This window comes from Tachypleus tridentatus, chromosome 11 (assembly GCF_004210375.1).
Source record: "Tachypleus tridentatus isolate NWPU-2018 chromosome 11, ASM421037v1, whole genome shotgun sequence".
Taxonomy (NCBI): Eukaryota; Metazoa; Arthropoda; class Merostomata; order Xiphosura; family Limulidae; genus Tachypleus; species Tachypleus tridentatus.
The window spans coordinates 33354548-33591889 of record NC_134835.1 but is presented as its reverse complement, the minus strand read 5'-3'; the positions used below and the strand labels follow the sequence as shown (position 1 = coordinate 33591889).

The 237342-nt window shown below is 34.7% G+C and overlaps 1 protein-coding gene and 1 pseudogene across 1 annotated transcript; one reads left to right on the top strand and one right to left on the bottom strand.

Annotated features, from left to right (window-relative positions):
- The first annotated feature begins 521 nt into the window (after positions 1–521).
- On the top strand, positions 522–205251 carry LOC143231891 (atrial natriuretic peptide receptor 1-like). The gene is made up of 22 exons (XM_076466669.1): positions 522–1594; positions 75539–75653; positions 111161–111353; positions 116236–116371; positions 117842–117933; positions 118519–118651; positions 119081–119162; positions 123014–123140; positions 124390–124464; positions 124878–124955; positions 125540–125644; positions 129793–129864; positions 155942–156101; positions 158334–158489; positions 176651–176819; positions 178065–178214; positions 184991–185114; positions 186179–186247; positions 191403–191577; positions 193322–193420; positions 197405–197496; positions 201904–205251. The coding sequence occupies exons 1-22, from the start codon at positions 811–813 to the stop codon at positions 202006–202008; spliced, it is 3291 nt and encodes a 1096-aa protein (XP_076322784.1). The 5' UTR covers positions 522–810; the 3' UTR covers positions 202009–205251.
- Positions 205252–217394: 12143 nt separating this feature from the next.
- LOC143231331 (sulfide:quinone oxidoreductase, mitochondrial-like) lies at positions 217395–228155 on the bottom strand (annotated as a pseudogene).
- Between the last annotated feature and the right edge of the window lie 9187 nt (positions 228156–237342).

The following is a 237342-nucleotide window of genomic DNA, read 5'->3' as shown; positions in this document are numbered from 1 at the left end:
GCTGTCTTCCTTCTAATCTTACACTGCTAAGTTATGTACGGCTAGCGCAGATAGCCCTCGTGTAGCTTTGCGCGAAATTAAAAAACAAACAAACCCGTCACGAATCCATGCGTCTCTGCTATTTTACGACTTAGCATCTTACCAGCAATATATTTATTAATGATGTAATAATGTGAACGAAAATAAAACCGAGCTATAAGATCAAACAGAATATTGTTATTATTATCTAACCTCGCAACGAGTGAAAAAAGTGGGTGGGGCTTGTGACGAAACGAATGACGTAAGGGTTCGCGCTTGTTCGCAGATAGTTTCGTATAACGCGGCACTGGGGTTAAACACCACACGCGTTCCTTCAGCTTGCAGTATTGGTATCGGTAGACAAGCCTTACGACCACGGATGTTGATGAAGTAAGTAAAAAAAAAACAAATCGGAGGGGAAGTTATCCTTTTTTTTTTTCAAAATAGAATGCGAACCTTTCGACGAGAATATATCTCTAAAATAAAAAAAAATTTTGGAAATCCTTCAAGTGTTGGAACGTTTTTTTACGACAAACTTTACTGTCGATTGAGAGAGATTTAACAGACACGAATGCGCTCAGTTTACCTTCTTGTTAATCTATAGAACTACGTATAAATTACTTTTCTTACTGTATCTGCGTGGTGATAACGTGTGGAAGGAGAGATGTCACAAAGTTAATTTTGCTCCAAGTTATGAAACGTTTCTTCAAGATGATCTCATAAGAAGACCCGTTATCTATGTTCGTTTCCTCCCGCGTCTCTTTGTTTGAGAAGTGGTAGACATATCTTATAATGAAGTGGTCCCACGCTTACTTAACATTACTCAATTTATTTTGTTACTTCTTGAAAACTGTTTCTCCAGAAAGCTATACTGAAGGAGTAATTCCAAGGAGATTTTTTGTTCCAAACAGAAGTTCCATCACTATACGACAAGAAGCTCTTAACCAAAGAGAACGAACGACGTCCACCTTGAATATTATTGTTTTGGCTCCAGATAACGATAGGCTACCTTATTCTCTTCATAAAGTTGTACCTGGAGTTTTGTATGCCATCCAAACCTTGAAGAAGAGTCTATACGAACGCTTAGGTGGTCGTTTAGTCCAAACCATCTACAAAGATACGGACTGTTCTTCAACGACAGGACCCATAGCAGCGTTGGACTTTTATGTGACCGGAACAGCAGATGTTTTTTTTGGCCCTCTGTGCCCCTACGTGCTGGCCCCTGTAGCTCGCTATTCAGCTTTCTGGAATATTCCTCTCTTGACTGTTGGGGGTCAGAACAGTAACTTTGATTCCAAGTATCCCCATTATCGACTGATGACCAGAATGAACGGGTCATACACCCAAATCGGACATCTTTTCCTCGAACTGTTACGAAAGTTTCACTGGAAAACGGTGGCTCTGTTGTTCCACGATTTCCGAGATCAGTCTTTGGGTCACTCCAACTGTTTCTTCACCTTTGGGGCTGTGTACACCGCTTTAGGCCGACAGTCTTTCAACGAGGTTTTTGACGAGACAAAACCGGAAGAAAAAGATTTCCACAAACTGCTCAAGGAAATATCGACCAAAGCTCGCAGTAAGTATTCGTGTCTACTTCTGCCACATGGAAAGATTACTTATAAGACGTTAGGTGACTCTGTGATTCAAATTATTAGTAAACTGGAAGTTCAACTGTTATTTATATAACGCTGAGTTTAAATTAAATGCACAATATTATCGTGTTCACAAATTAACTAAAGCGATCTTAAGGTATATTTGTTGCGAAGCGCAAAGCTAAACAGTACACCACCAGCGCTTGCACACATCGGGTATCGAAACGCGATTTTTAGCGTTATGAGCTCTTAATTTTCCAGCAGGATGGGTCTAAAGAAACAGAAGTAAATCCCGTTCTACGTTTGATCAGTTTTGCACGTGTTTCGAAATATTTCATTAAAATATTCATCACGCTGTGATGCGAAGAGTCCACTTATATCAAATTGTGACACACGGCAATGACGCCCTTTGGAATTAAAATTCCTACATTTTTATTAATTCTAGCTAAAAATACCACACAAAAAACAGCAAAAGATAGAAAGAATTGCAAAAAATATGTCTCTTTTTTCGAAAATTCACAAAATTATTAATAAATCAAATCAATCTCTGTTTGGTATCTACGATATAAAAGTTCTGTTTGCTTGTTTGTTTGTATATGAACTTCGCGCAAAGTTACAAGAGGGCTATCTGCTCTATCCATCCCTAATTTAGCATTGTAACACTAGAGGGAAGGCAGCTAGTTGTCACCACCCACCGCCAACTCTTGGGCTACTCTTTTACCAACGAATAGTGGGATTGACCGTCACATTATAACGCCCCCACAGCTGAAAGGGTGACCATGTTTGACGTGACGAGGATTTGAACCCACGACATTCAGATTACGAATGAAACGCCTTAGCTTATGTCTGTTTGAAAATATACAGTAAACGTTTGGTTTGGTTTGTTTTAATTTCGCGCAAAGCAACACGAGAGCTATCTGCGCTAGCCGTCCCTAAGTTTGCAGTTTAAGACTAGAGGGAAGGCAGCTAGTCATCAGCACCCACCACCAAATCTTGAACTACTCTTTTACCAACGAATAGTGGGATTGACCGTTACATTATAACGCACCAACGGCTGAAAGGGCGAGCATGTTTGGTGTGACGAGGAGTTGAACCCGCGGCATTCCGAGTACGAGTTGAACGCCTTAGCCACCTGACCATGCCTAGGTCTGTTTGAAAATAGAATAATCGCAACCAAAAAATATACAGCTTCACATACTTAAACTACGTTGTTATTCAATCATTGTATGTTTATGAAATAAAATGTATAAGGTTTGTTTGTTGGAATTAAAGCACAGAGCAACACAATGGGGTCCGGCATGGTCAGGTGGGTCAAGGCACTCGACTCGTAATCCGAGGGTCGCGGGTTGGAATCCCAGTCGCACCAAACATGCTCGCTCTTTCAGCCGTGGGGGTGTTATAATGTGATGGTCAATTCCACTATTCGTTGGTAAAAGAGTAGCCCAAGAGTTGGCGGTGGGTGCTGATGATTAGCTGCCTTCCCTCTAGTTTTACACTGCTAACTTAGGAACGGCTAGCGCAGATAGCCCTTGTGTAGCTCTGCGCGAAATTCAAAGCAAACTAAACCAAAACACAATGGGTTTTCTGAGCTCTCTGCCCACCACCGGTATCGAAACCCGTATTATAGCGTTGTAAATAAATACATTAGTGTCTCTAAAGTTAGAAATACTGCCTCAGTCTATACCTTATTACATACACATTTGAGTGATTTAGTTGTGTTTGTTATTATTCGGTAAGCCTTTTTTTAAATATTTTTATTACCGCTATAAATTACACAGCCTAAATTGCTACATTTAGCAAAACATTTAGCGATTCTCGTGATGTATTTATTTTCAAAACAATTTTAATAAGTGTATGAATATTAATTACATGAACCTGTATGGCCAGATAGTTAGAGACGCTCGACTCTTAATGTGAAGTTCCCGATTCGAATCTTTGTCACACCAAACATGCTCGCCATTTCAGCCGTTGGGACGTTATGAAGTCTCAATCAATCCCACTATTCGTTGGTAAAAAGAGTAGCTCAAAATTAATTACTTTAATGAAAGCCATCAATTGGAACTCCAAGAAGTATTTGTTAACATAAAATTCACTGTTACGACTCCCACTGCGTTGATATGAAATTATGAGAAAAGTAATACTAAATAAGTTTTAGATGTGTGTTCTATTTTCTTTTTGTAGTTATTACAAGAAATTTTATTACAAAACTGGACGAAGTGAAATGTTTTTCCCAGTTTTCACCATTGTAGTATATTTCACTTACATTTCGTTTTTTCATTACTTGTTTGGGACATTCACAGAAACAATGAAGGATTATCCGTTAGCCTTAATTTTGAAGAGATAGAAATCTTCTCGTGTTTCAACGACAAGTTTACGAGATTACGATGCTAAAACCAAGACAAGTTGATAGACTTGAGGGAAGTTAGTAGTGAGAAGTAGTTGTGTTGAACAAATAGTAGGATTTAGTTATCACTGTCATATTAAATCCACAACTTCAAAATGCGTGGAGTGGTTTTTATTTTAACAACGGGTCTCCGGTTATTGTCTCTTGTAGACCTGGTCCGACACATTAACCACCAGGCCAGGTCTGACAACACACTCACATCGGATTTTCTTTAGTTGTTTGTGATTAAACACAAATCAACATGATAGGCTGTCTATGCTCTCCCAACCACGGGTATCGAAACCCGGATTCTAGAGTTGTAAGTCCGTAAACATGCTGCTGTGCCCCTGGGAGTCTTACAATGGAATGTTGACATTTCATCTTAAGGCGTTTCACGTGGAGCTAAAGAGCATTCGTCATAATAACACAAAAATAATGAAGTAATTATGTGTAAATGTGTAATAATGTGTAAATCAGTTGAATTGTAGCTTTCGACTGCAATTTGTTGTTGTTTTTTCTCAGTGCTTTGAGTACTCGAAACTCATCGGAGTTACCGACATATCTTACTCTTGTCATCTGGACTAAATGCGTTTCCTTTATACTTGTCCTGAAGTGAATTATGAAAACAGAAGATTTTAACGAACCAAGCCTAGTCAGAGCGACGATTACCATATCTTCTCTCACTCACTGTATCAGCATGGCTCGGAATGGCTAGGTGGTTATAAGGCGTTCGACTCGTAATCTGAGGGGCCCGCGTTAGAATTCATGTCATATCGAACGTGCTCATCCTTTCAGACGTAAAAGAGTAACCCAAGAGTTGGCGGTGGATGGTGACGACTAGCTGCCTTTCCTCAAGTCTTACACTATTAAACTATAGATGGCTAGCGCAGATAATCCTCGTGTAGGTATGCGCGAAATTAAAACAAACAAACAAACTGACACCACATCTACTTGTCATTCACACAGCGACTGAAACTGAACAAGTCAGTAAAGGAAATAAATATGGAAAATACAAAAGTGTCTTGTGGATCAATACAGACAAAATACATCAAAGTGTCTTGTGGATCAATACAGACAAAATACAAAAGTGTCTTGTGGATCAATACAGACAAAATACATCAAAGTGTCTTGTGGATCAATACAGACAAAATACATCAAAGTGTCTTGTGGATCAATACAGACAAAATACATCAAAGTGTCTTGTGGATCAACACAGACAAAATACATCAAAGTGTCTTGTGGATCAATACAGACAAAATACATCAACGTGTCTTGTGGATCAATACAGACAAAATACAAAAGTGTCTTGTGGATCAATACAGACAAAATACATCAAAGTGTCTTGTGGATCAATACAGACAAAATACATCAAAGTGTCTTGTGGATCAATGCAGACAAAATACAAAAAGTGTCTTGTAGATCAATACAGACAAAATACATCAAAGTGTCTTGTGGATCAATACAGACAAAATACAAAAGTGTCTTGTGGATCAATACAGACAAAATACATCAAAGTGTCTTGTGGATCAATACAGACAAAATACAAAAGTGTTTTGTGGATCAATACAGACAAAATACATCAAAGTGTCTTGTGGATCAATACAGACAAAATACAAAAAGTGTTTTGTGGATCAATACAGACAAAATACATCAAAGTGTCTTGTGGATCAATACAGACAAAATACAAAAGTGTTTTGTGGATCAATACAGACAAAATACATCAAAGTGTCTTGTGGATCAATACAGACAAAATACAAAAGTGTTTTGTGGATCAATACAGACAAAATACATCAAAGTGTCTTGTGGATCAATACAGACAAAATACAAAAGTGTCTTGTGGATCAATACAGACAAAATACAAAAGTGTCTTGTGGATCAATACAGACAAAATACAAAAGTGTCTTGTGGATCAATACAGACAAAATACATCAAAGTGTCTTGTGGATCAATACAGACAAAATACAAAAGTGTCTTGTGGATCAATACAGACAAAATACATCAAAGTGTCTTGTGGATCAATACAGACAAAATACATCAAAGTGTCTTGTGGATCAATACAGACAAAATACATCAAAGTGTCTTGTGGATCAATACAGACAAAATACATCAAAGTGTCTTGTGGATCAATACAGACAAAATACAAAAGTGTTTTGTGGATCAATACAGACAAAATACATCAAAGTGTCTTGTGGATCAATACAGACAAAATACAAAAGTGTCTTGTGGATCAATACAGACAAAATACAAAAGTGTCTTGTGGATCAATACAGACAAAATACATCAAAGTGTCTTGTGGATCAATACAGACAAAATACAAAAGTGTTTTGTGGATCAATACAGACAAAATACATCAAAGTGTCTTGTGGATCAATACAGACAAAATACAAAAGTGTTTTGTGGATCAATACAGACAAAATACATCAAAGTGTCTTGTGGATCAATACAGACAAAATACAAAAGTGTTTTGTGGATCAATACAGACAAAATACATCAAAGTGTCTTGTGGATCAATACAGACAAAATACAAAAGTGTCTTGTGGATCAATACAGACAAAATACATCAAAGTGTCTTGTGGATCAATACAGACAAAATACAAAAGTGTCTTGTGGATCAATACAGACAAAATACAAAAGTGTCTTGTGGATCAATACAGACAAAATACATCAAAGTGTCTTGTGGATCAATACAGACAAAATACAAAAGTGTTTTGTGGATCAATACAGACAAAATACATCAAAGTGTCTTGTGGATCAATACAGACAAAATACAAAAGTGTTTTGTGGATCAATACAGACAAAATACATCAAAGTGTCTTGTGGATCAATACAGACAAAATACAAAAGTGTTTTGTGGATCAATACAGACAAAATACATCAAAGTGTCTTGTGGATCAATACAGACAAAATACAAAAGTGTTTTGTGGATCAATACAGACAAAATACATCAAAGTGTCTTGTGGATCAATACAGACAAAATACAAAAAAGTGTCTTGTGGATCAATACAGACAAAATACAAAAGTGTCTTGTGGATCAATACAGACAAAATACAAAAGTGTCTTGTGGATCAATACAGACAAAATACATCAAAGTGTCTTGTGGATCAATACAGACAAAATACAAAAAGTGTCTTGTGGATCAATACAGACAAAATACATCAAAGTGTCTTGTGGATCAATACAGACAAAATACATCAAAGTGTCTTGTGGATCAATACAGACAAAATACATCAAAGTGTCTTGTGGATCAATACAGACAAAATACATCAAAGTGTCTTGTGGATCAACACAGACAAAATACATCAAAGTGTCTTGTGGATCAACACAGACAAAATACATCAAAGTGTCTTGTGGATCAATACAGACAAAATACAAAAGTGTCTTGTGGATCAATACAGACAAAATACATCATAGAATACAGCAGGATGTGAAGGAAAAGGCTAAGACTAGTCAACACAGCCAAAGTAATGGAACTAATTATCAGACAGACACCTTGCAACAGTTAGTTGAGTCAGGAAGAATGTAACAGAAAAGATAAATGGATAAATAGACATCTAGTGCTTAAATGGTCAGCACCAACATCTGACCGATCCAGTACATATGATATATATAAGACTACACGTGATTGGCCAGTAAACGTTATGATAAGATCATGCCCTCGCACCCTTCTTAAACCTGATCTCCAATTGGAGACAGATCGTGCACAAGAAATACATAAGTAAATCCTTTGAGAAATTTGAAGGATCATCTCATAACATAGCTATATGTTCCAAGACATAGTGGCAAATCATTCGATATGAAAGTACAGAGCTTAGCTGGGATGATGCAACCATTGGGTGATATGGTAAAACCTCTTATTGTTATCTTTAGTGAGATAGTATGTAAACCAAAGGAACAGAAAAAGACCAAACTGGTCAACTGAAAGATTGGAGTTGAAGGGGACGAAGTATGGATGTATGAGGGAAAAATAGATATTATTTAAATCAAAGTGAATTTGGCATTATAACTATAAAGCCTTGAGAAGATTATAGTCTGGAGGATAGTCTGTGTCAAGGCCAACGCTTGTTGTTTTATTCAGTGTGTGTGTGTGTTTTTCTTATAGCAAAGCCACAAAGGGCTATCTGCTCAGCCCACCGAGGGGAATCGAACCTCTGATTTTAGCGTTGTAAATCCGGAGACATACCGCTGTACAAGCGGGGAGCCGTGTTTTATTCAGACCTTATGTAAATGAAAATGTGCAAATTTGTCCGTTTTTATATATAAAATAGGTTAATTTCTAAATTTCATTATCCAGGTCACAAAAGCAAAGTTTGAAGGGAATAATGGCCATTTTCTGTACTTTTACAACATAAGCAATTAAGAAATAACACATACTATCCAGGAATAAAATTCGTATTACATAGTGTAGTTTATTAAATCGCTAATAAACTTATATTAGCTCGGCATGGCCAGGTGGTTAAGGCGCTCAACTCGTAATCCGGGGGGTCGAATTCGAATCCCTATCACCACAAACATGCTTGCCCTTTCAGCTGTGGATACGTTATAATGTGACGATCAATCCCACTATTCGTTGGTAAAAGAGTAGCTCAAGAGTTGGCGGTGGGTGGTGATGAGTAGCTGCCTTCTCTCTTGTTTTACACTACTAAATTAGGGATGGTTAGCGCAGATAGCCATCGTGTAGCTTTGCGTGAAATTCAAACCAAAACAATCCACTAGCTATTAGTAAGGCTTATTAGCAAAAACCCATATTACCCAACTTACTTCATTTACCGTCCTTTCGTCATGTTATATCTGTACAGATTCTTATCCAAGTATTTAAATGCAGTCTCCATGGATAAAAAGGAGCAATTTTATCATGTTATATAATCCTGGGTTCAAGTGTTTTCTTAATGTTTATTATCTAATTTTTTTTTACTTGCACATGAAAAACAAACATTTCTCAGTTTCGTTTTGTTATATCTTCGTACTTTAGGGTCCAAAACAACTTCAGGAGATAGGCAGTCAAGTGGATAATATTATTCTGTTGAATGTTAACTGAAAACAAAAGAGGAAATAGCAGTTTTTGCTGGTTATTTTACATCATACACATTGGAAAGAAAACAAGTGAGGTCTTGAGGAGTTTGAATATCGCGTGAAATCGATGAAAAACGTTCCATCGCATTTACGGTTTTTTCTTTCTTTGCAGGGCACCACAGTAATTCTGACGAATAGTTTTACTCTGCAATAGAAACATTTCCCAACACTCAGATAAGAGACTAATAATATGAAACCGTTCAACATTTTATATACAATAAAAAAGAATGGTTTGTTTCTCCATAAATACAAAGTTACACAAATAAGCTACCGTAGGTATCGAGACCCTATTTTTAGAAGTATAAAAAAGCCTTCGGACTTACCACGGAACCATAAGATGGTGGTGTTAAAAGAAAGTGCGTGTGTTTTAGTTTCAGGACAAGCTACAGAAATATCTGTTGAGCCCCAAATTATAGCGTTGTAAACTTGATGTTGATTCATTATTTGGACGTAAGAGAATGGACAATGCGTTTTAAATGTTTATATTTAGTGTGACTAGGAATATATTACATTATAAGATGTTTATATTTAGTGTGACTAGGAATATATTACAGTATAAGATGTCTATATTTAGTGTGACTAGGAATATATTACAGTATAAGATGTCTATATTTAGTGTGACTAGGAATATATTACAGTATGAGATGTTTATATTTCTGTGATTACGAATATATTGTGTTTTAAATGTTTATATTTAGTGTGACTAGGAATATATTACAGCATGAGATGTTTATATTTAGTGTGATCAGGAATATATTACAATATGAGATGTTTATAATTAGTGAGATTAGGAATATATTGCGTTTTAAATGTTTATATTTAGTGTGACTAAGAATATATTACAGTATAAGATGTTTATATTTCTGTGATTACGAATATATTGTGATTTAAATGTTTGTATTTAGTGTGACTAGGAATATATTACAGTATGAGATGTTTATATTAAGTGTGACTAGGAATATATTACAGTATTAGATGTCTATAATTAGTGTGACTAGGAATATATTACAGCATGAGATGTTTATATTTAGTGTGATTAGGAATATATTACAATATGAGATGTTTATAATTAGTGAGATTAGGAATATAATGCGTTTTAAATGTCTATAATTAGTGTGACTAGGAATATATTACAGTATAAGATGTTTATATTTCTGTGATTACGAATATATTGTGACTTAAATGTTTGGATTTAGTGTGACTAGGAATATATTACAGTATAAGATGTTTATATTCAGTGTGACTAGGAATATATTACAGTATGAGATGTTTATATTTAGTGTGACTAGGAATATATTACAGTATGAGATGTTTATAATTAGTGTGACTAGGAATATATTACAGCATGAGATGTTTATATTTAGTGTGACTAGGAATGTATTACAGCATGAGATGTTTATATTTAGTGTGATTAGGAACATATTACAATATGAGATGTTTATAATTAGTGAGATTAGGAATATATTACAGTATGAGATGTTTATATTTCTGTGATTACGAATATATTGTGATTTAAATGTTTATATTTAGTGTGACTAGGAATATATTACAGTATGAGATGTTTATATTAAGTGTGACTAGGAATATATTACAGTATTAGATGTCTATAATTAGTGTGACTAGGAATATATTACAGCATGAGATGTTTATATTTAGTGTGATTAGGAATATATTACAATATGAGATGTTTATAATTAGTGAGATTAGGAATATAATGCGTTTTAAATGTCTATAATTAGTGTGACTAGGAATATATTACAGTATAAGATGTTTATATTTCTGTGATTACGAATATATTGTGACTTAAATGTTTGGATTTAGTGTGACTAGGAATATATTACAGTATAAGATGTTTATATTCAGTGTGACTAGGAATATATTACAGTATGAGATGTTTATATTTAGTGTGACTAGGAATATATTACAGTATGAGATGTTTATAATTAGTGTGACTAGGAATATATTACAGCATGAGATGTTTATATTTAGTGTGACTAGGAATGTATTACAGCATGAGATGTTTATATTTAGTGTGATTAGGAACATATTACAATATGAGATGTTTATAATTAGTGAGATTAGGAATATATTACAGTATGAGATGTTTATATTTCTGTGATTACAAATATATTGTGATTTAAATGTTTATATTTAGTGTGACTAGGAATATATTACAGTATAAGATGTTTATATTTCTGTGATTACGAATATATTGTGATTTAAATGTTTGTATTTAGTGTGACTAGGAATATGTTACAGTATGAGATGTTTATAATTAGTGTGACTAGGAATATATTACAGTATAAGATGTTTATATTTCTGTGATTACGAATATATTGTGATTTAAATGTTTATATTTAGTGTGACTAGGAATATATTACAGTATAAGATGTTTATATTTCTGTGATTACGAATATATTGTGATTTAAATGTTTGTATTTAGTGTGACTAGGAATATATTACAGTATGAGATGTTTATATTTCTGTGATTACGAATATATTGTGATTTAAATGTTTGTATTTAGTGTGACTAGGAATATGTTACAGTATGAGATGTTTATAATTAGTGTGACTAGGAATATATTACAGTATAAGATGTTTATATTTCTGTGATTACGAATATATTGTGATTTAAATGTTTGTATTTAGTGTGACTAGGAATATATTACAATATGAGATGTTTATAATTAGTGTGACTAGGAATATATTACAGTATTAGATGTCTATATTTCTGTGATTACGAATATATTGTGATTTAAATGTTTGTATTTAGTGTGACTAGGAATATATTACAGTATGAGATGTTTATATTTAGTGTGACTAGGAATATATTACAGTATGAGATGTTTATATTTAGTGTGACTAGGAATATATTACAGTATGAGATGTTTATATTTAGTGTGATTAGGAATATATTACAGTATGAGATGTTTATATTTAGTGTGACTAGGAATATATTACAGTATGAGATGTTTATATTTAGTGTGACTAGGAATATATTACAGTATGAGATGTTTATATTTAGTGTGACTAGGAATATATTACAGTATAAGATGTTTATATTTAGTGTGACTAGGAATATATTACAGTATGAGATGTTTATAATTAGTGTGACTAGGAATATATTACAGTATTAGATGTCTATATTTCTGTGATTACGAATATATTGTGATTTAAATGTTTATATTTAGTGTGACTAGGAATATATTACAGTATTAGATGTCTATAATTAGTGTGACTAGGAATATATTACAGTATAAGATGTTTATATTTCTGTGATTACGAATATATTGTGATTTAAATGTTTATATTTAGTGTGACTAGGAATATATTACAGTATAAGATGTTTATATTTCTGTGATTACGAATATATTGTGATTTAAATGTTTGTATTTAGTGTGACTAGGAATATATTACAGTATGAGATGTTTATAATTAGTGTGACTAGGAATATATTACAGTATGAGATGTTTATATTAAGTGTGACTAGGAATATATTACAGTATTAGATGTTTATAATTAGTGTGACTAGGAATATATTACAATATGAGATGTTTATAATCAGTGAGATTAGGAATATATTGCGTTTTAAATGTCTATAATTAGTGTGACTAGGAATATATTACAGTATAAGATGTTTATATTTCTGTGATTACGAATATATTGTGACTTAAATGTTTGGATTTAGTGTGACTAGGAATATATTACAGTATAAGATGTTTATATTTAGTGTGACTAGGAATATATTACAGTATGAGATGTTTATATTTAGTGTGACTAGGAATATATTACAGTATGAGATGTTTATAATTAGTGTGACTAGGAATATATTACAGCATGAGATGTTTATATTTAGTGTGACTAGGAATGTATTACAGCATGAGATGTTTATATTTAGTGTGATTAGGAACATATTACAATATGAGATGTTTATAATTAGTGAGATTAGGAATATATTACAGTATGAGATGTTTATATTTCTGTGATTACGAATATATTGTGATTTAAATGTTTATATTTAGTGTGACTAGGAATATATTACAGTATAAGATGTTTATATTTCTGTGATTACGAATATATTGTGATTTAAATGTTTGTATTTAGTGTGACTAGGAATATATTACAGTATGAGATGTTTATATTTCTGTGATTACGAATATATTGTGATTTAAATGTTTGTATTTAGTGTGACTAGGAATATATTACAGTATGAGATGTTTATAATTAGTGTGACTAGGAATATATTACAGTATAAGATGTTTATATTTCTGTGATTACGAATATATTGTGATTTAAATGTTTGTATTTAGTGTGACTAGGAATATATTACAATATGAGATGTTTATAATTAGTGTGACTAGGAATATATTACAGTATTAGATGTCTATATTTCTGTGATTACGAATATATTGTGATTTAAATGTTTGTATTTAGTGTGACTAGGAATATATTACAGTATGAGATGTTTATATTTAGTGTGACTAGGAATATATTACAGTATGAGATGTTTATATTTAGTGTGACTAGGAATATATTACAGTATGAGATGTTTATATTTAGTGTGACTAGGAATATATTACAGTATGAGATGTTTATATTTAGTGTGACTAGGAATATATTACAGTATGAGATGTTTATATTTAGTGTGACTAGGAATATATTACAGTATAAGATGTTTATATTTAGTGTGACTAGGAATATATTACAGTATGAGATGTTTATAATTAGTGTGACTAGGAATATATTACAGTATTAGATGTCTATATTTCTGTGATTACGAATATATTGTGATTTAAATGTTTATATTTAGTGTGACTAGGAATATATTACAGTATTAGATGTCTATAATTAGTGTGACTAGGAATATATTACAGTATAAGATGTTTATATTTCTGTGATTACGAATATATTGTGATTTAAATGTTTATATTTAGTGTGACTAGGAATATATTACAGTATAAGATGTTTATATTTCTGTGATTACGAATATATTGTGATTTAAATGTTTGTATTTAGTGTGACTAGGAATATATTACAGTATGAGATGTTTATATTTAGTGTGACTAGGAATATATTACAGTATTAGATGTCTATATTTCTGTGATTACGAATATATTGTGATTTAAATGTTTATATTTAGTGTGACTAGGAATATATTACAGTATTAGATGTCTATAATTAGTGTGACTAGGAATATATTACAGTATAAGATGTTTATATTTCTGTGATTACGAATATATTGTGATTTAAATGTTTATATTTAGTGTGACTAGGAATATATTACAGTAAAAGATGTTTATATTTCTGTGATTACGAATATATTGTGATTTAAATGTTTGTATTTAGTGTGACTAGGAATATATTACAGTATGAGATGTTTATAATTAGTGTGACTAGGAATATATTACAGTATGAGATGTTTATATTTCTGTGATTACGAATATATTGTGTTTTAAATGTTTGTATTTAGTGTGACTAGGAATATATTACAGCATGAGATGTTTATATTTAGTGTGATTAGGAATATATTACAATATGAGATGTTTATATTTTTGTGATTACGAATATATTGTGATTTAAATGTTTGTATTTAGTGTGACTAGGAATATATTACAGTATGAGATGTTTATATTTAGTGTGATTAAATGTATTGTTTTAGCTGTTTGTATTTAGTGTGACTAAATATATTGTGTTTTAAATGTTTGTATTTAGTGTGACTAAATATATTGTACAATTATTAAATATTTATATTTTGTGTGTTTAAGAAGATATGACACTATTAAATGTTTATATTTAGTGTTATTAGTAATATGTCATATTATTAGTAATATGTCGTATTATTAAATGTTTATATTTAGTGTTATTAGGAATATGTCATATTATTGAATGTTTATATTTAGTGTTATTAGTAATATGTCGTATCATTAAATGTTTATATTTAGTGTTATTAGTAACATGTCATATTGTTAAATGTTTATATTTAGTGTTATTAGTAACATGTCGTATTATTAAATGTATATATTTAGTGTTATTAGGAATATATTATCCCGTTACATGTTAATATTTGGTAAGATTATGAATACACTTTATATTAATGTTTCATTTCGACTGGTTAGGTACTTATACCTTGATTAATACCGTTTTCACTTTTTTATATTGTATGCCTCAGTGTGCATTCAATTCATGAAGTGTACTGTCTAATACTATAATACACATTGTATGTTTTATTTTGCACGCGATATGAGATGGATGCGTCTTCTTCTGTGCATCATTGTTGCAATCCACGTGACTCAATATTTATTCGGCCTGGCATGGCCAAGCACGTAAGGCGTGCGACTCGTAATCCGAGGGTCGCGGGTTCGCATCCCCGTCGCGCCAAACATGCTCGCCCTTTCAGCCGTGAGGGCGTTATTATGTGACGGTCAATCCCACTATTCGTTGATAAAAGAGTAGCCCAAGAGTTGGCGGTGGGTGGTGATGACTAGCTGCCATCCCTCTTGTCTTACACTGCTAAATTAGGGACGGCTAGGACAGATAGCCCTGGAGTAGCTTTGTGCGAAATTCCAAAACAATATTTATTCTGTCAATAAAATCTTTGCATGCCTTTGATACGTGTAATAATCTTTGGTTTTCATTGAAGTTCAAATCAGCACAATAAAGAATGGTTATATGAGTAATAGTTCTACACGTAAGTCAAACAAAGACTGTTTTATTATCTTCATGTGTTACTTAAATGAGAGTTTGTTCTTGTTTCTTCTGATGTTAAAGTTTGATAATAATTGAACCAATCGTATTCCAAATGATGTAGCAGAAAGTGTCTAAACCTCTACCTCCTGTGGTCGCTGATTTTGTGAGCCTCTTAATAAAAATAAAGCACCTATCTGGTGACATCGTAAAGAAACAATTGCTTTGTTACATCCAGCTCAAGAAACGGGGCTTAATCACAATCACTTGGATTCAATAGATAAATTAATTTATCAAGTATGCGCCTCTATTATGGTCAATGGGATTTAAAGGCAAATATATATGTTTCACACAACATAAAAACGCGTTTTATGAAGAGTGTTTGTTTCTTTGTTGTAATGTTAAAGCACGAAACTGCACAGTGAGCCACGTGTGCTCTGTTTACCACTGATACATAAAAGGAACTGTTAGCGTTACAAACCCACTCACTGACTTACCACTGAGCCACCTTGGAGTAGGTGTGGTAGGCGTATTACAAAGGAAGTATATGTTTTCATTGTTATCCACAAGATCTAAGGAGCTAGAAAACATATTTTAAATTATGGCACTTGAGATGTAACGGATCACCTGCACACTCTAACACTGTAATGTAAGATACATCACAATCAGACATTTTTTATGTCAGCAAGACTGAAGTACTGAACCAAATGTTTCATATACTCTGTTACCTACGACAGTGTCTTCTGTACTTGCTAAGCTTTATCTACATTATTTCGAGGTCAAAGGTTAACTCACAGTTACTAATTTTTTACACCTGTGTATAGCTTCTATACAATTGGAGAACTAAATCGAGTGACATACGTAGCGTAAAATCATTAGCACAATTTGACGGAAACCTCAGTATTCATTCTTTTGTATAAAAACACTTTACTTGATCGGATAAAGGCTAGGTGGTTAAGGCGCACGACTCGCAATCTGAGGGTCGCGAGTTCGAATTCCTGTCACACCAAACATACTCGCCCTTTCAGCCGTGGGGGCATTTACAAAGTTACGGACAATCCCACCATTCGTTGGTAAAAGAGAAGTCCAAGAGTTAGCGGTGGGTGGTGATGACTAGCTGCCTTCCCTCTAGTCTTACACAGCTAAATTAGGGACGGCTAGCACAGATAGCCCTCGAGTAGCTTTGTGCGAAATTCCCAAACAAACACACAAAAATTCTTTTGAGTCTGACATTGCAAAATTAGGGACGGGTAGCGCAGTTGGTTCTCGTGTAGTTTTGCACGAAAGTGAAAACAAAAATCAAAATAAAACATTAATGAAGTTTTCAACAGTGGCTTCTACTGGTAACAACATCGAATAACTACAGCGAAAGGAGTCTTGTGTGTTGAGTAGGAGAAATGATCTAGGAGCTTAATGAATTAAAGTTGAACTACCTTTCACTTTTCAACGGTAAGTTTACGACTAATGTCATCAAACCGTAATATGGCCGAACCATATAAAAGATGTCGTATCTTTTATGAGGGCACTCGGAAATATCAAAGTATTCTGTTTTCGATGAACCACATTTACCAATTATTTCTTAAAATTCACGTACTTTTGTTTTTATTTAAAGTATTTTAAAATCGTACATAAGTTAACGAGATCGTTTTGTGCTAGCAGAACTAATTTATTATCTACTTATAATTTTGCAATGTTTTAATGAATTATTTTTGTGTTTAATACATTCACGTATTTACTTGAAAAAGAATGTATTTTAATAGAATACGTCGTACATCGTTTAAGTGAATTCGACAGCCACGGGCTCTGTGCAAGTCTGAACTTCCCTCGGTAATTAATAGTTACAAAGTAAACACCTCCGGCGTGCATTTTACTGCACAAAGTGAATGCATATATGTTTTAATCACAACAATAATGTGTAGTAAGTAAATTCACATATGTTTTAATCATAACAAATAATGAAATCATTTTCAGAAACAGTAGATGTGACATGTTGAAGAATGTAAATCATAATAAGCACCGTAGTTCTATACATATATCTCAAAACTCATGGTGTGTAAAATACAGTCAGAACCATGTTGCGAAGAATCTAGTCTCAGAGAGTGTAGGGAATAATCAGAACCATGTTGCGAAGAATCTAGTCTCAGAAAGTGTAGGGAATAATCAGATCTATGTTGGGAAAAACCTAGTTTAAGAGAGTGTAGGGAATGATCAGAACTATGTTGGGAAGAATCTAGTTTCAGAAAGTGAAGGGAATAATCAAACTATGTTGGGAAAAACCTAGTTTAAGAGAGAATAATCAGAACGATGTTGGGGAGAATCTAGTCTTAGAGAGTGTAGGGAATAATCAGAACTATGTTGGGAAAAACCTAGTTTAAGAGAGTGTAGGGAATAATCAGAACTATGTTGGGAAAAACCTAGTTTAACAGAGTGTAGAGAATAATCAGAACTATGTTGGGAAAAACCTAGTTTAAGAGAGTGTAGGGAATAATCAGAACTATGTTGGGAAAAAACCTAGTTTAACAGAGTGTAGAGAATAATCAGAACTATGTTGGGAAAAAACCTAGTTTAAGAGAGTGTAGAGAATAATCAGAACTATGTTGGGAAAACCTAGTTTAACAGAGTGTAGAGAATAATCAGAACTATGTTGGGAAGAATCTAGTTTAAGAGAGTGTAGAGAATAATCAGAACTATGTTGGGAAAAACCTAGTTTAAGAGAGTGTAGGGAATAATCAGAACTATGTTGGGAAGAATCTAGTTTAAGAGAGTGTAGGGAATAATCAGAACTATGTTGAGAAGAATCTAGTCTCAGAAAGTGAAGGGAATAATCAAACTATCTTGGGAAAAACCTAGTTTAAGAGAGTGTAGGAATGATCAGAACTATGTTGGGAAGAATCTAGTTTCAGAAAGTGAAGGGAATAATCAAACTATGTTGGGAAAAAACCTAGTTTAAGAGAGAATAATCAGAACTATGTTGGGGAGAATCTAGTCTTAGAGAGTGTAGGGAATAATCAGAACTATGTTGGGAAGAATCTAGTCTCAGAGAGTGTAGGGAATAATCAGAACTATGTTGGGAAAAACCTAGTCTCAGAGAGTGTAGGGAATAATCAGAACTATGTTGGGAAAAACCTAGTTTAACAGAGTGTAGGGAATAATCAGAACTATGTTGGGAAGAATCTAGTTTAAGAGAGTGTAGGGAATAATCAGAACTATGTTGGGAAAAACCTAGTTTAACAGAGTGTAGGGAATAATCAGAACTATGTTGGGAAGAATCTAGTTTAAGAGAGTGTAGAGAATAATCAGAACTATGTTGGGAAAAACCTAGTTTAAGAGAGTGTAGGGAATAATCAGAACTATGTTGGGAAAAAACCTAGTTTAAGAGAGTGTAGGGAATAATCAGAACTATGTTGGGAAAAACCTAGTTTAAGAGAGTGTAGGGAATAATCATAACTATGTTGGGAAAAAACCTAGTTTAACAGAGTGTAGGGAATAATCAGAACTATGTTGGGAAGAATCTAGTCTCAGAGAGTGTAGGGAATAATCAGAACTATGTTGGGAAGAATCTAGTTTAAGAGAGTGTAGGGAATAATCAGAACTATGTTGGGAGAAACCTAGTTTAACAGAGTGTAGGGAATAATCAGAACTATGTTGGGAAGAATCTAGTCTCAGAGAGTGTAGGGAATAATCAGAACTATGTTGGGAAAAACCTAGTTTAACAGAGTGTAGAGAATAATCAGAACTATGTTGGGAAAAACCTAGTTTAAGAGAGTGTAGGGAATAATCAGAACTATGTTGGGAAAAAACCTAGTTTAAGAGAGTGTAGGGAATAATCAGAACTATGTTGGGAAAAACCTAGTTTAAGAGAGTGTAGGGAATAATCATAACTATGTTGGGAAAAAACCTAGTTTAAGAGAGTGTAGGGAATAATCAGAACTATGTTGGGAAAAAACCTAGTTTAAGAGAGTGTAGGGAATAATCAGAACTATGTTGGGAAAAACCTAGTTCAAGAGAGTGTAGAGAATAATCAGAACTATGTTGGGAAAAAACCTAGTTTAAGAGAGTGTAGGGAATAATCAGAACTATGTTGGGAAAAACCTAGTTTAAGAGAGTGTAGGGAATAATCAGAACTATGTTGGGAAAAAACCTAGTTTAAGAGAGTGTAGGGAATGATCAGAACTATGTTGGGAAGAATCTAGTTTCAGAAAGTGAAGGGAATAATCAAACTATGTTGGGAAAAAACCTAGTTTAAGAGAGAATAATCAGAACTATGTTGGGGAGAATCTAGTCTTAGAGAGTGTAGGGAATAATCAGAACTATGTTGGGAAGAATCTAGTCTCAGAGAGTGTAGGGAATAATCAGAACTATGTTGGGAAAACCTAGTTTAAGAGAGTGTAGGGAATAATCAGAACTATGTTGGGAAGAATCTAGTTTAAGAGAGTGTAGAGAATAATCAGAACTATGTTGGGAAAAACCTAGTTTAAGAGAGTGTAGGGAATAATCAGAACTATGTTGGGAAAAACCTAGTTTAAGAGAGTGTAGGGAATAATCAGAACTATGTTGGGAAAACCTAGTTTAAGAGAGTGTAGGGAATAATCATAACTATGTTGGGAAAACCTAGTTTAACAGAGTGTAGGGAATAATCAGAACTATGTTGGGAAGAATCTAGTCTCAGAGAGTGTAGGAATAATCAGAACTATGTTGGGAAGAATCTAGTTTAAGAGAGTGTAGGGAATAATCAGAACTATGTTGGGAGAAACCTAGTTTAACAGAGTGTAGGGAATAATCAGAACTATGTTGGGAAGAATCTAGTCTCAGAGAGTGTAGGGAATAATCAGAACTATGTTGGGAAAACCTAGTTTAACAGAGTGTAGAGAATAATCAGAACTATGTTGGGAAAACCTAGTTTAAGAGAGTGTAGGGAATAATCAGAACTATGTTGGGAAAACCTAGTTTAAGAGAGTGTAGGGAATAATCAGAACTATGTTGGGAAAAACCTAGTTTAAGAGAGTGTAGGGAATAATCAGAACTATGTTGGGAAAACCTAGTTTAAGAGAGTGTAGGGAATAATCAGAACTATGTTGGGAAAAACCTAGTTTAAGAGAGTGTAGGGAATAATCAGAACTATGTTGGGAAAACCTAGTTCAAGAGAGTGTAGAGAATAATCAGAACTATGTTGGGAAAACCTAGTTTAAGAGAGTGTAGGGAATAATCAGAACTATGTTGGGAAAACCTAGTTTAAGAGAGTGTAGGGAATAATCAGAACTATGTTGGGAAAACCTAGTTTAAGAGAGTGTAGGAATGATCAGAACTATGTTGGGAAGAATCTAGTTTCAGAAAGTGAAGGGAATAATCAAACTATGTTGGGAAAAAACCTAGTTTAAGAGAGAATAATCAGAACTATGTTGGGGAGAATCTAGTCTTAGAGAGTGTAGGGAATAATCAGAACTATGTTGGGAAGAATCTAGTCTCAGAGAGTGTAGGGAATAATCAGAACTATGTTGGGAAAAACCTAGTTTAAGAGAGTGTAGGGAATAATCAGAACTATGTTGGGAAGAATCTAGTTTAAGAGAGTGTAGAGAATAATCAGAACTATGTTGGGAAAAACGTAGTTTAAGAGAGTGTAGGGAATAATCAGAACTATGTTGGAAAGAATCTAGTTTAAGAGAGTGTAGGGAATAATCAGAACTATGTTGGGAAGAATCTAGTCTCAGAGAGTGTAGGGAATAATCAGAACTATGTTGGGAAAAACCTAGTTTAAGAGAGTGTAGGGAATAATCAGAACTATGTTGGGAAGAATCTAGTTTAAGAGAGTGTAGGGAATAATCAGAACTATGTTGGGAAAAACCTAGTTTAACAGAGTGTAGAGAATAATCAGAACTATGTTGGGAAGAATCTAGTTTAAGAGAGTGTAGGGAATAATCAGAACTATGTTGGGAAAAACCTAGTTTAACAGAGTGTAGGGAATAATCAGAACCATGTTGGGAAGAATCTAGTTTAAGAGAGTGTAGGGAATAATCAGAACTATGTTGGGAAAAACCTAGTTTAACAGAGTGTAGAGAATAATCAGAACTATGTTGGGAAGAATCTAGTTTAACAGAGTGTAGGGAATAATCAGAACTATGTTGGGAAGAATCTAGTCTCAGAGAGTGTAGGGAATAATCAGAACTATGTTGGGAAAAACCTAGTTTAACAGAGTGTAGAGAATAATCAGAACTATGTTGGGAAAAAACCTAGTTTAAGAGAGTGTAGGGAATAATCATAACTATGTTGGGAAAAAACCTAGTTTAAGAGAGTGTAGGAAATAATCAGAACTATGTTGGGAAAAAACCTAGTTTTAGAGAGTGTAGGGAATAATCAGAACTATGTTGGGAAAAAACCTAGTTTAAGAGAGTGTAGGGAATAATCAGAACTATGTTGGGAAAATCCTAGTTCAAGAGAGTGTAGAGAATAATTAGAATCACGTCGGGAAGAATCTAGTCTCAAAATATATAGAACGAAATCAGAACCTTGTCGGGAAGAACCTATTCTCAGGATATGTAAAACATAATTAGAATCATGCTATGAAGAAACTATTATGAGAGGATGTCGGATATTATTACAATTTTGTCATTAAGAACTTGTTGTCTGGGGTAGTCGCATATAATTACAATTATGTTATGGTAAACTTATCCTTTTGGAGAGTAGAATACAATTAGAATCATATCATGAAAAAATTATTTTCTTTTGATGTGTAGAATATATACTCTTCAAAAAAAGAAACGCAAAAGGCAAAATTTGAGACATATTGTTAACAAGTTTATTCCGGGTAGTTCTGTATGACACGTGTAAAACTTTGCACATTAACTGCTGAACATCCAAAGTCTGCAAAGGCGAAGTCCACGCTCACTAGTTGAAGTTTAACGTCACTCAACGTCAATAACGAGTATGCCCCCGCGAGCATCAATAACTGCTTGGCATCTACCGCCCATGGAAGCGATGAGATGACGAATCACATCCTGTGGAATGGCTGTCCACTCAGCCTGAAAAGCTGCTGCAAGCTGCTGCAAGCTGAGGTTGTCGTCGTCGCAGACGTCGGTCCAACTCGTCCTAAAGGTGTTCGATGGGGTTTAAATCTGGTGATCGGGAGGGCCGGGGAAGAACGTTGATGTTGTGGTGTCTCAAAAAAACAGTGGTGAGTCGGGCTGTGTGAGGACGGGCGTTGTCATGTTGAAAAACGTCGTTGACGTTCACCATGATGGGTTGGGCCTAAGAATCTCGTCGACTGTTGCGTACGGTCTGATCGGAAATCCTTCGCAGCCCTGGTATGGTTGAGGCAGTAGACGTCGCAGTGGTGGTCCTATCCCGAAGGTGACGTAACCGGATGTAGCGATCTTGTGCGGGCGTGGTCACACGTGGTCTGCCAGATTGTGGACTGTTACAAGTTGATCCATGTTGTTGGTGACGATTCCATAGCCTTGTGATGGTGCTTGGGTAAACATTCACAGTTCTGGCAACATCTGATCGAGATTCGCCTGCTTCCAAGCGAGCAATGGCGTTGTTGCGTTGTGCTTCAGTCAGTCTTGGCGTAACTGTATTGCGTATCGGTGGCTTAACACTGAGCTATGGAAACCTAGAACCCGTCACTTTTATAGGGAGTTTGCACATGTTGCACTTGCAAAACATGCAGATCTCCCAAACAAATTTACTGGACACGAATGCGTTTTGGCGAAAAACCCGATGTTTTCCTCCCTTTTCAAAGTGCACAACTTTTATTGTCATTTTGGTCTGACAATCAGTGCCTTAACACGTGTAACATCACATACTCTGAGCTTGTAACGTTATTACATATATTTCTCTTTAAAATAACAAAAATATCCCTTTTGCGTTTCTTTTTTTGAAGAGTATACTTAAGTATTGTCGTGAAGAACATAAATGCTAGAAGCGTAGAATATATTTCGAATATTGTCAAGAAAACCTCATTCGCTAAATATGTAAAATAAACTTTTAATATTATCGTGGAGGACCTTGTCTCTTACAATGTAGGATATACTTTTGATATTGTCGTCAAGGACCAAGTCTCTTACAGTGTAGAATATACTTGTAATATTGTCGTGAAGGACCTAGTCTCTTACAGTGTAGAATATACTTTAATATTGTCGTGAAGGACCAAGTCTCTTACAGAGTAGAATATACTTTTGATATTGTCGTGAAGGACCTTGTCTCTTACAGTGTAGAATATACTTTTGATATTGTCGTGGAGGACCTAGTCTCTTACAGTGTAGGATATACTTTTGATATTGTCGTCAAGGACCAAGTCTCTTACAGTGTAGAATATACTTGTAATATTGTCGTGAAGGACCTAGTCTCTTACAGTGTAGAATATACTTTTAATATTGTCGTGAAGGACCAAGTCTCTTACAGAGTAGAATATACTTTTGATATTGTCGTGAAGGACCTTGTCTCTTACAGTGTAGAATATACTTTTGATATTGTCGTGGAGGACCTAGTCTCTTACAGTGTAGGATATACTTTTGATATTGTCGTCAAGGACCAAGTCTCTTACAGTGTAGAATATACTTGTAATATTGTCGTGAAGGACCTAGTCTCTTACAGTGTAGAATATACTTTTAATATTGTCGTGAAAGACCAAGTCTCTTACAGTGTAGAATATACTTTTGATATTGTCGACAAGGACCTAGTCTCTTACAGTGTAGAATATACTTGTAATATTGTCGTCAAGGACCAAGTCTCTTACAGTGTAGAATATACTTGTAATATTGTCGTCAAGGACCAAGTCTCTTACAGTGTAGGATATACTTTTGATATTGTCGTCAAGGACCAAGTCTCTTACAGTGTAGAATATACTTGTAATATTGTCGTGAAGGACCTAGTCTCTTACAGTGTAGAATATACTTTTAATATTGTCGTGAAGGACCAAGTCTCTTACAGTGTAGAATATACTTTTGATATTGTCGTGAAGGACCTAGTCTCTTACAGTATAAAATATACTTTTGATATTGTCGTGGAGGACCTAGTCTCTTACAGTGTAGGATATACTTTTGATATTGTCGTCAAGGACCAAGTCTCTTACAGTGTAGAATATACTTGTGATATTGTCGTGAAGGACCTAGTCTCTTACAGTGTAGAATATACTTTTAATATTGTCGTCAAGGACCAAGTCTCTTACAGTGTAGAATATACTTTTGATATTGTCGACAAGGACCTAGTCTCTTACAGTGTAGAATATACTTGTAATATTGTCGTCAAGGGCCTAGTCTCTTACAGTGTAGAATATACTTTCGATATTGTCGTGGAGGACCTAGTCTCTTACAGTGTAGAATATACTTTTGATATTGTTGTGAAGGACCAAGTCTCTTACAGTGTAGAATATACTTTTGATATTGTCGTGGAGGACCTAGTCCCCTACAGTGTAGAATATACTTTTGATATTGTCGTGGAAAACTTAGTCTCTTACAGTGTAGAATATACTTGTAATATTGTCGTCAAGGACCAAGTCTCTTACAGTGTAGAATATACTTTTCATATTGTCGTAAAGGACCTAGTCCCTTACAGTGTAGAATATACTTTTGATATTGTCGTGGAGGACTTAGTCTCTTACAGTGTAGAATATACCTTTGATATTGTCGTCAAGGGCCGAGTCTCTTACAGTGTAGAATATACTTTTATTATTGTCGTAAAGGACCTAGTCTCTTACAGTATAGAATATACTTGTAATATTGTCGTAAAGGACCTAATCTCTTACAGTGTAGAATATACTTGTAATATTGTCGTGAAGGACCCAGTCTCTTACAGTGTAGAATATACTTTTGATATTGTCGTCAAGGGCCAAGTCTCTTACAGTGTAGAATATACTTGTAATATTGTCGTCAAGGACCAAGTCTCTTACAGTGTAGAATATACTTGTAATATTGTCGTCAAGGGCCAAGTCTCTTACAGTGTAGAATATACTTTTCATATTGTCGTAAAGGACCTAGTCTCTTACAGTGTAGAATATACTTTTGATATTGTCGTGGAGGACCTAGTCTCTTACAGTGTAGAATATACTTTTGATATTGTTGTGAAGGACCAAGTCTCTTACAGTGTAGAATATACTTTTGATATTGTCGTGAAGGACCTAGTATCTTACAGTGTAGAATATACTTTTAATATTGTCGTGAAGGACCAAGTCTCTTACAGTGTAGAATATACTTTTGATATTGTCGACAAGGACCTAGTCTCTTACAGTGTAGAATATACTTGTAATATTGTCGTCAAGGGCCAAGTCTCTTACAGTGTAGAATATACTTGTAATATTGTCGTCAAGGTCCAAGTCTCTTACAGTGTAGAATATACTTGTAATATTGTCGTCAAGGACCAAGTCTCTTACAGTGTAGAATATACTTGTAATATTGTCGTAAAGGACCTAGTCTCTTACAGTGTAGAATATACTTTTGATATTGTCGTCAAGGTCCTTGTCTCTTACAGTTTAGAATATACTTTTGATATTGTCGTGGAGGACCTAGTCTCTTACAGTGTAGAATATACTTGTAATATTGTCGTGAAGGACCTAGTCTCTTACAGTGTAGAATATACTTTTAATATTGTCGTGAAGGACCAAGTCTCTTACAGTGTACAATATACTTTTGATATTGTCGACAAGGACCTAGTCTCTTACAGTGTAGAATATACTTGTAATATTGTCGTCAAGGACCAAGTCTCTTACAGTGTAGAATATACTTTTGATATTGTCGTGAAGGACCTAGTCTCTTACAGTATAAAATATACTTTTGATATTGTCGTGGAGGACCTAGTCTCTTACAGTGTAGGATATACTTTTGATTTTGTCGTCAAGGACCAAGTCTCTTACAGTGTAGAATATACTTGTGATATTGTCGTGAAGGACCTAGTCTCTTACAGTGTAGAATATACTTTTAATATTGTCGTGAAGGACCAAGTCTCTTACAGTGTAGAATATACTTTTGATATTGTCGACAAGGACTTAGTCTCTTACAGTGTAGAATATACTTGTAATATTGTCGTCAAGGACCAAGTCTCTTACAGTGTAGAATATACTTGTAATATTGTCGTCAAGGGCCAAGTCTCTTACAGTGTAGAATATAATTTTGATATTGTCGTGGAGGACCTAGTCCCTTACAGTGTAGAATATACTTTTGATATTGTCGTGGAGGACCTAGTCTCTTACAGTGTAGAATATACTTTTGATATTGTTGTGAAGGACCAAGTCTCTTACAGTGTAGAATATACTTTTGATATTGTCGTGAAGGACCTAGTATCTTACAGTGTAGAATATACTTTTAATATTGTCGTGAAGGACCAAGTCTCTTACAGTGTAGAATATACTTTTGATATTGTCGACAAGGACCTAGTCTCTTACAGTGTAGAATATACTTGTAATATTCTCGTCAAGGGCCAAGTCTCTTACAGTGTAGAATATACTTGTAATATTGTCGTCAAGGACCAAGTCTCTTACAGTGTAGAATATACTTGTAATATTGTCGTCAAGGACCAAGTCTCTTACAGTGTAGAATATACTTGTAATATTGTCGTAAAGGACCTAGTCTCTTACAGTGTAGAATATACTTTTGATATTGTCGTCAAGGACCTTGTCTCTTACAGTTTAGAATATACTTTTGATATTGTCGTGGAGGACCTAGTCTCTTACAGTGTAGGATATACTTTTGATATTGTCGTCAAGGACCAAGTCTCTTACAGTGTAGAATATACTTGTAATATTGTCGTGAAGGACCTAGTCTCTTACAGTGTAGAATATACTTTTAATATTGTCGTCAAGGACCAAGTCTCTTACAGTGTAGAATATACTTGTAATATTGTCGTGAAGGACCTAGTCTCTTACAGTGTAGAATATACTTGTGATATTGTCGTGAAGGACCTAGTCTCTTACAGTGTAGAATATACTTTTAATATTGTCGTGAAGGACCAAGTCTCTTACAGTGTAGAATATACTTTTGATATTGTCGACAAGGACTTAGTCTCTTACAGTGTAGAATATACTTGTAATATTGTCGTCAAGGACCAAGTCTCTTACAGTGTAGAATATACTTGTAATATTGTCGTCAAGGGCCAAGTCTCTTACAGTGTAGAATATAATTTTGATATTGTCGTGGAGGACCTAGTCCCTTACAGTGTAGAATATACTTTTGATATTGTCGTGGAGGACTTAGTCTCTTACAGTGTAGAATATACTTGTAATATTGTCGTCAAGGACCAAGTCTCTTACAGTGTAGAATATACTTTTCATATTGTCGTAAAGGACCTAGTCCCTTACAGTGTAGAATATACTTGTAATATTGTCGTCAAGGACCAAGTCTCTTACAGTGTAGAATATACTTTTCATATTGTCGTAAAGGACCTAGTCTCTTACAGTGTAGAATATACTTTTGATATTGTCGACAAGGACTTAGTCTCTTACAGTGTAGAATATACTTGTAATATTGTCGTCAAGGACCAAGTCTCTTACAGTGTAGAATATACTTGTAATATTGTCGTCAAGGGCCAAGTCTCTTACAGTGTAGAATATAATTTTGATATTGTCGTGGAGGACCTAGTTCCTTACAGTGTAGAATATACTTTTGATATTGTCGTGGAGGACTTAGTCTCTTACAGTGTAGAATATACTTCTAATATTGTCGTCAAGGACCAAGTCTCTTACAGTGTAGAATATACTTGTAATATTGTCGTCAAGGACCAAGTCTCTTACAGTGTAGAATATACTTGTAATATTGTCGTCAAGGACCAAGTCTCTTACAGTGTAGAATATACTTTTCATATTGTCGTAAAGGACCTAGTCTCTTACAGTGTAGAATATACTTTTGATATTGTCGTGGAGGACCTAGTCTCTTACAGTGTAGAATATACTTTTGATATTGTTGTGAAGGACCAAGTCTCTTACAGTGTAGAATATACTTTTGATATTGTCGTGAAGGACCCAGTCTCTTACAGTGTAGAATATACTTTTCATATTGTCGTAAAGGACCTAGTCTCTTACAGTGTAGAATATACTTTTAATATTGTCGTGAAGGACCAAGTCTCTTACAGTGTAGAATATACTTTTGATATTGTCGTGAAGGACCTAGTCTCTTACAGTATAAAATATACTTTTGATATTGTCGTGGAGGACCTAGTCTCTTACAGTGTAGGATATACTTTTGATATTGTCGTCAAGGACCAAGTCTCTTACAGTGTAGAATATACTTGTGATATTGTCGTGAAGGACCTAGTCTCTTACAGTGTAGAATATACTTTTAATATTGTCGTCAAGGACCAAGTCTCTTACAGTGTAGAATATACTTTTGATATTGTCGACAAGGACCTAGTCTCTTACAGTGTAGAATATACTTGTAATATTGTCGTCAAGGACCTAGTCTCTTACAGTGTAGAATATACTTTCGATATTGTCGTGGAGGACCTAGTCTCTTACAGTGTAGAATATACTTTTGATATTGTTGTGAAGGACCAAGTCTCTTACAGTGTAGAATATACTTTTGATATTGTCGTGGAGGACCTAGTCCCCTACAGTGTAGAATATACTTTTGATATTGTCGTGGAGGACTTAGTCTCTTACAGTGTAGAATATACTTGTAATATTGTCGTCAAGGACCAAGTCTCTTACAGTGTAGAATATACTTTTCATATTGTCGTAAAGGACCTAGTCCCTTACAGTATAGAATATACTTGTAATATTGTCGTAAAGGACCTAATCTCTTACAGTGTAGAATATACTTGTAATATTGTCGTGAAGGACCCAGTCTCTTACAGTGTAGAATATACTTTTGATATTGTCGTCAAGGGCCAAGTCTCTTACAGTGTAGAATATACTTGTAATATTGTCGTCAAGGACCAAGTCTCTTACAGTGTAGAATATACTTGTAATATTGTCGTCAAGGGCCAAGTCTCTTACAGTGTAGAATATACTTTTCATATTGTCGTAAAGGACCTAGTCTCTTACAGTGTAGAATATACTTTTGATATTGTCGTGGAGGACCTAGTCTCTTACAGTGTAGAATATACTTTTGATATTGTTGTGAAGGACCAAGTCTCTTACAGTGTAGAATATACTTTTGATATTGTCGTGAAGGACCTAGTATCTTACAGTGTAGAATATACTTTTAATATTGTCGTGAAGGACCAAGTCTCTTACAGTGTAGAATATACTTTTGATATTGTCGACAAGGACCTAGTCTCTTACAGTGTAGAATATACTTGTAATATTGTCGTCAAGGGCCAAGTCTCTTACAGTGTAGAATATACTTGTAATATTGTCGTCAAGGACCAAGTCTCTTACAGTGTAGAATATACTTGTAATATTGTCGTCAAGGACCAAGTCTCTTACAGTGTAGAATATACTTGTAATATTGTCGTAAAGGACCTAGTCCCTTACAGTGTAGAATATACTTTTGATATTGTCGTCAAGGTCCTTGTCTCTTACAGTTTAGAATATACTTTTGATATTGTCGTGGAGGACCTAGTCTCTTACAGTGTAGAATATACTTGTAATATTGTCGTGAAGGACCTAGTCTCTTACAGTGTAGAATATACTTTTAATATTGTCGTGAAGGACCAAGTCTCTTACAGTGTAGAATATACTTTTGATATTGTCGACAAGGACCTAGTCTCTTACAGTGTAGAATATACTTGTAATATTGTCGTCAAGGACCAAGTCTCTTACAGTGTAGAATATACTTTTGATATTGTCGTGAAGGACCTAGTCTCTTACAGTATAAAATATACTTTTGATATTGTCGTGGAGGACCTAGTCTCTTACAGTGTAGGATATACTTTTGATTTTGTCGTCAAGGACCAAGTCTCTTACAGTGTAGAATATACTTGTGATATTGTCGTGAAGGACCTAGTCTCTTACAGTGTAGAATATACTTTTAATATTGTCGTGAAGGACCAAGTCTCTTACAGTGTAGAATATACTTTTGATATTGTCGACAAGGACTTAGTCTCTTACAGTGTAGAATATACTTGTAATATTGTCGTCAAGGACCAAGTCTCTTACAGTGTAGAATATACTTGTAATATTGTCGTCAAGGGCCAAGTCTCTTACAGTGTAGAATATAATTTTGATATTGTCGTGGAGGACCTAGTCCCTTACAGTGTAGAATATACTTTTGATATTGTCGTGGAGGACCTAGTCTCTTACAGTGTAGAATATACTTTTGATATTGTTGTGAAGGACCAAGTCTCTTACAGTGTAGAATATACTTTTGATATTGTCGTGAAGGACCTAGTATCTTACAGTGTAGAATATACTTTTAATATTGTCGTGAAGGACCAAGTCTCTTACAGTGTAGAATATACTTTTGATATTGTCGACAAGGACCTAGTCTCTTACAGTGTAGAATATACTTGTAATATTCTCGTCAAGGGCCAAGTCTCTTACAGTGTAGAATATACTTGTAATATTGTCGTCAAGGACCAAGTCTCTTACAGTGTAGAATATACTTGTAATATTGTCGTCAAGGACCAAGTCTCTTACAGTGTAGAATATACTTGTAATATTGTCGTAAAGGACCTAGTCTCTTACAGTGTAGAATATACTTTTGATATTGTCGTCAAGGACCTTGTCTCTTACAGTTTAGAATATACTTTTGATATTGTCGTGGAGGACCTAGTCTCTTACAGTGTAGGATATACTTTTGATATTGTCGTCAAGGACCAAGTCTCTTACAGTGTAGAATATACTTGTAATATTGTCGTGAAGGACCTAGTCTCTTACAGTGTAGAATATACTTTTAATATTGTCGTGAAGGACCAAGTCTCTTACAGTGTAGAATATACTTGTAATATTGTCGTGAAGGACCTAGTCTCTTACAGTGTAGAATATACTTGTGATATTGTCGTGAAGGACCTAGTCTCTTACAGTGTAGAATATACTTTTAATATTGTCGTGAAGGACCAAGTCTCTTACAGTGTAGAATATACTTTTGATATTGTCGACAAGGACTTAGTCTCTTACAGTGTAGAATATACTTGTAATATTGTCGTCAAGGACCAAGTCTCTTACAGTGTAGAATATACTTGTAATATTGTCGTCAAGGGCCAAGTCTCTTACAGTGTAGAATATAATTTTGATATTGTCGTGGAGGACTTAGTCTCTTACAGTGTAGAATATACTTGTAATATTGTCGTCAAGGACCAAGTCTCTTACAGTGTAGAATATACTTTTCATATTGTCGTAAAGGACCTAGTCCCTTACAGTGTAGAATATACTTGTAATATTGTCGTCAAGGACCAAGTCTCTTACAGTGTAGAATATACTTTTCATATTGTCGTAAAGGACCTAGTCTCTTACAGTGTAGAATATACTTTTGATATTGTCGACAAGGACTTAGTCTCTTACAGTGTAGAATATACTTGTAATATTGTCGTCAAGGACCAAGTCTCTTACAGTGTAGAATATACTTGTAATATTGTCGTCAAGGGCCAAGTCTCTTACAGTGTAGAATATAATTTTGATATTGTCGTGGAGGACCTAGTTCCTTACAGTGTAGAATATACTTTTGATATTGTCGTGGAGGACTTAGTCTCTTACAGTGTAGAATATACTTCTAATATTGTCGTCAAGGACCAAGTCTCTTACAGTGTAGAATATACTTGTAATATTGTCGTCAAGGACCAAGTCTCTTACAGTGTAGAATATACTTGTAATATTGTCGTCAAGGACCAAGTCTCTTACAGTGTAGAATATACTTTTCATATTGTCGTAAAGGACCTAGTCTCTTACAGTGTAGAATATACTTTTGATATTGTCGTGGAGGACCTAGTCTCTTACAGTGTAGAATATACTTTTGATATTGTTGTGAAGGACCAAGTCTCTTACAGTGTAGAATATACTTTTGATATTGTCGTGAAGGACCCAGTCTCTTACAGTGTAGAATATACTTTTCATATTGTCGTAAAGGACCTAGTCTCTTACAGTGTAGAATATACTTTTGATATTGTCGTCAAGGGCCAAGTCTCTTATAGTGTAGAATATACTTTTGATATTGTCGTCAAGGGCCAAGTCTCTTACAGTGTAGAATATACTTTTGATATTGTCGTCAAAAAATACGAATTTCCCCGGCATGTCCAAGTGGGTTAAGGTGTTCGACTCGTAATCTGAGGGTCGCGGGTTCGCATCCCCATCGCGCCAAACATGCTTGTTTTATCAGCCTTGGGGCGTTATAATGTGACGGTCAATCCCACTGTTCGTTGGTAAAAGAGTAGCCCAAGAGTTGGCGGTGGGTGGTGATGACTTGCTGCCTTCCCTCTAGTCTTACACTGCTAAATTGGGGACGGCTAGCAGAGATAGCTCTCGAGTAGCTTTGTGCGAAATTCCAAAACAAACAAACAAACAGTTTACATAGTGACGAATAAATAGTATCTGAAAGAAAATATAATATCAAAGTGCACGAACAAACAAATGCTATCCAGAAATGGTAGGTCATGCAGCCTGTTAACTGCTTATATACTAGCGCTGTGTTTCTCGTGGGTTAAAGAACGATCAGTGGGACTCTCACGTCGTGATTGGTCTAGAGAAATTTACAGTCACCGGTTGACAACGTTTTAAACGTAACAAAACGTGACCTGATTTCAATTAAAATGACTGACGTATATAAAAGTATATATGATGTTTTGTTAAAAAAATGTGTACGTGATGGAGAAAAATGGATATCATATTTGAATTCAGGTACGAAATTCACTTGTCGGCCTATCTTAATCCAAGAAACGAAGATCACGTGTTGACCTATCTTAATCCATGTTAGGAAAATCATTTGCTAGCCTGTCTTAATTTACATTATGAAGATCACTTGTTGGCCTGTCTTAATCCACGTTAGGAAAATAATTTGTTGGCCTGTCTTAATTTACATTATGAAGATCACTTGTTGGCCTGTCTTAATCCACGTTAAGAAGATTACTTGTTGGTCAGTGTTAAAACACCTTAAGAAGTTCACTTTAATGCCTGTATTAATCCACATTACGAAACATACTTGTTGGCCTACCTATTTATTTAATTTTTATCAAAAAACTCTTTATCTTCCAAACTACCGGTCGTGAACAGCAATTATGTGGTATGTTTTGAATTTCAGGTTAAAGCCTTTCTTCTTGACCGTTAAGGTTTGGTCTGACATAATCAGTTTTAAGCAATTTTTTCAGGCATCATTCACAATATGTCTCAGAAATACAGGCCTTTTTGAATTGTACTGTTTCTAGAATTCAGGGAACATTTTGTAATATTAATTTTTAAATAATATGTTTTAATAATGCTACATCCATGCAATACACACACATGTATTTTGTTTCAAATCTGCTTATATAAAATTTTGTTATACAATAGATTTCCATCTTTATGGAGCCTGAGCATTACTTAAGATTAACATGACTGGAATACAAATTCGAGGATTCGATAATTGCTTCTCGTTGCCGGATCATATATACACTATAAGAGTGATGGTAAAATCTCGCTACTGTTGACTAACTGCTTTCCTTCTCAAGTGTTGGAGATGAGAACTGTTGACTAGCTGCTTTCCTTCTCAAGTGTCGGAGATGAGAACTGTTGACTAGCTGCTTTCCTTCTCAAGTGCTGGAGATGAGAACTGTTGACTAGCTGCTTTCCTTCTCAAGTGTTGGAGATGAGAACTGTTGACTAGCTGCTTTCCTTCTCAAGTGTTGGAGATGAGAACTGTTGACTAGCTGCTTTCCTTCTCAAGTGTCGGAGATGAGAACTGTTGACTAGCTGCTTTCCTTCTCAAGTGCTGGAGATGAGAACTGTTGACTAGCTGCTTTCCTTCTCAAGTGTTGGAGATGAGAACTGTTGACTAGCTGCTTTCCTTCTCAAGTGTTGGAGATGAGAACTGTTGACTAGCTGCTTTCCTTCTCAAGTGTCGGAGATGAGAACTGTTGACTAGCTGCTTTCCTTCTCAAGTGCTGGAGATGAGAACTGTTGACTAGCTGCTTTCCTTCTCAAGTGTTGGAGATGAGAACTGTTGACTAGCTGCTTTCCTTCTCAAGTGTTGGAGATGAGAACTGTTTACTAGCTACTTTCCTTCTCAAGTGTTGAGATGAGAGCTGTTGACTACTTGCTTTCCTTTTCAAATGTTGGGATAAGAACTGTTGACTAGCTGCTTTCCTTCTCAAGTGTTGGAGATGAGAGCTGTTGACTACTTGCTTTCCTTTTCAAATGTTGGGATGAGAGCTGTTGACCAGTTGCTTTCCTTTTCAAGTGCTGGGAATGAGAGCTGTTTATCAGCTGCTTTCCTTCTAGCCTATCAGCTTAAAAATTAGGAACAGCAGTAAGCATGCATTCCTAATGTATGGATTTGTGCGAATATTATGAAATAAACAAACACAGAGAAAATTACCTTAGTTGTGTAATTCTGCGCTTAAACAAAAGCAAATTAATTAAATATTTCTACAACATTCACATCTCAACAGAAATTATAAATGTAGCGTTTGAAACACCAGACAGATTTGTTCGTAGTTACTGTAACAGCTTGTGTAATAATTTTTAAAACATACTGTGCACTTGATACAACATTACTAACAACACTACGTAACATAAATTTAGTTCCTGGATAGTATGTGTTATTTCTTAATTGCTTATGTTGTAAAAGTACAGAAAATGACCATTATTCCCTTCAAACTTTGCTTTTGTGACCTGGATAATGAAATTTAGAAACTAACCTATTTTCTATGTAAAACGGGAAAATTTTCACATTTTCATTTACATAAGGTCTGAATAAAACAACATATGAATCAATATTTACATGTATTTATAATAAAGTTATACAAAAATGAACAAAGATGTTTAGACGTGAGTAGTTTTTTTGAGAGTTGTGACTGTAATGTAAATCACTTTCACGTATCAGCCCCAATACAGTCTCCTAATCATGTTTTCGTTATAAGCTCCCAGGTCACAAAAGCAAAGTTTGAAGAGAAAAATAGATATTTTCCATTTACTTTAGACATAAGCACAAGAAAAAATTTGTTACGTAGGGTACAGAGAAGATAACTGGGTTTATGTTTGCGTGGTTTTGACTTATTGAAACGACATTTTTACTGCACAGATGTTTTTCAGTTATTTGTTTTTATCCTACAAAACACTCGAATATCCAGTCAAAAATAGACCTTAATAAAATTATACAAGACATGAAACACGAAGACATTTCATGTACAAATCAGAGATAGTTCGACAAAATATAATTTCAGTTTCTAAACTATATTTTTCCTTATATATAACAGCAGAATTAAAATCTTTTCTGGATACTATTCAGGATCAATGAAGGATAGTAGTTATATTTGTAATAACAAATACTAAAATAAGTTTTATTTAACCTGTTGACTGCCAAGTATTTCAGCTGCTACAATACAACTCTAATACTTCTTCATTTTGTAAAATTTTTCGTGACGCCATTTTGGATCGAAAGTGAAACAATTTGTAAGTAGGTCAAATGCATGTATGGTGCTGACATCTAGTGTTTAAGTTAGGTATTATTGAGAACGAATTTACTCATCCGTGGCACTGTGTTACCGATCGGCTTGGACGAGTTATCTCGTCTACAGCACTGAATAGGTTAAAGATAAGTTAATAAAGCCAGTTGACAACCAAAACGACAGCCTATGAGACAAAGGGGGCAAAGCGATCGAGGCAAGTATCTGTAAGGTTTAGAAATAACCAACTCTAAATTGGAATGTGTTTAAGCACCTTGAACGTTTTAGTAGTCATTACCCCATGCCTGGCCAAAAGATAAATTATCTCAATCAAGGCAGTGAATTTTCTGAAACATTAAAGGTTTATTGGTTTTGAGACTATGAAAACAAATGTTTTACATTTTCGTAACATAGTTATAAAATCATCAGTGAACAAGCAGAATAGTTAATAACCATAAACCTCCAAGTGGGGAGAAAAAATCCGGGTTCTGACTTATAAACTGACAGTAACTCATTGTACAAAGAGGGCGTTTGTTTGCTGGTTTTTCGAATTTCCTGTGAAATTACATGAAGGCTAATTGGGCTAGTCGTTCCTAATTTAGAAGTGATAGACTAGAGGGAAGACAGCTAGTTAACACCACCCACACTCACCTCATGAGCTACTCTTTTGTCAACAAATAGTGGGATTGACTGTCACATTATAACGAATACCTTTGTTCAGAATTCTAAAAACAAACTTTTCTAGACCCTTTATAGAAACGTAGTTTCCTTTGTAACGATACAACGTGTTTGAAAAGCTATATTTAGTGATATATGAAAATAAAGAGTTATCCAGATAGGGAGACAAAAAGTTTGTTTATTTTGTGATTACACACAAAATTGCATAAAGGGTTATCTATGTTCTGCCTACTACGGGGATCGAAACCCGGTTTCTAGCAGTATAAGTCCGCAGACTACCACCGCGCCTATGGAGGGCAGAGAGACAAATCTGTGTGTTCTCATTCACTACTTATATTACACGCACGTACATCTTAGCCCGAGTGACTTCTATCACCTCTAATTTAAAAAAAACAATCGATAAGGGTGTTCGTTGTCGACTCTATGCAGTACTTGGCTGCTTATAGTTAATGGATTTGTTTGCACATTATAAATAATTAGAGCTACGATATTTCGGTTCACGTCTCGAGAAGTGCACGAGTTCTAGCTTAATGTCTTCTTCATTCTACGTAAACAACTAAAGAACCAGCTAAACAAGTTACGTTAACCAAAACAAGTAGTGTTTTTCTTATCCACCCGTTAAAAAATCTATTTTTCTCATAAATAATGTGAAATAGCTTCGAGATATATCCATATTTCTATTCCCATATTTTTTTCTACAGTTAATATTAAAATTTATTATGGCTGATCATTACGCGTTGCAGTGTGGTACAACATAAACTTATTACGATCAATCGTTACGCGTTGCAGTGTGGTACAACGTAAACTTATTATGATCAATCGTTACGCGTTGCAGTGTGGTACAATATAAACTTATTACGATCAATCGTTACGCGTTGCAGTATGGTACAACATAAACTTATTACGATCAATCGTTACGCGTTGCAGCGTGGTACAACATAAACTTATTATAATCAATCATTACGCGTTGCAGCGTGGTACAACATAAACTTATTATAATCAATCATTACGCGTTGCAGTGTGGAATAACATAAACTTATTACGATCAATCGTTACGCGTTGCAGTTTGGTACAACATAAACTTATTACGATCAATCGTTACGCGTTGCAGTGTGGTACAACATAAACTTATTACGATCAATCGTTACGCGTTGCAGTTTGGTACAACATAAACTTATTACGATCAATCGTTACGCGTTGCAGTGTGGTACAACATAAACTTATTACGATCAATCGTTACGCGTTGCAGCGTGGTACAACATAAACTTATTATAATCAATCATTACGCGTTGCAGTGGGGAACAACATAAACTTATTACGATCAATCGTTACGCGTTGCAGTGTGGTACAACATAAACTTATTACGATCAATCGTTACGCGTTGCGGTGTGGAACAACATAAACTTATGACCGATCATTACGCGTTGCAGCGTGGTACAACATAAATGTTTAAATGATTATAAAATGAGCTTGACTTATAATTACTGCAACGAAAAATTCCATTTTCCCTTCAATCTATTTATGAAACTAATATTAGGCTCGGTTATTTAACAAGACAGTTCTTTTTATAGACTTGAAAATTACTTAACCTTTTCAGTAATAAAATATTTATAATAATCTTTAATTATTTTATAAAAACTTCCTGTCAACATTTGTTTTAAGACATCTAAATTGGCATTTGTCAAGAGTTACTAGCCTCCTATTCTAAGCTTTTCGTAGCAGTTGTTTCTGAAATACTTGTTTCATGACATTTTAACTGCTAAAAAAAATCTAATGACATAGCACGTGTATAGATATGTTTATTTTGAATCTGGCGCAATGCTACACCAGGGATATCTCTACTAGCTGTCCGTCATTTAGCAGTGTAAAAATAGAGGGAAGGCTATTTTTTTTAAATCAACGAATAATAGAATTGACCATCACATTATAATGCCCCCAGGCCTGAAAGGGCGAGCATATTTGGTGCGATGGGGATTCGAAGCATCGTCTCTTGGATTACAAGTACAGGGTCTTAACCACATGGCTATGCCAACCCTGTAATTTAAAGTACAAACTATCATTATTTAGCGAGATTTCTCTCTGTTTTACTTCAAATTATTTAAGTTACTTAACTAAATTTACAGTTTAACCCAAGCATTTCAATGTTTTAAATCAATGATATTTTACAAGGTTGCGAATGTTTTTTAGTTTTTTAACCATGGAAAATATCTGGTTTATAAAATCACGTGTTTATTGGATATTCCTCATGCCACTTGTTTACTGGATATTCCTCATGTCACGTGTTTACTGGATATTCCTCATGTCACGAGTTTACTGGGTATTTCTCATGTCACGTGTTTACTGGGTATTCCTCATGTCACGTGTTTACTGGGTATTCCTCATGTCACGTGTTTACTGGATATTCCTCATGTCACGTGTTTACTGGATATTCCTCATGTCACGAGTTTACTGGGTATTCCTCATATCACGTGTTTATTGGATATTCCTCGTGTCACGTGTTTATTGATATTCCTCATGTCACGTGTTTACTGGATATTCCTCATGTCACGAGTTTACTGGGTGTTCCTCATATCACGTGTTTACTGGATATTCCTCGTGTCACGTGTTTACTGGATATTCCTCATGTCACGTGTTTACTGGATATTCCTCATGTCACGTGTTTACTGGGTATTCCTCATGTCACTTGTTTACTGGATATTCCTCATGTCACTTGTTTACTGGATATTCCTCATGTCACGTGTTTACTGGATATTCCTCATGTCACGAGTTTACTGGGTATTTCTCATGTCACGTGTTTACTGGATATTCCTCATGTCACGTGTTTACTGGATATTCCTCATGTCACGTGTTTACTGGGTATTTCTCATGTCACGTGTTTACTGGATATTCCTCATGTCACGTGTTTATTGTATATTCCTCATGTCACGTGTTTACTGGATATTCCTCATGTCACGAGTTTACTGGGTATATCTCATGTCACGTGTTTACTGGGTATTCCTCATGTCACGTGTTTACTGGGTATTTCTCATGTCACGTGTTTACTGGATATTTCTCATGTCACGTGTTTACTGGATATTCCTCATGTCACGTGTTTACTGGGTATTTCTCATGTCACGTGTTTACTGGATATTCCTCATGTCACGTGTTTATTGGATATTCCTCATGTCACGTGTTTACTGGATATTCCTCGTGCTCAGTAGTTATGACAAAACATATTTTTATTTCAATATTTCACTTTGTTACTAATCAAACAAGACTTTTTCTTATAGTGGGCATAATTTCACATCAAGATTCCGACCTCGTGGTATTTGAGGTCATTCTAATGTTTTGTGTCACCAGAATATTACACTACAGTATTTTAGTTTGCATGCAAATTGCACTATAGTATTTTACTACGAGTAATCTATATTCAAATCTACGTATGAAGTAAACTGTTACGAATGGTTTGGATTCGTGCGATGTGTTGATACGAGAAGATTCACACATGTGTGATACGTAAACACCGCATGGACGTGATGAACATTCTGTTTCATTGATTATATACGTGCATATATAAATAAACATTCAGGGTACTATAAGCTTAGATGAGTCGTTTGTGTTTATGTTTATTCTGGTTTTGTCTGGTTAGTGACGCTTTCACAGCTTTAGCATCATTCTTTACCAATCCAGTTAAAAATAACAGATGACACGTAGAAGACATAGTCTTTAAAAAAGTCAAAATGTGTGTGTGTGTAACCAAAACACAAATAAAATAACTAAGGGATATATCAACTTCTGAAAGACTGTGGAATAAACGGCGTTTCTATAACAACGAGAGAAAGTGTAATTACAATCAGATTTTGATTAAAAAAACAGAAAGTATGTTGGATAAACTTAAACTAATTTGATTTATTTTTCACTACTATTAATGTACTTAATTTATTCATAGAGTTTATTAGATATCTATACATTTGGAAGGTGTATTTTTATGTAATTTGGCTTATTTATGTTTAGTTGAAAAACGGTTTGATTCGTTTGTTTGTTTTTTGAATTTCGTGCAAAGCTACACGAGAGCTATCTGCGCTAGCCGTCCATAATTCTAGAATGTGAGACTAGAGGGAAAGTAGCTAGTCATCATCACCCATCGCCAACTCTTGGGCTAGTCTTTCACCAACGAATAGTGGGATTGACCTTCACTTTATAACGGCCCCACTTTTGAAAGGGCGAGCTTTCTTTTCTTCCAGTATTTTATTTTAGCGCGAATGACCCGAATTTCAGCCGAGTCACAGCGAAGACAACAAAGCGAAGTTTAGTGATGTTGCCGTTCTTGTAAGATAGTTTCGACCAATACCGAGTCTGATACACACTCGGAACTTCCCTACCGCTAACAAAGCTCAATCGGTCTCGATCTTCGTGTGTTGGAGTTTTGTGGTATGCCAAAAATACGGATGATACGGAATGGTTGTACTTTGTTAATTCCATGATATTGTAATTGGAACGCTGAATGTGTGGGTAGACATTGTAAGCGAACATTACACAGCACGTTATAATAAGTCAGTGGTAAAGTAAGCACAGACCTTTCATACGTCACAGTCACACTAGAAGCGGTTTCGTAGCTTATGGAAGGTTTTGTTTGTTTGTTTGTTTTAAATTTCGCGCGAAGCTAGCCGTCCCTAATTTAGCAGTGTAAGACTAGAGGGAAGGCAGCCAGTCATCACCACCCACCACCAACTCTTGGACTACTCCTTTACCACCGAATAGTGGGATTGACCGTCACATAATAACACCCTCACGGCTGAAAGGGAATTTAAACTCGCGACCCTCAGATGACGAGTCAAGTGCCTTAACCACCTGGCCATTCGCATAAGGGACGCCTAACTTTGCAATTGGTACTATTGTGACGTCAGTAAAACGTTCACATGCCATGAATCACGAGTACAGTGATAATGTTTACTAAAATGTTTACATTTTCTTGTTCCTGAACAGAAAGTGTTATTTCCCAATTGCTTTTGTCTAAAGTAAAACTTATTTTTCTCTTCAAACTTTACTTTTATGACCTGGGAGCTTATAACGAAAACATGATGGGAGACTATATTTGGGGGCTGATACGTGAAAGTGATTTACATCACAGTCGCAAATCTTGAAAAACAACTCACTTCTAAACATTTTTCTTCGTTTTTGTATAACTTTAGTATAAACACATGTAAATCTTGATTCATATGTTGTCTTATTCAGACCTTATGTAAATTAAAATGTGCAAATTTGCCCGTTTTTACATAAAAAATAGATTAATTTCTAAATTTCATTATTCAGATCACAAAAGCAAAGTTTGAAAGGAATAATGGCCATTTTCTGTACTTTTACAACATAAGCAATTAAAAAATAACATATACTATCCAGGAACAAAATTTGTGTTACATGGTGTTGTTGTTTTATTTACACGATAAACAGAGCACTTTGGGGGACACTGCGAATGGTCCTGTAGTATGCATTATCTAATAAACAACACTTCACTTGAATGAAAAAAATAATTTCCGTTGTCATGTAAAAAGTGTAGAGTGCAAATGGGACTGAACTCAAACTGAACCGGAAGACACTGTTAGAGAACTGCTTCGATTTTATGGGAAGGAGGCACAAACGAGAATTCCTATTGGCTGGTACAGAACGCATGCGCCAGTATGTAAATCTCATCAATCAAAGTTAAATGGATTAGAACTGTTGTATTGAAATGGTTGTCAATCTGGTATCACTCGTCTTCTCAATGTTAGTGTAAAGAAAACGAATCGATTCGTACGACAAAAGCCATTCTCAGTTTAACCTAATGACATTTAACTTTTGGTATTTCGTACGACAAAAGCCATTCTCAGTTTAACCTAATGACATTTTGGTATGTTCAACAGTACCACATAGACGAGACGATCAATCAGGGACATCCAGGAATGAAACATAGGTTTTTATAATTTAGAACTTTTTACAAGAGAGAGGACACTCCGTCAACAGCACTCGCCGCGTATACGGTTACTCTTAGTGACTATCGAAATGTACTGTTACTTATATAGCGCGCATGCACCTGAAGGTTCGGTGCCTATTTAACGGTATATATTACCTTGAGCTCGAGCCTTGGACCTTCCTATCAGCCAACTAGTACGATAGAAACTGGACTAGTTACATCCCTTTATTAACGCAACTTTAAAACAAAATATAATACATTTATGAACTTGTTACTTTTAGTATTAATTTGGAAATGTCGAATGAAAAACGTGTCAGGGCCTTAGTCTGTTTATTTGTGGGTCTTAGTCTGTTTAGGCCCCCCGCTTGTACAGCAGTATGTCTCCGGATTTACAACGCTAAAAGCAGGGGTTCGATTTCCCTCGGTGGGCTGAGCAGATAGCCCTACGTGGCTTTGCTATAAGAAAAACACACACACAAACACATAGTCTGTTTATTTGTGGGCCTTAGTCTGGTTATTTGTTTTAGTAAAGGCTTATAACAAAAATTGTAAGCAGAAATAAAAGTGTATTTTAATTCACTAACAAATTAAAACCTGACCTGTTGCATATCAATAAACCGGTAACAAGAATATTTGGTATAAATGCTTTTATTATATTAGAAGCAAAAAGAAATATAAACAGAACATGTCGTGTTGTTACACTCGAACATACCAACGACTGACATAGCTGTTTTATTTGTAATATCTATTATGTCGACTTATATGTGAACAACGTTAAAGTTTGTTTGTTTTTGAATTTCGCGTAAAGATACTCGAAGACTATCTAGCCGTCCCTAATTTTGCAGTGTAAAACTACAGGGAAGGCAGCTAGTTATCATCACCCACCGCCAACGCTTGGGCTACTCTTTTACCAACGAATAGTGGGATTGACCGTCACATTATAACGCTCCCACGGCTGAAAGAGCGAGCATGTTTGGTACGACGGGGATTTGAACCCGCGACCCGCAGATTACGAGTCGTATGCCTTAACCCACCTGTCTATGCCGGGTCTTAATGTTCAAGTATAATAAATATTCCATATTCATATAATCTTATTAAGTTTATTTGTATAAACAATGACAAATAATAAACAGTACCTTTAGGTGAACGTAGCACGTTATCAATAAAGTATTTACAGTATTTGACTAGTTTGTTTTGAATTTCGCGCAAAGATATTCGAGGGCTATCTGCGCTAGTCGTTCCTAATTTAGTTGTATAAGACTAGAGGAAAGGCAGCTAGTTATCACCACCCACTGCCAACACTTGGGCTACTCTTTTACCAACGAATAGTGGGATTGACCGTCACATTATAACTCCCCCACGGCTGAAAGAGTGAGCATGTTTAGTGTGATGGGGATTCAAACTCGCGACCCTCGGATTACGATCCGAGTGCATTAACCACCTGGCCATGCTGAGCCTATTTACAGTATGGTGGCTAATAATAGAGTATTGTTGTAGAATGTAACACCTTAACAATGTATTATATGCAATACAATGATAAATAATAGCGTACGTCTAGTTAAACGTTAGTAAAGCGCCATTGTCAATTATTGTAACAAATAATGCTATACATAAAGTTTTCAGGCCCAAAACCTAATATGTAGATAGTGATTATTTATTACATGTTAATTCTATTCTAATAACACACTCGTTATGGTCTTTGAGCTGACGATGACTTTTGACCCTATTTCTCTTGTGACATAACATGTTTACTTGTTTGTAGTAAAGCACTGGATTATCTGTGCTCTGCTCGCCGCGAGTGTCGAAACCCGGTTTCTACCATTGTAAGTCCGCAGTCATACCATTGTGCCATCAACTTGGGGTTGGGGGTGCTCATGAACTTCACGAAGCTCATATTCTACATCTGTTAAGTAATCTTTAAGGCAAAATATGTTCTGGAATAATTATTGAAACAATAAATAAAACGATGGCTAGTTTCTAGAGGGCGTAAAGAAGTTAATGTGAATATTTACTTATTATCTGAATTCAAAATGCTTTCGAAATATTTATTGCCTGACACAGACATCTGTATTTTATATTGAGTTTTTCCGTATAAAGTTATCTATATCACATTCCATGTGGAGTTGATGTGGTCATTTTGAAAAGCGGAAATTCCATCAGTGAAAGTTAAAAGAACGAGCCAATAAAAAAGGAGGATTTATTGACGTCATTCTCACAACTATTCATTGCACTAACTCAGAAATGGCCATTTCTTTCACTCTTAAAACCAATTGGACTCTAGTCCTAACTGTCATTTAAAAGAAAACCACCAAACAGCAGTTGAATAATATTTAATACAAACTCTTGAACACTTCGGAATCAAATAAACATCAGCTGCTAGCAAATAAAAAAAAAACACCATTTGAAGTTGAAGCCTTGCTGTTGAGACTAGGCAATCGATTAAGCTTGAATGCCATTTTCCGAGAAGACGTGTTTATAAAGCTGCTTGTAGTTTATGACTATTTTCACTTTAAGAGAGCAAGTAATTATCATAATATACATGATACATTCAATTAATTATAACTTTCAATGTTTTGGAACTACATGCTATACATTTCTGTTATTTGTTGTCCACAATATTTGTTTCTATTTTGTCTTGGTTGGTTGTTTCGTTCTAGGGCAAAGCCGCACAGTTTACTATCCGGATTTTAGTGTTCTAAGTCAGTAAACTTACTATTAGCTGAATGAGGGACACTTTTATAAGAGCTCGACTTCAATGGATTTTTTATATTCCAATTTTCGCTGAAACTGGGCAGAAACAGACTACTTCTGGGTAAATGAAGATTTCTGGCTGACTGTTCTATCTTGAAACCTTTATATTACGAGGTATATCAGTATTCTTTCCTCGTGGTTCTGACAAAGTATTACGAGGGTCTGGCAAGTTTAGTGAACCTTTTAAAGACATGTTTCTAAAATAAATGCCTTTTGTTTACCGTTTTTTTATTGTTCAAGGTTTATAACGATGTTATTTCCAATCACCCCCCGCTAGTACAGCGGTATGTCTCCGGACTTACAACGCTAAAATCAGGTGTTCGATTCTCCTTGGTGGGCTGAGCAGATAGTGCTCATGAACTTCACGACGAATATAATATTCATGTATATTATATCATACTTATAACATCACATGTCGGATATATGTCTTTGCCATAAAAAAACAAACACAAACACAGTTATTTCCAATCAATACAAAATAAATTATCAAACTACACATCACTAATTACTACTTTCCTAAAAATCAGTAAATTCGATTTAGGTGAAACACACGAGAATCGAAAAAATCGCTTGGTGTAGGAAAGCTCACATTTTCTCATAAAACTGCTCTTAAATCGATCAAAACCGCCACTACGAGAGGAGTTACGTTTTACAATTTACATCAGTATTTTTTCTTTTTTCATTCTGGAAAAATTTACTTTTCCACAAGCCAGTTTTCTAATTATTGAAATGGATTTTCATCTATGTTTGAGAACAGATTAACGTGCCATACGATTTCTAAAGAAAATTATTATTAAAAAGCTAATATTAAATTCCAAAAAGAAAAGAGTAGAAAAATATTGAAAATGATTTCATGTTTTCATTGTAATTCTGAGTTCGAGTCCTTTGGTAGGGCCTGGCATGACCAAGCGCGTTAAGGCGTGCGACTCGTAATCTGAGGGTCGCGGGTTCGCATCCCCGTCGCGCCAAACATGCTCGCCCTTTCAGCCGTGGGGGCGTTATAATGTGACGGTCAATCCCACTATTCGTTGGTAAAAGAGTAGCCCAAGAGTTGGCGGTGGGTGGTGATGACTAGCTGCCTTCCCTCTAGTCTTACACTGCTAAATTAGGGACGGCTAGCACAGATAGCCCTCGAGTAGCTTTGTGCGAAATTCCAAAAACAAACAAAAACAAACGAGTCCTTTGGAAGTCTACACTTATTGTAAAAACAGATTTTTTATCGTTGTAGATGTACATGGACAGTAAATATTATTCAGGAGTTTCCTGCTGTTTTTAACTGTGAAATGTAACGATTACAGTAAAACTCTGAACAATTAAACTTGCACTACTTTGCCATCCTTCGGAGCATTCTCTTACACAGATGTGTCCCCCGCTAGTACAGCGGTATATCTCCCGATTTACAACGCTGAAAGCAGGGGTTCGTTTACCCTCGGTGGGCTCAGCAGATAGCCCTATGTGGCTTTGCTATAAGAAAAACACAAACACACACTTACACAGATGTTCTATTTTCGACGGAATTCAATTTTGAGTGTTTTTTGGAAATAATGTGCTCAAACTTGCGTCTTTCTTTACCAATGATAAAAATAATGTTACATTATTTTAATATTTTATTTGGTAACGTTATAAACTAACTACTGTCACTCGTATGTATTTGTAATATCCATAATGTCGACTTATATGTAAATAACGTTCAAGCATAGTAAATATTCCATATTTATATAACCTTAATAAGTTTCTTTGTAGAGCAGAATGACAAATAATAAACAGTACCTTTAGTGGAACGTAGCACGTTATCAATAAGTTATTTACAATATAGTGTCTAATAACAGAGTATCATTGTAGAACGTAACACATTAACAATGTACTATGTTGAATACAATGGTAAATAATAGAGCACGTCTAGTTAAAAGTAGCACGTTAGTAAAGCATCATTGTTAACTTACAGTTTTCAGGTCCAAAACTCGAAATGTGGATGTTGATTGTTTATTATGTGTTAATTCTATTTCAACGACACGTACTTCGTTAATACAATCTTTATTAGTTTACATTATGGTCTTTGCGCTGACGTTAGCTTTAGTTCCAGGCCACCTTGTGACAAAATCTTTAACAGCAGGTAATTTTTACGAAAACGTAAAATACAGTTTATATATTATCACTTAATTAACCAAACTTTAACTCTTTCTACGGGAACAGTTTTCTTGGTTGAGTAATAACAATAACTTAGGAAACTATGGCGTCTTTACACTTGTAACACTTATTATATTGATTTCAATACAAAGGAAAACATTCACTGGAAGATAAATTCCTTACCATTAAAAGTTTGTTAGAAAGTTATGTCCTAGTATGTACAGGGTGTTTAGAAAGTCACTGTGCAGTTTTGTAATCATATGTCTATTCGGTCTATTTCAAGTCAGCAACTGATAGCAGTGTTTAGAAACAAAATAAGATGTATTGATGCGAACAGGGGTCACTTTCAACATTGCTTATAATTGTCATTCATATTTACCTCCTGTATTCTATACTGAAACATGTCTGTTAATAAATATATAAGTAGGCCCGGCATGACCAAGCGCGTTAAGGCGTGCGACTCGTAATCTGAGGGTCGCGGGTTCGCATCCCCGTCGCGCCAAACATGCTCGCCCTTTCAGCCGTGGGGGCGTTATATTGTGACGGTCAATCCCACTATTCGTTGGTAAAAGAGTAGCCCAAGAGTTGGCGGTGGGTGGTGATGACTAGCTGCCTTCCTTCTAGTCTTACACTGCAAAATTAGGGACGGCTAGCACAAATAGCCCACGAGTAGCTTTGTGCGAAATTCAAAAACAAAACAAAATATATAAATGCACAGTGACTTTCCGAACACCCTGTATATTAAAAGCGTATCATTCAGGTGGATTACATTTTTCTGTGTGCACTCCGCTAGCACAGCGGTAAGTCGACGGACTTACAACGCTAAAATCAGGTGTTCGATTCCCCGCGGTGGGCTCAGCAGATAGCTCGATGTGGCTGTGCTATAACAAACACACACACACACGCATTTTTTCTGCAATCACCAAAATGCAGTTCAGGTTAAACTAATTTTGAACCGTTGGCTACTCCCTAACTCCTCTCGTATTAGCAACTGCAAGTCACACGTTTCAAAGCAACTTAATAAGGAAACTGTTGACAACTCCATATTTACAGTGACGACGTGTAGAATGTCGAGAGTATGCCATATTCACATTAATACTTCTTCATACTTAAAGTATTTTTGTTACAAACAAGAACAGAAGAAAACGACAAATGTTGTTAGGAACAGTGCATCTGATGATTCAAAGCTTTTCCAACCTTATTACGTTTTCCAGATAAGCAGAAGGAAGACATTGGCAGGAGACAAAACTACTTGTGAAAGGTTTCCTACTTTATCTCACAAAGACGTCTCAAAACGAGTGAGGAGTCTAAAGTCCACTTTCTTTACAAGTGTTTTGAAACCCTTATTCTTGAACCAAGCTGACATTATGGGGCTTGTTTGTGTGTCTACCATACATAAACACAAAATTGTTTGTTAGCAGAGAGCTATCTGCGCTAGCCGTCCCTAATGTAACAACTTTAGGCTAGAGAGAAGTCAGCTAGTCATCACCACCCACCGCTAACACTTGGGCTACAATTTAACAACGAATAGAGGGACTGAACGTAACATTTTAACGCACCCACGGCTGAAAGGAGAGCATATTTGGTGTGACAGGGATTTTAACCCGCAACCCTCGAATTGCGAGCATGTTATGATTCTTTTGAATCTCGCGCAAAGCTACACGAGGGCTATCTGCGCTAGCAGTTCCTAATTTAGCAGTGTAAAACTAGAGGGAAGGCAGCTAGTCATCAACAACCACCATCAAGTATTCGGCTACACTTTTACCAAAGAGTAGTCGGATTAACCGTCACATATAATGTCTTCACGGTTGAACTGGCGAGCATGTTTGGTGTGATGGGAATTCGAGCCCGCGACCCTTAGGTTACGTGTTGGGCGCCTTGACCACTCGGCCATACCGAGCCATGAACACAAAATACATTTGTGTGTTTAGAAATATTAAAAGCACAGGGTTTCTACTTCCTAAAAAAATGTAGAATACATATATTAAACAATCTCAACGTGGACCAGTGGTAATTTACTGATTTACAATGCTTAACTCTGAGGTACGATTACCTGCGATAGAGACACAGCGGATAGCCTAATGTATCTTTACTTTTGAGCAACCAATCAAGTAAAAGCAATCTGGACTGTATCAAACACTGTTACACGAGCAACAGATAAAAACAATATGTTCCTATAAATACCAAGTCCGTGCTTAATCTCATATAAAGCACTATTAGGTGACATTCTTACCGGCGATCAGGCTCAGCTGATAACTGGTACAAAGTGCCTTCGGTTTCGTGCTGTTCAGTGTACAGGCCATGTAACTAATCTACTTAAGCTAAATATTCCATACTGCAGCCGCTCAAACAAAAACCCGAGTGAATGAGCCACCTTTAAACTAGGTAGTCTCAAAAACTCTTTCGAGTTGAAAGAGTTTGGAGGGCGATGTACTGACCAGTACTACGTCATAGTACTGAACATGAGTATTGCTAAACCAATCCCGGTTTCGTATTAGCTCGGTTAGCATTGTGTCACTCTAAGAAAATTTCATGTCATAAAGATGTTTTAGGTACTTTTTAAATATCGTGATAGATAATTAGTTAAATGTGTTATGGAAAGCTTGATTTAGAAAGTTACGTCATTTTATGTTAACTCAATCAGACATAACTTTTAAAATTAGACAACATAACAGGGTACGTTTGTCTGGGTTCAGTTCTCATCTTTGGTCTAAATATGTCTGGTGTTGGTTTGATTTGTTTCTTTTAGCGTAAAGCCACACAGTTTGCTACCTGTGCTTGGTTCAAAGAGGGGACTGAACCATGGATTTTAGCATTGAAAGTCCATACACTCAGCGCTAACTCACCGGAAGGAGCTATGGTTAAAATTAATTCTTTTTTATATTTACTCTACGTGTAACTATTCCTGTTTCATTAAACTAGTTTATAATGTTTTCAGATTTTAGACAAATATATATTTGCGGCTTCGAAATATAGAACTTCACTTGTAATTGTTTTGAAATAAGTTTTGGTTTGGTTTTGGTTCTGAATTTCACGCAAGGCTACACGAGGGCTATCTGTGCTAGCCGTCCCTAATTTAGTAACATTAGACTAGAGGGAAGGCAGCTTGTCATCACTACCCACCGCCAACTCTTGGGCTACTCTTTTACCAACGAACAGTGGGATTGATCGTAACATTATAACGTATCCACAGCTGAAAGGGCAAGCGTGTTTGTGGTGTTAGGGATTCGAATTCGACCCCCCGGATTACGAGTTGAGCGCCTTTACCACCTGGCTATGCCGGGCTAATATAAGTTTATTTAATAAACTACACTATGTAATACGAATTTTGTTCCTGGATAGTATGTGTTATTTCTTAATTGCGTATGTTGCAAAAGTACAGAAAATGGCCATTATTCTGTTCAAACATTGCTTTTGTGACCTCGATAATGAAATTTAGAAATTAACCTATTTTATATATAAAAAACGGGCAAATTTGCACATTTCCATTTACATAAGGTCTGAATAAAACAACATATCAATCACTATTGACATGTATTTATACTAAAGTTACACAAAAATGTTAAGAAGTGAGTAGGTTTTCAAGATTTGCGACTTTAAGATAAATCACCTTCACCTCTCCTATCATGTTTTCGTTATACGCTCCTTGGTAGCGGCGTTCAAAGTCCAGTATGTCTTGATGGAAACGCTTGCTTTGCTCCTCTGAGTATGCTCCCATGTTATCCTTGAATTTATCAAGATGATCGTCAAGGATATGGACTTTCAGGGACATCCTGCAGCCCATTTTGCCGCAGTTCTTCACCAGAGCCTCAACCAGTTCCACATAATTTTCGGCCTTGTGATTGCCCAAGAAGCCCCGAACCACTGCGACAAAGATGCCCCAAGCTTTTTTTTCTTTCCTACTGAACTTTTTTGGGAATTCTGTGGACTCCAGGATCTTTTTTATTTGTGGTCCAATGAAGACACCAGTTTTGACCTGTGCCTCAGACAGCTTAGGGAAGAAGTCTGGAAGGTACTTGAAGGCTGCAGACTCCTTATGAAGAACTGTGGCAAATTGTCTCATAAGACCAAACTTTATGTGCAATGGTGGGAACAACACCTTCTGGAGATCACTAGTGGCTCACACTTGACATTGTGCCTCCCCACAGAGAACTCGATCCGTTGTGGTCAGTGCTTCCTGTTGTAGTGTCCCTGCTGTCCCAAAGGCAAAGATAACAGGGAAACTTGGAAAAGCCTCCTTGGAGACCCATCAGGAATGCTACCATTTTGAAGTCTCCGATAACCTCCCAGCCATACTCATCTAGAAAGGTCTTGATGCTGTTGTATTCCTCTTTCAGATGCGTTGAATAAGAGAGAGGAAGAGACGGATACTTGTGGAGCTTTGAGGCTTCTGGATGAGCTATCAATGAAGAGGTGCCACTCGTTCGGGTTGCAGGCAATTTCAATTGCTTTGCACAGACCGGATATATTGTGGCGGAAGCAGAGCCCATCTTGACGAGTAAAGAAGATTGAGAAATGTCAGTAACGCTTCTTTTGACTTACACACTTTCATCTAGCAAATCCCACTCCTTGAGCCTAAATGTCAAAAGCTCAACATTCGACATTATTAGACCAAGATCTTTGCTCAAGTAATTGAGATCTCTTTGGTTGGGGTAGTGTGAGTTTCTCTCACCAGCTGCACCTCTGAAATTATAATCTGGATCTTCAACGTCTACCTCCTCTTCTGATTTGCTGCTCTCTTCTGGGGATGGCTGCTTTCTCTCTGGCGGAGTTGGCACAGGGAGTTCAGAGCAGTGTGGCACTGAAGTGGTGGATGATGGAAGGTCCGGATACATGTTAGCAGATGTATTCTTGCCAGCCCGACGTTTAGAAAGATCCACCATGCAGAAGTTGCAATTGCTTGAGTGGTCAGTGGGTTCACGCCAAATTCTTGGAATAGCGAACTTCATGACTCTCTTTTCCCCTCTGTACCATTCTGTAAAAGAGCAAAATGAAATTGTTATTATGAAGAATAAATTTATTTCATTCACAACTAATGTGTAAGAGGTTCATGTAAAATATTTTACATGTGATATTTTTTCTATACTATTGTAAATAAAAAACTTAAAAGATATTTAAATTTTAAAAGGTCTAAAATTTGTATAATGTAAAATCTTACTATTCGAGCAAATACAAATTGTCTGTCTTACCTTCTTGAGTTTTTTACAGTTGTCGCAGGTAAAATGAGGTGCCCAGGGTTTGTCTTTTCTTTATCCATGACAGACATGCTGAAATATACCTTGTAGGCTGCACACATTTTAGCAGATGCTGTCACAGAGTACTTTTTCGCTCTTGTCTTGATAAATTGGCCACATACATAGTAGAATGCGTCTGGAGAATGCTTGCAGCTTCTTGATGCCATCTCTGATGAAATCAGATAGGTCTATGTGCTCACTTAGACAGCTACAACTAACCCTGTATATATATTGCTATGGAAAGCTCTAAAAATTCTAAAAGGTTCTTGAAAATTCTCGTAAGTTCTACAACATTCTAGAAAGTTCTTGAAAATTCTTGTAAGTTCGAGAAAATTCTCTATCAGCTACTCAGCACTGAATCTACCTGGAATGTTCTGGAATATGGGTAATTTTAAAAGTTTATTGTCCAGGTCACAAAATTAAAGTTTGAAGAGAAAAATAGGTCTTTTTAGTTTACTTTAGTCGTAAGCATTTGGGAAATAACATTTTCTTCCCAGGAACAAGAAAAAGTAAACATTTTGTTACATAGTGTTATGCAAGTAAAATCTATTCTTTTTTTTTTTATTAGATTCTCTGAAACGACTTTTTTATTTCTCTCGATGTTCGGTTAACCATTGTTAACATACATTGTCCTTGTATTTTTGTGCGTGTATTTACATAAACGTGTTTTGTTAAAAGCGCAAATCGAGGACCTTTTCGGTTTTTATTCGTTTAATCGTGAACACACTTACCTAATACTTTGATCGTCTGTCTCTGACTATAAATTTCAAAATTTAAATATTATATACGGCTCAATACTTATATCAGAATCTTAACGCTCTTTTCACATACGTGTACGAAATTACCTTTTCGTACAAAATAAAATAAATTTTCTTTTGTTTCTTGGAATTTTAAGCCTTATTCTTCATTTATATCCTTTAAGCCTTATTCTTCATTTATATCCTTTAAAAAATTAAAATGTTCTGCTTAGAACGAAAATCTCACATGATTACTTGTGCTTTTAATTGTCGCTTGACAAACTTTCTTATATTATAAAGGCTTGAAACAGTTCACCGCCACCTATAATTATTAACACTCGAAATGTAATACATACCACGATATGTAATAGACCCAAATATTAACTAATTTTCATTTAGCTATATTTCTCCCGAAATATTTATTTCCAACAATGTGATATATGTTATTGCCTTTTAAAAGTGAATGTTGTATTCGCTTTGTAACGGTAACATGCCAAAATCCTGGGCTCAAGTCCCGCGATGGACAGAGTACAGGTGTTAAAAACTTGAAAGGGAATTAAACAAAGTAAATAATTTTGAGAAATTTTATTACGACTTAAACTGTGAACAGTTTTGTTCATAGGTAAAAGTTGAATAACATTTTGAAATGATTATTTCGTTTTTAGTACCCTTAAAACTGAGATATTCTACTCTGGTACAGATACGTTTCGCTTTCCAAAGTGTCATTCAGTTCTCCGAAACAAGTCTCAACCTTGTTTACTTTCTAAAAGATGCTCGGCATGGCTAGGGGACTAAGCCACTCGACTCATAATCTGAGGATCGCGAGTTCGAATCCCGTTACACCAAACATGCTCGTCCTTTCAGCCGTGGGGGCGTTATATTGTGCTGGTCAATCCTACTATTCGTTGGGAGATGATGACTAACTTCCTTCCCTCTAGTCTTACACTGCTAAATTAGAGACTGTTAGCGCAGATAACCTTCGTGTAGCTTTATACAAAAGTTGAAACAAACCAAACCCTAAAAAATCTTTGAATCTGTTATTGCATCACAAATATTAAATTATATTATAATTGTTTGTTCGTTTTGTTTTGATTTTAGGGATATATCTATAATAATAAAACATTTTGTATGTGACCGCTGAAACTCCAAGAGAAAAGAACCTAGAGATCCGACACGTTTCACGCATATTAAGGGATTCTAAGGGTGTGTATTAGGGTATTATTTTTTTGGTTTGACTCAAAATAATTTTGGAAAACGTTTTGCTCTATAGCCCTTAAGCCCAAAGTTCTGCTTCCTGAAGATGTATAGAACAGTATCATATTTTTCTTTAGTCTTACTAACTGAATGAGCGATATGTGGAGGTTTTCTATTAAATAATATTTTTCAACACAAACATGGAAAACAAAATACAAATCTAAGAATTAAAAAACATGGAATTGAACTAAGTTTAAAACGGCAACAAACAACTGGAAGAAAAATATAAATCAGAGAATATTGGAAAATTCGGAAAATGAAAATAATTCGAATAAAAATACAGGAGAAAAACGAATTTAAGAAAATAATTGAAAAATATTTTTTTCTTGAAAAGAATTAAATTTAATCGAGTTCAAGGAATGGCGATCGAAAAACAGTCAAAGAATTGATGCAAAAGGAGTAGAAATAGAGGTAATTAGATTAACGGAGATGCTTGAATGGTTCGTTGAGACCTCTATGAATCATGAAAGGACCTTAGAATCCCGCAGCGAAGCGTGGATATTTTATGCTAATAATTAAATATAATAAACAATTGAGTCTATTACCAGTATTTTTAGGCAAGTAATTTGTAGTCAAAAATTGTAGTTTACTTATTAGGGCTTGTTTTTTTTTAAAAAACAATTTTTATCTAGGTTTATGTAGTGTTTTTTAATATTTCACTTATATATACCTAATGAAAGATCCTCTACAGAACGACGAATTAAAAGAGAATGATAGTACATTTACAAAGTTTTCTTGGAACTTGGATAGCATTTCAAACATGATTCAGATATGTATAGGTTAAAATGAGGCCACGACAAAAATGTTTTTTGTTTAGTGCAGCAAACAGATATCATTGTAAATCATATTACTGGTTTAATGCGACAGAATAATATAATGTAAATTATATTTCTTGTTTACAATAAAATTATATCATAATAAATTTGTTTAATACAACAAAGTATGTCATGAAAATACATTTTTTTATTTCAGTTAAAAACAAATATTTTATAAACATGCTCTTGCTTTGGATCACAAAAACATCGCGTTAAAGTATGTTACTTGTTTAACACAAGAGAAATCACGGTTCTTGCTTATGATAAAAAAAAATAACATTTTAATTATTTGGTTTGTTTTGAATTTCGCTCAAAGCTACTCTAGGTCTACCTGCTCCAGCCGTCCTTAATTTAGCATTGTAAAGACTAGAGGGAAGGCAGCTAGTCATCACCACTCACCGCCAACTCTTGGGCTACTCTTTTACTAACAAATAGTTGGATTGACCGTCACATTATAACGCCCCCACGGCTGAAAGTGCGAGCATGTTTGTTGCGACGGGGATTCGAACCCGTGACCCTCGGATTACGAGTCAAACGTCTTAACCCACCTGGCTAAGTCGGGCCGACATTTTAATAAATCATGTTACTCGTAAAATATAGCATATTCTCAGTGTCTTTGCTTATTTGAAAAGCGATATCAGTATATGTCGTTGACGTCACTAGAAAGCGTCTATTAATTTATCTCAAGACGGCTGGTATTGTTATTAAAACTTTTATTAAAATAAAGGTCGATACATTGTTCTCTACTTTACGTTAATAAAGGTTTTAATACTCATACGTCTTGAGATAACATTTCACTTCAAGCGAATTTCTCGCCATCACGAAAGCGTCTGTTGGTGTGATTACAAGCACGCGTGTACAGAAGCGGCGTCTTTACAGGAGCAGACGCTCTTTCTAAATATATTTATATAGAAATGCGTAGAATGTTTATAAAACATTGAGTAGAAAGTGTTCCTTCAAAAGCAATCGTGGAAGTAAATTTAATGTTGATAAATAATTTACCCAACAGATTCCTCTTTTTTTCCATGCATTTCTAAGTGTATTCTGAAAACTTGTTTTCGATCCATATACAAACACAATGTTTAATTTGAAATATCCCGCTACACAACTTAAAGAATAATCTAAAGACATATTTCTCTGTAACATCACATACGTGCCCCCTCAAGTGCGGTTGGCCAGGTATGACCAGGTGGTGAAGGCACTCTACTCGTAATCCAAAGGTCGCGGGTTCGATTCCCCGTCACACCAAACATGTTCGCCGTTTCAACCGTGTGGACGTTATAATGTGTCGGCCAATCCCACTATTCGCTAGTAAAAGTGTAGTCCAAGAGTTGGCGGTGGGTGGTGATGACTAGCTGCCTTCCTTCTAGTCTTACACTGCAAAATTAGGGACGACTAGCGCAGATAGTCCTCGAGTAGCTATGCGCGAAATTCAAAACAAACCAAATAAATCAAACCTCATGTGCGCGGTTTCGAGGTGCAGATTTAGGTGTATCACTATACGTGTATTCTTTAGAAATATATTGAAGATTCTCGAAACAAGAAAACAAAAAAACTTCTTCAGTAAAATATCTGGAATTTGAGGAGTGAAGTATTTGAAGTCTTCGTAAGACCAGACTGTTTATGTAAATACCACAGAGACGTAATTCAGGTTAGAATAAACACATTATACCTCAGGCTCAGACGTGAGTGTTTAGTTTGACATACAATAAAACTAATCGTGTTATTCAAGTTTCGTTACGCAGAGTATTCATCACAGTTTTATTTGTTAATTTGAAAACATCTATATATGTGAATTTAAATTAAACGATCTATTCGAGAGTTACCTTTGCAGGGTATATTTAGTTTTATCTCTGATTTTTTTAAACGTACATTTATTTACGTCTTTGCCTTCTATCACATTTCAGAACTTTTTTATTTTAAACTACGTTCCAGCTCCAACGTTTTCAAGTTTTCTAAATTAAGATTAATGTTAGTAAATGTTGTCATTTTTTTTATTCCTCTTTGTTTAAAGAAAGACCTTCATGTCTGTTGCCATCTGATTAATTATTCATTTGTCCGTCTCTGACTTGTATGGTACTGGTCTACGTAACTGTTGCCACTTTATTGTAATGTTATATGTACGACTCTGTCTTGTCAGTAATACTGACATTGGCAATTGTTATCATTTGACTCTAATTTGTCAGCTAGGTGGTTGAATTTTTGTTTTGTAATTACTTACAAACACTGTTTAGAAAGAATGGAGACAAGCTTTAAACTGTATTGACTTTTAAACACTGTATCAGTGTTTATCCACAGATATGTAAACAGATTGTTCTATGATTTATCTGTCTGCAGTTTCTTCCTTTCCTTTCTTCTCGCAGTTCTAACATTTTCTTCATTATGTTAATCGACCACGTAGACTCTTATAAACAGGTGTTGTTGGTGTATAATTGTTTTATAATAACCAAGGTGTATCTAATAAAGTTGTTCGATATTTAGGGTGTGTAATATAAAGTTTTGATATTAAGGCAATTTATAATAGAAATGTTTGGTGTTCATCATGTGTGTCATAGAAAATTTTGATATTGAGGGTGTGTAACATAGAAATGTTTCATGTTTATTGTGTGTGTTATAGAAAAGTTTGATATTCAGGTGTGTAGCATAGAAACATTTGATGTACATGGTGTATGTTAGAGAAATGTTTGATATTCAGGTGTGTAGCATAGAAACATTTGATGTTCATGGTGCATGTTATAGAAATGTTTGATATTCAGGTATGTAGCATAAAAACATTTGATGTTTTGATGGTGTATGTTATAGAAATGTTTGATATTCAGGTGTGTAGCATAGAAACATTTGATGTTCATAATGCATGTTATAGAAAAGTTTGATATTCAGGTGTGTAGCATAGAAACATTTGATGTACATGGTGTATGTTATAGAAAAGTTTGATATTCAGGTGTGTAGCATAGAAACATTTGATGTTCATGGTGCATGTTATAGAAATGTTTGATATTCAGGTGTGTAGCATAGAAACATTTGATGTACATGGTGTATGTTATAGAAAAGTTTGATATTCAGGTGTGTAGCATAGAAACATTTGATGTACATGGTGTATGTTATAGAAATGTTTGATATTCAGGTGTGTAGCATAGAAACATTTGATGTTCATGGTGTATGTTATAGAAATGTTTGATATTCAGGTGTGTAGCATAGAAACATTTGATGTACATGGTGTATGTTATAGAAAAGTTTGATATTCAGGTGTTTAGCATAGAAACATTTGATGTACATGGTGTATGTTATAGAAATGTTTGATATTCAGGTGTGTAGCATAGAAACATTTGATGTCCATGGTGTATGTTACAGAAAAGTTTGATATTCAGGTGTGTAGCATAGAAACATTTGATGTACATGGTGTATGTTATAGAAATGTTTGATATTCAGGTGTGTAGCATAGAAACATTTGATGTTCATGGTGTATATTATAGAAAAGTTTGATATTCAGGTGTGTAGCATAAAAACATTTGATGTACATGGTGTATGTTATAGAAAAGTTTGATATTCAGGTGTGTAGCATAGAAACATTTGATGTTCATGGTGCATGTTATAAAAATGTTTGATATTCAGGTGTGTAGCATAGAAACATTTGATGTACACGGTGTATGTTATAGAAAAGTTTAATATTCAGGTGTGTAGCATAGAAACATTTGATGTTCACGGTGTATGTTATAGAATAGTTTGATATTCAGGTGTGTAGCATAACATTTGATGTTCATGGTGTATGTTATAGAAGTGTTTGATATTCAGGTGTGTAGCATAAAAACATTTGATGTACATGGTGTATGTTATAGAAAAGTTTAATATTCAGGTGTGTGACATAGAAACATTTGATGTTCACGGTGTATGTTATAGAAAAGTTTAATATTCAGGTGTGTGACATAGAAAACTTTGATGTTAATGATATGTAAAACAGTTTCCTAGTAATCGGAGTGTCTATATTAAATGTGTTTGATATATAGTGTGTCTGTATCCTAGAGCCATCTGATATATTTACTGTACAACTATGAGAAACGTTAAACGTAAAGGGTTTGCTACATTTTATCAAATGGTGATTTGAGCTTAGTTAGTTTTCTGAGTTCATTTGCAACTACGTTTTCAAGTTATAAAGTAAAATTGAAGAAAAGAAATAATAAGTTTTGGTTCTTAACGTTTACTTAATAACCCGGTATATTAGTTTGATGACCACAGGGGTAATAAATTTTAAAGGAAAATAATTAGCGAATAAGAATTGATTGAATGTTTTCGTCACTTTCACAAAGTTATTATTGGACGCCGATGGACATACGTGAGGGTTGTTTCCATTTACAGCTTTTGTCTGAATGTTTACGCGTTTAAGTTTGTAGAATGAACTGTGAGATCTGTGCCATTATGTTTGTGAGACTTAGGCCACTATGGCCTTGAGACTTATGCCAATTATGAAGTTATGCTCGTGAAACCTATGTCATTATTCTATGTTCATTTGTTTTCTTCTTAAAGCGCATTTTTAATCATAGAAATAACGGGTTGAGTTAATAAGTTTTGGCTGTAAAAGTCTTTTATATACGAGTTAAAGTGGAGAGTCGAGAAGGCGTAAGTTGTCTTCTGTTAGAAACGGAATTAGAAATCTTACAGTCTATCACAAAAAAAAAAGTACATAAATTTGGCTTTACTGTGGTACATCACTCCAAGGTAATTCTCCAGAGAATTTTCGTGTTCTGAGTGATCATTCGTTGTTAATAAAAACTAGAGGAAAGAAGATTGGGTGGATTATTTACTACAGCTTGAAAATCCCCCCATCTTTAGGTATTTTGATAGAAATTGAGGGACCAGTTCTTAATTTTCCATTTGTTCTTTTTCATTATCTAACAATTGTTTCTACATTATTAATTTACTCAAACTGTTAAACTATGAGTTCTATAAAACATACGTTATATAAGGATGCGAATGCCTACACGTATATATAGATGTACGTTTGTATTTATGACTTTATATATACATACATGTGTGGGTATAACATGTGATAGAATTCATTCTGTTTATCAATACTTCTCTCATTCTTGATGTGACTAATCTCTTAATATGCTATACTATTTCTAGCTTGCGGTTTCGGATATACATAAATATTTATAAGAGCATCAACCCTTGAATCTTCAAGAAAAAATAATGTAAAAAACAACAAATTTTTTTCAGAATATTAGATATTTAAAAATATGCAAATTCATATAGTTTTAAAAACTTCTCACGCATTCGAGTACTCCTTGGTGGTTTAGTATTTTGATTGGTATAAATAATGACATACTGTATATAAATAATGACTTACTCTATATAAATAATGACATATTGTATTTAAATAATGACACACTGTATTTAAATAATGAAATACTGTATATAAATAATGACACATTGTATATAAATAATGAAATACTGTATATAAATAATGACATACTGTATACAAATAATGACACACTGTATTTAAATAATGAAATACTGTATATAAATAATGACACATTGTATTAAAATAATGACATACTGTATATAAATAATGACATACTGTATACAAATAATGACACATTGTATTTAAATAATGAAATACTGTATATAAATAATGACATACTGTATACAAGTAATGACACATTGTATTTAAATAATGACATACTGTATTTGAATAATGACATACTGTATATAAATAATGACATACTGTATATAAATAATGACACATTGTATTTAAATAATGACACACTGTATTTAAAATACCAAAACACGTATCCTGCATTTTGTTAAAGGAATTTAAAAAAAAAAATTGATCATTTTCTTTTGTTAGTTGTTTATTTATTCCAAACATTTTTGCTGCGAATTATGTTTGTTAAATAGGATTTTCATACTAGATTTCAGGTTCAGAAGTTTTTCAATATTGGTTGATTCTGATGACGTATTTCAACAAAGCAAGAGATATTCTCAGATAACAGTCGACGGTATTTCTCAAAATGAGATTCAAACGTGCCAATATTTGATTAATTTTCTTTACATATGGTATACCGTTCATGAAAAATTCCTCCTGAGGCTAAGCGAAACGTTTGAAGTCTTATAACACTAAGATTGGTTTCGATACCAGCGTTGGGCAGATCATGTATAATGCATCGTGTGGCTGTGTGGCTAAGAATCAAACAAATAAATGAACGAAAACTATTGAGAATTTTAAGAGAAAATGAAAACGTAGTAGTTCCAAACAGGTTGTGCCCGGCATGGCCCGGTGGTTAAGGTACTCGACACGTAATCTGAAAGTCGCTAGTTCGAATCCCCGTCGCACCAAATATACTCGCACTTTCAGCCGTGGGGCGTTACAATGTGACGGCCAGTTCCATAATTCGTTGGTAAAGAGTAGTCCAAGAGTTAGCGGTGGGTAGTGATGACTAGATTCATTCTTTCTAGTTTCACATTGCAAAATTAGATATGGCTAGCGGAGATAGCCTTCGTGTAGCTTCGAGCGAATTTCAAAACAAACAAACTAAACACTATAACAACATGTAGTTCTAAATAGGCTGGTAACAATATAATGAGATGTAGTTCCAATTAGGCTGACATTAACAAAAGGTTTGGTTAGGTTTGAATTTCGCGCAAAGCTACACGGGGGCTATCTGCGCAAGCCGTCTCTAATTTTCCAATGTAAGACAAGAGGAAAGGCAGCTACTCATTACCAACCATCACCAACTCTTGGACTATTCTTTTACCAATGAATAGTGTAATTGACCGCCACATTGTAACGCCCCACGGCTGAAAGTGCGAGCATGTTTGGTGTGACGGGATTGGAACCCGGGACCCTCATATTACGAGTCCAGTGCATTATCCACCTGGCCATGCCGGGCTTAACAAAAGGACAAAACGTTATAAAACATAGTTCTAAATAGGCTGACATCAACAAATGTTCAATGGTCAATAAAATACACATAGAGGAAGAACACGGATATTATTTAAGCCAAGATTAATTTTTATATTATTACTTGGACGAGAGTGTTGGTCTAGTTTCATTTGCTTTGCAGTAAATATAAAGTTGATTGACTTAAGTAAAACAGATAAGGACAAGATCAACTGGTCAACACCACCCACAGCCAATTCTGGCAGTAGTTTCTTACCAACGAAAAGTGGAATTGATTATTGCGCCCTCACTTTCGAAAGCCTTGTCACACCAAAACGTGCTCGCTCTTTCAGCTGTGGAGGTGTTATAAGGTGACGTTCAATCCCAATATTCGTTGATAAAAGAGTAGCACAAGAGGTGGTGGTGGTTGGAGTGATGATTAGCTGCTTTCTCTCTGGTCTTACACTGCTAAATTAGGGCTAGCGCAGATAGCCCTCGTGTAGCTTTGCACGAAAGTAAAAAGCAAATGAAACAAACACTTTTGAAAGGGCGAGCACGTTCAGTGACGAAATTCGAACTTTCGCCACGCGGGTTACTGTAACCCAAAATATTCCATACGTTTTAGTTTTCATTAAATAGGGTAATTATTTTGATTTTGGTATTTCTTTGTTAAATAACAAGTAAAACAATACGAGTCACCACTATTTGCTGAGAAGGACAGAATCTTCCATTCCAAAATTCGAATCACTTAAAAGCAAAAAACACAAAAATCGGTTATGTCTTTTTTTAGCGTGAACCACTAGGAATAATTCTTTACTGTACGGGTATGACACATAATTCTTTACTGTATGACACAAGTAAATAAAACGTACCTTGTTTGTTTGTAATTAAGTAGAGAGCTACACAATGTGCAGTTTGTGCTCTGGCGACCTCGAGAATCGAAACCCGGGATCTAGCGTTGTAAGTCAGCAGATATAGTTTTGTGCCACTGGAGACACATAACTTGTTGTTCCGAAAACTGCTCATGACCACCACGTTTTCCACTTATTGTCGTGACGTATGATGTCTGTGGTAATAACACCCAAATTCGTTCGTGATATCCCAACCATCAGACAAAATCCAAGTGCTGATGTTAATCTACTCAGCCGTCATGGAAAATCAGATAAGTGTACGAAGCTGAGTGCTCACACCCACAACGTTTCAGCTTATCTTACCTTTCACTGTCTACAGCCAGCAGAAGTGTGTGGTGATTTGTCCTGATGGGGGGAAAAAAAGTATAAACCTAGATTACGAAATAAAAAAAACAACATATGTAGAGGACAGCAATGTGATAATTAATCATACTTAAAATTAATTACTTCTATTTAAAGATAAAAACAAGACATATTCAATACTTACGTTATTTGTACGTAAGCTCCCCGTTAGTACAGCGGTAAGTCTAGGGATTTAAAACGCTAAAATCGTGGGTTCGATTCCCCTCGGGAGACTCAGCAGATAGCCGCGATATGGCTTTGCTATAAGAAAACACACACACATATTTATATGTGAATTCCATCTTCCGTTTTTTATTGAATAAATTTATTTCACCTTCATAAAAACCATCAGTTTCTGTTGCCAAGTCATTCTTGTTTCTATTTGACCAGCAAGAAAAAAACAAAAAAAACTCAACTAGTTTTCTCTAAATGGAATTTTAATAATGGATGATATTTCTTGCACAAATTTACCAATCTCCCACTGTTGCCTTGATTAACAGATTCTAATAATTCATCGTAACCTCCAAATGCAAATTGTTGTTCACCCAAATGTAATACTACATTAATGAATGTTTTTAAGATGTCTTTTCCTCTTCAGCTTTTCACTGTGCGTTCGCACATTTATTTTATGTTGGCTGTTTAGTTGGAATCCAGTTCGTGGTTTTCTAGCTGTGGTACTGTTTACTGATTGTGTACGGTATAGTAGAGTGCTTCCATATAACCGTACGCCTTTGATAGCCAGTTGTGAGAAGGCATATAGTTACCTTTAAGTTACTTAAAGTTGAAAGGAAACTACCTTGACATTTCTATTAATCAAACTTCAATCATCCACCCTTACAAAACGATATTAAGTGGAGCTAAATAGAACAACAGTCAGTCGCCTATTAGTAATTAATATAATCAGCAGTTTGCTATACAGTAAAAAATAAGTAAAGCAGAAACAGTATATTTTCAAGATGTTATTTTTTCGTCTTTTCGACATAAGCCCACAAGGACTCTAAAATTGTTCTATCGGGACATTGTGTTGTTCACGCCATGGTTAGAAATGTTCCATGAAGGTTCACCGTGAAGGTGTCATTTTACCCCACTTGTAACGTACCTGGAATCACTGTGTTTCAGGAAGATCGTTCCTCACCTCGTGAGTCGTGTTTCAGGAAGATTAATCCTCACCTCGTGAGTCGTGTTTCAGAAAGATTAATCCTCACCTCGTGAGTCGTGTTTCAGGAAGATCAATCCTCACCCCGTGGGTCGTGTTTCAGGAAGATCAATCCTCACCTCGTGAGTCGTGTTTCAGGAAGATCAATCCTCACCTCGTGAGTCGTGTTTCAGGAAGATCAATCCTCACCTCGTGGGTCGTGTTTCAGGAAGATCAATCCTCACCTCGTGAGTCGTGTTTCAGGAAGACTAATCCTCACCTCGTGAGTCGTGTTTCAGGAAGATCAATCCTCACCTCGTGAGCCGTGTTTCAGGAAGATCAATCCTCACCTGGTGGGTCGTGTTTCAGGAAGATCAATCCTCACCTCGTGAGTCGTGTTTCAGGAAGATTAATCCTCACCTCGTGAGTCGTGTTTCAGGAAGATTAATCCTCACCTCGTGAGTCGTGTTTCAGGAAGACCAATCCTCACCTCGTGAGTCGTGTTTCAGGAAGATCAATCCTCATCTCGTGGGTCGTGTTTCAGGAAGATCAATCCTCATCTCGTGGGTCGTGTTTCAGGAAGATCAATCCTCATCTCGTGGGTCGTGTTTCAGTGGAATGGCCGTGATGGATCAGAATATGTCTATTTCTGTCAGCAGTATGGATGTTATCGATTTTTGTAGTTCACTGACACCATTTGTTGGTATACAGTCACAAACATGTAATGATATTTTGATGATATGTGGCCACAAACATGTAATGATATCCTGGTAATATGTGGCCCCAAACATGTAATGATATGCTGATGTTTAGCCACAAAATTGTAATGATATCCTGGTGATATGTGGCCACAGGCATGTAATGATATCTTGGTGATATGTGGCCACAAAATTGTAATGATATGATGTTGATAAATAGTCACAAACTTGTACTGATCTTCTGTTGGTACATAGCCACAAGCTTGTTATGATATCTCGTTGATATAAAGCCACAAACCAGTAATAGTACCTTCTCATGTTTCATTCTAGATGGTATGTAAAAGTTATGATAATGTTCTTCTCTCTGTGATCGTTAGTTGTTACCGAAAACTGAAACTGAAACTTAATTAGCACAGCGCACATTCTACTATTTGTGATTTTGACGTCTATTTCAAGTTTACGGGTTAGTCACCTCTTCTGAAAGGAGGTCTTTGAACAGTTGCTCATACATTAATGCAGCTTCATGCTGATATATATCTATTGTTCTTGAATTAACATTCACACCTGTAATTACCAACCAAACGCTTGACTTCTGCACGTTTTTTGTGTGGTATTTCAATCCTGGGAGTCACGATTGGGTTCACTGTTGGGCATGGTATGACTGACTCTACTTTTACAAGATATTATATACGGTATAAATATGGATAATAGAACGTAGTGTGTTAAGATATTATGCATTTTATAAAATATAAGCGACAAATGTTTGTGATGTTGTACAAAACTTTACATCAAATGAAAGGTAAGTTTTGAAAAGATAAATCCATCTTTTCAACATAGTGAACTTTTAGTTTCTTTAAATGCTTTGGCTCATGTCTCTACTTAGTAAATACATTAGAACCTCATCTATTTGTTTAATGATTCGAAATCTATTGTATTTGGAATGAGGAGTTTTTATTTTCCCACGTATGTTAAGTAGATTTTGGGTTCAGGCATAGCCTCACCAATTATGAAGTATTGACAATGTGAAGGCAGCCATTCAGCTTTAAGTGTTTCCTTTTGTTCTTTCAACCAAGTAATAGGTTGAAATTTTTATAACGCGCTTACAATTGAAAATCAAGAGCGCGTTTATAAAGTATCATGTCTCAAACCTTGATTTCTTCGATCCGAAACCTGATGCGTTAATTACTGAGCCACTGAATGCATTAATCACTGAAAAATAAAATCAGCTTCGAAACATTTCGAAAGTAAAAAAAATTCATAACAGTTTACGTGAGTGGTGAAAAAATTTGGTAATTATAAAAGTTCAAAAGGGCTTTCTGTCAAACGAAGCAACATTATTAATAAAGGAATCTCTTTTGAGTTTAAGTTCATTATATCCACTGATATTAAAGTCACTTAAGTAATAATAACAAGTTAATTTTTATTTAAATTATAAGCAAACGAGAAGAGACTGTTTTAACATAAAAGCAAAGACAATATACAAATTAACATGTGCCCATACATTTATATATGCAGTTATTATGTAACACAGTAACTAAAGTTACTTCATACAAAACGCTAGTAAGAAATACTCTTTCGAAATCAGGTCAAATATTTATATGTTATATTCATGACCCGGCTTGGCCAGGGCACTCGACTTATAATCCAAGAGTCGCGGGTTCGAATCCCAGTCACAACAAATATTCTCACCCTTTTTATAATGTTACGGTCAATCACACTCTTCGTTGGTAAAAGACTAGCCCAAGAGTTGGCGGTGGGTGGTAATGACTAGCTGCCTTCTTTCTAGTTGTACACTTCTAAATTAAAGACAGCTATCACAAACAGGTTTCGTGTAGCTTTGTGCGAAGTTGAAACCAAACCAATTATATACATATCTAATGAGGTTGTTTTTTTGTTTTTTTTTTCGGAATTTCGTGCAAAACTACATGAGGGCTATCTGTGCTAGTCATCCATAATTTAGCAGTGTAAGACTGGATGGAAGGCATGCTAGTTATCACCACCCACCGCCAACTTTTGGGCTACTCTTTTATCAAAGATTAGAGGGATTAACATTGTAACGTCCCCACGGTTGAAAAGGCGAACATGTTTGGTGAGACAGGGATTCGAACCTGCGACCCTCAGATTACAAGTCGAACGTCTTAACCCACCTGGTCATGCCGGGCCGAATATAATGAGGTAAAAATCCATTTTTAATTTAGGGCAACGGTTCCAGTTACTACATTTTCAATAACAATTTATCGTAAAAATGTTTTTCTCGAAAATGTTTTACTATCACAACATTTTTGACAATCATGTTATTAGAATGTTAATTGTTTTGACAGTCATTCATAAGAACATATTTATAGCAATGATGTATATTTTATGTCGTGTTTTATTATTCTGAAGTCTCATCTTAACTCACTTTCTAAAGAACAGTTAAATATAATTGTTATTAGAACAGGAATATAAGGTTGTTATAATGACATTGTTTAGTAGAACGTTTAGTACGGTGGTGTTTCTCTAACGTATAGATTTATCCACAGCCGAACTCAACGAATATATTCTTTACTCACTTTAGAAGACTCATATAAAGCATTGTATCAGTTGAATGCATTCTTGAAACATAACGAACATTAAATCTGATATTAGTGTGAATACAACTGCTTCAAAACAATTCAAGTGTTTTGCAACCTTACGGGTCAAACGCGCAAGATTTATAGAAATTGCGAACTTGTACTTTTTTTTTGTATGGAAGTGGTACTGGAATAGCATGCTAATAAAACTAATTTATATTCTACAAAACACTTTTATCATTCCAATGATTTATTGTGAATAGAATACAATTATCGTACCCCGCTGTGGGGTTCAAATGTGTCCAAGTATTCACTTCTACAGTTACCTTTGACACTTAAGCCCCTTTGTAAATATGAAAAGAGAGTATAAAAAGTCCCAACCCCTGCAAATTTCAAGAATATCAGAAATATAACAAATAATGCAAACCTCATACACCCATCAGGGTGTTTTAGTCCTCCTTGGTAGAGGAATACGCCATATAGATAGATACAACACTATGTTCACTCCGAATATGCCAGCTGAATTTGATCTTAAATGTTGGGGGTTGCGGATAAGTAAACAAACTAACTAACAAATATCTTCACGAACAAATGAATTAGTGAAGCATTGTTTATGTATTACAGAATCAAAACCATTGTATTTCAGTGTTAAATTAGATACAATATTTACACCCTTGTGCAAATTAATTGAAACAAGACGGAAAATTACGATTTTTCCCATTTTTTACGTTTTATTTCTGAGAATCCAAAAATTACTCACAAATTAATATATGATATGACCGCCTTTATTTTTCAGAAGATCATTAATCCGCTTTGGCATCGAGTCCACGAGTTGACTGCAATCTTTACTAACTTTTGGATTGCGGTACCACACCTGAAGTATAGCCTCAATTAGCTTATCTTTCGTAGTACAGTCTTTTCTCTGAAGTATTTCTTTACAAATTGCCCAAAGATTTTTAATAGGATTTAAGTCCGGAGAGTTTCCAGGCAAGTCCAGCACCTTTATTCTCGTTGTAGTCATAATATTGTTCACAAGTTTCGATGTGTGATACGGAGCCAGATCTTGCTGAAAAATGCCAGATCTGAAAATCTCTTTTTTCAATTCTGGAACGACTCTTCTCTGCAAAACTTCGATGAACTGTGGTCCTCGCATCATACCTTCTACGATATGTAAGCTTCCGACGCTATAGTAGCTGAAAAAGCCCCAAAACATCTCCTTCAAGGGATGTTTTACAAACTGATTGATGTGAGATTCTCGAAGTTTCTCACCTGGAGATTTGCGAACGTGCAGACTTCTTGACCCTGTACGAAGAAATGAGTCTAGTCACTGAATAACATCTTCCTCCATTGTTCTTGTGTCCAGTTCTTGTATTTCACACCCAATTGATACCGTTTATTCTTCATTAAGTTGGTAAGAAGTTGTTTTTTGACTGGTATCCTTGCCCTTCTAACGTAATATTGAATGGCGTAATATTTCTCAAAATTTTGTCATTTATCCCAAAAATAGATCGACCGTTCTGCAAAACACAGCTAATGACGCCGTCTGTGTGAAAAAATGACTATTAAAGGAAATCAGCGGGTCCAGCGAGCCTACACCGGCTGCCATGCTGAAAATATTGTAAAATGACCATTTGTTTCAATTAATTTGCACAAGGGTGTAATACGTATGTGTGTTTTATGGCAAGGCTACATTGGGATATCTACTGTGTTCAATAAGGGGAATCAAACCACTGATTTTAGCGTTATAAATCCGTAGACTCATTTAAGGTTACGGTTTTTAGTACATTTAATTTTCAGTTAAAATTGACTTGGACACTTTCTCTATGATACTGTTTATGTGAAGAATATATGTACGTAAGCGTGTGTGTGTTTTCTTATGGCAAAGCCACATCGGGCTATCTGCTGAGTCCACCGAAGTTAATCGAACCCCTGATTTTAGCGTTGTAAATCCGTATACATACCGCTGTACTAGCGGGGGGGGGGGCATTACGTAAGCAACTTGTTCTTTTACGTTTTTATCGACACCACCATCATCTCTTGCGTGTATGAGCAATTTCCGTAATTTTCAGTTAGATAAAAATAACCAGTTTTATTTATAAAACCATCTTAAGTACACAATATTAGGGCCGTGTGCAGGAATTTCGATTTTACCACAACTGTGTGTGTGAGATGGACTCACTCACATATATATATGAACCGTATTAACACGTGCACGTAGTCATAAGCATCATTACAGCTGTCAAAATGACCGATTCCGTATGCACACAGTTATCATTCTAGCCTCTCTTCAGTAACTTATCGACCTTCATCAAAGACGATGATTGGTATAATTTAAAAAAGAACTGTCTATGCATTCCCAAGCGTATTTTCTAGCACGACCCATTTCTAGCGTAAGTAAGTTATGTACACTTCATGTCGTCTTTGTGTTGAGCGTGCTTTTTACCATATTTTCACACTTGAAACTGACGTGCTTACAGTCTGTACATTTTACAAAGACATGTTATGTAAGTGTTCTATTCAGCCCTACCTATGTAATTCCTACATTAGAAACTCTTGGCAGTTGTGGTGCCTTTAGCGAAACATTTCAGTTTAAACACTTTTTTTGTTGTTTTTTAAATCACGTAGCAGATAAACGCCCACTCAACTTTTAGTTTCAGGATGTTGTACGTCATGTGTTAAATGTCTGTCATTTCTCATCTGGCCAGTTCAGTCTTGAACATTTTTTTAAAAAACTGTTTCAATACTCACACTTCAGTTTGCCATCTTACAGACATACGTCAAGTTAAAAATAATAACGATAGATACTTGACTGCAGAAAAATAAAAAGAAGGGAAGACAAAGTTGCGTAAATGAGTCGTTTCGGTTTATTTTTGAAATTTCCTTCTCTAAGGAATGAAAATATTCCTTATATCACGTTTATAGAATACTAACTTTATGATGAATAATTCATATTAATACGAAATATTATTTTCATTTTTACAGCCTGGTTTATGCGAACAAGCAACGTCACAAATCGCACGATATTATGAAAATTGACGCATTAGAAAATATAGTCTTTGAATCATAGTATGATAAAACTTCGAGATTTTCGCATCGTTTTAAACGTAAACACACTTTATTTTACCTTTATTAGGCTTAATCTACTTAAAGGCAAAACACGTGCGTGATAATCAGTTTAACCTTATTCTACAAACATTGTGTTAAATAGTTTATTTGTGTTTCTCAGGACGGCTGGTATGTGTATTAACACTTATACTAGGTCATCTTCTAAGGTATATTTTTACAGGTGCGGCATGGCCGGGTGGGTAGGGCACTCGGTTCGTAATCTGAGGGTCACGGGTTCGAATCTCCCTTACACCAAACATGCTCGCCCTTTCAGCCGTGGGGGTGTTATAATATACGGTCAATCCCACTATTCGTCAGTAAAAGAGTATCCCAAGAGTTGACGGTGATTGGTGATGACTAGCTGCCTTCCTTCTGGTCTTACACTGCTAACTCAGCGATGGCTAGCGCAGATAGCCCTCGTGTAGCCTTAACTACCTGGCCATAGTGGGCCTAGGGAGGGCTAAGTACGAGGACCGCACTCGTTTTGATTAGTGAATGTTTTTTTTATTGTTGTCGTGTTCTATTTAACTTAAAACATCTCTACAAGCATTCCAGTCTGAGGCTCTGTAAGCTATTATATATATATACGTATATATATATACGTTGTATGTAACTCTTTTCAAATTGATAAAAAAATCCAATGAAAGCTAAAGTACATTAAAAACAGTTTCTATACACGTAAATCTGAGGGTCACCAGAATATAGAAGTCTCTTTTACCTGATGTAAAAATACAAGGTTAATTATATATATATAATTAAGCTCCAAACAACCTTTGACAATGTAATTTCAGGCTCCAGTTATCATGTTTCAGAATTTTTTTAAATTAACAACAACAAAGGTTGAAGGTCAAGAATCTTTTCGGTAAACAGCACTTTCAGTTGCTCTATCACATTTTATTAGATTCTAGAAGTAAACAGAAACATTTTAGTAGATTCTGGAAGGAAACTGTCACATTATAGTAGATTCTGGAAGGAAACAGATGCATTCCAGCAAATTGTAGAAGCAAAGTTATCCGCGAAAAGAATTATTTTTAATGTTACGCGAGCCAAATGACATATTACGACTTTACTGAAGCCTTAGCTTTGTCTGGTAATAGATGTTTAGTAATGACGTTACGTGTTTTGAAATGTCTTTATTGTTTGTGGTAATTTTGAGGTCTATTTTGATACTCAGGTTTTGTTTCGTGATTAGTTTTGTTGTTGTTGTTGTAATATTTCATTAAATAAATAAAAAGAAACATGTGTTTACTTATGATAATTAATCTGCATCTCACTTAACAAAAGTGTCAGATAAATTGTACAGATAACACTTTTTTGATACTAATCTATTTTGATATTCAGGTTTTGTTTCGTGATTAGTTTTGTTGTTGTTGTTGTAATATTTCATGAAATAAATAAAAAGAAACATGTGTTTACTTATGATAATTAATCTGCATCTCACTTAACAAAAGTGTCAGATAAATTGTGCAGATAACACTTTTAGATGCGAAACATTGATTTTGGGGAAATCCACGAATAAAGCCCAGAGAGGATGCCCTCTGTACTTTTCATTCTGAGTTTGCGTGTTCCTGTTGTTCTTTATATGATGTAGTTATACATACGGTTCATATTGAAGCGATATTTAATATCCAAATTAAAAAGACATACAACAACCACAGCCAATATAAGACAGCAGAGGAACGGAATGTACCAGAACTACATTTAAAACTATTTAGAGTTTTGTAAGTAGAGTGTCATCAACATCTGATCGTTTTGTTGTTGTTGTTGTTTTTTTTGTAAAGGATTATATTTCGTGGCCTTTTCCGATGAAAAATATTTATTCGCTCATATTATAAAAATGTGTTAAAATTTCTAAGACGGGATATTAGTTTGCTCTTAATGGTGTTCGTAAACAAAAAAATGTGAATCAACTTGGGGATTCAAAACCACACAGAAAAAAGACCTGTAACAGGTCCTATTCCAGCCATGGAAAGAAAAGTGCGATGTATTGTAACAGGGTTAAAAATCCACCAACACTAAGATAAGGATTGAAAGTGAGTCACGTACCCCAGGCAACAGTACACAACGTGGGTTACATGCCCTAGGCAACAGTACACAAAGAATGATTTCAGTCTGGAAACGCAACACAAATCGCGTATAGATAAGTTAATTTCACAATATATTCATTCAACATTGTATATCTCTAATATACGAAAGCGAACCGGTCAAGTCGCTGAACACAGTTATTAGGGGTTAATATACGATTAGACTGTCGAAACAGCCGTTAGAAAACTTTCGTCTTCTTACACCAAATGGAATATGTGAAAAAAAAACACAGAGATTAGTACTGTTCGTTGACCACAGCAGCCTAGTTTTGAAGTTTTAGCAATATAAAGTCATTCAAGACTATTGTCAAAATTCACGGTCGTCAGAAAAAATCATGGGAGGACTTGGTGACACGGACGGTGACGACATTCTGAGACTCCAAAATCCTTTTAATAACTTCCGTATGTCCACCATACACCGGCATATATCTACATAAATATACAGCATACGTATACATGTGGTAGTTCAATATAAAAATTTATAAGTAATGACTCGTCATAACACATTCAGACAACTTCAAAACTAAAAAAGTTATACGTTTAATCATATGCAAGTTATTGTACATATATTTATCATAGCTTGAAACTGTGTTGGCAAGAAATAATGATGGATACGTTTTTATATGAGTTCATGGTATCGCTGTTCACACGTTATAGAAAACAAAAGTAACACCATTAAGGTTTTAACTTGAAAACAAGAAATCCAATAGGCCTAAAAACTGTTATAAAAAACGAATTAAATGTAGGGGTCTTTTTTTCTTCACTCTCCTCTTACTTTGTTCATTGCGTCTCTCGAAATTAGAGGTGTGTATATTGCAGGTTTTCAGTGTATAAACCGTAACTTTTACTGTGTATCTATTTAGATACATAAACTTATAATAAACTTTTCGTTCAGTATCAGAATTCATTAAATGGGCTGGCGACTTATAGGAGATAAAAGATTGTTTGTTTGTTTTGGAATTTCGCACAAAGCTACTCGAGGGCTATCTGTGCTAGCCGTCCCTAATTTAGCAGTATAAGACTAGAGGGAAGGCAGCTAGTCATCACTACCCACCGCGAACTCTTTTACCAACGATTAGTGGGATTGACCGTCACATTATAAAGCTCCCATGGCTGGGAGGGCGGGCATGTTTGGCGCGACGGGGATACGAACCCGCGACCCTCAGATTACAAGCCTTAACACACCTGGCCATGCAGGGCCAAGAGATAAACGATAGATAAAAAACACGAGAGTAAGAAACTTTTCATTTTCTCAAATCAAATGTGTATCTAGACCAGAGATAAGAAAAATATCCTAACTATTTTATAATTTTTCATAAATAAAGAAACAAGATTTAGAAATTATCACCGAATGTTGGCTGTTTTTTCCGTACACTTTATTAACTTCCTCTACAATATAATTAAGATAAACGGAAGTGATAACTATTCACCATGCTAGTAACATCGTCACTTTTAACTCCTTCAAAAACTGTGTTTTTTTCTCTCTTTATATTTGGTTCACACCATGTTTTGTTCTTATGTTTTTTACTCTTTTGTATAAGATTTATTGTGTCAATTTTTCAAACTAATACGATCCAAACTCACATTATGGCTTTAGTTGTGATTTGAAAACTAAAGTAGGAATATTTGGACTCTTTTGTTACCTGCTCGGCTCGGTCAAGTGATTAAGGCGCTCGACTCCTAATTTGACGGTCGTGGGTTCGAATCCTCCCTCATAATACCAAGAATGCTCGCCTTTTCAGCCGTGAGGGCGTTATTCTGTGATGGTCAATTCCATTATTTGTCAGTAAAATAGTAGCCCCAAAGGTGGCGGTAGGTGATGATGGCTAGCTGCTTTCCCTGCAAAATTAAGGACGGCTAACGCAGATAACCGTCGAGTAGCTTTGCGCGAAATTCAAAATTTTAGATCAAAGAGATTATGGAAGCGAACTCTTATCCAGGAACGTTTTTATATTTCGAGATTGAAATCACCAGCTCTATAATTTAGTGTTTAAACGTTTCTGAATTCTCTATAACAAAATTTGAATTAATACATTTATATTACTATCATATGTGGTTTATAAGTGTTTTTACTTTAACATTTTCATTGTTAACTAGTATTTCCATGACGGATTATCTGTTTCTTTCAGTCATTCTTATCTGTGGATCACCGGATACTGTACGAGAAATTCTCTTAGCTGCGGAAGAGATCAACATGGTCCAAAACGGAGAGTATGTCTTTTTCAGCATTGAATTGTTTACAAGGTAAGTAAAAATGACCATCGAGATGTTCACAGATCAATTAAAAATATTTATCGACATGTGTTCACTAGCCACAGAATGTATAAATTACACTACATGTACGATGTTTACAAGGCACTTAATAATAATTAAGATACACAGAAGTGTATCCAGATGTGTTTGAGGTGCCTAACAATGTTGTTTTCGGGTAAACTCACAAGATACGTAAGTATGTTTCAGTGTCAAATATATATACTTATCTTCACAATTAGTGCAAACACAAACTGTGAGATAACATTTTACATAAAACTTATTAACACGGATGTTACAGTATGGGCCAGCTTTCCGAATGTGCTGATTTTTACTTTATCTACGAAATAAGAGATATAGCAACTTTTCTAATAGAAAAAAAAAAAAGATTTCTGTATATTTTTGTATAGTATTCTTCACACGAGAAATTTCCAGTGGTACCTCAGTTGGATGACCCAGTTCAGTAAGTAACGAGAATGAGCTAAACTTAGTGGCTCTTATGATCGATATTCTAAATTAAAACTGCATATACAGTATTGTATGTTCAGAAGGTTTTAAAACTTTTATATTGCATTAGGGGTTAGGCAAGATATAATATGATTTCGTACTCCAGTATGAAACCATTCTTATGGTATCCAGCTTGTTAGGCCTGATGAACCCTATTTAGCGCTTGTTTGTTTTGAATTTCGTGCAAAGTTACACATTCTGGGCAAGATAATCATGCAGCTTTATAAATAATAAAACTGGAAACAATGTTAACAATATTTAACAATAAGGTTACACAATAAAAATAAATACAGTATAAATAAACAGAAAGTGATAATTAATTTGATTAATTATTTGAAGAGTGTAAGCTGGAGTTGTTTGTCTTGTTTTGAATTTCTCGCAAAGTTACGTGAGAACTGTTCGCCATATTTGTTCTTAACTTAACAGTGAAAGACTAAAGAAAACCAGCTAATCATCACCGCTTACCGCCAATTCTTGAGCTCGTTCTTTTTAAAAATGAACAGTAGAATTGACTGTCATATTATAACGCCTCCCAGGGCCAAAAGGGCGAGTACATTTGAGCATTATTGCGAGTCGAGCACCCCAAGCACCCGGTCTGACTAAGCCTTTTAAGTTGAAAAGTCTTATATTAAAGGCTAAAAAGTTATATGATTTCATTAAACAGGTAGCCCGGCATGACAAGGTGGTTAGGATACTCGACTCGTAATCTGAGGGTCGGAGTTCCGAACCTCCGTCATGCCAAACATTCTCGCCCTATAAACCGTGTTGGTGTGATAATGTAACGGTCAATCCCACTCTTCGTTGGAAAAGAATAGCCCAAGAATTGGCGGTGAGTGATGATAACAAGTTGCTTCCCTCTATTCTTACACTACTAACTTAGGGACGGCTAGCGCAGATATCCCTCGTGTAGCTTTGCGCGAAATTAAAGAAACAAACAAACATTTCCCTTAATTTTTTATATTATCGATAGGAAAATATATTTTTGTTTTCAACCAATTTTTTAAGCATTCTCTTTTAAAGTTTAATTTAATACCAGCTGCTTTTATGTGTTTCATACTTTCAAACAAGGCTTTGGATCATTGCCAAAGAACGAATATTAACTTTTGTTTTTGTTTCCAAATAAACAAATCAGTTGCACTGAAATTGAATTTAGCATGTTTCTTAGGAGAACATTAAGTTGCCGTTACGCAGGTTTATGTTGTCTAAATAATCCATGACACTTAACTCGTTTAAGCTTTATTATTCGATTATATAGTAACTAAAGTTTTTTTTTTTTCAAGATTATCTCCACTGATTGCATAAGCTTTTCATTATAATATTCGTATTTTCACAGTAGCTTATTGCTGTTTTTTTTTTAAGAACTGTGCTCTAGCATGCAGATATACGAGATTTATCCTTTTGGTTCAACAACCTGCTGTACGGAAATTCATAACTGTTGAATAATTACCTTTGTACGGCTATGTTTACCGAAACGGAGAATAAATAAGATATAATAAAACAAGCTGCTTAGTTCTCAAGCTTGTTACAGAGGATATAAGTTAAATATCTTAATAAGCTAAAACATCTTAAGTTGATGTCGTTATTATTTTAGGAAAATGATGAACCCGAAGGCTTATAGTATAGATTTGGAATGACGTAATCAACACACATGAAAACACAAGATTTATCAAGACAAAATGAAGAAGCGGTTCATGACAACAATAATATATTGTGCAACTGTTCAAAAATTCCTTATAAATGAAAACAATTCATTTAATTGAAAATTGAGCTTAATAATACCCAGCGATATGCTTCGAGAGACGGCAATATTTTCTTACACGCATATCCATCAAAACTTTGTGTGCTTTAGGTGTTGAACAGTTTGGAAATATCGCTGCTCTAACTAATGGTTAACACACCTACTGGAATATCCGAGATTTTCCGTTGTTAGCACACTCTACAAACACCGCAATTTTAGCTGTGTGTGCGTTATAAGAATGGCAGTCATTCTGATTAATCGACTTAAAACCAGAAGCAAGGAAACAGAAATGGATTTTAGAGATTTTTTTATCAAGCTCAATCATTATACCGGGCAAACATAAACTGATTGTTATATTTTCCAGGCTTATTTCGAAAACTGTTCCAAACTTAATCGCGTGGCAAAATATTTTTCAGTGTGCTTTCAAGTATACATTACTTTCTGCTATCTGGTTTGTTTGTTTTTTACTCACCTCAAAGATTGGTTAGTTTGTATTTAAAATGTTCTATGAACCCTTTTTGTCAAAGCGAGTTACAAATGAAAAAAAAATTAATATATTTTGGAACTTCGTAAAGTTATGTTTTAAAAATATCGATATTCATTGATATAATAAAAACTTCAATTCACAAGTCACATAGATTTATGCAAATAAAACAGGTTTGCTTGTCTATTTATTATCAAGCACAAAACTACATGATGGATTCTCTGTGCTCTGTCTACCTAGCATATCGAAACCCCGTTTTTAGTGTTATAAGTCCACTGACTTATCACTGAACCATCTGCGATTGGCGGCGGGTAGTGAAGACCAGTTGCCTTTCCTCTAGCTTATTACTTCTAAATGTAACTCAACGTAATTTCTACAAACAGATTACTTATCCCTCCATACGTGACTAAACACTTGATATAGCTACTAGAATACTATGTATAGAGTGACTAATCACTTGATATAGCTACTAGAATACTATGTATAGAGTGACTAATCACTTGATATAGCCACTAGAATACTATGTATAGAGTGACTAATCACTTGATATAGCTACTAGAATACTATGTATAGAGTGACTAATCACTTGATATAGCTACTAGAATACTATGTATAGAGTGACTAATCACTTGATATAGCTACTAGAATACTATGTATAGAGTGACTAATCACTTGATATAGCTACTAGAATACTATGTATAGAGTGACTAATCACTTGATATAGCTACTAGAATACTATGTATTATGTGACTAATCACTTGATATAGCTACTAGAATACTATGTATAGAGTGACTAATCACTTGATATAGCTACTAGAATACTATGTATAGAGTGACTAATCACTTGATATAGCTACTAGAATACTATGTATAGAGTGACTAATCACTTGATATAGCTACTAGAATACTATGTATAGAGTGACTAATTACTTGATATAGCTACTAGAATACTATGTAGAGTGACTAATCACTTGCTGTAATTACTAGATTATAAAGTACAAAGTGACTAATCACTTGCTATAGTTACTAGATTATAAAGTATAGAGTGACTAATCACTTGTTATAATTACTAGTTTATTAAGTATAGAGTGACTAATCACTTGTTATAATTATTAGAATATTTAGTACAAAGTGACTAATCACTTGCTATAATTACTAGATTATAAAGTATAGGCACAAGTGATCGTTTATTATGGTTGTGTTTTTTAGCGCAAACCTACACTGGTTAATTTCTTATCTATCTACCAGAAAGAGAATCAAACTCTGGGTTTCAGCGTGTCTACACTTATCCATCGTATGGCTAGTGTATTATTACAGTACTTACTCATCTTTGAATATAAACGTGACTAATTATTTGATTTTACGAAACCCTCCAAACTGTTGCAGTGAAAATATTTTTATATCTCTAACTGTTTCCCCCTCATCCCTCACGGCTAACTGCAAGTCTGACGCTGAAAATTAGGCTTTTATATTCGCGGTGGGAAGACCACAAATAATCTTTATGAATTATTACGCTAAACAACAAAGTACCTAATCTTAAGTGAAATGGTTACTTTCGTATTGATACTGTGCTTGTTTGCCTTGGGGTGAGGCAAATTACATATATATTTTTTACTATGAAACAGCGAAAAACCTGAACTTTTCGGTATATATATATATGTTTTATTTAGAAATAGTAAATATAAGTTGTTCCTTTTTTCTAAAACATTAAACCAGCCCCTTCCTTCTGATGTTAACTATATGTGCGTTAAATAAACTGTAGAATGTTAAAGATTTTGATCATTTTTTTGGCTGAGTTATATTCGTTGGAATAACTTTAAATGTAGTAATGTATCTTCAGTTACGGATTAGACGGTTCATTTCCCTTAACGGAGTTTAGTCTAGACTCTAACTCTAAATCATTATAATGCAACCTACAGTCTTGGTTCTTAATGTATGACATACTGATACGATTACTTTTTACCATTTCAAGATCAAATCGTGGTTGTACGGAACGAAACCAGCATTAGAGATTCAATGAAACCTCGAGTTGAACATTGAACGTTTCAAGTTGTGAGGGTTGTCAATATTCTTTCTTTCCTTGTTTGTTTTGAATTTCGCGCAAAACTACACGAGAGCTATCTGCGCTAGTCGTCCCTAATTTAGCAGTGTAAGACTAGAGGGAAGGCAGCTAGTGATTATCACCCACCGCCAACTCTTGGGCTACTCTTGTACTAACGAATAGTGTGATTGATCGAAACATTATAACGCTCCCACGGCTAAAAGGGCGAGCATGTATAAGAGTGACGGGGATTCGAACTCTCGACCCACAGATTACGAGTCGAGCGTCTTAACCACGTGGCTATGCCGGGACATGTCAATATTGGAACCCTAAACCAAAATGAACTGTTAAAATAGGGCATCTTACGTATTAAGAAGATTTAGAGATAATAACTGTAAGCCTATTTTAAATCATATTTTAAAGATTGTCATCACATAATCCAAAATGGAAGCAGGGTTTTGATCTTGCCAAAGGTTCTGCAGGAGTTTTCTGACACAAACAAATGTGCAGGTATTAGAAAGACAATCTTCTATTCGCAGTATTCGGGCTAGCTTTCCTCAAAATACGAATTTCACAGAAAATGGGCACACAAAATGGGACGTCAGTTTTGTCACTAAACTACTGTAAGACCCATAACTTGTTTCTTCTTGCATATTGTTTTATGAATGTTAGATTTCTATTACCGAAAACTCGGTGGTGTACATGAAATACTTTTGTTCCAAGTAAACAATAAACATAACACTTCTATGTTTAACGAAATAAAGATCTGTTAAATTAGCGATGTTTGACGAAATAAAGATCTGTTAAATTAGCGATATTTGACAAAATAAGGATTTGTTAAATTAGCGATGCTGACTAAATGCAGATCTCTTAAATTAGCGATGTTTGACTAAATAGGTATCTGTTAAATTAGCGATACTAACTAAATAAAGATCTGTTAAACTAGTGATATCTGACAAATAAAGGATTTGTTAAATTAGCGATATTTGACAAAATAAGGATTTGTTAAATTAGCGATGTTGACTAAATAAAGATCTGTTAAATTAGCGATGTTTGACGAAATAAGGATCTGTTAAATTAGCGATGCTGACTAAATAGACATCTGTTAAATTAGCGATGTTTGACGAAATAAGGATCTCTTAAATTAGCGTTACATATCAAGGAAATTCTTCTCACCAAATACCTCATTTATTTAAGACTTATTTCGACCTGTTACAAATAGAGTAGGATAAATAATTCTGCTTGCTTTGTTTCGGATGTTGTATAAAGCTATTGGAAAACGATTTGCACTAGCCGTTTTTAATTTGACAGTGATAGACTTGATAAAAGGCAGCTAGAAGTATGTATAATGATTAATATTTAGGCTAAAGCTTGCCTCCCTAATCTTATTTCACTTTTAGCGATTTTATACGTTGTAGTAGCAACAGTATAGTGGTGTTTTAGTTTTTGTTCCTTAGCACAAATGTGAATATTTTTGTTTAAAATAACTTTTTTTCATTCATAAACATCTCTCATTGTTTTCATTTATAAACAATGAATATACTATTTAAAGAAATATATTTTGTGTACGTGTGAACTTTATATTGCTATTTTAGCTTTAACAGTTAGGTGCTAGTACATACTATTGCATGTTAGATAGGCTTAAGAAATTTGCTTATTAATTCTGTTTTCGAAACTGATACGAAAGCTTGTAGGATTAACGCTTGTACATAGTTCTACATGTTGTGTTTCACATAGCCTCAAGAAGCACGCCTATTCGCCTTGATTACAACTATGGACTGTTATTTTATTCTTGTCTGAGTATACAAAACTTAATTAGTAGAACAATATTGATAGGATATTTGGCATTCCACGGATAACTGCAGTAGGTTTCAAAACAAGGCCTTAAATATTGAGAAATATCAAGAAGCATTAGGTGTAAAATGTACAAAATATTGTATGTAGATGCATTATTAATATACTAATGTAATCAGTGAATAGTGGTAATTCTAGTTCAAAACTACGCATTTTTTTTATTCTAATTGCTCATCTTAATTGGTCAAAAGTGAAGACGTCGCTGAACCAAAATCATGTTCCATTGTCATGCCGATGTTATCGAAAATGTTTACCTTGAGCTAGCCAAGGTGTCCTATAATCCATTTCGTCATCGAAATCAGGTTGAATAGTTGTGTTTAACAAACCGTTTAGCCTACAGGTGGGTGATTGATGCTCGGTTCCTCGAGGCGCACAGAACTCCAACTGTGTTACTTTGCAATAGAACAACAGGAACGTGTCGTCTAATTCGTAAATTCTCCAAGAGGCCGATTGGAGATGCTGAAATTAGAACAAAATGAAATCCAAGATGGCGCACATCGTATTGTACGCAGAAACTGAAGTTCACTCTACAAGATTGAGAAAACAGAGAAAACTCTATGCCTAAACTTACGTGTAATTACGTTTACAGATTATGGAAAAAATAAAGTGTTATTACTGTTTTCTGGAGAGAAAGGGTCGTTCGTTTTTTTCTAGTTTTATTCTCAGGTGTTTGTATAGTGTAAAAATTGGTGTAAAAATGATTAAAATGAATCTATCAAAAGGTTAACGAGTCTTAGTATTTCCAAACAATGTCAGAAAAAAGTTTGATTTCTTACTATTTTTATTCACCTAGCTTTCATGATTTATCCAAGCTTTATAAGTGAAACAATAACTTTAGATCTATTGTATCTAAAACAGATACAATATATTACAAAGTACATTGTTCTTATTGAAACATTAAAAATAGTTATACTGTTAAACCTTTTCCTGAGTTTGTTAACTACTGCTGCTGCTGATAAACTGAAGTCGGTTGATGTGGTCGTTTATCAAAGTTCTGATAAAGACATTTGTTAACAAGTAAAGAAAATCATTAAGACTACAGATATTGATTTTCTCCCTCTATTGATTTACTTTTTATATTTAATTTATACGAGGATTGTAGTTTAGAAAATTAGTTCAATAAACTTACTATCAGCTAAACCAAACAACGTACAAGACTCGGCGTTGCCAGGTGATTAAGGCGCTCGACTCCTAATCTGAGGGTCGCGGGTTCGAATCCCGGTCGCACCAAACATGCTCGCCCTTACAGCTGTGGGGGATATTATAATGTGGTTGTCAATCACACTATTCGTTGGTAGCCCAAGAGTTGGGGGTGAGTGGTGATGACTAGCTGCATTCTCTCTAGTCTTACAATGCTAAATTAAGGACGGTTAGCTCAGACAACCCTTGTGTAGCATTGCGCGAAATTCAAAACAAACAAACATCCTACATAATCTTGGAGGTTAAACATGAAAGATTTCTATGTATATATACTAAATCCGAACAAGACATTGGTGACCATGGTCTGCCAAAGATCTCTTCTCTCGAAGTACATAGTATTTCTAATGTCGATACATTCATCCATTTATACAGACTCCTGATATAAGCCAACTTCAGTCTTCCACGCTCTCTCTTTCCTTCAATCTCTAGTTACGACCAGAATTTCAATTTTTTTCCCTCATAATATGTTCTAAAACTCCAACTGTCTCTTTCTGATAAGTCAGTCAGCAGCTTCCACCTGCTCTCGACAAACAATCTCCGTTTGAAATGTGACTTCTTCATCATACCTTCATGGATTTACGTGATATTTAATCTCATATCACAAACCTTTATAATAACGTTTATAAAGTATCATAGCAAGTAATAACTCACATATTTAAACTATCTCATAGCGATAGTCGTTACGATTCAAGTTCCTTCAATTGCTTTTTTCTCAAATTTTCAAATCAGTCAAATACGACTTCTTTTGAAGAGCATCTCTCAACACCAACTTAAAAGTAAGGTTCAAAATATGGTGAAGAAATCACTACAAATAAAATTTGTATTTTTTAAAATAATTCTATGATACCACTCGATAAATTGAAATTTACAATAATCTTTCAGGGCATATTAAGATGATTTCTGGTGAAATTTCTTATAATATTCCGTATTTGTGGCCTTATTCGTTTGTTTGTTCTTTCTTGAATTTCGAGCAAAGCTACTCGAGGGCTATCTGCGCTAGTCGTCCCTAATTTAGCAGTGTAAGACTAGATAGAAGGCAGCTAGTCATCACCATCCACCGCCAGCTCTTGGGCTACTCTTTTACCAACGAATAGTGGGATTGACCGTAACATTATATCGGCCCCACCGCTGAAAGAGCGAGCATGTTTGGTGCAACTGGGGTTCGAACCCACGACCCTTGGATTACGAGTCGAACGCCTTAACACGCGTAACCATGCCGAGCCTACCTTTATTTGTTATGTATTGAAGTATGTGAATTTTAAAAGAGTTTAGAACTTCTAACAAGTTTCTATGGAAACAAAGTGTATTCAACTGGAACTTAACTTCTCTATTGTACTGAGACATCTAAGTAACGAAACAGGGACACCACCAAAAATTCACTTTTATGTCATTTGATTTAGAAATTTATTATGACAGCCTGTGAGATTGGAGATTACTAGATGGCGCATTTATCATTCTTCTCGAATGTAATATATTAATAAATTAAAATTTGATACGGAGAGAAAAAAATTTGCTGTTATCTCCATATCTTACAATTTACAAGGGGGAGATTATTTTTTCATGCATTAATTTTGAATATTTTAAAAGTAAAGTAAGGAATACATTAATTTTAACAGTGGATAAAAGTAGTTTTTTTCCCATGCATTATACTCTTTATATGTAGTGTTACTAATTAATTCCTGGACGGTCCTTTTTGCTTGGTGTTATTAAATGAGCAACTTACTTTGTGGCTTTGACATCAAATCAAACACTTGCTGAAAAACACATTTAAGTCGAACAGAGTAAAGATTAATAAACGTAATGATATTGTTATGTCACAATTTTATATCCTTTGAATCTGTTACTACTTCCGATATATTTAATGTTATTACTCGTGTATTTATAAGTCAAAAAAAAAAATAAATCTTCTTTACCCTAAGACCTGGGGACTTTGAGACGAGAAGAAGTGTAGCGTTTGTGAATAAATGATACAAATCGACTAAATTAATCTATTTTTACTTCTAAGTGATAATACATCGAATTTATTTTCTTCCTTACAAGGTATTCTGAAAGAATGGTACAAAGGAAATGTGTACAAATAATGAAGGCACTACATTAAAGAATCCAATTTAATATGAAGGAAATGAAATAATTATATTACATGTGTAAATCATTCTTGTAACTCGGTTTTACAGTTCCCAACTATTAGATACATCAAGCTAAAAAGAATGTTAGCTTTCGAATTTTCAAAGAAAGCATTTCAAACATTGTCAAAATGAATCAGCGAATAGAGTGTCTTGCCTGAACAGCGTCAAGTCTATGAACTTTTACAACCCTAAAATCAGCGGCTCGATTCCCATTCTGCGGAGATAGCGCGGAGCTGAATGTAGTTTTTCTATGAGAAAATGTTTACACTTAATGAACAGTTAATAAGCTTATTTGAAGGTTAGGACAATTTCTTTGGCTTTTCTCTCTTTTCAACAGATAGAATTTTTTTTAAAAGGGAAAGAGTCAATCAAAAACAGTTTGTGAAATTTAAATATGGTATATTAATTTTAAGTGTGAAGTTAAATTAAGTTCCACTTTCTCTATTTTACGAAGTGCTGGAAGTGACTGAGTCAATTACGTGTCTTTGACGTGAAAAAAGGAGAAAGCAGCACTTCCACTGTTGCCCAGCAAAACACGTACTTTAATATAATAAATACTTCTTAAAGATCGAGCATACTTCGTTGGAGTCTTTTTGTAGAATGATTCTAAAGAAGGAATGTGACGCTTAAGCTGGGACGCATCGCTGTAATGAAATTGAAACGTGAACATCGAACGAAGTTGCGTTTTTTTCTACAAAAAATATTTGGTTAATCTTTTGAAAGGAAATTGTGTGGATTTTATTGTTTTATTTTATTGTTATTATTGTTTACTTTTCGACACACAGCGATGTAAATATAGTTCCCCAGTGGCACAGATGTATGTCTGCGAACTCACACCGCTAGAAGTTGGGTTTCGATACCCGTGGTGAGAAGAGTACAGACAGCCCATTGTGTGACTTTGTGTTTAATTCTAAACAAACAAAAACTACATATAAATATTCATATGATCTTATTGTAATAATAAACAAATATGAACCAATCCCTTCAGCACTATTAAGAACAAATTCCATTACGTGTATTTCAATAATTGAACAATATTTTACGGTTTTGACAATTACAAATATTTTTTATAAAGAAAATAGATTTGTTTTGTGTTTTTTTATTTCGCACAAAGCTACTCAAGGGCTATCTGTGTTAGTCATTTCTAATTTAGCAGTGTAAGAGTAGAGGAAAGGCAGCTGGTCATCACCACCCACCGCCAACTCTTGGGCTACTCTTTTTACCAACGAATATTGAGATTTACCTTATATTTATACTGCTCCCACGGCGAGCATATTTAGTGTAACAGTGATTGGAACCCACGACCCTAAGATTACGAGTCGAACACCCATAACTACCTGGTCATGTCTGGCCTATCGATACAAACATAATACTTAATTTATATCACACTTTTGATAACAATAAATTTGTCATTGTTTAGTTATATAAAGTTCCCATGACATCACAGACAACATTTGGTACCTGTTCTTGACAGAGTACGATTCGAACGCCTTAACCCACCTGGCCATGCCGGGCCCAAGAAAACTGATATATTTTCTATTATTTTTCACAACATTTACGTATTCTACAACAGTTGTAAAATGTATATAATTTAAAAAAATAACAATTTGTTTGTTTGCTTTTAAGGGAAGAAATACACAACTGTGTTCTGCCCACCGCAAATATAAAAACCCGGTTTTAAGCTCTCAGACCTATAGTTGAGCTGTCACGAAACACAATAACGGGATGAAATTCGTTTTGTTTTTTATTCTTTCTACAGGTTTCTTCCTGTAAGCCTTTAGCAAGTTTAGCTATGTACTAACACTGTAAAGTAAGCCTTTGGCAAGTTTAGCTATGTACTAACATTGTAAAGTAAGCCTTGTGCAAGTTTAGCTATGTACTAACATTGTAAAGTAAGCCTTGTGCAAGTTTAGCTATGTACTAACATTGTAAAGTAAGCCTTTTGCAAGTTTAGCTATGTACTAACATTGTAAAGTAAGCCTTTTGCAAGTTTAGCTATGTACTAACATTGTAAAGTAAGCCTTGTGCAAGTTTAGCTATGTACTAACATTGTAAAGTAAGCCTTTTGCAAGTTTAGCTATGTACTAACATTGTAAAGTAAGCCTTTTGCAAGTTTAGCTATGTACTAACATTGTAAAGTAAGCCTTTTCAAGTTTAGCTATGTACTAACATTGTAAAGTAAGCCTTTTGCAAGTTTAGCTATGTACTAAAGTGGTAAAGTAAGCCTTGTGCAAGTTTAGCTATGTACTAACATTGTAAAGTAAGCCTTTTGCAAGTTTAGCAATGTACTAACATTGTAAAGTAAGTCTTTTACAAGTTTAGCTATGTAACTAACATTGTAAAGTAAGCCTTTTGCAAGTTTAGCTATGTACTAACATTGTAAAGTAAGCCTTTTACAAGTTTAGCTATGTACTAACATTGTAAAGAGAGTCTTTTAAAGTTTAGCTATGTACTAACGTTGTAAAGTAAGCCTTTTCCAAGTTTAGCTATGTACTAATATTGTAAAGTAAGCCTTTTGCAAGTTTAGCTATGAACTAACATTGTAAAGTAAGCCTTTTGCAAGTTTAGCTGTGTACTAACACTGTAAAGTAAGCCTTTGCAAGTTTAGCTATGTACTAACACTGTAAAGTAAGCCTTTTACAAGTTTAGCTATGTACTAACATTGTAAAGTAAGCCTTTGCAAGTTTAGCTATGTACTAACATTGTAAAGTAAGTCTTTTACAAGTTTAGCTATGTACTAACACTGTAAAGTAAGCCTTTGGCAAGTTTAGCTATATTACTAACATTGTAAAGTAAGCCTTTTACAAGTTTAGCTATGTTACTAACATTGTAAAGTAAGCCTTTTACAAGTTTAGCTATGTACTAACATTGTAAAGTAAGCCTTTTAAAGTTTAGCTATGTACTAACATTGTAAAGTAAGCCTTTGTAAGTTTAGCAATTGTGCACTAACATTGTAAAGTAAGCCTTTTACTAGGTTTAGTTTAACTAACATTGTAAAGTAACATTGTAAAGTAAGTAAACCTTTAAAGTAAGTTTAGCTATGCACTAACACTGTAAAGTAAGCCTTTTGCAAGTTTAGCTATGTAATACTAACATTGTAAAGTAAGCCTTTGCAAGTTTAGCTATGTACTAACATTGTAAAGTAAGCCTTTTACAAGTTTAGCTATGTACTAACATTGTAAAGTAAACCTTTGCAAGTTTAGCTTTAGCTATGTACTAACACTGTAAAGTAAACCTTTTGCAAGTTTAGCTATGTACTAACATTGTAAAGTAAACCTTTTGCAAGTTTAGCTATGTACTAACACTGTAAAGTAAGCCTTTTTACAAGTTTAGCTATGTACTAACATTGTAAAGTAAGCCTTTGCAAGTTTAGCTATGTACTAACATTGTAAAGTAAAGCTTTTACAAGTTTAGCTATGTACTAACATTGTAAAGTAAGCCTTTTACAAGTTTAGCTATGTACTAACATTGTAAAGTAAGCCTTTTAAAGCAAGTTTAGCTATGTACTAACACTGTAAAGTAAACATTGCCCAGCAAGTTTAGCTATGTACTAACATTGTAAAAGCCTAAAGCTTTAAGTTTAGCTATGTACTAACATTGTAAAGTAAGCCTTTTGCAAGTTTAGCTATGTACTAACACTGTAAAGTAAGCCTTGTGCTAAGTTTAGCTTTATGTACTAACACTGTAAAGTAAGCCTTTTACAAGTTTAGCTATGCACTAACACTGTAAAGTAAGCCTTTTGCAAGTTTAGCTATGTTACTAACATTGTAAAGTAAGCCTTTTACAAGTTTAGCTATGTACTAACATTGTAAAGTAAGCCTTTTAGCAAGTTTAGCTATGTACTAACATTGTAAAGTAAACCTTTTACAAGTTTAGCTATGTACTAACATTGTAAAGTAAGCCTTTTGCAAGTTTAGCTGTAAGCCTACTAACATTGTAAAGTAAAGCCTTTGCAAGTTTAGCAATGTACTAACATTGTAAAGTAAGCCTTTTGCAAGTTTAGCTATGTACTAACATTGTAAAGTAAGCCTTTTGCAAGTTTAGCTATGTACTAACATTGTAAAGTAAGCCTTTTGCAAGTTTAGCTATGTACTAACATTGTAAAGTAAGCCTTTTGCAAGTTTAGCTATGTACTAACACATAACTAACATTGTAAAGTAAGCCTTTGCAAGTTTAGCTATGTAACTAACATTGTAAAGTAAGCCTTTGCAAGTTTAGCTATGTACTAACATTGTAAAGTAAGCCTTTGCAAGTTTAGCTATGTACTAACATTGTAAAGTAAGCCTTTTACAAGTTTAGCTATGTTACTAACATTGTAAAGTAAGCCTTTGTGCAAGTTTAGCTATGTACTAACATTGTAAAGTAAGCCTTTTGCAAGTTTAGCTATGTACTAACATTGTAAAGTAAGCCTTTTGCAAGTTTAGCTATGTACTAACATTGTAAAGTAAACCTTGTACAAGTTTAGTTTAGCTATAAAGTAAGCCTGTAACAACATTGTAAAGTAAACCTTTGCCTTGTAAGTTTAGCTATGTACTAACATTGTAAAGTAAGCCTTGTGCAAGTTTAGCTATGTTACTAACATTGTAAAGTAAGCCTTTGAAAGTTTAGCTATGTACTAACATTGTAAAGTAAGCCTTGCTATGCACAAGTTTAGCTATTAAGCCTTTTGCAAGTTTAGCTATGTACTAACATTGTAAAGTAAGCCTTTGTAAGTTTAGCTATGTACTAACATTGTAAAGTAATTTTACAAGTTTAGCTATGTAACTAACATTGTAAACCAACATTGTAAAGTAAGCCTTTTGCAAGTTTAGCTATGTACTAACATTGTAAAGTAAAGCCTTTTGCAAGTTTAGCTATGTACTAACATTGTAAAGTAAGCCTTTGCAAGTTTAGCTATGTACTAACATTGTAAAGTAAGCCTTTTACAAGTTTAGCCTTTGCAAGTTTAGCTATGCACTAACATGTGTACTAACATTGTAAAGTAAGCCTTTAACACCAACATTGTTGCCTTTGTTTAGCTGTGTACTAACATTGTAAAGTAAGCCATTGTAAAGTAAGCCTTGCAAGTTTAGCTATGCACTAACATTGTAAAGTAAAGCCTTTGGCAAGTTTAGCTATGTACTAACATTGTAAAGTAAGCCTTTTGTAAGTTTAGCTATGCACTAACATTGTAAAGTAAGCCTTTGGCAAGTTTAGCTATGTACTAACATTGTAAAGTAAGCCTTTGTAAGTTTAGCTATGTACTAACATTGTAAAGTAAGCCTTTTGCAAGTTTAGCTATATAACATTGTAAAAAGTAAGCCTTTGCAAGTAACATTGTAAAGCTATGTACTTGATAAAGTTTTTTATAAGTTTAGCTATGTACTAACATTGTAAAGTAAAGTTTAATTATGTACTTTGCAAGTTTAGCTATGCACTAACATTGTAAAGTAAAGCTTTTACAAGTTTAGCTATGTACTAACATTGCACTAACATTGTAAAGTAAGCCTTTGTGCAAGTTTAGCTATGTACTAACATTGTAAAGCCTTAAGTTTTTACTAACATTGTAAAGTAAGCCTTTGCACTAACATTGTAAAGTAAGCCTTTTGCAAGTTTAGCTATGCACCAACATTGTAAAGTAAGCCTTTTGCAAGTTTAGCTATGCACTAACATTGTAAAGTAAGTCTTTGCAAGTTTAGCTATGCACCAACATTGTAAAGTAAACCTTTGCAAGTTTAGCTATGCACTAACATTGTAAAAGCCTAAGCCCTTGTAGTTAAGTTTAGCTATGTACTAACATTGTAAAGTAAGCCTTTTACAAGTTTAGCTATGCACTAACATTGTAAAGTAAGCCTTTTGCAAGTTTAGCTATGTACTAACATTGTAAAAGTAAGCCTTTTGCAAGTTTAGCTGTGTACTAACATTGTAAAGTAAGCCTTTTGTAAGTTTAGCTAGCTATGCACTAACATTGTAAAGTAACACCTTTTTTGCAAGTTTAGCTATGTTTTTGTAAAGTAGTTTAAGCTATGTACTAACATTGTAAAGTAAGCCCTTTTGCAAGTTTAGCTATGTACTAACATTGTAAAGTAAGCCTTTGTAAGTTTAGCTATGTACTAACATTGTAAAGTAAAGTTTAGCTTTAACAAAAGTAAGCCTTTAAGTTTAGCTATGTACTAACATTGTAAAGTAAGCCTTTTGTAAGTTTAGCTATGCACTAACATTGTAAAGTAAAGCCTTTGTAAGTTTAGCTATGCACTAACATTGTAAAGTAAGCCTTTTGCAAGTTTAGCTATGTACTAACATTGTAAAGTAAGCCTTTTGTAAGTTTAGCTATGTACTAACATTGTAAAGTAAGCCTTTTGTAAGTTTAGCTATGTACTAACATTGTAAAGTAAGCCTTTTGCAAGTTTAGCTATGTACTAACTAACATTTGTAAAAGTAAGCCTTTGTAAGTTTAGCTTTTAGCTATGTACTAACATTGTAAAGTAAGCCTTTTGTAAGTTTAGCTATGTACTAACATTGTAAAGTAAGCCTTTTGCAAGTTTAGCTGTGTACTAACATTGTAAAGTAAGCCTTGTGTAAGTTTAGCTATGTACTAACATTGTAACGTAAGCCTTTTCTAAAGCATTTAGTTTCAAATGCTTATTATCAAATAGTTTTAAGGTCATTCTCTAAAGTGTTCATTTCTTAAAATAAAAATATAAATAAATTTTATTGTAAACACCATCCGTGTGTGTGTGTTTTTCTTATAACAAAGCCCCATCGGGTTATCTGCTGAGTCCACCGAGGGGAATCGAACCGCTTATATTAACGTTATAAATCCGTAGACTTGCCGCTGTATAAGGGGGGACTCATTCGTGAGACAAAAGTGGCTTCAAAATACAACGGTTAGCGTGTCCGGATGGTGAATCATCTATCAATAAGTAGGATTCACTACTAAGTACGATACACTAACCGCTAACAAGACCCATTACCAACTAATAAATATAATATTCTGGCAATAAATAAAATTCAACATTAAATAGTTAGTAAAACCTACTAGCAAAAAGCAAGCACAACCAACTATAAGTAATTAAGTATAATCTACTAACAACAGCTGATGATAAATGAGACGGCGTAAATAACTTGAATTGATGAAAAATGGAAGATTACCTGTTCGTGACACATAATGCTAGATAACACCGATACGTAACACATTAGTAGCCACCAAAGACATTTAGAAAACCTGAAATGTCAAAACGACAAAAACCTTACTTGTAATGACCTAATTTTGAACATAGACACAATGCTTTATTAATGAGCATTGTTTTAACTTTATGCGAAAATTTTACAATACGAAATGCCTAAAAGCTTGTGATGTATCGCTCACCACTAAGAATGTTCAGTACGATGTATAATGTATCTCTGTTTTTCTTTCTTATCTTTACAACGAGACTTGGATGTATAAAAGTATCAAGCTTTAAATTAGTGGACACGAAAAAAACAAACAAAGTAAAAGAGTCCACGTGAGATGTGTTTATATATCGGATCTATTTCAAAGAGAGCTGATGTTTCAAAACCAAACCATTCTGATTTTATTTCTTTAAGTGAACTAAATGAATGCAAAATATAAGTTAGCATGAACATTTTACAATCAGCTGTGGCAAGCTGAATCAGTGTGTATTTTCTACTCTACTTTAGTTTGGTTGGGACTTAAACAAAATGGTATCCTAAAAATTAATTAATTAATCAAAAAATTTATACTGACGTTCTAAACCCCATGGCCCGGCAAGGCCAAGCGTGTTAAGGCGTGCGACTCGTAATCTGAGGGTCGCGGGTTCACATCCCGGTCGTGCCAAACATGCTCGCCCTTTCAGCCGTGGGGGCGTTATATTGTGACGGTTAATTACACTATTCGTTGGTAAAAGAGTAGCCCAAGAGTTGGCGGTGGGTGGTGATGACTAGCTGCCTTCCATCTATTCTCACACTGCTAAATTAGGGACGGCTAGCACAGATAGCCTTCGAGTAGCTTTGTGCGAAATTCCAAAACAAAGAAACTAAACCCCATACAAAAACCCATCAGAAACATCGGTCACAGTGTAACAGGACCAGATAAAAGCGACCGTTGATATTAATTGTTAGCCAGAGAAATTATTCTGATGACTTATTTCATACAGGATTTGACACCCCAATGGCGCATCAGCGGACTTACAACCCTAGAGACCGGGTTTTAATACCCGTGGTAAACAGAGCACAGATAACTCATTCTGTAGAGTTTGTGCTCAACTTCAAACAAGCGTATAGGATTCGATACACATTTAGCTGCCTTTGTGTAACTCATACAGCAAACTGGAGAATAATAATTGAATTAATTAATTATTTATATCCCAAAAATTGTCAATAATTAAAATGGAAATATATTAGCAGATTAACTGTGAGGAAGTTTCTCATTAGGAAATCAATGTAACTACTGTATACCTTGAAGATGACGAACCTGTACTAGTGTGTACATTGTGTTCAGTCGTAAGTAAAAGTTCTATAACATCTAATTAAAACAGTTTGAATCCATTAATGAGAACGTTATTAACTTCTAATCAGAAGTTACATCGTTAGATCAAAATTAATAACCAACTCAGTAAGGACTTTAAGTAATTAAATATATCTTTTTTTTTACCTGAAGTTATTAAAGTGTAATGTTATATCAGTGGGGTACCGTCGCTGTTAAAGATATTTCATTAGCTGTCATAATTTAGTGGATTATACTGCCACCTAAGTCCATTAATAACTAATTTGCTATTTTAATTACTTTATGTTTTTTTGTTTTACACTTTTATTAGTTTTTCATATTTTTTATTTATTATTAAGGATTATTTTATCATTCTAGGTTCAGGCTTCTAATCTTTAGGGATGTACTGACAACAATTTTTTATGTTGGCAGAGACCGAGGTTCGAGCCCGAGTCCTCTTGATAGAAGTACGATTATGTTATCCACGTTTACAAGTGAATAAACTCACTGTTTGAATATTTTAGAGATACCCCCCAGTGGCTCAGCGGTATGTCTGCTGACTAACAACGCTAAAATCCAAGTTTCGATACCCGTGGTGTGCAGAGCACAGGAAGCCCATTGTGAGGATTTGTGCTTAATTCAAAACAACAACAACATTTTAAAGATGAGCAATCACGTTTTACACCGTTATATTTTAGGATGACTGTGCTAGCAGTTAGAAACCATTTTACATCTTTTCTTACGTGTGGTTCATATCTTTTATTTTAAAATTATTCTGTTTTATTGCACGGTTTTCTTATTCCACCATGATGAGCTAGTTTTGAGTCTCGTATGTTTACTTTACCCCTGAATTACAGCTTTCCCTTTTCGCTTCACCGGTACATTGAGATCCACATTCATATGGGATATTGTAGTATAAATGTCTTTTATTTTCTTCTATATTGAGTCTTAAGGTGGTTTGATGTGTACCAGCTTGATATTATTGTGATGCACTTTCGAAAACTGTTCTGATTTTATGTTACTTGTGTATACTCCATAACTATTCGGAGAAATCTTCTACATAAGGCAATACTGGTGAATACCATCCTGATGTTCTAAGTACTCACCAGTTTTATTTCTTGTTTTCTTTGTTTCTTTGCTGTTACAATTCTTGTTTATTCTTCAAACTAGACAGTCTGTCACTCCTGTCTTTATATTGTTGAGAGTGGTTTGTTTTATTTTCGAGACATTCACCTGTATCTATGCATTTCTTGTAAACTCCTGTTGTATGTGAGCTATGTGCCCTGGTAATTATCATAGCACTGAGTAGACACACACTGCAGACACGATTCATGAACCATCTGAACAGAAGGCATCCTGCTATACAATTCTCGCAATAGAAATATAAAATAGAACAGTGTTTCATTTTTTTTCAATCACTAAAACTTCAGTATCGAATTCCGGCCACTATCGTTACAGAAACAGTGGTTCTCAGAACACCCTAAAGATGGCAGCCAAAATAAGTTTTGTTTTTTAAATTTTGCGGAAAGCTACACGAACGCGATCTGCGCTAGCCGTCCCTAATTTAGCACTGTGAGACTAGAGGGAAGGCAGCTAGTCATCACCACCCACAGCTAACGCTAACCAACGAATAGTGGGATTGACCATCGTATTATAACGCCCCAACGGCTGAATAGGCTAACATGTTTGATGCGACGGAGATTCGAATCCGCGACCCTCGAATTACGAGTCCAACGCCTTGACCCATCTGGCCAAGTTAACTACCTTTTTCGCAGACGGTATATTGGTCTCATTTTACTTGAAATTTGAAAACGGCTGAAAACAATAATTATATAATTATAGCAATAAAAATGTGTTAATATTCGTTTAAAGTGTTTTTTTTTTCGGAGTCCGAAATATTATATTCAAAAACATGTTTCTACCTGATACGTTTGTAGAATATATGAAGAAAAACGTCTAATCTGGGAATTCAATCTATGAAGCCTATTTATATTCTTTACTTGAACGTATCGAACACTAAATGTAACATTCGGCACTGCAATAAATGACAATATCAGTTCTATATGAAGTCTTCCATACTAAGGTAAGAAGGTGTTTGTTGGTGTTTATTTCACACTGTGACTGCTCTGGTCACATTAACTGACGTAATCCAAGACTGAAACTTCTAGAAAGTATTTTCCGTGAAAACAATTTCATCTTATATAAATGAATAATCTAATCACGTTTCACAATATCTTCTTTGATTACCTGAAACATGATCACTTGCGAATGTAATACATTGCTTTCGTCCAAATCCATCACATTGTAAGCAGCAAAAACAATAACATTGAAGCATGCTATACAAACTAGCAAGGTATCCTCTGTTAGAGGAAACTATGCCGTGTTGCACTGTGTTAGGGAATATACTGTGTTGTAGCGTGCTGTGTTAGAGAATACTATGTTGTGTTATATTGTGTTGTAGCGTACTCTTTTATAGAACACTGTGTTGTAGCGTGATCTGTTATGGAACACTGTATTGTGCTGTGCTCTGTTATAGAACACTGTATTGTGCTATGCTCTAGAAAACACTGCATTGTGCTATGCTCTACTAGAGAACACTGTATTGTGCTATGCTCTACTAGAGAACACTGTATTGTGCTATGCTCTACTAGAGAACACTGTATTGTGCTATGCTCCACTAGAGAACGCTGTATTGTTCTATGCTCTACTAGAGAACACTGTATTGTGCTATGCTCTACTAGAGAACACTGTATTGTGCTATGCTCCACTAGAGAACACTGTATTGTGCTATGCTCTACCAGAGAACACTGTATTGTGCTATGCTCTACTAGAGAACACTGTATTGTGCTATGCTCTGTGATGAACCATAGTTTTAATTTTTCTCCAGTTTTATGTTTATTGCTTCATACAGCCATAATTATTGTTATATTTTACTCCTTACAATTTATTCTATAAGGCTTATTTTGTACAAAGCAACTAAGACATTATTTCTATATTTCATTACGCTTTTACATATATAGTGTGAGTAACGTCTTCGGTATGGGTTTCGTAATACGTTTTAGCTGCATGCGAATAAACCCTTCTTTTGGACACTATATATATTTAAAAACAACTGGTGTTGGTAGAGAAATCAAAATCACTAGTAGAGGAGATAGTTTAATGAGGTTGATTAAGTTTGAATAATTGTTCTATTAAATATGTCTGAAGGTGGAATTGTTTAAACCACTTGTTTGTAGTATAGAATCTTGGGAATAATTAGATAGGAAATACAATTGGCAAATTTTATTCCATTATACAAAAAAAATCTATACTAAATGAACGTATCTTAAAACCAACAGTTTACACAGGATGAACGTACTTTAAAACCAACAGTTTATACAGAATGAACGTATCTTAGGTTTGTTTGTTTTGAATTTCGCCCAAAGCTACTCGAGGGCTATCTGCGCTCGCCGTCCCTAATTAGCAGTGTAAGACTAGAGGGAAAGGAGCTAGTCATCACCATCCACCGCCAACTCTTGGGCTACTCTTTTTACCAACGAATAGTGGGATTAACCGTCACATTATAACGACCCTACGGCTTAAAGGGCGAGCATGTTTGGCACGACCGGGATGCGAACCCGCGACCCTAAGATTACGAGTCGAACGCCTTAACCCACCTGGCCATGCCGGGGCCTTCGTATCTTGAGACCAATAATTATACCAAACGAACGTACCTTAATTTATACCAACAATTTTACCAAATGAACGTTCTTTAGGAACAACAATTGATACTCAATGAACGTACCTTAAAAACCAATAATTTATATTAAGTTGTATTTTTTTTATTAAGAAGATGTTCATTCCGTTTAGATTATACTGAATTTTTTTGTGTTCAAAATTAATACATGTATTTTCTTAACTCGAAGTAACGTAGTATTGTAATGTTTCTTGGTCGCTTTTTGGAAGGGCTCGCCGTGGCCAGATGGTTAAGGCACTCGACTCGTAATCTTACGGTCGCGAGTTCGAATCCCCGTCACACCAAACATGCTCGCCCTTTCAGCCGTGGTGGCGTTATAATGTGATGGTCAATCCCACTATGGTAAAAGAGCAGCCCAAGAGTTGGCGGTGAGTGATGATAAATAGCTGCATTCCCTCTAGTCTTATAGTGCAAAATTAGAGATGACTAGCGCAGATAGCCCTCGTGTAGCTTTGTGTGAAATGCAAAACAAACCAAATCAAACGTCTTTGTGATATTACAATAAACGTGTATACTTAACACTCGCTGTGTTCCCGAGGACGTTATGCGAACATAAGTAATTTCCCCAACATCTTTAATAAAATTCGATTGTCGACCAAACATACATAAATATTAGGTTGAGGAATAATTCGTGAGCGTTTTTAAATAAATTCATTAAAGAATTACATGCAAGACTATACAATACTTCAATGCATGAACACATTACACCCAAAACATGTATTGTGATACTTTATTTCATGTAATACCTAGGTATATAGTATGCAATGTTTTAAACGAAATCGCAAGAAATTAAATGCGATAAGCAGATGGTGTCGAAAATGCTCGATTTTGTCCACTTGACATTCCGTTTAATGAGCTGAAAATGAAATAAAAAATTAAAGACATATGAAAATCAAACACACCATCTATTAGAGCAAAAAATTATCTACCAAATGACATGAAATATTTTGCGAAAGCGTTTCATTTATGAATATATTTTTTTAACTTGAAAAATCGCTCACGAATTATTCCTCAACCCAATATATACTGTTTATACTGTTAGGTGTTTCAACACATACAGTTTTATTGGCGGGAAACAGTATCTTATAAAGGTTATTACATGTAATAATCCCAGCTGACGAGAAAATGGCACAGCTTGACAAAAGTACCACAAGAATAAATCTCATATCTTAATAATGATCCTTGAAGACCGACCAAAATTCTCAGGAGGAAAATTCATCATCATCTGCTTTGTCCTCTCTGAGGATAAACTGAACTCCACCTAACGACTGGGCTCCTCAAAACACGTGGAACTTCTCACTTACAGACACACTCTGGTGCTAGAGTAAACTGATTGACATTTCATGTATATTTATATGTATAAAAACATGTATTCATATTTCTATGATAACAATATTGTGTACCGCGATCATCTATGTATAAATTATGGTCATCGAACATTGAAAGTAGAGTCTACCCTAAAACTGTGATATCAAGGTGTCTTTGATACTGTTAGAGCCTCGGTTTTGTGCTCTATAACGTTACAAAAATACAAAATTAGTTTGTTGCTTAAGCTGAAATTATAAACGTAAATTAAACATATTTAAGAAAAATGTTAAGTTTGCTTTCGGAAATCTCTAGAAAAATAATTTATGTGTACTTCCGATGATGACTATCGCAAAGTAATGTAAATAATATAATGCCTGAAATATGGTTCAGGCCCAGCATGGTCACGTGGGTTAAGACGTTCGAGTCACAATCCGAGGGTTGGAGGTTCGAATCCCCATCGCACCAAACATGCTCGCCCTTTCAGCCGTGGGAGCGTTATAAAGTGACGGTCAATCCCACTATTCGTTTGTTAAAGAGTAGCCCAAGAGTTGGGGGTTGGTGGTGATGACTAGCTGCCTTCCCTCTAATCTTACACTAGTAAATTAGGGACGACTAGCGCAGATAGTCATCGTGTAGCTTTGCGCGAAATTCAAAAACCAACAAAAAGCATAACCTATGTGTGTTGACTAACGCACAGCAGTAAAAACATGATTCGAATCGTGTAACCCTAGAACAACCACTACGATTTGATGTGAACCATAAAAAAGATTCTAAACATTATTTTCACTCTTATTTTCTAAACTGAACCTCATTTTTTAAAACATTACTGTGTTATATTAAATAACAGAACGACAGGTAACACGTTACAGTTGTAGCGCTGAAGTATCTATTACCAGTTGTAAATGCCAATCACGTTTTGCAGATATCCACCAATTGCAACACCAGAAACATTTATCAAGATAGACCAGATTCACAAGATTGGTCCAGTGCCTTAACCACGTGACCATGCCGGGCCGATTCATAAGATAGTATCATCTTACCAAACTCGATTGTCTATCCCAAGAATTCGAATCATTCAATAAATACCAAAGTAGAGAAAAACAAACATTAAAAATAGCAACAGATAATGAGTTAGATATCGTGTTCAAACAACAGACTAGCTTGTACTTGGAAAAACAAAGTCGTTTCTTCTTTTACTTAAATGTTTGTTAAACAGTAAATATAAATATCAAAACCTCTTCCTGTGAAGGTTTATCATAAGTACGACAACACTTACTGTAGAAATGAGCCGGATGTGAAATACAAATTATAGTAATGCCTGTATCTTATACGTATCTAAATGCATATGGCTGAATTACCTTGCCTTGGCTAAAAACGCTTTCCTTAGATTTATTTATAATCTTCGTAATAACGAGTAATAGAAATAACCGTTTTGCAATTCTACTAACGAACTAACAGTACGCTAGTAGTCATTTTCTATGATTACGAGCACGCTCTGTGAGTTTCTAAGTAACAATTGCACTCATATCACGTGCGGGTGCACGATTGCTTATATACACGCGCTACGTGATCAGCCTGCAGCTACATCAGACAAATAAAAAACGTGGACTACGTGAGTCACTAGTTCTAGGTTCTAATAACGATCTAACCTTTTAAAGCAACGTGTTTAGTTCTTAACATTTAACTTTTGAATTGCTTGGTCGATGCCTAAGACGTGACTCTCCTTCTTGAGGACGAACACTTGTGCAGCAAAAGTCTAACACGGCTCAGCACTCTGAACTGAAAACAAAAATATAAATTGTACAATTTACTTTTTCCGTGATAACGAGAAACCCATCTGAAATAAGAACGTATTCTCAAGACGTTCGGTATGGGTATTAAAACTTTAATTAAAACAGCGTTCTTAGATCATCTTCAGGTTAACAAAGACAGTTTGCAACTAAATGGTGCCGTGTACACGTCTTAGGGTAAATGGGTACGGGATTGTAGGGGGCGTTGCAGTTGTATGTAAGGTTATCAGTTAGTTAAGGTATAAAGGTGTTCCTTGTTATTGGTTTAATTTTGGGTTTAGTTGTTGTATAAGCAGGGCATCTTTGATTTTGCGTTTGTTTATATTTGTTTCCTTACTTAGTATCTAAATGTTTTCTATGGTTATGTTGTGTTTATTTGACTTGCAGTGTTCATAAACGTACGTGTTAAGGTGTTTTTTTTGTGTTTTTTGAATCTGGTTTCCATTTTTATGCTTGTGTCTCCAATATAGAAGTCGTGACAGTTGGTCCATTGTATTTTATAAATTATGTTGGTGTTGTGCTTGTCAGTGTAGTTTTTACACAGTATGGAGTTTAGTTTTATACCTGGTTTTTGAAAAAAAATTGGTGTTTACTGGAATGTTGTGTTTTGTTATAAGTTTGTTTTTTTTTCAAATGTTGGTTATTTTTTCCCTGATAATGGGAATGTATGGTATGCAGCAGTGTTATGTTATTGTTGAGCATAGTTTTGTGGCTGTGTTTGGTTTCTTAATATGTTGAATTTTTGTTTCGTTTTATGTGCTGAACTCCAGAGAATGTATGGTCTAGTATGACTGATATGTTTTCCTTTAGGCGGCTCCATAAGAAAAAGGTTAAAGGAAGCACACGAAATCGTAAAGCTACAGAAGTTATAAGGTAATATTATCAACAAAACATCTTTATAAAATATCATGTGTTTGTTTTTAATAATTTCGAGTTACGTTCTGCTTAAAGCACCCTAATACAGGTACGAATGAACAGAAAAGTAATTTCCCTTTTCACAGAAGTTCCAACTACCGAAGTATGCAAAATAGCTTTAGAACTTTATATCCAAGACCCTAACTAATTGATAAAATCCACAACAATCATTTAGTAACTCTTATAGAATTCACTACCACGAAAATTTACTTTATGTTCAATAACCAAAACTACCTAGAAATAAATGACCTACATATAGGCAATCCCATGTCACCATTTCTAGCCAACGTTTTTATGACACAGATTGAATCACAAGCGATCAATTCAGCCTTACTCCCACCACTATACAGGTACAGGTATGTTGATGATACAATTGTTGGATTCACATCTACAGAACACACACTTAGTTTTTATACCATGTCAACTCGATACACCTCAACATTAAGTTCACCTGTGAACACGAAAAAGCTAATCAAATAGCATTTCTTAACCTCTAAATCACTAGAACTGATGCACATTTCAAAACAGAAATTCACAGAAAAATCACACATACTGGACTATACATTCCGTTGGACTCAGCAAATGAAACAATACAAAAATTAAACAGATTAAGAAACCAAATAAACACAAACACAAAACTGTGCTCACCGATAACATAACACTGCTGCATACCATACATTCCCAATATCGGGGAAAAAATAACCAACATTTGGGAAAAAAAAAACCAAAACAAAACACATCATTCCAGTAAACACCAAATTTATTCAAAAACCAGGAACAAAACTAAAGTTCAAAACTACAAAAACTACACTGACAAACACAACAACAACATAATTTATAAAATACAATGGAACAACTGCCACGACTTCTGTATTGGAGAAACAAGCAGAAAAATGGAAACCAGATTCAAAGAACATAAAAAAACACCTTCACACGTTTTCGAACACTGCAAGTCAAATAAACACAACATAACCATAGAAAACACCCAGATACTAAATAAAGAAACAAACATAAACAAACGCAAAATTAAAGAAGCCTTACTTATACAACAACTTAAATCAAAATTAAACCAATATAAAGCATCACCTTTATACCTCTACTAACTAATAACCTAACATCTAGCTGCAACGCCCCCTACAATTCCGTACCCGTTTATGACTTCAATAATACAGGAGGCTAGAAACAATAAAGCTGATTATGTGAAATAAGCCTTAGTCATTTATCCGGCTAAAAAAAGGGCTCTAAGTCTAACTACAATGGAAGAAAAACTATAGTAAATATATCATAAAAGGCCAGAAAGCGTCGGCAGATAGCTTTAAGAAAAATTATAGTAAATATATCATAAAAGGCCAAAAAGCATCGACAGATAGCTTTAAGAAAAATTATAGTAAATATATCATAAAAGGCCAGAAAGCGTCAACAGATTATTTAAGAAAAACTATAGTAAATATATCATAAAAGGCCAGAAAGAGTCAACAGATAGCTTTAAGAAAAACTATAGTAAATATATCATAAAAGGCCATAAAGTGTCGACAGATAGCTTTAAGAAAAACTATAGTAAGTATATCATAAAAGGCCAGAAAGCGTCGACAGATAGCTTTAAGAAACATTATAGTAAATATATCATAAAAGGCCAGAAAGAGTCGACAGATAGCTTTAAGAAAAACTATAGTAAATATATCATAAAAGGCCAGAAAGAGTCGACAGATAGCTTTAAGAAAAACTATAGTAAATATATCATAAAAAGCCAGAAAGAGTCGAGAGATAGCTTTAAGAAAAACTATAGTAAATATATCATAAAGGCCAGAAAGAATCGAGAGATAGCTTTAAAAAATACTACGAGAAACATGAATTTAGAGCTCAGCCATTCTCAAGACTTAATACCAATAGAAGCTATTAGATAATTGTTAAAATACAAAATCCAGATAAAAGAAAGAAAGTAGCAATAGGAGCACCTCACGCAAGAAAAGTAGGAATGGACGTGATAACACTATAACACTTGGTTGTGTTGACACAGTGTAACCTCAAAGTGGGTGTGGCCATCGATCCATCCATTCCAACTTGGGGTGCTTCTTGTAACTTGGTATTTTTGTTTGTTTTGTTTCCAATTTCACGCAAAGCTACACGGTGGCTATCTGCGTTAGCCGTCCCTAATTTAGCACTGTAAGGATAGAAGGAAGGTAGCTAGTCATCACCACTCACCCCCAACTCTTGAGCTACTCTTTTACCAACGAATAGTGGGATTGAGCGTCACATTATAAAGCCCTCACGGCTGAAAGGGCAAGCATGTTTGGTGCGATGGGGATTCGAACCCACGACCCTCGGAATACGAGTCGAACGCCTTCACCCACTTGGCCATGCCGTGGAAATTGGTATTTTTAAAACTACATGAAAGATGTTTACAGTTAAATTTCTTTATTGTAAACTTAGTTTTATTTATAAAGTACAGCTAAATGTATGTAATTAAAATAATGTTTTTTTCACAAAATGCACCACGTGAGATATTGAAAGTGAAACAGGAAGCACTAATAACCATACTTTGTTCTAGGGAGATATTATAACCATCTGACTGATTCCGGGTGGACCAAAAGAATAGAATCAAAACCGTTGATATAAAAAAAATATATTGCTGAGCATTTAGAAAGAATTAGCTACTGATTAAATTTAGTTCAAGTCTATAATTGAATCAAAGTTCAAAGTACAATATTGAGTAGGAATAGGCAGAACCATGGCCAATCCCACTTTGAAGCTCCGTCTGTTAAAAAACAAGTATTGTAACGTTAACCCACCCATTCCTACCTTGTTTCCTTACTTTTTGTGCTCACGTTTCTATTTCTGGGTTTTTATTTAATTTTTTACACTTGTATAACCCAGAGTATTAACTCCAAGAGACAGGGTCTCCAAAAGAAACTCATACAGGCTAGAATCTCATTAAACTTATGTATGTATGCAAATGTAAAGAAAAGTGTTATTTTGTGATTTTTTTGTTCTTAAGTGTAGAGCTAGACAATGGGCTGAATATCTATGTTCTTCTTACTGCGAGCATCTAAAATCAGTCTTTAGCGTCGTAGAACTGCACACTTGCGGCCGAGCCACTGAATAGCATTATTTTGTGTATAAATTCCAGGATTAATATTCCTGAAGGCATTATCTTTTCTAAAGTATACTTGTGATGAATAAAATCTTGAATGTAAACAGTGGTGGAATGCTACGTTTCTTTTATATAACTCATAGTTAAGCTCGATATTTTATAACATTAAAAATCGAGGTTCTAGTCCTGTGGTGGTCCTAATGCAGATAGCTTATTGTACACTTTTACTCCAATTATAAAAAAACAATCTGTACGGCTCAGATGGCCCATTGTATGTCCTTACTCCTAACAAAAAAACAAACAATCTTTGAATTTTAAAACATCACGTTGCTAGTCTCTTGACCACTAAAGAAGGTAGAGAAATGGAAATGGATAAACATGTAGGTTGATAGCTAAACCTACTTTGATTCTATTTTGTATGTTTAAAAGTTAATTCGTTCGAAAGCCTGAGTGAGCATTTTTCATCACGCGCTTGATTTATTTTGTATCTCCGTCTGTGAAGTATACACTGAGTTCCAGTTACGAAATTCTGCGTTTCGGAAAGTTTTAGTTATGGACTGATATTATGTTTGACAAATGTTTACTTCAAAGATTCGCTAATTATCCAAAATTTCACGTAGCAAATACTCATGATTATACAAGGAATTTCTTAACTCGGGTGATTTTAACGTGTATCTAACCATATGCACTTAGCTTCTTAAAATATCTAAATATAATACTTAGTTATGCATTTTTAACAACATTTAACTTGCAGCACACAGTAATGAAAGTATTGTATCTGACCATTACAGACGGCGTACAGTTATTGTGGGAAAATTATAGCTTTTTTTTTTTGCGTTTAGCTAAATGTCGTTATGGATATATTTGTCTTATATTCAAGTCATTGACACATAGAGGATAATGCTAATTAAGTATTCACCCTAACAATAATAATAATAAAAAAATCACCCTAGCCCCTAGCTTAACCATGGCTGTAACTAGATCTCAAATCGTTCAAGAGATGAAGCCATGCAGAATGTGTTTCCACTTGGGAAAAATAAAACTTAGAGTCGTTCTATGAGCCATTATGCCGCGGCTAAAAATAATTTTAAAACGATAATATTCATAGCTGCTACGTTAATATCACTCGAACTAAAAATAAGTGCATTAATTTAAACATATTGTAACTTGTAAGCTCAAAACCTAGCTTTCCAACAGAAATTTGTTTTAAATAAAAATTAAAATATTTAATTGATAAAATAAAATATTAATTGATTTATATGGGTGTAGTTCTTTGGCTTATGGTTATTCGCAGTTACCGTCATGTAGCTAAATAACAGTTTCAAATGAAGCTACTTAGTTGCATGAGACACTTTTAATAAGAAAGGAATTGTTTGTTTGTTTGTTTGTTTTGAATTTCGCGCAAAGCTACTCAAGGCCTATCTGCCCTAGTCGTTCCTAATTTAGTAGTGTAAAACTAGAGGGAAGGCAGCTAGCTATTACCACCCACCGCCAACTCTGGAGTATTCTTTTATCAACGAATAGTGGGATTGACGGTAACATTATAACGCTTTCTCGGCTGAAAGGGCGAACGCGTTTGGTGCGACGGGGATTCGAACCAGCGACGCCATAAGGAAAAGACTGAAGGATGCAGACGAAATCGAAAAGCTATAGTAGATATAAAGTAATATTATCAACATAACTCATTATAAAATATCGTGTGTTTGTTTTTAATACAGTGAAACCCCTCTAAAGCAGCCACCTTCGGGACTGAGACAAGCTGGTCTGATTAGAGGGATGGCCAGTTTTTCTACTTCATATAAGAAAGTACATGTACTTGTAAATAACTAAACAAAACTAAGTACATGCATTCACCCCCTCCGCTAGTACAGCGGTAAGTCTACAGATTTGCAGATCTAAAATCAGGGGTTCGATTCCCGTGGTGGGCTCAGTAGATAGCCCCATATGGCTTTGGGTCTGGCATGGCCAAGTGTGTTAAGGTGTTCGACTCGTAATCCGAGGGTCGCGGGTTCGAATCCCGGTCCCACCAAACATGCTCGACCTTTCAGCCGTGGGGGCATTATAATGTGACGGTCAATCCCACTATTCGTTGGTAAAAATAGCCCAAGAGTTGGCGGTGGGTGGTGATAACTAACTGCCTTTCCTCTAGTCTTACACTGCTAAATTAGGGACGGCTAGCTCAGATAGCTTTCGAGTAGCTTTGCGCGAAATTAAAAAAACAAAAACAAACACATGTATTTAAATATTTCATTTATTCAAGAAAAAAAATTTACATTGAACACACATTCAAAATATTTTTTGCCAAAAAATTCATTAATATTTGATTGCTTTGCATTGATCTTGATTTTGACTGAAGTATTTTCAAGTTCTGTTTCTAAATTAGCAACAGTTTGCCACGTATCTAGCCCCTGATTTAAACAAAATGTCTTTAGACCTGCTGCCATTTTGATAGCTTCTTTGAATGTTTTGGGGACGACAGTATTGGCTAACGAAACAGTCAGCCTTTCCTTAGATTTTCTGCCACCAATACAGTCACTCTCACGAACACAGAGAGTACGACATGGGAGAGCACGGAACACAAGACCTGACAAACTGACAAGTACTCAGCCTTGCGTTTGATGATGTTGTTGACCTGCGTTCGAACCAACACCAAACATCTCTGCTAAGTTAACTGGCACCTTTCAGCTTGATGAGTTCCAACCTTTTTAGAAAGTGACAACTCCTGATACGAGTTTTTAGACATGCTGAATCCTACCAAGAAGTAACCGTTGTGTCACACCAAGACATAATTGAGAAGATCAAAAGCCAGCCAAATTGCTCTCTGAGCGATAAAATACACACAGGCAGCCAAAGCTGTTTGGAGTAAAAAATACTCCGTGCCGGTGTATCGCTTCTGCAGCGTCAGCGGGCTGCTCGTTTTTACCAAGCGAAGTGTAAAAAACTGACTGGATTACAGCTGAAGTGCAAAAATGACCGCTTTAGAATGTGTGAAATGGCCGTTTGGGACTAGATTAAGTGGCCACATGACAGAATAGAGGGGTGACCGCTTTGGAGAAACACTTTAACATGGGGATAAATGGAGGGAAAAAAGGACTGTGATTGAATGACCGCGTTCTAAGGGTGACCGAATCTGAGGGGTGGCCGCTTAGAGGGTTCCACTGTAATTTCGAGTTACGTTCCATTTGAAGTACCCCAATACACGTACGAATGGACAGAAAATTTTAGTATGAAAGAATAATGTCATGAACATAGATATTAATTTGTAATTATAATATTTCTTGTCTAAACATGCCTGATTAAAAGTTGAACCGACAGGTGAGCGCCTTTACACATGGATTCAGCTTGATTTTAAATTTCACGCAAATCTACACGAGGGATTTCTGTGATAGCTGTCCATAATTTACCAATTAAAGACTAGATGGAAGGCAGTTAGCCATTACCACCCAACGTCAGCACGCAGGCTACTCTTTTACCAACGAATAGTGGGAGTGGGAGTGACCGTAAAATTATAATGCTTTCACAGCTAAAAGAAGGATTTGAAACTGCAACCCTCAGATTGCGAGTCGAAGTCCTAAGCATTTAGGTATGGTAGGCCTAATGTGGATGGTGAACAGTTATATAAAGATATGTTAACAAACAAAATTACTTTCATATCCTGAATTTGGCTCCTTATTCTATGACCATTTGTAAGTAGACAAAACTATGTGGCTAAAAGAAGAAGGTATACAGATTACGTTTGTTTTGTACGCTGATCAAACATGTTAGTGTTATTCACATATTTCGATCTTTAAATTAGGTTTACCCTTTATGCTAAGAAACACTTCCAAATGATTCGTTTTTGTACGTCAACTGACAGTACTTCATTCTAAAATAAGTCATCGTCGTATTAGCGTTAACATGAATCATGGCCAAAAAGGGCCAGAATGGAGCCAAAGGTCACCTGCTTTAACTATTTGAATAACTTAGAAGAGTGTGTTGTCTGTTAGTCAGTCAGTAGACTCTAAAAGGACATAAGAGACGCTTAATGTTGCAATCTGTACTGTCGTGACGTCAATGAAATGTGCATATAACATGAGTCCTAAGAAGATTTACCCACTTTGTAGGCTACAACACAGCATAACACGAGAGCTTTGTTGTTGTTTTTAATTTCGCGCAAAGCTACACGAGAGTTATCTGCGCAAGCCGTCCCTAACTTTAGCAGTGTAAGACTAGAGGAAAGGCAGCTAGTCATCACCATCCACCACCAACTCTTGGACTATTCTTTTATCAACTAACAGTGGGATTGACCATCACATAATAACGCCACTACGGCTGTGAGGGCGAACATGTTTGGTGCGACGAGGATTCAAGCCCGCGACCCACCACCTGCCCATGTGGGCCCATAGAAACTTAAAAAGCAAGATTTTAAAATATTTGTTACAATTTTAATTCTAACCACTCTAAAACCAAACACTTTAGAGACCCTGCATAAGTACAGTTTAGAAGTTGAGATTACTTAAATGGACCAACAGGGACATTGTTGTTATTAAATGTTATGTTATATTTCAGTATACAAGATATTCAATAACAAATTAAAGTTTTATTTCAAAGTGTGAGTTAGTTAGTTATCACCATTAGATTCCATCTAGGAACATAGGGCCGCAATCGCTTGCGGATTCTTCAATAAGTATTTACGTGAGTAGGTTGTTAGCCCACTGCACCGAGCCGTCCATAATTTAGCAGTGTAAGACTAGAGGGAAGGCAGCTAGTCATCACCACCCACCGCCAACTCTTGGACTACTCTTTTACCAACGAATATTTGGATTGACCGTACCATTATAACGCACCCACGGCTGAAAGGACGAACGTACTTGGTGCAACGGGGATTCGAACCCGCGACCCTCGGGTAAAAGAGTAGACCAAGAGTTGGCGGTGGGTGGTGATGACTAGCTGCCTTCCCTCTAGTCTTACACTGCCAAATTAGGGACGGCTTGCGTAGATAGCCTTCGAGTAGCTTTTCGCGAAATTCAAACCAACCATAAAACAACAACGAGTATTGCATAGAATTAGTTGTTTGCTTCTGATTTATTTCCTCCACAAAGCTGTACAATAAGCACAATCTATGTTTTGTCCAATGCCGGGAATGACACCTAGTTGTAAGTCTAGAGACTTACTGTTGACTTATTGTGGGTAGTTAGATGACTATGGAATTAATTTTGTAATCTGCACAATTACTTCGGTTACAGTACTTCTCGGATAAATTCATGTGAAAAGAATGTGTGATATAATGTGATATGATTCTGAAACAATATTGTGCCATTGTTTTCATTGAGGTATGTTTCTAGCTTATTGTAAAGATTTATTTAGTTTCTTTATCACAGAGTTGCACAATACGCTTCCTACGCTCTGTTGATTGCGGGAAACCGAAGACCAGACCATAGCACTGTAATCCTTAACTTATCGCAAACTCTTTAAGAGATTATATGTTGTACAGTAAACGGTAAATAATTCTATGGACCTTTCAAATGAAACCATAAATATTAGACCTTAGAAGACGTATTAACGTAAGTTAAGACTATTTTGTGCTTGCTTCGTTATTCGCGGATTATGCTGATTAGATGAGCTTCAGTGAAGCGATGCTTTTAGCCGCGGCATAGTGGCTCATAAAACGCCTCTGCAGTATTGTTTTTCCCCCTCAAGTACAAACTTTCAGCCCATAGCTCCGTCATCTCTTGACCGATTTGAGATATAATTATAGTTTACGACTCAAGAGATCAAACCGTTTTGATTGATGTATTGGCCACGCCCAATATTTTATAGATTAATTTATTTTAATTCTAAGTAAAACAATTTTGATTTGAGGGTAGACTGGTAGAGCTCCAAATGGGTATACGCGAGTCCCAAGCTTGGAATTGCTGGAGAACAGAAATATAGTTAATAAAACAGGAAACAAATATCTCATCGATTAATTCGCTCTAATCTTGCCTAAAAGAATTTCAAGTGCCACGGCTATTGAGGATTCCCTCTTGTTCCAGCAAGTAAGAGTAACAATTCTGATATAGAAGTAAAAGTATACGAAGTAAAAATGATCAGCTGAAACTTACTTATATCTTGTTACGTGTTAAAACTGTTTTTACGTTTAAAGCAAAAGTACATCTACTGTGTCCACCGCATGAAATCAAACCCCACAGTTCAATATATATATATATATATATATATACAGACACACATAATTTAAAATGTACCTCTTACCTTTTCTGTATTTCAGTAAAAGTGAAAGCCAGAAACCCTGGTATCGAGAAGAAGACGTCCCCGAGAAAAACCAACGTGCTCGAAAGGCATTCGAATCCCTTTTAACTGTGACGGCGCCAATTCCAGAAACTCCCGAATATGCTGAGTTTTCAAGAGAAGTTAAAAATATTGCCTGGAAGGAGTTTGGATTCGACTACGGAACGGAAGAGGTAGTGCATGAAATACGTATAAATACACATAAATAAGAATACATAAAAATAAAAATACACATACATAAGAATACATTAAAATAAAAATACACATACATAAGAATACATTAAAATAAAAATACACATAAATAATAATACATTAAAATAAAAATACACATAAATAAGAATACATTAAAATAAAAATACACATAAATAAGAATACATAAAAATAAAAATTCACATAAATAAGAATGCATAAAAATAAAAATACACATAAATAAGAATACACAAAAATAAATATACACATAAATATAATACACACACACACATACATACATACATATATATATATTATTATGCCTCTCGATTCCATGAAGGAACATAGGGCCGCAATCGCTTGCGGTTTCTGTTACAGGCTGGTTTTTTAAGTGAGTAGATTGTTAGCCTACTGCACAACCCCCAACCAGGAGGAGAAACCTGAGCCGTCTCTAATTTTGCAGTGTAAGACTAGAGGGAAGGCAGCTAGTCATCACCATCCACCGCCAACTCTTGGGCTACTCTTTTACCAACGAATAGTGGGATTGACTTTAACATTATAACGCCCCTACGGCTGAAAGGGCGAGCATGTTTAGCGCGACTGGGATGCGAACCCGCGACCCTCGAATTACGAGTCGCACGTCTAACGCGCTCGTCCATGCCGGGCACATATATATATATATATATACATATAAATAAGCCCCCTGCTAGTACAGCGATAAGTCTACGGATTTACAACGCTAAAATCAGAGATTCGATTCCCATCGGTGGGCTCAGCAGCTATCCCGATGTGGCTTTGCTATAACAAAACACATAAACATATAAATAAAAGTACATAAAGTTTGTTTTGGAATTTCACACAAAGCTACACGAGGGCTATCTGCGCCAGCCGTCCCTAATTTAGCAGTGTAAGACTAGAGGGAAGGCAGCTAGTCATCACCACCCACCGCCAACTCTTAAGCTACTCTTTCACCAACGAATAGTGGGGTTGACCGTAACATTATAACCTCCCCACAGCTGAAAGGACGAACATGTTTGGTGTGACGGGGATTCGAACCCGCAACGCTCAGATTACGGGTCGAGTGCCTTAATCATCTGGCCATGCGGGGCCAATACAATAAATACGAAGCTGATAATTTAGGAGAATTTATTAACTTCAGGCTGAATGCCTCATTTGTTAGTAAAACATTTATTAGCAAAGTATAGTAATTGACCGGTTATTATTTAAAACGCTGTCCCTTAGTTTAACATATCAACCGCTTATTTGTGCAATCGAATAATTAAACTAATCAAGCGCAGATAGCCCTCGAGTAGCTCTGAGCGAGATTAAAAAAAAAAACAATAAAACTGAGCAAGATACGTGTAACTTCCCTTTTTCACATTGTGTCTACAACTGTGGAACAAAAATATTTCCCAAGGGAACGTCTTTGTTTTGTATTCTCTTTGTTGGGTTGACGCTGTTAAAGGTCTTTTATACCGACCGTTCAAGCCTAGATATGTTGATTTGCATGTCGTTACAGTTGTTTGTATATTCCCCAGTTGCCTGTTGTTTATTGTTGAGTTGAGAATTTTACACATCTTAGCATTTTATATTTAAAACTACTTTAGCTCAAAATATAAGCATAAATATAAAACGATGTTTTTACACTTAGAGAAATACGTATGTGAGTGTTTGTATGTTTACAGAGAATTGGGTACATTATATAAAATGGTTGTGAATACGCAAATAAAAAGTTAAGTAACAACTCTAGCCGACATAAAATGGTTGTGAAACGGGATGTATTAGTACTACGCTATGGACACTGTTTTAGGTTTCATAGACAGAGTGATAACACCGAAACCAAACGACTAGGGAAAAACCTATGCAAATGTACATTCTGATATAAAATATTCAGACACTCAGATTATAAAAATATCTTCAGATAGAAAATTTCAAATTTCTTAAAAGAGGTATGACTTGTTTTTAATGATATTTGAAAATAGAACAATATAGATCAATTTAGGCTACCGGAACCATCGAGAGAGAGACTTGCAAAAAGTCGGGCCTATTTCAGCCGTGGTAACCAAAATGCGGTGTTTTGTAATAGATAGGAATCCTTGAAGACACAGTTCAGGCAATGAACTCTCCATGAACGCTAGCCATCTGTAGGACATAGTGAAGAATAATTTCCGTCTGGAAAAGTAACATGTCACACGTACACAAGTTACTTCCATAACAAAATCTGTCAACTGTTGGATATCTTAAACAGCTAGAGAATGAAACGGGGATTCATATTATTCTGTATGAAGGCATATTGGTAAAGTGGCTGGATAAAGCGCCAATGGATTTCTGAATGATCTAACTGTTGGAACGGGTGCTAGGAAACCATGATCTCCGTACGCTACATGTATTAGCGAAACCATACAATACAAAATGACGTGCTGTGGACATAGCTGTCTTACGATGTTGGATTATACAATGGAAATCATGCTGAGGGATTGTTGTGAAGATGCACAAACATTAGATAAAGCATAATCAGTGATGTTGAGAAACCCCACTTGTAAAGTAAAATATATTTGTAAAAACAGCTCGTTTGGGTTGAGAAAAATTTTTACGTAAAGGAGCGAACAACGTCAGGTTCACAAAGAAAGAAAGAGGTAACTGACCGGAAGATGGCCACATTTTTAAAAGGGGTTGTGTAACTGAGTGTAATGCAAAATTAAAGAATCCTTACTTATACAACAACTCAAGCCCAAAATAAACCAATACAAAGGAACACCTTTATACCTATATTAAAAATAATAATAATAAAATAAATAATATAAAATTATATATTCAAACATCTAAGCACGCCCTCTACATTCCGACACTCAGTTACACAACCCCTTTCAAACATGTGGCCTCTCTTCCTTTGTGAACCTGACGATGACCGAAGAAGGTCGAAACGTTGTTCGCTCCTCTGCGTAAAAAAAATTTCTCAACCCAAACGAGCCGTTTCTACATATATATGAGATAAAGCATGACCAGCCATGGCGACATGGACTGTGACGTCATCGTGAACTACCAAAATCGTTTTAATACAACGTGCTCAACCGCTGTATATATATATATTCGCGTGTCTGTGTTTGATAATCATTGATGGTTAATCCTACGTCATAGAGACACATCCTGTGTTTTGTGCTATTTATGATCTGTTCTTCATACATTACTGTTCGTGCTCGAGACGGTGACCAAGATTACATAAGACTGTCGGACGCTGCCAATATAACTGAAACAAACTGCCTCAACAAAGAACCGAATAGTCAGTCGTAAACAAAAACACTTTAGCAAGCTTTCCATTAGGATTTAGGCTTCCATTAAATCTTCATGAGGATGATCGATAAGTACATTGTTGTACGTGAACTTGTAATTCCTGTTTCTTCGCGACCTTCTTTCACATCAGAAACAACTGTTGATTCCAAGGTGTGGCGACCATCCTTCACATCAGAAACAGCTGTTGATTTCAAGGTGTGGCGACCATCCTTCACATCAGAAACAGCTGTTGATTCCAAGGTGTGATACATCTTCTCCAATTTTAAGTTTCTGTTTATTATCTTTTTAATTACGTTTCGTTTCAATCCTTTTTGAAATTAAGCGATTATTTTCCACCCATATCTTTCACTTTATGGATGAGAACTGATCCGGACTCGCCTGGAGTGTGGATTGAGAGCCAACTCTTAAAATAAAGACTTTACTGTGGGAGTCTTTTGATATATTCTAAACATTCATCTGTGTATATTCCTCATTGGAAAGAGTTTTTTATTTTACCCTCGTGATAAGTCCAAATCCACCAGTGAACCCCTATGCGTATAAGATGTTAAGGGTGTCCCAGAAGTCTAAACCTGTAGGGACAACGTATTCTTAGTCTATTTAATATTCAAATTGGATGTAATTAACAGGTATGTGCATGTCATTTCTTGGTATACCGCACAACAGCGTATCTTCTTCACTGCAATATGTACAACTGACCCAAGAAATGTGTTTATTTAATTTTAAGAATATAATGTCTACTTTACCTATAGATTCAAACCTCTAGGATACCATGCACATCTATTTGTATGTATAAACTCCAGTATTTGCTTGCGGTATGGATGATATTCACATCGTGTGTGTATTACACTGAATATTTTTGTATTACGTTTTCTTATATAATATACATATTTAGCTTCATAAGTATATTTTATTTTAAAAAATATGAACCTAAAAATTAAAATTTTTATTTTCTTTGTAAAAAGGTTCCATGAGTTATTGTTTGATACAGAAAATAGTTTGAAAGTCCTTTCAAACTTGTTAGTATTTACCTCCATCTTTATAGTAAATAGTTAGTTAATTATAGTACAGTTCGTTTCCACTTTTCATGAAAATAATCCGAGGGTCGCGTGTTCGAGTCCCGTTCGCATCAAACATGCTCGCCTTTTCAACCGTGGGGGCACTATAAAGTGACGGTCAATCTCACTATTCGTTGGAAAAAGAGTAGTCCAACAGTTAGCGGTGGGTGGTGATGACTATTTGCCTTCCCTTTAGTCTTACACTGCTAAATCAGGAACGCCTAGCGCAGGTAGCCTTCGTATAGCTTTGCGCGAAATTCAAAACAAACCAATCCAAGCCCATAAAGATACTAGGACATTTCAAATTTGAACTTATTTGCGCCAGATTCAAGTAACTTTATTTAACAAATTATTTTAAAATATTTGTATTTATAGAATATTTAGGACGTTTTCTGTCAATAAAATATTTTCCTAAAGTTGTATGCACGAATTTTAACATTTTTTAAATTTTGAAATATTTGTTAACACATCAAGATGAGCATTTCGAATTTTTTATATTTTTTTTACATTTTTTGAGCAGGTGAACACTTTTGTAACGGCTGTCCACGAAGCTGTTCTTCTGTACGTCTTGGCGGTAAACGAAACGTTAAGGGAGGGATTTAACATTACAGATGGACAAGTCATCACAGAAAAAATGTGGAACAGGACGTTCGAAGGTGAACTATTTAACACAACTGGTCACAAAACTTACGTGTTAAAAATTATCTGAAAAAAACGTTTGAAATTTTAAACTTTTGAACCATTTGGTAAAAGATTCAGAATATTTCATCTTTCATTTTGAATTTGAATCTAAAACGTATTTCACTCATAAAGATGATGATTTAGTTTTACCTACAGAAATTTGTTTGTACCCTGCATAAAAATTCTGCTTGTTATGCATACTGCTGAATTAAAAAAGGAACTGGTGTATCTAGTATAAGGTACTTTTAATATATTATTGATACGAGTGTTTCTCTTGGTCACAAAACAGTTTGTTTATTTGTTTCTGGATATTCAGACAGAGCTGCTTAAGAACTTATTGATGGATTAGAGGGAAGAAGGGTAGTCAACAGCAAACGCCGTCAATTCTTGGGCTACTTTTGTCTGGCCGTATAACACAATTTGACTGTTACACTTATAACGCACTGAAGGCCTCAAAGTGACGATAGCGATTAGGTTTTTTTTAACGGTAAAGTAATGACGGACCCACAGATTCACGATCCAGCACGTTAACCTCAGATTAACTCAGTGAAAAATAAAACAAAGGTGACGTACTTAATTACTGTCTAGTTTTAAAATTCAAGAAACTAAAAAATGGTAGTAATCCGCTGTTGCTTAGATTCAGAGAAAGTGAACTGACATTTTATAATCTTTTAAAAATCATAGTTTTCCACTACTTTCATATCAGTTTGAAAACAAAGTAAAATAAGTGTTGGCCAAGCAGCTCGTATTTCACCTAAGTATCACTAATCGATAACCATCTTTGTTGAAGAGAGGATAGTAAATATTGTGTGTTTGTTCTTGAAGCCTCATGCACTGTTGATTGATTGCTGTTAGTTTGGCTCTATGTGGGCGATATGACATATATACAGAGTAAAATGAGCCTGCGGTGGCACAGCGGTATGGGTGTGGACTAACAACGTCAGAAACCAGGTTTCGATATCCGTGGTGGACAGAGATAGGGCATTGTGTAGTTTGTGCTTATTTACAAATGAACAAACACTCATTTCCATAGGACACATGAACTGTTAGTTGGAAGTGTTCATGTCTTATTTAAATCGTGCAAACAATTAGCTAGAAACGAAGAGGTGTCGTATCATTATTCTTTGAGAAAGGTTAGGACTCGTACACCTTTAGACCGAAATATTGCCATCAATAGATGTGTTTCCATTGACGGATTTAAGGTCGAGTGGGCCCAGGGACTAATAACTTTTATGGGCCCTACGTCGTATATAATTTTACATAAAGTTGAATTATCAATGGGTCCCCCATTAAGACCATAGGCCCAACGGTCCAAACGTTATATCAAAATACGTCAGATATATGCCAACATATGTGGTTGTCTCTTCGAAACCACATACAAAGGTCATTGCATTCGGGACCTTTTCAAGAATGAAACTAACGTGCTTTTCTCTTCCCGTATTTAGGCATAACTGGTAATGTTAGCATAAACAGTAATGGAGACAGAAATGCTGACTATGCACTTATGGACATGAATCCTAAAACTGGAGTCTTTGAGGTGAGGTTTATATGGGAACCGTAAACAATTTCAGAAAATCAGAAGTAGTTTTAGAAAGCTTCGGATATGTTTTTTATTATTAATTTCATTTCGTCATTAATGTTATTGTAATTAATTAGATAAGAGTAAATGTACACTTCATAACGATTGTAAGAACTAGACATTTAAAAAAAAACTATTTGAAAGGAAAATAAGACAGACAGTTCAAATAAGATATAATTTAATAACTGAAAGTTGGTATAGTGTTTTTCGGTCGATTCATTCAAAATGATAAACGCTGTAGATATATTTTTTATCACGTTACGTGAAACGTGGATCAGTTAGCTTTCTATAAGTGAGTTTGATGTTGTATATGAATCGACTTTATAACAGCTATCTATGTCGGTTGAATACAAATATTTTTATTTGCTAAAACAAAAAGCTGTTAAGTACAACAAAAATAGGAAAACACCTTTAACAGTAAGCTGTTCGATGTTAGAAAATGTAACTTTTGTTTGTTAAAGCTTAATTCTGTCTAATTTCCTTCTTTAGCGCATATTTCATTATAATCCAGACGTGAAATTGAATTTTTTTTTTTGTTGTTAGCCGGTCGCCATGTATTACGGCGCCAGTAAACAGTTTATCGATATCAAAGGAAAGAGCATTCACTGGGCGGGTGATCGCCAGGGGCCGCCACCTGACACGCCTCCATGCGGATTTGATGGCGCAGAATGTCCAGGTACTTCCTTTTTAAATTAAAATTACTCAAACCATTCTTTATATTTCTCTTCGTCAGTGTAAATAAATTGCAAAATGTTCAAACTGTAATAAAACTTATCAGGAGTGTATTTTAAAACGACGTTTGTAACAATATTTCGTCAGGCTTATATAACAATATTTACTATTACAGTAATGAATTCGTTAAAAAAAAACCCTCCGTGTTTTCATTTGGATTTTGAATACATATTTGAGTCTTTAATGTAAACTTTATTAAACACAACTTTCGGAATTAGAAAGACGAAATAATTAACCAAGTAATGTATTATGTGTAAACATATATCTAATTCTCCTGGTTTTAACAAACTGAGATAAATTAACGTGCTGTTTAGACAATTGTTTATTGTTAACAATTTAGAGACACCTCAATATGGTATTGTTATCATTTCAGAGACACCTCAATATGCCATTGTTACTGCAATATTGGCTGCTTTGTTAATTGTACTCTCCATAATTTCCATCTTGGTTTATAGGTAAGATAAAGATCTAATAGGAATTCCAAACGTATTTGTTTACCCCTCGTGTATTGCTTAAATCAAGTTTATGTGTTTCATTTAAGTTGATAAACTAAAACTTAATAGCACAGTTTAACATGGATTGTTTGTTATTAGCTGTTAATAAAAAGTGCTTTGTTGTTATTTTGTTTTCTTTAACAGATCTTAGGAGGCGCTGAGGTTATTTCATTTAAATTGTTTTAAATTTTTAGTTTCGAAGAAAAGAGTGGAATTGTTTACCTTTGCTTTGAATATCGTGAGTTGCGGGTGGCAAATGTATTTATTGATAGATTAATATCCATTCGAATCCCGGTCGCACCAAACATGCTCGTTCTTTCAGCCGTGGGGGCGTTATAAAGTGACAGTCAATCCCACTATTCGTTGGTAAAAGAGTAGCCCAAGAGTTGGCGGTGAGTGGTGATGACTAACTGTCTTCCCTCTGGTCTTACACTGCTAAATTAGGGACGGCTAGCACAGATAGCCCTCGTGTAGCTTTGTGCGAAATTCAAAAATGAACAATATACATCCGCTGTTTTAATGGCATTATATGGTATGCTACTTACTTCCAATGCTAGACCTAATATTCGACACTAAAAAACTCGCGCTGTACGCGCTAAGTTCTTTCTTTTTTCATAATTCCAGTCAAACAAAAGCATTGTTTGAATGAAGACTTCGCAGTTTATAGAAAGCTAGTATTCTGCGACTTCCAGTTTTATTTTATCCTTCCAAGATGATCTGCGCGGATATAATTTAGAGACAACAGTACACTATTCAAACTGCGCAACGTGACACTCACTCTTTACTAACACGGTATAATTTACCACACGAGACGACGGTGCAAATGTTTGTACTTAGAAAAAATAATGTTAGGAAGCGACGTCTCGTTGTATTTAATGACATCATTTTTGGAGGTCGTTTTATTTATCCTTTATTTTTATTTTGTTAGCTATTTATCATTCGGAAAAATGCAATTTTCAATTTTCCCTCTGTTAATCATATCAGTCGCAAAAACATTTTTATTTTTGTCTCTATTTATCATATCAGTAACAAAGAACTTTTTATTTTTTGTCTGTTTTAATCATATCAGTCACAAAGAACATTTCTTGTCTCTGTTAATTTTATCAGTAACAAAAAATTTATTTTTTGTCTCTGTTAATCATGTCAGTTACAGAGAACATTTTTATTTTTTGTTTCTGTTATTTTATAAGTAACAAAAATTATTTTTTGTCTCTGTTAATCATGTCAGTCACAGAGAACATTTTTATTTTTTGTTTCTGTTATTTTATAAGTAACAAAAATTATTTTTTGTCTCTGTTAATCATGTCAGTAACAAAGAACTTTTTTATTTTTTGTCTCTGTTAATTATATCATTCACAAAGAACATTTTCATTCTTCTCTCTGTTAATCATATCAGTAACAATGAACATTTTTATTTTTTGTCTCTGTTAATCATATCATTTATAAAGAACATTTCTATTTTATGTCTCCGTTTATCATATTAGTCACAAAGATCTTATTATTTTTGTCTCTGTTAATTATATCAATCACAAAGAACATTTCTGTTTTTGTCTGTGTTAATGATATCAGTCACATAGAACATTGTTGTCTCTATTCATCATTTCAGAAACAAAAAACTTTTTATATTTGTCTTTATTGATCATATCAGTAACAAAGAACATGTTTATTTTTGTCTCTGTTAATCACATCAATAACAAAGAACTTTTTATTTTTCTCTGTTAATGATATTACGCACAATGTACTTATTATTTCTCTTTCTGTTATTCGTATTAGTCACAAAGAACATTTTTCTGTCTCTGTTAATCATTTCAGTCACAAAATACTTTTTATTTTTCGTTTCTGTTAACCATATCAGTCACATAGAACATTTTTGTTTTTTCTCTATTCATCATTTCAGAAACAGAAAACTTTTTTTATTTTTGTCTCTATTTATTATATCAGTCACAAAGAACATTTTTTGTCTCTGTTAATTTTATCAGTAACAAAAATATTATTTTTTGTTTCTGTTAATCATGTCAGTCGCAAAGAACATTTTTATTTTTCGTTTCTGTTATTTTATATCTAACAAAAAATTATTTTTGTCTCTGTTAATCATGTCAGTAACAAAGAACATTTTTTCTCTCTATTCATCATATCAGTAACAAAGAACATTTCTATTTTATGTCTCCGTTTATCATATTAGTCACAAAGAACTTATTATTTTTGTCTCTGTTCATTTTATCAATCACAAAGAACATTTTTTTTTGTCTTGTTAATGATATCAGTCACAAAGAATTTTTTTCATTTTTTATATCTGCTAATCATATCAGTCACATAGAACATTTTTGTTTCTGTCTCTATTCATCATTTTAGAAACAAAAAACTTTTTATATTTGTCTTTATTGATCATATCAGTAACATAGAACATGTTTATTTTTTGTCTCTGTTAATCATATCAGTCGCAAAGAACATTTCTGTTTTTTGTCTCTGTTAATCATATTAATATTTTTATCTTTTCTGTTAATGATATTACGTACAATGAACTTATTATTTCTCTTTCTGTTAATTGTATCAGTCACAAAGAACATTTTTCTGTCTCTGTTAATCATATCAGTCACAAAAAACATTTTATTTTTGTGTTTGTCAGTCATATCAGTCACAAAAAACATTTTTATTTTTCGTTTCTGTTAATCATATCAGTTATAAAGAACATTTCTATTTTATGTCTCCATTATTCATATTAGTCACAAAGAACATTTTTATTTTTGTCTCTGTTAAATTTATCAATAGGAAATAACTTTTTATTTTTTGTTTTTGTTAATCATATCAGCCACAAAGAACATTTCTATTTTCGTCTCCGTTTATCTTATTAGTCACAAAGTACTTATTATTTTTGTCTCTGTTAATTATATCAATCACAAAGAACATTTCTGTTTTTGTCTGTGTTAATGATATCGGTCACAAAGAATTTTTTCATTTTTTATATCTGATAATCATGTCAGTCACATAGAACATTTTTGTCTCTATTCATCATTTCAGAAACAAAAAACTTTTTATATTTGTCTTTATTGATCATATCAGTAACAAAGAACATGTGTATTTTTTGTCTCTGTTAATCATATCAATATTTTTATTTTTTCTGTTAATAATATTATGCACAATGAACTTATTATTTCTCTTTCTGTTAATCGTATCAGTCACAAAGAACATTTTTCTGTCTCTGTTAATCATATCAGTCACAAAAACCTTTTTATTTTTGTGCCACCTGTCAATCATATCAGTCACAAAGAACATTTTTATTTTTTGTTTTTGTTAATCATATCAGTCACAAAGAATATTTTTATTTTTTGTTTTTGTTAATCATATCAGTCACAAAGAACATTTTTATTTTTTGTCTCTGTTAATCATATCAGTCGCAAAGAACATTTCTGTTTTTTGTCTCTGTTAATCATATCAATATTTTTATTTTTTCTGTTAATGATATTACGCACAATGAACTTATTTCTCTTTATGTTAATCGTATCAGTCACAAAGAACATTTTTCTGTCTCTGTTAATCATATCAGTCACAAAAAACTTTTTATTTTTGTGTCTGTCATTCATATCAGTCACAAAGAACTTATTATTTTTGTCTCTCTTAATTATATCAGCCACAAAGAACTTTTATATTTAAATTTTATTCCAACCCTAAAGATCCTCGTTCTGCTTAACGTAATGAACATGTTTTATCAGTAAATATTTTATTACAACTTATGTTCATCTGAAATTCTTTATCTTCAGTAACCATCTCCAAATCTTTTTTCTAATCTTCTCCATAACTTTTTCTATCTCTAGGCACTACAAGTTTGAGGCTGAGATTGCTTCCATGAGCTGGCGAATCAAAGCTGAAGAACTCACGATGAATATGGCCTACAAACGCCATTTTGATTCCAAACTGAGTTTCACAAGACTTAGTGGTTCCGTAAGAAATAATTTTATGCAAAACTCTAATAATCTGAATAAATGTACATACTTTACTCTTTGTTTGTTTTGAATTTCGCACAAAGCTATTCGAGGGCTATCTGTGCTAGCCGTCCCTAATTTAGCAGTGTAAGACTAGAGGGAAGGCAGCTAGTCATCACCACCCACCGCCAACTCTTGGGCTACTCTTTTACCAACGAATAGTGGGATTGACCGTCACATTATAACGCCCCCACGGCTGACAGGGCGAGCATGTTTGGCGCGACGGGGATGCGAACCCGTGACCCTCAGATTACGAGTCGCACGCCTTAACCCATCTGGCCATGCCGGGCCCTTTAAGAAGTCTGAAAAGAAAAACTGGTTTCTACAAAAAAAATCGAAGGTCCGTTTTTAGTTATTTAGTATTAAATGATGAACAAGACATAGTAAACGAAGTGTAATAAGAGCAACAGCTACGATAATTTTGAAAGAAATCGAAGGACTGTGTTAAGCCTCGTTAAATAATGTATACAATACGCTCTTTATCTAGAGTGCGAGATTTAGTGATCACAGCTCGGCATGGCTGTGTGGATAAGGCACCTCGACTCGTAATCTGAGAGTCGCGGTTTCGAATCCCCCTTACCCCAAAAACATGCTCGTCCTTTTAGCCGTGGGAGCGTTATAACGTGACGGTCAATCCCACTATTCGTTGGTGAAAGAGTAGCCCAATAGTTGGCGGTGGGTTGTAATGACTACCTTCCTTCCTTCCTTCCAGTATTACACTGCAAAATTAGGGACGGTTGGCGCAGATAGCCCTCGTGTAGCTTTGAGCAAAATTCAAAACACCCAAGCAAATTTATTAAATCATAAACAACGAATACCGTGTTGTTGTTGTAGCTGATTTCGACCGAACAGCAAGTGTAGTATCTCTGTAACTTTATTGCATCAAACTGTAATATTTTCTGACACCAGTCCTTTGCTCTATTCTTGAAAGAACCAAATTTGCAGTGAATAATCATTTTGTCCATAACCCATGATATGTTGTTTTTTTTTGTTAAGAGCAAATATGCCCAATGAGCCTACTTATGGTGTGTCTACTACAGAATACAACCTCGAATATTAGTGTTGTGAGCTCTCATGCTTATGGCTGTGACACAACTGTAAAATGAAGGCTCAGTTATTAAAGTGTCTTGACTAAACGTTTACTAAATATCCATGTTCAGATTGTTCAGAATTATTTTCGAAACTCTCTTGTTTTTACCAATTTCAAGAATTCCTTCTCTTGCGGAACGTTAACCTTAGCAGATCCAAGTCGACAAATTTTCACTAAAACAGCGTATTATAAGGTAAGATTGTTTAAAAAATATTCATAATTTCTTTGTCAAAAAAAATTAAAAAAAAGTTAAAAGTTTTCTTAAGTTTCTTTTTCTATTTAAAGGATAACGAAGAACAAATATACAAAGTAACTTGACACTAAAAACCTTTAAAACTGATATTATGAAAACAAATTATAACTTATACATCAAACTTAAAAATATACAAAATTAGTCTTAATTTTTCATTTCATTTTTCGTAAAAAAAGTAAAAGATATTCTTTTTTTCCTGCAGTTTTGATTCTTCGCTCGTATTTTGTTACTTTGTCATTGTCGTTTGTTACTGGTGAATAGTAGCTTTTAAAATCGGATAATTATAATATTAGGGTTACATCAACTAGGTAAAATAAAAATAAATTGAACTTAACGTTTTCCAACTTTTTCAGTCCACCTTGGTTGCAATTAAACCACTGAATAAGACAAAAATTGAGATTAATAGACCGTTTTTATTGGAAATCAGAAAGGTATGTTTTAACTAAGAAATTACTTAGTTAATTTATTTTTGCTAGTTTACTTGTGCAAATGTAATTAACTAAGTTGTCTAACTAAAAGACAATTTACGTTGTAAGAGTTTTATCTATTATCTTATTTAGCGTCATCTATTGGACTTATTTGAACTTTAAATAAGATATAATTTAAACATTAATTTTTGAATTTAATCCTATTGAGAATTTATTTTATCGAATAACTTTATTAATAATCGTTCTTTATAATCATTATAGTCTCTTAACTAACATTTAGAAGACGCTTTTATCTAAAGTTTACCTGTGACTAATTTATTTATAAAATAGAATAATGCTAATACGACAAGGGCAAATTATGAATAACAACTAATGCTAATAAATAAAAGGCATATATTAAACTTTAACTATGTCATCGAAACTACAGTAAGGAAAATATTGGTTAATCATAAAAGTCTTTTTGTTATTTTTTGATATCAAATCCAAATTCTTATGTTTTGATATAAACAAAATACAGTGATAATTTCCCAATAAATATACGTAGTAAATACTTGGGACTAGTAAAAATATATATTTTATATTTTCAGAATAAAAGTCTGCAACACGATCATATTGCAAGATTCATCGGCGTATGCGTAGATTCTCCTGCGTGTTTTCTAATTACTGAGTACTGTCCGAAAGGAAGTTTGCAGGTAAAAACAAGGAACAAAATACGTAGTAAATGAAACAGCTAAATTACAAGTTTCATTTTGTAAGAATAAACCTCTCTATTTTAATGTACTTTTAAAATTTATTAAAAGCTAATAATATTTCAAATCAGAGTAACTTAAATTATTTACCTCGAATACAGTAACGATACCTGTTAACAGCTTTTTTATTATTATCAAGATTAATATTAATTAATGTTTAAGAATTTTAGAAACGTAGAAGAAACTTTATTTTGATAATATTAACAAAAGCGTTCCACTGCCTTTTTTATGGTTTTAATAGAGTTTATGGATTCTTACATTTTATCGTGTTCCAAAAACTCATATTAAATTGAATACTTTGTTCTGATAAAACTCGTGTTGTACGAATAGGGCAACAATACTTCTTTTCTTTGACGGATTGTCTAGGCAGAGGATTATTCATGATGAAACTTTGTAGTTTCCGTCCATTCTGCAAAGTTTCATTACTTATCTTCTCTAACAGACAATAGATGGCGCGATATTCAGGATTTCATATTTTAAAATTTATATTGATAAAATCTTATTGTCAATTATACCGACATCTGAAAACTTCTTGTAGTAACGTTTCAATACGTTTTTATCTAATTTCAACAAATGTTTTTTGAGGTGCCAACAAAGTATTACAAAATTAATATCAGTATGTGTGCATAAATGCTCTAAATGTGTTTGTTTCAGAGCGGAAATATATACTCAACTGGTGTACAATAAAACACGAGAACATATTTAACGTTCATGTACTCAAGGTTAATTTTAGTTGTTTTTTTTAATCTTCAATATATTTAATTAATTTATAATTCCTTTACTATATCTTACATTTATCGGTAAAGCCTTTATTGTGCCTTATATTTACGGGATGAATCCTTCACTACATCTGACATTTATCGGTTTATTGTGCCTTACATTTATCGGTGAAGCCTTTATTGTGTCTTATATTTATTGGGTTAATGCTTCACTACATCTTACATTTATTGGTAAAGCCTTTATTGTGTCTTATATTTACTGGATGAATCCTTCACTACATCTTACATTTATCGGTTTATTGTGCCTTACATTTATCGGTGAAGCCTTTATTGTGCCTTATATTTACTAGATGAATCCTTCACTACATCTTACATTTATCGGTTTATTGTGCCTTACATTTATCGGTGAAGCCTTTATTGTGTCTTATATTTACTGGATGAATCCTTCACTACATCTTACATTTATCGGTTTATTGTGCCTTACATTTATCGGTGAAGCCTTTATTGTGCCTTATATTTACTAGATGAATCCTTCACTACATCTTACATTTATCGGTTTATTGTGTCTTACATTTATTGGTGAAGCCTTTATTGTGTCTTATATTTATTGGGTGAATGCTTCACTACATCTTACATTTATCTGTTTATTGTGCCTTACATTTATCAGTGAAGCCTTTATTGTGTCTTATATTTATTGGGTTAATGCTTCACTACATCTTACATTTATCTGTTTATTGTGCCTTACATTTATCAGTGAAGCCTTTATTGTGTCTTATATTTATTGGGTTAATGCTTCACTACATCTTACATTTATCTGTTTATTGTGCCTTACATTTATCGGTGAAGCCTTTATTGTGCCTTACATTTATTGGTAAAGCCTTTATTGTGTCATACAATTACTGGATGAAACCTTTACTGTCTTACATTCATCAGGTGAAACCGCCATTACTCGTGCATCATATCATAACAATTTCGTGATATAATTCCTTCAAATAGAGAGGAGGCAGAACAATACGTACCCTATTTTAGCTTCACGAAATGGACCCTTTTATTTCAGAAGGAAAGAAAATCATATGCAAACCGATACCTCAAAAATCGCTTCGTTTAGCTTTTCAAGCAGGCACGACACTGTGTATACGATACAAGAGTTTGAAAACTAGTTTTCAGTTACAGTGTTATGACGTGGGGAGAGTGTTAAATTACAGCTTTATGACGTATAAATAGTTATGAAGTGTTGTGTTCGCAACACTGACTTATTTGTTAGTCATTTATTTATCAGAACATCTAACTTTGAAAATAGAAGACACGTATATACACACATAGCAATGGAAAACGAATATGATCCGTAAACAAATTATTGGCTTTATATAAACTGAAATAAATTCGCATCAAGTAACTCCAGTATTTTGATGACTAAAAATATGAAAAATTTTCGATAAAACACGTGTTTCAGTTATTGATATTTCCAAGTATAATTAAAATCTTAAATTACTTACATTAGATATACAAAGTCGCCCTAGTGACGTGGTTGAGCAATACATTATCTGTGTTTTGGTCATGTGCCTGGTTTATAAACGCTGTTGATTCTTAGGAGAGAAGGACAGTATTGATAGAATTTGGCGCATACCTAAACGCAACACTTATATTCGGCGTTGGCGAGCTCTTTTCCTGAGGCCAACTTTTGTGGTCTTTAACTTCTGGTGCTGGTTCAAAGTTGGTTTAATACAATTAACTGTCCGAAGAATTGGCATCGAAATATAGAAAATGGCAGCATCTATGAGCAGCGTGACAGGTGTGACAGGTGATTTACAGTATATAAATGTACATGCAGCAACTTTTTTGTTTATTTTAAAATATAATCACCATAAAACACAACTTTTGAATATAAACAAGTTTGTTCTAACTGACAACGTTTCGAGCATCATTCTTCTTGGGACTTAATATGAAAGTAAAACTAATCATGGCGATTTGTTGTTTGCAATTAAGCACAAAGCTAAACAAAGGGCTATTCTGTGCTCTGCCCTTCGCGGATATCGAAACGTGGTTTATAGCAGTAAAAGATTGTTTATTTGTTTGTTTTAAATTTAGCACAAAGTAATACGACGGCTATCTGTGCTAGCCGTCTCTAATTTAGCAGTGTAAGGCTAAAGAGAAGGCAACTAGTCATATTGACCCACCGACAACTTTACGGTTACCCTTTCACCAAAAAATAGTGAAATTAACCAGAACCTTACAACGCACAAAGCTTTACAATCTTGCCTGTAATTCATAATCTATGTTACTAACATTTTCCTACTATAATTTGAAGTACTTCTAGACAAAATGGATATTTTTGGTTTATTTGGTAGTTTTTGTATTGTGGTTACGAAACTGGTCAAAATGACCAATTTTACACAAATTTGGGAAAGTAACTTTTGCAGATAAAATATAAAGATACATTGAAAAAGTTCGAGCTTATTTAGGAGATTTTACAGGTTATACCAAAGACATTTTTTATTCTTTAAATTTAAAAATTATTTTTTCTCTTTAACATGAAAATCGCTGTATGCTAGGACCAATTACTACTTTGATTCTATATAATAAAATATTAATTTTCAGCAACAATTCTGTATTATAAATTATGATGTTTTCTTTGCAAAAGACTTATAATATTTGCTTAAAGCTTGCCAAATTTGTTTAAAGAAAGTAAGTCGATTCTCATCAACTCTGTTAATTGGTCCTTTCTTATTAGACACAACAATTCGTTACATTTTTACCTACGCAACAAACAAACTAACTAAACTAATTCGTTTGTCTTTGCATTAATACAGTGAATTAAGTTGAAAACGTTCACTATTTTTACACAACATTTTTTAATTCTCGGTTTTATATAGTAGATTAAGTTAAAAAACTTATTATTTTCACGATTTGTTTGTTTGTTTTGAATTTTGCGCAAAGCTATTCGAGGGCTATCTGTGGTAGCCGTTCCTAATTTAGCAGTGTAAGACTAGAGGGAAGGCAGCTAGTCATTACCACCCACCGCCAACTCTTGGCCTTCTCTTTTACCAACGAATAATGGGATTGACCGTCACGTTATAACGCCCCCACGGCTGAAAGAGCGAGCATGTTAGGTATGACGGAGATTCGAACCTCGGATTACGAGTCGAACGCCTTAACACACTTGGCCATGCCGGGCCACTTCTCTCATTGAGGCAGCAGATTAAGTTAAAAAGCTCTTTGTTTTAAAGAAGTGATTATGTGATGAATCAACACTTCAGATCAACCTCTGATAGAAATGACTATGTGTAACAATCCAACTTTAAACACCCGCTTTGTTATTACTAAATTGTTTGAATAAATATCTTAAATCTATTTATTTCTTTGTTGTTGTAGGATATACTAGAAAACGATCAGATACAGTTGGACTGGACGTTTCGTTACTCTCTGATGCACGACGTGATAAAGGTAGGATATACTAGAAAACGATCAGATACAGTTGGACTGGACGTTTCGTTACTCTCTGATGCACGACCTGATAAAGGTAGGATATACTAGAAAACGATCAGATACAGTTGGACTGGACGTTTCGTTACTCTCTGATGCACGACCTGATAAAGGTAAATTTTCCATTCACTGGCTACAAAGTAGGATCGCCATCAGTATATATCATCAGCAGAATATATACCATATAATTTATTTAAAAGCATAAACTATATGTCAATATTGACTGAAGTGATTCAGAAATACTGGATCAGTCAGTTGAAAGAGTTGTATAAGTTTTATCAGTTTTATCAGTTTTATAAGTTGTATCAGTTGAAAGAGTTGTATAAGTTGTATCAGTTAAAAGAGTTGTATAAGTTGTATCAGTTGAAAGAGTTGTATAAGTTGTATAAGTTGAAAGAGTTGTATAAGTTGTATCAGTTGAAAGAGTTGCATAAGTTGTATCAGTTGAAAGAGTTGTATAAGTTGTATCAGTTTTATCAGTTGTATAAGTTGTATCAGTTTTATAAGTTGTATCAGTTTTATCAGTTGTATAAGTTGTATTAGTTTTATAAGTTGTATCAGTTGAAAGAGTTGCATAAGTTGTATCAGTTGAAAGAGTTGTATAAGTTGTATCAGTTGAAAGAGTTGTATAAGTTGTATCAGTTTTATCAGTTGTATAAGTTGTATCAGTTTTATCAGTTGTATAAGTTGTATCAGTTTTATAAGTTGTATCAGTTTTATCAGTTGTATAAGTTGTATTAGTTTTATAAGTTGTATCAGTTTTATAAGTTGTATCAGTTGAAAGAGTTGTATAAGTTGTATCAGTTGAAAGAGTTGTATAAGTTGTATCAGTTAAAAGAGTTGTATAAGTTGTATCAGTTTTATCAGTTGTATAAGTTGTATCAGTTTTATAAGTTGTATCAGTTTTATCAGTTGTATAAGTTGTATTAGTTTTATAAGTTGTATCAGTTTTATAAGTTGTATCAGTTGAAAGAGTTGTATAAGTTGTATCAGTTGAAAGAGTTGTATAAGTTGTATCAGTTAAAAGAGTTGTATAAGTTGTATCAGTTTTATCAGTTGTATCGTTGTAAAAGCTTAAATTCTTCCTCTCTTATCTTCAAACGTAACCTTTCATAAAACAACGAGAAACAGATAAACTGATAAATATTAGTATAGCTTTAACAAAGTTACCAGTTTTTATCAATCAACGTTTTAACTATTATTTAATTTCGACATTCGTTTGTCTCGTAATTGGCAGTTGTGCAAAAAGGTTTTCAGGTCTTCAGTTCATCAGGTTTGGGGAGGTAAGTTTTGTTTTTTTGTTTTTTTTTAACTTCGCACAAAGCTACACGAGGGCTATCTGTGCTAGCCGTCCGTAATTTAGCAGTGTAAGACTAGAGGGAAGGCAGCTAGTCATCACCACCCACCGACAACTCCTGGGCTACTCTTTTACATACGAATAGTGGGAGTGACCGTCACATTATAACGCCCCCACGGCTGAAAGGGCGGGCATGTTTGATGCGACCGGGATTCGAACCGGCGACCCTTGGATTACGAGTTGAACGTCTTAACACACTTGGCCATGCCGGGCAAGTACACTTGTTCAGATGATCTGTGTTCAACACGAGATGATTTCGCCTGTTTTATTTCTAAACCAGCAGAAATCGTAAGAGTGGAATATAATTATATAGGTGATTTCAAATATGTAAATAATGCACGATATAGTTAAGTTTTGGTTCTTTTTACCGAAGTTGAAAATGATATATATATAATTAGAACTTCTAACTAATAAACGAGGAGTAATATTCGCCACATAAATTATTTTATACTACGAAATTTTCTGTCTTAAATATTTCTTGTAAAATCGTAGTGAAGTTCAACAGAATGTTTGGGTTAAGTGGACAGTTAAACTAATCTTTAATCTTGTATAATTCAGGTGGCGTAAAGAAATTACAACAACAATGAGTGAAAAAAACGAAAATAAATTCTGAACAAAAATAAACATATTTTCTCTCAGTGTGCGTGCGTTATGTAAGTAAATGTTTAATTAATCAGGTGGATTTAAGTTCTTTGTACACAGGGTTATAACAATGCAACAACACATAGATATATATATATACTATATTTGTATGTTTACATATTTATAACTATTTTGATGACGAGAAACCCACTTAAAATAAAAATGTATCTCAGAACGGCTGGTATGGATATTAACACGTATCCTTATGAAACACAGATTTATAACAGTGCTCAAAAATATATTTATACAGATCCAATTATATATGATTGCAGGTTTATAAGAATGCCCGATAACATAAATCTCTGCCCCGCTAGTACAGCGGTAAGTCTACGGATTTACAGCGCTAAAATCAGGAATTCGATTCCCCTCGGTGGACTCAGCAGATAACCCGATGTGATTTTGCTATAAGAAAACACACACACAGTAACAGAAATCAATACCTTTTTGACTGTATTTCTATATACTTATAACAATATTCAACACATACATCTATATGTGTGCAACTGAATACATACAGATTTATAACAACACACTTCTTTTTGTTTTCTCTTTTATGATTACAGATTCGAATAATTTAGAATTAATCTCATTATGAGACTATAGTGTTTCTGGTGTTTTTCTAATAAAACTACAATTTCAGGTATTCATTCTCGAAGTTAACGGAAATCTGGTCCGACTTGGCCAGGTAAGTTAAGGCGTTCGACTCGTAATCTGAGGGTCGCGGTTTCGAATCTCTGTCGCACTAAACATGCTCGCCTTCTTAGCCGTGGGGGTGTTATAATATTACGGTCAAACCCACTATTCGTTAGTAAAAGTGTATCCCAAGAGTTGGCGGTGGGTGGTGATGACTAGCTGCCTCCCCTATAGTCTTACACTGCTAAATTAGGGACGGCTAGCACAGATAGCCCTTTAGTAGCTTTGGGCGAAACATAAAACAACCAAACCAAGAACAACAAACTTTTAGCTTATAACTCCGTCATCTCTTGATCGATTTTAGATCTATTTTCAGCTTTGGAATCAAGAGGTCAAACCCTTTCGATTGATTTATTCGACTACACAAAGGGTCTCATAGATTTATTTGTTCTAATCGTGCCTAAAAGAATTTGAGTTTGAAGAAAATCTCGTAGAGATCCTGACGAGTAATAAAATTGAATCGGATATGCACGCGCAGCGCGCTTGGTATCGCTGGCCCTCATAAACGTAACTAATAAAAAAGAAAGTGAAGGTCTTATAGATTAATTAACTCTAATGGTGTCTAAAATAATTTCAAGTGCCACTGCTTTTTAAGATTCCTGCTTGCTTACTGTTGTATCGGTTAGTACGAAAGAAAGTAATTCGTAAAAATTATTGTATCTATCTGGTGTTTACGCAATGATTTTGTATTGTGAAATTGGATAAAAGATTTTAGTTGCTTACTGTTACTATGTGTAACAGGTAACGTGAATCAAAAATAATTTTTTCTAGTCAAAAACATCGTTACAGTCGAAGACCTTGGGGGCGTTATAATGTGACGGTCAATCCCACTATTCGTTGGTAAAAGAGTAGCCCATGAGTTGGCGGTGGGTGGTGATGACTAGCTGCCTTCCCTCTAGTCTTACACTGCTAATTTAGGGACGACTAGCACAGATAGCCCTCGAGTAGCTTTGTGTGACATGATTTTTGAGTCCCCAGCTAGTACAGCGGTAAGTCTCTAGATTTACAAGGCTAAAATCAGGGGTTCGATTCCCCTCGGTGGGCTGAGCAGATATTCCGATGTGGCTTTGCTATAAGAAAAACGCACACAATATATTTTATAATTATTAAAGGCACAAAACGCGCCATTTCTAACTCTTTCAGAGTTGTGAAGTAATTCGTATTTTTTATTTATTTAAACGTAAGTAAATAACAGATTTACTGCACGTTCTAAGTTTCGGTTTAAGATTTCGTTGTGAAACTTCGAACAATATATTTATTGTCTTGAGGTTTCCAAAAGTGAAAACAAAAAACGATAGATAGCAAGAGATACTAAAATGTGCACGGGAGATTGTTAGGCTTACACAGTGCTTAGTATAATATAAAATATAGATTGTTAGGCTTACACAGTGCTTAGTAAAATATAAAATATAGATTGTTAGGCTTACACAGTGCATAGTAAAATATAAAATATAGATTGTTAGGCTTGCACAGTGCTTAGAAAATATAAAATATAGATTGTTAGGCTTACACAGTGCTTAGAAAATATAAAATCAATAAGCTTGGATCATTGAACTCCTATCTTTGATGGTCGATTTATTACGCTATTAGGCTCCAATAGAGCGAAAGAATCAGCGGTAGGTTTTCGTTCTCTCTCGGTTATTTTGATATAAATGTGAGTCTTTGCAAGCTTCAAATCTAAGACACTAACGACGTATAGGTTTTGAGTTAAGCAAAGACTTCATTTACTGAGCTAGCAACAAGAGCGAAAGCAGTTCACGTAATGTTTATTTGTTGCTAGGAAAGTGTGGCTGCTTATTCCCAGAACAGCCCGGTTATGCTCTAGTAGGAACTGAAGATCACATTTCGACGTGCAGCTTTAAAGTGGATTACGTCCCTCACATGTCATTTGTTGTTAGACGGACGATATCAGTTAGTTTTGTCCTTACCACGCTATTCTTTTTTCAGTGGCTAATACAGACTTATTCCGAGCTTGGCTATACCACTTCGTTTTGCTGGTGTCTCGAGATACTGCTCGGTTCTCAGACAATCTTCACAATTCGTGTTCTTCTTTTTTTTTCTTCTGTATCTTAGTTTCGATAGAGAAGTAAGTTTTCTTTACATTAAAATTTTACCTTTCGAATTTCATGATATATTTTTCTTTTCATATTCTAGTCTTTCTTCTTCGCTTTCCTAAGTTCTGTATTGGATTATATTGATATCACTACACGACTTTCTCATTTGTTTTCACTTTAAAGTACATTCCTGAGCATATATTAGTTTGAATCGCCCATGTTCTTTCCTATCTATTTCTCAATGTTGTTTGATCTTCTGTGTGTGTGTGTCTGTTTAAAGCTTTTTTGCTTTAATATTTCAACCTCATGTTATGTAATATTACGAGATCTAATAAATACTAATCTAATAAATGTATGGATCAGAAGTCCTGAGACAAACATTGAAACATTACTCACAGTGATAGGTCCGGCATGGCCAGGTGGGTTAAGGCACTCGACTCGTAATCTGAGGTTCGCGGGTTCGAATCCCGGTCGCACCAAACATGCTCGCCCTTTCAGCCGTGGGGGGCGTTATAATGTGACGGTGAATCCTACAATTCGTTGATAAAAGAGTAGCCCAAGAGTTGGCGGTGGGTGGTGATGACTAGCTGCCTTCCCTTTAGTCTTACACTGCTAAATTAGGGACGGCTAGCGCAGATAGCCCTTGTGTAGCTTTGCGCAAAATTAGAAAACAAAAACTTACAGTGATCAAGCTGCCCTCTATACAAAATGTCATATCTACGTTTTGTATATTGTTAACATACTTACCATTAGGAGAAATTGATACAAAAACCCGTCCTGTTATCTTTGCTGGAACTTAACATTAGTCGGTTTATTGGATATTTTTATCTTCTATTATGCATAATGTGATTCCAAAACAATATTACTGTTATCAATAACTCTACTCGCATTTTGTCAGCAAATGTTGAACTATCAGACCATAAACGAAACAGAAGATCTTTTGAGGAGGTTATATCTGTATTGTACATACAGTATTCACAAATTCAACAGTCGTGTGATTGAGGATTATTTCGTGTACTGCAGTATTGATTGAAAATAGGAACTAGGGGAGTTTATCTATATATATAAAATATTCATTGATTAGACAGTCAAGAAACTAGAGGGCGTTATCTTCGTATATATATATAATATTGATCGAAGAAACATTTGAGTGATTAAAAGAGATTATTTGTGTGTATGAAACATTGACTGGTAAAACAATAGAAAGACTAAATGAGTTATCTTTACGTATAAGGTAATCACTAATTCAACAATTGAGTGCTTAAAGGTTATTATATGTACTTAGTATTGACTGACAGTCGAGAAGGTTGTATTCTGTAGACTATACTGATTCGTGAGACAGTTGAGGGGTTAAATGAGATGACCTCTGTAACATTCGAAGTGTTAAAGGTTATATTTGTGACAGTCAAGGTGTTAAAGGATATTAACTTTGTGACAGTAGAGGGGTTAAATGAGATTATCTCTGTGACATTCGAAGTATAAAAGGTTATATTTGTGACAGTCGAGGTGTTAAAGGATATTAACTTTGTGACAGTAGAGGGGTTAAATGAGATTATCTCTGTGACATTCGAAGTGTTATAGGTTATATTTGTGACAGTTAAGGTGTTAAAGGATATTAACTTTGTGACAGTAGAGGGGTTAAATGAGATTACCTCTGTGACATTCGAAGTGTTAAAGGTTATATTTGTGACAGTCAAGGTGTTAAAGGATATTAACTTTGTGACAGTAGAGGGATTAAAGGTTATCTTTACCTATCTGATATTCACCAGTTCAACAGTGGAAAGGTTAAGGGTTATGCAATGTTGGTTGATGAGACAGTCAAGCGACTGGAGGAGTTTATTAACATTTTCTGATATACTGCTCTAGGACAATTTCTTTCAGTTCAGCCCCTGGTGGCACAGTGGTTATTCTGCAGACTTACAACGCTAAAATTCAGGTTTCAATGCCTGTTGTGGGCAGAGCACAGACACCTCATTTTTCAGCTTTGTGTTTAATTACAAACAACAACAAATCTTTCATTTTACAAAAGTTCTAAGAGCCGTGACAAAACACCCGTTTCGGAAAATAGAAACACTGTTTTATTTATTATTCAAAAACTGTAACCGTTACCCCTGAAATACAGATCTTTACGTGACGTTTCCACCAAAAGCATGTCGTCATTTCTTGTTGTCTCCCAGTGGTTCAGCAGAAAGTACGTGTGCTTATAAAGCTAAAAACCGAATTTCGATAACCGTGGTAAACCGAGTCGCAGATATTTCGTTGTGTGGCTTTGCGCTTAACAACAAACGAAACCGGTGTTGTTGTTTTTTATTATTTTGCACATAGTATATTATACGTGATCTGGTTGTTTGCAAATATTTGCTTTACAAGTTTCTCACTTGTTCTAAACGATTCAAACGCGTTGAATATGTGACTCAGCACACGCGTTATTTATTTACAGCGTTGAAACCTAAACTGGGTATATAATGGTACACTTTGCGCATTTGGAAATCAGGTTATATATAAACAAAGGAGCATTTATCTGTTCGTATATTTATAAGTGCGTCTACGTGATTAGCATAATTACCCCAATTAATGCTTCTGGGGGGGGGCGTTGCAAACATTAAAGGGGCGATAACTACAGTATCTGTACAGTTCGGGTTCTATTTTTCATGTGTGATTCGTTGATTTCGGTTTTAATAAATAGGTGTTTTTTTTTTAATTTTTCCTTTTCAACTCGGCCTGGCATGGCCAAGTGTGTTAAGGTGTTCGACTCGTAATCCGAGGGTCGCGGGTTCGAATCCCGGTTGCACCAAACATGCTCTCCTTTTCAGCCGTGGGAGCGTTATAATGTAACTGTTAATCCCACTATTAGTTGGTAAAAGGGAAGGCCAAGAGTTGGCGGTGGATGGTGATGACTAGCTGCCTTCTCTCGAGTCTTACACTGCTAAATTAGGGACGGCTAGTGCAGATAGCCCTCGAGTTGCTTTGCGCGAAATTCAAAAACAAGCAAACAAACCTTTTCAAGTCAAAAGTGTGGAAATAAAAGTGGATTATTATTGTTATCACACAAAGTAAGCTTTATAAAAATAATAATTACACAAGGGAGCTTTAATTCAGTTATGCCAGTTTTTAAAACGTACACAGAGATTCAACTTGCAAACATAAATATTTTCTGAAACTGATTCCTCCAGAGAGCCAATACGAGGACCACATACAAAATGTAGTAAAATATTTAAAGCTAATAACTGTTTAGGTAACTAGGTCTCCGTTGGTTTCGCGACTGTACATCACATATCTTGTACTAGAACAACGCAATTATCTCTGGTTAAATTATTCTGATAAATAATACACAATCAATATCGACTCAGACACTGTGATTATTTATTCACGAAAACCACAGTGAAAAAAAAGTCAAATGATACGTTTATTTTCTGTGTTGTTACTATGTTTTTTTACATCGTAAATACTTAAGGATTTTTTTCATATGGATATTGTGGTAGTATTACAAATACCCTTACCATTCTTGTTTGTTTTCTTACAGCAAAGCCACATCGGGCTATCTGCTAAGCCCACCGAGGGTAATCGAACCCCTGATTTTAGCGTTATAAATCCGGAGACTTACCGCTGGACTAGCGGGGGCACCATTCTATTCTTAACAACTACCATATCTGAGCTAAGATTTAGCTTATTTCAACTTTACTTTGATACAAAAGAATATAATTTCTTTTAGTAGGACACTGAACTCGCTATCTCAGGGTCGTGAGTTCGAATCCCCCGTCACACCGAACATGCAAACCATTTTAGCCTTAGGAGCATTGTAATTTGACCGTCAATCTCACTATTCATTGGTAAAAGAGTAGCCCAAGAGTTGATGGTGGGTGGTGATGAATAGCTGTATTCCCTCTAGCCTTACACTGCTAAATTAAGGACGGTTAACGCCGATAGCTCTCGTGTAGTTGTGCGCGAAATTCAAAACAAACAAAGAAATTATTTTAGTACAAACAAATGTAGTTTATTGACCTGAAAAATACAACGCTTGGTGGTATTGGTTACATGAAAATGACCAAGAACGAGTGAAATCGTTCTTTTTAGGTCAGTGAATTATATTTTTCTCGTTAAAAAAGCTTCGCGTATTATTAAATTACTTATTATGATAATCACACAACATTATTCAACGCTTTAATTTTCACTGTATTTAAACAAGTGCGTCTCTCGTTATGCTTTCACTGTTCACTTCTCATTCTACAGTTTCTACCAATTATTATTCTGTTGTACTCTTCTTTTTCGTTGGTTCACAGAGACGTAGTTAAAGTTGGCTATTTTGTGTCTCGATTTTGATTGGCTATTGTTTCAGTTGCTGTTTATTTTTTTCATTTTCAGGTGTTGACGGCCTGGGGGCCAAATTACTTGGCTCGTGAACTGCGGGTCTCTGGTTCAAAGACCGTTACCAAACACATTTGTCTTTTCAGCCAATAGGACGTTATGATGAGACAACCAATTTCACTGTTTGTGGGTAAAGGAATTGCCCTAAAAAACTGGTGATTGAAGTTGTCGACTCGTGCCTTCCTTTCAGTCCATCACTTATAAATTTAAGAACAGCTAGCGAGTATCTTTGTGCGAAATTCAAACAATAGTTTGTTTCATATTAAATTGTTGTTGTGTTTTTTTATAAGGGGTTGTTCTTACGAGTTCTACTTAAGATAACTTTTGGAGTTTTAATCTACTTGACGTTGTTGTCCTTTGAATTAAGCACAAAGCTACACAATAGGCTATCTGTGCTCTGCCCACCACGGGTATCGAAACCTGGTTTTTAGCGTTGTAAGTCCGCAGACATACCGCTGAGCCACTGGGGGGTTCTACTTGACGTACACACGTAACATGGAAGAGGTACCCTTTCTAACAAATATAGAGACATTTTTATTTCCTGTCTAGTATCGGTAATAATAAATTGAACATGGTTTGTGAAACAACAACACATACGTTTAGTAAAACACTGCTAATTGAAAAGATACGATCAAACACTTGGTTTTGTAATGTTTGCTGAAAAGTAAAACATTATAATATTTTTTTCCTTACCATCCAACACTTAATGTTTTGTTAAGTTATAAAGATATTTAATGTACTGGATATTCAGATACATTTACATAGTAAATCAACCGTGTTCTCTTACTTTAAAAGTGACCAAACAGGGCTAAAGCATCATATTCTGTTTTGACATACGGTTTTGATATTTGAATAAAGGTTTACGTTGTGGGACAAACAATAAACAATATCATGGCATTATATCTGATATTACAATAGCTCTGTCAAATATCCTAAATAAAACAATAAATATTGGAGAAAGTACTTAATATTGCTAATATTTGGACAGAATTTTTGTAAGGTTCTAGTGAGAATCTATCTGAGAAGATACACAACACAATATTAAGTCTTGAATTCGTACCATCCTAGTGAGCCAAGTCTTCTATATTTCAGACTTGTTTTTCTGTACGCCTGTCATCAACAGACTTCGAAGCTTCTCCAAACACTGTAATAACAAACGCGAACATGTGAAAGATTCAGTTATCGATGCATTAAGCAATGAAATGTTCATAATTACTATTATGTCTTGTTTTCTAGGCTATTTTCTTCTTTATATTAAAATAGAGTTGAGAACGCTCTGCATACAATGTTAACACGACCCCAGAGGTTAGTCATAATTATATAAAAACTACTAGAAAAGGTAACACATCAGACACATATGGCAGATAAATAAATTAGAGTTTTAAAAACGTGTTTGAAAAGAAATTAAAAGGAATGTTCGAAGTTCAACCAAAGTAACTAAAACACTTACAGCTTATCATGCGAAGTTTATAGGTGTGTTTAAAACATACACTTTAATCCGTCCAAGTTAAATCCATGTTTGTTTTGATTTCGCGCAAAGCTACACCAGGATTATCTGCGCTAGCCGTCCCTAATTTAGCAGTGTAAGACTAGAGGGAAGGCAGCTAGTCATCACTACCCACCGCCAACTCTTGGGCCACTCCTTTACCAACGAATAGTTGGATCGACCGTAACATTATAACGCCCCTACGCCTGGAAAGGAGAACATGTCTGGTGTGACGGGGATTCGAACCCGCGATCTTAGATTGTAAGTCCAACGTCTTAACTATCTGGCCATGAAAGTGTTTAACTCAAGCTATTGTATACAACAAATCAGATGTGTTACGAACGTGTCTCTACTCAAAATGTGTCTGTGAATTAATGGTTTTAATCTGACTGAGATTCTGACAAGTCTGAGTGTAAGGTGAAGGTTATAAACTATCTTTGTCTATTGTATAGTTTGAATATTGTATTTGTATAACCTCTAGTACTTAACCCTGTATATTGTATATGGAGTTTACCCTTCTCCACCATTAACTATCGTGAAATAGGAACGTATGGTAAAATGGAAAGTTGATAACACTGACTTCAAATGCATAATACTATTTAAAATGACACTCAGTAAAAGGTCGTGACATTCATACTTTGACCACTCATTAGAACACAGGATTAAATTCTGAAGCGCACTAGCTTACCTATTGTAGCCGTCACAGTGATAACACATGTAAATATCTAGTAACATCAAAAGTAAAATTAATTGAAAAGCCAAGAAATTATAATAAACTACAAACCATCAAATATACTTTTATTTCTTTTGGACTTCAATTTAGATACTAACAATTTGGACGTAAAGGCTATTTTTCATATACTCAACGCTTTCTCAGTTTTGCTATTGTTTTCATTTTACTCTATGTAGATACTAACAATTCGGAAGTAAAGGCTATTTTTCATATACTCAACGCTTTCTCAGTTTTGCTATTGTTTTCATTTTACTCTATGCAGATACTAACAATTCGGACGTAAAGGCTATTTTTGATATACTCATCGCTTTGTCAGTTTTGCTATTGTTTTCTTTTTACTCTGTGTAGTTACTAACAATATGGACGTAAAGGCTATTTTTAAGACACTCAACACTTCCTCAGTTTTGCTATTGTTTTCTTTTACTCTGTGTAGTTACTAACAATATGGACGTAAAATCTATCTTTTGTTTACACTCATCATCTTTCTCAGTTTTGTTATTGTTTTCTTTTTTACTCTGTGTAGTTACTAACAATATGGACGTAAAATCTATCTTTGATACACTCATCGCTTTCTCAGTTTTGCTATTGTTTTCTTTTTACTCTGTGTAGTTACTAACAATATGGACGTAAAACCTATCTTTGATACACTCATCGCTTTCTCAGTTTTGCTATTGTTTTCTTTTTACTCTGTGTAGTTACTAACAATATGGACGTAAAACCTATCTTTGATACACTCATCGCTTTCTCAGTTTTGCTATTGTTTTCTTTTTACTCTGTGTAGTTACTAACAATATGGACGTAAAGCCTATCTTTGATACACTCATCGCTTTCTCAGTTTTGTTATTGTTTTCTTTTACTCTGTGTAGTTACTAACAATATGGACGTAAAACCTATCTTTGATACACTCATCGCTTTCTCAGTTTTGCTATTGTTTTCTTTTACTCTGTGTAGTTACTAACAATATGGACGTAAAACCTATCTTTGATACACTCATCGCTTTCTCAGTTTTGCTATTGTTTTCTTTTTACTCTGTGTAGTTACTAACAATATGGACGTAAAATCTATCTTTGATACACTCATCGCTTTCTCAGTTTTGTTATTGTTTTCTTTTTACTCTGTGTAGTTACTAACAATATGGACGTAAAATCTATCTTTGATACACTCATCGCTTTCTCAGTTTTGTTATTGTTTTCTTTTACTCTGTGTAGTTACTAACAATATGGACGTAAAACCTATCTTTGATACACTCATCGCTTTCTCAGTTTTGCTATTGTTTTCTTTTTACTCTATGTAGATACTAACAATATGGACGTAAAACCTATCTTTGATACACTCATCGCTTTCTCAGTTTTGTTATTGTTTTCTTTTACTCTGTGCAGATACTAACAATATGGACGTAAAACCTATCTTTGATACACTCATCGCTTTCTCAGTTTTGCTATTGTTTTCTTTAACTCTATGTAGATACTAACAATATGGACGTAAAACCTATCTTTGATACACTCATCGCTTTCTCAGTTTTGCTATTGTTTTCATTTTACTCTGTGTAGATACTAACAATATGGACGTTAAGCCTATTTTTAAGACAATCAACACTTCCTCAGTTTTGTTACTGTTTTGTTTTTACTTTCTATATTTACTAACAATATGGACGTTAAGCCTATTTTGATACACTCATCAGCTATTTTAGTTTGTTTTTTTACTTTCTATAGATACTAACAATATGGACGTTAAACCTATCTTTGATACACACCTTCAGCTATTTTAGTTTTGTTTTTTTTTTCTGTAGATACTAACAATATGGACGTTAAACCTATCTTTGATACACACTTCAGCTTTTTTAGTTTTGTTTTTTTCTTTCTCTATGTAGATACTAACAATATGGACGTTAAACCTATTTTGATACACTTCAGCTTTTTTAGTTTTATTTTTTCATTTTCTATGTGTACTAACAATATGGACGTTAAGCCTATTTTAAGCACACCTTCAGCTATTTTAGTTTTGTTTTTTTTTTACTTTCTATATTTACTAACAATATGGACGTTAAGCCTTTTTGCACACCTTCAGCTATTTTAGTTTTGTTTTTACTTTCTATATTTACTAACAATATGGACGTTAAGCCTTTTTGCACACCTTCAGCTATTTTAGTTTTATTTTTACTTTCTATATTTACTAACAATATGGACGTTAAGCCTTTTTGCACACCTTCAGCTATTTTAGTTTTGTTTTTACTTTCTATATTTACTAACAATATGGACGTTAAGCCTTTTTGCACACCTTCAGCTATTTTAGTTTTATTTTTACTTTCTATATTTACTAACAATATGGACGTTAAGCCTTTTTGCACACCTTCAGCTATTTTAGTTTTATTTTTACTTTCTATATTTACTAACAATATGGACGTTAAGCCTTTTTGCACACCTTCAGCTATTTTAGTTTTGTTTTTTTCTCAAATACTGATATGAAACTTTATTTGTAACACACGTAAAACTTCCTTAGTTTTTGTTTCTTTTTACTTCTAATTTGCGGTTGTTTTATCATTTAATTTGTGCACAAATTAATCTGTAAGGGGAATAAATAATGTAAAGAAAAATTTATTCTTTATCAAAATTACCTAAAGTCAAAATACAAATATGAAAGTCAAAATGAACTTGACCATTCTTTACAAAAGTCCTGGTATTTATAATTTTCGTTAATATTTTTGCTGCCGACAGTGGAATAATATTTACAAAAAAAAAACTGTAAATAATATATAAGAACGGTTATTACATTAACAAAGAAACAAAAATATTATTATTAACTTTGATGGAATATTTACATGTGTAACGAAGAAACATTGGAGTCCATATTTTAATATAGAGTGCTGTGTTTTATTAAGGTAAATCTATGCACGTGTGCGCGTGTTTGCATGTTTATTTATCTCTGTAGCTGTTATCTTGCTTATCTATCTGTATATGTGTGTACTTGTTTATATGTTTATCTGTGTACGTGTTTGACCTGTACATCCATGAGCTTGTTTATCTATATGTCTGCGTATGTACTTGTTTATCTGCAGGTTTAAATGTATATTTGTTTGGCTTGTCTGTTTATGTACTGTTTATGTTTGATATTTCGTTATCTTTCTGGGTCTGGTTATGCTTACTTTTCTATGTATCTCAAAATTGTTTATACATTTGTTTAACTGTCGTATACGTGGACGGTTAAAGATGTCTATATTCACGTATATTTAACACCGTATACGTTTTGACCTTTAAATGTTGAGACTACATTCACGTGTTGAAGCTTTTTACCTCACGTTTTATTTAACTTGTATTTCATATAAAAATAGTTAATTAAGTGTGTGTGTTTTTTTTTCTTATAACAAACCCACATGAGGCTATCCGCTAAGCCCACCGAGGGGAATCGAACCGCTGATTTTAGCGTTGTAAATCCGTAGACTTACCGCTGTATTAGCGGGGGTCTGTTAATTAAGTAACATTGGTGACTTACATACGCCTGGATGCTAACGGATCGATAAAAACCTTATAATAATGTTAACAGAGAAATATAAACCATCCACGTCCAAATGCTGGTTAATTATTCTTCGATAGCTGATACTTTTTACTTTTAGTTGTGTTGATTAACTACAAAATAGCCGTGCTTATTACGAAAGTGAAGCTTCAAGTTAATTAGAACATGCTCATGTGGAAGATCACGTTGTACTCTATAATTTATTAACTGTCTTTGGTTGTTGTTGTTTTTTAATTTCACGCAAAGGTATATGAGGGATATCTGCGCTACCCATCTAGTTAGCAGTATAAGACTAGAGGAAAGGCAGCTAGTCATCAGCACCCACCGCCAACTCTTGAGCTACTCTTTTTCCAGCGAATAGTGGGATTAACCGTCTCATTATAACGCCGCCACGGCTGAAAGGGCGAGCAGGTTTAGTGTGATGGAAATTCGAACCCGCCACCCTCAGATTACGAGTCGAGTGCCTTATCCACCCTTGCCGGGCCTAACTGTCTTAGAACGTTTGATAAAATTGTAATATTTCACCAGTTTGTTATTATTTGGAAAGGAAAGATGAAATGATATTATGCTCAATATAATGTTTAAAGCAACAGTATTCTGACAGTTAAATGATTTTGAATACGCAACCACAGCCGATTTAAAGTTGCAGTGTAACAGAATGTATCAGTACTACATTTTGACTTTCTTTGACGTTCGTAGATTGTGCGGAGCGAAAGAAAACATCTCTCTTTTGAGAAGGGTGTGTGACAGTCATTTTCAGGGAATTAGAATTTCCCTGGTATTTAATGGTATTAGTAAGTAATGAAATATTGATAAACTTTGGGCACCAGGAGCACCCAGAAAGAAACCTATAAAATGTAGTACCAGAGTAACGGTAAGTAAAGTTCGATATATTTTAACAGGTGAGAATCCGTGAACATAAGGGTTAGTGACAAAATCCGCGGCTCGGCATGGCCAAGCGTGTTAAGGCGTGCGACTCGTAATCTGAGGGTCGCGGGTTCGCATCCCGGTAGCGCCAAACATGCTCACCCTTTCAGCTGTGGGGGCATTATAATGTTACGGTCAATCCCATTATTCGTTGGTAAAAATAGCCCAAGAGTTGGCGGTGGGTGGTGATGACTAGCTGCCTTCCCTCTAGTCTTACACTGCTAAATTAGGGACGGCTAGCACAGATAGCCCTCAAGTAGCTTTGTGCGAAATTCCAAAACAAACAAACAGACAAAATCCGCGCACGTATTTCGGCCAATAGTACGCGACACAATCAAGAAAGATATTGGTCTTAAAAAGTAACATAATTCACATGTACACAAGATGCTTTCACAAAATATTCGTTCAACTTTCGCCTACCTCGAGCAGATGTGAGACGAAACGGATATTCTTGACTTTATTAATGAAAATATACCAGTAAAGTTACTGGACCGAACACCTATACATTTGAGATTGAACTGTTGATGCAAATGCTGTAAAACCGCTGTTACGATTCGGAAAGGACAACCACAACTTTACGCTAGAGTCTCTGGTAATGTAAACTACACTGCAGAGCTATTGTCAGTATTCATAGTCGTAATATAGAATATGACCGGCCGTGGGGAAAATGACTGTAATGAGATACTAAAACTGTTTTCATATAACTTTTTCAACCCATATAAAGTAATTTATAGTCATCTTATCATTAAAGGTAAAGTATGATGGGTTAGTTACGTATACATATATATACTAGCATATATAGTGTGCTAAAACAATGAGAATATATATATGTCTATATATATCGTTAAAGTTCTAGTGTATCATTGAACCTGGTCAAAGTTCTCAATAATTCCAAATTTTTACGTTTCTTATACGCTTTCTCATCTTTCTGTAGTTTCACAGAAACTATTTTGTACCTGTGATGTCGAGAAACCCACTTGTTGAGAAATTTATATGCAAAAACGGCTCGTTTGGGTTGAGAAAATATTTTACATAGAAGAGCGAACAACGTTTCGACCTATATTTATTAATATAGGTATAAAGGCGTTCCTTTATATTGGTTTATTTTGGGTTTAAGTTGTTGTATAAGTAAGGCTTCTTTAATTTTGCGTTTGTTTATGTTTGTTTCTTTATTTAGCATTTGAGTGTTTTCTATGGTTATGTTGTGTTTATTTGACTTGCAGTGTTCGAAAACGTGTGAAGGTGACTTTTTATGTTCTTTGAATCTGGTTTCCATTTTTCTACTTGTTTCTCCAATATAGAAGTCGTGGCAGTTATCACATTGTATTTTATAAATAATGTTAGTGTGGTGTTTGTCAGCGTAGTTTTTACATAGTATAGACCTCAGTTTTGTGCCTGGTTTTTGAATAAATTTGGTATTAACTGGAATGTCATATTTTGTCACTAGTTTTTGCCAAATGTTGGTTATTTGTCGGCTGATGTCGGGAATATATGGTATGCAGCAGTATATGGTTTCGTGATTTTTTATTCGTGAGATATATTTACTTTAGTTGGTTGATTTTGCTTTCTGTCTAGGTGTGTGCGTATAATGTTTTCTACGGTTTGTGAAGGAAACTTATTGATGTTGATGAAGTATTGTTTTATTTTGTCTAATTCATTGTTACTTTTATCTGGTGAGCATAGTTTTATGGCTGTATTTATTTGGTTTCTTAGTATGTTGAGTTTTTGTTTTGTTTCATGTGCTGAGTCCCAAGGAATGTATAGTCCAGTATGGGTGATTTTTCGGTGGATTTCTGTTTTGAATTGTGTGTCAGTTCTTGTAATTTTGAGGTTAAGAAATGACATTTGATTGCTTTCTTCCTGTTCACATGTGAAGTTAATGTTGGGATGTATAGAGTTAATGTGATTGAAAAAATTAAGTATGTGTTCTGTAGATTTGAATCCTGCAACCGTGTCGTCTACATATCTGTACCAGTATAGTGGTGGATGTAATGCTGTGTTAATTGCTTGTGTTTCAACTTGTGTCATAAAAATATTGGCTAGAACTGGTGATACTGGGTTGCCCATGCTTAGGCCATTTGTTTGTATATAGTTGTGGTTGTTGAACATGAAGTTTGTCTTTATCGTGGTGAATTCTATGAGGGTTGCTAATTGGTTGCTGGGAATTTCTGTAGTTGGGTTAGGGTCTCGGATATAGAGTTCTAAGGCTATCTTGCAGGCTTCAGTGGTTGGAACTTCTGTAAAGAGGGATATAACATCGAAACTGGCCATTAAGGCTTTATGATTAAGTTGATTTAGATTAGACTTGAAATTAAAAGAGTCTTTGATGAATGAGCTGGCTGATGTTACATATTTGGAGAATGCCCATGTTATGTATTTACCAAGATTGTAATTAAACGATTCATATGTGGACATTATTGGTCGTAATGGACAATCTGGTTTATGAGGTTTGGGGACGCCGTATATTTGCGGTGTGCGTGAGTCGGTTTTACGTAGGTAGGAATAAAGTGTTTGTGAAATTGTGTTGGCTTTTTTCATTTGTAGTAGTAATTTGTTCAGTTGCGTCTCGTGTGTCTTTGTTGGATTTGTGTGTATTGGTTTAAATTTGTTCGTGTCTGATAGGATGTTATTCATTTTTTTGGATGTATTCATTCGTGTTCATTATGACTATAGCGTTACCTTTATCTGCTTTTAGAATTTTTATGTTTTTGTCTTGTTTTAGGTTTTTAATGGAATTAATGTCTCTTTTTGTAAGGTTATTTTTTAGTTTTCTGTTTTGTGAAATTATTTTGATGGTTTTGTGAGAAAATTCTTTGAAAAAATCGTTTAAGATGTTGTTTTTAGGTGTTTCTGGAAAATATAAATTTGTAATTTTACCTGGAAAGTTTGGCTGTTGGATGTCAATAAAATTATCTAAGTTGTCTTCTTTCTGTTGGTTGTTTTTGGTTGTTTCCTTGTTTTTGTTCTCTGTAGAAAGTATCACAAGTCTCCTGGCTAGGTCTTCTAAACATGTTTTGATTTCTATGGTTGGAATGTACTTAGGTGCTATTGCGAAGTTGAGTCCTTTGTTAAGTAGTTGTTTCTCGTCTGTGTTTAATTGTCGGTCGGATCTGTTAATTATGAGGTTAGTCAACGGTTTGTCGTTTTGGTGTCTTTTCTGTTGTTTGCATCTTAGTTTTTCTAGTTCTTTGTTGTGGCAGATCTTTATTCAAACATTCAAACATATATTCAAACATCTAATACCGCCCTCTACATTTCGACACACAGTTACACAACCCCTTTCAAACATGGGGTCAGCTTCCGGTCAGTTACCTCTTTCTTTGTGAACCTGACGATGACCGAAGAAGGTCGAAACGTTGTTCGCTCTTCTATGTAAAATATTTTCTCAACCCAAACGAGCCGTTTTTTGCATATAAATGATATAACCTAATATTCTCCTAACGTGATTTGTTGAACAACACAAGAGCGTTAACCCAAAAGTGTGTACTTCTTTCAAAACTATGTTCATGGTTGTTATTAGGTCATGATTACGCACTGAAACTTAACACCGCGATTATCACCCCGACAAGGAGAGTGAAGCCACTTTTAGACCACGTATCTAAACGTCTTCTGTACTCTCCTCCAAAGACACGGGCCCGGCAAAGACACGGTAAAGGCACTCGACTCGTAGTCCGAGAGTCGCGGGTTCGAATCTCCGTTGCACCAAACATGCTCGTTCGTTCAGTCGCGGGGGCGTTATAATGTGCGGTCAATCCCACTATTCGTTGGTAAAAGAGTATCCCAAGAATTGACGGTGGGTGGTGATGACTAGCTGCCTTACCTCTAGTCTTACACTACTAAATTAGGAATGGCAAGCACAAATAGCCCTCGTGTAGCTTTGTGCAAAATTCGGAAAAAAAACCTAATCCAAAAATATACATTGGGTCCCAAGAACACGTTTAAGTAAACCAATAACACAAAGTCGATATAAGTTTTATCGCAGTTCTTGGACAGTGTGTGATTGGACAATGTGTGATTGGACAGTGTGTGATTGGACAGTGTGTGATTGGACAGTGCGTGATTGGACAGTGTGTGATTGGACAGTGTCTGATTGGACAGTGCGTGATTGGACAGTGTGTAATTGGACAGTGTGTGATTGGACAGTGTGTGATTGGACAGTGTATGATTGGACAGTGTGTGATTGGACAGTGTATGATTGGACAGTGTGTGATTGGACAGTGTATGATTGGTTTCAATTCGGTGTTGCTACTGTTGTTTCCGTCATTTTTCTTGAAAAAAGAACAATCTTTGATTTTAAAACATGAATTTTTGTTCGCATGAAATCCACGTTTGTTTTCTTGTTATTACGCCTGGCTTCTTTAAAATGGCTTTATGGATTTAGTGGTTTTCTTTCGTAATCATAACCTTCACTTTGTGAATGAGGATGCAGCTCCAGTTTGGATGTTGGAACGTGTTTTCGGAAGTCATTGATATTTTTAACACTAATTTCTTGCACTTCCATAGAGAACAGTGACGTCTTACTTTCTCAACATTCTTCCCGCTAATAGTTCTACAGTACTGAGCACAAGTATTAGGGCAAGAGAATATTTTGTCATTCTTTCCACTTCATAGGGCTAATTCTTCTACGCCATTACAGAATGTAAATTTCAACACTATGGTTATGCTTCATCCATCCATGCTGACAAGTGAATGAGACTGGGTGAAAATAATTATCACACTTTAGAGTTTCCACATACTTGTACCAAGGGCATGTCATAAGGATTCTGCTTGAATGAACGTGCTGTTCAAATTTATAGTCTGAAATAACTGTCATGATACCCCACACAGTGTCTTAACTTATATAGAAAGGAGCTAGCAAGAAGCTAGCTTATGGTACCGGTGTATTACAGAAGAAGTCAATTTAATAGCATTCTACAAATGTACTTTGATAAAAATAGCGTTTAAAACAATATATTAAATTTGGTTGTCATGTTACAGCCCCAAAAGCGTAGAGAATTGTCAGCAGAACAGAGAATTTGCATCAAAACTTTACGTGATGCTGGTTGAACCCTCCAACAAATTGCTGCACACTTGAAATGTTCCCAAAACATTGTAAAATACATCCTAGCTCGTGAGACCGAGACAGATAAATTTTACGATAGGAAAGTAAGAGGCAGAACACCTAAACTCAATGATACTGATGTTAAGCATCTTTGTTTATGTGGCCTCGGGGACAGAAGGAAGAGTGCCACTGATCTCAAGCACGAGATAAACAACCCTGTACCAAATGACAGAAAAGTGTCCAGAAGACTCAACGAGAATGGAATATGTGGTCGTGTAGCAGTTGAGAAGACCCTTACTTCGATCTCCAAGTACTGTCAAGAGACTGGAATTTGCTAAAAACTACAAAAACTAGACCGTTGGTGAATGGAAAAGGGTGTTATGGGTAGATGAGTCCAAGTTTGAAATATTTGGTTCAAAACATGAGTTGTACGTCTGGGCGGAAGAAAGATGAAAGATACCTTAATGAATAGCACCTATTATAAATCATGGGGAGACGGTGTGATAGTTTGGAGGTGTCAATACAATTGAACGTATTTTAGATTTGATTGATAAATAATTTAACAAATCAAAAGTTACTTTCATATAAATTTTAGGAGAGTTTACTACAGACATTTGGAGTAAAATTCCAAAGGAAACTTTGATTAAGGTGTTGTTAATAACATCTTGTTATTAAAACCAAAGGGGGAACACACAAAATATTAACTATTTTCTCAACTCAAACACTTCCACTGAGTTTCTCTTGTACTGGATATAAAGATTAATAAAACTTTGGTGTTTCATTTAAAAGTAGCCAAAACTCTAATTCTTACTTTGTCCAAATACTTTTCCACAGTACCGTATATTGTTTAATAAACATGTATATGAATGTATCTCTTCAGAAAGACTTTTTAATGATATTTCAAGGATGAATAAACTTGTGATTACGTTGCATGTTCGAATGTTCGAAAATTTGTCATGAAATATATATGAAGGCGTCATGTTTGTGATGTTCTAAATACACGTAGGTTCAGGAAGTTTTGATAAAATAAAAAAAAACCCTATAACCCTAACGCTCTCGAAAGGTGCACGTTTATTCTTCAGAGGCAAACTGGATTCCTAGATAGCTCCCAGTTTGGCCCTGAAGAAGACAGGTTCACGTTTCGAAAGCGTTGGAATTATAGAGTTTCTATTTCATTTTTATACAGGTGTTACATATGTCGACAACGGTTAGCTGTTTCATAAGTGTGATCAAACCTTTCAAGTAACACGTGATAGAAATCTGTTCATTTTCAGAGATAGGGTTTTCCTTTTTTATTTCTGACTAGCTACTTAAACTCTTTCGTCTATTAAATTCAAATAAGAATTCTGTTATTTCCTTTTGAAATAAGAACATCATGGATGACTGATTTATTTTAACATTATACACTAACAAGCCACTTCTGGTACACATGTTGTGAAGACTGGAAAAAATTGCTTAATGTCTCCAATTTCTTTATTAAACACACAAATAGAATATAGTCCTATTTTAACATCCAAACACAACACATGGCCCGGCATGGCCAGGTGGGTTAAGGCGTTAGACTCCTAATCCGAGGGTGGCGGGTTCGAATCCCCGTCACACCAAACATGCTCGCCCTTTCAGGCGTGGAAACGTTATAATGTTGCGGTCAATCTTACTATTTATTGGTAAAATAGTAGCCCAAGAGTTGGCGGTGGGTGGTAATGACCAGTTGCCTTCCCTTTAGTCTTACACTGCTAAATTAGAGACGGTTAGCGCAGATAGCCCTCGGATAGCTTTGCTTGAAATTAAAAAACAAATTTAACACAGCAATACTTTAACTTCCAAATACAACATAGGTCTTTGATAGATTGTTTAGACAGAGTATTCATGATAAAACTTTGTAGAATGGACGGCAACTGTCTGTTGTGGAGACACGAGTGTAGTGGATGACGAAAGGCACAAAACTTTCGAAACGTCGTCCTCTAACCTTGTGTCTCCACAAAAAGCAGTTGTCGTCCATTCTACAAAGTTTCAACAACACAGTCCTGCTTTAATATCCAAGTACAAGACAGCCCTATTTCAACATCCAAATACAGTACAATTCTATTTTAACATCTAAATGTAACGCAATTCTATGACCCCCGCTCGTACAGCGGACTTACAACACTAAAATCAGGTATTCGATCCTTCTCGGTGGACTCAGCAGATAGCCCGATGTGGCTTTGCTATAAGCGAACACGCACACAGTCCTATTTTAACATCCAAATATAACACAGTCCTGTTATAACATCCAAATCCAACACAGTCCTGTTTTAACTTCCAAATACAATAGATACGGTATAAAAGCAGAATATTTTGCTTGATAATACATGATTAGATTACATCTTCGCTCTAGTTGCATGTCACTCTAGTTTAATTTCATTTAACTTCTCAGTCCTTAATTTGTAAAACTAGGCCTAAACATCTTATTCAATATTTATTTAAGCATTTCAGTCAATGAACTCAATTACTGATTTTATATTACAATAAAATGATATTTATAGAACAAGTTTAAAAGATAACATCACAGTACTTTATTCATTAACCATAGGAGTTTCTTATAATGATACATGTTTTGATACGTGAAGTATCTCTTAGTGATATATGTACTGATAATAATCGTAAAAGTTTTTTATTGATATCTGTATTTGTATGTGAACGGTAAGAGTTTTACTGGTATATGTATTTATATGTAAATGGTAAGAGTTTGTTTTACTGGTATATGTATTTATATGTGAACGGTAAGAGTTTGTTTTACTGGTATATGTATTTATATGTAAACGGTAAGAGTTTGTTTTACTGGTATATGTATTTATATCTGATCGGTAGGTGTTTGTTTTACTGGTGCATGTATTTATATATGATCGGTAGGAGTTTGTTTTACTGATATATGTATTTATATATTATCGATAGGAGTTTGTTTTACTGGTACATGTATTTATATATGATCGGTAGGTGATTGTTTTACTGGTACATGTATTTATATATGATCGGTAGGAGTTTGTTTTACTGGTATATATATTTATATGTGAACGGTAGGAGTTTGTTTTACTGGTATATGTATTTATATATGATCGGTAGGAGTTTGTTTTACTGGTATATGTATTTATATATGATCGGTAGGAGTTTGTTTTACTGGTATATGTATTTATATATGATCGGTAGGAGTTTGTTTTACTGGTACATGTATTTATATATGATCGGTAAGAGTTTGTTTTACTGATATATGTATTTATATATGATCGGTAGGAGTTTGTTTTACTGGTATATGTATTTATATATGATCGGTAGGAGTTTGTTTTACTGGTATATGTATTTATATATGATCGGTAGGAGTTTGTTTTACTGGTATATGTATTTATATATGATCGGTAGGAGTTTGTTTTACTGGTACATGTATTTATATATGATCGGTAAGAGTTTGTTTTACTGATATATGTATTTATATATGATCGGTAGGAGTTTGTTTTACTGGTATATGTATTTATATATGATCGGTAGGAGTTTGTTTTACTGGTATATGTATTTATATATGATCGGTAGGAGTTTGTTTTACTGGTATATGTATTTATATATGATCGGTAGGAGTTTGTTTTACTGGTATATGTATTTATATATGATCGGTAGGAGTTTGTTTTACTGGTATATGTATTTGTATGTGAACGGTAGGAGGTTGTTTTACTGGTACATGTATTTGTATGTGAACGGTAAGAGTTTGTTTTACTGGTACATGTATTTATATGTAAACGGTAACAGTTTGTTTTACTGGTACATGTATTTATATATGATCGGTAGGAGTTTGTTTTACTGGTACATGTATTTGTATGTGAACGGTAAGAGTTTGTTTTACTGGTACATGTATTTATATGTAAACGGTAACAGTTTGTTTTACTGGTACATGTATTTATATATGATCGGTAGGAGTTTGTTTTACTGGTATATGTATTTATATGTAAACGGTAAGAGTTTGTTTTACTGATATATGTATTTATATGTGAACGGTAAAAGTTTGTTTTACTGGTGCATGTATTTATATATGATCGGTAGGAGTTTGTTTTACTGGTATATGTATTTATATATGATCGGTAGGAGTTTGTTTTACTGATACATGTATTTATATGTGAACGGTAGGAGTTTGTTTTACTGGTACATGTATTTGTATGTGAACGGTAGGAGGTTGTTTTACTGGTACATGTATTTGTATGTGAACGGTAAGAGTTTGTTTTACTGGTACATGTATTTATATGTAAACGGTAACAGTTTGTTTTACTGGTATATGTATTTATATGTGATCGGTAGGAGGTTGTTTTACTGGTATATGTATTTATATGTGAACGGTAGGAGTTTGTTTTACTGGTACATGTATTTGTATGTGAACGGTAGGAGGTTGTTTTACTGGTATATGTATTTGTATGTGAACGGTAGGAGGTTGTTTTACTGGTACATGTATTTGTATGTGAACGGTAAGAGTTTGTTTTACTGGTACATGTATTTATATGTAAACGGTAACAGTTTGTTTTACTGGTATATGTATTTATATGTGATCGGTAGGAGGTTGTTTTACTGGTATATGTATTTATATGTAAACGGTAACAGTTTGTTTTACTGGTATATGTATTTATATGTGAACGGTAAGAGTTCGTTTTACTGGTGCATGTATTTATATGTGAACGGTAAGAGTTCGTTTTACTGGTACATGTATTTATATGTGAACGGTAAGAGTTTGTTTTACTGGTATATGTATTTGTATATGATCGGTAGGAGTTTGTTTTACTGGTACATGTATTTGTATATAATTGGTAAGAGTTTGTTTTACTGGTACATGTATTTATTTATACGTGAAGGGTAGAAATTTGTCTTACTGGTATATTTTTCCTTATGAGATTTCCCTGCTAGGTAACTAACGAGGTAACTGTGTTTGGTGCCGCTGGTTTTCAATACAAAGCTTATTCAATGCCATTGTAGACATAACGAGGAAACGCTATTATGGTGCATTGTCATGAACGAGCTGGAAATCATTAACGACCATTATACTAGTTTTTCAGAAATCAGAATTCCCGGAGTGCGTGTACAGGGTGTCTGTATGTGAGGGGGGAGACAGTGCTTTATGTTAAGTCATTCGTGACATTAACGATCGAACAATTAAACCGATACAATCAAATCCATACCACCAAGTTTAACCTCATACTTTGCGTGCTCTTCTTTATAGGGTATGGCCTACTTACATAGCAGCGAGGTCCGTTGCCACGGAAACCTGATGTCATCCAATTGTGTGGTCGACAGTAGATTTGTGTTGAAAATCACGGACTTTGGTTTCCACAGTCTGAGAGTTTATGAGGAGAACGTTGACTCTTATGACTACTGGAGAAGTAAGTGGTAACGTAATATTCAGAACCTGTTTTAGTGTCACACCAGACTAAATTAAAAGTAAAAAAATATATGCACAAAAAGGTTAAAACAATATCATTTTGACACAATCTGCCTTCTTCGTCATTAGCTACTAGCAGTCTTTCACACCAAGCGAGATGACACATTTCACCAGTGCCAGAAAACCTGATTCGTTAACAATGTATTTAATTAACTTTAATAAGCATTCTTTTTCTGTGAAATTGCTGGAACATAAGAGGAATGTACAAAATTACAAAAGTTTACATTTATTGTCTAAAAAAACAACAAATTATAAAATATTAATCACTGTTGTGTTTTAGTGAGTGTTTGTTTGTAACTTAACTCATAGCTTCATAATCGGCTAGCTGTGCTCTGCCCAACACGGGTAAAGAAATCCGGATTACAGCGTTATAAGTCCGCAGAAGTACCTCTGTGCCACTGTGAGATTGGAAAGGGCAGTGTGTGTGTGTGTATGTGAGAGAGAGAGAGAGATAAAGTGAAAGAATAGCATCCTATACAAAGTGTACATTAAATTACGCCTCATATTACATTATTTTGTTTAGATATATTTACATCAGCATATTCATGTATTGATAAAATAATAACTTCAAGCAATCAAAAAGAATAATAGCTTTATTAGTAACATATAGCTATTTATGCATCTTCAGGACAGCTGGTATGGGTATTAATACTTTTATCAAAATAAAGCAGATAACCATGTTTCGACCTTCTTTGGTCATCTTCAACAAAGGTCGAAACGTTGTTCTCTGCTTTATTTTGGTAAAAGTGTTAATACCCATACCAGCCGTCTTGAGGATACATATTTACTTCAACTGGGTTTCTCGTCCTCACGGATACATGTATTTAATTAAGTTAAAACAAACTACAGTATCTTATGTTAATTTTGTAATTTGGAGCAAAATCAATAGAATGAGCAGTGATTGAAAGGATATAAATATTTTTGATAACCTTTGTAAATCCACAGAAATCGTATCTATACCAATAATAGTTACCTATCTCTACATATAGAGTATCACTTTCCAGTTACTAGGAACAATTAGTAACAATAAAAAGTTGTATGGTTTTGTTTCTTTTCCTTACTGTTGCTGTGATATTATGAAACATTCACCATTTATTTAAAAATTAACTTTAAGCGATTTAACATTTAACATCATTCATATAAATGCCTAAAAAAGACTCTGACTGAAATGTATTTATCAAATGAAGAAATATCAATATATTTGTATAAGCTTTTAATGGATTTTTTAATTACATATCTATACACTAAAGTTCCTAAGCCTAATTATTTAAGCCTAATTACTCTAATGAAAGCGCTTATTTTCTCTTCACAAAAAATTGAATTTTACGTATATTTCAACCAGTGTTTTACAATCTGTTGTTGTAGCTTTGATTCTGTTCAAGTTCCTTTATGATTTAAAACTTGCCCCTGTGTATCCACTTCACGGTCACATTTAGAAGCCACGAAACAAAACAATTGTTCTTGTGTCTTTTAATCTCACTTCTTTTTTGTTATATTTGTAACTAATGCATTATTTCAAAAAAATATTTTATTTCCTTTTATAATTTTGCAACTAATTTTAACTCAACACAAGAAACAATTTCACCCACTCCGTGCTATGATAGATTTGTTTGGTTTGCTTTGAATTTTGCGCAAAGCTACACACGCTAGTCGTCTCTGAGTCTGCAGTGTAAGACTAGAGAGAAGGCAGCTAGTCATCACCACCCACCGCCAACTCTTGGGCTACTCTTTTACCAACGAATAGTGGGATTGATCGTAACATTATAAACCCCCACGGCTGAAAGGGCGAGCTTGTATGTTTTGACGGGGATTCGAACCCGCAACCCTCGGATTACGAGTCGAGTGCCTTAACCACCTGGCCATGACTATGATAGACGTACTAATAAGTCACATATTTTATTGAAAACTGCTTTAACCCAAGTAAAGAAAACTGGTTTAGATCTAGATAAATCATTTTATCCAATAATTATCTAGATAGTTTTAAGTATCATGGGGCATAATATAACCAGTGAAAAACTAATATTACTTTCATTACAAATTTATTAAATATAACTATTTCTTAATAAAACAATGTGTTTTTATAAATTGTTGTATTTCAATCAATAAAAAAACGAGTTTCTCATTTTCCAGACTTTAAACATTTCCTTTTATGAAATTGTTATTTCCCTTCTAGGGAAATTATGGACCGCGCCCGAGCTGTTGCGCATGCCCAGCCAATCAGCTGGAGGAACACAGAAAGGTGACGTGTATGCCTTTGCCATCATAGCACATGAGATTGTTGTTCGTCAAGGGTCATTTTATCTTGGGCTTTCAGATGTTAGCCCGAAAGGTAAGCAGGGCTATTCAAGCCCCCTTTCCCATAGATTAAATATCTCTCTAAACTTTCAAAATTAAAACTTTAATTCAAGTTTTCAACATTAAAATACCTGGTAAAACTTGAACTTTGGGCTTAAATCTAAGTTCCATAAATACTGCACTTAGTTTAGTCTCACCAATAACACGTATAAAAGAAACAATTAGAAAATCTAACATTAGAAAAACCCAGATCGAGCGGCATGTGCGCATGATCAGGAATGGTGATGATACAAGCACGTGCTTTAACATCTAAACAGTGGTGGGAATGTTCGGCAAATGAAACTAGATTGGTAGGATAGAAAGATACCGGGAAAGGTTATGGCCACATCCGAACGACACGACACCAAATGGATAAAGCCGCAGTGTTCTTTGGAATGTTCCTATTGTCAAAGTAAGTAGGTTATTTTATTAATAATTCAAGGTAGCTTAATAAAGTATTGTTTCTAAATATTGTAAATTTAATGACAGGGATACGTCGTATATAGATTACAATAATATTGTTTAAACGTTTTATTCAATAACAACCAATAACTTTTACTAATTTCCGCTAATCAAGTGTAAAGTTGGAAACTGTTAAAATACTTTAAAATATATTTTTAAAAGTTCAATAATTCATCATATTGTTGCTTGTTCTCTTTAAAGCCTTTCTTTAAAGATTATCACTTAGTTAAATTGGTCAAAATTAACTTTGTGGTGACTATTTATTAACTCTGTGTGCGTCACAAGAATTAGGATTTTCATAAAAAATCTCACATTCATGAGGTTGGATATTTTCTTATATTAAAATAATCTATATCAAAACAATTGTCTGATGTGCATATGTGCTTTAGTTATCAACGTGATATTGAAATACTAGATTAGAATTAAATACGTAAGGGTTTTTATAATGCATAATTGGATAAATCATTTATGTACAGTGACAGTCAGTAAAATTATAAGAGGAGACACTGGCTGAGAAACTCAAACTTTAAGAATAATTTCCCAAAAATTAGTCGGAACTAATAGTAATCACAGGTAAGATTTAAATACAATAATGGTGTACTTGTTTTGACAGTTGCCATTGAAAACTATAACCACTGTAAGGAATGTGTTTTGGCAGAGCTGCACAATACAGCAGTGAAACCAGCCTTAATTAGTTATTGAAACTTCTGAACACGAACTAATGGTGTAACAAAATTAAATATTCACTAATGAAGATAGTTTGATAATATTAATTAATTCTCAAGATAATTATCAAATTAATTGCAAATTATTTGCAATGGTACAATTCTCTGCAACGAAAGGGAGGGAAAAGAATTATAAATAAAACTATTTTACCAAAACCGTTTAGAGAAGCTTTAGCCGTTTTGAAACTGGACGATAGTAAAGAATACAGTGAAAGTTAAAACATTAATATTAATATTTTGTGTTTCCCGGATCATATTTACTTCTTGATAAATCCGCAAGTTGAAACGTTCAGGAACTAAATAATGCACGCTGGGTTCCGGGCTTTTTCTCTTCATGAAACAATTCGTAGTTTTCAAATATTTATATAATGATGGCATATCCTAAGGATGCACATTAAAAAATCCAAGAAACTCTAGTTTCATAGCTTTTTGTTTAATTATGTGATTATTTATATACCACAGTTAGTCTGAAAGATCTAGAAAAATGTCAGAAAACAAACGAAACGTTGTTATTGTTAGAGTTTTTTTTCAGAACAATGTTTCGACTCTCGCCCTCTTTAATGATTATTTCGAATATTAGATTATCAAACACTTGTAACAAAGGTTCATTACTCCAACAAGCATTTCGATCCAATGTCGTTAACATTCAATTATTTAAGGAAAATAACTTCGCATTCAGAAAGCCTTAAAATGTCAAAAGAATGCTGTTGGACTTGTGTATTAATGTGTGTGTAATGGGACGTTTTATATACGTAGAGTGAATTAAGATACAAAAGACACTTTGCATGTATTTTTTTTCTTTTGAAAAATTACACTTAGCTGGTTTTCAATCCGTAATAAGACGTGAGTTATAAGTTGAATGTTTGTTTGTTTGCTTAGAATTTAGCGCAAAGCTACTCGAGAACAATCTGCGCTAGCCGTCCCTAATTTAGCAGTGTAATACTAGAGGAGGGGCAGCTAGTTATCACCACTCACCGTCAACTCTTGGACTACTCTTTTACCAACGAAGAGTGGGATTAACCGTCACATTATAGCGCCCTTACGGCTGAAAGGGAGAGCATGTTTGATGTGACGGGGATTCGAACCCGCGACCCTCGGAATACGAGTCGAGTGCCTTAACCACCTGGCCATGCAGGGTCACGCTTACTAGTGATAACTCTTAAGGATACTAGTAGCATCTCGAATAAATATAATTTTTTTATCTCTTTCTTTAGATTCATGGTTTATTATTAAATAATAATAATTTCTTTCTAGCACGATTTTTATATGAAATTCAGCCTTGGATTAAATATAAAAACTGTTAAATGATCAATGTTAAAACAATTATTCCGTGAACTTGAGTGTATTTGGAAACAAGAAGATACGATCGCTTTGGAGTATTTTTTATAATAGGTTATTTATCCAAACAATGTATTTGTTGTTATAATATATAATCTATCCATACAGGCTAGGACATCTAACGTGTATCTGAGCGGTAGTATTCCGCCACGAAAAATAGTGTATGCTTCTTTCCATTTAAATATTCCAACAAATCATAAGAGTGGTTCTGGTATGTGAAATAGTAAAGTAAAAGCAAAAAGTTATATATATATATATATATGGTTCTTTGGATGGTCCTGTGAATCACTTTGTTAGCATAAAATAGAACACTATGTAACAACATTTTTACTTTTTCTTGTTCCTGAACAGAAAGTGTTATTTTCCAATTGCTTACGCCTAAAGTAAATGGAAAAGACCTATTTTTTTCTTCAAACTTTGCATTTGTGACCTGGAAGCGTATAACGAAAACATGATGGAGCTATGGGACAATATTTGGGGGCTGATAAATGAAAGTTATTTACATTACTGTCGTAAATCTCGAAAAACTAATCACTTATGAACATTTTTGTATAACTTTAGTATAAATACATGTAAATCTTGAGTCATAAGTTGTTTTATTCAGACCTTATGTAATTGAAAATGTGCAAATTTTCCCGTTTTTACATAGAAAATAGATTAATTTCTAAATTTCGTTATCCAGGTCACAAAATCAAAGTTTGAAGGGAACAATGGCCATTTTCTGTACTTTTACAACATAAGTAATTAAGAAACAACACGTGCTATCCAGGCACAAAATGTATGTTACATAGCGTTGTTATCAAGTCGATGAAGTTACAAACAAGCGTTACAATAACTTCATTCATTTTCATTGACCTGTTTATGATGCTAGTTTCTAATATGCATTTGAAAATATTAATTTTTATGCGGATTGGTTTTAAAATATTTTGACCACTCTTTTGCCTGAAAAGCGCGAGTAATTCGCTCGTGTGGGTCGGGTATGGATCATTAGTTTAGCTTTTCTGACTAAGAACCCGAGGTATATTATGGTTCGCGGCCTATTGCTGTAGAAACATGTTCCGTCTTTGCGCTATAAACGCAAAGCTCTGAAGCAAATAGTTATTTTGGGAGAGGTTAATTACCAAAGGAATCGTAAAAAGAAACGTTGTTGTTACATAAAACATTATTCGTTCTGCTACCTGAAGATAAATGATAAGTTTTATGTTAAAATAAAACTAGAGACTGCCGCACCATTATGACGTTAAAGTGTCTCACGGTAGAACTGAGTATAATTCTCTTCGGTATAGGTAAATAAATACCATAGTACATAAAAGAAATCCAATACTTGCTGGCAATGGAACATTAGTCTGTAATTCCTGAGTATATAACAAACAAAACCATTGAAATATGTTCTGTTTACGTCTTAGGACTATTATACATAAATATACATGGGTATAACTCTTCCTAAGACGAAATGGCAAATGAATATATGGCATCTCCAGAACAGGTCTGCAAAAACCTCCTTCACCAACAATTGATTCTAGCGCCATCTAGAAGTTTTCAGAATATTTCCAACGCTTAATATCGGAGTTATCCAGCAATCAGAAACAAACTTGTTAAAGTGTTCTGTTTCTTAGTGGTACTAAAGTGTTCTGTTTCTTAGTGGTACGTATAGGGAGAAAAAAAGATTAGTGCGCGAGCTTTAGTAAGTTTTGATTATTAAAAATGCAACACCATTTTTCCAAAAAGGCTTCCAAAATAACCTAAATTTTAGCATTGTTCGCCGCCTATGCGAATAACTTCAAATGTGAAAGGCATGTTAAATGTAGTCGTAAACGCTGGAGTGAGCACTTGGAAGGCAAGCACCTAGCGACCATGGCCAACGGGTTTCTTTTTTTTATCATTTGCAGATTTTACGATATATAGTAATCCTAGAGCTAACCAGCATGAAGCAGTTAATTCAGTCTGTGTCTACTTAAATGAGATAATTATCTTCTCTGTTTTTTTAAAACTGCAAATAAATATATTTCTTCAAAACATTACGCATCGGCTGTAAACGAGAAATAACATTAATTATAAATATACCATTCTTTCTTTCTTCCAGTTACTCTAGTTCTCAGAGTTCCTTCGGCATAGTTTATCTCATAATGAGAATGACAATCAGTGTCACTACTGCTTCCAGCTCTTTCTCACAAGTTACCATTCTTAAACATAATACACTTTACGATCCCATGTAATCTACTTGATAGTGTGTGTTATGCCGGCACTATCCTCGTCTGTATACAAAACTTCCCTATAAGAACTTCTTCCCTTACAATATTTAGTGGCCCGAGAGTCGCGGGTTCGAATCCCGGTCGCACCAAACATGCTCGCCCTTTCAGCCGTAGGGACATTATAATGTGACGGTCAATCCCACTATTTGTTGGTAAAAGAGTAGCCCAAGAGTTGGCGGTGGGTGGTGATGACTAGCTGCCTTCCTCTAGTCTTACACTGCTAAATTAGGGACGGCTAGCGCAGATAGCCCTCGAGTAGCTTTGCGCAAAATTCAAAAACAAAACAAAACAACGTTTAGTTAAATAATAATTGTTACAACGTAAATCTCCTGGGTTGATGAAACAAAATAAGTATATGAAGCCCGGCGACAAACGCTTTTACAATGAAAAACGCCAAATTTCTTCTGTTTAAATTTAAACCGTAATTGATAACTCATAAAAACACAGCAAAATAAAGTAACTCGGCATCACTCACTTTGAATTATTTTATTCATGAGCTGAATCGAAGGCCCGGCATGGCCAGGTGGGTTAAGGCGTGCGACTCGTACTCTGAGGGTCGTGGGTTCGCTTCCCCATCACGCCAAACGTACTCGCTCTTACAGCCGTGGGAGCGTTATAATGTGACGGTCACTCCCACTTTTCGTTGGTAAAAGAGTAGCCCAAGAGTTGGCGGTGGGGGTGGTGATGACTAACTGCCTTCTAGTCTTACACTGCTAAATTAGGGACGACTAGCGCAGATAGCCCTCGAGTACCTTTGCGCGAAATTGAAAAACAAACAAACAAACCCCAAATTCACGAAGAAAATAATTCACCGAAAGATCTGGTGACTCACACTGAAAGTATACATTTGAAAGGCTATTGAACTTGTTTGTTAACATGTTGTAATGTTGCCTGAACACATAATCATAAGACTGAATTTCTCACTCCTGCAACTGTAATTCGAATATTTGTTCCAACAATCGTGTCTGTTCAGAAACTTTCAAGGTTGACAGCAAGAACAGTCTATTTATCCAGTATAATTAGAAAGTTCAAGGTTCGTGTACTTTTATATCTTACGCTTTTTTCGACAAGCTTATTTTGAAGAGTGATTTAACATACATAGATATTGAAACATATTGTTCTCATAAAACTAAATCATTAGATGTTTTACTCAGTATTTCTCATTCCAATATTACATATTTTCCTCTTATCTTCACTCTAATATAAATGAAATTATTCCGTTGAGGTTGATACTGATTCTAGAATGGCTGAATTCCTTGTAAAGAGAGCCTGGCGTGGCCTAGTGGTTAGCACGTAGGTTTGCTAAATAAAAGGTTGAGTGGTCAAGACGTGAGACCACTGGACACTTTACGCACTTTCAACTTTGGGATAGTTATAAGAGTAACAGTTCGAAGAACTAGACAAAATCTTTACGGCAGCAGGTACAATTGACTGGTTATTCGTTTTTTGTTTTTTTTTGGTCAGTGGTTCAAAATGTTGAAAGACTATACTGGAATGCTAAGGATCTATGACCTGTCGTTTCAACCCCCATACTTATAAGGTACCGTTCACACTTAAAATCTCAATTCCCTATCAAGTTATGGAAAATGCAACCTAATTGTTTGTTTATTTTATTTTACTTGCATAGCTCAGTGACACTAAATTTTAAAAAGTAAATCTAGATGTTTCTATATTTAATGTTCCACAGATTAACAGCTTGTTTATAATTATAATATAACCTCGTATTATTTTCAAGTATCGTTCTATTATCAATAGGCCAGATGCTTACGGCGATCGACTCGTAATCTGAGGGTCGCGAGTTCGGATCCCCGTTACACCAAACGTGCTAGCCCTTTCAGCCGTGGAAGCGTTATAATGTGACGCTCAATCCCACTATTCGTTGCCCAAGAGTTTGCGGTGGGTGGTGGTGACTAACTGCCTTCCCTCTAGTCTTACATTTCTGAATTAGGGACGACTAGCGCAGATAGCCCTCGAGTAGCTTTGCGCGACATTAAAAAAAAACAAAAAAACAAACTGCTTTATTTTTGTTAGCTATATTTTGTGCGCGAGCAATTCAAAGCGTGAGCGCACGTATACCCGATTCGAGTTTATTACTCATCAGAATCTCTACCAACCTCCCGTCAAATCTAATAATGTGCCCAAAGTACCGTATCATTCGTTTTATATACAAATGTATATTAGTACCCTTTTCGGCACACGAAAGTAATCGCTGAGACTCCATATGGAACAGTTCTGTAAACGAATTAGAGAGATATATACTCTTGTATAGAAATATTACTTACTTACTCAGATGAAAATTTATTGAAATAGAATATTTGATTCAGTCTATAAGAACATATATGACGATTTAGGTGGCTTTATAAGTACAATAGCTTTAGTCTTGCTCAACCAGTACTTTTAAGTAGTCACAGTTAATATTCTGACATGTGGTTTGAAACGGGTAATTTTTATGGCCGCCATTTTGTTTTATCACGATCCCTACAATACTTAATGATACAAAGTTACTCACTAGACTCTGTCACACAGGTAAATGTATTCGAGAGAAAGTTTCCTAATCTCAGATTTTTAAATAGATGAAACTCCAGTGTATCTCTACCTGATGTTTTTCCTTGCAAGCCTTGGAAAACAATTTTTACGTATTTGTCATTCTCATTGGTTATCAACAGTCTCTATGGCGAAATATTTATAATTCTAATCGATCGGATTTTATGAAAAATCGATCAAAACTGTGTCGTACTTAGAGAAGTTGTTTTAACTTAATTTTTGTATTTGATAAAGGTTTGAGGTACAATTATTTGTTTTCAGTGCTTGATTGTATAAGAAGTGGTTAAAAGTGTCTCAGTGTAGTCTCTCTTTGTAGCTATTTTTAACTACTGTAACTCCAAACTTTTGCTCCTAACGTTTTCAGAATTTTTCATTCAACTATATCTGAGTATGTTCAAAATAACTTTTAACTTCAAAATAATTTTCATCGTATTTCTATTCTAAAGTGTAATTATCACACATATTTACTTAAGATATGTCACGTAAACACACACAGACGTATATATAACATAATGTTTAGGGATAACAAAGGATCTGTTGGTTCATCTCGGCTGTTCCATCCTCTAAACCAAACTAAAACTGTTCAATAAATAAATTTAAAAAGTTTGAAGCCAACACCTGTCATTCATATACCTATTAAATTTTCTTTTGAATTCACTGTTTGAATTCACTGCCTCCATAACATCCGAAGGCAACTCATTCTATAGGCCCACCACCCAACTTGAAAAACAAAATTGTTTCAGCTAAAGATGGCGTCTACCTTGCCTAAATCTATGTGTGACCCTAATTCTTGCTGTTAGGTATGAAAAATTCTAATGCATCAACATTAACAATTTCTTTTACAATCTTAAATATTTCAATTATATTCCCTCTATCTTTTTTTTTTTTTGAGAAACATACGACAACTCCTTCGTCTAAGACACCATGGTAGTAACCCTTCTCTAAGCCTTTTTCAACTATTCAACGAATTTCCTAAGGCAAGGAGCCCAAGACTGAACACAATACTCCAAATGTGACCTCTTTAGACTTGTATTCAATATTTCTGTACAAACTACCTAAAATTCTATTTTTTTTTTACCCGTAGCAACAGCACGCTGCTTGGATAGCTGAAGAGACTGATCAGCCATTACAACAAGATGTTACTATTTAGGTTATTTCCATCCAAATTATACATATAATTCAAATTATAATAGCCCACATGCAATATGTTACATTTATCGTAATCAAACCAATCTGCCATTTATTTGGCCAACCAACTAAATGATCTAAATCCTTTTGTAAATCAACATCATTCTCTTCACAACCAGCAAAAACCAAGACTTTAATATCATTAGCAAATTTAAGTAATTAATTGGCTATTTCTTCATTTGTGTCATTGATCTAAATTGAAAAGAGCAGAAGCCATAAGACTATTCCCTGATGTACAATACTTCGCAGGGACCATAAGACTATTCCCTATGGTACAATACTTCGCAGGGGCCATAAGACTATTCCCTATGGTACAATACTTCACAGGGGCCATAATACTATTCCCTGAGGTACAATACTTCGCAGGGGCCATAAGACTATTCCCTATGGTACAATACTTCACAGGGGCCATAATACTATTCCCTGAGGTACAATACTTCCCTGAGGTACAGGGGCCATAAGACTATTCCCTATGGTACAATCCTTCACAGGGGCCATAAGACTATTCCCTGAGGTACAATACTTCATAGGGGCCATAAGACTGTTCCCTGAGGTACAATACTTCCTACATTAATCCAGTTTGACCAAGCTCCTCTGCCTTCTTCTATCAAGCCATTCTTCTATCCAATTAGTTCACTTATACCCCACACCTACAGAGATAATTTTATTTACAAGCCTTATATGTGTTACTTTGTAAAATGTTTTCTAAAAAATCCAAATATATCAAATCTACGCTCTTACCCTGCTACATATTATAATTTATTATGTTACGTATTACTATTTCAAATAACCGAAAATTTGTATTCGAATTTAGAAGCTAATTGAATGTTGGTAAGTATTAGACTTATGATATTTGCCAACAAGACTGATACACACAATTTTCTTTCGTCACACAAATATATTTTTATATACAAATAACGATGCAAGTTATAATAACGGTTATTATAAATAATGATTTAGGTGCGAAAGTTTTATAAACTTACAAACAATACTGAGTCTTATATCTGGTCTGAAACTGAATATTTTATTGACGGTTCACGATGAGCGAATTCATTCTGTATTGATACACAGCTACACTTCACTTGACGGGTAGCTAGCTAGCTCTTTCACACGTGAGTTTTTTTTCTGCTGAAGTTATACAGTGCCTTCGTAGAAATACTAACATTCGAAGTTAATTCGCTGAAGTTAAACGTTCCTGGTTGAATATCTGTAATTTTCCGATTAATTAGCGTTTTCCACAGCCATAGTTTCCTAGGTTTATAGCATACTGACTGTAGCAAACCGGCAACAATATAAAACTGTTTCTTCGCGAAGCGTTGGTTACCATTTATAATCTTTAAGGCGAGGTTCTTCAACGAAAGTTCAATTGGAAATAATATTCGAAGATATGCTAGTACTTTTGGAAAACATATATTCTTGATTCTTAGTCTCGAGAATCTTCTACAAATTTAGATAATAAGCTGGAATTTCACAACACCATATTTAACGCTTTCGGGCCCGGCATGGACAAGTGTGTTAAGGCGTTCGACTCGTAATCCAAGGATCGAGGGTTCAAATCCCGGTCGCACCAAACATGCTCGCCCCTTTTAGCCGTAGGGGCGTTATAATGTGACGGTCAATCCCACTATTCGTTGGTAAAAGAGTAGCCCAAGAGATGGCAGTGGGTGGTGATGACTAGCTGTTTTTCCTCTAATCTTACACTGTTAAATTAGGGACGGCTAGCGCAGATAGCCCTCGAGTAGCTTTGCGCGAAATTAAAAAAAAGCATACAATTTAACGCTATAAGTTACATACATTTCTAAATATATATTTCACTAATATAAGCATCGATATTAAAATAGATATATAATGGTAAATTCATTACAATTGGTATAAGATTGTTTCGTGGAGTTTCTTCATTTTTTTAGACTTTGTTTATTTGTTTAGAATTAAACAAAAAGCTACACAATGAGCTATTTGTGCTCTGTCCACCAAGGATATCAAAACGCGGTTTTTAGCGGCGTGAGTCTGCAGGCATTCCTCTGTGCCATTGAAGGGGAAGGGGGGGGCTTTTTTATTGGGAAAAAAATGTTTTAAAGTAATAATATCCTTTGAGAAGTTGGTGCGTAAGAGATACTAGTAAGAATAAGAGTTTTAACATTTGAAATATGTTTTATCAGTATAGTTGACACAAGAATAGCATTCAGATTGTAAGGTAGCCACATGTGATTGTAAGGTAGCTACATGTGATTGTAAGGTAGCCACATGTGATTGAAAGGTAGCCACATGTGATTGTTAGGTAGCCACATGTTTAAATAAATTACAATAATAATTTTATTGGGTAACACTGTATTTCAGCTTCACTGAGTCGTGACATGTGGAATTTGTTTTTCGAACATCACTGTTGAGTTAGGTTGTGTTTTTAAAAGTAATGAAGCTTATTGCCAGTTTATTAACTTAGTGTTTGTACTTGTCTCTGTTTTTATAAAATAATATTTGATATTCTTCTTTTATTATTTAAATAAAAACCTTTTTGTTAATGCCTTGAGCTTAGAAATATCAGCATGCTGAGGGTCGCGGGTTCGAATCCCCGTCCTACCACATATATTTGCCCTTTCAGCAGTAGGCACGTTACAATGTGACGATCAATTCCACTCTTCGTTGGTAAAAGAGTAGCCCAATAGTTGGCAATGGATGGTGATGACAAGCTGTCTTCCCTCTAGTCTTACACTGCTAAATTTGGGACGGCTAGCGCAGATAACCCTCGTGTAGCGCAAATTAAAAAAAATAATGAGATAATTTATTAACAATACTTTATTTAAAACTGTTTCTAATAATGTACCATTAAAAGCAACGTACTTTTTTCATTTGAGTTTGAAACTAGATTAAATTATAAGCATAACAAAACTACATTTTGCAAACAAACCAAATCATTTAAACGTTTAATTCATTTGTTAGACACCTAAGAAAAAAAATGAAAGCTTTTCTGATAAAAGGAAACTTAATAATTATTTTCTTAAAACATATTACAAACTACAAAGATTTTTGGAAAATGTTCGTTTTTAGTTCAAGTTCATTACATTTACAATCGGAAATGTTAGCTATAATTGATTAGTTTCAGAAATGTACAACAAGCCTACACGAGGGGCTACCTACTTATGTCTGTTCTTAAATTTAAATTCACAGGCCACATTAAATGTTTGTTACCCTTCCGTGACAAAGCGGTGTCTTCGGATTTGAAAGACTAAAAACCGGGTTTTGATATCTCTGGGCCTGGCATGACCTAGCGCGTTAAGGTGAGCGCTTCGTAATCTGAGGGTCGCGGGTTCGCGCCCGAGTCGCGCCAAACATGCTCGCCCTCCCAGCCGTGGTGGCGTTATAATGTGACGGTCACTTCCACTATTCGTTGGGAAAAGAGTAGCCCAAGAGTTGGCGGTGGGTGGTGATGACTAGCTGCCTTCCCTCTAGTCTTACACTGCTAATTTAGGGACGGCTAGCACAGATAGCCCTCGAGTAGCTTTGTGCGAAATTCCAAAAACAAACAAACAAACTTGATATCCCTAGTGGCAGAGAACAGGCATTACAGTGTGTAGATGTGTGCTTAACCACAAATGATTTATCTTCGGACTTATCACCGCTAGAAATGCTAAAGAAAGATTTTTATTTGTAGTTAAGCACAAAGCTGCAGATAGGGCTATCTGTGCTATGCTCACCAGGGGTATCGAAACCCGATTTTTATTATTTTAAGTCTTAACACTTACCGCTAAGTTATTTTGGGACTTCAGAGGAAAAGCAAATAGTCAATGACCAGTACCCAACGCTAACTCTTTGACTTATCGGAACAAATATTAGGATTTATCCTACTGACCTAAAACACGGAAACTGTTTCTGAAGTCATTGCGCGCGCAATATTAATCCCTAAGTCTGCAGTCCTGGTTCGTTAAAAACTAAGCCTCATCCGATCGTATCAGTTGTGCATAAATGATAAAATATATTTTATTCGACCTTTGAAATGCTTCCAAAAAGACAAACTACAGCAACGTTTAGAAACGACAACCCTTTAACCTTAAACACTTACTTTTACTGTATATTCGATTAATAAACATATTAGCTTTCTTTTACTATTCCGTTTTAAACCGAGTTGTTATCCAAAAATAGTTTTTTATCAAACAAAATAAAGCAGTACCTTAAAAAAACGCTATTTGATTTCTCCAATTTACGTTCTTTCAAAAGCACATTTAATGCACAGGAGTTTTGGGCGGCTTCAACACATTTTACAAAGCAGCGGACTTTCGAGTTGAATAAAGTTCATTTAATACGGGGTAAAATCATCAGAATGTTTTTTATTTATATTACAATGACAGAATTTATTTGTTCATTGCGACTGATTGATTAAATCCAGTAAGTTAGATATAGGATTATTGCTAAAAAAGAAGACTGGCTTTTATTTGCTCTGACATAAAATGTGATTTTATCTTAAGCATCTTATATGAAAACACTGTGAAGAAATTCCTTTTAGTTCTTCTGATAACTACGGAACTTTTAAAGGTTAAAAAAGGTTTAGAGTTTTAGAATGAAATACTGGGGGGATTCTACTACATTTCTTACTCTTTAGAGGACTTACTTTATATGGGAAAAGGATAAAGTTTTCTAGAGACGTCAACGGACACTAAAAAAAGAAGTTATACATTTTTCCGTGATGACAAAATTTTAAAGTGAATGGTGTCAGAATAAACGTTTTGAACTTCGTGTATTTTGCAGTTAAGTTTAAAATGTAATTATAATCAGATAAAAAAAGTTTATAATTCGTTGGTTCTTTAAGAGCAAAGCTACGCAATAGACTATTTGTATCAAAGCCCGATTTCTAGCATCATAAGCCTACAGACCTACCGCTGAGCCACTGTGGCCACTTATATATTACCTACTGGCATTTACATAATTTTTTTTTTGTAATATAAAGAACGAAGACCAAGAAAACGATTAATATATACATGTCACGTTACAGTTTATAGATTACTCAGTCTCATATAGTTTTATGCCTCCTAGTGGAACAGCGGTAGACAGAAGTAAGTATTCGAATTTACAACACTTAAACAAGGGGTTCGATTTGCCTCGGTGTATACAAGAACTAGTCGATGTAATTTTCTTATAAGAAAAACAAATACATACAAAATATATTTGTAACAAGGTGCTGTTATTAAAAAACTTTATTATGAAACAGAAATACTTTTTTTCGCTGTTACATGATAAACATCTTATCACCATCATAATGTTTGACGGAAGGTAAACTATGTAAGTCAGAACTCAGAAGTAATTTATAAATTGAAGTTAATTCTAAAGAAAATTACGCATGACACTGCAGATAAAATGTAACGGCAGGAAAGCATGTATCACAACTACATTTTAATATCGTTTGGTGTTACTGATTAGTGTGATATTACCTAAAATTGATTGGTTTTGGAAAGATCAGCTGTGTTAATATTGTGGATTTAGAATTTCCAAGAAGAGGATATCCCTTGTTCTTAGTGGCATGGGAAAATAGAAGATAGGGATTAACTTGGGGTACCAGGATCATACATAAAGAGACCTGCAATAAGTCGTACCCAAGCTGTAGTAACCAAAGAGCATCTTGAAGTTGGTGAGGATTCTTGAATATAAATGCAGCGGCAAAATCGTCTGCGTACCACAGGCAACATTATCAAGAAAGATATTAATCTGAAAAGATAAGGCTTACATTTATGCTTCCGTTTCAATCATAGCATACCTCGATCAGTATAATGGAAAAATATTCATGCTACATCGTACAAAGAAATGCCAATCAATTTCTGTGTAATCGAACTATTAAAACCGTTGTCGTCGTACACTGAGTGGATTATGGAAAGCAGCAGGAAGGGGTGGTATTATTTGAATATGACCGCCTTAAAATGGAATCTTTTGTAATGGAAAATACGCTGCAACGTTATTGCTAAGAGCTTCATTTGTCGGATTTAGCATGATCAGACACGGTAAGGCTTTAAAACTGTATTAATGTAACGTGTCCTTGCTGGGACAACGGCAAATATTCGGACTTATAACGCTAAAATGAGGGGTTCGATTCCTCCAATGTACATAGCAGATAGACCGATGTGGCTTTGCTATAATAAAACACAAGGTGACAGGAAGTGCTTTATGTCATGAATCAACGGAGAAGAAAATTGAACGGTTACTAGGCTGCTCTGGAGTATTATTTAAATACAATTGGTGGTAAGGATATTCCGAAATAGAATTATTTTGTAAAGTCTATTCGAAAACTTAATCCACTGCTTTCCACGCTAAACTACGCTTAAGCTATTTGCGTTAGCTATTCCTAATTTAGAAAGCAAACAGCTAGTCAACAGCATCCATTGCCAACTCTTGGGCTACACTAATCGAGTAGTAGGATTTGTTGGTTTTTTTTTATTTCGCGCAAAGCTACATGGGCGCTATCTACGTTAGCCGTCCCTAATTTTGTAGTGTAAGACTAGAGGGAAGGCAACTAGTCATCACCACCCACCGCTAACTCTTGGGCTACTATTTTACCAATGAATAGTGGGTTTTACAGTCACATTATAATGCCCCCACGGCTGAAAGGGCAAGCATGTTTGGGGATTCGAACACGCGACCTTTGGATTACGAGTCAAACACCTTAACTCACCTGGCCATGCAGGACCGAGTGGTAGGATTGGAAAACAAGCCCCTCAACCACCAGACCACGTCGGGCCGATTTGAGAATAAACAATGAGTTTTATTCGTGAGTCATTCTTAAGCACGTTATGGAACTCAAACATATGTTTTATTTTTCATCCCTAAACGATGATATATTTTATTGCTTAACTCGTGTTCTACAATCTCTTGGTGTTAGAACCACGAAGAATAATATATTCCACCATATGTTTGTATTACTTATTGTTATGTGTTTTAACAAATGAAAGCTCGAAACTTGTGTAATAAAATGAACAATCATCTTGTTAATCCAACAACACAAACAAGCATGTAAAATAGACTGATTATGGGATATTTCAGTTAATGGCTGAGCTCCATAAATACAGAGGTATAGTCGTATCATGATTTTTGACGTTTTTCAGAAATAAGCAAGATAGTAAGAGTATTATTAATAAGCACTGTTTATTTGTTAAGCTCCAGTGTCATCGAAAGCCAGTGAAGTGACATAGTGCATAGCCAATAACTGGTTATATACCATTAGACAGGTTTGTAAGACTGTATTTTGTTTGTTTTTTTATTTCGCGCAAAGCTACTCGAGGGCTATCTGCGCAAAGACTGTATTCCAGTTTGCCTGTAGTTTCCACATTGGTCTACACTTGATTATATCTGACCATGACATACAAGTGTGTTTTTGTAGCAAATCCACATCGAATTATCTGCAGCGTTCACCGAGAGGGATCAAACCCATGGTTTTATCGTCGCCAATCCGTACACTTGCTCTTGTCCCACCATCGGACAAATAGCATACAAAGAACTTCGCAAAACATATCACCTGACAGCCAACAGGTACTCTGGAAAAGAAACACTTTCTCAAATTCAAACAGAAATGTAAAGTACGACTCCACGGTCCTTAGAGCTCAGACTTTTGATAATGGATAGTTGTAGACGAGTGATGCACTTTCATGACGCTTTTGACTCTCTTGTGCACTGACGATACCCCCCATACACAGTGGTACAGCGGTATGTCTGCAGAATTACAACGTTAGAATTCTGTTCTCGATACTCGTGATGGGCAGAGCACATATAGCCCATCGCGTTCCTTTGTGCTTAACGTAAAACAAAAGACAAAAGCGGCAATAAAAGTCACGTGACAATGCTCGTGCTGCTGCCGGTTTATTGGTGTGATCTTCGTAATACATGGACCATCTTGTTCCTTTAAAAAGGCAAACAACGCCCAGAATGTACATAGACTGTGTTGCGATCAAAGCCACAATGTTCCATTCACACTATGATGGGCAAAGTTTGTTTATTTAAACAACAATACAACAACCCAATAACTACTTAGTGTCCCACAGTATTCGAAGAAAGTGTGAAAAAAATTTGACCATTATTAGATCAGCGCAATAATCAGATATTAATAGAGTTGAATGTGTTTTTTTTCAAAGTTATATTCCATATTAGGGATATAATACCGCTTTTACTTATGTTATTTTTGAAAATGAATTAAAACTTTTCAACTTACCCGACCCTTTCTGTGTATTTTATTTTTTTCTAGCTCCATCAGATTTCGCTTAAAATACTATCTCGCTTTATCTACCCAATCAGTACATTTATAAGAATAAAGTATTCGCTTTCTTTAGGTATTACCACAACTGTCTCCTACTGTACATTATCTCGTGATTTTATAGTGGGATCTTTCGTTATAATTGTGTTTGAATACAGGAAGATATGTCATTTTGATACCATACAATTACTTTAATTGAATATCTCGGTGAGCTTTGATGTAGAGAAATGATCATCACTTTGAAACAAAATCGTATTTCAGGATATTTGTATATCACGAAACTGTGTTTTCTCAGATGCTAACAAAACTTGTAATTGTAGTTGAACTTGTGTTTTCTCAGATGCTAACAAAACTTGTAATTGTAGTTGAACTTGTGTTTTCTCAGATGCTAACAAAACTTGTAATTGTAGTTGAACTTGTGTTTTCTCAGATGCTAACAAATCGTATAATTGTAGATGAACTTGTGTTTTCTCATACGCTAACAAAACTTGTAATTGTAGATGAACTTGTGTTTTCCTAGAAGCTAACAAAACTTGTATTGTAGATGAATTTGTGTTTTCTCATATGCTAACAAAACTTGTAATTGTAGTTAAACTTATGCTTTTTCAGATGCTAACAAAACTTGTAATGGTAGATGAACTTATGCTTTCTTAGAAACTAATAAAACTTGTAATAGTAGATGAATTTGTGTTTTCTTAGAAACTAATAAAACTTGTAATAGTAGATGAATTTGTGTTTTCTCGTATGCTAACAAAACTTGTAATTGTAGTTAAACTCGTGCTTTCTCGGATACTAACAAAACTCGGTAGTATAGATGAATTTGTTTGGTTGACTCCAAATGATGAGACTTTTGTATCTGCAAAATGTTTGTTCAAATATCAATAAATGACCTTAATATCAAAAACATGGTAAAGAAATTGCGAATTAAAATTTCGCAGTCGCTTATACAATTATCAGAAGAGACACACGAAACCATGAGATTATATAGAAGAATAGAATTAATTTATCATTAATCTTGTAATAGAAATCTTCTTGCACGCTTATTGAATGCCGAGAGTGAATATATACAAACATTGAATTAAAATATGTTATGCTACAACATTACGCAGGGCCTGGTACTATCTAGTGGTTAGAGTATTCGACTTGTAATCTGTGAGTCGCCATTTTGAACCCCATCATCGAATACGCTTGCCCTTTTAGCAATGGGGGCAATATAAGTTACAGTCAATCCCACTAATCGTTGGAAAAGACTGGTTCAAGAGCGGTGGGTGGTGTTAACTAGCGTTAGTTCTCGCGTAGCTTTTCATGAAATTTGCAAATAACATTATCATTGTAAGGGGAAAGAAACAAAAAAGATAAACAATTGGGCAGAAATGTTTGGTTCTTAACAAATATTAATAACTCAACCATCTTTCATTTCCAGAAATTGTAGAAAACGTGAAGAACGGACAAAACCCCACATTTCGACCTTGTTTAGATGAAGCAAGATGTGATGAAAGAGTCGTGGACATGATTAGAAAATGTTGGTCAGAAGATCCCACAGAACGACCCGAATTTCAAACTTTGAAGTCGGTCATTCGGAAGTTAAATAAGTAAATGCTGGTTATTATTATTACTACCATGAGATAAACCAGATTGGGCTCGGCATGGCCAGGTGTGTTAAGGCGTTCGATTCGTAATTTGGGTGTCCCGGGTTCGAATCCCCGTCGCACCAAACATGCTCGCCCTTTCAGGCGTAGAGCGTTATAATGTGACGGTTAATCCCACTATTCGTTGGTAAAAGAGTAGACCAAGTGTTGGCGGTGGGTGGTGATGACTAGCTGCCTTCCCTCTAGTCTTACACTGCTAAATTAGGGACGGCTAGCACAGATAGCCCTCGAGTAGCTTTGTGCAAAATTCAAAAAACAAACAAACGAAACAAGCAGACAATATAAAAAAAGAAATAAACGTTTGAAGCTTGAAACTTATTAACAAATAAATGAAGTCATTAGTATTTTATTCGAAGGGAAAATTCTAAATTAACACCTTATTAGTTTATCAAAGTAATTCAAGGTGAGTTCTTTGTATGCTATGTTGTTATATTCTACAGTAATACACTTTTCACAGTAATTTGTTTACTTGTATAATTGATTGTTTAAAACAGAAATAAATTTTCTTTCTACTTTGACTGTAAGTGACAGAAAATAACGAGTTACTAATGATCACATTTAAATTAGTAAACATTAAAAACACAAATCGATAATGGTACATCTTTGTTTCGAAGAATAATCTAATTCGATCACATTTGTTTTATAAAATATACTTCCATCACGCCCCCTGCTGGTACAGCGGTAAGTCTATGGATATACAACGCTAAAATCGAGAGTTTGATTCCCCTTGACGGGCTCAGCAGATAACCCCATGTGGCCTTGCTACAAGAAAACACACAAACATACTTCGACCACATTTGTTTTAAAAATCTACTTCGACCACATTTGTTTTAAAAATCTACTTCGACTACATTTGTTTTATAAGCTGAACATAAAATTGTGCTACGTTATTCGGACTGTTTTGAACTAGTTTGTTTATTTGTTGTTAAGAGCAAAGCTACACAATTGGCTACGTGAATTTCGCCCACTACGAGTATTTTTCAAAAATTTATGAACTTTTTCCTTTCAAAATATCGTAATTAATTACGAAAGCTATATAATGGCGTATAAAGCTAGTTAATAAAAAGTGTGAATTATAAGTAAAGTGACTTTAATGAATGAGTTCAACTAAATTAATTAAAAATAGGTTTTTGTTGTAAATCAATCTGCCTTTGAGTACCTGCCACATTTTCTCTTGTTTCTACTAAGAGACAATGAAAGTGGGAATATTCTGGACAACTTGTTGTCAAGAATGGAACAGTACGCCAACAACTTGGAGACACTAGTTGAAGAGAGAACAGCAGATTACCTGGAGGAAAAACGTAAAGCTGAAGATCTACTCTACCAGCTTTTACCTCGGTAAGAGATTCATGATCGTAGGTTATTCAGATGATCAAACGTTGTTAGAGTCTACTCTACCAGCTTTTAACTCGGTAAGAGATTCATGATCGTAGGTTGTTCAGATGATCAAAAGTTGTTAGAGTCTACTCTACCAGCTTTTACCTCGGTAAGAGATTCATGATCTATGTTGTTCAGATGATCAAATGCTATCATTACATTTTTATCTGTAGCATAAGGCTTTAAGCAACTTGTCGGTTTAGTGTTGAACTATCCAAACGTAAACTGAAAACACAAAGAAGGATTTGTTTTATAAATGTAATATCAACTCTTTCTTATTTTATTCATATATTATGCACACCACTTAATTACTTACCTAGAACTTGAGTTTGATTTTATTTTTTTAGTTTGAGTGTAGTTGTAGAGAGTCAACATAATTTCATAAGAAGTGGGTAAAATTCGTGTAAAGCTAGTGAGATAGCTCAATGTGATAACCACTACAGCAATCCATTCAGACATATTAAGTCAGAGTCAATTTTTTTTTTACTTGGGCTAGAAACGTGTACTTTGTCAACAAAATAATTCTAATTATTAATTAAGAAATCCAATATGGCGAAAACGTTCTAAATGATTGATTATATTTAATGTAACCAGGTTTTTCTCCCTAATATCTTTCTTCTTTCAAAATAAACCACATAATTCTCTTTATAAAATTAAATGTTTTATCTCTTCCCGCCCTTTTCGTTTGAAGTGATGGCGCAGGGAACTTTCAGTACTTTTTTTAACTTCCCGATAGTTGTTTTGTTTGTTTGTTATCTAGTGGAAAACAACATAATAGCTCTGTGCTTTGCTCATCACGAGTATTAAAACCCGATTTTTAGAGTTATAAGCCACTCAACTTAATACCAAATCTCCAGGAGGCTATAGGTTTGTTTTTGTGTTTTTTGAATTTCGCACAAAGCTTTTGTTTGTTTGTTTGTTTGTTTTGGAATTTCGCACTAGAGGGAAGGCAGCTAGTCATCACCACCCACCGCCAACTCTTGGGCTACTCTTTTACCAACGAATAGTAGGATTGACCGTCACATTATAACGCCCCCACGGCTGGGAGGGCGAGCATGTTTGGCGCGACTCGGGCGCGAACCCGCGACCCTCAGATTACGAAGCGCACGCCTCAACGCGCTAGGCCATGCCGGGTCCCCGCACAAAGCTACTCGGGGCTATCTGTGCTAGCCGTCCCTAATTTAGCAGTGTAAGACTAGAGGGAAGGCAGCTAGTCAGCACCACCCACCGCCAATTCTTGGGCTACTCTTTTTACCAACGAATAGTGGGATTGATCGTGACTTTATAACGCCCCCACGGTTGAAAGGGCGAGCATGTTTGGTGCGACCGGGATTCGACCTCGCGACCTCGGATCACTAGTTGAGTGCCTTAACAACCTGGCCATGCCGGGGCCTCATTCTTGAGGAACGTACATGACATAACTGAAGAGACTAAAAAATCTTTATCCCTTTCTTCCCTTTACGATCTTAATTCCAACTACTTTGGGTCCGCCGATAATTTCTTTAAGCCAAGAATTTTTACATTCAGATTGTAACAGTATAGAAGGAGCGTAATCGGCAACGGGGATTCGAACTCGTGGCACCCAACCACCAGGCCCCAAATAATATCTACTTTGTGATAAGTTTTTAAATTAGTTTCAATAACAATTTCCAAAAAGCTACGATAAAAGTTTCCTACTTTTAAAGGGTCAAGGGTCCAAATCCCCATCTTACCAAACATGCTCGCCCCTTCAACCGTGGGAGCATTATAGCATGAAGATCAATCCCAATAGTGGGTGATGATGACCAGCTGTCATCTCTCTAGTCTTTAACTGCTAAACTATGAACGGCTAACGCAGACGGCCCTCGTGTAGCTTTGCGCGAAATTAAACCAAAAAAGCATAAAGATGTATCACCAATAACGCTGCACAACAATTTTTTTCAAAAGTTTAGCTTCCTGAAAAGTTTTTGCTAATTGTGACAGGTACCTGGTGGGTATGCACAAATATAGTTTTGGTTTTGCTTCATCTCGTAGGAACTCTGAGAAATAGACAGTTAACTGTTTACCGTTAACGTTATTGCCTTTATGTTTCTAATACGCTATTAAGTTCAACATAAGTAAAAGTGTTTTGTTCCTGATTTTCGCTTGTATTCAATGTCCGGTGCATCACGTTTCAGTGTCTAGCAGTAGTCAGTAAACATTGACGGATTCCAGTGTCCCTGATATCGTTTTTCCATTGTAACAATGTCCTGGTGAAACCTTTCATCGTGTTCGTCACTTACAGTACCGAGATTTACGGGGAAGAAGTCCAAGTGTGAGTGGAGGAAATGAATCTTGAGTGACATGTTGCACTTCATTGTTTTGTATGCTTTGAGAAGTTTGTCTACCAGCTGGATGTAATGTGGGGCTCCGTGATTGTCAAGAAAATTGTCAACAACGTCTTTGAAGGCTTTCCAGGCAATCTTTTGCGGCCCAACTAACAGATTTTCGAACCGCTTGTCACTCATAACATGTCTGATCTGAGGGCCAACAAAAATGCCCTCTTTGATCTTGGCCTCAGTTATTCTTGGGAACATCTGTCTTAAACAACGAAAACCTTCGCCTTTTTTGTTTATTGCTTTCACGAAATTCTTCATAAATCCCAATTTTATGTGAAGAGAGGCAAAAAAATCTTTGCCGGGTCGACAAGCGGTTCATGTGCCACATTTTTCTGTCTTGGAACTAACTTTTTACGAAGTGGCCAGCTCTGTCTAGAATAATGTGACTCTTTGGCACGACTGTTACATTCACAGATGAAACAACAGTACTTTGTATAGCCGAGCTGCAGTTTCAGTAGCAGAGCAACGCTTTCAGATCGCCACAGATATGTCAGTTGTACTTACTGTACTGGATGTGCTTCAGCAACATTTCCATGTTCTCGTAGGTTTCTTTCATGTGTGCTGCGTAGCCAACAGGCATTGAAGGGTGAACGTTGTCATTGAGTAACAGAACAGTTTTGAGGCTTAACATTGATGAATCAATAAAGAGACGCCACTCTTGCGGGTTACGGTCACAACCCAAAGCAGAGAACAATCCTTCGATGTCAACACAGAAACAGAAACTGTCAACTTGTGCAAAGAATGTGGTCACCTTGGTGGCTTTGAAAAACAGAAATTTTCGTACCTGCTGACAGCAAACACCATTTCTGCATCTCAAACCCAGAAATTCGGCTTTTGCTTTTGACAGACCCAAATCTCTGACCAGATCGTTTAATCCTGACTGTGTTATGAGATGTGGATCGCCTGAGGAGCACGGTTCAAAACCCGAATCAATGTCACTGCCAGTTTCCTGCATTGCAGTTTCTTCATCTGGTTCGTCTAAGGTCCATTCCTCTGGTGGTTTCGGAATTGGAAGACTATCGTCATGTGGCACGGGTCTCATTGCTGAAGGCAGATTAGGGTATTCAGTTGACTTCTTGCTTTTGGCAGAGAAACCAGACACATTAGTCAAACAGAAGTAACAGTCCGTCACATGGTCTTTCTGTTCTCGCCATATCATCGGGACAGCAAACGACATTGTCTTTTGAGTGCCTCTGAGCCAAGCTCTCAGACAGACAGCACATGTCGCACAACAAATGTGAAGCGTCTATTCCTGGACTTGATCACCAATTTTACAGCCGAAGGACAGATGATATGCTTTCTTCACAAGAGCAGTCATTGAGCGTCTCTGATGAACAAGCGTATACTCGCCACAAATATAGCAGAATGTATCGCGACTGTTACGAGATTGACGAGATATATTGACCGATACCAATCGTCCTGTAAAACGTCTATTACATCTAACTTACTTGTTAGAGTGTTACTGAGGCAATGCTATATTCTGAAACAATACGTACACACTATAAGATCTATATTAATCCAATGAACAGCATCCGTGTATGCAAGCCACTTTTATAGCCTGTTGAGACAGTGTCAAGCTTTATCCGGCCTGCCCAGGCATGCCCGGGCTGCATATTTCCTCATAACAGCTTCCAACCTGGTCTGATTTCATGCCTGGACATGCCCAGACTGCACAAAAGATTGTTCATAGGTCTCTTACAGAAATTAAAAATTTTGGACACAAATGTAAGAAAAAGCATGACAAAACTGGGTATTTCGATAAAACGGTACGTGATGGGCAAATTTGGATGTGATTTTCGTGATCAGCAGCCAAACATCTATAAGGAACACCCAACAGTGTTCAAGAAGCAAAATCTTTGTTGTGCAGTGTAATTGATCTGAATTTTTCACAGTTAAAAGTAGATGCTCCCTGGGCATTTGCCTATTACATTGATTTTTCTAAGTGACAAGACTCATGTGTAGGGTCTTAAAAATAGCTTATATCCTTGTCATTATAAAAGGGATCATTTTAAATTGTTCATGTTTGCTATATATACTAATGCACATTGAAAAAATCATGTTTTATGTAATCATTATTCAATTTAATCAATGAGTTTAATAATGACCTAAAAGTCACACAAAAAGTGGTTTAGAAAATCAGACATTCACATAAAACAGCAATTCAGATACTTTTTTCAGAGTTTTCGTTTTCGAATCTTAGACATCACGAAGATGTTTCTCATCTGTTCGCAGCATGGGTTTCCTTTGCTTTGCTTTTCGCTCTGACGTTTGTCAAGCAAAGGCCCCTCTTCACTCCAAAGTTTGAACCATTAGTATAGAAAACATGTCCAGCAATAATGTTTGTTTGTTTTTTTACTTTCCACAAGAGTTCAAGAACATGGCTTCTTCATCTGGAATTTCTATGACACCAAGCAAATTTCCATTTTTGTGGACTTGGCATTCCGGTTATGAGAACTCCCGGCCTCTTCATATCTCTTGGGTAATATTTTCATATCAGTGAAATGTTCTATACTTCGGTGGAATAAATTAGGCTTTCATCGCAAAGACTCTCTCCATTCGCTTTTTTTTGCTACAGTCTTTGTACTGGATTTGGAAAACGCCATATTGTTGGATCAGTTTTACCTTGTGAAACAATTGCACCCATGAATGCTGTTCTACGATCTGCAGATAAATTTAAACAATATATCATTGTTGAAATATTTGAGTTTCTGACTGGCTAGCTTAGAAGATCTAAAATCACAGTTCTATTTCGTGTGGTTACTGAGTTCTTAGGCGTAGCACCAAAGTAAAATAGAAATTCAAAACCGTCGTCTTCAGGTCGTGTATTTGGACTATTTTTGGAAATTACTGTCTCGCTATTTGGAATTTCTGGATTTATGTTGAAAGCTGCTTTCTTTGGTCTTCAGCTCTCTTTTCATTAAATAAGAATTCTCTTTCATCATTTTATTTTTTACATTTTTGCTGTGCTATTTTCTTCTGAAACTAAATATACCTTCTTTTAATTTTGTAAAGCTTTCAGAAATCCGACGTCTTTTTTTTTAATGTTTCTGATTTTAGACTTGGTCAATTTCAATTTTGTTCTAAGCATCTTAATATGAAACTAAAAAGTGGTTTTGTAGCTCTTCAACAGACAAATTTTCCTTCGCTTCATTTCATTTAAATTATTTTTTCTTTTATAGTGTTCTATAACCATCAAAAAGATGGATTTAAAATCTCAGCTATGATTTTGTCTTTTCGTTCGGTAGTTATTTCTGCTTTGTCCCATTTTCAATTTAAAGAACGGCTTTGTCTGCAACTGTGTCATTAGAGTTGACGTTTTATTATCGTTGTTGCGTTGGCATTCTCTTAAATAGAAGAACAGCCGCAGGAAATCTCCCTTTAAAGAATTTTTGGAAGCTGATAGTTCAGGTACAGATTTTCCATTAACTATTTATCCAGCCCGGCATGGCCAAGTGTGTTAAGGCATTCGACTCGTAATCCGAGGGTCGCGGGTTCGAATTCCGGTCGCACCAAACATGCTCGCCCTTTCAGCTGTGGGAGCGTTATGAAGTTAAGGTCAATCCCACTATTCCTTGGTAAAAGAGTAGCCCAAGAGTTAGCGGTGAGTGGTGATGACTAGCTGTTTTCCCTCTTATCTTACACTGCTAAATTAGGGACGGCTAGCGCAGATAGCCCTGGAATATCTTTGCGCGAAATTCAAAAAACAAAAACAAACAAACTATGTATCCTGAACTTTCCTCAAAAAAGGCTTAACCATTGTTTACCAAACAATTTGAATGAATAAGAATTGATGAATATTACGGTTGTGAATTCACACTGTTCGTTAAAAATTGAAATATTACATTAAAACAGCGGAATTTAAAACTCAAAAATTGACAAAATTAACTTTTTATAACCTTTTAATCAAAACAAAAATGGTGATAATTACAAAATTTCAATATTTTTTGAGCGTTCACATTTTTTGTTTGCTGGTAACAAGACTTTGGCTGATCTTTAATTGTGCTGAAAGTGAACATACTATAACAAAATGAGTAGTAGAATGGGACACGTGCAGGGAACAAGCCTTTGAACAACGTTTTTTGTAAGAGCTATATATTCAGAACACAACAACCACAAACAGTTGAATGAAATATAATTTACCAATTAGAAACTCTGAAGGAATATTTTAGTATATTGATTCGTTATGACCTAAGTTAGAGTATTTGGGTTATTTTCACTTTTTCCTTTGTTTGTTACTACGTGTTTTATGTGTTGTTTTGTTTTGATTTTCAAGATCCCTTAAACCTGAAAATCAGTGGTAATAATGCACTGCTAACTGATAAGTTATCAACATTATTTAATGTAACAATGCGTTTAGAAAATACTTTTCTACAACTGCAGGTCTGTCGCCAGTCAACTTATTCGAGGCGAATCTGTAACGGCAGAAGCTTTTGACAGTGTCACCATTTATTTTAGTGATATTGTTGGCTTCACAGCACTTTCTGCTGAAAGCACTCCCATGCAGGTGAGTCGAAGTGTTGTTATCACGTAATGTTGCCAACTTCAAACAGATGAAGCATTGGGCCAAAACAATTATATTTTAAATTAATGTTTTACAACTGAGCTCCAATATAACATTGTAAGTAAAAACCTACGCAGAGCTGCTATACACGAATTATATTTGATTGTCAAAATTATGACAAAATTATTATTGACAGTCCTATCAACCTATATAATTATTTTGGATTTATGATAAAATATAAATATACGTTTTGAATTATCATTAATTTATATATATATAGAAGAACATGAGGCCGCATGAATATGAATAACGTTTATTAATAACAATAATATATTTTAACCTGTCGTATCAAATACATACATGAATTTAGAAAGGCTTAGTTTTTTATGGTGTTTTAATTCTTTTAACACTCTACTGTTAATGTATGTGGTTGTGTTTGTCCATGGGACAGGCATGCCTTTACAAGCAGTTCAAACACTAATACCTGTTATTAAAGCTGTATTATACAAAAGTCCAAATTTTAAACAATGTCTATAATTAAAGTTGTATCGTTTAAAAGCATAATTTTTACACCAGGGTTGTAATTAATACTGTATTATTTAAAACAACAATTTTACAACAGGTCTGTATTTATAGCCGTATTATTTACAAGCAGGATATAGCAGTACGTCTGCCCCTCTAATTAAAATTTCAGGTTAAAGAGTCGCGGAGATTAAAACTTTTTTTTTTGCAGTATGGTAGTTTTTGTAAGGCTATAGATTGTGTATTCAGGCAGGTTATATCAGAATCCATATTTTTATTATTTTATTAATATATTTACGAAATGTTAATTAAAATATTAATCTACATGACGTTTTTCCCATATACCAAACAATAAAGTCAAGTCCTTTGGGTCTACTAGGGCTTTGGAAGTTCTCTTTTATTAATGATTGAATTGTAAATTATTCATCACAGTGTATTTTAGTAGTTTATGTGTGGTTTCTTATCCTAGTTATGATAAGCTATGAGAAAACAATTGCGTATTCTTTTAATTACAGATATGCATATATATGATTTGTTCCTTGTAGATTGTAGATCTGTTAAACGATTTGTACACCTGTTTTGACTCCATCATCGAGAACTTTGACGTATATAAGGCAAGTTTCTTTTTACTTTTTCGTATTAATTTCTAGAATTTGTGGAGAGATGTATGTATAGGAAATTATATAATTCTGTGTCTTATCTATCACGGGACCCACGTGAATTAAACGCGGGGAAAATTTGTTAAGACACACAGAAGAAAATTAAGTTACCAATAAATGCAAACTAACATGAAGTCACAAAAATGGTATAACTCAATAATAACAATTATCAACGTGCATCAAAAACACAGGAAACTGCTTTGTGTATTATTGAAATCAACAACAAGCATGGTATCCCTTTGTGTATATATTGTTGAAATCAACAATAGATGTGGCATTTCTTGGTTTATTATTGAAATCAACAACAAACATGGTATCCCTATGTGTATGTGTTGTTGAAATCAACAATAGATGTGGTATTTCTTTGTGTATTATTGAAATCAACAACAAAGATGGTATTCCTATGTGTATGTATTGTTGAAATCAACAATAGATGTGGCATTTCTTTGTGTATTATTGAAAGTAAAAATAAGCATGGCATCCCTATGTGTATATATATTATTGAAATCCACGATAGATGGGGCATACCTTTGTGTATTAATAAAATTAATAACTAATGTGGTATCCCTTTGTGTATTAGCGAAATGTAAAACAAATGTAACATATCTTAAAACAAATATGTTGTTAATATCTGTGGTATTCGATAGACTTACTATTCCATTTCCTACTAATGTACAATAACAGATAACTGGACATCCCCTTTGTTACTTACATAGTTGGTGCCTATAGAGGAATATATCAAAAGATAATGACTCAACAAGTGGTTCATCGGTTAGCTTCAAGATTTAGCGGTTAAACTTGGGCCTAGTTTCCCTGGTGGACATATAACAGATACATTTACACTTAAACAAATATATGAAATCGCAATGCCCGTCATGAACTTCAATAAAGCGTCATTTATCTACCAAATATAATTTATTACAACACGTTTCGTTTATTTTGAATTTCGCACAAAGCTACTCGAGGGCTACTGCGCTGGCCGTCCCTAATTTAGCAGTGTAAGACTAGAGAGAAGGCAGCTAGTCATCACCACTTACCACCAGCTCTTGGGCTACTTTTTTACCAGTGAATAATGGGATTGACCATAACATTATAACGCCCCCACGGCTGAAAGGGCGAGCAAGTTTAGTGTGACGGGGATTTGAACCCGCGACCCTCGGGTTACGAATCGAGTGTCTTAACTACCTGGCCATGCCTGGCCATTACAGCACGTATATACAATACATTCAACCGTTGTCATATATGTGGATTCTCTTGCATTAAGAAATATCTCAAATTTCAAACCTTTGGTTGTAGAATATTGAATGTTGCCCATCGTTATTGAGTTAACTCAGAATTTACTAATAAATTATTATAAATTATTCCCGTAAAATAAACAATTTTCCACATATATCCTGTACAGTGACACACAACTAGTAAAAATAACGTTATATATTTAAATAATCCTCATTTTGGAAGAAGTTTTCATGGGTTGTTCGCACCTCATACTTGGATAAATATTCGTCACTTTCCCTGGATTTATTTAGGGAAACAGTTTTGTATAATATATTGGGGATTGACTATGATATATCTCTTTTATTATCTATGACTGTTTAAGTTAAATTTATATTTCGAAAAATTTATATAACTTGTACTGTTAACCCTGTATTGCGAAACACCCGACAATTCACTAAAGTTGTGGAAAGGTCTGGTATAAGTATCAACAATACATGCATGTACATAAACACCTATCTTGTTGTGCAGGCTTAAATTTCTAAAAATTCTCCTCACGCCTATTAATGAGACCAACTCGATGCGCCAAGAGACACCATATATTACTGGTGTGTTACAATCAGTATAATATAAAGCTCGGAAGTTAAAGCTGTGATTGACACTATTTAGTTGGGAAACTTTAAACATTTCAACAGGAACATTTATAGATTTCAAACATTACAAATCATTTAACTTCGACGTATGTACATTTGACATTACTGTTTTTAAAGGCATAATACAACAGTGGTGAAAATCTCGACGTGTGATAGGCGAAGAAAGAAGGTTTGCGTTGAAGGAATTGTATCTACATCAACCTGAAATTAACTCGCTTATCGTGAACCCTCCATAAATAAGGAATTTTCAGACTTATAAACCTTTTGTACACAGTTCATTGTTGTAATAACCGTAACTCTAAGTTCTATATTAAAATATATTTGTGTTAAAAAAAGAAACTGTGTGTATCTGTCTTGTTGGTAAATATCATAAATTGGATTAATAATAACATTAACTTAACTTCGAGATTTATAACTGTAATACGTAAGAGATGTTGGTACCTTATACTTAGATGAACGTTCGTTACTTTCCCGAGTTTGATTTAGATATTTTATTTTGTTATCCTTTCTCTACCCGTTCACAATTAAAATTTTCTTTACAAAGCACATAGTTTAGTGCCCATAGGTCAAATAGTTAGAAAATAATGCTTATTTATTTTGAATACGTACCTTTTAACCTGTTGACTGCCAAGTATTTCAGCTGCTACGGCAACTCCGAACGGAGTTCAAAATACAACTCTAATGCTTCTTCATTTGTAATTTTTTCGTGACGCCATTTTGGATCGAAAGTGAAACAATTTGTAAGTAGGTCAAATGCATGTATGGTGCTGACATCTAGAGTTGAAGTTAGGTATTATTGACAACAAATTAACTCGTCCGTGGCACTGTGTTACCGAACGGCTTTGACGAGTTATCTCGTCTACGGCACTGAACAGGTCAAGTTAATGGAAAATAAAAAAGAACCAAACCAGGCACTCGAGTTCAGAATTTTCTTCTTTGTTTTCAATATTTCTGTTACATTTAATAATATTTGCTATTTTAAAAATTGGTATACTACAACAAGCCAAATATATACAAATAATTATAAAATTTATAGCAGAGAAAATTCTCCATAATATTATAAGAGGTTAATTGTGGTGAAAACAACAACAATAACAATATTATGGCTACACACAAATAAATCTTTTATCTAGTGCCAGCAATATTTATCTATTTAGATACATGTATATTTCTGAAAGGTTAGTTGGGTAACTTGATTTTGATTATGTTCCACATAGATTTTTATACGCCTCGTGCTCTAAGCTGGTGCTTATTTGTAGAAGTGTGTGTTTTGGTTTTGTTATAACAAAGCCACATCGGTCTATCTGTTTAGTCCACCGAGGGGACTCGAACCGCTGATTTTAGCGTTGTAAATCCGTAGCCTTACCACTGTATCAGCGGAAGATTTTAATGCTACTAAGACAATTCTAATTCTTTTTTATAATCAAAACTACCTATTTATCACAAGGTCTCTACCAAACTTACTGTTATATATTTTTACTAGTCTTTCTAATTAATCAGATAATTTTTATGTTGAAGCTTTTTATATATACAGATAAGGACGAGCACATATAAGTTATAAACCTTAAAGAAACGTATGTGAACTATTATAGTTGAAGGAACAATGTGACTCAACTATAACCTACGAGCAGTAGCCGTCAGTAACATACCAGTAAGATATATTTGCCCTAACATTGCGCATATGTATATATGTCATACAATAGACAAAATTATTTTAAAAGATACAGAGACCACTCTATTGACCTATGAGTCCAAGCAAAAACTATTTGTAACCGTACCATACACACAACTATGATCCGAAGTTAAAGCTACTCGTAACGGATACTTAATGTTAAAACACTTTTTCTACCAACGCGCACAGCTTAACTTGTAGAACATTTATCTTTATCATTGCGTGTGTGTGTTTGTGAGGGCGCTTTGTAACAAATATTCATTGGTCCACGGTTAAAGTCACGTCACGTTATCTCAAATCTCCGGAATCCAAATTGCCTTTCAATAAAAATCTTGAGATATTAGTTATCTAAAGCTAAAATAACTTTTAAAATCTGGAGTGATCCCAGAGTCCGTTTGTTTGATCTATAGAGATAATGCTTTTCTTTTGTGTATTTATATCTACAAATATTTTACTTCATTCGGTGATCTGCAGTTAATCTATAGTTGTGTTACAAAAGTCTTGCATGTAGTGTTTAGAAATATTTCATTCTATGCAGGAGAATCGTGTAACTGTTTAACAAAAACATGATTCCTGAAAAACATGAAACCCACTTGAAGTAAAAACATATCTCAGGACTGCTGGTATGGGTATTAACACTTTTGCTAATAAAGCAGAGAACAACGTTTCAACCTCTTAGGTCAACTTCAAGCTAACACCAATGTTAAAAGTGTTAATGCTCATACCAATCAAAACATGAGTATCAGAGGTTACGAGACCAGCCAGACATCATCATGAGACTAGCCAGACATCGTCGTCATCTTGAGACCAGCCAGACGTCACTTCACTTCCCTTTTTAAGTTCGATGCATGTTTTTCTCTATCGCTCTTTTAGCTTTTTCAATAAACTTTGGTAAAAATTCAAGTGTGATGCTTCACATGCAGTGAAGTACAACTACTTTACAAATGCCAATTCTCTGCAAGTATTAGCAGTGCAGAATGTTACCGCTAAGAACAAAAACGGTCCGGCGTGGCCAGGTGATTAAGACACTCGGCTCGTAATCTGAGGGTCGCGGGTTCGAATCCACGTCACACCAAACATGCTAGCACTTTCAGCCGTGGTAGCGTTATAATGTCATGGTCAATCCCACTATTCGTTGGTAAAAGAGTAGCCCAAGAGTTGGCGGTGGGTGGTGATAACTAGCTGCCTTCCCTCTAGTCTTACACTATTAAATTAGGGACGGCTAGCACAGATAGCCCTCGAGTAGCTTTACGCGAAATTCAAAACAAAAAACAAAGACGAAAGAAGATGTAAGCCCCAGAGTTCTATATATCAGGAATACCCGTAGAATTAATGTTTTAAGACTGAGAACTGGTTGGAAGCAGTTGTTACACGAGTAGCATGTTACAGACGATGACTAATGATCGGTTAACACTATTTTCTATCGGACGCCATTTACTGAAATCCGTATGTGATGAAGTACAATCCTTCACTTTTCTAAACATTTTACAGACAAACGAACACATAAATATATCAACATTACATAATCATTAATATTGCATATCCGTAATTAACACTCTTTTTAAATTTGCAGGTAGAAACAATAGGTGACGCCTACATGGTGGTGTCAGGTTTGCCTGTTCGTAACGGTACCTTCCATGCTCGAGAAATAGCCAGAATGTCGTTAGCCTTGCTAAGTGCTGTCACATCGTTCAGTATACGTCACAGGACGAACGAACAGCTCAAGCTAAGAATAGGAATTCACACAGGTGGGTATAGCTTTTCTGCACCGAAGCGGAGTATTGGGTGGAACAAAAAATCCATTACGATAGTTGATCTTTGTCAATTTATTTTACTCTAAATATAGTATTGACGTGCGTAAAATATTTTCATTAATCTGTAAATCACTCTTAATATTTTTATTTAATATTAGTTAATTAATAGCTTTTATGCTCAGTATAAAATATCTTTTGTAGTTCGTTTTTTATTTTTTATTTTTGTTTGTTTTTTTCCTATTTCTCAAACTTTTAAACTTTGTATTTATTTCTATTCTTTTTAACAAAATGTTACTTTGTAGTTAGTCGGTGTCTCCCCAGTGACAAAGAAGTATGTATATACGTGTACTTACAACGTAAAATACTGGATTTCGATACCCGTTGTGGGAAGAGCATAGAGAGCCATTTTTATAGTTTTGTGTTTAATTACAAGCAACCAATGCTCGGCATGGCCAGGTGGTTAAGGCACTCGACTCGTAATGTGAGGGTCGCGGGTTCGAATTCCCGTCACACCAAACATGCAAGACCCTTTCAGCCGTAAGGGCGTTATAATGTTACGGTCAATCCCACTATTCGTTGGTAAAAGAGTGCCTTCTCACTAGTCTTACACTGCTAAATTAGGGACGGCTGACGAAATTCAAAACAAACCAAAACACTTCAGATGACACTTTACGCCCCCTGTGTCCTTCTTCTTCCACACTACCTCACCTTTTGACCTTTTCTAACACTAAATACTCTTCACTCGAGAGCTGAATATAGCCTAATCTACGGATCCACGGTTCGTGTCTTGTTGCCGAATCAAAATCGCGTTCCGCACTTTGGGGCTAAGCGCTTTATAAGAATAACATTCAAATCCCACTATCCAGTCAGACAGGAGAGCAGTCTGAGGTGCTGTGAACAATTGTCTCTCCCTATTGTATATTTAGCTTAAAATTAGGGACGGCTAGCCCATTTAAGTGTTGATTGCTAGCACTATACGAGTATCCGAAAAAACAAACAAATCTACACTCAATGCAATTCTCTCTGTAAGTGCATATACATTTTGCGAACCTTCTGGAACATGCCACCCCCTCCATTCGTTAATGAGCTTACATTGTGTAAGTTGCTTTGCTATTCATGACCTTATATCATTTGACAGCATTTTACTCATGAGTGTGAAAAAGAATAACCCTGCGGATATCGACGACACTTTAATTAGTTCGTGAAGAGACATTTTGGAAGAATAAATAAAAACGCTGGCAGAAGCACTAAAATATATCTTTGTCAGACTTTTTACAAAATAGCATTGAAACTAATTGGTGCATAGATAAATTTAAAAATTGTTTGTTTGTTTGGAATTTTGCACAAAGCTACTCGAGGGCTATCTGTGCTAGCCGTCCCTAATTTAGTAGTGTAAGACAAGAGAGAAGGCAGCTAGTTATCACCACCCACCGCCAACTCTTGGGCTACTCTTTTACCAACGAATAGTGGGATTGACCGTCACATTGTAACGCCCCCACGGCTGGGAGGGCGGGCATGTTTGGCGCGACGGGGATACGAACCCGCGACCCTCAGATTACGAGTCGCACGCCTTAACCCACCTCGCCATGCCAGGCAAATTTAAAAATAAAATTCCCTTTGTGAGAATGTAATGTTGATTTGTTATAGAACTTCCGGTACGTCTGATGTACTTCCGGTTTTAACTAGTGACTTGAAAGGTCAGCTGACATTCTTTGTAAGTGAAATGACATTCTTTCAGGTTCTTGTGCTGCAGGTGTGGTTGGACTTAAGATGCCAAGATACTGTCTCTTTGGAGACACAGTGAATACTGCCTCGAGAATGGAATCCACTGGCCTACGTAAGTAAATTGGGAACGTGCACGGGTTTACTTTTTACGTTTTGTAATGTATTAATACTTCTCGTCAAAACATAGTTCCTCTTTCACACAGCATAAAATTTCTACACGTTTGTCATGGTAATTATGAGAAGGTTAAGCCATCCCTCACTAAAGATCTCCATAGATGATCATGAAGCAAAACAAATTAATTAATTTACTTTTCATTTTGTCATGAGATCTAGTTATTCCAAAACTTATCTTTTATCATCGTGCAGGAGGGTCCTAGCACGTGTACAAAAAATTATTATAAAATTTAAAAGCATGCCTTAGGTATAACAGTGTTAGCTACTCCGATAAAGCCAGTAAAACGAAAGTTACTCTGATAAAAGTTTAAGAAAATAATAGTAATAATAATAATAGTAATTACAATAGTAATACTAATACTACTAATAATAATAATAATAATAGTAATTACAATAGTAATAATACTAATACTAATAATAATAATAATAATAATAGTAATTATAATAGTAATACTAATAATAGTAATAATAATAATAGTAATTATAATAGTAATACTAATAGTAATAATAATAATAGTAATACTAATAATAGTAATAATAATAGTAATAATAATAATAGTAATTATAACAGTAATAATAATAGTAATAGTAATAATAATAATAATAGTAATAATAATAATTTATTTATTACTATTACTCTCGATGTTTTTTCTGTGTTAAGATCGATGACATATTTCTCGTATTTTTCGTTTTTGTTTTGTTTCTTGTATTTCGCTCAAAGCTATCCGAAAGCTATCTTCGCTAACCGTCCCTACTTTAACAGTGTAAGATTAGAGGAAAGGCAGCTAGTCATCACCATCCACCGCCAACTCTTTGGCTACTCTTTTCACTAACGAATACTGAGATTTACTTTACATTTATAATTCTCCCACGGCTGAAAGGGCGAGCATGTTTAGTGTAACAGAGATTCGAACCCACGACCCTAAGATTACGAGTCGAGCGCCTCTAGCCCCCCTGGTCATGCCGGGCCTATCGACACAAACATAATACTTAATTTATATCACAATTTTGGTAACAATAAATTTGTCATTGTTTAGTTATATAAAGTTCCCATGACATCACAGACAAAATCTAGCACTTGTTCTTGACAAAAAGGCTTACCGATCATTTGATGAAAAGAAAAATTATTTAAAAAATCACAAAAAACAAAATAACGAAAGACATTTAGAGGATTGAGTTTGATAGATCAGAATGCTCACTTGGTGTTAGTAATGGTTTCATTAGCTGCTAGAACCATTACGGACAAAACCGGTAGTTATCGACATTTTTAGAGCCGATGTACGTCTCTTGCGCGAGCTAGTTACGAAACGTCTGAAGGAATCACCAACCTTTTATCATGCTTCTTTCTTCACAGTTAAGAGAAGAACACAATGAAATCTATAATTCTCACTACAGCCTTTGAAACTAGATGAATGGTGGTTCTTATAATTTGTTAGAAGTCAGAATTTGACGACGACCTTTATCATTTTACTCTAAAGTTGTGTTAATTCTCCTATGTTCTATTGGTTCTTAAATGTCAGCCTCACGCGTACGTAGAAATGAAACATCGTACAAATAAAGAAACATAAAAAATAGTCTGAACAAATCGTCACCTGTACTTATATATTTACTCTGTGCGTCTGAACATTTTTTTAAAACTATAAATGATTATGTTTACTTATTATAGGCGATTTGGGTCCACCCCCACCGCTAGGACAGCGGTAAGTCTTTGGGTTTACAATGCTAAAATCAGGGGTTCGATTTCCCTCGGTGGACATAGAAGATAGCCTGATGCGTCTTTGCGATGAGAAAAATACACTATATTTCGAAGTTTTAAAAAATTATTTCGTATGTTGTTGTATACTGTTATTATTATGCATTTAATATAAATCTAAATATATTCTGTTTTTGTTTGTTTGTTTTCTTTGGAACTATGTACTGTCTACATTGTGATGAATCAAGCCCACAAAGGCTATCTGCTCAGCCCACCGAGGGGAATCGAACCCTTTTTAGCGTTGTAAATCCGTGTTGTAAGTTCGTGAATCAAGCCCCGGGTTTCGTTACAGCAGTCTTATCGGGATACTGTATCATATATATTGATATCTATATGTAATACGGATTATTTATTAATATTTCGTAACATAACGTAATTAAACTGAATGTGATTGCTCTTCCAGACAACAATATTTTTTGCGGTTTTTCTTTATCTCGCCCAATGCTACACGAGAACTATTTGAGTTAGTTGTCCCTAATGTGGTAGTAGTGATAAACTAGTTGGAAGTCAGCTTGTCATCACCACCCACCGCTAGCTCTTTAGCAATTCTGCTAACAACGAATAGGGAGATTGACTGTCACATTTTAATGCCACTATGGCTGAAAGGGGAGTGTGTTTGGTGTGACGGGGGATCTAAATCCACAGCCCGCAGATTGAGAAACGAGCGCTCTAATCACCAAGTCATTCTAGGGGGAAAGCTGTAATTTTAACAAAACATTAATTTTCATAGGAGTTTTTTAGTCTTTTCTACTCCGATGGCGTAATGAAATGAGCTTCCCTTACTTACCGGTCATAAGTAGATTTTTGGTATCAGTTTATATTTAATCTAACTGTTTCTTTTTTCATACTTTAGCTGTAACACATAGCTTTTTTTTTTTTTGCTTGTTGTTTGGTGGCGGGAAAAACTGGAAAATGTATCCGTATATATAGTTGGTTGGTTTTTGAATTTCGCGCAAAGCTACACGAGGGCTATCTGCGCTTAACGTTTGTTTGTTTTTCTTATGGCAAAGCCACATCGGGCTAGTTGCTGAGCCCACCGAAGGAAATCGAACCCCTGATTTTATCGTTGTAAATCCGTAGACTTACCGCTGTACTAGCGGGGGGGGGCTTATATATGGAAACACGAAGCCTAAAATAAAATGTCGTACGTTGACTTATTTATCACGACTTAGCATAACGGATAATAATTCGAAGTGCTTAGATAAAATGTCATCAGACAACTGAATAAAGGGACAACAATTAAATGTATGTCTTATTTAACCAAAAATAACATTATTGTTGGAATATAGATATGACTGAAGGTGTAGTCTCCACAAGTAATAAAGATGGAATTGATATAAGAATTTTAAGGTCACGAAAAACTGACCCAAGTTTAGATGGAAAATGTCAGAATCGAAAAAAAACCGATTGGAGAGATCAGACTATGTAACCAATAATCCAATAATATAATCTGATAAAAGCTTGTTCTTCTGATTGGAAAAAATATACTCATAAGTGAAATCTGTAAAATGTCTTGTCAGAAACATGAACACAGAAAGAAAGTGACTGTTGTGTTTGTAGATGGCGCTAACCTTTAGATTCATGCTGGAATAAGGCAAATCATATTAATTGCAAACGAAGAAATGATGGTGTAAGTGGACGAAAGAAGGCGAGTAAGACTGACAAGTGCCCTGAGAGGTCAAAATGGAACTAGATTAGAAGGAAACAAGATGTAAGTATATAACATACGTCATAAATTTCAAATCTGAAAAACGATTCTGAATGGTAGAGTCAAGTAGTTTATGTCTACCAATCAGCGCCTTCTAGGACACTATACTTTAAAATTTGGCGTGACGGCTAGAAAGGTCAGTTTTTCGTGATCCATGGTTTAAAAATGCAACAGGAAATTATTAAAGCTACGAGATATACTTTAATCATTGAGAGGAGTATTTATCTTTTTATTTATTTATTTGATTTTGAAAGAATTAATAAACAACATTAATATAATTGTTATTAAACCATAATTATAAAAATATCATTAATTTTGTTTTAATAAAAACATTCATGTGTCTAATAGCATGACTATTTAACCAGTCACACTTGCTGGTATACATCTGACAATAGAAAACATTTATGTTACTGGGAACATACATTAGTTAACAAATGAGAAAAGGCTTAGTTGAATTTCAGCTTTAAAGATCCACGTGAGTCCTCAAACGAAAGAAGTATTGAACAGTTTCGGGACGTTTCGTTTGGACCTTCGTGGAGAAGTGGAAATGAAGGTATATTTGGATAATCATTTTTTATTTTTAATTGTTCCTTCTTCAGCGAAAATATAATACATTTCTTTTTATATATAATTATTGTTAATATTATTATATTAAGAAATTGCTATAATACTTTCATTCATAGGTTCTATTAATGTATTACTGGCTTATAGTGTGGTAAAATCTTACACGTTTCATATATCACTGTAATAACTCTAAGTTCAGTCTTTGAATTCATGGTTTTATTTGTTCAATATCTTGTTTAAATGTTTTAAAAAGAAAAATAATATACACAGACATACATCACATAAAGAGATAGATAAATATAACAGCAAAAGTTCGTTTCCTATGGTGGCTATATAAAGAACCAAAAGTTTCGGTCTTTGATAATAAATATTAAAATTGTTTTGTATTTCATCAGTAAATTTTGATGGACCAGTTTCTTTTTACGTAAGTTAAAATTCATCACATAAATATTTAAATAAAGCTATTAGCATTAATTTACATTGTTATAAGACGTTCAAACTAAGCAGTATCCAAAACTAAATTAAAAAGTATTAGCTTAAAGTTTCACAAGAATTAAGCATACAAGTAAATAGAGTTTATCATAGTTCTAAACTGTACGACAAAATAGAGTTTATCATAGTTCTAACCTTTACCACAAAATATAGTATATTATAGTTCTAAACTGTACCACAAAATAGAGTTTATCATGTTTCTGAACTTTACCACAAAATAGAGTTTATAATGCTTCTGAACTTTGCCACAAAAAATAGAGTATATCATAGTTCTAAACTTTACCATAAAATAGAGTATATCATAGTTCTAAACTTTACCACAAAATAGAGTATATCATAGTTCTAAACTGTACCACAAAATAGAGTTTATCATACTTCTAAACTTTACCACAAAATATAGTATATCATAGTTCTAAACTGTACCACAAAATAGAGTTCATCATACTTCTAACCTGTACCACAAAATAGAGTTTATCATACTTCTAAACTTTACCACAAAATATAGTATATCATAGTTCTAAACTGTACCACAAAATAGAGTTTATCATACTTCTAAACTTTACCATAAAATAGAGTATATCATAGTTCTAAACTTTACCACAAAATAGAGTATATCATAGTTCTAAACTGTACCACAAAATAGAGTTTATCATAGTTCTAAACTGTACCACAAAATATAGTATATCATAGTTCTAAACTGTACCACAAAATAGAGTTCATCATACTTCTAACCTGTACCACAAAATAGAGTTTATCATACTTCTAAACTTTACCACAAAATAGAGTATATCATAGTTCCAAACTGTACCACAAAATAAAGTATTTCATAGTTCTAAGCTGTACCACAAAATAGAGTATATCATAGTTCTACTCTGTACCACAAAATAGAGTTTATCATACTTCTAAACTGTACCACAAAATATAGTATATCATAGTTCTAAACTGCACCACAAAATAGAGTTTATCATAGTTCTAAACTGTACCACAAAATATAGTATATCATAGTTGTAAACTGTACCACAAAATATAGTATATCATAGTTCTAAACTGTACCACAAAATATAGTTTATCATACTTCTAAACTTTACCACAAAATAGAGTTTATCATAGTTCTAAACTGTACCACAAAATATAGTATATCATAGTTCTAAACTGTACCACAAAATAGAGTTTATCATAGTTCTAAACTGTACCACAAAATATAGTATATCATAGTTCTAAACTGTACCACGAAATAGAGTTTATCATGCTTCTAAACTTTACCACAAAATATAGTATATCATAGTTCTAAACTGTACCACAAAATAGAGTTTATCATAGTTCCAAACTGTACCACAAAATAAAGTATTTCATAGTTCTAAACTGTACCACAAAATAGAGTATATCATAATTCTACTCTGTACCACAAAATAGAGTTTATCATACTTCTAAACTGTACCACAAAATAGAGTATATCATAGTTCTAAACTGTACCACAAAATAGAGTTTATCATAGTTCTAAACTGTACCACAAAATAGAGTATATCATAGTTCTTAACTGTACCACAAAATAGAGTTTATCATAGTTCTAAACTGTACCACAAAATATAATATATCATACTTCTAAACTGTACCACAAAATATAGTATATCATACTTCTAAACTTTACCACAAAATAGAGTATATCATAGTTCTAAACTGTACCACAAAATAGAGTTTATCATACTTTTTAACTTTACCACAAAATATAGTATATCATAGTTCTACACTGTACCACAAAATATAGTATATCATATTTCTAAACTGTACCACAAAATAGAGTTTATCATGCTTCTGAACTTTACCACAAAATAGAGTATATCATAGTTCTAAACTGTACCACAAAATAGAGTTTATCATACTTCTAAACTTTACCACAAAATATAGTTTATCATAGTTCTAAACTGTACCACAAAATATAGTATATCATAGTTCTAAACTGTACCACAAAATGGAGTTTATCATAGTTTTAAACTGTACCACAAAATATAGTATATCATAGTTCTAAACTGCACCACAAAATAGAGTTTATCATAGTTCTAAACTGTACCACAAAATATAGTTTATCATAGTTCTAAACTGTACCACAAAATATAGTTTATCATACTTCTAAACTTTACCACAAAATAGAGTTTATCATAGTTCTAAACTGTACCACAAAATATAGTATATCATAGTTCTAAACTGTACCACAAAATATAGTTTATCATAGTTCTAAACTGTACCACAAAATATAGTATATCATAGTTCTAAACTGTACCACAAAATATAGTTTATCATACTTCTAAACTGTACCACAAAATATAGTATATCATAGTTCTAAACTGTACCACAAAATATAGTATATCATAGTTCTAAACTGCACCACAAAATATAGTTTATCATAGTTCTAAACTTTACCACAAAATATAGTATATCATAGTTCTAAACTGTACCACAAAATATAGTATATCATAGTTCTAAACTGTACCCCAAAATAGAGTTTATCATAGTTCCAAACTGTACCACAAAATAAAGTATTTCATAGTTCTAAACTGTACCACAAAATAGAGTATATCATAGTTCTACTCTGTACCACAAAATAGAGTTTATCATACTTCTAAACTGTACCACAAAATAGAGTATATCATAGTTCTAAACTGTACCACAAAATAGAGTTTATCATGCTTCTGAACTTTACCACAAAATAGAGTATATCATAGTTCTTAACTGTACCACAAAATAGAGTTTATCATAGTTCTAAACTGTACCACAAAATAGAGTATATCATAGTTCTAAACTGTACCACAAAATAGAGTTTATCATACTTCTAAACTTTACCACAAAATATAGTATATCATATTTCTAAACTTTACCACAAAATAGAGTATATCATAGTTCTAAACTGTACCACAAAATGGAGTTTATCATAGTTTTAAACTGTACCACAAAATATAGTATATCATAGTTCTAAACTGCACCACAAAATAGAGTATATCATAGTTCTAAACTGTACCCCAAAATATAGTATATCATAGTTCTAAACTGTACCACAAAATATAGTTTATCATAGTTCTAAACTGTACCACAAAATATAGTATATCATAGTTCTAAACTGTACCACAAAATATAGTTTATCATACTTCTAAACTTTACCACAAAATAGAGTTTATCATAGTTCTAAACTGTACCAAAATAGAGTTTATCATAGTTCTAAACTGTACCACAAAATATAGTTTATCATAGTTCTAAACTGTACCACAAAATATAGTATATCATAGTTCTAAACTGTACCACAAAATAGAGTTTATCATACTTCTAAACTTTATCACAAAATAGAGTTTATCATAGTATTCATAAAGTGTTGTTTAGATAATCTTAACTTAAATAGGTTTTATAATAGTGCATTTTGTTAACTGATTAATCAGATCTGACAGACTTGATGGCATCAGTCGGTAAAACAAGTTAAAAATAGCTTCTCATAATTAACATTCTAAAATATTACTTTCTATGCTGAATATTTATCAGTGTAATTTACTAAAATGTAAGGAGTAAGCAATCAGGACACGACTGATATAAATTAAAATAATCAAGGGGATATAGATAATGTCTTCAGTGTCATATTTTGGTATTGGTGAACTGAAGCCCCAGTTGGTCCTCTGAAATTCTGTTTTATTCACCATGATTCAGTTATATCTGTTTATCTGAATTGTAAAGATATATCAGTGCATTACAGATATTCATTCTAATCGGTAAGAGTTTTTCATTGTTGAAATTGTATGCTAAATTAATTTTTTGTCATTCTGCAATGCTGTAATGCAAGTGATTTAGATAAAGCATTTTAAATATTTGTAACAACTGAGAAACATCTCTAGTTCTTCAAAACATTATTTTTTTTTTCTTTAAGGGAAAAGGAAAAATTACCACCTACTGGCTTCTAGGAGAAGAAGTTTCCACCCATCCTCCCGAAGAAAGAACAGTTTCAGATGACACATGCTGTTCAAAGACTTAAGTGTTTAGTTCTCTACGATTTGATGACTATTCCAAACCCTCTTTATACGGAGCTAAATCCAAATATATTAATTTCATAGTATAGACACTGGATTATATTAAGACCTAAACCAGTGATTTATTGTGTTTTTGTAACTGTCTGAACGTCTTGAAAGGGAAATTAATGCTCCACTTATTGAATCTTAGTTTCATATGAAATCTCAGATAATAGAAATAACAGATGCTGTGAATATTGAAAGTATTTGTACATATTATGTATTCACGTTCATCTGTCACGTTATTTATAACACATACTGGGCGTTAAGGTCCTGAGGAGCGAAAAACATAACACTTTACTTACCATCTACTAAAGGGGTAAACAAATAGTTCTATAAATATATACGATAACAACACTTGCTAATGGTTGTATGTACTTAAATTTTCAATGCTTATTTATAAACTTGTAACATACATGCACTTGCAACGTTTGTTTATAGTTATTATGCGCATATATTTGCAACGCTTTTTCGTAGTTGTAATGTACATATTCTTACAACGCTTATTTGTAGCTGTAATTTATATACATTTGCAACGCTTTTTGGTTCTTGTTCACTGTTTCTGTTTACTTACAAAATAGATAATAAAAACGAAGTATCTTTTAAGTATGCTGCTTAAGCAAGGATGTTAATAATCTTAGCATTCATAACTATTACATCAATCAATTAATATTGATATCCATACTTAATACTGCATTTAAGTTAAATTAAAAACACGTTATTTGTCTAAGCAGATTTTCATTGCGGATGACAGTTCATTTTTGTTTTGTTGTTTTTTTTATCATCGGTGCTAAATATAAACCACCCTCTGCTGTTTTGGGGCAGTTTTCACCAACAGTTATGTTTCGATTTACATAAGTAGATGCCACCTTCTGCTTTGGCACTTACTATTCCACAGTTTGCTTTGTTCGTAACGATATTTTTCGTTGTTATTATCCGTTTTGCTTTATAAGAATTCTCACCAATTTCCGTTTGCACACACATTTTGTCGCTGTCTAGAATTTTTATTCTCTACAATCTTCTAAATTCCAAAGATTTGTTTTTGTCATTATCTGCTATACTTTATCTCAGTATTATACTCTACTGCTGCATTGATTCATTCTCTTATTACGTTACGCAATTCTCCTATAAGCTCTGTGTATTACAATAAAGCCATCTTTTCTGTCTTTATAGGGCTGTTTGCAATCATCTTCTTCTGAATCTCAGAACGGCTGGTATGGGTATTAACACTTTATTGATAAGAAGAGAACAACGTTTCGACCATCCTAAGTCATCTTCAGGTTAAGAAAGAGAGAGTTTGCAACGCCCCCTACAATTTACCCGTTTATATTTTTGTCCCTAAGACATATGTCCGGCAATGGTCACTTGCAAACTCTCTCTTAACCTAAAGATGACCTAGAAAGGTCGAAACTTTGTTCTCTCCTTATCAATAAAAGTGTCAATACCCACACCAGCCGTTCTGAGACATTTTTATTTCAAGTGGGTTTTCGTCATCAAGGATCATCTTCTATTTAGCCGTTTTCTCTGTCTTTTATGTTGTATTAAATATTCCCAATAAATATGTCATCTAAGTTCTCCAAAGATTTTTACAGTATTCTTTTTTTTTGGGGGGGGGGGGCGACCGGTTTATGTGTTATGCGTAAGTTCACGTTATATTGTCTGTAGTGTTCAAACTGACAGCTACTGTTATCTATTCTATTTCAGTCTGTTTCCCGCCACCATTAGATCTGCGATAACTAATTTTTACGACTGCCTGTGTTATGGTAATTTTTTTTTCCCACCTTTGCTTCGTAACTCTTTCTTTCGTCACTCTGTGTTGTGTAGTATATAAAACACCGTCACCACTGTTACGTCATAACTGTTTTCTCGTCACCACGTGTGATGTTATAATTGATTTATTGAAGCTATCAACTGCTTCTGTCTTCATGGTTCCTCGCTGCCAACAATTTTTTTTTCTACGAGATATTTCTGATTTATTACTATCACTCTATACTATATTATTGACTACATAGCAGTGTACCATAATAAGGTTTTAACGTTTTACTGTTATATAATTATGTGTTGATTTCTTCTTACTATTCCATGATGAGATATGGATGGGTTTTTTTTCCACTCTTCCTGACAAGTTTCTTTTCCAACTTGACTGTTGTAGACAGGGACATCTTCATCGACCATCCAGGTGGAACATACTATTATTATAGTGGAACCATACTTCCAGTAGTTTAATACACAAATATGTACAGTAATTTTTAGGCTTGTCTAGTTAATGTAATTATGCTCTGTACTCTCCAACGCAAGAGATAATAGAAAAGCATAGATTAGTTGTTTGGACTTCACCAAGGACACGAAAAGCTTCGAATCAATTTCCTAGCAGTTTCTACTTCGATTATTTTGAGCTATTAAAAAATAAAATACAGTTAATATAAGCTTTGAGATCAATGAACCGTCTGTACAGAAAACTTGCTTCGTGGGTCTCTTTACAAGAGTCGTATTCCACCTAGGATTTATTGTAGATTATTTTAAATATAAAAAGAAAATTCATTTCTTAATTGAAAAAGTAATGAAGCATCATTATGAGAAAGGTGCAACATGTTTATCATAGACGGTTGTTTAACAAGTTTTGAAGACCAGCTTAATGCCTTTGCAGACAAAGTTATGAGACGTAATTTCTTCGACTTGTCTAGCAAAGTCGATTTCTATTCTTAATGTAATGGTAGACTACGTTATTTTCTAAATGGATTATAAAACATTAAAATTGTGCATATACAGATGGTACTGTAAGAGTTTGATAGAATGTTTTATTGAGCTTCTAGTAATTCTAGAATTTACCTTTAGAACGTGCACCGCCCTCTCTAATTTAAAACATATTCACTGATAACAACGTTATGTTCCTTCTCCAATTCACGCTTGTTACTAATCACGTGATACATCATTAACGTTATAGCCACCTCGTATCCGGAGAGGAACAGTGTTTCTGATAAGGACTAATATAGCTACGAATCTTACCTACACGTAATAAAGACGTTGAATATTTTAAACTAGGGTTTACGAGCTTACATTTTTGTAAAACATATATAACTATGTTTAGCGAGTTTCTCAGAAAATCATCTTCAGTTGATTTGTTGTGGTTTGAGCTTTTATTTATAAAGTTATATATTTTTGTATCAATGAATTTGCTTTTGTTCTGTAAATAAAATATTCAAAATGTAATGTTTACGGGAAATTAACTTTTCGATATTTTTTTTATTTTATGTAAAACAAGTTTAGCGTTTATTATGTATTTATCTTATAATGAATAACTAATTATTTCTATTTTAAGAACTTAATAGTAGTGCGCGTAGTTGATCGAAATTATTTATGTTAGCTTAAATAATATAAATATATAATTTATTTCTTATTGTTATTTTGAAATTGCGATATCTAGAGCAATAATTTAGTACTAAAAAGTTTTACTGCGGTTTTTAAAACGACACATTTTAACACACATATTGCGACACGGATCACATCACGTAATGAGTGTTCTGTTCGTTATATTTTTAAGTTCATATTTTGATGAATGTTTGAAGGAAAAGTGTTACACATTATGCTAACATCTGAATTTTTACTCTTTTCCAAGGATTTGCTTAAAATCTGCTTTAAATTTTACAATTTTAAATAAAAGGCCCTGTGGACGTTCACGTCCAGTTTTATAATTTGAAATTCTTACTTAAATAGCATATCTATCTATGTATGTGTTTGTGTATCGAGATGCTCTGAAATAATTATATAACACTCACATTAACAGGTACTTCCATCAAATATCATGTTTATGACAATATAAATAACATTAATATTACCATTGCATTATCTTTAATGCAGGGTAGAAAATACTAGAAAATAGAACTTATTTATTACACAAATTCGATTAACTCCAAATAAGACTTTACTTGTTAACACTGAGATTTTTTTTTTGTTAATCCTGTGGTGACTAAGCATTTTATATTCCCAAGAACCAGAATAACTTGAGAACCTACACAAATTGTTATAAATGTTATATTTATAAAAATTGTTGTATATATATTTTATTAAAGAAAAGGAAATACCTGACATACCAGATAGGCTTCTTGATAGGCATGGGGTTAAAGTAAACTGGTTACCTATAGTGACTATTCCACCCCAAGTTCCTTGTGTAACGTTTCGCCGTGAGGGTGAAACAAACAAAAACTTTGACCAGTCATGAGTTTCCTGGCAACTCGGGTCGTTTTCACTTGAGCTTTCCTTTGACGATGAACGTGTTAATGTTATTTCTTGAAGAGCTTGAATTTTAATGAAGTTGATCGATTAACATAACCGTGTTTTTCGTGAAAAGGGTATAACAGATGCGTGCTTGTTTATATTAAAAATATGTTTAAAAATAATATACCATGTAAAACATTCGTATCGTTTTAGAAATTTTCAAAAGTCGTTTCAGAAATAGCTGTCAGGTAATAATAGATTGATTTACGTGTATGTTCTGAGACATTGTCTACTAATAACACAATACAAACTGTGTTTCCTATTTTTGTATAATTGTGTTTATTCAAAGTAACTTCCTTATATGTTTCCCTATCACACTTCTTGTTCTTATTATTGTAGTTCTAACTTGCCCATGGTTTTAATTGTCAGCCTGAACTATTTTAACTCGTGCGAATGTTTAACATGGGATACTATAACGAAACATAACGTTAGTGTAAATTATCTATTAAGATTATTTTCGTAATTGTATGTAAACTTGATCTGCTAGTTCAATAAATGTTTTTTCTTGAAATTGTAACGAAAAATTTGAACTCGAATACATATTCCAAAGTGAAACCAAAACCTTTGTTTACCTAAAGGTTTTAAGATAATATTTTAAAGTAATACACGACATACAGTTTTAAATCTTTTAAACAAAAGGCCTTGTAGAAACTTGTTTAAACACATACACACAAGTTCTCGCATGCTATAATTTAATGCAGAAATTATGGTTGCTGTTTAAACATTTGTTTTTTTTCGTTTTAATGCTGTATTCTGTGAAATTAATTGTTTCTAGCGCCATCTTGTGGCATCCACGTGACTCGAAATTAACTTATTCTAATCATTTTAGTAGCATTTTATCACATTTGAAACTACAGCAAAATTTTCTATTATTATAAAAGATGACTTTTAGGGGAGAGGAAATCACTCAGTAGAAAGTTATCATCGTATTCTATCAATAATAATAGCAGAAAGAGGGCGCTTTCACTATTTTCAACACCTGAAGATATATTTATCGTTTTGTATTCAATTTTTATCAGTTACTAATTAGTATTTCGTGAACTTATTGGAATAAAATCTATTTATGTAGAAAGGAAAACTCTTTTTATTGTTATGTTAAACGATTTTCGTCCCTATATAGCTTTCACAGTCAGTTATGTACTAAACAAATATACAACGAACGTATTAAACTGATGACGGAAATATTTCAACTTGTATCAAATACATACAAGCACTGATGAAATTCTAACGTCAACATAAACTCAAACTAACTAACTCAAAAAATAACTAAGTGTATATTTTTCGTATTAAACGAAAATTTTAATGCTCTCAGGGTAAACAAGAAATACTTCGCTTTAATCTTGAAATGGAAACGGTTTGGTTTGTTTTTTTAATTTCGCGCAAAGCTACACGATGGCTATCTGTGCTAGCCGTCCCTAATGTAACAGTGTAAGACTAGAGGGAAAACAGCTAGTCATCATCACCCACCGCCAACTTTTGGGCTGCTTTTTAACCAACGAATAGTGGGATTGACCGTCGCATTATAACCCCTCCACGGCTGAAAGGACGAGCATGTTTGGTGTAACGGAGATTCGAATCAGTAACCCTCGGATTACGAGTTGAGTGCCTTAAACACCTGGCCATATTGGGCTAAATGGTAACGGTAGTTCTTTTACCAAGAATTTTAGTTTTGAGTTTGCAGTTATAACGTAATGCACAAACAGTAGCTCTTTTAGCCATGAGGAGCGTTATAATATAACGGTTAATCCCAATATTCGTTGGGAAAATAGTAGCCCAAGAGTTGGCGGTGGTTTATGATGACTACCTGTTTTCCCTCTAGTCTCACACTGCTAAATTAGGGACGGCTACAGCAGGTAGCCCTCGTTTAGCTTTGCGCGAAGTTCTAAAACTATCAGAGCAAACAAACACAAATAGTACTGACAAAAATATCTTTCAGGGTAAAATGAGACAGCCTTCGATTCTGTTAAAGTAAAAGACCTATGGAGCAGGAAATATGTTCAATTCCTTTGATACAGATACTGTTATATTTCTGTTTAAATAAAAACCTTGCTCGCTAAAAAATAGATCGCCATACGAACGTGCTCTTTCTAGGGTTTCTTGTTACCGTTGTTTTCTGCAATCAAAGCTATATACACTTTGTTCGTCGTGTGGAGTTGACCATTAGATTTTAGACTAAACTTAATGTTAACCCATAAGAAATAAATTTTTCTACAGTATGGTTTGGTTTGTTAAATTTCGCGGAAAGATTCAACAGGACTATCTGCGCTAGCCGTCCCTAATTTAGTAGTGTAAGAGTAGAAGGAAGGCAGCTAGTCATCACCACCCACCACCAACTCCTGAGCTACGAACGAATAGTGGGATTGATCGTCACTTTATGACGCCCCCACGGCTGAAAGTGCTAGCATGTTTTATGTGATTGGGACTCGAACCAGCGACTCTCGAATTACGAGTCAAGTACCTTAACCACCTGGCCAAAAGTTTAATTAACCTGACATTTCATAGCTACTACTTAATCTATTGACAATCAACAGAACAATCTGTCATCGTCGAAGAAGGTCGAAACGTTGTTCGCTCCTTTACGTAAAAAAAAAAAAATTCTCAACCCAAACGAGCCGTTTTTAAATATAGAGTTTTATAACAGCTGGTCCAACCTGAGACAACTATAAATCTTAGGATTTATAAAACAATGCTAAAACCAGGGGTTCGTTCCCCTCGGTGGGCACAGCAGAGAGCCCGATCTAGTTTTGCTACAAGAGAATACACTTTACGTACATTTATAACAGTTTGGCTGAAGTTTCTAGACAAACCTAATAATGATACGTATCGTGGTTACCGAAATTTGTCGACAGAATTTGTTTGTTTGTTTTTATATATCGCGCAAAGGTACAGCAAAACTATCTGCGCTAGTCGTCCCTAATTTAGCAGTGTAAGACTAAAGGGAAGGCAGCTAGTCATCACCAACCACCGCCAACTCTTGGGCTACTCTTTTACCAACGAATAGTGGTAATTTACTATTGCTCTCTGAAATCAGAGAATGGAATGTTTAGTCAGATATATAAACTTCTAACGTATTTATCAACACAACACTTCAATACAAAAAGAGATAATCTGATAATTAATGCTCCCTAAATAATATAGTTTAGTTATTTATTATTCTTATTTGTAACACAAATTTTTAATAATGTAATCATAGTTTGACCAAATTTATTGATACAGAAAGTCTGATGTGTGGTGTTAAAAATTATAATTCGCGTTTCATTTTAGTAAACACTAATATTTAATTTCTTTTAAAATTTGTATTTTTTCAAAACAGAAACTACTGTCGTGATAATAACGTAGCTACTACTTGCTTCATTGTAATGATCGTTATCTTCATAAAAACAATTAAAAATACCCATCATTTGTTTGTTTGTTGTCAAGCACAAAGCTAGTTAGTGGGTTTTCCGTGCTGTACTCACCACACCCTGATTTTGAGCGTTATGAGTTATGAGACTTACCCGGAGGAACGCTACTTGGGAGAGCTAAAACATACGAGATAATTGTTTGTTTGTTTTTTTAATTTCGCGCAAAGCTGCTCAAGGGCTATCTGCGCTGGCCGTCCGTAATTTAGCAGTGTAAGACTAGAAGGAAGGCAGCTAGTCATCGCCACTCACCGCCAACTCTTGGGCTACTCTTTTACCAATGAATAGTTGGATTGACCGTCACATTATAACACCCCCACGACTGAAAAGGCGAGCATGTTTGGTGCAACAGCAATTCGCGACCCACGACCCTCAAACTACGAATCGAACGTCTAAACCAGCCTAGTCATAACGACAATACTAAACAATCTAATGTAGCTCTTGGTCAGCAACGAGTTAAAGTATATTAAAACTTAAATGTGGCGGGACTCGTTGACAAAAAAAAGAATATGTATTTTTGTTGTTTTTTAATTTCGCACAAAACTTCACGAGGGCTATCTGCGCTAGCCGTCCCTAATTTAGCAGTGTAAGACTAGAGGGAAGGCAGCTAGTCATCACCACTCACCGCAAACTCTTGAGCTGCTCTTTTACCAACGAATAGTGGGATTGACTGTCGCATTATAACGCCCCCACGGCTGAAAGGGCGAGCATGTTTGGTGTAACGGAGATTCGAACCAGCAACTCTCGAGTGACTTAACCACCTAGCCATGCCGAGTCTAGGGAGTATTAGAATATAGGTTGCCTCGGGTACACATAGGGTAAAAATAAAACAATAATAAAGAAACAGATATTCAGTTGTTCCAATTTAGTTGATCTTATAAACATTTTTTTACAATCAAGAAATGAATACAGGAATACAGGAACTGTACGTTTCTACAGGAAAATAATTACTTGCTATGCATATTAAAACTATTACTGTGCTATGCATATTAAAACCGATTTTTTTCTACCGATTAACTCATAACAAGAAAAGCGTGAAATAATCTTTTAGCAGTTTTTTGATAACTTTTATTATGTAGAAAATGAGCACTTTTGGGGCGTAAGGACAGGAGTCAAACCCCCATTCAGCCATTTTCCTGTAACCCCACTTCTCTTGGTATTAATTTATCTTCATTTTTTTCTGCATTTCACTTTTCATGCTAAATATATAAATCTTTGAGCAGGTTTGGCTTTAACTAAGAGTTAACATTTACTTAAGAATAGTTTGTTTTTGAATATCGCGCAAAGCTATGTCAGGGCTTTCTGTGATAGCCTTCCCTAATGTTACAGTCAAAAACTAGAGGGAAAGCAGGTAGTCATTATTATCCACCGCTAACGCTTGGACCACTTTGTTACCAATGAATAGAACAGATGAGCGTCACATTATAACGTTCCTAAATTTTAAAAGGCGAGATTCTAACCCGCGATCCCCAGATTGCGAATATAGCACACTAGCCATCAGATTAAGCAGTGCCACTACTCAAAACTAGATTAGTAAAAATACGTTTAGTTTCACATGAAACTGCTATAAAATGTATCAACACTAAAATTTGTTTTTTTTTTTTTTGTTTTGTTTTTAAACACAAAGCTGAGCAAAAGATTATTTGTGCTTTGCCCACCACAGGTATAGAAACCTGTTTCTATTGCTATAAGCGCGCAGACATGCTGCTGTGCCACATGAGGGCAGCACTGAGAGGAAAGTATTAAAAAATATTCCTATGAATTGACCAAAGGATAAATATATAATATTATTTCACTAACAGTGTTTGATGCAATATATTACTGGCTACCAGCGAAGAACATAGGATCACCCAGGGCTGCAAATGCGTACAACTTGGTAGTGTTTAACCTGGATGGGCCAGCCGTGGGAGCGTTATAATGTTACGGTCAATCCAACTATTCGTTGGTAAAAGATTAGCCTAAGAGTTGGCGGTGGGTGGTGATGACTAGCTGCCTTCCCTCTAGTCTTACACTGCCAAATTATGGACGGCTAGCGCAGATAGCCCTCGAGTAGCTTTGCGCGAAATTCAAAAAACAAAAAAACAAAAAAACTTAACTTGGATGGGCATTTATCAGGCAATAAGAGCAAGTGGTAATCTGCCTAGGAAAACAGTAGAAGACTACAACCTAGATTAAACTAAAACACTGCAGCGTACTAAACATGACGTAGAAAGAAAGCAGACACATTTGAAATGTGATGACCAGGCGCTAGTTGAGTCTCTCCTACGCAGTCTCAATATTAAACTTAGAAACAAGAACAAAAGGAAATTTTTGATGGCAAGATCGCTAAATAAGATTTCATTGTTGCTCATTGTCTCGATAAGAGTTGCGCAAATGGTACCACTCAACTGGGTAAGTGATAAGTTTACGGACTTTTCATAAGGAAAAAAAAAAAACTGCATAAGGTCCATCTGCGTTAACCATCCTTTATTCTGAGCTGATAGATCGTCAGCGCTCATCATCAACTCTTGGAGTACGCTATTCGAGCAGTAGGATTTGAACTTCAATCTTACAACGCACTTATCATGGACCTACCAATTCACGATCTGTCGCAGTAACTAATAGGCCACGTTTGGCCTTCAGGAAGATACAAAGACGTATTACTGTTTCCGATCAATATTAAATAAAGACTAGTAGACACCATATTCAGAATACAAAAGTAACCCAGCATGACCAGGTTATTAGGGGGAGGTCGACTTGTAACCTGAAAGTCACGGGTTCGAATCCCCGTCAATCAAACATGCTCGACCTTCTAGTCATGGAACCGTTATAACGTACAATCAATCTCATTGAATAGTAAAAGAGCAACCCAAGAGTTGGAAGTAGGTGGTGGTAACTAGCTGCCTTCTTTCTCGTCTTATACTGCCAAATTAGGGACGGCTAACACAGATAGCCCTCGTGTAGCTTTGCGCGAAATTCAAAAACAAACAAACAGAATACAAGTATTGAGAATTAAGCCACAAAAAATGGAAGAAGAGATAAGATAAGATAAGATAAGATAAGATAAGATAAGATAAGATAAGATAAGATAAGATAAGATAAGATATCTCTGGCAGGTTAAGAAGTTTATCACTAAAACAATATGGAGTAACCAAACAAAAGAGCTTGTTATTTGATGGTCAAATAAACGTAACAGAAGATACAAATTAAGGTTGCAATATATATAACAGCACCAAGAAATACAGACATATTTTTCTCATGTGCCACGTAAACTACGAGAAAGTTTTCAACTCTGTAACCTACAACAAATTTAGGTTAATATTCTTTAATATAGGATTTCAATCTTAAATCATCACACTTTTCAAGAAACTGTGATAGAGCATTTCTTGTATAAATGATTGACGTGCATGGTGCAGTTAAAAGAGATAAAACATGTTTGTTGAAACTATGACCAAGAGCTTGCAAGTTATGAAAGAGTGAGAAAAGGAAACAAAAGGAAAACTCCATTTCTATGTTCTAACACAAAGTTAAACTTTTTCTAGTTTCATACGACTGTTTAACTTTAACAACTATCGATATTTATTACGTTAAAGGTGTAGCGTTCGGTGCCAAGAAGACGAAAAGTTACTTCTTTATATCAAATTGACATCTAGAGTTAACGTTGAATGTCTTGGATATGATCAAACATGACTTATGATACTGTTTGTAAATGTACAACACACAACTCTGAGTACCTCTAATTTTAAAACATAAATAACTACTGTTAATATTGAAACTATAATAAATTAAATCTAAAACGAAGTAATCCATTAATACGTAACAATTATGCCCAATTAAAACATTGTTATTTTGAAAAGGAAATTATTTATAACATATCTGATAATGGTATAGACAGTACATTATTAATAATAATGTCTGCGTGAGACACGTATACTTGGGATATAAATTTTAAAAAAGAATAAGACTTTATGTTCACGTGGGCATCAGGTCATAAGCCCATGTATTCGGTTATAGAAGTTCTTATTTCTGAATTGCTCACTAGAGAGGAAGAAAGTCTACTACCAACAGCAACTGTACCCGTAAGGGCTTTATCCAACTCAACCGAATAAAGAATCTGATTGTTACTCTTGTAACGCGCTCTCGTCTGAAACGTGTAGAGAATGTTCAACGGTATCAAAATATGCCTTGATCTCCACGCTATTTAAACCGAAGCTCAACCCGCTGTCCACTAAAGCAACGCCCAGTCCGGTATATATATTTGTCTCACATGAACAGTTGTATTACACACACCAAAACTGGAAAACGTTATATAATTTTCAAACGTTGTACAACATTACTAAAGCCCTAGTTAAAATATTGTAAACAACAAAGTAAACAATTACTGGATAGGTCACAGTTTTTCGGGGTTCTTCATCACTTGCCAATATCTCAAACGTCACTTCCTTTCTAAGTGGATCAACTTCGATGAGGTTATATTGAAAGTTTACAGTAATATCCATGTTCTGTGCTACCTCTAGCAATCTGTCAGCATACTGTGGGACGCTCAACATCACATCTGAAGCTGTATTATAGATGAAGTTAGCTTTGCCCCTCTTGCCAGTCTAAAAATAATGGTTCAACATTAAGAAAACAATAGTTTCTATGTGAAGTATACCTGTCATGGAGATAACAGGAACATTGAAATGAATGCAACATAATATTTTAAAACTATTTTCGTGTGGCTTCGTGTTTTGATACGTTTTTTTCTTTTTCGTTTCGGTACGGTTTAGCTGAGAAGAAAGGAACCTTTAATCATGAGAGCTGAAAGATACTGGTAATACGATACTTTTTGTTAACCATGAGAGCTGAAAGATACTGATAATACGAAACTTTTTGTTAATCATGAGAGCTGAAAGATACTGGTAATACGAAACTGTTTGTTAATCATGAGAGCTGAAAGATACTGGTAATACGATAGTTTTTGTTAATCATGAGAGCTGAAAGGTACTGATAATACGAAACTGTTTGTTAATCATGAGAGCTAAAAGATACTGATAATACGAAACTTTTTATTAATCATGAGAGCTGAAAGATACTGGTAATACGATACTTTTTGTTAATCATGAGAGCTGAAAGATACTGATAATACGAAACTGTTTGTTAATCATGAGAGCTAAAAGATACTGATAATACGAAACTTTTTATTAATCATGAGAGCTGAAAGATACTGGTAATACGATACTTTTTGTTAATCATGAGAGCTGAAAGATACTGATAATACGAAACTTTTTATTAATCATGAGAGCTGAAAGATACTGGTAATACGAAACTTTTTGTTAATCATGAGAGCTGAAAGATACTGGTAATACGAAACTTTTTGTTAATCATGAGAGCTGAAAGATACTGGTAATACAAAACTTTTTGTTAATCATGAGAGCTGAAAGATACTGGTAATACGAAACTTTTTGTTAATCATGAGAGCTGAAAGATACTGGTAATACAAAACTGTTTGTTAATCATGAGAGCTGAAAGATACTGGTAATACAAAACTGTTTGTTAATCATGAGAGCTGAAAGATACTGGTAATACAAAACTGTTTGTTAATCATGAGAGCTGAAAGATACTGGTAATACAAAACTGTTTGTTAATCATGAGAGCTGAAAGATACTGGTAATACGAAACTTTTTGTTAATCATGAGAGCTGAAAGATACTGGTAATACAAAACTGTTTGTTAATCATGAGAGCTGAAAGATACTGGTAATACAAAACTTTTTGTTAATCATGAGAGCTGAAAGATACTGATAATACGAAACTTGTTATTAATCATGAGAGCTGAAAGATACTGGTAATACGAAACCTTTTGTTAATCATGAGAGCTGAAAGATACTGGTAATACAAAACTTTTTGTTAATCATGAGAGCTGAAAGATACTGGTAATACAAAACTTTTTGTTAATCATGAGAGCTGAAAGATACTGGTAATACGAAACCTTTTGTTAATCATGAGAGCTGAAAGATACTGGTAATACAAAACTTTTTGTTAATCATGAGAGCTGAAAGATACTGGTAATATGAAACTTTTTGTTAATCATGAGAGCTGAAAGATACTGGTAATACAAAACTTTTTGTTAATCATGAGAGCTGAAAGATACTGATAATACGAAACTTTTTATTAATCATGAGAGCTGAAAGATACTGGTAATACGAAACTTTTTGTTAATCATGAGAGCTGAAAGATACTGGTAATACAAAACTGTTTGTTAATCATGAGAGCTGAAAGATACTGGTAATACAAAACTTTTTGTTAATCATGAGAGCTGAAAGATACTGATAATACGAAACTTTTTATTAATCATGAGAGCTGAAAGATACTGGTAATACGAAACTTTTTGTTAATCATGAGAGCTGAAAGATACTGGTAATACAAAACTTTTGTTAATCATGAGAGCTGAAAGATACTGGTAATACAAAACTTTTGTTAATCATGAGAGCTGAAAGATACTGGTAATACAAAACTTTTTGTTAATCATGAGAGCTGAAAGATACTGGTAATACAAAACTTTTTATTAATCATGAGAGCTGAAAGATACTGGTAATACGAAACTTTTTGTTAATCATGAGAGCTGAAAGATACTGGTAATACAAAACTGTTTGTTAATCATGAGAGCTGAAAGATACTGGTAATACAAAACTTTTTGTTAATCATGAGAGCTGAAAGATACTGATAATACGAAACTTTTTATTAATCATGAGAGCTGAAAGATACTGGTAATACGAAACTTTTTGTTAATCATGAGAGCTGAAAGATACTGGTAATACAAAACTTTTTGTTAATCATGAGAGCTGAAAGATACTGGTAATACGAAACTTTTTGTTAATCATGAGAGCTGAAAGATACTGGTAATACGAAACTGTTTGTTTATCATGAGAGCTGAAAGATACTGGTAATACGAAACTGTTTGTTAATCATGAGAGCTGAAAGATACTGGTAATACGAAACTTTTTGTTAATCATGAGAGCTGAAAGATACTGGTAATACGAAACTTTTTGTTAATCATGAGAGCTGAAAGATACTGGTAATACAAAACTTTTTGTTAATCATGAGAGCTGAAAGATACTGGTAATACGAAACTTTTTGTTAATCATGAGAGCTGAAAGATACTGGTAATACAAAACTGTTTGTTAATCATGAGAGCTGAAAGATACTGGTAATACAAAACTTTTTGTTAATCATGAGAGCTGAAAGATACTGATAATACGAAACTTGTTATTAATCATGAGAGCTGAAAGATACTGGTAATACGAAACCTTTTGTTAATCATGAGAGCTGAAAGATACTGGTAATACAAAACTTTTTGTTAATCATGAGAGCTGAAAGATACTGGTAATACGAAACTGTTTGTTAATCATGAGAGCTGAAAGATACTGGTAATACAAAACTGTTTGTTAATCATGAGAGCTGAAAGATACTGGTAATACAAAACTGTTTGTTAATCATGAGAGCTGAAAGATACTGGTAATACGAAACTGTTTGTTAATCATGAGAGCTAAAAGATACTGGTAATACAAAACTTTTTGTTAATCATGAGAGCTGAAAGATACTGGTAATACAAAACTTTTTGTTAATCATGAGAGCTAAAAGATACTGGTAATATGAAACTGTTTGTTAATCATGAGAGCTAAAAGATACTGGTAATATTTTGACAATAACTGTGAAATTATTGAGATGTCTTGTCTGAGAAATAAATATTCCCGATAAAAACTGGAATTGTTAGACACGTTAACACTAAACTCCATGATTTTTCGTTATACGTATAAATGAGTTCTCTACTTCCAAACGCCGACTGTCTTTATTATTATTGTACAGGTAACTTACTTTCCTCATGTAAGTATCAGTAAGATACATTGCTTTCTGGGGTGCTCCCGCTCATTTGATTGGTGTATTGGGTGACGTAAAAACTGCATTTCCTTCCTTGAAGTCTTTCATGGCTTGTGTTGTCCTGGTAACAGTGTGTGGTGAATAATTGGAACAAACACCAGGTGATTCGAAACCTTCCGGTAAGCCTTTAATCTGAGAAAATTAAATAAAACAGGGAAATAAAAGATAAACTCGCATATATAAGATAAACCTTTAGTTATTGTCACAGATAATCACAGCATATTTTAAAACATCCGTTGTTTAAGAAATCACTGTTATATCAAGTTTTATTTTATTATCATAAGGGATGTAGGCGTTTATACTCTTATAAATATAATCAGAAAGAAATAACTTTAATGCTGAATTATGTTGATGGAAATCGTGTTACGTCAGTACTAATGTATTCCAGTGGTTTAACGACAAGCGTCTGTGCTTTTAATGGTAAAATTCTGGGCTTGATTCCCACGGCGTACACTGTGTTTATTTATTTATTTTTGAATTTCGCGCAAAGCTAGTCGAGGTTTATTTGCGCTAGTCGTCCCTAATTTAGCAGTGTAAGGCTAGAGGGAAGGTAGCTAGTCAACATCACCCACCACTAACTCCTGGGCTAAATATACTATGCATTCAACAACAGACATCTTTACAAACTACAAATAATCTATGCACATAATATGCAAAGAAACTTGCTAAAATAAACATTTATATACACTAAATTTTGTATTTATTGATTTATTCTAGAAAGTTAAAAAGTAGTACAAACACACATAAAATTTACATGTGCAAAGAGCACTGTACCAAACTGTTATAATGATAAAGCTGTTCAACAAATCTGAATAATGAAATTATACTGTGTCCCTCATAAGTTGTTACATAAAGTAATGATTTACAAGTAGAATTTACTGAAAAATGAAAATTAAAACTGCTTACTATAAAGCTTGAAAGACTGTAACGAGTATAGTTGGATCAGTTGTTGTTGTTGAATTTCGCGCAAAGTTACCCGAGGGCTATCTGTGCTAGCCGTCCCTAATTTTGCAGTGTAAGACCAGAGGGAAGACAGCTAGTCATCATCACCCAACTCCTGGGCTACTCTTTTATCAACCAATAGTGGGATTGATCATACCATTATAACGCCCCCTACGGATGAAAGGGCGAGCATGTTTGGTGCAACGGGGATGCGAACCCGCGGTCCTCGCATTACGAGTCGCACGCCTTAACTTACCTGGCCATGCCGGGCCTACGTACACTGTATAACATATCTTTCAGTGTATCGTATGAAAATATTATTTCTAGTATTTTTCACACAAATATATTCTTTAGTGTTATTTTATGAAAATATTAACTTTAATCTTTTTCACGCAAATAACATTTTTAGTAACACTTCATGACGTCACTTTCAGTGTTATGGAAGTTTTATCATCCCAAGAGTATTTGTATCTGGTGTGATTTTATTTTAAAAAATGGTTTGTTATGAATTATCTGTTATAATGTGATATTATTTTATTTACCTTGTAAAAGTCTAGCTTTATCCCCGTTGCAGCTATTATAAATTCATATGAAATCTGAAAAAAAAAAAAAAATAGAAACAGAGTTAATTTCAACAGTTTCCTTGCCAGTTTATTCAAAACAATTCATGATAAACAGTAAATGCATTCAAATTCTGAGTATAAAAATGATTAGCATTCTACATACAACTACGTATTACTTAACGTAATATATTTATTAATACGTCATTCTGGTTTAGCGAAAACCAGGCACTGCGTTGCAGCTGGAAAAACGAAATATTATATTTCAAACAACCGTCACGAATATTTTGTATGAGCAGACGATGAGTTAATAAGTAGATAATTATCGATTAGGTTATCGTTGAGATATTAGAAGTTTGTCTCTAAACTTACTATAAAATAGTTTTAATATAACCTGCAGTTAGTTTAATTATTACCTAAAGCAGTAAAGAAACCGATAATTATAGCAAGGCTTTAGTTTAAATGGAAAGTTTGTTTGTCTGTTTGTTTTTGAAGTTCGCGCAAAGCTACACGAGGGCTATCTGCGCTAGCTGTCCCTGATTTAGCAGTGTAAGACTAGAGAGAAGGCAGCTAGTAATCACCACGCACCGTTAACTCTTGGGCTACTTTTTTATTAACGAATAGTGGGATTGACCATCACATTATAACACTCCCCACAGCTGAAAGGGCGAGAACGTTTGGTGCGACGGGGATTCGAAACCGCGACCCTCAGACTACGAGTTCGAGTGCCGGGCCTAAATGGAAAGTAAACCACTGAAATCTAAATATAATATCCATGCGCACGAAACCGAGGCAGTGAAAAGAACGAAGATGTTCTATTAATGGAAGACGAAAGTGGAATTTGAAGCCTGAATTTCTGGTTAACTTCCCTGAAATCAAACCATTTCTGATGTTAACGCTTTATTTCAATTTACCTCTAACACAAACAAAGCAGACGTCTACTAAACTAAACAAGAGTTATTCTGCCCGTGACACGTACAGTATTTATTTTCACTGATTCTATTATAGCAACGAACAAACTTATAGATCTCAGCTTACTTCAGTGATCTCATTCAAATTATTTCAGGTAAAAAACAACACATATTATTAAAAAACAAAATTACAGTAGCCGGGACACTTGAAATTACTTCACGCAGGATTAGAGTAAATTAACCTATGATGCCTTTTTGTTTTTCATTTTTATTAGATATATCGTTTTTGCTCCAACAGTATGAAGCATGAGGCGCACGTGTGCCAAATTCTATTTTATCATTTATCAGGATCTCACAAGCCTATTCTCCAATTGAAATTCTTTCAGGCAGAATTAGTGTAAATTAATACGTGGGACTTTTAGCGTTGTCAAATACATTAATCAAAAAGGTGTTGACCTCCTAAGCTCAATAATTTAATTAGATCTCAAACGGTTCAAGAGATGATGGAGCTAAACGAATTTAATTTTTTAAAAAATGTATGCTCAGAGCCGTTCTATCAACCGTTAGGCCGCAGCTGAAAACGTTGATCAAATTACCATGGTAACATGACGATAGCGAGACTCTTACTTGTTCTAGTATCTTATTTTACTTGTATTAATTTTGAATCTATTTATATTTCAAGTAATGGTACGCTTATCTTTCGTTTTTAAATTTTACATCTACATAGTAGTTCCGGATTGTAATTACATACATTTCCAAGTGTCCATAGTAGTTTATGACAAAACATGAGATTGTATTTGTAGGCTCTTGTCACTATCACTACAGAATAGATAACAAAATGAATCGAAGCATTTCTGAGTAGATCAATGGATTTGAGGGCTTCCAGTCTTAACTGAGCCTGGCCTGGCATGGCCAAGCGCGTAAGGCGTGCGACTCGTAATCCGAGGGTCGTGGTTTCGCGCCCGCGTCGCGCTAAACATGCTCGCCCTCCCAGCCGTGGGGGCGTATAAGGTGACGGTCAATCCCACTATTCGTTGTTAAAAGAGTAGCCCAAGAGTTGGCGGTGGGTGGTGATGACTAGCCGCCTTCCCTCTAGTCTTACACTGCTAAATGAGGGACGGCTAGCACAGATAGCCCTCGAGTAGCTTTGTGCGACATTCCAAAACAAACAAACAAACTTGACTGAGCCAGTTTACATGAAGATGTGTTTTTGTATGTAAAGTGCCGTTCAAAACAAAGATTTGTCAAATTAAATTCAGACTTAAGAAATTTTCAAATTTGTTGTAGTTGTTTTTAAATTTCGCACAAAGCTACACGAGAGATGTCTGTGCTAGCCGTTCCTAATTTAACAGTGTAAGACTAGAGAGAAGATAACTAGTCATCACCCTCTACATCCAACTCTTGAGCTACTCTTTTACCAGCGAATAGTGGGATTTACCGTCACGTTGTGGAGCACCCACAGGTGAAAGGGGAAGCATGTTTGATGGGACGAGGATTTGAAGCCGCAACCTTCACGTTGCGAGTCGAGTGTCGTAATCACTTCGCCATACCAGACCATTTCAGATAGGAGTCAAATGGTTTGGGGAGCAAGCACTTGAGAATGTATTTGGGCTGGGCGTTGCCTAGCGATTAGCGTGCCTGGAATGAGTCCATGGGTTCATGGTATGCATCGCTTTTCGTGATACCGAGAAACCCACTTGAAATAAAAATGTATTCTCAAGACGACTGGTATGGATATTAAAACTCTAATTGGAATAAAGAACAGAACAACGTTTCGACCTTCTTAGGTTATCTTCGTGATTTAAATAACGCATTTTTTTTCTCTTACCTCGTGTCCATTTTTTGTGTAAACCAAATTTTTTGTAGGTTCAAAAGTCATGGCTCGGTCCTTGATCCATTCAACTTGTTTTGGGATGACACTTTTTATAGATCGTTCGCTGTCCTTAACGGTTTTTAAGCTAACTCCAACCAGTGTCCTGTAAGGTTGATAATAATGAATCTGTGATGTTTAACACCCTTGATTATGATAAGTTTTAATACATACGTCTTGTTTGTATCGTAGAACATTAATTTCTAATTGAATGCAATTCAAGAATCTTTTTGTTGTATCATGAAATTTTTGGCTTCTATTTGCAATAAGAATACTGAAATAAACAACAAAAGACAGCTAAAACGAAACTAACGAATTCTCCGAGCAAGTTATACCTGAAAAGTTCACATACTAGAATAACCAAATAATTCACAAAATGTATTAAAATATATTGTTAGAAAATGTTTTGTATGTTTATAAACTACAAAACTCAAGGTTAACTATGTATTTTATGTGAGAACGTATGGTGAATAGCAGTTAACGTGTTATAACAAAAACATTTACTAGTCGTAATAAAACGAGTGTTTGAGTTCTACCGAGCTAAGCGAGAAAGAGTTAAATAGAAAAATCGAGATATAAACGAAATTCACATGTGTGGTATACATATCAATCCACACCGGTATGGTATCAAGGAAAAACCTTCTGTCTGTCTGTTTGTCTGTAAGCACTCTCCTCCTAAAGTAGTCGACAGATCAAGACCAAACTTGACATACTAACTTAATGGTTGAAAAAAAACACCAAATGCATATTAAACACTTTCTTCTGTATTGAACAATTAAAATATTCTATAGAATAACCAGTATATCGTTACAGAAGTAGTTATTGTAAATACACAAATTTGAATTAAACTCACAACAGAATTCCACAAGTCAATTGTTGTAAATAAAAAATTCAGTATTTTAATTAGTTTATTATAATAACACAATATACAATAATAAAATAGCCAGTTGCAATGTACAGAATAAAGATATTGTTGTTGTTTAACTTTCTCGCTCTTTTCTGATTCATAAAATTTAACTTAAACGGTTAAGCGTGAATTACAGAAGTATTTCATAAATGAAATATTTTAAGGTAGTTCTTTTTTCTTGGTATTGAACACAATGTTTTGTAAAAGCAAAATTCAAAATTATTATTAAATTCGATGCATTGAATTCACCAAACTTGGTATAAATCTTGACCACGTTTCTACTGTAAAATGGGCTGCTTTGAATAAGAAATGATGCAACTGCTTTGCCATTTCTGCCAAGTTTCTCGACAGGATAACTAAACCTCTTCACTTTCGATTCTTTTTTTACCTGTCTTGCAACAAATTTCTTGGAGAATAAACGTTACTTAAAATCGTCACAGAGATTTTGCTCATTTTTAATAAATTTCTGTGTTTTCAAGAGAAAAAGACAGTGGAATGCAAAACGTTTAAGGTAACATAATTAAGGTACATTGCAAAAGCCTCACCAGAAAGTCGATTATGGAATGCGAGTTTACGGATAAAGCTGAAAATATAATTTGTCTTTCAACGAATTAGTCAAATTCCCCATCTATTTCATTTTAGATATATCTTTATTAGATACATATTAGAAGAAACGAAGATTTTATTTTAGGTTCCGTTAGCCTGTTGTGTTTATTTTAAAAGCATCATTTATGCTGTATTCACTTTTTGTGTTAAGTTAAAAATTGTAACTACAATAAAATGCATCGTAGTTCTCAAAAATATCAAGTTTCATTTCCAGTAGACCAGCAGGTGGAAGCACTAAAGAATTGCATTCTAGGAATGTACAGATAAAACTTAAAAATAATATATAATAATAAATCAATCACAATATAGCTGCTAATAATTAACGAGAGCCGCTGAAACCTTTCGGACAATACCAAATACAATTCAACATTGTTTTCACTGTACCCTAGTGTTGATTTGATACATTCTTGTATTGTTTATTAGAATGTAAAAAAAAATACATACAAAATAGACATTATAATTCCACAAAGTCTTTGCTTTGATACTCAAGTTTTCATTTTACAGTTTGTTGACGGATATGAGGTACTTTTTACAAGTCAGAGTGTTGTGATTATGTTAGTTTCGAGAAATGTTGAAAACTGAAATAAATTTTTCTTGCAGCCTTGAGTTCGTTTGTTTTGCTTATTTCCACGAAGTGGTTGAAATCAATTTGTTCATTCATTTATAAAACATGCCCGTGTAAAGTTTAGAACTTTAAAGATCCAATAGAAACTTATTATTTTCTAATACTTACAGTGTTAAATTGTTGTTCTTTTGAATTAAGCACAAAGCTACACAATGGGCTATCTGTGCTCTGCCCACCACGGGTATCGAAACCCGGCTTTTAGCGTTGTAAGTCCGCAGACATACCGCTGAGCCACTGGGGGAACACAATGTCAAACAAAACAAAGCTAACATGATTTGACAAATAAGATGTATATGTGATCTTTGACATAGATTAAAGGCACTTTATCATGAGCACTTGAATTTAAGTTTTAAAAGTAACAGTAAACTTCGGTAAGTAAAATACGGGTACCATTGGCAATTTTATTTCTTTGCAAAAAAACAACAAAAACAGATCAGCTGCAAGTGTCTGCACTCTGATTGTCCAGTCATAATGTATCATATTTTAGCTCTTAGAATTATAAAGGGACGACAACGTTTTTTGAATACAGTAAATAAAGTTCATTTCTTGCGTTGCGCATTGTATTTGACACCACTGTTTTGCTGATTAATCAAGCATTATCGAAACGATCGAGGTTATTTCAAGAGAGGACTCTATTGGACACAACAGAAGTCTTAGTAAAACTGAATCACTTGTTATTGGTTGCTTCTACTCTGCCTTAATTTTACATATTTTTCCTCATTAGGTTCAATCATGGCTATGTTGTCTTTCCCAAGACGAGAACTGAATTTTGCAGCCATGGTGATTCCTTCTGAACCTCCTCCATATCAGCACCAGTTTGTAAGTTTTTTCTGCTCCCGAGAAGATGAAGAAAAATTCTGTGAAGACACCATTCCATGTATTCTATTCTGTGTTTTTGAAAAGCGTGAAGTGAACCCCGCCATTCTACCAAACATGCTGTCTGTTTGTTAGAAGCGGCTACAAATCTACAAGTAGAATTATAGATTCTTGGTTATTTGTTTTTTTAAGTAATTACTAATAATTGTTTGTTTGTTTTTTATTTTCGCGCAAAGCTACTCGAGGGCTATCTGCACTAGTAGTCCTCCCTAATTTAGCAGTGTAAGACTAAAGGAAAGGTAACTAGTCATCACCACCCACTGTCAATTATTGGGCTGCTATTTTACCAACGAATAGTGGGATTGACCATCACATTGTAACGGTTGAAAGAGTGAGCCTCTTTGGTACGACGGGGATTCGAACCCGCAACCCTCGGATTATGACTCGAACGCCTTAACCCACTTGACTATCCCGGGGTCTACTAATAATTAATCTATGTATTATTATGTTAGATAGAACGTTAAGTCAAAACTGAAATGAAATGGAATTGAACCATACCTATAGTCCCTTACGTACGTAGAGCCCCCTACTCTATGTAATCTCAGTGCTTAAATTATAATCAAGATTAAAATTAGTTTGATAAATTCAATAATCAATATTTATAATCATTTTCAACTTGTCCATTAAAACATTCAATGTGTGAGGGTAAATTAGAGCATATGTACTTTATATTTATGACAATCTACCAAGGCAGTTTACGGCCGTCGTTAGTTATGAACATCTAACAAGAGGGGTGTGTGCGTATGTTTTCTTATGCACAGCAAAGCCACATCGGACTATATTCTGAGTCCACTGAGGGGAATCGAACTCCTGATTTTAGCGTTGTAAATCCGTAGACTTACCGCTGTACCAGCGAGAGACTAACAAAAAGGAAGGCTGTCATTGACAGCTCAGAAATAGTGATAATATTTTATGGTATCGCACTGACTAAAACTCAACTTTCCAGTCCAAAATCGAAATCTCTACCACAGATCCAACTCTCGTCCAATAAGACAGAGAGGGATTGGTTCAACTCTCGTCCAGTAAGACAGAGAGGGATTGGTTTGTGGTTGTTTAAAAATTATTTATTGCTCAATCACATTTTGGTTTTGTTTTTTTTAAAAAAGAATATTACTTTAAGTAAAAAATATTTGTAAAAAATACGTTTCAGGGAAACTGGATCTACATTTAACCTTCTCAGCTGAATTATTTCGGCTTTGTTTGTTTTGCAGGAATCGAAGCCCGACTTTTAGTGTCGAACGTCCGTAAGGACGCTGCTGTTCCACAAGAAGACTATTTTGACAAAACAAAATCAAGTTATAAAAAAAAAACGTTTCGCAGCACTTATGTCATAAACATGACTGCTTCAGATATTAGGTTTTTGTTGTTGTTGTTGTTGTTTTTGCTATTATTTGTTTCACTTTTTTTACTAAATATCGTGGCATTAAAACCCAAATTATATTTCATAAAGAATAAAAAAATGTATAATAAATTTTATGGTTACTTAAACTAACTTCTTCTGTTATATGTAAGTTACTAGACACTTTTAGAGCCACATAATTTCTTTTTAACACAACGACCGAAACAGTGTTAAAAATTAAAAATTAATTTAATTTTAACCGAAATTAAATCCCCTATTTCTAACGTCACGAAATTCTGTTTTTCTTATCATGTAAAGAGCAGTAATTTTATTGGACTTACAATTCTAGAAGCTGAGGTTTAATTCTCCTCACTAGATATAGCATGTAACCCAATTTGGGTGTGGGTTAAAACAAACAAATTTATTTATTTCTATAAATGTACCATACTTCACAATATGATTAAACATTTGGAACATATATATTCATTAACCTATGTTTAGCTATTTCAATGCTAAAAGTTTTGCATGAGATTTATAAACCCTTTTGCATAATAAAGTTATATGTTTACTGTTAAGCACAAAGCTGCACAATGAGCTATCTTTGTTCTGTCCATAACATGATTGCATGTGAAGATTAAGCTCCTATTAATGGTTCACGGTCATGGTCATCAGCTGAAGCTAAATTTGCACACATTACTCGAGAGAGAGATCGTCTGTTTTCTTGTAACTACTAAGCCTAAGGCCTACTAATTGTAGTGTAATATATTAGTCAAAATAGGTTAGTTTTACCAAACAAATGAATGAAAAATCGTTTCTATACTTCAAAAATCAGAAATACGGATTATACTTCCAACAACAAATGTTGCAGGTGAGTTTGATGTGTTACAGGCTGTGTTAATGATTGTGAATTTCAGTGATAAGAGAAAGATTCTCACACAGTTACGTTTCTTCGTAATGAGTTTTGAATTTCTAAAGATTACTACCTCTGAAAGAATTTTGTGTAAAATGATCTAAAGATGCCACTTCGGGTCTGACAAGGCAAGCAGATCAGGCAGTGTGTCACGGATTGATCAAACTAAAAACCCATTGGTTGATAACCTATAAATATTTCGGAGATGGTTTAAGAAGAAGCTCATTGGCTGCTAAACTGTGGATATGTTAGAGAATGGTTTAACTAAACAACCAATTAGCTGATAAAAATCTGAGTACATGGCAGACTGGTTTAACTAAAATACATTAGCTGCTAAACTGTGAGTTTCTTGAAGTATTACATCCAGACTGCGGACGATATATGGTATCACAAACAGTGTTGGAAAACGTTCTCAAAGGGTCAAAAACAGAGTTAGAGAACGTCCTCACGGAGTCACAAACAATGTTATAAAACGTTCTCAAAGGGTCAAAAAACAGAGTTAGAGAACGTCCTCACGGAGTCACAAACAGTGTCAGAAAACGTTCTCAAAGGATCAAAAACAGAGTTAGAGAACGTCATCATGGGGTCACAAACAGTGTTATAAAACGTTCTCAAAGGGTCAAAAAACAGAGTTAGAAAACGTCCTCACTGCAGAACGGATTTCTTACTTGGACAAGCGCAGACAGGGAGTAACAGATTCTAATCTGAGCGCTTATTGACCTGCTTGCTACGCCGCTACATCAACAAATAAAACTGATGTAAAAATAACATTAGATACCACAGACGTCACTGGTATCCAGTTCTCTGCACACAAGAGTCAAGGTTCATAATTGTTGTCAGTTTATGCGAAGAAAGTATGGGTGACTGGATAAGTTTAGAGAAGGATTAGTAACAGGTGAGAGAGATTATCACGGTGAACTTACATATTCTTATCATAATTGGGATAAAATTTTCGTTCCCATTGTACAGGCCTATCGATGACGACATTGGTCATTATATCGCCCTCATTGGGCGAGAGATAACGTGCAACCCTACAGAGCACAGGTAGTCAGTATTAGCAAAATACCGCTAAGGGTTTCGATTGGCCAACACTTATGTCCCGATCTCAGTCCCACTAAACACGTGTGTGGACAAGCTCCAGGGAGAGATTTCTACATACAGTAGAGTAGCTGCGAGATATACTGGTGATCAAATGAAAAAACAAAAACAAAATATCACAAATACGATAACTAAGATTATTATATAGGACATGCAACGACGATATGTCGAAAGCGGATGGTGGAATGTGCTAAACTACAGATGGCGCCACTTCCACAAGATTATAACTTTTTTTTTTTTTTTTCATAATCACGTTGTTATCGTCAAACCGAAGTACTGAGAACCAATTCTTACGTGAAATACCCAACATAATTATCTGTTTAAACACTATTGAGCTTACTGCTAAATAGGTTTTGCCAAGACATAGACAATCTTTAGTCATGTAGATTCTAGTCTGTTGAATGAAAACAAAACTACAACATATAATATCGTAATTATTAATTTAATAAATATTGTAATTAAATTGAACACGTGAATTGCGATATATTCGTTTCAAAAAGTATTGCTTGTTTGTTTGTGTTATATTTTCGCGCAAAAATACACGAGGGTCATGTGCGCTAGTCGTCCAGAATTTGGCAGTGAAAGAGTAGAAGGAAGACAGCTAGTCATCTCCACACACCGCCAACTCTTGGGCTACTCTTTTGACCAACGAATAGTGGGATTCACCTCTTGTAATAACGTCCCACGGATAAAAGGACGAACATGTTTCATGTGACGAGAAATCGAATCCGCGAACCTCAGACTTCGAGTCGAGCGACAAAAACACGTGACATAAACTAAGCAGGAATATCATAGATCTGATTATTGATAACCTCTACAAGAACAGGTAACATAAACTAAACAGGAATATTATAGATCTGATTATTGATAACCTCTACAAGAACAGGTAACATAAACTAAACAGGAATATTATATATCTGGTTATTGATAACCTCTACAAGAACAGGTGACATAAGCTAAACAGGAATATTATGTATCTGGTTATTGACAACCTCTACAAGAACAGGTGACATAAGCTAAACAGGAATATTATAGATCTGGTTATTGACAACCTCTACAAGAACAGGTGACATAAACTAAACAGGAATATTATAGATCTGGTTATTGACAACCTCTACAAGAACAGGTGACATAAACTAAACAGGAATATTATGTATCTGGTTATTGATAACCTCTACAAGAACAGGTGACGTAAACTAAACAGGAATATTATCGATCTGGTTATTGACAACCTCTACAAGAACATGTGACATAAGCTAAACAGGAATATTATATATCTGGTTATTGATAACCTCTACAAGAACAGGTGACGTAAACTAAACAGGAATATTATATATCTGGTGATTGATAACCTCTACAAGAACATGTGACGTAAACTAAACAGGAATATTATATATCTGGTTATTGATAACCTTTACGAGAACAGGTGACATAAACTAAACAGGAATATTATGTATCTGGTTATTGACAACCTCTACAAGAACAGGTGACATAAACTAAACAGGAATATTATGTATCTGGTTATTGATAACCTCTACAAGAACAGATGACGTAAACTAAACAGGAATATTATGTATCTGGTTATTGACAACCTCTACAAGAACAGGTGACATAAACTAAACAGGAATATTATGTATCTGGTTATTGACAACCTCTACAAGAACAGGTGACATAAACTAAACAGGAATATTATGTATCTGGTTATTGATAACCTTTACGAGAACAGGTGACATAAACTAAACAGGAATATTATGTATCTGGTTATTGACAACCTCTACAAGAACAGGTGACATAAACTAAACAGGAATATTATGTATCTGGTTATTGATAACCTCTACAAGAACAGATGACGTAAACTAAACAGGAATATTATGTATCTGGTTATTGACAACCTCTACAAGAACAGGTGACATAAACTAAACAGGAATATTATGTATCTGGTTATTGACAACCTCTACAAGAACAGGTGACATAAACTAAACAGGAATATTATGTATCTGGTTATTGATAACCTCTACAAGAACAGGTGACGTAAACTAAACAGGAATATTATATATCTGGTTATTAACAACCTCTACAAGAACAGGTGACATAAACTAAACAGGAATATTATATATCTGGTTATTGATAACCTCTACAAGAACAGATGACATAAACTAAGTAGGTATATTATAGATCTGGTTATTCATAACCTCAACAAAAACAAGTCACTTTTTTATTTAACATTACAATATACTTGTTATAGCTTGTTCTACAAACGTACATGTAGCGATAGGTCTACGAACAGAGATAAGATAGGCAGTGATACTACCTCAGAACTGGTCAACTCTTGTGACTTGTATGAGTGTAAGGTAGATGCGTTTCAATAAATCACAAGCATATACAATATCAGCGAAAGTAGTAAACAAATGGTTACTCTTTACTGTTTGATAAGAAGTTAAAATGTATTCTTAGGCTTGTGAAGATCTGTCTACCTCTATCTCTCATGTATTTGATTGTTGTTTTTAAAAAACAAGAATGAAAGTCACTAATTCCAGTGTGTTTTTTCTCTGCATTTGTTGTAATTAGTAAACTATTAGTGATAGGATAGTTTCTAAAGTGTATTTCTAGAAAGTATTTAAAAATATTGTCGTTAAACTTTTACTAAAATGAAATTGAAGGTTGAAACTGTTCCATATTTATAATTACATAAAAACTGCGTAAAATGTATTATGTGATTTGAAACTGACAAACACCTTAAAACTATTCTTCAGTAATTTTGTTTTTCGTTCCCCAGTGGCACGGCTGTGTGTCTACTGACTTACAACACTAGGAAACCACGGTTTCAATATTCAAGTGGGCAGAACAAAGAAAACCCCTTGGGTGGCATTGTGCTTAACAAAACAACATGATTTTTTCCATGATGTACTTTGTTGATGAGAGTAGTTCTTCGCTGATGACACCCGGTAGTGCAGCAATAAGTCTATGGGTTTACAACGCTAAGATTAGAGGTTCGATTCCCCTCGGTGGGCTTAGCAGATAGCCTGATATGGCTTTGCTGCAACCCGTCGCGCCAAACATGCTCGTCCTTTCAGCCGTGGGGGCGTTATAATGTGACGGTCAATCCCACTATTCGTTGGTAAAAGAGTAGCCCAAGAGTTGGCGGTGGGTGGTGATGACTAGCTGCCTTCCCTTTAGTCTTACACTGCTAAATTAGGGACGGCTAGCACAGATAGCTCTCGAGTAGCTTTGTGCGAAATTCAAAAACAAACAAACTTTGCTACAAAAAAACCAAAAACAAATCTACGCTGACATTTCTGAAACGACACACCGAATTGTTCAAGAATGAATATTTCGATTCTTTCGTACTTAAATAGAAGAATGAAAAAAATGTTCAAGAGTTTGACACAGTATTCTTGCACGAACTAAATTAAGATTTCTTGGTAAATGTTTTAGTCTGTCACAAAATAAACACAAGATTCATAAATGGGTAAAATTATAATAAATGGCTCGTCAGTATAGCTTTAATTATGTGCACACGCGGAGACATTTGAAGCAGTGCACCCAGTGAAGACATTTATGTAATTATGTGCACACACGGAGACACTTGAAGCAGATCATCCAGTAAAGAGATTTATGTAATTATGTGTACACACGGAGACACTTGAAGCAGAGTATCCAGTAAAGAGATTTATATAATTATGTGCACACACGGAGACACTTTAAGCAGTGCATCCAGTAAAGAGATTTATTTAATTATGTCCACACACGGAGACACTTAAAGCAGAGCATCCAGTAAAGAGATTTATGTTATTATGTGCACACACGGAGACATTTGAAGCAGAACTTCCAGTAAAGAGATTTATGTAATTATGGTCACACACGGTGACACTTGAAGCAGAGCACCCAGTAAAGAGATTTATGTAATTATGTGCACACACGGAGACACTTGAAGCAGAGCATCCAGTAAAGAGATTTATGTAATTATGTGCACACACGGAGACACTTGAAGCAGAGCATCCAGTAAAGAGATATATGTAATTATGTGCACACACGGAGACACTTGAAGCAGAGCATCCAGTAAAGAGATTTATGTAATTATGTGCACACACGGTGACACTTGAAGCAGAGCACCCAGTAAAGAGATTTATGTAATTATGTGCACACACGGAGACACTTGAAGCAGAGCATCCAGTAAAGAGATATATGTAATTAAAGGATGTCACGATTAGTAGAAGCTGTCCATCGTGTCTGAGCAACTTTCAACTCGCGATAATTTATGTGGACTTTATCTTGAAGGTACTCGGCAAACTGATTTCTTGAAATAAAATAAATATACATAGTACAAGTGCATTACGCCTCGAGAAATTTATCATGTCAGAGAAAAGAACACTTTAAAGTATACGTATTATCTCAACGTGATTTCTTGAAAACATTTGAATGTATCAGAAACACGTTTCCAAGTTTTACGTTATCAAATAATTATAGATATATCATTCAAACCAGAATTTCTGAAATATTTTCGACATATGAAACAGAATAGACTGTTCGTTTTTTTTTTTAATATTAAACTATAGAATTTGAAACAAAGACATTAAAACATAACAAGTAATGTTGAACTATGTGTCATTTCTTAATGTTCCTTCGTTGTATTCTGTCGCCGAATCTTCTACTCGTTTTATTTTAGGATCTTTTTTTTTATTATTTTGACCCGTTGATTCTTGTGCTGCTTTGATCTTTGGATTCTGCTTTGTATCATTAGATCTTGTGCCACTTTGATCTTTGGATCATGTTGTGTATCATTATATCTTGTGCTGCTTTGATCTTTGGATCCTGCTTTGTATCATTAGATCTTGTGCTGCTTTGATCTTTGGATCCTGTTGTGTATTATTAGATCTTGTGCTGCTTTGATCTTTGGTTTGTCTTCGTGAATCCGCGACTCTTGATTACGGGTCGAGCGCCTTAACCCACCTGACCACATCGGGCCCTTCATCTTTGGATCCTGTTTTGTATCATTAGTTCTTGTGCTGTTTTCATCCTTGGATTCTATTTCTGCTTTAAGACCGCAAAAATTCTTGTATGTGCAACAGCAAGTTTTGTTTGTTTTTGAATTTCGCGCAAAGCTACTCCGAAACTATCTGCGCTAGCCGTCCCTAATTTAGCAGTGTAAGACTAGAGGGAAGGCAGTTAGTCATCACCACCCACTTCTAACTCTTAGGCTACTCTTTTGCCAACAGGTAGTTGGATTGACCGTCACATTATAACGCTCCCACAGCTTGCAGGGTGAGCACATTTGGTGTGATTATAAGATACTCTTGTCTCGCTAATAGTGCGATTTGACAGTCATTCTTAGAGCGCATCCACATCCATGTGCAGAGTGCGATTTTACGACGACGGTACTCGAATCAATAATCTTCGAATTTAAAGACCGAATAGTTTTGGTTTTAGCAAAAGAATCACACGCAGTTAAATACAGCTTATGAGACATACAAGATATATATATACATATTCCGTAGAATGTTAACAATAGAAATGAATATAATAAGTTACACCCGTAATTCAGCAGTTTTAACTCTGGGATCATTACATAGTTACGATATTCCTTAGATTATGTTGTGTATTTAAAACACTTAAATTAGTGTCTATTCTCAAGATTTTTTATTTTAAAGCAAATTAAATTAAATTAAGCCCACAACGTCTCACACCTATATCACCCTTCACTACCTGCAGACTGTTGTAGTAAAGTAACTGCTCTCCAAAATGAAGAAGAAAAATAATAATTGAAAAATAAAAAATATATTTGTTTACTTAGCTCTATCAGTATTACTTTTCTCTATAAATATTAGGCCTGGCATGGCCAAGCGCGTAAGGCGTGCAACTCGTACTCCGAGGGTCGCGGGTTAGCGCCCGAGTCGCGCTAAACATTGCTCGCCCTCCCAGCCGTGGGGGCGTATAACGTTACTGTCAATCCCACTATTTGTTGGCAAAAGAGTAGCCCAAGAGTTGGCGGTGGGTGGTGATGACTAGCTGCCTTCCCTCTAGTCTTACACTGCTAAATTAGGGACCGCTAGCACAGATAGCCCTCGAGTAGCTTTGTGCGAAATTCCAAAACAAACAAACTATAAATATTTATATACACACGTGACAGTTTTTGATTCGAAAGTGAAAAACATAGTGTTAAAACGTCACACCGGAAAAATCTACCTTTCTAACGACGAGTTCTCACCTACGGTTAAACGTTTAGACTTTCCTCGAATACATATGGTATAAATGCAGTCTAAGAGAAGGACTGTTGCTTGACAACATGTGCTGCACATGTTGTTTTTTTGTATTATTACTTCTTCTTGTGATGCTATTCGGCAGAAATAAATTTTGTCGATATTTATTTATAGTAAATAACAGATTATTCTATTATTACGAAAATCATAAGGAAAACAGAATTAAATACTGTATTTAGTAAGCTCGATAATTTATTATTTCTGATTGTTACTTCTATTACTGTTTCATATTTTAATAATAAAATCCTGTAATCCTTTAAACATTCACAGTTGTCTGTTCCCACACCATCTGAATTGATAAAATTTTGATATATTATGCGAATACTTTTACTGATTAACATTTAAAACGGCCCGGCATGGCCAGGTGGTTAAGGCACTCGACTCGAAGTTCGAGGGTCGCGGATTCGAATTTCCGTCACACCAAACATGCTTGATCTTTCAGCTGTGGGGGCGTTATAATGTGACAGTCAAACCTACTATTCGTTGGTAAAAGAGTAGCCCAAAAGTTGTCGGTGGGTGGTGATGACTAGCTGCCTTCTCTCTAATTTTACACTGCTAAATTAGAGACGGCTAGCGCAGATAGCTCTCAAGTAGTTTTGCGCGAAATTCAAATCAAACCAATTTATTTTTGTCGCTTGTTTTTTTCTTTAGAAATAAAAAATAGTTAATTTGTTTTGTACTAAATGATACGATATACCAACGACTATTTTAGCCATCGAAATACGTATTTGTTGTTGTTTTTAATTAAGCACAAAGTTACACAATGAGTTATCTGTGCTCTGCCCACCACAGGTATCAAAACCCGGTTTTTAGCAAAGTAAGTCCGCAGACATACCGCTGAGCCACTGGGGGGGAGGCAATACGTATTTGTATAACCACGAGTTTTATATTTATTAGAGTACTGCTTACATTAAAAGACGTATTTAGTGAGAGCAAGGTAACATAATTACGAAAATGGAGCAGTTGTAAGTCGCAATATAAAAACGTTAGGTGATCCAAATGTAACACATTTTGAAGACAATCGAACTAGAGAGCTATGTTGTTATTTTTCAACACGAAGTCTTCTTGGTGAACCATCCTCGTGCTGTGAAGAAGCTAACGCCAGGTTTTAGCCTGTAAACCTATCGCTGACCGTTGTTGTTTTGAATTAAGCACAAAGCTACACAATGGGCTATCTGTGCTCTGCCCACCACGGGTATCGAAACAGACATACCGCTGAGCCACTAGGGGACTCAGAGGGCTGTGTTGGAGTTTATTTAGAATACACATTGATGTTGTAATTTGAACCATCTCATACAATAAAATGAATGCACATTTCTATCTTTATCAGAAATAAGCACATTAAATCATGACTAAGTCTTTAAGTTTAAAATAAAACACCGTTCCTCAGTTAATCCATAATGTAAATATAATAATAATAATTATAAAAAAACAAGTGATATGTTCTCTGAATGAAAATATTTTAGAATACAGATTTTTTTTCCCTTTTAAGTTTAAATTTACACTTGCTTGTTTAGTTTTAGTGCATATATGTGCAAAGGGTTTCGATACTCGTAGTGGGCACAGCACAGATAGCCCATTGAGTAGCTTTGTGTTTAAGTGACCGCAGTTAGCACCATCATAAGGCTATGGAATAGTCACCAATAGCATGGATCAACTTGTGACCGTCCACGATCTGGCAGACCTCGTGTGACCACGCCCGCACAAGATCGCTACATCCGGTTACGTCACCTTCGGGATAGGACCACCACTGCGACGTCTACTGCCTCAACCATACCAGGGCTGCGTAGGATTTCCGATCAGACCGTACGCAATCGTCGACGAGATTCTTAGGCCCCATGTGCAACCCATCATGGTGAACGTCAACGTCGTTTTTCAACATGACAACGCGCGTCCTCATACAGCCCGACTCACCACTGTCTTCTTGAGACACCACAACATCACCGTTCTTCCCTGGCCCTCCAGATCACCAGATTTAAACCCCATCGAACATCTTTGGGACGAGTTGGACCGACGTCTGCGACGGCGACAACCTCAACCGCAGACTCTACCTCAGCTTGCAGCAGCTTTGCAGGCTGAGTTGACAGCCATTCCACAGGATGTGATTCGTCATCTCATCGCTTCCATGGGCAGGAGATGCCAAGCAGTTATTGATGCTCACGGGGGGCATACTCGTTATTGACGTTGAGTGACGTTAAACTTCAACTAGTGAGCGTTGACTTCGCCTTTGCAGACTTTGGATGTTCAGCAGTGAATGTGCAAAGTTTCACACATGTCATACAGAACTACCCGGAATAAACTTGTTAACAATATGTCTCAAATTTTGCCTTTCGCGTTTCTTTTTTTGAAAAGTATATATAGTCCTGCTTTAAAATATATAATTACACCAGCGTGCTTTATTTCAAGAAAAAAAAGTGTGATACATCATTGTATTGTTATTATTATCAAAATATTGATTTTATATCTACAAAATAGGATATGTTTTTACTTTTTATGTAACTTTATCAATGGCATATTTTTGTTAGCAGTGTAATTTTAAATCACAGTCAATGGAAATCTGATCATTTTCTTAGTTACAGAGGTTCTATTCTCGATTCTAAAGCAGTCAATTTTCTTATTGTCATAATTCTAGTAACTATAAGAAACATGATAACTATCAGCCACATTTCTTTCTAAAAATAATTATTATTTAACATTTATTCACATTGTTTTTAATACCTTAGCTAAAACCCATTTTGATGTTGTTATTAAAAGTAGAGTTATATGGTACTTTGTAACTATTTATCTGTCAGATATAAACAAATACTATGTTATTCTTCTCCTCGG

What these genes read in the sequence shown, in the direction of transcription:
- LOC143231891 (XM_076466669.1), top strand. Translation starts at nt 811, where the DNA reads ATGAAGTGGTCCCACGCTTACTTAACATTACTCAATTTATTTTGTTAC. An exon ending in GTGGAACAGGACGTTCGAAG is followed by an intron (nt 116,372 to 117,841) that starts GTGAACTATTTA and finishes TCCCGTATTTAG; the next exon opens with GCATAACTGGTAATGTTAGC. An exon ending in GTCCGAAAGGAAGTTTGCAG is followed by an intron (nt 125,645 to 129,792) that starts GTAAAAACAAGG and finishes TTGTTGTTGTAG; the next exon opens with GATATACTAGAAAACGATCA.